General features: G+C 40.1%; 1 protein-coding gene across 3 annotated transcripts in view; it reads left to right on the top strand.

Annotated features, from left to right (window-relative positions):
• The window catches only part of SERPINB8 (serpin family B member 8), a 15,854-nt gene extending 7,723 nt beyond the window's left edge, over window positions 1-8,131 (top strand). For 2 of the 3 annotated variants that reach the window (XM_032310553.1, XM_032310554.1), the window contains exons 4-7: window positions 1,441-1,558; window positions 3,282-3,424; window positions 4,736-4,888; window positions 6,421-8,131. In XM_032310553.1, coding sequence (XP_032166444.1) covers window positions 1,441-1,558; window positions 3,282-3,424; window positions 4,736-4,888; window positions 6,421-6,825 — 819 coding nt within the window. In that variant the 3' untranslated portion in view covers window positions 6,826-8,131. Of the gene's footprint in view, window positions 1-761; window positions 848-1,440; window positions 1,559-3,281; window positions 3,425-4,735; window positions 4,889-6,420 lie in introns of those variants that run through there. The other variant, XM_032310555.1, reaches the window with a different exon arrangement.
• The last annotated feature ends 280,227 nt before the right edge of the window (window positions 8,132-288,358 follow it).

Raw genomic sequence — 288,358 nt, 5'->3', positions numbered from 1 at the left:
GATCTGCTTCTTCACCTTGATCCCCTAAGCCTCAGTGACCACATAGTCCTGTGTGTTTACCTGGCTGTCCCCAAGCTCACCTTTGGTTATTGGGTGATTCTGGCAGAGCTAGTCTCTCAAGGCCTCCTAAATTTGTCCCCTCTTCTGAATTACCACCACCACTGCCTGGGTCCAGACTCTCACTGGATCTCCTACATCATTATTTTGATTCATTCCTGATGGATCTCTCCAAGTCCAGCCAGGTTCTTCCACAATACTGACAGAATAGTCTTTTGAAAATTAAAATTGGCCGTTTTAAATCTGTGCACTTCCTAAGTACTAAAACATATAATTCTCAAGTTCTCCGGTCTAGTAAAAGCCTGCTATCATGCAAGGAGTGAAGGCCAAACAAATATGTTGCACCCATGCAGAGTGTCACTACCTCAGATTAACGAAGAGATCTGGGCAAACCCAGCTATCTTCCTGGCTGGCAATTCCAAGGATTTTTCTGTGAGATTCAGATACATCCCTGTTCTGGCTCCTGTTGGGTGCGACCCCATGGAAGTCACTCGCTCTGGACTTGAATATCATTGGAGATAATTCTGGGTCTTCTAGGACAGGCATTAATGATCTCAGGAATCTTGATTAATTGATGTTCATTTTTGAATGTCAGCCTGATCTTTGGGGACTGTCATTGGGGGTACTGGGGACACAAGGAGCCACCTTCCCATTTTCTCAGTTGCTTGGCTCCTCTTTCTCTCTACATTTTCTTTCTTCTGTAGAAGCTAAAATATTTGAGAACAGGAGATGGGCGGAGGATGGGAGCCAATTGCCAGGCACATTATATCTGACACCAAGTTTTTGTGAGGTGAGTTATCCGGGTTTTCATGTACTGGGTACAGGCACTTACTGACTTGACCCCAAAGGACATTCCAAGGCTCACCCCAGGCCACTGTTTTCCCTAAACCATCCCCCCCACACCCCAACAGCCTCCCATGTGATCCAGGCCTATCACATTCCACTGCTGGAGGGACCTATAGGATTTCTGGATGATCTGGTTCCCCCAGGGAGCCTCTCACTCATTCACAAAGCTCAGACATCATAGCTGGTGTTGGCGATACCAAAACGGGTCAAAGCGAGAGTCCGGGGCAGACGCAGAAAATCAAACCGGAAGTCAGCGTGGAGCGGAAGTGCTGGGCAGAAAGGGAGGGGGCGGTTCTGCGCAGTTGCTCTCCGCGGACCCTGAGCCGCCTGAGGGCCAGCGTCGCGTCTTCAGCCCCCGGTGTCCGGGCCCTGACACGGGGGTCCAGCTCGGTGGCTGCGGTCGCCGCGTTGTTGTCATTCGCTTGAATGAGTCTTCAAGTGCAGGCCGCCCCGCACTTGAACCCCGCACGGGTTCAGAGAGGAAATGTTTTCGCTCCGGTGCGAACTTGGCTGAAGAGGGCCCGCCTGTGTTCGCAGGCCTTCAGGGAATCCTGTCAGGAGTTCTACCAGGCCGAGCTGGAGGAGCTGTCGTTCGCTGAAGACACAGAGGCGAGCAGGAGACACATCAACGACTGGGTGACCGAGAAGACGGAAGGTGAGGCGCGTGCGCTGCGCCGCGCTTGGGGCGTTGCGGGGCGCAGCCCGGATCGGTGCGGGCGCGACCTCCGCGGCGTCGGCCCGTGGGTGTTGGCCGGATTTCCAGGCCAGCGAGGCCGTTCGCTTCTATCGCTCGGGTTCGTGAGGTCACGGAGTGCTGATTTCTAAAAGCTACGTAAACCGACTCTGAGGCTTTCAGACCCCCTTCCCTCTGGAATGTGCTAGAAGATCCCCCAAAAGGCTTCCTGTTTGGGACTGGGCAATCTTCTGTCTGAGGGGAGGGGATGAGAGCTCTGGTCATGCCCTGAGAGCAGCCTTTCAACTTAGGCTGTGGTTGAGGTGGCCCGGCCTTGCCCGTTAGCTCCCAGTGGCCACGAGCGCAGCTGGTTTTATCTGCAGGGCTCGCCTCCCTCGGTCACCGGCTGCGGCCGCGTGTGCCCTCAGAGCGTGACCTTTGCTCCAGATTCTGGAACTGCATTTCCAGAATGGAAACGGAGCCTGCAGCCTCCCTGGGCCGGACCACACTCTGTCTCCAGGAATATTTCCGCCAGTGCTTGACTGGGGTACTGAGAAGGGCATGCTTTTAAGCACTCAAAGTACCTAATACAATCTAGAGACTTCCAGAAATATGTGTTTGTGGTGCTGGTGGGTGGGGGGAGAGTTAAATCTCTTTCTTCTTCCTGTGCTCACCTAGCACGCTTTAGGACATCCGTTCAGGCTTTAGGGTGCACCCACCCTGTGTCCCTCTCAGCAACGCCCACGATAATACTGAAAGCCAGTAAAGTAATGGTCTTCGGAAGGGCAGAGCTTTTCATGTTTTCGTACATTGTATGTGCAGTCGTCCCTCGCTCTCCAGTCGATCCAGCAGTGCTGGGGCCCCCAGGGAAGCCCGAAGCTTCTCCCTACGTCACTCGCTTCCTCTTCATCAGATTGACTGCCAGCATGTTGCCCCAAAATATTAGAGCCACAAGGGACATTGGGGGTCACCTTGTCCCTGGTCTCATTGGAGAACTCAGTTTGGGCCCCTCTGTTGTACCCCTGAATTCCTTCCCGCATTCGCTGCCTTCAGGAGGACTACCCTCACCCATTTACAGGTCTGTGGTCCTTCATCCTTCCGAAGCTTCTCCTCACCTAAATGAGATTTGAAGGTTGGCGTGGAGCAATGCTTTTCAACCAGAATCAGCCCCTACGTGACATTTGCCAACGGTGAAGACACTGTGGTTGTCCCAGTTGGGGAAATGCTACTGGTGGGACATCCTACAACGCACAGGACATGCCCCACAACAAAGGATGATCTGGCTTAAAATGCCAGTAGCTACATGGTTGAAAAATTATGGCACTGAGGTTGGGAAGCTTACAGTTAGAAGAAGTAAGACTCGCAGGCCCTTGTCTCAGCTCAGCCGCTTGCCCCCTGTGTGACATTGGCAAAATGTCAGCCAAATGCTCTGACCTGAATTTCTACATCTGTAAATTGAGGGTAAAATGAGAGTTGACCTGCCTGCTTCAGGACTGCTGTTCAGGGACCAGCGGGCTAATCCACACCGCGTGCGTGCACAGCATTACAGCCCACGCCCTGTTCCTCAGGCCTCTGGGAAAACAGGATTCCAGTCTGGCTGGCAACCAAATCAAGCTTCAGGTGTCAGGAGAGTTGTTGGAAAAAAACATCTGTTCCCTTCCCTTCTCCCCCACGTGGCAATAAACCTCTCTCATGTTCTTTGCAGGTAAGATTTCAGAGATCCTGGGTGCTGGGACCGTGGATCCACTGACTAAGCTGGTTCTCGTGAATGCCATCTATTTCAAAGGAAAGTGGAACGAGCAGTTTGACAGGAAGTACACAAGGGGAATGCCCTTTAAAGTCAACCAGGTAGGGAAATATTGTTCAGGAGTACTGCTAACTTCAAGTAATATGCTGGGAAGGATTATGAATGAATGGAAAAAATAATTTGTTTTCATACTATATTTATGAGTGAATTTCATGCTCCTTATGTATCTTTTATTGGAGAGGGGAAGAGAAAAGACAGTTGTGTGTTTGTGTCCTTGCATCTTCGGCCATATTATTTGGATTGAAAGAAAATTTCTTCCAACCCTTGGAATTATACTGTTGTACTGTTGCTGTCTCTATTTACACAGACACCTTCTTGCAATGTCAGTGACAACTATGTGTATATATTGCCTGCTAACTTATAGCCATACAGTTCTGAACACAAGAAAAAAAGTGTTAACAGATGTTCAGGCAAACTTTGTCTTTATTTTTGGATCTTTTTTAAAAATAAAAATAGTATATAATGTGCACGAGATAATGATTTGATATAATTCACGTAGAAATAATAGCTTTGGTCCAGCCAGTTAGCACACATTTTCCTCACATGGTTATCATGTTATTTTTGTGATGAGAGCACCTGAAACCTGCTCTCTTAGCAGATTTCCAATATTCACTACAGTGTTAGTAACTGTAGTTGTCATGCTGGACATCATGACTGATTTAGAAATCATTAGATTTCTAAACTTAGAACCTAACTTTAAAAACGCTTTTGTCCCTTCACTTTAGGGTATGATGATGGTTGGCATCAAGAGCACTTAGCTTGAAATTTGACTTCCATCAACCTGATGATGGCATGTCGCACAGAGATTTAAAAGTCTACATTTGACACAAGCTCTAGGATCAGTGGACACTATGAATCTTGTCAAGGTCTTCTCTCCAAGAAAACCAAAGCCATATAGCCAGTTATATAACTGAGCAACTTTTCACAATAAAAATAGAAGTCTCTGTGGCCTACCCATCTCTTCTTACTGTATCCTTCAGCCCCCAAACCTATTAGTTAGTTCTCCATTTAACTTGGATAAATAATCTTAAATTATAAGGTCCCTGGGAGTGCTTCCCAACTACATCTCCTCAGAAGAGAAAACCACAGCTTCTTCCAAAAATAATGTGGGGTATTATGTCTGTGTCCGTCAGTTTTATTCTCGCTCACCGGGTCATGGTTGATCTGCTGGGACAAGAGCACGTGGGATTCCATACTAATATGTCACACTGAGCATTTCGCCTCTGTCAGCAGAGTACACGGAAATAACAGTTCTCTCACATGGACCGAGGGCTTGTGCAAATGAGATTTAGCTCATTTTCTGTAAGCCGTGCTCATTTCTCAGCTGATTTTAATTCCGTATTTTTCATTAGGAGAAAAAGACGGTGCAGATGATGTTCAAGCAAGCTAAATTTAAAACGGGGTACGTGGCTGAGGCGCACATGCAGGTACTGGAGCTGCCCTACGCGGGGCAGGAGCTCAGCTTGGTGGTTCTTCTGCCGGATGATGACACTGAGCTTGCCGTGGTAAGCCCTGGCTGGGCGTCTGAGAGTCCGTGGACACGGGCTCAGCTCATGTTTTCCTGTCCGTCTGTCCGCTAGCACGTGAGGAATGTCCCCTTGAGGGTTATTAGGAGGTCTGGGTGAGCAGCATGTTATGTCTGGGGTGACCATGGGTTTGCGTTTCCGGTGAGTGGGCATCCGGGAGTGGAACTGGTGGTGAGCCCCAGTCCTGATGACGCTAGGACAGACTTCCGAACTTCTAAGAACACTGTGCCTTATTCTGACGGGAGGGGCTGGTCGAGTCCCAATAATGGTCGAACAAAAGTGCTAGACAAGGAGAGGGATGGATCTGGGCGGTGCTTCTCAAACAGTAATGTGTGTAGGACTCCGCCAGGTGGCCTGTTAAAAGGCAGTTTCTGATTCAGGCCTCGAGGGCCTGGCATTTTGCATTTCTGCCCACGTTCCAGGTGGTACAGATGCTGTTGGTCAGGGACACACTTTGGGTGGCAAGAGTGTCAAGCACAGGTGAGGAATATTCCTTAGACAGGAGGAGAGCGATCTCTTCCCACGACAGAAAAACAACAAAGTTCAGGGTGCGAGAAAGTCAATTTGTAAGGGGGTCAGGGCCGGTAGCGGGCTTGTTGGTGGGCTCTCTGGGGCTGGAGAGCGGCCTTCGTCGTGGTATCTGGCTGAGTGAGGCGACTGAGGGTTTAATAAGTGGCTCTTGCCAGAGGTACAGCCAGCTCCAGCACACGGATGCACAGGATGTCAAGGGTAGGACCTGGCCAGTTTCCCTGCTTTTCTATGGAATCAGAAAGCTATTGGCATAAGTCAAGGGTGAGATCTGTCATGGCTCCTCAAAATGAGAAGAGTCTGGGAATTCGAGCTAATATCCAGATAGCCATCCGTGGAGAAGAGCTTTCCCCTGGGCTGCCGGTGGTGAAGAGAAGAGGGAGAGGCAGTGGAGGTTCCTTCTTCCTTTCTTTCTTCACTGTGTACGGACGGACAGAGTGGTGGGTCTTGGAAGTTTTGAAGTGAACGCCAGGGAAGGCAGAAGATGAGCAAGAATGCGGGGAGCTGCAGCGTTGTTGAATTCTCCATCTCCGCTCTCCTCTCCCCAGAAGCCACATCCTCCTTCCTGTTTGGATAATCCCTGATTTTCCTGCTCGCCTGTCAGAGTTCTGAGCCGTGCTCTGTCTTTTTTTTGGTCAAACAATCTCTAATTCACACTAATGTGCATCACATGAATACAATCTCTTGGTTATGAGAACTTTCCAAACTATAAACATTTGAAGTGAGTTTGGTACAGGTAATTAAAAAATCTCTTCTCTCTCTGCATTTTTTTTTTAAGCTGTTTTCCTTTTATATCCATAAAACAGCGAAAAAGATGAGAATTTGAGGGAAAATTTTTAGTGTGTATACAAAGGGAAAATCTGTAGATTGTCTAGGACCAGAACTCCTGTCATTGTATGTCCTGGGCGGGTGGGGAGCTGAGTGGAGAGAAGGGCACCAGGTTTGTCATTTATATTTTAAGATTCAATGACTATTTTTTTCAGGTGGAAAAAGCACTTACGTATGAGAAGTTCAGAGACTGGACAAATCCAGAGAAGATGACTAAGGATAAAGTTCAAGTTTTCCTTCCCCGATTGAAGCTGGAGGAGAGTTACGACTTGGAATCTTTTCTTCGAAGTTTAGGTATGACTGATGCGTTTGAGGAAGCCAAGGCAGACTTTTCTGGAATGTCAGCTAAGAAGAATGTGCCCGTGTCCAAGGTGGCACACAAGTGCTTTGTAGAGGTGAACGAGGAAGGTACGGAGGCGGCGGGGGCCACAGCCGTGGTCAGGAACGCTCGGAGCATCAGACCCGAACCAAGATTTTGTGCAGACCACCCTTTCCTTTTCTTCATCACACACCGCAGCACCAGCAGCATTTTGTTCTGTGGCAGGTTCTGCTCTCCATAGGGAGGTGCAGTCATTATAAACACCCTCCTTTCGCTTCTGCCAACCTTGTCTTAATACAGATTCCTGGGACTCAACTGGTGTGGTGGTTTGGATGCCCAAACGAAGAGTGTGCATCTGGAAAGTCTGTGTGAATGTCCTCACCGGGGATTCCACAGCTGCTGAGGAAACTGAGGCATCACATGTGTGCAGTTTGGGGTGGAGAAGACTGTGTGTGTTCTGGAGGGTTTGGGCAGCTCCTCTTTCTCATTGGCTCTGCCCTCACCTGCCTGTGAGAGGACAGCCTGCTCCTCTCAGAATCTGTTCTTGTCGTTTGTGGGCATCTGGAGGAGCACGTCAAGGATCCACATACCCACCCTCTCCACGCATTCCCATCCTGCAGTGACCTCAGAGCTCTGTCCCCCCTCCGCTGCCAGGCTCCCGTGGAAATGCCAGAGCCCTGCGCCACTGCACACACAGCCAGAGGTGAACGCCCTGATGGAAAGCCTGCAGCCACCCTGTCTCTGCCCTGTCAAGATCCCACAGACTGTCCTGCATGTCCCAATCTCACACAGTCCCTCATGGAGACAACTCCTTCAGATCTTCTTGCCATAAACCTTCAGGCCTGCGCTAGGAGGCAGAGCTCTGAACAAGCCATGCCCTGTAGTCTCCTCCATGCCCTCCTCGTCTGAAGCACCGCCCCCTCCCTGCCCCAGGACCTTCATGTGAAGCACCTGTCAGGACAGCTGACCCTCTAGGTAAGCCACATACAAGTCATGTGTGGCTCCAGCATGGCCCTCCCTACAGTATGTTTTTTTTTTCCCCTACAGTATTTGTTTTGGCTTAAAAAAGGATTTGTATTTTGGTAGCAATTTGGAAACTATTGAAAAGTACCAGAGAACACTGAAGTCACCCACAATTCTATCACTGTGAAATCAGTACTAATTATAGTTAATCCTATTCTGTGTATGCAAATACAAACATTATAAACATTTTAGCATGTTAATTACAGACTTCTGTAGCTATTTCTACCCTTACTTGACATAAACTCTCCTCAAGATAATTATCTATGTCATAATTTGATATGTCAAATTGTATCTCTCTATATTTTCTATTATTGGATCTACTTTTAGACAATTCAGATAATTAAAATTATATACTCTTATGAATATATTAAATATTTGCTCGCATTTTTAATATTTTAAAAGAAATATTCTGAATGATACTGTCAAGATAAAAGTTGGGGACATTTTGAGACTGCTTCCAAATTGGTCTCCAGAAAGTTGTCCTGGTTTACAACCTCCCCACCTAAACATGACCATTTACACTACTGCTAACTGCTGCTGGCTATTCTTTTTTTTTTTATGAGTGTTATATCCTGACTCTGTTTTGGATTCACAGTTCACAGTCACGTGAATTATTCATATTATAGTTCTTTTTGCTATTTTTTAAAAGATTTTATTTATTAGAGGCAGCGAGAGAGGGAACACAAGTGGGGGGTGTGGGAGAAGGAGAAGCAGGCTTCCTGCTGAGCAGGGAGCCCTATGTGGGCTCAGTCCCAGGACTGGGATCATGACCTGAGCCAGAAGGCAGATGCTTAACAACTGTGCCACCCCGGTACCCCTATATTACAGTTTTTACTTAAAATTCATCAATTTAGAATATGTTCTCTGTTAGGCCACATTCATCTCAGGGATCCTACTTTCCAAAGAAGACTTGGCCAAAAGTGAATCCACAGGACTAGAAAGTCTGCATCTTTTACTTTTAATCTCATATCCACCTCATACTAAAATAAATAAATAAATAAAAAAAAATTTATACCTTTGTTGAGATATAATTCATACAGAATAAACTAAATACTTAACATGTTCAGTTTGATAAATTTTGACACATGTAACACCCATGAAACCAAGGGACCAGTGGGCAGGTACCAGACCATGGGAGGCCCATCAGAAGCAGACAGCCCTCTGAAGTCTGAAAAATGACCATGAGCTAAGAAGACCTGTCAACCTTTACTCAGACCTCTTGTCTTTCCAAGTAAAGGAGACTAGGGGTTAGGGGGAGATCCCTCTGTGTCAAGGTCAGAGTTCAGTGGTCTCAAAATCTCTGGGCCGGTGGTAGAGCAGGAGTTCTCTAGTGAAGTAGAAATGTTCTGTATAGCTGAAACCTGGCCCAGATGGGGGTCAGAACTGTAAAAGTCCTAGGAGGGACTCTGCATTCCAGGCATAACACTAAAGGAACTAATATGAAAAGTGATTATGATAACAGGACCCATTTCCTAGACTTGTCCAGAGGACTTAATGGTTATATAAAGAGGCTGGAACAATGCCTAGTGTAGCAGTACCCAGCATGTAATTGGTAACTATAATTATTAGACAAGACTCAATTGCATTTTCCTGCATTTAAAAGCAATAGTTAGAAAGTATAGTTAATTTTACATTAAAAAATATAATGTGCTCAGTATGATAATTTGAGATGAGCAAGACTGTTGTGCTGAAAATTAAGAAATGCTATTGAAAGTCATTAAAGATGGCCAAAGGAAAGTGAGATATTTCATAACATGAAGAGAGACCTTGAGTTGAAAAGTCATCAGTTTTCCCTCAACTGTCCTAGAGATGTAATTTTAATCCAAATTCCAGTAATGTTTTATCTGGGATTTGACAATTATATTCGTTTAAAAGTTTTTATGAATAAGCAAAAGGCCAGAAATACCTAGCATACTTGTAAGGAAAAAGAAGGGAGTTGCGGAATTCTGCTCTACCTGATATGGAAGCTTATTTTTAAGTTTTAATAATATAATGTGGTGTTTACAGAGGGACAGACCAGCAGATTAATAGTACTAAAGAGAGCCCAGAGGCATACTTATTCATATGTGAAAATGGGAAATGAGACAGAATTGGGCTTGGAGTCATTAGGGAAATGACAACTCCATATAGTATGCTGGGACAACTTATATAAAAGGAAACGAAGTTAATTATGAGAGGTTACATACCAAAATATGAAAACCAAATTTTTTAAGTTTTACAACAAAATATAGCAGAGTATTTTATGACTTTAGGGAAGGGAAAGATATCTTAATATATAAAAAGCAAAACAAGGCAAACAATTGACAAAATCAACTACACTAAAATACATTTAAAATACACATTAACAATTATAAAAATAAAGGTTCAACCCAGGAGATGATAGCTTAACATGTTTAGCCATTAAAAGACAAATATCCAAAAAATAAAATACTTTCATGAAAAAATTCAGTAAGAAAATGGTAAGCCAGTGGAAAAAAGGGTGAAGGCTTGAGCTACTTCATGAAGAAGAAAATGAAGGAAGGCAAGAAACCTATGAAAAGATGCTCAATAACATTAATGAAAGAAAGCAAATTCAGGTAGACATTAGAGATCAGAGCGAGGTGTGACCATGGAGGAAGGGCAGAGCAATGTCGTTGTCTTTGGAAGATGGAGGAAAGGGGCCTGAGCCAAGGAATGTGGATGGAGAAGCTAAAGAAGGCAGGGACATGGATTCTGCCCTAGAGCCTCCAGAGAAGAGCGTAGCCCCACAGGCTCCCTGATTCTATGTGATGACTGACCGGCAGAGCTCTGACATCATGAATTCATGTTTTATACCTCTCAGTTTGCAATAACTTGTCACAGCATCACGAAGAAACTAATATTTGGCATGATGCTTTTCTTTTGCAAATGATAGAAACACATTTCTGTAGAACTAATGAAGATAATTTATCATCTCACGCTTAAAAAAGTACCTGAAGAATAACTAGGAATGTAGACTCAAGTGTCTTTAGGCTAACTCTCCATTTCTGGCTTTGCTATTTCTCTGAGTGTTAGCTTCCTTCTCTTTTCCCACAGAACTTGAGGTGGATCTCTACCCCTCCACTCAGCAACTGTTGTCTTGGATCGACCCTTTTATCATTTAGTTATCCTAGAATGAACAACAAGGACAAAGGAACTAGGATGGACTGACATCCTAGCTCTTTGTGAAACCCTATGGATAAACCAGAGGAAGTGATAATATGAAGCTTAGAAGAGCGTCATGTGTCTGTTTTCTGTCAACCTGTATTGGCATTAATCAAGCAGTGATAGGTCTTACTTCCATTAGTCAAAGATAAACACAACTAGAAAAAAATCAACTGAAAAAAATCAACTGAAAATAACATCAATCCAGTTATTTAAAAGGATCTGGACCAATAAAATTATCACAAGCAAAACTCACCTACTCTCTTGGTTTCCTCTTGCTGTCTTGGTGGGTTACCAGTGACTCAGAGGCTTAAGCAATGTGGATTTGTTGTCTCGTGGCTCATGGTTGAGTAGGTCAGTAGACTTGGCTCTGACCAGTCTTACAAGGTCAAAGTCAGAGCGCCAGCAGAGGGCTCTGAGGGAGAATACATTTTGGGGACATTCAGGTTACCGGCAGCATTGAGCTCAACGTTGTTGCAAATACCACATTCCTATTTCCTTGTTAGGGGTCACTGGGTTCTTTCTCCTTCTTCCATTTTCCAAGCCAGCAATGGAAGTCCAGTCCATCTTATGCTTTCGGAGGGCAAGAAAACTTGACTTCTACCCATCTTAGGTTTTCACTGAGACTCTTTAACAAAAAGACAGGTTAGGAGGAGAAGCACAATTCACTATTGCAAGCATTTTTATATGCTACGACCAGATACCCTAGTCTCAGGTTGCTGCTAGAGAAATGAAATGTTCAAGAGACATATAAAATAATGCTCATAGCAATATTGTAGCTCAGAGCAAGAAAAAAAAAATGTTGAAAAACCCCCTAGGAAAAACGCTGAATTATTTAAATGAATAAGTCATGTTGTATTCATACACTGGAATCAGGGTCATCACCTTGCTTAACTCTGGGGCACTATTCACATTGTTAGCACCTTTCTTATAGATCGTAATGCACTGATGTCTTCTGGAGGTTGTACAAATTTGTATGGAATACGATATATTGGGGAAAATGAGTTAATCACAGCTGTCAGCATAAAACAATGCAGAGCAAAAATAACAAATGTCAATTGCATTTGCACAAAGTTAAACAGTAGGCAATCTGATCGTTTCGCTGTTAGGAGATATATACACGTAGTAAAGCTATAAAAAATTGAGGAATTTTCAATGCAAAATACAGGATACTATTAAATTCAGGGCAGGAATAGAATGTGATCAGTTAGGTCAATAGAAAGCTTCAAAGTTTTTCATGATACTCAGTTTCTTAAGCCAGGTGATGAATATTAGATGTTTATTAAGTTTACTACTAATTGTGAAATATATCCATTGGTATATCCATGGTGTGTACGATATGTTTCACAGTGAAAAGAAATTTAACAAAAGAATAGAGAAATCATGGTATAATATAGTGTGATAAAAATGTTGTCAGCTAAGAAAGCAGGTCTGTTAAGTTAAATAATCAAACTAAATGTAACTTCCCTATTAAAAGACAAAAATCTCTCAGATTGGAAATGAAGAGCAGTATTTTGCCAAATGTGGTTTTCAATGATCATATCTCAAAGTGACATAAAGTGAGCAGAAATGTATCAGGCAAATTTAAATAAAAGGACAGTAGAAGTCAAGCTATTAATATCAGAAAAACTAGACTCTAAGGAAATGATTGGAAGAAATGCTGTCATTTGATACAGAAAAGGGTACAGTTCACAGTGAAGATAAATTTGAACTTCAATGTGGCTCTTTCAATACCGGACAAATGGACACAGAAAAAAACAAATAAGAAAAACTAGACGGATAAGTTCAATACTACACCGTACTTCACAGGAAGAGCCATTTTTGTACATCTTTACATTTCCAAAAGTAAGATGTGTCTCGACGTCATTGCCATTCTGTTCTCATGTTCAGTCAGTTTTTTATTTTTTCATTTCAAGTTATTGATGCTATATGTGTTGTGTATAGTTGCCATTAGTTTTTGAAGATTATATTATACTTGGCATGAAAAAATTACTGTGCATGCCAAAAATTATTATAGTGGAACAGTGATGTAAAATCTGATCTCAGAGAAGCAAACCCTTACGTTTCGTGGAATGAGTAAAAATCTCCCATTCTGTTGCAAAGCAGTGACCACGATTTATAGAACCTAAGGAAGGGCAAGTAGAATAAGGTGTGCTATAGGATTACCCATCACCTGTCTGCATTGTAGCTTGCAGAAAGGGTGTCATCAGCCTGGAAGAGAATCCTATAGAGGCTAGCTAGCTAATGCTCTGTCTGCTCACGTTTGGTGGTGTTTGGTAATGGCCACATACCAAAGTTCTTGATGGCCCACTAAACACTGTGACAAAAAACCAGGAGCATCTATGCTTTTAAGCTTCATAATTATTTAAAGAGACAAATTCTGAACAGGCTTCAAGGTTATTTTGTAATTTATTTTGCAAATATTTAATTTTACATTCGAACAAGTATAAGATATAATAAAATATATATGTAAATACACCCAAAAGAACTCTTTACATATTTATAAAATAAAAATTCAAGTGAAATAAGGTATTGTATCCTAATGCAATTGGCACAGCCTTTATTTCCTTAGCAATACATGAAATAATAATGCATTTTAGAGCTGAGATCATTTTAGAATTGATGGATTGTGGTACAATCGATGTGATTATTTCTTTCTATCCTATCTTCCTGTCTAAAGGGCATCAGCATCTAGTGTTGAAGTCTCTGAATTGATCATGGATAGTTCAGCTTTTCTGTTTGTTATTCTTAAGGCCAGAAAGATTTTCTGAATATTTTCTCCTACTCCGTCTATTGATTTTTTTGGATAATTATGTTTTAAATTTCACAAATATACTTTCTAGCCTTTTTTTGGTAATTTCTTTTTTGTATCAGCCTGTAAGTGTATGTGTATGTGCGTGCACGTGTGTACACGAGTATGTGTGATGAGTTCTGGAATTAGCGAACAATACTGATTGGAATTTTTAATGTTCTTGTCTAAATTGTTCCCTCCAGATCAGGTCTTCTGAGAATTGATCAGCACTGTTCTTTGTAGTAAACCAATGATATTCTTCAAAGTTCATTGTAAAGTTTGTCCATTCCTATCAAGTAATGCATAATTTTGGTTATTGGCGTAGGCAACTCGCTTCAATTATCTCTACTGTTACATGTGTCTTCAGTAGGCTTCCCATCAAAAAGTGTGCTTAGTTGAGATGACTCATGCTTGTGGAAAAGTGTGTCAACTTGCATCTGTCCCAGAGGGCAGATAAGCAGACAGGTCTGGCCTGGCTGCCCCGTTTACCACAGACTCCACTCTTCTGCCTCCTACCTTAACTCTCAAAGTTCAGAACCAGATGAGTTCTCCTCTTGGACTCTTGCATCCACATTAAAATCTCCTCTCTCAGGCCAGATTTTCAACATTTCTTTACAAAGGAGTTCACATTCTTCTGTATTCCTCAGAGAGCAGTTCTCGCTTGCTTATCACTTTGCAGCAGAAAGGCGAGGGACATGGAGCCAGCTGGAACCACTGTCTCCCTGGGCCCTGTCCCTCAGCATCTGCTGACTCACAATACCAAGCCTGTCTGGGCCAGTCTGTGTGCAGTTCACAAGCACAACGCAGAGTGGATCAAAGACAGCGATGCCCCTTCTAGGTACCAGCATCTGGTGACCTTGACCTTCAGCTCTGATCGGGGCCATCTCAATAACTGGGCAAAGATGAATTTGCAGAGAGAAGACTTCAGAGACTGGCTCCGTGGATGGGGAGGAAGCAGCTGCTGGCAATTCAGAAGTTACTAACTAGTTATATGACCTTGAGCAAGTTATTTAGAGTCCTTTGGGTTCAGAGTCTCCTCCTTTGTAAGGAGAAAGAGTTTGCCCAGATGATCTCAAGTACCTTCCAGCTGGAACATTGCCTAATAAACGTGCAGCCCAAGACTACTGGCGGCCATGCGCTTTACTTTCTTCATTGAGATTTTTCATTACTTTGTAAGCTTTTGTTATTTCAAAGATGACTTTCGTTGTTAGAAATCTAAGTTGGCTCTCGTGTGCTCGTTATATCGACACTTTTTCCATTTCAGTTAAAGACTTTGATGACAGTTTTCCAGAGAGAGCATGGCAAAATAAAATCATGTTTTCTGTTCTAACATTTGTTTCATCTTCATCTTTTGTCAGCGGAAATATTGCTATTTGTCATTTCAACATTTCCCAGTGACACTTCTTTCCTCATTTGGGGTCTTTGAAGTTTCTCTCAACAGAATGAAGGCCTTTGCTAACAGTTCTCCCTGGCTGCTGCTCCTGACAGAGAAAAGGGTTTCAGCAAGGCTGCTCCTGGGCTAATCAAGGTCTCTGGGCAGTCTCCCACTCTCCCATAAATAGAGCAGCATTCAATTAGAGAACCAGGGTTTGGAGGAGAAAAACTGCCCTGGGGCTTTTTCTCCTATTGCTTTAGTGCCTCTGTTTGGAAAGAAGCTTATTTATATTCGACAGACCTTATATGCGTCTTCCCCAGGAGAGGCCTGGGGGTCCTAGGTCTGGAGGCAGAAGGGACAGCTGACCTGATCATCTCTTCCTGACAAGCACCGCTGGTGAGTGAAGCAGGCCATAGAGTCCTTCAGCAGGGGGAGGCTTTGCTGATCCAATGGGTCACAAACTGTTCCAGAAGATACATAAGACGTCTTTCTAGCTGTCTCCACATAGGTCATCTCCCCCCAGACACTGAACCGGGCAAGTGTATTTTCTGAGAAACAGGTTTGAGATCAGTTCCTTTCCACCCCCACCCTGTTTGAAGTCAGGATTGTTCTGGTTGAAATCAGGTTTTTTCTAGAATACCCAGAACCTCTGATACTTCTGCTTTCAGGGGGAGATTGAATAAGGATAATTTTCTTACTTTAGGTAGGGAGCAGAGAGAAATATTATGGGTGATGAACATGAGGGATAAATAAATTTTGTTATTGGTAAGGGTGACAAGTGATTAAGAAGGGATTTATTAGAAAGTCATAGAGATTCAACATTTGAATAGGAGGGATTTAGGCATATTCTAAATGCCACCTCCATCCTGTGGAATCCAAGACCCAAGAATCTATGACTTGTCCAGCACCTAGAGCACTGCCTAACACATTATAACAGTTTATTAAACAGCTTTGGATTAAGGGTCCGGTGGCACAAATCCAGGTCGTTACAGTCCTCAGAGAAAGCCCAGGGAGCGTGAGAGCCGGGAAGAGTCTCCGATGTTTACCACTCATCCCTTCCCTGGTCTGTTCTGAGCCTTGCTCTAGGCCGTGAGACTTCTTCGCCTAACAGGACATCATCGCCAAGACCCAACAGGAGAAACCTGACCAGCATCCCTCGCGTCCACCTCTCTTCTGCCCCCACATTCAAGCAACCCAACACCCTGCACTGCCCCTGCAGTCCGCTCAGCCCCTCCTTGTTCCCCCACTCCAGGCTCATCCACTCCCTCCCCAATCCTTACACTGTTATTAGGGTTATAATGTAAAAAAAGCAAGCACTTTCATACCGTGCTGCACTTTTCAGGGCTTTCGTGATCAAATCTAGTTCAAGTGATGTGGCCTTTTCGGGTCTCTCCTCTCGCCACTTCTTTATTCACATTGCTTCCCATTCTGTCTCACGTGAACGTGAACCCCATCATCTGATTTCTATTCCGTGATGCGTCATGCGTCATATTTATATTCCGTGATGCACCTGTGGATGTTGGTCAAGCGGGGTTTCCTCTCTGTTTCTTGCCCTCCAGTACCCGCTCATTGGAGCGCTTGCAACCTGGAGAGCCTGACAGGGCATCCCGGGGGATAGGTAAGACCAGAGGAGCCCAGCTCTCTGAAGCTGGTAATGGATCCTTCTATAACCAGGCGTCCCTAGTACCATTGAGTTTAAGTCTCCCCATTTTAGAGATGGGAAAAAAACTTACTAATGAGAGATTTTACATAATGGGCTACAAATCATATACCTAATAAGCAGCAAAGAAGGATTTGACGTTACTCAGTTAACCTTCCCATCATATCACTCATCACGAGGGGCAGCAGCTGCCCCTGTGGAAGGAAGGCACAAACACCTGCCGTCTCATTTCCAAAAAGACAAGCTATCTTAATGATGCTCATTTCTATATTAATCATGGTAGTCCATATGGAATTTTCTTTTTGACTCTGGGTCTGGGCTGGAGATAAGATTTTCAATGCGGAAGCACTGGTGGTAATTATAATTGAAAAATCTCCATCCATTTAGAGCCAGGTTCCAGATTATGCGGGTCACGGCAACCATTTTCCCAGGTAATTTCTCACAGAAGTTTGAGAAAGTCTAAAAACATTTCCAATATGGTACCACTTGGTGTCGCTATGAGCCTGTATGTAGTTGACCCACGAGCCCTTTCCTTTTCAGGACTCCTAGACAAATGAGGGCTTGTTTATTTTAAAGAAGAACTTCCGGGCTAAACTGGAATAGACCTATCAGAATTCTACTAAAATTCTGGATTTTCAGTTTTATTTTTCAAAACTTAATATTATGCAACTTTGGGTTTATTTCAGTGGACATACTCCAACAAACAAATCTCGTATTAAAAATAAAAAGCCTCATCTTGGTACACTGAACAGAAATAACAGAACCAGAAAGAAACCCTTAAAATACTGTCAAGGGCAAATCAATGCAAAGTGAATGGAATTTTTAGAATTGATTTCTTACAACTAGTAATTTGATTATTAGCGCCACTCTGGTTTTATTGTGCTGGGGCTGCTGGAAGCAGTTGGGTCCATTGAAATGGCTAAGACAAATAATATTGATTGAATATTTGTGGCGTGAAGACATTGTGTTAAATGATTTCTAAAGTCTATAAAGTGTATAAAGTCTAATCACCGTCATTACTGCGACCATTTAAATGCTTTACTTTCGTGTATCGCTCTGCAGCCTGTAAGGCACTTTATCTTAATGACCCCCGTGAGGCGGAGGGCAAATGTCAAAATTACTCAGGGAAACCATTAGAAATAAAGGAAAGATGGGGAAGCATCTGTGAGTTGCCTATAAAAATATATCAGAGTTTATTAGGCACATCTTGATACTGGACTGCATGTTTTCCACAGTACTTGCTAAGATCATTAGATTTCTTCATGGCTTAAAAAAACATTTAAGACCCATAAAGTGAAAGAACAAATGAATGACTGGAGAATTATAACCTTCACTCAGGGTCATCCCCTGCTGGGTGAAGAATCAAGGTCGGCCAAGGTGCCTGTGTCCACTGCATTAGGACGACCATCTGGTCTTCACTTTTTTGTTTTTTGTTTGTTTTGTTTTTGCTTTTTAAAGACTTATTTATTTGACAGAGAGAGAGAGAGAGAGAGAGACAGCAAGAGAGGAACACAAGCAGGGGGAGTGGGAGAGGGAGAAGCAGCCTTCCCGCTGGACAGGAAGCCTGATGTGGGGCTCGATCCCAGGACCCTGGGATCATTACCTGAGTTGAAGGCAGACGCTCGATGACTGAGCCCCCTAAACACCCCGACCATCAAATCTTTGTTACACCTCTTGTACCTTGAGGTCTAGACCCGTAGAGTAAGCTGCTTATTGGAAATGGTTTCTCAGATGTCTGCAGGAATCCAAACTGCCCAGATTTCACAGTAAAGACATTTTCCATCCTTGGATCTGCTGCACCCACCCAGCACCCTCCTGGTTTCCCTCGCGTGATTCCAGTCTCACCAGATGGCACTGCCTTCCGACCGCGTTCTCCAACTCAGACGTCACCCTACAGCCCCTCTTTCTCTTGCCTCCAACATTCAGTCACTTATGCCTTCTTATCTGTTTGTTCTGTGAACACTGATGTCTCATAATCTTTCTTCAAATCTCCATATCCATGGCTGAGGGTCTATTCAAGTTCTTTTCATCTCTCTCAGAAAAAGGCTACTTCCCCAGCTTCTCTACTCCCCTCCCCTCCACACTGTTGCCAGAACCAGTCAAGAAAAGTGAATCAAGTCTCACCTAACACTTAACTCCCTGATGAAATCCTCTTTCCATGCCATATAAAATCCACTCCCTCTCTACTAGCACAGCACCGGTTAAGTCTTGTACCACAGCTACGCTGAACTCCCCAGCAAGTGTTCCATCAATTTTGGTTGAATTAATATAGAGATAAGTGACACCGTGATTGGATGGCTAATGGACTTTCACCTTAACCTGCCGATTGTCACATCATTATTAAAACTTTCTTTTTGGGGTTGTGAAGTTTTTATTAGGTTCAAAAATCCTCAAAAACGAATGATCAAATAAATGTGTGAATGCATGTGAAAAGGCTTGGGAGCACCAAGATGTAATTTTTTTAGTCTATCTGTGAATTTTTCTGGTTAGCCAGCTAAGCAGCTTCAGGGCGCAGATGGGTCCTGGGTTTGGAGTCTGGGGGCGGGGGGGGGGGGTGGCCAGCGGCTGCTGCAGGTACCCTTGACTTTCTTCCCAAGGCAGCTTGGGGCCATTGCTGGGAGAAACTCTGCTCCTGTTCTCACTGCCACAGACTGCTGGCTAACCTTGGGTAAGTTATTCTACTTCGGTTTCTCCTAAGCAACGTTAAAATAGCAACATTAACCTACCCCCCACAGGCATGTTAATAAGTACATTTTCCCCCAAAGTGCAATGTACGAATTTTCATTAGTCATAGGGCTACAATAATAGTTAATTGTCCCTAGTTCTCCTTGTTATTTACTGCCCATTCAAGCAAAAGGAGTAACCGAAGGGACTGGGGTGGGGGAAGTTGCTAAATATGCTGATGTACCAAATAAGTTGCCAAGAGAATAAAAAAAATGTGTAATCAAGACCGCCAAAGACCTTCTGATTTCCATCCCAACGAATCATTAGAGATTCTATTGCAAACTCATTTTCTTATCTCTTACCTCTAAGTCAGCTCCTCTGCCAAGGACTTAAGGACTCAATTTATCATCTCCCTTAACAGGTACCTTGGCTGCCAGTGTGCCTTGGCTCTGGATCTACCCAACTGATTTACAGCAAAATTGATCCTGACTCAGAATGTTTGTGCTCTGGGTTTTAAATGCAAATGCATAAGTGCTGGAGTAATAGACAAACAAGAGACAACCCTGCTCCTATGTATATGTAACTTTCACTCCCAGCTCCTCTTCTGAAAGAGGAAAATTGCCTTTAGAACCAACCAAGTGTATCATACCACAGAACATCCTTCCCTTCTTTCTCCTTCTATCAGAATAAGGCAAAAGAAACTTCCAGAAGGAAGAGTCTTTAGAACATCAAAAATCAAAGCAGCTTACCAAGGTTTATATCTCAGTTGACTGACCCAGTCTTTCCAATATACTTACTGGTCAGTTGACAGGAAACTACACTGAAACAAATCAATAATTGTATTGAGCTTCTCAATACAGATGAATCAGCATGGCATTAGAAATATTAGAAAATCCAGAAATAGGCCATGAAAGAGGCTTCCACATTCCTCCTTTTAAAAGCATAAACCAAGTAACCATAGTGTGTATCTAGTCCAGTTAATAGACTAGACTGGACACATGCCTCTCAAGTATCTAGTCTCGGAATTTTCCTTTTCAGCTCACTAATATTTCCCTTCTAATATGGGTCCCCCTCTTGATGTTTTATTTCTTAGTCAGATGAACAGCCACCTCAAGCATCTTTTTCCCCTATTTTCCTCTGTTGCAAATTTATTAAAAATCCTCAGGATACAGATCATTAATGCATAAACCTTTAGATGTTAGGATAATACAAGTAGTGATTTTGCAAGTGAGAAAACTGAGACTTGCAAGGGTTTGCCCAGGATACCTAGTTAGTGCCACAAACAGCTATGAGATTCGTTCAAGAAAAATGAAATCAAATTTGAAGGCACGAGTTCAACATTATTTGGAAAATAGTATTTATTCCAACTTCAATTCAACACAAAATACTGGCTTATTTTATTTATGTGTTGAACCATATGAATGAGAGTTTTGTAGGTTGAAGATACTGTAGTGTGGTATGTGTATTCTACCCTGAGCTGTGATTTTCAGAGAGCATGAGTCCTTTATAGTAGTTGAACATTCACAAAGATAAGGTATCAGATAGAGCTCATTTATCACCTGTTCATTCAACTCACATTAAACATCTTTGACTTGTCTTCTTACTCCATGTTTCATCGGTCACAATGTGTCCAATTTCAGCTCCTTGATATTTCTGCAATGCCTCCTCCTTTCCATTCCTAATATTTTTTCCTTAGATCAAGGGTTGGCAAACATTTTTTGGTCATTGACTGATCATATTTTTGGCTTTGGGGGAAAGTCTCTGTCTTGACCACTCAGCTCTGTCCCTGCTGCGCTAAAACGGACCTAAACAATATGTAAATGAGTGTGGGTGTGTTCCAATAAAACCTCAGGAACATTTGGCTACTGTATTTCCTCTGGGTTCCCACAATCATTCTAATCTAAATCCTTAATCCAGTCCTTAGTAATGCTAATCTGATCATGCATAGCACTGTGGCGGCACTTAAAATCGTTAACAGCGGCTGTCACCCTCTGGGAGAAGTCCAGATTCTGTTGTATGTTGTAGAAGACCGTTCAAGATTTGGTTTCCATAAGCCTTTCCCATGTCATCCCGCCTTACCTACGGGAGACGCTATTCCTTTGATCTCAACTGGATGGTGCACAGCTCCAGAAATCTTCTGTGAAGGTCTCCTCTAGCTCTTTGATATGTTGTTTATTCTGTCCAGGTTACGCTCCTTCAACAAAACCTTCTCTCAGTTCTGTAAACTTCATATATCCTCTAGTTCTCATCTTGGATGTCACTCCCTTCAGGAAGTCTTCCTTGACCTAAGACTGGAATAAGTGATCTCCCAAGCACCCACTAAAGAAAAAGATTAGATCCACTGTCATATTGTGCTGTATTATCACCCACTCACTTGGAATATCAGTTAGAGGGCAAAGAAGTGTTCTTTACAGGACTGGGAGGCACAATGTTTGTTACACAGGTCCGTGTATATGTTAATACTCTGAGGAGGGGTACATATATGATCTAGCCAGAATGTGAGCATAGTAAATACTGCGTATTGCGTGTGAAAATTTATGAATGACTTTACTATGTAAATTACTGATGCAATTAATCTCCTCACTCACCTTGTTAAGAAGGTCTTTCAAAGAATTGTCTCTATTTTACAATTGAAAAACAGGGCTCATTGAAATGAAAAGATCTGTCCAAGATTAGAGGATGAATTAACAACATATTCAGGTTCGTTTTGTTTTGTCTTTTTTTTTTTTTTTTTTTGTAGAGAAAGTCTTCTACTTTTCATGGTTTGGAGGTGGGAAGAAAATTACTATGAGTCTCGAACCTCAATGTGATTTACCATTATGCAAGGTGACACCGTGAAATCAGTCCGTGCCATCCGGCTCTAATTTTCCCCTTACATACGTGGACATATTGTCTATTTCGACAATATGAAGGTAATTTCCCAAACCTGCCACAGTCTGACTAGCCTGAAGGCTGGGCTCAGGGTGCAGTAAGTCAGGTCTGGGCAGAGCCATTGCCTTGCCAGTAACCACAGAGGGAGAAGAGGACAGATCCCAGCAGCCCCTCGCCTGGATCTAGTGAATAATTCATTAGGTTTGCCACTGGCTGGGGAACATCCTTCTCCACTGATTACTTGCTTTTATCCACCCATTTATCTTCATTAAAGACTTTGTTTCTTTTCAAATACTGGCCTCCAATTTTCCCATTTAAAGCTATTTTTTCCCCTGGCTTTGAGGTTTTAAGATTCACTCTGTTTCTGCTCAAACCAATGCTAACCACAAATTCCCAATGGAACAAACATTGAAATCCTAGAATTGCCCTCACTGTTGAGACACAACCAAATTTCACAATGTTTACTCTTGACATCATTAGTATAGGATATAGACTGGTCGAGTATTGTGACCTCTCACTAGAGAAGATTAATGATCAATTTCCATGAAGATGAATGATCAATTTCCCTTGCTGATGACACATCATTTTACCTAGCTGAACTTCTGAATAAGTCAGTTAAAAGGAATTTGGAAATGGAATGTTTGATTTCTCACATTCCAAAATTATTAACAAAATACATATTCAATAGTCAATGGAAATTTTATTTTTCCCCCTCTGTATTTCAGTAATATTGAGGGAAAAAAGAATAAAGTTTGTTTTGTTTTGTGTACTTTTCTATTTTAATATGCTCATGATTATTATGATTCTGATGCCACGATCTTTCTCTCATGCACTGAATTTTAACCTGATGATTTTATTAGTAATTAATATGATTAGTGGAAAAATTACCACCTGTTAATTTCTGAGCTCATTCTTTCTAATCTTTTTCTGAAGATGGGTACCATGTTGCCAGTATCCAATCTATTATAAGAGTTTTGAAAAATCATTGTAAGTTAATTAAGTTTCTTGACTAATTTCCTTAATAGCCTAGGGCATTTGTCATTCAGACCTATTGCTTAATACACATCCATGTTTTCCAAGCATTTTTTCACTTATTCTTTGAAAATAGCAATTTTTACAAAGTCTTCATTAGTTCCTAATTGTTCGAATTTATCTTCTTCATTACACCTGCTAAAGACCAATTTTAAAATGAGTTCATTTTCCCTGCTATTTTAGAGTTGATTTTATATCTTATATCCTTTGTTTATTACAGGATTTAAATCATTCCAGTATATTTTGCCTTTGGTTTTGGGAACAGCTAAGAAAATCCTTTGTGTGTGTGTTTAGCATAATTCGTAATAACTAAAATAAGGCATTTTGAGAATAAAGGTTTTTTCCTTCATTAAAAGAGTTATGCAGGTACCATTTCTTCTACTTCTTGTTAAATAAAGCATTAAACAGGTTTAGCTACTGAAGCTTGTAACTCACCTAGCTTCTCTTTAAACATATCCTATTACCCATCAAAGAGAGATGGTTTACTTTAGCATCCATGCTGGAGGATTATCTTACCACTCACCTAAGAAAATATGGTTGTAAGTAGTGACAACTTAATTCTTTAAAAGTGCTTAGGCAAACAGAAGGAACAACAATAATGACAAAAGTACGGAGTCAGTTTTCTTTATCTCAATGTAAAGTTTTTAGTCTTTGGTATTTCAAGTTTCTTCATCAGTAACTTTTGCCTTCATTTTAATATTTGTTTCCAAAATGAATTCTAATATGGAAAAATTAAAGATTGACCATTTTGAATTTAATAGATACCTGCAATTTACTCTTACAGATCGAACGTTGCAGGGAACAGGGTCTGAATTCCTGTTGGGAGCCGTGGGGCTGCTTGCCCCACTAGGTTAAGGTTTGAACTGATGCAGGCCTAATCCTGCCAAGGGCCTGAGAGCCCCCGCAGATAAGTATGGTCTGACAGTCTCTAGCCTTTTCCTCTGATCCCCGTATCTCTCTCAAATTAAGAGCCCCTTGCTAATCTGCTGCAAATATCTCTCAGGCTTGTGGGCCAGAGCAAATTCAAGGAGGGAAATCATTCTGTACGTAGGACACTGGAGAACTTTAGATGTGTACCCCGATAGACGGTTTCCTCCCTGGGTTGATGTCTGTCCAGTGTTTTCACAGCTGAGCCATTGATATACACCCTGCCTCCCGCAAAGGTAACGCCTTCTCGTTCCTACTTCTCTCCTATATACTTTACTTTCTCCAGATAGCTTCTCGTTTTCCATTAACCTATATCCTGTTTTCCTGTAGTTCCTTACTATCTAGTTCATCCCTAAAGTTTCTCTTTTTCCATTAACCTATATCCTGTTTTCCTGCAGACCCCAGAATAAGTTACCAAAAGCACATATTTGTGCTACCTCCCATGGCTTTCTGAGGGACACAATTACTCAAGAAGCAAGACCCTGTCCCCTATCCCCGGCACCGGCACCAGTCTATATCCATTGGGTAGCTAGTTAAGCTACCCATTATAGCTTAACTAGAATAACATGAGCTGAACAGAGAGAAATTTTCTGATGAGTACTAGAGTCCTTTGATGTCCTTTGCATGAATGTAACCTCCTCCCCCAAGTAAACTGCCTATACAAGAAGCTCTAAAATCAGAATAAAGATGGAGATGCCTGACTACTGACCAGAACTCGCTGTGTGGCTCATTCCTCTCGCTGACACCGCCCCTCCTTTGGGGACACCTGGACCTTCTGAGGCTGGACCCCGGCAAATTCCAAAGTGCAGCTTTCCATGTCAGGTAAGTGTCTCCAGAAAGTTCCAGTGGCCATCAATAGGTTTTATGATAGTGCTAAAAATGATGTGAAACATCAGAAGTTTGAAAGCAGAATACAAGCAGATGATGATAAAGCAAAGAGACTTTTTTTTTCCTATGTTAATTTTACGTCTCATCAACTATGAATGAGGAGGCTGGGGCCAGTACCTTATCTGCAATTTCAAGCCTTGGCTGATGGCTCTGCGTTCCTACACAAGATTCCTTCCCTCCTGGGGTCCCAGATCCATGCCCCTTTTTGGCTACAAGTCAAAAGTAGGTCTCACCCAGTGCTTTTGCCAGAATACCCAGGGCCCCAAGATTTCTATTTGTTCCGGCGATCTTCATCACCCGGCCGGCCTCTTGGCCACGCCACCGCCCCCCACCCCCACCCCTGCCTCCCACCTCGTTCTCCTCCTTCTCACGCTCACGGACGTCCTGGTGCCTGGTCCAGCCTTTCCATCTGGAGGAGCAGATTCTGCTTCCCTCACAGCTTCTCTCAAGAATTGACAGTTTCACTAAAACAAATAAAAAAGCCCCGAACTAGGAACAAAACAAACAAATAAAACACTTAATGGATTTCCTCCCAGGGCACCACGCAGGCCACATCCAAGCCTCCGTCCTGCGCGTTGGACCTGTCGTGTTTCTGGAAAGCTCCGTGCATCGCGTGATCAGTACAGCTTGGGCTGCTGGAGCCCTCACTGTCTTCTCAGTTGTTCACTCAACAGCCGCTCAAGACTCAACTTGCTGATGGGTTTAAACACACCCCTTTCTCCTGTCCCCTGGCCCCACATTCCCCACTATCACCTCTGACCCATTGCTCCAAGCCCAGTTCTTTAGGTGGCACAGTCCCAAGGACAACTTTGGTCCCAGAGTCCTGAGGGCACACGGGGTGTCCAGAGTGAGGCCATCTGAATTGAAGGTGTGTTTCAGTGCCCCTGGGCACTGAAATCCCAGATTTCACTGAGAGCCCTGCGGTGTTTTCTCTCCCTTCTCCTCAAGCTTTTGAGCGCCCTGCCATTCCTCAGGGCCAGCCACTCGGTGATGGCAGGTTGACTGCCGCTGACGGCTGGTTTTTGCCTGGCTCTCGGGCCCCCTTCTCCCTCACCCTTCTCCCCTGGCTTCCCAAATGTGGAATGAAGAATCCTGGAAGAAACTCTACAGTCATTTACATCCTACCCAGAGCATTTCATCTGGAAGCTCAGCGAACCTCAGCGTGGACGAGGTGACTCCCACTGCCCCCAGTCTAGGCATAGAGGTTTGGCTCTTCTGATCCGAGTTGACTGCTGCTGGGGCTTGGCCCTTTGGGTCTCTGTTTCTCATACAGAATTATAGCCATTCATGGTGAGACCAGCCCTTTCCTGACAGTGGGGAGGGGCTGTGTGGTCTGTTAGAGCTTGAATACCTATTTGATGGTAAATGGCACACCTAGGGCGGCAGGCAGGATATTTGTCTGACGGCTCCTAATATCTGAAAGTGGTGGGCAGATGTGTTATTTCCATAGATACCAGAGGGAGGAAAGTGGGTTAGGTATTTCATGCACACGCTGGATGTCAATGCTGTTCTAAAATAGGAAAGCTCTATTGGTGATGAAGCGTAAAGTACTACTAGATGCGGAGACTAATGTTGGTGGAAACCAGTGTATAATGCGGTAGAGAGCTGATTTTTTCATAGAAAATAATAGCCTGCTCTGGGTCTTTTAAGAAAAACTTGAATTAGTTTTAAGACAATTGTATTAGGAAAAATATAAATGCCAGGCTGTTATGAGAGCATGTGGTGGTGGTCTCTGGGGGGCTATTGGAAAGGGGAGATGTTTTGACTGCACAGCATCTCTGAGGCTTCCTCCATCCAGGGTGACCCCACCATGTACCTAGAGAACCCTGCTCAGCCTTGTCAGTGATCAGTGAGAGAAACCAGAACGGTCCTCTTGAACCCAATAAAGTCCTTTTCTCCCCTCTCCCCTCTTAGTCTCTCTGGGGCTTTCTCTGTGTACGTTGGGTGAGGGTTATCTCCGAATACAATATGAGTGTCATAGCCCAATTCTTTTTTTTTTTTTAAATATTTTATTTATTTATTTGACAGACAGAGATCACAAGTAGGCAGAGAGGTAGGCAGAGAGAGAGAGAGAGAGAGGAGGAAGCAGGCTCCCCACTGAACAGAGAGCCCGATGAGAGGCTCGATCCCAGAACCCTGGGACCATGACCCGAGCCAAAGGCAGAGGCTTTAACCCACTGAGCCACCCGGTGCCCCTGGCCCAATTCTATCTGATCCAGTCACCCCCGGCATCTTGGGTGTGCCTCAAGGAATGAATGTGTGTGTAAGTCAAGGGGATCAAGATTCTAGAATGTTTTGGCCTGGGAAGCTCATGTCTATGTCAGCATGCAGTGACAAGATTCGAGTCTCATCATGAGGAAGAAAGACCATTCTCTCCTTCTGGCATCTAGAGAAACTCTTTCCAGGCCAGAGTTGTGGGGAGTCTTTTAGCCATGCGGGTCAGACAGAGCTGGAAGTGGGGGACTCGGGGTCCTCTGGCACCGGGCATGCTTTTCATTTTCTCTTCTTGGACGGCCATCTGTCAGATGGACTCAGTGGATCTGAGGGAACCCAAGAAAGGTGCTAAATGTCTGGGAAAGACATGGTTACCAAGCGGGATGGAGTTCAGAGACATTTAATTCATTGAATAGTGGGGGGACAATTCATTGTACTGCCTGAGACATGTCAGTGCCTAAATCACTGAAATGATTATTCCCCCCTGATATTTTCCTTCTCGTGTCGTGTTTGCCAAAGAAACCAGATTATGTTATGAACTAAGCCATAAAGTTTATATTTCAACATCTGGCGCCAACAAGTTTGCGTATCTTCACACCGAAACTGCATTCTCAAAATCTTTATGAATGGAGATTACCACCAAGTGAAGTTGTATCTGTTAGTTCTCTCTTACTCACTAATGACAGAATATAAGAATCTGTCAAGAAGGAAAATTTATAGCTTCACTCACTGTTTGATCTAGGCTCTTGATGGACTTCATCAGAGTTTAGTTTTTTCTTCCATTTCTGGCCTCTGACTCCTCTTGAGTAGCCTTCAGTTGAGAGACTGTGGTGGTCCCCAGCACGGCTTGACTCATACATGTCCAGACTCAAGTCTGTCAATGTGAGAGCAGAAAACTTTACAGTAGTCTCAAAACAAGCCTTATGTGGCCAAGAGACCGTGCCTGGGTCCCATCGCTGTGCCTACCTTGTTTGTTCGCATGGGCCACAGAGAGTCCCATGCCCATGGTAGCATTAAAGACAGGTTGAAATGGGGGAGATGTGGTTTCCCACAGAAAATTCCGAATCTTCGAGGAATGATTTTCACCCATGACTCTGCTGTTTAGACGGGGCAAATTGAACGATGATGTAAAGAAAAGTGGGAGCCATGAAGAAAACAGGGTTCGGTCCTTTCCAGACCTTTCCTGCCCATCTTCTGTGTTCTTCACTGAGGACAAGCAGGAGCCTACCTTCCTCATTCTGTGGCACAGCAGCACATAGCCATGATGTGGAAGATCCAAGAAAAATAATCTTACAAGTGTATTAAAATGAAAAACAAAAAACATAAAGCAGAAGTGACAGCAGCAAGGGAAATTCAGAAGGTGAAGTTAAAATCCTGGAGGCTGGTAACTCTGGCGGGTTGGTCTCAGCCCTGTTTGCTCTGCCCCGGGCTGGGAGCGAGGAAGCCTTTTGCAAAGCTTTCAGACTCAGCACATCTGTCTGCCTGAGGGCCCCATGTCTTGGGCGAGCAGCTTTGACAGGCTCTTTTTACCCTCCTCACTAACAGGAGCAGGGCTGAAACCTGAGGGAGCCAGCAGCCTGTTGCCTCAGGAGGACCCTGTCATCGAGACTCCTACTCCCGCCCCCCTGCGGGGCAGCCTTCATGGCAGGATTTTATTTGACTCTTCATTTAAAATTGAGATGCATTCATGAGCGGCATCTTTCATGTGCAGGTGAGTGGTGGGAGTAGACGGACCCCATAGAAGTGAGGATTTATTTTTCATGTGACTGTCGTTAGCGATTAAATGTGAAGGGAACACCAGAGAGAGAGAGAGCGCGCATGAGGAAGGAAGTAGGCCCTGCTTTTTCTTTCTCCTGCACCCCTCACAGTGGAGAGAGGACAAGCTAAGGGCCTGGGGCTGCCTTGCCACCGGGTTTGGGTCTGAGCTTATGTGAGGAGATGCTAAGCTTGGGGGACCCTGTGGACTGCTGGGAGGACCAGAGATCTGAGGAACAGGCAGCCCGTGCTGACTCGCTTGACGACTCCAAGAAACCAGTGTTCCCTCAGAGTTTCAGTGTGTATATACTTTGACTAAGTGATCACTAAAGTGCCATCTAGCTTTGAAGACTTGAGTTCTTCAGTGGAACCTTGCTGTTGTCTCAACATTATCGCCATTGTTACGTCCTGGGCATTGTGGTCAACCTTCCCATCCGTGATCCCAGTGAACCCGCACTTCAGCCTCACCGGGGGCATCTTACTAGCTTCGTCTCACAGATGAGGCTACCGGGTCCCAGAGACTCCATGAAGTGTAATGGGTTGCACACGTGGAGGTAATCAGTGCTTTCTGTTTTTGATTTAATAGCTTGTTTGCTTCGTTATCTGGCCTCTCTTTGATTTTGAACATTTGGAATCAGCCCCTAGCTTTTTCTGAACCAGTTCTGGATATCAGCTCCGCAAATAGCAGTTCAGGGGAAGGATGCTCCTCTGTGCCACCCAAAAGGAAACAGACTGGTAAATCTCCCTGGAGATATGATTTGTGATTTAGTAGTGTAGGTGAGGTTGGAGTAATGGGAAAGCGTGAGCTTACTCTGGGATCAGGGATGATGGAAAAAAGAGAAGCAAAGGATAGTCAACAATAGTTGGAACTCACTCGTCCATCTGTCCGTCTGGGCTGTTTCATTTCCAAGGATAGAATCAAAGCATCTACTGGCTGTGGAATGATAAGGCTTTGGGGGATGTCCAAAGATATCTTAAGTTACTATTCCCAGTGTAACACATTATAAAAGAATCTAGAATGCGTTACCACCCCATAACCTGAGAATGTTGCTGTAGTGACCTCCTTCCTGTGTGATCCCATAGAAGAGGCTTCAGATAAGCTTTACTCCTTCAATTTTTTTTTGGAAACACTTATTTCTCTCTTTTGAGAACGTCCAGAGAGAGGGATTTACTCTCGTTTGTCCGGCATCCACTGCCCACAGGGTATGAACAAAGCCCAGGGCTTAGTTACAGAAGCTGTGAAGTCAATGCCAACTTCTTGTCCTTCTTACCCCGGTACCCCAGCCAGGTCCTCACCGACGGGCTCCCTGTCCCTCAGACATGCCACCTTTCATAAATCGAAGCCTTGCGCATGCTTTTCCCTCCATCTAGAATACCCTTCCCAAGTTTGTCATTAGCTCCTTGGTGGAGGTTTCCGAAGAATTCGCATTTTTAATCTTCCTTCAGTCTCTCAGGCGTGGTTACGGATTGTTCTATTTTCTGTGCTCCCCTGATTCTGTTCCTGTTTGTGTTTTGGCCTTTACCATGTTATAATGAAATACGTTTTTACATTAGTTCTGGCTTTCCCTTTTGATTATAATCTTCCGGAGGCCTGGGACTATAACATTAATTTCTAAATCTCCATAGTTGATTACTGTGCTTGAGGATGGATATTCGATGGATGTCTGAAAAATGAACAAGGTAAATTAGATATATCTGGGAACTGGGCGAAATCTCTGTACTCTCAGCATACCTATTTATTTCCTGTCATGGAAATAACATGGAAATAACATGGTGGATTTATTACACTGCTGTGGAAAGAACATGAGTCTAAGAGCCAAGTAACACCAACATATTGCCATCCTGGTCAGCTGTCAGATGAGCAAGCTTCAGGAGTCACTTAACCTGAAGAAATCCATGGTTTCCTTAACAGTACAGTCAGTGTTGAAGGAGATCGTCTTGAAAATATCTACCAACGAATAAAATCTGTAATTCTGTAAAGCAGCCCATGGCTTAATAATAATGTTCAGTCAATGCTAAGTGTTATTATAGAGCAAAGGGTTTAGTGGTCACAGAGCCATAAAGCCTGGATTCGAATTCTGGATCTGTAGCCCAATGGTTTTGTGACACTGGGTACATCATTTAATATCAAAGCTTTTGCTTACTCATCTGAAAAATGGGAAGGAAATGTTATTTTTACTTTGGGACTATTGGGGGCACACAATAGGATTATTCATTTGAAAGTACATTTTGAATTTGGTTATTAATTATTTATCCCATATGTAGTTGTTAATTATGTCATGGCAGCTAAGATGAAGGCACCTTCATCTTTTAGCTGACCTACCTCAATAATCTCCTGACCATTCTCTCGCTTCCAGAATAGAAATTTTAACAATTAAATCTGATCACATGATCCCTTGATTTAAACCCTCCAATGGCTTCCATTTTTAACTTAGAATAAAATCCTCACTCTTCACATGGTCTATAGGAACTTAGGTGTTCTGATCCATGGCTACTTCTTCAATGTCCTACCTGACCCCCTAGGCCACAGACCTACTGTCCCCCTATTAAGTGAGCACATTCTATCTTGGGTCTTTCTCCTTGCTTTTCCTTTGGCTGGGTTTGCTCATCATTCTGGTCTCTATACACATGTTAAATATTAAAAAGACAGTTCCTGTCCAGAGCACACCTCTTTTTACCTGGAACAACTCCGTATCTCTTTACCCCTATGACTTACAGATGTTTAGTGACATCTCCAAATTACTCAAACATTAGAAATTAGATTGCTCCCAAAATAAAACAAAATTTATATGAGAAAAAGTCTGCCTTTTTTTTAAAAAAAAGATTTTAAAGATTCTTTTAAGTTTTTTAAAGATTTTTTCAAGATTAGATTTTTTTTAAAATTTAGATTCAGATACACTGACACTATTCTATTTCTTTAATATAAGAGGGGCCCACTTCCAGGTTTGCTGAGTGAAACTTAACTAATGCAGCTGTCACTGGGGTCACCAATGGTCATTATCAATATGGGTGGTGCAGCTGTGAATTTCACACTACTTTTCATATTCTGCAAAGCATGGGACATAGACTAGATTCATGCCTCAAGCGTGCAAGTAATACGAAAATTGGGACTGAATTTCCCAAATGGCGTGCCAACACAAAATAAAGCCATGTATTCCATAGTCACCAGATTTTACCAGTAAGCACGATTTTGTGTATTTGAGAGGTGAATGGAGGAAAATACCTGACAAACACATTTCACTAATGATAATCTAGCTGTGGATAGGTAAATAGATATGAATTGACTGCTTTTAAATGATTATGGGAGATGCTTAACTGGGTCACAATGGGCGTAAATCAATATCCACTCTTCCAATCTTTTTCACAGCCATTAGAGTAAAGAGACAGTAAAAGTACTTTTAAATTAGTGGGTGACTGAAGGGTAAGTAAGGAACAAATGCCAGTATGTTGAAGGTCATCTTTCCCAGTTTCACGTGCCCAGTTGGAAGGTCCTACTTGGTACTCAGACTAACATTAAAAATGTCTTTTGTGTTTGTCATTTCAAAGTCATTGGTATAACATTTAGGAAAGACAAGCAAAGTAGAATAAAACAAAAATCACCTTCAGAGGTCACCATTTTATATTAAAACATATATATGTATATATTACCACCACCATCCCCCCCACCACCACAGTTGAAATTCAGGGACTCCAATGCACATGGGATCTGAGCTCCAGCACCCCAGGATTAATCTCCTGACAACAGCAATGTTTTGCCTTATTTCTAAAACTCCAAAATCCTGTCAAGGTTTACTCTATTTGCCTTTAAAATTCGGAAACTCTGAGCGCTGTCCGTTGTGTAGCCAAAGGGAGGAGAATATAGTTCTTGGGATATGAAAATGGACACGGGTCGGATGCACGGCAGAGTGAATAGAAGCCGGGATGTTTCTCTTTCCAAGGACTGGTGTTACCTTCGCATGCAAAAGTTTCTCTTTTCAGAGTTCTTTAGGTTCTCTTTCAAGGAGGAATATGCCAGAAAGCCATGAGGATAAAGGGTATTTTCTTTATATATTGCAAAATAAAGAAAATATCTGTATCTTCAAAGCAGTAGTTATATGCTTAGTAAAATTTCCTGATAATCCCATTCCCCTAATTGCTGATTATTCTTTCTGGTGAAGCAGCATCAGTTAACTTTGAATTTTCTGACTCTTGCTCATTATGTGATGATGCCCTAGGGGTTGAAAGGATATGCAGCCTTTAAAAGTTGCCTTTACAAAGAGTTGGATTTACACAAGCAGGAGGAAAAAAAAAAAAACAGTGGGTTTTGAAATTGTTGAACTCAACATTTTTCAGGCCTTGGTGTCTGTGATGATTTTGTTCAAGCGAGTAGAGGTCTTTTGGCATTGTGTGGTTGACTTGACTTAAGAACTCCAGGATCAAAAGGGGGCATTTGCGATGCTTTTAGAAAAGAGTGTTTTTCAGAATGTCTTTGGTGTATGTGTCTCCTGACGTCCATGAGCTCACCATCATTATCACATACAGGAGCTACAGAGAGTGTCAGCAAAACACTGGCCACCCAGCATGGTGGGAAATGCCATAAGAACCCCGGGAGGAGGCCAATCTGCTGTCTCGAACAACCTAGACAGCATTTGAGTCACTTTATAATATCTACAGAACACAAAGTGATGTTAGCACACTTAGGCCTTACTATAATCTCTTTCTTAATTAACTAAATTTACAAATATGCCACTTACTTTTTAATCAATAAATCTTGAATGTTTTATAATCCAGAAGAGTTCAGGAATGAAACACTGGGGATTTCATCTTAGACTGTACATAGTATATGATATTTTCAAGTTGTTTCTCGAGAGCTTTGAAAAATGGTCATGAGGTTTGAGTATATTAAACCAGGCTTATTTTCCAAAGTTCAACCTTTAATTTCTTCTTGAAAGTCTCTTAAATAGCAAGGAAATTTTAGTCAAATCCAAACATAGACTCTTTATACACTTATTACTGTCTATAAAATCATGAGTACCAGTAGTGAGGAAGTTGAATAAAACTAAATAAGTTGAACTAAAAAAAGAAGAGAAATAATTATTCTTTCTCCTCTCAAAGAAGTAAAAGACCACTGAGAAATTCAGTCAATAAACATTTAATGAAAAACTACTTGAAAAGATCTCTTTAGAAGTTGTGAGAAGAACAGCAATAAAAAACATAAAGCCATTGTCAACAAGACAGTCACTTAAAGTGATCATACATGTATATACATCACAGCTACTAATTACTTATTTGTCATCCACTTACTGAGTATCTACAGGGTATCCGACATTGAGAAGAATGCTGGGAACTCACAGTCACAATGATGATCGTACAACTAAGGACAGCAAGTACTATCCGTTGAGAGCCTTTTATGTGCCTGGCACTTATCAGGATTTTTCCATTTTGTTTTAGCCCCATTTAAAAGTTAAAGACCAGAGGATTAGAGAAATTAACTCTCTAACACAAGTGTTCAGAGCTCTTTACAGAACAGGCAGCTCAATTCTGTTTTGTTTGGCTCAAAAATTGTTCCTCTGTATTGTACTCCTGGTAACACACAGACACAGAAGCCAAGTCTGGTTTCCCTCAAAGGTCACAGGTCATGAAGGGGATGCAGACATAGAAATAGTTACAAAACAATGTAGTCATTGCTATCATCAGGTATATCTATATTCTAATAGGCATTAGGGAGGAGGGAGCTTCTGTCTCTTGGCCCATTTGCAGAAGAGATGCTAGTGCCATTTTGAGTTCGAGTGTGTGTAGGAGTTCGCTACACAGTCAGAGATAGGAAGGCACAGGATTAAAAAGAATAAAAAAGAGTAAAGTGCCATTGTGTGGGGGAAGTCCAAAGGGTTTAGTGAGCCTTTGCAATGGAGTGCATTTGTAGAATTGATGGGAGCTACGCCAGATGAAGGCGGCCAAGAGCATGAGGGGGTTCACATACGCAAGCTAAGGAGTTTGCATTTTATTCTGTAAGCAATGGGTAGGCTTCTCTCTCTCCCTCTGCCCAATGCCTCCACCCCCCACGCCCTGATACGCCCCCACCCCTGCTGCTGCTCTCTCTCCAACATAAATAATGTCTTAAAAAAAAAAAAAGAAAATACAGATAGTGACTCCCCACATAGAGACCGAGAACTTTCTCTCAGGGGCTGAGTTCTTCCCTTGGCAAGGGGTTACAAGGAATGAAGATAAGGTCTCTCTGTGGAGGGGGAGAGTGGCAGGTTTGTCAGTGGGTCCTACAGAAGATCAAGATCTCCTTGTCTGGAGTTTCTCAAGTGTGACCACAATCCATTATGTGGGCAGGCTCATCTGCCTTGCCTCCATGGGACAGGGGGAACAGGGGGGACCAACCAATCCCAACTTGAAACCCAGGTCTTCCTTCCTCTGAATAAGACACTGTCTAGATTGATCTAGACTCCGCATGTGGTCCCTGCATCCATCACGGTGGGCTGGCGGGTGGCCCTAACCCGCCGCAGCAGGTGTTGCAGCTGAAGAGTAGCTTGAGGGCTTGACCAAGTGAAGCCAGGGGAAGAGAGGCCAGGTAGGGAGTAAGTTTGCAAAGAAAAGGACCTTGATGGGTGCGAGGTGCGTGTGCAAGTGCAAGGAGGGAACCAGTAAGTGCCTGGAAGTTACTACAAAAGAAAAAAAGTAGTATGATACGCAGAGGATCTGTAGAGCACGTGATTAGCTAGACTCTCTCTCTTTTTTTCTTTTTTAGATTTTATTTATTTGACAGACAGAGATCAACAGCAGGCAGAGAGAGGAGGAAGCAGGCTCCCTGCTGAGCGGAGAGCCCGATGTGGGGCTCAATCCCAGGATGCTGGGATCATGACCTGAGTGGAAGGCAGAGGCTTTAACCCACTGAGCCACCCAGGTGCCCCAGCTAGACCCTGTCTTAAATAATCGCAATGATTCCTAGATGGGTAATGATGAAAACGATGGCCGCTGATCCCGTGGGGAGCCAAGAGTCGAAGTGGGACAAGGTGCGGAGCAGCAGCCCAGGCCCCGTGCAGAAGGGAGTGAATGGTGGGTTGCACGAAGCTGCGGGAGTTACTTGAAGAAGAAAGAGCATCACTGACTGCTCATCCCACCCCCGTCTTCTTGGCGGAGAATGGCAGAGTGTGGGGAGGCAGGCTTCCTTTCGGCATCCCCTTCGGGACTGGGATCGCTCGTCGTCTGGGGGCCGTTGCATCTGCCCACTTGGACTCCTCCTTCGCCCCGCGCACCTGTGCGGTCCCTCGTGTCACTCGTCGGGCATCCGGAGCCCCGCCACGCGCGACGAAACCAGGAGAGACGACGTCTGGGCTTCGCTGTTCACCTCGGTGTGTGGCCCGCTGGGCTCGGCTTCGCCCTTTGGAATGATAACCACCACCTGCTGTCATCACGGAGGCTCCTGGGTTTCTCCGACACAAGTAAAAGAACTTGGTTCTTATTTTTGTGTCAAGTTCCAGGTTGCATTAAATGTATTAAATGTGCTTCTTGAGATCCACCAACGACTTCAGTTTCTGGCATCCTAACACATGAGGACGTTCCTGGGATTTGCTGTAAGGAGTGATGTGTGAGAGAGAACACTGCCTCCGAGTTGGACCTCATTAAAAATAAACCGGGAGTGAAAGAGCTGTGAAGGAGTTGGGATCCTTATAGGGACAGGGACACAGCCCTAGGGGAGCAAGTTTACAAAGCAGCCTTGAAGCCAAAGAATTCAGAATGGTTTTGAGGGTTGCTTTTATAAGAGAAAAAGTTTTCACTGCTATTTTCTGGGTGAGCATGTACTCCATAGAATTTTTTTCTTTTTATTTATTTGCTGGTTTGTTACTTACTTATCTGATGTGAACGTTGTTGTTCCTTTAAAATCTTGTTTTGTCTACTTTTCCCATTAGAGAAGTCAACTAGGTGGTTTGAGAATTGTTTCTGCTTATAGATTTCCTATTGTTTATATGAATGTTAAACATGATGTTTTAATTTTCACTAGGATACTGAAAGACCAAAAGAACCCCCCTGGCTAGAAGTGCATTTTTATCCTGTTAACCAGCTAGTTTCCCTTCTGTACCAACGTTTGCTTTTTCGGGCGCGCGGGCTAACCGGCCAGTTCTGCTTCTGTAAGACTGCTTTGCTTGTTTCCCGGGAGCGGGCCCCCTGAACCAATCCGCTGGCGCCAAGTATGCCTGTTCAAACTGTCAACCAATCAGCTCAGCCACGCCCGAAACTTGTTTGTATCTGTCTATAAAAACCCTGCACCAACCCAGCTCTGGATCTGTGGGCGTTATGGGCAAGGAGCCGTGCAGAGGTCCAGGATCGAACCTGCAATAAACGACCCTTGCTGCTTGGCTTTGACTCAGGTCTCTGGTGGTCTTTTAAGATGGGAGTAATACTCTGTTGGCATTTCAATACATGTTTTCCTGAAAGGTGCTTTTTAAAAGAACTGACTTTGGGTTTCTTACATTTACTGTGGTATAAGTCTTCCCTTCATTTTATTCATCTTCTGGAAATGTCATTAGTGGTAAAAACTAAAAAGGCAAATGAAGATATCTGGGGAAGCAAGCTGTCCTTGCTTTTCCTCTGGATAAATTATACAACAAGGTTACTCTCCCAATTAGATAATGTCTTGGGAGATAACCAGTCACTTTCTAAAAACAAGCACATTTGAATTTTAAAATGAAAGGTTTTTAAAAGGTGATACATTTTCAATATCTGGGCTAAGTATAAAGTGTAGTAGGACAATGTGGGTGTGGGAAATCCAAGCCAAGAGACTTTTGTACACTTATCTACAAGCTTATACAAACATATGTGTGCATATGTACATAGGTAAAAATTTGCATAACCCTTTGAAAATAGTTTTGGTTGTTTCATTGTTGAGATATTGTTTGAATTTATTTCCTTCAGTGTTCTCCTGTTGCTTTTTGATTACAATGGTTCCATTAATATTAATATTTTTGAGGGAAGGAAGGAATCTGGAGGGAGCAGGAGAGGAGTTTTGTCATTCTTAGGTTAGATGAAAAGATCTAGGACTGGAAATTTCTAACTATTTGAAACTCTGATTGCTCCCAAAGGATACACACTTTTCGTGGCCATCTAATGAAGTAAACACAAATTCTAAAAACTCAGTGGCTAATATAGAAATATAATGATAAATATATTTGTGTATTTAATCTAAATGCAAATTACCAACAAGACCCTTAAACTTCAACTAAAAAACTTTTCTCCAGCGGCTTTTGTAACTTTAACAAAGATATTAAAGTACTTTGTACACTTTCAAAACTACTTTTTTTTTTTAATGTCATTTCTGGGAGTATTTATATTTTTCAGCAATATAAATCATAGTCTCCATTTAGCCTGACGCTGCTGGTTCAGGAATATGGAATACAGTATTGCTTTCTGTAAGAATGAATTGACTTCACTATGAAATAAGGCTTTCTCAGTATCAGCCCTACAGAAATATATTGGTTACAGCTAAAATGTATGGTTATGCTTCGCTAAAACATACAGACATTATAAAACTGTATATTGGTTTCGGTAACAATGTATTCTTTCCAATGGATTCATGTGGCTTTCAGCAAGAATGTATTGATTTCATTAAAATGTGCTCCTTGAGATAAACAAAAATTCAGTTAAAATGCATTGGTTTCTGTTAAAGTTCATTGACTGAAGTGAAGAACATTACAGTGTTATTGGGTAGCCTCAGGGTTTGGTAAGTATTGCATAGAGAAGCATACATAAGTAATAATAAAGGCTGGGGAAAACAAAGATATTATAAACTGTATAAAGATGTAAATATTCAACATGCGTTATTAGATTGAATTTTCTCACAGGCAACAAGAATCGGCTCAGGTACTTTTCACAGTCACTACAACCTCAGCATATTCTGAATTCATGGGAATTCAAGTTAAATTAATGCATAGAAACTCTGGTTTTCCCTCTGTTTAAATTACTCCCCAGGAGGATGTTAGGTCCATAGGATGCTCTTCAAGTCACATATGGTCTGAAAATTTCCACTTTAAAAAACCAGGATGGTCTTTGGGTGAGTTAATGCATTTTTTCTCCCAGTAGGGTTAAAAGTATCTGCAGAAAATAGCCCACTCTTTGGGAGAACCCAGTTGATTTTGCTTAATTCCACATTGTGTCTTCATACTTGTGGAAAAGGGAGAGAAAGGAGGAAGAGAGAGGAAGGGTAGGTATAGTTAACCGTATTTCTTGTTTTGGTTTCTGAACAAACAAAGGAGAACCTAAGATTCCTTGGGGTGAATTATATTTCAACAGTGTTAATTATAAAACCGTCTAGCTTTTATATGAGCAGAATGGAGGCAGGTGCATTTCATTTGGGGAAATATTATTTTCTGTATTATCATTTTAGATTATCTGAACCTTATGAGGCTAGAAAAGAAGAATTTTTAAAAAAATAAGCAAAAATAAAAATTAGTTTAAATCACTTGATATTTTATCATTCATGAAAAAAATCAGTTTATATTTTGTACCCGTTTTTAACAGAATTTTTATGCTTCATAACTATTGATATATTTATCTCTTTTAAAACGAATCTGAGGGGCACCTGGGTGGCTCAGTGGGTTAAGCCGCTGCCTTCGGCTCAGGTCATGATCTCAGGGTCCTGGGATCGAGTCCCGCGTCGGGCTCTCTGCTCAGCAGGGAGTCTGCTTCCTCCTCTCTCTCTCTCTGCCTGCCTCTCTGCCTACTTGTGGTCTCTCTCTGTCAAATAAATAAATAAATAAATAAATAACAAATCTGATATTAAATCATATGGACTTTGTTCTAAACTGCTCTTCAAGGTGTATAGGAAATTGCATAAAATGTAAATGTAGAGCTAAATGGGTAACATTTGACCAAGATGGCCTTAACAAACCCAACAGCTGGACTAACCTTAAGACACATTTCTTCCAGACTATAGGCCCCTGATCCCCCTTTTGTTAGAGCATTTATTTTAGAAAACTTGTAGTTGTAAATTCTTTCTTGCTCCTTTGACATGGAAATCTTCTACCACCCAAGAATGTCAGTTCAGGAAGGACCCAAGAACCACCCTCTGAAATGGAATCATCAAGAAAGACAGGTGGGAGACAGGAGCCTAATTGTTGTGTCAATTAGCAAACACAGACGGCCTGATACATCAACCAGCCGCCCCACTAATGTAATTCAGTACTTTTTCAGGAATTCACTGTAGTGTTTAAAAATCCTCTTGCCTTTTGTTTCAGTGGAGTTGAAGGCAGTCTCTCTCCCATATTGCAGTAGTCTTAAATAAAGTCTTCTTTGCCCATTTAACTCCATCGGTGCAATTTCTTTGACATACCCGTGCATTGACCATACACGTGATGGATTATATAACACTTTCTTGAGCCCTTGCATGCCCTTTCTTATACAAATCTCTGCCCCCTTTTTCATCAGAGGTAACCACTATCTAGACTCTCCTGCTAATCCAGTCCTTGTTTTTCTTGAAACATTTTTTTTATACCTTTACCATCAAAGTGGGCATTCCTAAGCCTTTTTTTCAATTTGATCTAGCTTTGAATTGTATTTAAATGGAAACAGAAAGCAAGTATTATTTTAGGCTGTCCACTCTTGCCCACAGCTGTGTTTGAGATCAATCCACACTGTTGCCTATAGTTGTCTTAATTTTTATTACTGTGAAGTATTCCATTGAATGAATAGCCTCCACTTATTTATAGTCTACTGGTAGATATCTGGCTGTTTCTTCTTGTGGCTCTTACAAATATTGTTGCTATGGACAGTCTTATATATTAATCCTGTGTCATGTGTGTAATCATTTCTTTATGGTACCTATCTAGGAGTGGAATTGGAAGATCACAAGGTTTGGTTACCTTAGATACAAAAGAAAGGTGTAAATACTCTCTTCCCCTTCCTTCCTGCCTTCCTGACTTTTCTTTTTCTTTCCCCCCTCCCTTTCTTCTTCCTTCTCTCTCTCAGAGAAAGAGGGGGAAGCAGGCTCCCTGCTGAGTAGAGGGCCTGATGTGGGACTTGATCCCAGGACCCTGAGATTATGACCTGAGCAGAAGGCAGAGGTTTAACCCACTCAGCCACCTGGGCATCCCATGTTTTAAAACTCTTCTGAATGTTTACTAATCTATGGCCTCAGGGTCTACTACTCTCTCTCTTGTTAAATCTTAGTGGTATCATATCATGTATCTTGTCTGAGGGTCAAACATCCCCAATTTCTCTACTGACTGTAAAGCAGTTATTGGAGAGAAGGGTCTTAATTTTTATTTCTTCATTAAACATTTGCATTTTTAATTTATTAAGAAAACTGAGATGTTTATTCTCTGTTTCTCTTGCTAAACACAGTCCTTTTTCCTTTGCCATATATATATATAGATAGATAGATTATAAATGTGTGTATTTATGTAAATATATATACATATATGTGTGTGTATATATACACACATTAAGTTAAAAAGTCTGTCCACACCAGGTATTAGCAAGGGTATAGAAAAACTGGTACTCTCATTCAGGGATGGTTGGAATGTAAAATGATATAAGTACTTTGGAAAAACAATTTGGCAGTTTCTTAAAAAGTTAAACAGATGCTGAAAATATGATCTATCTATTCTACTGTACTCTACAAATTTACCGAGATTAATGAGAGCACATGCCCGTATAAAAACCTCGACGATGGTTCGTAGCCTCTTTATTTGTAAGAGCCAACACTGGACACAATTCAGATGTCCTCCGGCCAGGGAACGGACGAATAAACTGTGATGCATTTGTGTGATGGGATACTTCCCAGAAGTAAAAGCAATGAATTATTGATATATGCCACAATGTGTATGAATCTCAAAATAATTTTCCTTAGTAAAAAAAGCCAGAGCCCCCTCAAAAAAAAAAAAAAGATTTATTTACACAAGATTCTAGAAAATACTAATCTGTATTGATAGCAGATCAGTACCCTGAGGAGGGAAGGAAGGGCAAGAGGGAGGCTCACAAAGGGATAGGGCTTATTTTAGAGGGTTGCTATTATATATTCATTATTTTGAGGTAATGATCTTTTCATGGCAGATACCTAAGTCCAAATTTGTCAAGTTAGATACTCTGCATGTGTGCAATGTACTCTCAGTTATTCTCCAATAAAGCAGCTAAGATTTTTAAGAGGAGAAAGTCACCATAAATCTGTATCAAATTGATAAATCCCAAATTAACTGCACCTTCTGCAGTTTAACTATAGACTAGGAATTAAGGTGGTGGAGGGGTTCGTTGCCTTTCTTACTTTTTTAAAAGCACACTTATGCTAGATGTAGTGAGTACATGTATGTTATATGAAGATTTTCTTTAACGTTATGTTAATATACTTCAACTTCTGCGCACTTTAACTGAACTTCCTCTTCCACAAGGAGCTCGTTTCATTTTGTATTTTTCAGTGACCTGTGGTCACCATTATAGTTTCTGAAAATTAACTTTTTAAAAGAAAGCAATTTATTGGATTAAGGCATAATTCCCTTGTTTAATACAGAACACTTAATTTCATTTTATTCCTACTATGTAGGAGGGACTTGAAAATCTGGTGAGGGAGAAAAGCTGGCATATACTAGATGGAAGTAATGAAATAGTAAAATTTGATCATTAACCGATGGAATGAAGCATTTATGGGAACCACCAAAGAGCAAAAATTTGCCTTAGCTAATACTGTTGGAGGTGAATACTTTTTTCTTAAGCCTTTAAAATTTAATTGGAAATAAATTTATTTTTCACCAACTTTCTCTCTTGTTCATGCCAATAAATCATATTTATTTCTGACTCTATTTATCACTGAAAAATGGAAGTGTGAAAAAAATTCAAACTTTCTTGTCCTTTTTGTACAGTTTGGTAAATATGATATTCAGGTTCCAGGGATGCAAGTTGCCTGCCTACTGCATTATGCTCTGTGATTATAAATGTCAAGAGATCAGAGATTTTGCTCCTGGTCATTGCAGAGCTGGAAAGCGTTCTGTTGTTATGGAATCTGTTGATTTCTGAGTCAAAGGACAAGGACTCTGTTTTGCTCATATTATGACAGTAATCTACAAGAAATGGATCACTCTGTTCACCCAGCCTGTATTCCACTGTGAGTGTGAGTCTGTGAACACTTGTGAGTTTCATAGTTTGGGATACAGTTCAGTAACTCATCTACGTATGTGGGAGAAAAAGGACATTTTGCGGCTCAGGTAGTGGGTCGGGAGGTTTCCTGTTACTCAATGCACAGTAGCAATTGAAGAGTTCCTTGTAAGCCCCTCAACCTTCACGTCCCTAAAGCCCTACTCTCTTGGTGCATAAACACTCTGGTGGGAATATGTTTCTAGTAAAGGAGCATCAGTGATAACCAGAAAGGGCAGTTGGAACTTAATGGGAGTTCAAGGCGCCTGTCTAGTAACTGCCCATGCTTGCTGTTGCTTATCCAGTGAACTCTTGACTGGGCTGAATGTTTCCATGAAAGGCCATTCTTACAAAATTTCATCAGAATTTAAACCCTTCTGAGGTTGACCCAGTTGCATTTCACTGCTTTGTCTTGGATGCTTGACAGTTAATTACAGGAAGCCTGAATGTTGAACCATGTGCCTCACAGACCGGTTCAAATTCTCCAACAAAATAAATTTAGCTTCCCTTCATCTGAATTAAAAGGTTGAAGCTTACATCAAGAAAGGACTCTGCCCTCTGCTTTGAAAAATGAATCACACTTAGAGACATTATTACTTTCAACACTCAGTTGCTGAAATATAAGAGAGAGGAGGAAAGAGAGAGAAGGAGGGAGAGAGAACGCTCTAGTGAAAAGAAAATCAGGCACTAATTATTGGATGTGCTGTTCTTACATTCCAGTTTCAAGAAACATGCAGAGCCAGTATTTCTAATGGGAAATTAGCTAACTTTGAGATTGGTCAGGTGTTCATGTCTGTAATTTGTACTGGGGGTTTCTGGTACCACAGGTCCAGAGAGATGAGAAGCACCTAAGACAATAAGCAGGCACCGTTGTGCTTTTCAGGGGCTTGGCTCTCCCTGGTATCCTAATTACGGACTCTGCAGGAAGGATTCCTTTTGAAGGTGATGTGAGCCCTGTATCCAGGATGCTAATGAAAGGGATTTGAGAAATCAGTTGCAAGGATGTCTTACTTGTAAGATCTTTTCTTTCAAGGGAAAGAGAACAAACATTTATTATTGAAGACCTACTACCTGCCAGCCTTTGGGTTAGTGTTTTCCATTCGAGTCCCGAGTTCCTCTAGTCCTTCTCTGCTGGTGAGTGTGTAGAGGAGGTCACCTTACTGTGTAAAGGAGAAGTTGGATGGCCTTTTGAATCTCATGTACTTGCACACAGTTGGGCCACCCTCAAGGTTTCTTCCCCACTATTATCCACGATGACCCCTAGGGGCTGTCTCCCAAGCTCTCAGAGATGGGAAATATACACGGTAATCTGAGGCTCATCTAAGGGGACAATTTTGGTCTTTTCTCACCACACCATTTACCATAGACCAAATGTTTGTGTCCTCCCAAAATTTATGCATAAAACCTAACAGACAAAGAAATCCCTCTGTAAATGTTAGAAAGAGAGAGAGACAGAGACAGAAGACTGTCTCATTGTATGACCAGGCTGTGCCTATTTGGTATACCTTTCAACATTTGCCTAATATTTTACACATTTTTTATACTTCATTTAGAAACAATTGTATCATTACCAGATTTGATTAAACATCCCCCTCTTTGGGAGGGGCTGGCTCCCAGCAAGCGGCAGAGCAACGGAGCACAAAATTGGGATTTTTAAAAGTCTGTTCCACTGAGGGACATCGCTCCAGAGGCTAAACTGGGGTGAAGCCCATGCAGGGTCAGCATGGCCTCAGGTCCCACAGGGTCACAGAAAGATCAAGGGTGTCTGAGTGTTGCAGAGCTTGTAGGTATTAGAACGGGGGAGCTGGCTACAGAGACAGAGCTAAGGAGTGAGCTCTCAACTTGGGGTTACCTTGAACCGGTCGCAGCCTGGGTGAGCTTGGAGCGCGGCCAGAGGCCAGGGAGACAGGAGTTATTGGGCGCTATTCTCTGAGGGTACACTGAGGAGTGGGGCCCCGAGCTCTCGGCTCCTCCTGGCAGAGACTGGGAGGCCGCCATTTTCATTCCCGTCCTCTGGAACTCTACAGAAAGCGCTCAGGGAACAAAAGCTCCCGAAAGCGAACCCAGGATTACTCAGCCCGGCCCCTGGTAAGGGCAGTGCTATTCCACTTGGGGCAAAGACACTTGTGAATCACTACAACAGGCCCCTCCCCCAGAAGATCAACAAGAAATCCAGCCAGGACCAAGTTCACCTACCAAGGAGTGCAGCGGAATTCCAGAGGAGGAGAAAGCAAAGCACTGAACTCATGGCTTTCTCCCCATGATTCATTAGTCTTGCAGTTAATTTAATTTTTTTTTCAATTTTTTTTCTTCTTCTAATAAATATTTTTAAACTTTTACCCTTTTTCTTTTTTAACGTTTTAAAACTAGTTTATCTAATATATATATATATTTCTTTTTATATTTTTTCTTTAATCGTTTTCTTTTTTTAATTGTTTCTTTGTTTTCCTGAAACTCTTTTTATCCCCTTTCTTCCCCCCATGATTTGGGGTCTCTTCTGATTTGGTTAAAGTGTATTTTCCTGGGGTCTTTGCCACCCTTTTAGTATTTTACTTTCTCCCTCATATACTCTTATCTGGACAAAATAACAAGGTGGAAAAATTCACCACAAAAAAAGGAACAAGAGGCAGTACTGAAGGCTAGGGACCTAATCAATACAGACATTGGTAATATGTCAGATCTAGAGTTCAGAATGATGATTCTCAAGGTTCTAGCCAGCCTCGAAAAAGGCATGGAAGATATTAGAGAAACCCTCTTGGGAGATATAAAATCCCTTTCTGGAGAAATAAAAGGACTAAAATCTAATCAAGTTGAAATAAAAAAAAGTTATTAATGAGGTGCAATAAAAAATGGAGGCTCTCACTGCTAGGATAAATGAGGCAGAAGAAAGAATAAGTGATATAGAAGACCAAATGACAGAGAATAAAGAAGCTGAGCAAAAGAGGGACAAACAGCTACTGGACCACAAGGGGAGAATTTGAGAAATAAATGACACCATAAGACGAAACAACATTAGAATATTTGGGATTCCAGAAGAAGAAGAAAGAGAGAGGGGAGCAGAAGGTATACTGGAAAGGATTATTGGAGAGAATTTCCTTATATAGTGGTACAAGCCCTTCTCAAGAAACAAGAAAGGTCTCAAGTATACAACCTAACCCTACACCTAAAGGAACTGGAGAAAGAACAAGAAAGAAAGCCTAAACCCAGCAGGAGAAGAGAAATAATAAAGATCAGAGCAGAAATCAATGAAATAGAAATAAACAAACAAAAAATAAAATAAAATAAACAGCAGAACAAATTATGGTAACTAGGGGCTGGTTCTTTGAAAGAATTAATAAGATTGATAAACCCCTGGTCAGACTTATCAAAAAGAAAAGAGAAAGGACCCAAATAAATAAAATCATGAATAAAAGAGGAGAGATCACAACCAACACCAAAGAAATACAAACAATTATAAGAACATACTATGAGCAACTCTACACAAACAAATTTGACAATCTGGAAGAAATGGATGCATTTCTAGAGACATATAAACTACCAAAACTGAACCAGGAAGAAATAAAAATCCTGAACAGACCCATAACCAGAAAGGAGATTGAAACAGTCATCAAAAATCTCCAAACAAACAAAAGCCCAGGGCCAGATGTCTTCCCAGGGGAATTCTACCAAACGTTTAAGGAAGAACTAATTCCTATTCTTCTGAAAATGTTCTAAAAAATAGAAATGGAAGGAAAACTTCCAAACTCATTTTATGAGGCCAGCATCACCTTGATCGCAAAACCAGACAAGGATTCCATCAAAAAAGAGAACTACAGATCAATATCCTTGATGAACACAGATGCGAAAATTCTCACCAAAATACTAGCGAACAGGATTCAACAGTATATTAAAAGTATTATTCACCACGACCAACTGGGATTTATTCCAGGGCTGCAAGGTTGGTTCAACATCCGTAAATCAATCAATGTGATACAATACACTAATGAAAGAAATTACAAGAACCATATGATACTCTCAATAGATGCTGAAAAAGCATTTGACATACTAGAGCATCCCTTCCTGATCAAAACTCTTCAAAGTGTAGGGATAGAGGGCACATACCTCAATATTGTCAAAGCCATCTATGAAAAACCCACTGCAAATATCATTCTCAATGGAGAAAAACTGGAAGCTTTTCCGCTAAGGTCAGGAACACGGCAGGGATGTCCATTATCACCACTGCTATTCAACATAGTTCTAGAAGTCCTAGCCTCAGCAATCAGACAACAAAAGGAAATTAAAGGCATCTAAATTGGCAAAGAAGAGTCAAACTATCACTCTTCACAGATGATATGATACTATATGTGGAAAAACCAAAAGACTCCACTCCAAAATTGCTAGAACTTATACAGGAATTCAGTAAAGTGTCAGGACATAAAATCAATGCACAGAAATCAGTTGCATTTCTCCACACCAACAACAAGACAGAAGAAAGAGAAATTAAGGAGTCAATACCATTTACAATTGCACCCAAAAGTATAAGATACCTAGGAATAAACCTAACCAAAGAGGCTAAGAATCTTTACTCAGAAAACTATAAAGTACTCATGAAAGAAATTGAGGAAGACACAAAGAAATGGAAAAATGTTCCATGCTCCTGGATTGGAAGAATAAATATTGTGAAAATGTCTATGCTACCTAAAGCAATCTACATATTTAATGCAATTCCTATCAAAAAACCATCCATTTTTTTCAAAGAAATGGAACAAATAATCCTAAAATTTATATGGAACCAGAAAAGACCTTGAATAGCCAAAGGAATATTGAAAAAGAAAGCCAAAGTTGGTGGCATCACAATTCCGGACTTCAAGCTCTATTACAAAGCTGTCTTCATCAAGACAGTATGGTAATGGCACAAAAACAGACTCATAGATCAACAGAACAGAATAGAGAGCCGAAAAATAGACCTTCAACTCTATGGTCAACTAATCTTTGACAAAGCAGGAAAGAATGTCCAATGGAAAAAAGACAGCCTCTTCAATTAATGGTGTTTGGAAAATTGGACAGCCACATGCAGAAAAATGAAATTGGACCATTTCCTTACACCACACACGAAAATAGACTCAAAATGGATAAAGGACCTTAATGTGAGAAAGGAATCCATCAAAACCCTTGAGGAGAACACAGGCAGCAACCTCTTCGACCTCAGCTGCAGCAACATCTTCCTAGGAACATTGCCAAAGGCATGGGAAGCAAGGACAAAAATGAACTATTGGGATTTCATCAAGGTCAAAAGCTTTTGCACATCAAAGGAAACAGTTAACAAAACCAAAAGACAACTGACAGAATGGGAGAAGATATTTGCAGACAACATATCAGATAAAGGACTAGTGTCTAAAATCTATAAAGAACTTAGCAAACTCAACACCCAAAGAACAAATAATCCAATCAAGAAATGGGCAGAGGACATGAACAGACATTTCTGCAAAGAAGACATCCAGATGGCCAACAGACACATGAAAAAGTGTTCCACATCACTTGGTATCAAGGAAATATACATCAAAACCACAATGGGATATCACCTCACAGCAGTCAGAATGGCTAAAATTAACAAGTCAGGAAATGACAGATGCTGGCGAGGATGTGGAGAAAGGGGAACCCTCCTACACTGTTGGTAGGAATGTAAGCTGGTGCAACCACTCTGGAAAACAGCTTGGAGGTTCCTCAAAATGTTGAAAATAGAACTACCCTACGACCCAGCAATTGCACTACTGGGTATTTACCCTAAAGATACAAACGTAGTCATCCGAAGGGGCACGTGCACCTGAATGTTTATAGCAGCAATGTCTACAATAGCCAAACTATGGAAAGAACCTAGATGTCCATCAACAGATGAATGGATAAAGAAGAAGTGGTATATATACACAATGGAATACTATGCAGCCATCAAAAGAAATGAAATCTTGCCATTTGCGATGACATGGATGGAACTAGAGAGTATCAGGCTTAGCGAAATAAGTCAATTGGAGAAAGACAACTATCGTATGAACTCCCTGATATGAGGAAGTGGAGATGCAACATGGGGGGTTAAGCGGGTAGAAGAAGAATGAATGAAGAAGATGGGATTGGGAGGGAGACAAACCATAAATGACTCTTAATCTCACAAAACAAACTGAGGGTTGCTGGGGGGAGGGGGTTTGGGAGAGGGGGGTGGAATTATGGACATTGGGGAGGGTATGTGCTATGGTGAGTGCTGTGAAGTGTGTAAACCTGGCGATTCACAGACCTGTACCCCTGGGGGTAAAAATGCATTATATGTTTATTAAAAAAAATTAAAAAAAAACAAAAAACGAAAAAACCCACATCCCCCTCTTTTACCACAATGAGAGATTCCAGTGAACTTGTTAAGGATAGATCCTGAACTGTAGCTTGGCAGAAAAGGATTTATTTTTTTCTTCTTGCTGATTATTTTGTTAGCCTTTATGTATGTAACTGTGGGAATTTGTCATTCTCAGAGATTCTATACTTTTAGATGTTTTGCTCCCAGAGGGTTCTGCCAAGATATGTGTAGAAGAAAACAGAAGTATAGAGGTTTGAAAACTCATTGACAAATGTTTTTCCTTATGGTCTAAGGACTAAATCTCGGTAATAAAAATAATCACATTTAAAGGATAAATTGATATTCCCTTGTATAATCGGTATCTCTAATTTAATGGACAAGACTGTCCTCTGTCCTTAAGAGATGTCATTCATTTTCATTTTGGTGAGCCCCTATCACAATTCATCTTCATGAGAATGACTGAAAATAACTAAAATGAAAAAAAATTGCATTAAACACTAGTGAAAAATAAATACCTCAAAATATTCAAAACATGACTAGTTTGAGACACGAATATTTTAAGTAAAACACTCCTATTATTTCTGAAGAAAAGCAGTGTGTTCCAAGAAGGCTTATCTGAAACAAATTATTTATCATGACTAAAACCCATTCAATTTAACTCAACATATACTGCTTGAGCTGTTACAATATGGAAGCCACTAGGTTAGTTGCTTCAAGAAGTAAAAAAAGTAAACCAGATAGGATTAGTCTTCTTCAAGAACAGACGTTTCATGATTTTTCTGTTATTGAAAATGATGAGTGGGGGGCCTGGGTGGCTCAGTCAGTTAAGCATCTGAGTTCGACTCAGGTCATGACCCCAGATCCTGGGATGGAGCCCCGCATCGGGCCCTCTGCTCAGCGGGGAACCTGCTTCTCCCTAACCCTCTGTCTCTCCCTCTGCTCGTTTTCTCTCTCTCAAATAAATAAAATCTTTTAAAAAAAGAAAGTGATATATTCCACAGTACAAATCTGTGTAGAAAATGAATTTATATAAAAATAAAATAGAACAAATCGGTCAAACTTCTGAAGAAATATCTAAGGTTAAGGTGATTTCTTATTGATTTCTGCACTGGGAAAAAATTCTGTAGTCTCCTATAGCAATTAGTGTCATAAAGGGTAAGCATTCAAAAGACAAATCTATCTGAGGAACGAAAATTCGATCAGCAGTTAATTTCAGTACAAATGTTTAATTAAAGTCTTGCTTTTCATTTCTTTGCCTCTGCAGATCGAATTGATATGGATATGAGGAGATTATTGTTTTTGCTAAAATGCGATCTCATAGTTAAGGATATCATATATTTGAGGATATCATATATTTGGATCATAATTCAAAGTTATGATTTAAAAGTTGAAGCATTGCAAAAACACTCCCCCCTCATTTGTCACCCATACCTCAAACCACACGACCTGTATTTAGAAGATAGAGGTTACTCAATCCCCTGTTTTCCATTCAAATTTCCTGTTCCTATTTTTTCTGGTCAAATACAGAGTTGACTCCATGGCACTATATCATGATTTGCCCAGTAAAATCCCCTCCATTCATTCAATTATTGATTGATGTGCAATTACTTCCTCATTCCATTTTATCACCACTACCCATTTGGATTCCCCGTTTCCAACCTAAGCAACTATTTTAATGTCTTTTCATTCATATGTGCTTTTGAAAAGGTATATTATTTTTTTGAGTGTTCATGCATTCTGAACTTACATGAAAGCTATTGGGTCACATATCAAATATGTTATTAAAAATGTTTTTTTTTTAAATATATTGTTACCCTGCATTATGTTTATAAGCTCCATCTGTGTTGCTAACTGAGCTGCTGGTCTGTTGCCCCTTTCTTCTCTATAGTACTCCTTACTGGCTAACCATCAATCTTTATCCACTTTCTAGCAGCAAACAAACCCAGTCTTGCCTGGAACTCCACACATCCTCAAAGAATGCGGCAATAAATATCCTTATACGTGTCCCCTAAGGAGTGTGTGTGAGAAATTCATTGGGATATAAACCCTGGAGTGAATTGCTGGATCACACTGCAGGCTTATATAAAATTTAACGGAATGTACCAGATGCTCTCCATAGGGGCCGCCGCCGTTTACAAACCCCCCCAGCAGTGATGCCAGTCCCCATCTCCATGAGCTCATCAATTATCTGGCTTTCCAATTTTTGCTCATCTAAGAGATGTAAAGTGATGTCTCGCTCTCTCCCTTTTTAATTTGTACATTTCTGATTTTTAGTGGGTTTTGGCGTCTCTTATATATTCATCTACTTCACTTCTGGGTTTCTATTCATATACTCTGCCTATTTTTCTCTTGTGATCGCTCTTCCTTTTCCTGTATTAACAAGTGTTACATGGTGTTTTCTAAATATTATTTCCTTGTTTATTCAAGGAATGCAAGGACCTTCTTCCATTTTTCTCATCTGTTGGATATGTCCATGCTATGTGTCTTTGAATAGGAATCTTTAATTTTGATACTACCAAACTTATTATGTATATCCCTTATAATATTTATTTTGAAATTTTAAGAAGTCTTCCTTCACAAATATATTTCTATTAATTGTATTTAAATCTTATTTTAATATTAACTTTAATTTTTTTTTGTTTTTGGTTTCTCGCATTGTTAATCCATTTTGTATGTATTATAAGGTAGGAATCCCATTTTTTTTCTTTTAAAATAGGTTATATTCTCAAATATGTTCTTTTAAATAACTCATACCTTCCCCAGTGATCTGTGGAAACTTTGATTAGAACAGTGTACCAGTATATATAAATGAGGGTATTTCTGAGCTCTCCAGTTGGTTCTAGCATACACCCCATACAGGTTTTACCATGATGGCTTCATCCTATGTCAGTACTGGGCAATGTAGAACTCCTCCTTTCACTCTTTCTGTCCAATGCTGAATTTTTTATGGACATTATAGATTTTTGCACCAAGTTTGCAAATTCCTCAAAAAACCCAACTGGAACTTTGATAAGAACCTGCATTATTTTCCTCCTCTTACTGCCATAACAAATGACCACAAACTCAGTAGCTGAAAGCAACACAAATGTATCATGTCACAGTTCTGTGATATAATTAGAAATCAGGCATGGTCTTACTTGGCCAGAGTCAAAGTGTCAGGAAGGTTTCATTTTCTTCTGGAGAGTTCAGGGGAGATTCTTATTTCCTTGCCTTTTCCAGCTTTCCCAGGACAGCCACATTCCTTAGCTCTTGGCCCCTTGCCTTCCTCCTCAGAGCCAGCAGCATACCATCTGTCAGACCCTACTTCACCTGTCACCTTTCCTTCTGACTACAGCTGGGAAAGGTCCCTCACTTTTAAGGATTCATGTAAATTACATCAAAATAATCCAAGGTAATCCCCCATCTCAAGGCTAATAACCTTAATCACATCTGCAAATCCTTTTGCCTTGTAAGGTGACATATTGGCAGATTCTGGAGATTAGAAGGCAGGCATCTTTGGGGAGTCATTGTTCTACCTACCACAGAACTGCTTTGCATTTATAGGTAACTCTGGGGAGAAGTTAGGGAAGCCTACCTCTCTTTTAATAAAGATCAGTCACTATGTTCTGTATTAGAGTTCAACATTTTTCCCCACAGAAGTGTTGCATGTTCTTGGTTAATTTCTAGATTCTTTATAATTTTTGTCACTCTTGTATCTTATTTTGAATCTCATTCTCAAATTGGTTATTGCTAATGTGCAAAAGTGCTATTATTCTTGTAATTGACTCAGTATCTGGCAGGCTTGTCCGAGTCTCTTATTAATTCTAATGGTTTTCTTATGGATTCTCACAAGCTTTTCTACCTTCTCCATTTCTGTATACCAGGGTTTAGTCTACACCGATCTTAGTGTCAAACCTAGCCTCCCACCTGATTTTGTATATGCAGTTTTATTGGAACAGAACCATACCCATTTGTTTACATATCATATATAGTGGCTTTCTCTCTACAATGACAGAGTTCAGTAGTTGAGACAAAGATTGTCACTGGATTACAAAGCCTAAAATATTTACTGTTTTGCCCTTTCCAGAAAAATTTTGATACCAAGCCCTGCTGTAAGCCTCTTGTTCCTTTCCACATGCCTTACTTACACATGGGGGAGGAGTCCCATGTCTTCTATGGAATGTTGAAAAGTAGCCAAAAACAAAAATATTGACCTCTGCCTAAAATCCATTATTCTAATAGTACTTCCTGCAATCATACAAATTCGAGGTCATAAAGGTTAATACAGCTCTTTTTAAAACTGTGACTGCTTCCAGACTGTACAATGGAATTTTGAAGCATAGGGCAGGTACTACAAAGCAGGGAGACTCGGAATAGTTAATTGGTAAGATGAGATCCCCGGATACTTAGGTGTCGGGGGACCTCCCAGGTTGGATCCCATGGAAATGGAAAACCGATCACTTCAAACTTACTAGCTTTGCTCTGTTGTGTAGGACTGCAGGGCCCTCTGATTTAGAGCGACTAAATTTGTATCGTGGAGCTGTCCTGTCTAGGAAGAAGGATAATAATGGTAAGACAGGTATCAAGAGAGGCACTGCTGGGAAGCGCTTGAAGCATGCTTTCTGTGCCTCCTGAAGTGATCTCAAATTGAAGGACACTCTCCCTGCACTGCTAAATGTGGCATACTTGGAAATCATAAATGAATTTTTAATAAAGAACTCTGTTAGTTGTTAAAAACAAAACAGAGACCTTAGAAGAAAGGACCTATGGGACAGGCACTTAGAAAAAATTGTTCATTCACTTTAGCTTGGCATTTAAAGTCCTCTATAATTTGCCCATACATTAGTCGTTCCTGAATGTGGCTGTGCATCAGAACCACCCAGGGTGTTTTAAAAATTACAGATTCCTTGAGCCCTGATTCTAAACCTACTGAATCTGGATCTCTGGAGGTATGATCCTAGAGTCTTTATTTTTAAAAAGCTTGCCAACAGATTCTTATGTGTCTAGCCCTGCACTGTCCTAAAATACCTTTTCAACTTTGCTATCTTGCTATCCATTACTGCACCTCATATATCATTTCTTTAGAAAAAATGGATTTGTCCTTCCTTTACCTGATTCCCCCCCCACCCCCCATCACCATGCATCCTCTTAAAATTCCCTCAACCATGTTCATCTACCCAAATATTCCCAGCCTTTTCAGCCCAGCTGATGGGTCACAAATCTTCCACAACCGTCCAGGAAGAAGTGACCTTTCCCTTCTTAGAGTTCCAGCTACTATTTGTTCTGCTTTTTTTATGTAGTTATGCAAACGTTTAGTCTCTGTTCCTTGAAGGTGGATGGCTCTGTGATTAAACAGCTTTGTATCTGTCATACTTCCCAGCAGTGACTTGATACAGGGTAGATATTCAAAAGATGTTTATTCAACAAGTGATAATTAATTAAAGAACCTTGGCTATTCAGAAGACTACTCTGTTACTAAGAACAATAAAGAGGAAAAGGCTCAAATATATATAAAAAAGCTTTGTTTCTTTCCTCTGAGATTTTTGTTTTAATGGATAATTTATTGGAAAAGAAAGCTATGTTCATAAATAAATTTCTACTGGTTAACTCACTTTCTTTCTCTGTCAAGAGCTACTTGGCTGGATTTTATTTAATGAGTGATGAGTAGGGACTTTGGTAGAAGCCCGCAAGAGGGGCCGACCCTGACTATCTGGGCTAGCTTGGGACCATGTGGCCTGCCAAGAGCATTCCTTATAAGTTTGTCCCAGCCACATGGATCCTCAGACTCAGTGTCAGAGGTATACAGAGCCTGTGAAAGATTCTGTATCAAAGAAGTGGGATTAATTGCAGAAATTTATATGAGAAGAACTGGTATGCTCAAAAAAGAAACATATGATTAAAAATATCTACACACACTCTTTACGTTGCTGGGTTTGGAATACTCACAGACGGGGTGCTTTTCTTCTATTACATGGCAAGGCTGTAAAGTGTGGCAGCAGGGGTGGTTTTGATCAGCAAAGAGACACAATACTTAATTACACTGAAGTCCTAAAGGATTGCTCATCCAGAAATGGTTGATTCAGAATAAAAGCTGGGTGGTGATGGGGCTGACATTCCCTATTGACTTTTTTCCTTTTTTTTAGAAGTGTGAGGAATTTGGACCAACCACAAAGTTAGAGGGAACAGTCCCTACAAGACTGCTCTCACTTCTGACACCAGTTGTAGATGTGAGGGGTTCCCAAACCACCCTCTGTCTTGATAATTGTCAAAAAGGACTCACAAAACTCACAGAAAGCTGTTATACTCTTGGTTATAGTCGTTTGACACAAAATGATACAGATTAAAGTCAGCCAAGGGAAGGGCGCAGAGGCAGAGTGCGGGAGAGGTACGAACATGGCGTTATTATCATGCTCTACCCAAGGAGTCCTGCACAGCATCGCCTCCTCCTGGCCATGATGTATGACAACACACACAGAGTACTGTCAGTCAGGGAAGCTCTTCTGAGCCTTTTGTGTGCGGAGTTTTATTTGGGACCCATCACATTCTGCCTTTGTAGTCAAATTTTACTCTCCAGCTTTCCTGGAGTTCCAGTTAATACCTTTAGCCATCAATTCCTTTGGAGGCTGGAACTGATATGGTGTGTCCAGAGCCCCATCATAATTCACAATGTTAGACTGTCTGGAGGCCAAAGCTCCCTGGAAAATAAAGACACTCCCTTCAGGAAGGAAGCTCCCTGGGATGGGAGATCACCAACCAGATCTCCCAAGGTAAAGGCCAGATCTCTCCTTGAGTCGGTTAGTTCTTCACTACAGGAGAGGCATCAGGCTGATCCTCTTCATCTGGTCTCTCATTCCTTCTCTGCCTCATTTCCTGATGGAACTTGATTTCTTGGAAATAGACCTATTTTCAAAGTAACATTTGGCAGTGGTTAGGAAACAATAGTCACTGTCTGGCAGGAAGAGAAAGGGTATTAACACATAAGTAGAGCTCAATATGCTTCTGGCATATACATGTTCTTTAATCTATAAAGAGTTTTAAAGGAAGATATTATTTTCCTTATTTATAGGATAAAAGAACAAAGCTTCAAAGTGACCATAAGACAGTAAAGACAGTAAAGGAGCCACGATTTAAAGCCGGGTCTTGTTGACTCCCAAGGGCGTGCTTTTTTTCACTCTGCCTGACCAGAACCGGAGCCGTTTTTTCTCTTCCTCCCCAGGAGCAGCTATTTCTCCTTCTGAGAGAGTGATGTGAGGGGGTCAGGGGCTGGGTCAGCCTGAAAGTGACTATGAAAAACTCCACTTTCTTCTCGGACTCCCCAGCCTACGTTAGATGAAGAACCAGCGCTGTTGAAGCCCATGGGGAAACCCCTTTACCCGTGATTTTGTGCTTATAATATTCATTTCCTGAAGAAAAGTGAAAAAATTATTAAAACTTACTAAATGCCCATATATTTTTATGCTTTGCACAAGGCACTATAAAGTAGCTATGCTTGTTTCCAATTTTATAGCTGAGCAAACTGGGGCTCAAAGGAACACAGAGCGTACCTGGGGGGAAGCAGGGACTGAACCCAGAAGAGCTCTACTCCCACGCTGCAGCAGTCCTCCCTGCCCTGCTGCTCGGCGGCTGCATCCGGACAGCACGCATGTGCAGCTACTTGGTGAACTAGGGGCTGCGCAGTCACTGGGATCAAACTCTCCCACCTCTCTGGAGAGGCGCAGATCAGGTTTAGTGTAGCATATTCCCAATGTTTTCTAGAAACCAGCTCTGTAGGAAGTAGCAAGTATGGAGGTAAACGAAGGTCCTCATCCATGTGTTTCTAGCAGGAGGTGCTCTTTTCTACAGCAATGGAGTTGGTTAGACATGTGGCAGGAAGGGATGAAGGCAGGGCTGATCTATTTTTAGGTTTGGACAAGTCTATCACTTAGCCTTCAAGGGGAGCAGCACCTTTGCAACCTTCATGAGTTTGTAATTAAGCTTCGGATTTAATGCCTCCTTAAAATACTGTTTTAAGTTTAGGGAAAATTAAGAGAAAACATTATATTGAAATTCATAAGAGTTGTCCATAAAGCAATCAATCCTACCAGGTTTTAGGGCTCAGAGCCCAGAGAAGAGTCTATTGCATCAGTCTGAAAGCTGAATACCTGTGAGTCAGCCAGCTCATGTCAGTGTCATCCTATAAATCACCTATAACCCCTAGAAGAGGTAAAAGCAGCCAAACCTATATTTAGTAGATCCTAGACTTGTAATTAAATGACAAAAAGAAAAACAGGAGACAAGGTGACTAGGGAGATTATGACTCAGCAGGACACACACTTTCTACTTCAGGACTGACACACATTATTTTGGGAGGAAAAATTTGATTTAAATTAATAAAAGGTCCCCAACATTGGGTTCCTCAGGGATCAAGACATACTTACTTTAGGTAATGAGTGTAAGATCAGTGATATAAAAGATTTTGTCAGAAAACGAACTTAAAGAGAAGCTCCTTCAAGCAGTCAAAAGAGAATTTTCTAAAAAGATGCATTTTTTTTGGCATGAATTTGAAAATAGTATTTACTGAATGATTTAATTGTCTTGAGATGTTTTAGTGAAGTCACCATTTTTATCCCTTTGAGCATTTCTCATGAGGGTGAGAACTTTATCTTATAATGCCTGAAATTTTTATATGTAATAACTTCTGTTACTGTTTCATATTTAATTCCATTAAGTGAGATGTAATTTCAATAAATATAGTTCAGATCATACTTTATCATATTGAGGTACAAATATGTAGCTTTTATTAACTCTGTCCATTACTAACTAAAGTCCTTTAAAGTTATGGTACAAATATGTAATAACCCTTAATAAATCTCATATTAGTAATATCTTCATAATAAATGTCACCTTGGAAACCCAAGTGTGGAAAAGATGGTTTAGATTTAGACTGAGCCTAGCAGGGTAAATTTTTTGCTTCAGTGGGAAAACAAACATGTTTTGAGCATATTCTGGGTCATCTGAATGATTCTGTGAAGGTTCTGGGTCTCTATTTCCTTGAATATGTTTGACAACTGTGAAGGTTGTGACTGATAGCAATGCAAAATAATTTTTGTTTATACACATGTGAAAAATTCTGTCTGGTAGTTCAATTGACTTCCCCCACTACATGGAGATAGTCAGTTTGCTTCCAGTTTGTAAATTCATTTCAGCAGTCTTTTACTACATGTAAATTTGGGCTTCTTCTGCTTCTCTTTTGAACTGATTGTAACATTTGACTGTTTTCTTAAATATTATCTTTACTTTGTATTCACTTCAAATCTGTAGGAGAATCATGATTTCCCCGTTTTTGAAAACTATCCTTTTCAAATTTCATTCAGATGGGACATTTGAATGTCATTCTTGAAGAAGTCAGAGTGGTCTCTTCCTGTCCTCACTGTATCTTGAGTCATGTTCATGGTTGCTTCTGTTATAATATCCTCTGGTATTGCTGCTCTTCAGTCTGTCATTTTACTACCTAAATGTTTACAAGTGTCTGTTTTGTTTTCCTACTCCACATGTCAGCTCTTTGATGGTTAATGCTTCTCTATATCCCCTGCAGTGCTTAACATAATATGTTACATATAGTATGTGATCAGTTTGATAACCACTAGTTGAATAAATAATAATGTTGAGTTTCCTATTTCATCTGCTCTCTGTACTTTCTCTGTGTTCCTTGGAAGGTTACAAGTCTTGTAGCTCCATCTCACAGAGTGCAGATATCCTGGGATTCCCCTGCTCTGAGTAGAGTATGAAAAAGGCAACTGGGTTATTTCCCAATGGCTTTTAACTTTAATTTTTATTATTATTTTTATATGATGGCAGCACTCAGTGAAAAGAAACCAAATCAATCTTGGGTTATGAATAGATTTCAGTCTTTTTCAATGTTTGCTTTGTGAACTTAAATTATGTGGAGGAAATTTAGGTCTGAAGCGTCCTTCACCCAATGTTTGAATTGGAAGTCTCTATCCCAAAGATGAATGTGGAGAATGAACACTCCTGAGAAGTGAACCAGTTGTATATAGCTTCTAGAAACCTAAGTAGATGATGGTTAGTATATGTTTAGCCCTTAATGGAATACTTTAATATATATTTTCATATTTGGTCTTCAAAGTAATGGTATTAAAAACAGATGTGCTATTTCTCTATTTTATTCTTTTTTTTAAAAAAAGATTTTATTTATTTATTTGACAGAGATGGAGATCACAAGTAGGCAGAGAGGCAGGCAGAGATGCGGGGAAGCAGGATCCCTGCTGAGCAGAGAGCCCAATGCAGGGCTTGATCCCAGGATCCTGAGACCATGACCTGAGCTGAAGGCTGAGGCTTAACCCACTGAACAACCCAGGCACCCCTATTTCTCTATTTTAAAGCTGACTAAACCAAGCCTCTATCAAGTTAAGTGATTAGAGATTTGAAACTGGGACCCTGCCACCCTAACTCATTCTCATTCCTCTAATCCAAACTACTCTCCTTCTCTTGGGAAGGTCTATCCATAGGAGCAGCATTTCATAGTGTAGCCTTTCTGGTATGCTGTGGATCCATCTACATCATATTCTAAGTTTTACATAGAGTCTTTCCTGGAAAATTGTAAAGATAAAAAGATGACTGTTAGCCAAAACATAGGTTTATTTTTCTTTTACACATGGATAAGGACCTAGTTTAAACTCAGATGTTAAGTGTGCCTGCATTTTGTTTTTCTCAGAAACAAGAGCATAACTGTATGACACTTTCATGTTGAACAACTCCACTCTGGTCCCTTGCTTTCCAAGGTCTGTCATGGTCACTGCTAGCAGAGTGATAGGAAATCCTGAATCTGCAGGAATGTAGATATTAGATATTGTCACATATTAGAATCTAGAACTTTAGGATCAGAATCACTAGGAATGGGGTAGGGGAAGTATTTTTTATAAGTTGCCCAGGTGATTTCACTGCCCACTTTTTGGAAAACGCTGCTCTAGGGAATTGAATTCAGGACAGGTAGAAGGGCCTGGGAACCAAATCACACAGAAGCCAGAGAACCGGAAGAGGTGGGTAGGAGGAGACATAGTTGTCCCAGAAGGCACCACTCTGATTCTGATGTCTTTGACTCTATTCTTGTATCTTCTGGGACCAGGAGTAAAAGCAACCCCAGTAAAAGAGGTGGGTAGGAGGAGACATAGTTGTCCCAGAAGGCACCACTCTGATTCTGATGTCTTTGACTCTATTCTTGTATCTTCTGGGACCAGGAGTAAAAGCAATCTTCACGTATTTTAAAACTTCTTCTTTCCTATGATAGCAATTAATTAAGAAGCATTTATGCTTATATGGATCTGCAGAGACTTATGACTCACTGGTATGGCACCACGTTCACAGAACCCTAAAATTAAGTATTGTGGGAGCCTATAAGATTTTTAAAGCTAAAATATTAATTATGAAAATAATAACAATAAATTCTTCCTTAAAATATTTAATGAAACATTGACTAAAACGGAACTGAAACTAACATGTTCTATTGGGAGACATTAAAGAAGACAAACAATTGGAGAGCATACCTTATTTCAGAAAGAAAGTGGAATGCCCAAAATCTTTCAGTGGGTTCTGACACTCACAGTAAAATCCTCCACCACCTATCCAAAGGGGCTTCTTGGTGGAACCTCTGACCTCTCTCTAATCTTGTCTTCTTCATCTCCCTTCCTTGACACTCTCTGGCTCCTTGCTTCTTGCCTCTTCCCTTTGATAAACACGTGGCTTCCTTGCTTTCATCCTTCAGGTCTGGATCAATACTGATTTCAGAAACCCTCCTAATCATCTTAAATACTGTATCACCCCTATCATCTTTACTTTGCTTTATTTTTTCTTCAGAGCTTTTAACCTCTAGCATTGTCCACACTGTGACTTTCTGTTATGTATCTGTTTGTTTATTAAGCTGGAAACTATCATGCATATCATTTGACTCCTTCATGCAAATGTGCCATAGGGAAGGCTTTTTGATTTTTCCTTTGCTGTGCTGGTGTCTCTGGCCCATTGTAGCAGCCCAATTCCTATTCATTACATGAATAGATGAATGGGTTCTCATTAACCTACTCTACAAATTCAGTGAGATCCCAGTAAAAAACCCAAGGGATTTTAAAATCTTGATCAAATGATTAAAAATTCATACATATTAAAATTTAGAATATCCATACTTTTTGAGATAGAAATTCTACTCATAAGCAATTATTCTAGAAAATAATTGAATGAATATTCAGAGATATCTATATAAGGATGATCATCACAGAATTATTCATAAAGCAGAAAACAGACAATAGTTTTAAGTCCATTGATTAAAGCTAGTTTGTATAATTTGTGGTTCATCAAATTAAAGGATAATCTCAACAGAGAAATTGCAATAAGTGGAAGATGTTATCAAATAGAATATGTAATAGACTATTTAAAATATATGCTATGTGTATTTTATACATGTATACACATATCATGCCTGTAAGAATACATATGAAGATATTAACAGTGTTTATTATTGCTGGGAAGACAATCTTCACGTATTTTAAAACTTCTTCTTTCCTATGATAGCAATTAATTATTTTTAAAATAAAAAATATTTTATTTAGAAAAAGAAAAAATATCAAGTGTAATTCCTTTATTGTACAGATGAAGAAATTGGTCTCAGGATCCACATTTTGTGTGTGTGTGTGTGTGTGTGTGTGTGTGTGTGTATGGAAGATGGGGATAAAGAAGTTTGTTCAATATAATTCATCTAGAAAAAAGGAGCAATTTTGTTTAACTGAAAAGCAATTTTAACTGGGAGATGTTTTATTTTTCCTGAACCAAATAGCTGTTTTTGATGAATCTCAAGCTTTCATGTCACTTTGTCTTGTGGCAAGACCCTTGATTCAGATGTAGATAGACTCTGCTAATAAAATGTATCTATATCAGAATCCTAATGCAGCAAAACGAACTCAGACAGACTCTCTTTAGATAGATCCCGGTGAATCTTCTTGTTCATTTCAACGGCAATCATACCTAGATTAAAATATTAATGTCAGGATTAAGCTATCCAAGAACAAAGTCAGATGGGAAGAGAAAGAAAGGAAATATATCCAGATGACTGTTCCATCACCAGGCATCAATCAGTAGTGTTGGGGTGTGAGCTCTTAAGAGATAGCTATTGGCATGAACCAACCATGGTTCATGGAAAAAATATTTCTCAAAGATAACATTGGTAGTGACCTAGATTTATTTGCTGCCAAAAAGATAGTTATTTGTTGTTAAATGTAAGTTACCTTTGCTCAACATACTTGTTTGAATTTCATTCCTGATTAATTTAAAAGTGAATCATATACATATTAGGTTAGAAGACTTTGAATAGGACCCCTGAGTGGCTCTGTCCATTGAACATCTGACTCTTGGTTTTAGCTCAGGTCATGATCTCAGGGTCTGGCAATCAAGCCTGGTGTTGGGCTCTGTGCTCAGTGGGGAGGCTGCTGGAGATTCTTTCCCTCTATCCCCTTCGGTCTTCCTCCAACTCTCACCCTCTCTTCCTAAAATAAATAAGTAAATCTTAGAAAGAATATGAACAGTTAGGTTTTTGAGAAGTCAGATTTTTGAGAAGCTTAAGCTGGAAACTATCATGTGAGATTGTGGGGTCAGTTTAAGAGAAACAGCTGGGCTACAGCTGAAGAAGAGTGCCCCCTCTGAGTGGACATGACCCCATAGGCTGTGTGGAGAAATTGGGGTAAAAGGTGGTAAGGACACAATGTGAGCTGAGAGGAAAGGGGGCTTCCTTTATGTCTCCATGCTGAGGTCTTGGGAAGGATCTGTCTCAGCAAAGACAGAACACAGATTCCATGAAGCCTAAGCCAGAATCCTCGGCACTGGTACCTGGAGCTGGCTTCTGTGGGAATCTGGGATTTCCTCCTCCGTCCCTGCCTGCTTTTCCAGTTTTGCTCCCTCTTCCCCACATGGACTGTATATTCTTGTATCTTCACAGCTTGACTCTGTTTTATTCTCAGCACAGTTTTAGAACTTCCCGTTCCCTTGCTTTATGCTAATTATTTACATTTATTTTCCACTTCTACTTCAGTTAACCTCATCTGTTCTTTTCTTTTTTTTTAGGCTTCTTGCTCTTTCTTTTACATTTATTCTTCTCTTTAAATTCTTGTTTTCAACACATTTGGAAAAAAAAAAATGCTTCTATTTTAGCCCCATAGAAAAATGTACCACTTCCTAAGCTGTGTGTGATTCGATTCTTAAAACTACTTTTTAGTATTATTTTTTCCAGTGTTGGCGTTAACCTTTTCTCTTCATTTCATTTTCTTTTCCCCTGTCCTTAAAATTTACCTTTACCCTTTTACCCAGCTGCCCTCCCTTTGTCTCTCTACCTTAATTTTTTTCTATTTTTGCCCCTCTCCTGTTTGTCTCTGTCTCTCTCTCTCTCCATTAATAATTATAAAATGACCTAGAGGTCATTTTGTCAGAGAAGCGATGATCACTAGACATTCCTCACCACAGACCGGAGCTGTGGGAGCCATGTGCTCCCTCTTCCTGCCGATGGAGTTCTTGACCCACTTAGGGATGTCTCTTTAAAAACCTCACCTGGATCCCCCCATTTCCCCACTGCCTATCTTCTGTTTGTGTGCTGGACCCTTCTGTTTTCCCAGAGTCATGTTTCTTCTAAATTCTTATCCCTCCTGATCTTTACCCAAACAATATCTATTTAAAATCTTTTGTCTGTTGTATATGGTATGTATATTGTATGCTATGTATATGTTTATTGAATTTGAGATAAATGACCAAGAGGAAAATCCTAGGTGACTGCATTGAGAGCCACACCAGAGATGCAACACTGTAGGCAAAATCCCTGTTTAGAAAGGCAGGTCCTTCCTAGTGAGCAGAGAGGTTTTGACGTGTGGACAGGTACGTAGGGAGAAAGAACACAGGCCTGCCGGCAATGCTCTCACCTCCTCTCATCCCACTTCTCCTCTAGTGGAGCAGAAGGGGATCTGACTTTTCTGCATCTCCTAGAGCTCTTCCTAAATTCGCCACTCTCATTATAGTGTTTGGAGAGAGTTTGTTCAGAGTAATTTTTTTTTTTAAGGGACAATTATAGGCTTACTTGATGACCCTCTTCATCTGTTAACACTTGCCTGGAGTGTCCTGACCTAAGGAGGAGAAAAGCTCATTTTCTTAGATGGGAACTTTGTTTCCAGACAAGTTTTCACAAGGAGGAGGCTTCTTTCCTATGCTGGGCTTCTTTCGTCTCCAAGGACATGTGAGTTTAGGGCTGGGCAGAGTCCTTGAAGCTCCAGGATCAACATTCAGGTTGTTAATGGAAATACCTGAATTATACACACCTCCTTCCCCAATATCCTGTGTTTCTTAAGAAAGTTCTCTCACCATTAAGTGAATTTCCTATTTTTCCTAACCTGTTGAGCAATAGTTTACATGTAGATAGTGATTCAAGAAAGGCAATTTCTACGTTGAAATAGCTGAGTAACTTTGCTTGTCATTTTTTCATATATGTATGTCATGTAATATCAGTGTAATTGTCACCTTCCTTCAAATAAAGGCAATAATGCTTTCTATCTTTTGCTCTCCCATAGTATCCATTTCATTAAGCTAGACACAGTGGACAGGTAGAATGTTAATGACTTCCTTTCTTTGGGGCTCCATATTTTTGGATAATTTATATATTATACAAGGAGGAGAATGCATTATTAGAGCAGCGTCTTACATGGTGTATCAATTACCATTCCTTCAGTAATAAACAACCACAAACCCTCAGGGACATGGCCTAACAAACATTTCTCCTGTATCTGCGGGGTTCATCCCATCCAGGCTGGGTTTGCCTCGAGGGCTCTTACTGATTTTGGCTGGGCAAACGTAGACATCGGAGGTTTGCTGGGGCCAGTTGATCTAAGCAGGATCCAATTCAGCTTCATGTGTCTGTGATCATTACATGTGTGTAATTCTCAACTGTCCACACAAAATGCAGGCTCCTTGAAGAAGTGGGGGAAAATTATAACAACTTCAAGGACTGGAGATGTGAGTCCTGGTGTTGACTCTGTCATTAACGAGTTAGTCCGTGTCAATGCAATGCTGTACTTAAACTGTGGGGGCTAGAGCAGAGGGTATCTCCTAGAAGGCACTCCGCTCTGTATCTTAAGTTTCTTTTCAGTTTACTATAGCATCTCACTTAGCATACTGTCAGGTACTGGGTACATTTTTAACATATGTTTCTTATTGATTGACAAATAGTTATTTTACAAGCACAATGAGATATGTGAGTACCCCCCATCCAAAATAAGACTCTAACCTTAACTGTATGAAAATATAGAATTGGGGTGCCCCGGTGTTTCAATGGCTTAAGTCTATGCCTTTGGCTCGGGTCATGATCTCAGGGTTCTGGGATAGAGCCCTGCATTGGGCTCTCTGCTCAGCAGGGAGACTGGCCCTTCCCCCCACCCCTGCCTGCCTCTCTGCCTACTTGATCTCTGTCTGGCAAATAAATAAATAAAATCTTAAAAAAGGAAGAAAATGTAGAATTGAATCAAGTGTAGTAAAGAAAGTTATTCAAAGGGGAAAGTTGAGCTGACCCTGAAATGTTATAGTTAGTTCAATGATCTTTTATCCGTGATCAACACCTAAAATCATGATAACCTTAAGTCATTCTTCTTAAGACCAAATTGTTATCCTCTAAATTCTCAAGTGTTAGAACATTATCAGTGGATTCATTATCATAAGTTGGTGGAAAATGGACATTCCAGATCAAAATATAGGTCAGATCAAACGCAACCATGGTGGAGGGCATTACAAAGCCATGGAGAAAAGCGAGTGGATGATGGGATAATGTAGATGGGAATGCTGCCCCCATTTTCAAAAATGAAAAAAAAAAAAAAGAAGAAGAAGAAGATTCTCTTGATAGTTACAGCTTTGGCAATTTGTAAGGCCACTTGTAAGGATGACAACGATTTTTCATTTGCTTTTTTGATTCAATAAAACTACCCATCAAGGTGGAGAACATTTACACTCTTTTGCCTGTCTGCTATTGAGAGTGTAGATCTTTCTCCCAACCATACACTTCACAAGCTAAATAATATTATTCATGTCAAGTAAGATTGGTGGGGCTGGTTTCAGCATGGGAGGGTCTCATCCCAGACTCTGCTTGCTTGGAATTTCTCCTTACTCTTTTAACAGGCTACACACTACTTTTGATTATTTAGGTCCCTGTGATGTGTGCGGCACATGGGAGGTGACTTCTTATCTAAGTGCAGAAGCTGCCTGATAAACAGCAGGGATGAATAATTTATAAGGAAGCGGTATGGAAAGTGGCATTTCACACTTCTTTCCATGTAAAATGTCGCATGAATTCCAAACAAACTAAATGGTTTGGTAGGAAACCGAAATCTAAAATTGCTAGCGAGAGAAAGGAAAGATAGAGGGCTCTATAATGTGGTAATTATGGGATTACTTGAGAAAGATTCCGATTCAAATTTTGCTCTTCATTGATTAATTGTGAAAACAAATTACAGCTTCTCAAATCGATATTAAGAAATGATTATTATATACATGGAAAGAGCATCAATAAGGCAAATAGGCTTGGATTTTCTTCCACTTGATTTCAGTCAATTTACAGTAAATGAATCCTGAAAAACTGCATTTTTCATTTTCTAATCGTGCAGGAAGCCCTCTGTTGAAATAGAACCCCAAAATGGGGCTTCATATATTATTATGCATCATATTTCATAGTTAACATTAGTTCTCTTAATCAGAAAATCTAATCAGATTGGGTCTCTGAATTCAAGTCACCAAGCCGTTACTAACTCTTCATTACTGAAGATGGTTAGCAAGATTAAGCTGAAACCATAGACGATCAAACTCTTAAAAGTAAGATTGCATTTTTATTTCATTTGATAATTAATATTTAGTAAGTTGTTATTTTTGGAGAGCTTAAAATTTAGAGTTATCTTCTTAAATTCATGAATTATCACTCAATCTGGCTTGTCATAATATATCATTTTTTGAAGAATGAGAGTCCTCAAAGAAATCTGTTAAATATCCTGATATACGATATATTATAAGAACACTGGGGGACAGAAAAAGACTAAGTTGTTGCTTTTACCTTTAATAACCCATCACTCAGTCTGGATGAGAGGATTAGAGGAGGGCAAGAATGAATGCCTTTGAGAATTAGAGACAATGGAATGAGTGTCGCTGATGCGGTAGATTCAGAGACAAGAGGTCAGGCTGGCCTGGAACAGTCACGGAAGGCTTCGTAACTGATCAGAAAGTTTGTTGTGTATTTTTCAACCCTTCCCTCCCTTCTGGCTAAGAAACTTTCCTGCCCCCATCTCCTCATTCACCCTGCCAGCAGCCTGAACTGGTGGTACCTTTCTAGATGATAGCCTTGCATTTGACCAGACACTCCTAATGCATCCCAAGTGATCCTGCTTTGTTGGTCTTCCTGACAGCTCCTTGTTGTGCAATAAGGACCACCTAGTCTGGACCCTGAGCCAAATGCATGAAGTCCTTCTTGAAAGGTTCCTAATCTGCCCATGTTATAGAACCAGCAAGTGGGAGAGCAAGACTCACAACTATGTGCTTTTCCTCCAGAGCTCATGTGCTTATTCAAAATATGAGATTGTAATCAATCTGATTTGCCTCTCTCCCATGAGACTGTAAGTTCTTCAAGAACAACAGCAGCACTGTGTCTTATTTATTTCTTTACTGCTGGCACCATGCCCTATTCAGATACTCAACAGCAATCTGATAATTTTAGAAATCTTGTGTGTTGAAGGTGAAGGACCCCATCAGAAAAGCAGAGCTTATACCAGGTGCATCAAGAAAGGAAACTTAACAAGGAGAATTAGCTGAAAAAGTCTTGGAAAGACTAAATATATAAAAAAGGGAGTTAGTGTTTATTGGATACACCATTTTGGTGTTCTAAGATGAAGAAAGTTCTGGAGATGGATGGTGGTGATGTTTGTACAACAACATGGATGTACTTAAAATCACTCAACTCTACACTTAAAAATAGTTAAGATACTAAATCTTATGCTGTGTGTATTTTAACACAAACATACACACACACGCACACACACAGAGGAGGAAAAAGGGACAAGAACTCAACCCAGTGGTGCATGGGTGGCTCATTCAGTTGGGCATCTGCCTTCAGCTCAGGTCATGATCTCAGAGTCCTGGCATCAAGCCCCATGTTGGGCTCCTTGCTCATTGGGGAGCCTTCTTCTCCCTCTCTCTCTGCTCTTCCTCCTGCTTGTGTGCGCTCTCTCTCTCTCTCTCTCTCTCTGTCAAATAAAATAAATAAAATCCCAAAAGGAAAGAAAGAAAGAAAGGAAGGAAGAAAGAAATAAAGAAAGAAATAGCGAGCTCAACTCAAAAGTTGGCATCCACAAGGAGTGGACCAGCTGTAGGGCTAGAGGGACAAAGAGGGAAGATAGTGTTGCCAGGGATGAGGGGACAGGCTCTCTGTGGTGAGCAAGGACTCCTGGGGGGAAGCCAGTTGTCAGTGCAGCTTGAGAAATATCAGTGGCAGAAGTCAGGAGTGGGGAAGGTCAGGGAATGGAGTTTTCAGAGCCAACAGGGATATACCTGGCACAGGGCAAGATCCTTCAGAGGGCATGTAGTGGGGTGTAAGCATGGTGGAAACAAACAGGGTATGAAGAGGGCAAAATGAAGAACCTATCTGGATTGGGAGAGACATGGAAACCTGTGAATTTGGGAGTACAGAGACAAATGTCTCAGTAAATCAGGGAGGGCATTTGGGGGGATATCTTTAAACTGAGGTGAAAGAGTTTTTATATCACATCACTAAATGTTTGGAAGCAGAAAGCATTCAGTGCACTCTTTAGTAACACAGACAAATATCATGGGTCCATTACACTTTAGAGGTCAATTGGGACAACTTCTAAGCATCGACTCAAATCCTACGAATCAAATAATAGAATGTTGTGATATCATCTCTCACAACCTCATTCTTCTAACGAGGCATTTGTTGCTCTATGTAACCACCTTATGAGGGAGGGGTATTTATTATCCATGAGGAAACGGAGGTTTAGAAAGGTCAAGTAATTCCCAAGGTCACTCACGTGGAAGGTGACGGGCTGGGAGCTGAATGAGGCCAGTGGATGCCAGATCCCAGGCTCAGGCCTGGTGCTCGGCTCTGTTTCAGCACACTCAGCCCTCCGGTGGCTATATTTGGAGATCTCTGAAGACAGATGGCACAGTCATCAGTAGCGTGGTCCAATGATTAGTCACTCCACAATCAATACGTGATTTTTAATTTTAATTTCTGAATGACTTTTTCTCCCTGTGCTTTATATCTTTGTCCAAGTAGAGAACATCTGCTCTGGGACTGGTATTTATCTAAATTCAATCTCTTCTTTCCACACAAAACCACTTCCTAAGTAAGCACTGACATATGAAAGAGAAAATGGTTTTAGTTCACAAGGAGCGATCTCTGCCCTCAGGAAACTTGAATATGAACAAAAAAGCTAAAATTCCCATGGGAAACTGGCATCAATTTCACCTCCTTTGCTATTTCTTTACAGGTTTTGTTTTCATCAAGAGATTTTTCTAGTTTCTAATGCATGATTGCTAGGGCTCTTGTGTTTTTTTTTTTCCTCTGCCATGTTGTTGTGGTTTGGAAACCCTCGATGAGTTATTTGATTCTTCAAATTAAGCATGGTAGGTCCTCCCCCCCCTTTCCTGGCCTTGGATGCCTCTAGAACCCTTTTAGACACTAAATGTGGCTGATGCTTGGCTGGATCTCCACCAAGGACCCAAGAGGGTTCTCTCTGCTTCATGGAATTCACTGAGCTTGAAGGCTGTTGTGATGCCGCAAGCAAGACTCATTCTCTTTATTTAAATAATTTAAGAAAAGAGTAAGTGTTCAGAACCTATTTTTATAAGGACTGTACTTGGCATGATTTTGAGTTGGCCATAGGGAAAAGGTAAACAGTCACAGCTCTCAACTATTCCTTCTGAACAAAATCTTTAGGACAGAGGACATGTCTTGAAGCACCATTGGTATATTATTGCACATCCAGTAGGTAATTAATTATAATGTTTTAAATGGCTGTGGAGGGCAGCCTGGGGCACTAGTGCTTTTGGAAACAGATTTTGCATATCTACTGAATGGTATAATAGCTAGTTTCAGAAAATATTAGTCTTTGAGGAATCATTCTAGCCATACTTTACTCTTTGTAATTATGTCTGAAACTTCTCCGTGATGAGGTTTCTTTTAATTTGTAAGTATCTAGAGATCATGAACCAGGTTATGTCACTTATCATGAGAAGTTCTCAACTTCACCACACAAATAGGCCCGATGTGCTCATTAATTTCTTAGCTTCTCTGGTTAGCAGCCGTAAACTTTGTCCTTAACCCTATAAACATATGCGTGGGGTCTAGGGGCAAGGTAAATCACTCCTCTATAGATACCTCACTAATATCTGCTTTGGGCCAGATAGTTTTAGATGATGGGTTTGGGAGAGAGGCTTAAAGATACAGCCCACCTTGACCTTGATTGGGCAACTGCCTGGTCTAGGGACAGGGAGATTCCTGGGCCTTCTTGTGTCAACTCTCTAGAGGTGCTGGGCAAACCAGGAGAAGCTGATCACTCCTCTTGCCCTCAAAAAAGTTACAGTTGAATTGACGAGAGAAGAGCCCATGAAAGGTGAGAAATAAAAATAAAGTACTCTTAGCTGCAAGGTGGGAACAATGATTTCCAGCTGAAAGGATTTGGGGCCAACGGAGTACAGATCCCTTGATATGCCTGGGACTGGGGGAGAAAACTAGATGAGTGGCCCTTTGGTAATGATGGCTAAAATGATAAAAAACAAAGGGAACCAATGTTGTTTGTGGTTCCTGAAAACCAGGGAGGAGAGCCCATCACTTGAGAGAAATTGCAAAACATCTTTTTTGGGTAAAGAGCCACTGGGGCCCGACTTGGGGAGACACTGAAGGCTGGCTCCATGTGCCCTTCTGAGAAGATGGGGCAAACCTGGCAATTAAGGAGAGTACATCCTGCAGAACTCCATGGATATTCCTTAATTTGGAGCCCAGAGGGTAGACTGGAGGCAGACAGGGAAGGCCCTACCCATGGAGTCCCTTCTGCTGCTGGGAATTAAGGAGCCATCCCAGGCAGCCCCTGTGAGAGTCCCGGGCTCTCAACCACTGGGGCTCCACCAACAGAGTAAGGAGTGGGGCAAGGCTCTCCTCCAGGCAGTGGGCCTCCCCCTGATGAAGCAAAAATTGTCTGCATGAGCCGCTTCCTAAGGAGAAGCCTGGATCTGTGGGCCCTCCTTGGAGATGAGGGTGAACACAGAGTCAGACACAGATGGCTGACCCCTGGACACGCTGACAGAGACCTCACAGAGCTGGCCTTGCTTGCCCATGGTTCTGATTTCTCCTTGTTTCTTTTAGACTGATGGTTTCACTAAACCTGGAAAGCAAATTTAACTACAAACAAACAAAATCTCTTGGGCTTCAGAATTTGAGAGGAGATTACTAACAGCAAGCAGATGGACAGTGAGGAGACACAGAGAGAACCCTTCCCCCTCTTTTTACTTGCAAATAGGAGGCTAGGAGAGATGCTCCTTTCTCAAGGATGCATGAACAGAAAACAGCCAACAGGAGGCCTGTGGAAAGATTTTACAGCTCCGAATAAGGAGAGGGACAAGGGATTCAATATCCAGGTAAAGAGCTGGTTTTGAAAAGATTTACTATGGGAAATAAATTATATTTGGGCCATACCTGCTTTATGATCTCAGTAAAATATAAGACAAAAGGGGCGTTTTTATAAGAAGTGAAAAGATGACACAGAAACACACAGGCTGAAGTAAAACACGAGCTAACTGAAAGTCAAAGGAAAGAAAAGGAAAATGATTTGAGGAAATCAAAGATGTGAGAGTGGAATTTAAAACTATATTGGAACTCGTAAAGTATTCCTACATGAATGTGGGTTTGATTACATGGCATATTAAAATCTTCTTTATGTTATAAAACACAGTAAATTAGAGCAAAAGCATATGAAGCAAGTTTTTAATCAACCTATGGAGAACTCCTAAAATCCATAAGAAAATCTTGAACACCCTATTAGAAAAAATTTTAAAGGACATCTAAAGTTGATTTATAAAGAAGGAAAAATAATAGTGGTCAGAAATTAGGGATGGGGGCACCTGGCTGGCTCAGTCCATAGAGCATGTGACTCTTGATCCCAGGGTCATGAGTTTGAGCCCCATGTTGGGGATAGAAAAAAACAAAAACAAAAATAAAAACAAAAAATCACCCCAAAACCACAAAATAAAATTAGAGGGGAAAGATTTTCACGTGGTTCTAATAAAATATGATTTTAAAATAACCTCTTTCATTTATGAAGCTGATGAATATTGAAAATACTAAGAATTGTTGAGGACATGGAGGGAACTACCACATACTGTTGATGGAATTGTAAATTTGTTATGTTTCTGGAAGGGAGTTTAGAAAGATGTGTTGGTTGCCAATATTTTTAGAAATATTTCTATGATTTGGACCAGAGATCCTTTTTAAATTGTTTTTTAAGTAAATAATTGAAAATATTTATTTAAAATAAATAATCTTATGATTATTTATAATGGTGGAAACTGGGAATAATCTGTGTACCTTTATGCTATTATTTAAAGAATTTATGGTATGTACTTATAGAATATTATGCAGCCATGATATATATTTTTTCAAAGACTCTAATACCTAAATTAATATGCTGTGAATTAAACTCATCTTGTATATTTTCAAAAATTTTTGTAAGCTATTTTATTTATGTATTATAAAATTATGTTATTTTTATCAAAACCAAGGAGTTTGCCCTATGAATGGCAATTCAGGAACACAATTATTTGCAGCAAAAAACAGCTTACTAAGACAATGAATTCTGTTTTGTTTTGTTTTGTTTTATTTTTCAGAAATACCACTTACAATTCTGGAGGAAAAAAAATCTTAATTTAAAACTTACAGTTTCAAGGGGCGCCTGAGTGGCCCAGTTGGTTAAGCATCTGACTCTTAATTTTGGTTCTGGTCATGACCTCAGTGTCATGAGATCGAACCCTGCATTGGGCTCCATACTCAGCACAGTCTGTTTGAGATCCTTTCTACTTCTCCCTCCCCTCTGCTTGCCCTCTCTTTCTCTTGCTCTCTAAAAAAATGAATAAATAAGTAAAATCTTTAAAAACACACACACACACACACACACCAAACTCCACAGTTTCAGGTCAACGTTCAGGCACAAACTGTATTTATTTTATATCACATCAGATTTGTTTGTTTATAGGAGGATCTGCAAGAGCTTTTTTTTTTTTTTAAAGATTTTATTTATTTGACAGACAGAGATTACAAGTAGGCAGAGAGGCAGGCAGAGAGAAAGGAAGGGCAGCAGGCTCCCCACTGAGCAGAGAGCCCAATGTGGGAATGGATCCAAGGACTCCAGGATCATGGCCTGAGCTGAAAGCAGAGGCTTTAACCTGCTGAGTCACCCAGGTGCCCCTGCAAGAGCTTTTAAAAGGTAAAGAGGACATATACATATGATGAATTACATCACATAGTCAGAAGAGGGAGCTTGTAGATTGCAAAAACAAAAGGGCAACAATCCAAGCACTCTATTATCAGAAGTATAATATTATTTTGAGTCCAAATATTGAAAACTAATGAAAAAGTATGTACCCACAGAAATACTTCTTTATTATAGCTTTAAAAAATCGGTTTTGTTTTATTTCACGATTAAGTGAAACATTAAACTCAACTTCATTCTTTTTTTTTTTCCCCCCTCAACTTGATTCTTAATCAAGAGAATTTCATTTCACCCTAATGTCTGTCCTTCTGCTGGGCACCATTGACCTTTGTAATTGTTGCTCACAAACAAAAAGCCTGGCGATTGAGGTGTATTCCTGTCTGCTTTACCTCTTTCTCTTTTGCATGTAGTGTGGTTGGTATAGGAGCCAAGGGACAAGATGGCAGACAGCAGAAGTCATGAACACTAACCACTGAATAATTCAAGATTTATTAACTGCTACTTAGTGAAGACACATGGGCAGAGTTCTCCTTCAAAATAGTTCATTAAATATAAAAATTGAAAGTAAATCAATCTAACTGAAGGCTTTTTTCTATATCAGCATTCAGAGTTTAAAGCTAGTGTTCTGTTTCCAGTATGTGTGTGAACTCTTTATAAATTCAGCCATGCTTGGAGGTTCTGCAGTAAACTATAGCACACTGAGAACCAGAAGTGAGTTCTATTATCATAACAACCGTGTTAATGGGAAGTATAACCTACAGTGCAGGATGCAACAGCAATGAGGATAATTCTTTTTAAATTAGTGTTGACTGCCCTCTAGTTCAGCCTTCAATCCTTGGTTCTACATCTTGGGAGAGAAGTAGAAAATCTGAAGTGAGTTCATTGCACACATTGCAAGTGGCATTCAAATTTGGGAAAAATACGACAACCACAAGAACTAGCATTATTGTTTTCTTAGGTTAGTTATCTTAAAGGGAGAAGTTGAAATGCTTACTCAACACTTTTCGAAAATATGAAGGTTGATCATACCCAGAGGGCGAGACCAGATGTTTTCATCCGACCAGTGAAAAAAGATTGTAAATTGTGAGTTTCAACGAACACTGCAAAAACAATGAAACTGGGTAAGGGGGAGTTTAAGCATCTCCCACTCTTCAGGTGCACCAAGCCTGGACCTGAACAACCTTAAATGCGTCCTTTTATTTGCGTATGACTGGCTTAGATTAGCCAGAGCCTTTTTTTCCCTGAATTTATGTGTGCCACTAATTTAATTTACAACGTTATTCGTTAGGCTCTCGGCACTAAGTCCAGGGACAAGGACAGTTGAAGTTTCCTGCACCATAAGGGAGGAGGAGAGGACTGGAGAGAGAAGGAATCTCAGACATCCAAGGCGTGGAGGGAGAGTCTGGTGTTAGGGCAGAGAGGAAACTGTTACTCAAATTGCTGAGAAGAAAAGACATTCTGTCTCTCTAGTTCACTCTTTACCTTCTTCCTATCACTAAGCGCTCCTGTACTTTTTCTGTTTTTTTTTTTTTTTTTTAAAGATTTTATTTATTTATTTGACAGAGAGAAATCACAAGTAGATGGAGAGGCAGGCAGAGAGAGAGAGAGAGGGAAGCAGGCTCTCCGCTGAGCAGAGAGTCCGATGCGGGACTCGATCCCAGGACTCTGAGATCATGACCTGAGCCGAAGGCAGCAGCTTAACCCACTGAGCCACCCAGGCGCCCACTTCTTCTGTTTTAAGAGATGAAAACTTCCTAAGAAGTAGAGCAAGGAATTCTTCTGTTTTAAATGCAGTATATTTACTGCATTGTTTTGGGACATTGTTTTTGCTTTTTTGTTGGTCTATTGCCACGGATATGTGTTCCATGAATATAGCCACATTTCACGTATGTCTGTGTGGTCTCCAAATCTGTGACAATAAACATTTGTTTAAAAGCACCATTTATTTATTCACTTTTTAAAGATTTTGTTTATTTAAGAGAGAGAGATAGCAAGAAAGAGCATAAGCAGATAAGAGAACGAGAAGCAGGTTTCCTGTGAGCAGGGAGCCCAAGGCAGGGCTTGATCCTGGGGGCCCGGAGATCAGGACCTGAGCCCGAGGCAGACACCCAATTGACTAAGTCACTCAGCCTCCCCTAAAAGCACCATTTATGAAGCCCTGACCTCATGCTAGACTTCAGGTGAAGGGTGGTGGATTCAAAGATGCATGAGACACAGCCTTAGAGGCATGCAGGCTGGTTGGTGGGGGAGCCAGACATGTTCACACATTTAAACACTGACGACAACGGGCCCCGGGTTCAAGAGCGAGTCGCAGGGAATCCTGGAGACCGGGCCAGGCACCAGGAGAGAAGAGAGGCCTGAGGTGACACAGTTGAGCCTAAGCCTCAAAATCATCTCTCTTGGGAAAACACATCTTTGGCGAGCTCATTACCTGAAGTTGTTTGATTTACCTTTCCTTTTTCTGGCCGGAGGATTTCAAAGAGTGTTCAACTGGGAACAGGAAGAACTCTGCACCCAGAGTCAGAGGCGGCCAGATGGTTTTGTGAGATCCCGGGATCCTCCTCCGGGATTGCAGTTGATTGGTTTTGTGGTCTCGTCCTTTCAAGTCATTAGCGGCCCTCTCCTGATGACTTTCCTGATATGTTCTACACGACAAAGTCCGCCAAATAGCATACAAACATTTTTTCTGCGGTTCCTTGTTGGGATGCATGCAGCAATTCAGGACACAAGTAAGTTAAAGTTGTGCAAGTTCCAGGACATTCCACGTCGTGCTGGGTGTTGACGGAAGAGAATGCTTAGCTACAGTTTGGGACCCTGAATTCGTCACTGCGTCTACCTATGATGCAACCCTGCTTTGACACAGAACATAAAGCTTTAAAGGAAGGCTTAATATCTAATTATTCTTATAATATAGCTCACTGGCTAACTTGAACTTTTAGTTTTTAGGGGTTTTTTCTTAAACCTCTTTTTTTTTTTTCTTTTGACAGGGGAGGTGGTTATGATAGGATTCTCTGCCCGTATGAATATAAAATAATGAGCTTACTCTTCAATACCCACAAAGCTACTCAAGCGTGGTATTTATTTCACTTAATTAAATACACAGAATAAAGTGAAGCTCTTCCATCTGTGAGCCTGTCTTGGAAGTGTCAACGGATGTCACTGGAGGGCAGGGATCTGTGCACCAGGACTTCGGGACTGACCCTCCAGGCATTGCTCTTCCTCCGGGAACTTCCCAGAACCACTGGAAGCAGTCGGATCAAGGACTGTAGACTCAGTCCTCCCTCATCAGCAGTCATTAGTGGAAGGTCAGTTTCACCGACCTTCACCCACATCCTTAAGCAAGTGAGAGCAAATAACTGAAACGACTCATCCAGTCTTGGAATAAATTGATTTTCTCCTTTTATCAGAAATCAAAAATAAATGTTCTCTTCTTACCTGCCAAGTGATCTCCTCTGTATTTATAGTGTGTGCATTTCTCCAGGGATTTACTGCAGTTTCACATCTGTGCTTGAGCGATCCGTGCACATATGTGCCTGCCGGTGGCTGCCTGTTTTATCCATTAGCCGGTTCCCGCTCCACTCGGCTCTGGGACAGCGACAACCTCCCACGGAAGGCTGCTGGTGAGAGTGCCGTGACTGTTTTGTTTGAAATAGAGTGCACTTGAGTCTCTGCTCAATTTACGCGGGGGAGCAGGGGGCTGGCTTTCCAAGTTCTTTCCAGGAGTGCTCTGCAAACATGTCCCATGAACCATCCAAATGGCAAGAGTGCTCCTTTGATCAGCAGGGGCATAAATCTGGACATCCTCGAGGATGCTCTCTGCTGTTGCAAAGCGCTGGTCGTCTCCAGTCTAATTCGAGTCTGACAGTGGGTTTATAGTCAGTGACCCCGTTTGCTAGTTGCCTCAGTGGAGAAGGAGGGTTGGAGGAGCTGTATTTTTCAGAATGAAATGAAGCGGAGCACTGAGGGGAACTCAGGGTGGAGGGAAGAGAGGACGATGCCTGGTTAGTGGGAATGGAGCCTGTGTTCCTAAAGGAGACCCATCGGGGGTTGTAGATATCTAGGGCAGCCAGAACCAAGCCCTGCACCCTGGACGGCTCAGCAGAACAGAGTTGATGCTCTCAGTTCAGGAAGCCAGAGGTCTGAAACCAAGGCATTGGCAAGGCCGCACTTTCTCTGTGGGCTCCATGGAAATTCCTTCCTTGCCTCTTTCCTAGCTCTGCGGTTGCCAACAGTCTTTGGTGTTCCTTGGTCTGTGGACTGTTCTTCCGATCTCTGCCCCCTTATCACATGGTACTTTCCCTGTGTCGGTCTTCACACTGTCTTCCTTCTATGTATGTCTGTATCTTCCTCCTGCTCCTCCTCTTCCTCTGCTTCTTCCCCTACCCTTCCATCCCCCTCCCCTCCCCCTCCTCCTTCTCCCGCTCCTCCTCTCCTCCTCCTCCTCCACTGCTGCCACGCCCATGGCCTGGGCAGAGCCCACTGGGAGGCCGGAACTGATGACCCTAAGATCAAGACCTGAGACCAAGGGTCTGATGCTCAACCAACTGAGCCACCCAGGTGCCCCTAAATTTTCCTCTTCTTAGGATACCAGTCATTGGATTTGAGTCCATCCTAAGCCGGTATGACCTCATCTGAAAAACTTACATCTCTACAAAGTCCCTATTTCCAAATCAGCTTACATTCTCAAGTGCTGGGTGGTCATGAACGTTTGAAGGACACTCTTCAACCCAGTATATCCTGTTACTTCAGTTCCAGTATATTCAGCATCTTCAGTTCCCTGGAGCATCCTTACAGAAAGTAAAAACAATTTTCCAGCATCATTATCTGAAAGGGTGCCCATCTTGAGTATGGTGCAGGTATAAAGAGAAATGCTCCCGAGATGTGGATTATATGCTGCAAATGAACCTGGCTTCTTGCATGTGGCTCTCTCTTTTAGGCCACTGGGTATAATTTATCAAACCGTATTTTTAGAGCACAAAATGATTCCCCTGACATTTTCCAAAGTTCCCCCACACAGCCCCACACAGGAACTTGTGCCTTTACAAATCACGGTACCCAATTGGTTGGATAAACTGACAGTGCATCCCAAGCTCAGAGGACTTGAGTGACTGCCATTCATTTCAGAAACACTTGAACCATTCTCTCTAGCCACAGAAGCACACACAAGGACAAAACCCTTGGTGACAACCAACCCAAATGCTTTCATGAGAGAATGCTGAGACTCCTTCGATGACCCCTTCTTTGCTATGTTCATTCACTATTATTTTACATGATCTAGTGATTAGATATCCTCATGCTCAGGGAATGAAAAAATTCACAAAATTGAACAGTTTTGCCTGTCACCTTTTCTTAGAGTTCCACAGCAACTTTTAGATTCATATGAAATAGACATTCAAGCTGTCAGCATTCGGGAACATGCACTCTGAGTTTACAAGTCCATCATTCCGTATTGAGAAGGTAAATATAAGGGGTAAAATATGACGGCATTTAATTATTTAATATTTAAAAAAGGAATTATGAAAAAATAAAAGTATACTCTCAACCAAGTAGCAGAAAAGAAAAAAAAATGCTTAAATTTAGTGTGGGTGGGCGTGCCAGCGACCGATGTGTGTTTGGACCCTGCCTGGTAGTCACAGACAGAAAGGACAAGCATATTCTGTAACTGATTTGCTTTCATAATTCCCAAAACTTGAAGCAGCTCTTGGTTGCACTCTAATGTGCTTTATTCTTCTTTTTCTTCTTGGTGACCTACTCTCTTTGTCACATTCCATTTCCAGTTTCTGGAATCACAGGAATAACAAGAAAAATCGTAACATAAAATGGTACAAATGTGTGTGCCAATTTCCTTGCTCCATTTTGCTTCTATGTTACCCTCTCCTTATCAATTTCTCTCCTCCTGAAATAGAACTCACTCAGTCTCCATGTAAATTTCTTTATTTCAATCCACTTCATTCTTGAACTGAAAGTTCAGCTCAGCATGGGGTGATATATATATTTTTTTCCTGAGCAGCTTGAGGTTATTGTTCCCTTATTTGTTGTTTCTCTTGTTACTAATAGAAAGCCTGTAATTATCATTCTTTTGTCAGTGATTTTTCCTCTCTTCCTGGTGGCTTTCTCTGTCTTCCGCTTTCTCCAGTTTCAGTAAACTGGGAAATAAATTTGGTTTGGGATGCCTGGGTGAGCAGTCAGTTAAGCATCTGCCTTAGGCTCTGGACATGATTCTAGGGTCCTGGGATCAAGCCCGCATGGGGCTTCTTGCTCAGCAAGGAGTCTGCTTCTCTCTCTGCCTGTTGTTCTCCTGCTTGTGTTCTGACAAGTAAATATATAAAATCTTAAAAAAAAAAAAGAATTGTATTTGGTGTTATCTATCTTGCCCAAGTTGTGGTTTATTTCATAATTAGAAAATATAAGTCTCTCTTCATTCTTAGTTGTATTCTAGAATGTTATATCTTCCTCCTTTTCTCTCTTCTCACTTCCAGAACTGGTACCAAATGCATGAACTTTTCTTAAGGGTCATTGCATGTTTTAAGACATTTAAGATGTTCCGCCTTTGTAGTGTTGGGTCCTCATGGTGAGAGCCTTTGGGTGTAGATGGTACCAGTGTTGGAACTCACTGCCTAATACCATGTAGAGTAGACAGCAAAGGTGAGAACTCAGTTTATATTGTGAGTGACAGGTGGTGGATTCTTCCAGAAAGACCCTTCTGGATGCATAGTGTGAGGAGGTATTGGGGGTTGCTGAGTAACTGTATGAAGTCTTCCCTGTCTTCCTTGAAATTAACTTGGTCCCTGAGGTCTGTACCCTCCCTGTGTTCTCCCTTCCATCCTCTTCTAAAAGTGCTATCAGAAATGCTGATGGGCGGCGTATTTCTTACGAATGTGGGCTCCAGACTCAGCTTGAGGCAGAGAAGAAGGAGAGCGTATCTGGATGTCCAGCCTATGAACATTCATCACAGACTCTCGGTCCTGCTTAGGCACCTGGTTTGCAGCTTCAAATGTGTCTCTCCTTACCTCTGGAGACTACCAGCAGCACTCTACGTTAATCTGAGCTCTGGTTCAGAGTCTCATAATGACTGAGGTGAGTGAGGGCCTGGAGTGGGACTGACTGTTAGGGGCAACCTTTTATTTTCTTTTACTGAGAGATGGGTAACCTATAAGGAAAAAACCTCTTTGGGAGATAAGGATGGGTTGCATTTGGATGTCTCCATCAGGAGTGGCTGCTCTCCCCAGCTTGTGTGTGTCCCTCCAGTGAGTGACCGTTCTGGAAGGCTGTCATGGTCCCACCTGCCTGGACACTCACCATGCAATCACTATAGCACCTCTAAGGTTCTCTGTTCATGGTCCCATCCCTGACCGCCTCAACCTCTTAACCTCCCTCACCCACCCTCTGGGTGGCCCCAAACCTTGGACCCACCCAAAAAGTTAGAAGAAAGAAGAAAGAAGTCCCAGTTATTAGTGCTTCTATCTTTCCACGCAGCTTCCGGGAAGTAAGGTTGTGCAGTTCCTTCCACCTGCTGGCGGGGAAGGAAATTAGGGACAAGAATTACAATCCAACACAGAAAATGTTGTCTAGTGAAATCTAACATTCAGAAATGGAGAACATGGTGATTCACAGACCTGTACCCCTGGGGATAAAAATATATGTTTATAAAAAATAAAAAATTTAAAAAAAAAGAAAAGAAATGGAGAACAAATGGCACCTGGGTGGCTCAGTCATTAAGCATTTGCCTTTGGCTCAGGTCACGATCCTAGGGTCCTGAGATTGAGCCCCACCTCAAGCTCCCTGCTCAGCAGGGAGTCTGCTTTTCCTTCTTCCTCTGCCTGCTTCTTTGTCCATTTGTGTTCTCTCTCTATCTCTCTGTCAAAGAAATAAATAAAAATCTTTAAAAAAAAAAAGAAATGGAGAACAGAACCCACTAAAATTATGTAAACACAAAATATGTCTAAGTTTTTTTATAAACCACCTCTTGCCTACTGGGATAATACAGTGGTGATGGTCCAATTCCCCAGCATCTTTAGTCAAATGGAGTTTTAATCCATGCCAATGCTCTGTTCACGTTTCTCAAAGAGGCCACAGCCCATCCTGAGGGTATCCACACCGTGGTAGGAATTTCCCACATTACCCAAAAAGAACCTGGATTAGGAGGTGAGAGATGCAGCCTGATTTTCAGTAGCTCGCAGTTATTTTTACATGAGCCAAATTAGGGGAAAATGGCAATTCTGCAGGACATTGAAGGAATATAATTAAAAAGTCTTCCTTGCCTGTGCCTTCTTATACTCTGCAACTAGCTATGCCTGGACCTTAGTTTGTCATAATGCATGTAACATGGTTCCTGATGACATTCTGGCCCAGTCAAAGGAAGGAAAGGCTAGCAATTTGTCAACAGTTAGCCTCTGAGGTTTCTACTTTTACAAGCTGTAACTCTGATTGGCACCTGAACTTTAGAAGGTTTATTTAATGCTACAACACTTCAGTGTTTTTAGGTTACCCGTCAGCGTAGAATTTTCTATATGTTCTATCCAGTGACCTGTTACTTACCTCTGCTGAGCTCCCTAATCCCCTTGCTCTTGAGGTTAGCTTCTCCCAGAGTTTCCGTAGATCCGGGCACGTGTGCGTGTTGCCTGGAAGCATGGGGACAGGCTGGCTGAGACGGCACTCCCGTCCCGGCGACCCTGGCAATGGCGTCCACACTCCCCAACTCCAAGCCACTGTTCTTCCACCTCCGCAAACGCAGAGTGGTTACTCCCTAGACGCTTCAGGCTCCTGTGACGAATGCTCTCAGGCACCCACTTCCTGTGCCATGCTCTTTCTGACATTTACTCCCCTGTTGCTCCGTTGTCATAAAGAATTTCTGGGTTACCTCACAAATCTTAACAATTTTTTTTTGAAGATTTTATTTATTCCCTTATCTAAATGGTATGGGCCACTTTCCAGTCAAAGCACTCAGTTGCCAGTGGGAGAGTCTCTGCTCCATCCTGTTTTGGAAATCTGGGGGAAGCTTTGTGTCCAGAGGGGTAGGGTCAAAATAATGAGGTGGTTTGGATAGCTAAGAAGCCTGCTGGTCCCACGGAAGACTTGGCATGAATAAGAAATAAAGTCTTAAATCTAAGCTCACAGATACCTGTTTTTGCATTTCTGGTTGAAGTCAGTTTTTCTAGGTGAACATATTTTTTGATCCATTTATGTGTGTGTGTCAGGAAATAAAAGAATCATACACAAAAAAAAAAAAAAAAAGAAAGAAAGTCTATTGTTTCAAAACTTTGTGTGGGACTGTTATCACAGCATTACCTAGCCTCTCCTCACTCTACAAAGTATATTTACATCTTAGTTACATTTTACCTACAAGAAAACTAAGGCCTAGAGAACTAAGAACACTTACCCCGTACTGCTTATGAAATGTTTGAGCTGGAGAATGAATCTATTTTTATCTTCAAAACCTGATGATAGCAAAATAGTATGGATAAGGTAACCAGCTAACTGATATTGGACCGACAGCAGTACAGAGGAATGGTAACTTCGAGAAGCCACGTGGAAAGTCTCTGGAGGTAGAAATGAACATGTTTTGATGAAGAAATTCTTGAGCTATTTTATGGTGACATCTCAACTTCCCGACACAGAAGTCTTGGGAACCCTTGTTTCGGAGGGGCTTGGTTTTGTCTAGACTCTTGTATCTGGGCCTGCAGCTTACGTTCTTTTCCTTATGAATTATTCAGAAGTCTAAAAAGGTCCTTGCTGGCAAGTAGGGAACGTAGGACAATATAAACAATAACTACGATAGACCCTTCTCTTTGGCCGGACACGAGCACCGGCTCATTCGTTCATGCTACGCTCGAAAACACTAGGAATAACTATGACCATTATTACCTGTGGCAAAACACGCTGCTGTGGATGGAGGCCCCACTAATGACCTCGTAGCTTGAAATAGGAGCCCGGAAGCGTTTTTGGGTTTCTGATGGAGGGGGACAGGTGTGTTTTTCTCCATGCTGATCTGTGCTGCAGATTCTCCATGTGCTGCTTTCTGAGAAAGGAGTGGGGCTCCTAGTTGTTAAATCTTGCGGACATGATTGGACATTGCAGATCCAATGAGCCCTATCAGAGGAAAGATATGTGGGAAAAAATATTGCAAATGACCCTCAAATACATAGTTCTAATTCCTTAGCATTTAGTGAGTTGGGATGGCTTCCTTATTACGGCGTATCATGTTTTCCCATTTCCTCTCTTTTGAGAATGACTAAGAGAGCTTGCAGCTAACTCTCCAAGACCAGCTGCCAGCGAGCGATAGGAATTAAGGCAGGGGGTTTTCACTACAAGATTGCAAATTCCTTGGCAGAAAGGACACGGCCCTCCTCAGCTCTGTACGCCCAGACCCCAGCCCGGCACTTGGCACACAGAAGGTTCCGGGTCAGTGCTGGATCTGAGAATGGGGAATAGCTTTCGGGTCTCACCCAGGCTCAGATGCAAAACCAGCTCCCCAACACCCCTCCCTCTCTGATGTTTGGAATGGGAATTCTGGTCAGTAGCAGAGAAGGAAAAGAAATAATTCTAACCTTGTCAAATGGAATATTAAAAAAACTGAGGTCAGCTGGTAGGTTTGAATGCAGAACACAAGTGCTGCGACCTCCAGCTCTTTCCCATGGGCTTCTGCTGGGAAGAAGTGCCAGGGAGAGACGTGAGCAAGGCTGCCGTCCTTTCCTCTGTCCTCCCCGGACTGCTGTCCTGGCGCCAAACCTGCTCCCAGAAAGTGGCCTAAGCTCCTTCACGGAAATGTTACAGAGGCAATGTGTTTCCACGCCAGGCTTCCGCAGGATTATGAAAAGCAGGCTCTAATACTTTTTAATAGTAAAATTTAATTAAACTAAATGTACCTCAGGGAAGAATAATGTATGCAAACATCACAAAATCAAGCACCATGGTGAGAGAAAGTGAGAGCTTAATGTGGATGAATTCCAAAATATTTGGCTTAAGCAACAAAACCAACTTATTCTGTATTTCCCCTTAATATGTTGTGTGGGTCTTTTAACAGTTGGTTGTTTAATAATAGTAATCTGGGAGCTTATTTCTCCGATCAGCCTGCCTGTGACAGTTCTTCGTTCTCAGTAAACACTGTGATACAATCAGCTTGCTGCAGATGCTGCTTATTTTGTTACGGCCGCATAATCATTCGGGGGAATCTGTGAAACTAATGCAAAATCTCACAAAGCTATTCAGAAATATGGATTGAAAATGGAAGACTGGAAAAATAGCTTGTCATAGCCCATTAGCAACTACACACTGCTATTTAAGAAATTATTTTTCAAGCGTTTCCTTTTTCACACATTACTTTTAAAACATCCAAGCTTGTTTGTTCCTGAAGAACAATGGGAACATTGATCATGGAGTGTTGAGTCAGACTTGCCAGGCAAATACTAATATTTGCCCTAGAATAAATTATGTGGCTCGACTTAAAGTTAGCCTGTGCATTTTTCTCAGAGAAGAAAAGAATTTCTGGTATTATTTTTAGGGAGGGCAATTTCCTTTTAAGATCTTAGTTATTTTTTCATGAGAGACGGGAGAGGGAGAGGCAGAGGCAGAGGGAGAAGCAGGCTCCCCGCTGAGCGAGGAACCCAACACAGGACTCGATCCCAGGGCCCTGGGATCACCACCTGGGCTGAAGGCAGATGCTTAACCACCTGAGCCACCCAGGCGCCCCCATTGGAGAGCAATTTTTTTTTTGAGAGGACGATAATCTAAGTAGAATTTAATGATGCAATTTCATTTACCTTTGATGAGCAAAATTCCATACTTAAGGATTGGCCAGTGCTTTGTCAAACTGGCTATTAGTTGTTTCATTTTTTCCTCTTTCTCCATTGTTTAATAAATACGTATCCATAAATCTGGCCTCTCTCCATCCTCCTCTATCGCCAGCGTCTTTCTCTGACCATTGATCTCTCTTTCAGGAGATCCTTCTGTATTTTACTTCCCAGTCCACGGTGTTAGCTTCATATTTGAATATACTGTTCTCTCCCGAGATGCCAACAATTTTACTTGTTTTTTTCCCAAATCCTGGGTGAGAAAACAACAGGGTTTGGGTTGGGTTTGGTTGGGTCTTTGTTGCTTCATATGCCAAGAATACATAATTCCTGTGAGCTTATTAATACATTCTCAGCCTTCTGCTGAGAGCTGTCATGACAATCTCCCGTAATTTATAGAACGGAAAACTGACCCTGGGAGGTGGTAAAAGCCTTGTCGAAAGCTTATATACAGAGAATATTGCAGAATCGGCATTCGAGATCATTTCATTCTGACCCTCAAGCTCCTATGTATCGGCTCTGACAGATGCTGACGGAACAGAGCCAGAGGCAGCGTGAGCCCGGGCTGTGTAGCCAGACAGACCCGCAGCCACACCCGGCTTTGCCACGGACAGACTTAGCCGTTGACTTAGTTTCTGGATGTATTCGGGGTCCGTTTTCCAAATTAAAACGAAAACCTAGCGGACAATGTAGCACAACGCCTAGCTGAAGGAGCCCAGACCCAAGATGATTGTAATTATTACCCCAAACACAATGTGCCTATTTGTCCTGCAAAAGAGCCATCACTACTTTTCTTCATTTGACTATTTCTTTAATGTTGAAATTTCGACTTCCACCCCTCCCTTTCCCCCCACTCCCTCTGCCCCAGTGGAAAGCAAGCACTTCCAGGTTTCTTAGAGGACCTGCAGTGTTGCGCCTCCAGACTGGCCATGTTGTGGGGAGACACTCACGCCTCCAGCTTCCTTCCCAGGCCCAGGGAGCAGTGAGAGTGCCAGGGGGCATGTGGGTCCCGTGGTTCTGCAGCCCATGTTCTATCCACAGGAACAGAAGCGCCAGTAACACTCAACTTCAGCCCTGGGTGGAGTGTGTGTGGACCCAGGACATATGAGACAGTGTCTGGTCCTGACCTTGGCCTTTGCTGCTGGGGAACCACTGCGTCATAAGAAGCCGTAGTTTCCTGGGATATCTCTCTGGAGACTCTTTTGGCTTCTTCCAATGATATACCAACATTCATAATTCTTGCCAATGTGCATTCCATTGACATATTCGCAAATAACTATTTATCAAGTCTGAAGTTAAAATTCAGGATATTTAACGAGAAGCGTAGACAAATGGGAGAAAATGTAAATTTCAGAGTCTGAAAGTGAAAATTTCTGAAGCGGTCCTCCCTGCCGTTCTCTTCAGTAATGTCTCACAGCTCCACTCTTGGGAGACGAAGGTGCCTCATTCGTAATTCCAGACTTTTAAGCATCTGAATGGAACAGTGATTTGATTCCTTACATTTTGTACCCTAAGTCCCAAGTCTGTACAGGAACTTTCTGGTATCTCCTTTGGGGCTTATTCCTAAGAAGGTTTATTTGTTCTCTATGTGTGTGTTTTTAGATTTTATCTATTTATTTATTTGAGAGAGTGGGTGCCCACCAGTGGGGGGAGGAGCAGAAGCGAGAGGGACCGGCAGACTCTACGCTCAGTGTGTAGCCCAGTGGGGGTGATCTTTCCACCCTGAGATCATGACCTGAGCTGAAAACAAGAGTCTGACGCTTAACCGACTGAGCCGCCCAGTCGTCCCTTGTCTTGTGTTTTTTGATGAATTTATATGAGGAGTTATTGGGCACAGTGATGATAATAAGAGAAATACAAAGGAGGAGGCAAGTCTGAAAACATTCCAGGAATTCCCAAATGCCCTTCTCCACCCCTGCCCCATCCCCTGGTAGGGCTGGGATGCCGTCCCAGCTTGCAGCCAGTCACTGTGAGTGCTTTTGAAAGAACACCGTGCTCTGTCATCCAGGAAAGCAGTGCGCTGCGTCTGTGAGAGCTACACTCCCCCCTACCTTTCCTCAGACCAAAATCGTCTGCTTGAGCCACATTTCACAAGGACCGATTTTGTTCATTTCTGGAGTGTCTGTCTGGCGGGAGGCTATTGTGTTCCCGGATGTCCACTGTATATTTTACATATGCAAGTATCCTTATAGGGGTGAGGCGTTGATCTACCTATGAGCCATCAGGCATCCTGCTGAGAAAGCACAGAGGTGCGTGAAGCAACATGGTCTCACTGAGGAACAGACTGGGTTTTCCAGGTCAAGGACTTGGCAAGGAAAGAAGTTCAGCCAGGAGTGTTTGGGTGGGGGACTGTCTGTAATGGAGGAGGGAGGAGCGGAGAGCCGTGGAAAGAGGGCCCAAAGACACGCTCTAGGTACCGAAGTACTGTAGGACATTTTTAAGTGCAGCAAACTCCAGGTTTTCTTTATAAAATCCTCTTGAGAGTCTGACGAAGAAAGCCCTAATGTTCTCCTCAGCTGGACTAAACCTTTAGATACACTCTTCCTGCTTCAGGCTCCTGATATCCCTTAGAGCATTTACTTTGAAAACTTACAAGTGTAAATTCATTCTCTATCCTTTTGAGATGTAAATCTTGTTAAAATCCTCTTGCAAACTTCATCACTTAGGACTGTCTTTCTCAAGGACTCAGTCATCCCCTTGAAATGCCGTCATCAAGGAACATGGCGCCCTTATTTCCAAGGTTCTGTGGGAAGGTAGGAACCTACCATGTTCCAAGTTATAAAATTACTTTTCATCATGAAAATAGAAGATCTACTTTTCCTTTGGAGAGGGCCAACTCACAAACAGAGATGCCCTAAGATTCCCCACCTCAGCTCTGAAACCTTCCAGCCCTTTGTACTCAAGGGAGACAAACAGTGAGTTCTGTTTTCTCTCCCCTATTGTAATAGCCTTGAATAAAGTCTTCCCTGCCTACTTAACTGTGTCTGATGCAATGTTTGCTTTGATAGTTGCATGAAATTGTTTGCCCTTCCTTCTTACACACTTTTTATACAACAATAAGTGGTAAACTCACCAGCTGCTTTAGGTTTTCCACAGACCTTTGATGAAAAAGAGTCCTGAGGCAGGGAAAGGGCCACTGCTGCGGTGGTGTGCTGAAACCCCCACACCTGATTCCTTTATTAAAACAAAGCAAAACAAAAAAATTCACAAGACCGTGTTTTTAATCTATGTTTGTATAACAGCTTCATTTTTCTCATTTATTCCTTATAGCAATTTTTTCAGGCTCTCAGTCCTTGCTGACTTCAATGAATTGAGTGTTTATAGAGAAACCTTAGAACTCTCTTGGGATTAGTAACAAAATGCTAACTGTAGTCCTTCTATAGACCATGTTTTATAGGGAAATGAGAGAACTAGACTTGAAATCTTGAGCCCTGTCCCTAAGGATCCATGTGACTTAGGTAAAATACCCTCCATGTCTCCATCACTCTCCAGGTCAGAATACTTAGATGCCTACTAAGCATTCCTACTACAGTAGACCCTTTGTATAATGCTCTTATCTAATGTTTTTTTTTTTTTTAAGATTTTATTTATTTATTTGACAGAGATCACAAATAGGCAGAGAGGCAGGCAGAGAGAGAGGAGGAAGCAGGCTTCTTGCCGAGCAGAGAGCCCAATGTGTGGCTCGATCCCAGAACCCTGGGATCATGACCTGGGCTGAAGGCAGAGGCTTTAACCCACTGAGTCACCCAGGTGCCCCTTATCTAATGTTTATAACAGTCATAGGAGTATCACATCATTAGCTCTGTCTTGCAGATAAGAAAAGACCAAGAGGTTATGTATAATACTCCAGATTTCCCAATAAAGTTGGAAGAACTGTACTTTGAAATTCATTCTGGTTGGCTTCAAAAATCAGTGAATTTTCTATGCCTTAGGCCACTTTCTTACCTATAAAATGGGGAAATTGGTAACTGCCAAGTTACATTCCAAGCTTGGAAATTTGTGACTTTGAACTATGACTTTTGGTGAGTTTCTTGGACCCAGAGAGGTACATACAATTCCAGGTTTTTCAAGGCAGTAGAATGAAATCTCTTTTCTGAGAGATTTAGCCTTTTTTTTTTTTTTTTTTTAAAGGATAACTTTTAAGGGGGTATCTAGAGCATGTAAGTGGTACCAATTGACATAGTTCTCGCTAGAGGGCAGCTCTTGGTCTCTCTAGTCAGCAAATCCAGCCCTCATTTGCATGTATCCAAGCATTTTTATCCCCCTCTAAATTCAGAAAAGTGATATTTATAGTCAAATGCTTCTTGAGAGGCTTATAGGGTGTAGCAAATGAAACTGTCCACGGATGTCAGGCTCATTCCTGACTCTGCCTACTTCCCTTTTCTTTGCCCTTCGATATATAAGGAACGCCATTTCTCTAAGCCTCTAGCCTCTGTTTTGTTTCTTATAAGGTGGTGAGAATAACACCCATCTTATGGAAATGTTCCAACAATTAGGTGGAGGAAAAACTCAGGGGGCTTTGGGTTCTCCAGACTGAATGCATTCTATAAAAGTAATTACTGGGTGTGAACAGAGGCATCTGATTCTGGGCTGGGGATGGGTGGGGGAGGGGTGCTCTGGTACTTATGTGCATAAATACAGCTTAAAGGAAACTCAGTCCTAACTTGCTCTGGTGTTCTTGTTTTACAGATGAAGAAAAAGCAAGATTCTGTGATGTTAGGAAACTGAAATGTTAGGCTAAGTGCCCAAATCCTCATGCTTTGCCTCATCGGGCTTCTCTCCTTCCCCAGACCCCCAAACTTTGCCCACCCCTGATCAGTGGAACACAGAACAGCTCCTTTGAAAAGTCAGCTGACTTCAAGGAGGAAAGGTCTCTAATCAGGTCTCAGTACCAACTCAGCCCCAGACCCTCTGCCCCCCAACTCTAGTTCTTTCTAGCTTATTGACTTGTCCCTACAGAAGACAGAGCACTCCTGTCCAGCGTTTGGACACCTGCAAGCCTTTCAGCAGGAATGTTCTTCCTATTATAATAGTCTCTCCCCCATACTCAAACTGGTCTCCTTACCCTATTGGGATGTTCCCCCTCTCCTCTTGCAATAGCCTCCCCAGTCCTGTTGTAATGGTCTTTTCAAATAAAGTTTCTCTTTATGTAAGTCTAGATTTGTTTTTATTTGACATTTCCATTCAACTATTGTTGTCTACTCTAACCCAGATTCTGTTAGCCCATAATTTTGCAAGGCTCAGTTTATACTTAACTATTAATGCATTATTGTCTGTCTTGAGTTAACATAAGGATTATCTCCTTAAATACAAAATAAATGATAGAGACCCAGCCTTATGTATATATATTTATATCTTCCTTCACATACAGGACCACATTTTGTACAAGACAGGGGCTTAGTGAATAGGCTTTGTTAGATGTTTGGTTTGTATGCTTTTATTTATAGAATTAATTCATTAGGTGACATGTGAAGTACGTATTTAGCAAATGCCACTTTAGAGCAAGTGTAGACAAAATGAATCCTAGGTTCTGATCTTCAAGAATGTGTGGTTTAGCTGAGGAGCTAGGAATCTTTGTCAATTAACGGTTAAGTGACAAAAAAGAACTACATAATAAAATAACTTCTGTAGAATGCAGACCCAGACGTAGCCTCCTGTGGGTAAAAAAATTCCTGGAGGAGAAGGGATTTTCAGTAAACCCTGAGTGTACTAAGAGTAAGAACAGAAGGAATTTGGGATATTCCAAGTAGGTGGAATGGATGAGTAAAGGCTGAAGTTTGCTTGGCTGGTGGGAAATCATTTAGAAAGTAGTTAAATTGAAATTCTGAGAATTTCATGAAGATCATATTGGAAAAGGACTTGGATTTCACTTAGTGTAATTTTTAATGAATTTATTGACTAATTGCAATTAATCATAATTATATCCAATTATTTACATATTGAGTATTCCTGGGCCAAACATGGTAGGGACGAAAAGGTGATATGAAATGGATGCAGGTATTTCTATGGAACAGGATATGGTAGGAACTGCTAGGAATTCAGTTGACTTTCAGTTGCTAGGAAGTCAGTTGACTTTCTGCCTTATTGACACAAAATTCATGATACTTTTCTACTCCTGTTTTCATGGAAATTTGCCATAACATGATTCCTCAGAGTGAATGAATGGAAGAGTTACCTCTTCCATTGAGCTCTTCCCAAGACACTTTCTCTGTATCTCCTCTTGCAGAGGTGAGATGGATTTTCTTGAACTTCTTTGTCAGTAGGCAAAAAACTAAACATTTTTGGGGTTGTTCTACCTCAAAGACTGATCAATGACTAAAATCTTCTTTCTCTATGGCTGTTTTTGTTTTGTTTTGTTTTTAAATTTCTTATTACAGTCTTGGGACACAATTTTGCTTTTGCTTTTGGGTATGCTTGGACCATCTGTCAGATAGATACAAAAATTGACAGTGATGGTCCTTTTCCATGCATATGAAAATAACTAAAATTACAGAAAGAACAGCCATGTGATCAAAAAAAAAATGCATGAGCAAGAAGCTTTGGGTCTTTAGTATTTTTATAGGCTTCTCCCCCCACCCCCTGGTGTTGAGAAGCAGTTATATCTAATTATTTTTCTTTAAAAAGAGATTTATGGCTGCTGTGGGGGGGCACCTCCCTACAGAGAGACCTGGGAAGTGAGTAATCAAAGGTGGGTTGTTTAAAAGGTTCGAAGCTGATATGGAGCATAATTTGCAGAGAAACCTAGTCAACCATGGTGGGATGTTCACAGAATAGATGGTCCTTCTCCATCTTCTCTCTGAGATGGCTTTGATTTTTTTGATTTTAAAGTCTGAATGATAGTTAAATTTAGAGAAACACTCTGCTTGATTGACACACCAAATCTTTCTATTAACTGCTAAAACTGGTTCAGATTAACGATCTAGTACTCCTGTGTAAAGTGCACACAGTGATCAATTAAATGGGCGCTTTAACTAGGGTATTCTTTTCTATTTTTTTTTTTTAGACTCCGTACAGTTTGGAGAGAAATTCCTGCTTAACGTATTAGTGGTTGAGATGATGGAGAATAATTTCTGTTTCAGCACTAACTTCCTCTGTGAGCCTGTGAGACGTCTGGGGGACATCTCACACACGCAGGAAGAACCAGTGTACTGGTTTGTTTTGTTTTGTTCCATGCAGGGAAGTTGTAGCTTCTTTAATCCTCCATTTTTCAGATTTTAGAGACCAAGGCATGAATGATAGCAATTTAGTTACCACATTCTATTTCTGGCAGAATTGTTTGTAGTTTAGCTCAAAATATCTATCTTCTTAATTTTAACTGGTTTTGCCAGTTGCCAGTTAAACCAGATTGCAAGTGAAAATGAATATCATCAACACATTTAAATATTTCTGTGCACTATACAAAGCAGACTGTGGATGATTATAGACTACTGGAAAATGTGTTTCTACAGAAACTTTCTTGTAAATTGCTAGGAGTGTGTTCGACTTTGAAATTACTCAGAGATGTGTGTTCAAAATTTCAGTAAATTAAAAAAAATTTTATATTACTGTAAGAGTATATTGTATTAAGGGCATTGAAATTACTCTGTAGGATACTACGCTGGTGGACACATGTCATTATAGTCTTTTTGTCAAAACCCATAGAATGTGCACTAAGAGTGACCCCTCATGTAAACTCTAGACTTCAGGTGATAATGATGCATCAGTGGAGGTCCATCAGTTGTAACAACTGTACCACTCTGGTGGGGGATGTTGTTAATGGAGAAGATTATGCATGTGTAGGGGCAAAGGGTATACTATAAATTTCTGTACCTTCTATTCAGTTTTCCTGTGAACCTAAAACTGCTTTCAAAAATAAAATCTTTTAAAACATAAACTAGAATCATGGAACCCTACCTTTGAAACTATTAATGCACAGTATCTTTATTAATTGAATTTAAATAAAATAAAATTTTAAAGACTCGATAAATAAAACATAAAATAAAAGTGAGAGTAATATTCTCTAAGGCAATGATTCGTATATTCCCCTAGAGTGGAACACTCATGTTATACACAAGATAATTTGAATGACAGGGTGTGATAATGTTAAACACCCCAAATCACGGAACCTTCACTATGATCCTGCTGACCACCCCTGTCTGGTCTCCCCTAGCACCCGCCCTCATTGGTCTCTCCATTCCTTTTTACCTGAACTGTTGCCACAGCTCAACACACCCCTTTCCTTCTACCAGCTCCTTCATGATGAACTTAAAATTGCCTCTCTATGATGGTTCTAATTCAAGCACATCCCTTTTTAAGAGATCTTTTTAAGACTTACAAATTGCAGAAACACGTCAGATGACTCAGGTCCTACAAGAATGTCCTATACCACCAGCCCTCCCAACGGCATCCCCATTCTTCTTATCACATTCTGCCCCTTGCTCTAACAGAGTCACACACTATCTACACCTTCATATGTATTCGAGATGCTACCTTCACCCCCAACCCTGTCCTTTTTTCCTAGAACGTTCTTATGTTCTTGTCTTCCACATTTCTGTATGTTAAAGTCTTATCATTCTATTCTAAGGTCTATGTAAATGTTACCTGTTCCTAAAAGCCATCTTGGATATTCCCCATCCCCCCCCCCCCCACTACACACCCTCAGATTATCCTTGAGACTGTACTTCTCTAGGAATGGCATTCATGATATTTACCCTCTGCACAGCCTGGCTACCCACTGATCAGAACCTAACTGGCTGGAAACATTCAGGAGGTTCTCATGGAATGGTCAGCCTGCAGGGTTTAGAATCTCGCAGTTGGCTTCCCTCAAGTGTTTTAGGAAGAGTCCACAGACCTCTTTTTGACTCATATGCCCCTCCTGTGTATCTCTATGCCAGCAGGAATCACACTGTGCTGAAGTTACACTGTGCTAGGATGTCTATGCTCTGCCAGGTAGAATGTCGGACATATGTAGGGATTTGGTAAAAGCTATTGGCAAATGGAATGAACTTTAAAAAAATGCACTGAGGCCCAAGACCAATTTTAACCATCTTCCCCAAAATATTTAGAGTCATTGCATCCACAAAGTACTCGAGAAATATTTGTTGAATTAAACTGGAGCTCTCCTCCCTACTGACATCTTGCTATTAAAGAATTGACAACAGATGATGAGGATGACGATGACGATGATGATGGTACCAAACAAGGACGTAGCATTTACTCTGTGTTGGCACCCTACATAGACTTACTTAAACCTCACATCAACCCTTTGATGTGGTTCTATCATTACTCCTGGAAGGTCAGGCACTTTGTCACCAACATGACTGGGCTTTTGTCCTGGGCCGTCAGGCCCCAAATCCTATGCTCTCTGACTCTGAATTCATTTTTTTGATGGAAACAGATTTTGATCTAATGAACCTATGATATGAATGCATTGTTTTTCCTCCTAACCATCCTCCTTTCCATTAACCATGGATACCCTGGCTCTGCCCCCATTTCTCAGCAGAACATTTTCAATCAAAAGCTTGTAAATAACTTAGAGAAATCTTTTAAGACCTGCAATTGTAGCCCACACACTGAAGTCTTTGTTGGTCTTGCTTCCACAAAGGAATGTTTTCCTGCCTGCTTGCGGGTTTGCTCCTTCACAGTTCCACCTCTGAGGCTAACTCCTACAAGTCTGCTCTTCCTTCACCTTGCCTGGCCACACACATTCTCAGTGGCCTCCTTGTTCCCTGGCCATCGGCTACCACTAATACCCCCAACATCTTCTCCTTACCCACATTTCTGCCGCAAGTCTCCAAAACAGAGGTTGATTTTTTTTCTTTTCCAGTTAAAAAGGAAACACATGAAGAGTATCACTCCCATCTTGAGTCAGATTCTCAAATACTACTATTCCTTAATTTTTAAGAAATTGTAATGGCTATTCTCTGGAATGGCTAGTCTCTGTAACAGAGAAATCTTAGAAATATCCCAGTGATAATTTCCTTTACACTTAAAAAGAAAAATACCTATCTGTGTGTATGTGTGCATGTTGTGTACATATCTATCTTAAATCGGCATCATCTATGTTTTGTCTGCATCTCTATCTATCCCTATCCCTGCATCTATGTGGGTATCTGTAGCTCTTAAATTTATCTTCTGGTTCTGCTCTGCTTTCCTCGGGTCTTCTCCTTTGAGTCTGATCCTTATTACACTGCCATTGGAATGGGGACAGTTTCCCATATGGCCTCTCCCTTCCTCTGTTTTGTCACCATTCATACATATATACACACATTTTTCGAAGTCATTACACCAAAATCTTAATAAAGATCATCTCTGTGGTAGCATTACGGATGATTTTAATTCCTTTCTTGTCTATATTTTCCCCACACTTTAGGCAAAACAATTGCCGTGATTAGACTTTTCACAAGAAATCATAATTGTCGCTACTTCATAAAAACTCTAAGGACTGATTTTTTTTTTTCCTATAAAATTGACTTCAGGGGGTGCCTGGGTGGCTCAGTCATTAAGAGTCTGCCTTCGGCTCAGGTCCTGACCCCAGGGTCCTGGGATTGAGCCCCACATGGGGTTTCCTGCACAGTGGGAAGCCCGCTTCTCCCTCTCCCACATCCCACCTCCCGCTTGTGTTCCCTCTCTTCCTGTCAAATAAATAAATAAAATCTTTTTTTTTTTTTTTTTCTTATTTAACTTTGGCATCAGGTGTGCCCTTCTCAGCCTCTCATCCCCATAGGACGGCTGATTCAGACTCTGGCCCAGCTTCTGTGAATGAAGAGCCGTTCGTTGAGAAGTGGGATTGCTTGGATGACCCTTAATATTTCACGTGTTCACCTCCTTTCCTGCTTTGCCGAGAACTCCAAGACCACTTCCTCTGTTCCCCGAGCGTTTACTGGGTGACTCTTCACCACCATGTGAAGACGGTGTGAGTGAACGATGGTCTGCAAATCCAGCTCGACTTCCTGTTGCTTACAGACTTTATAACCCCTCTATGCCCAGCACAGGATAGACACTTCAGAGATCCACTTTTGATTTAGGATTTTTACCCACCTACTGTATTAAACTGCCAATATATTTTAGTAGAATTACTTCAACCTCCTGCCTCTAGTCAGGCAAGGGACATATTTCATAGATTTTTAAAATTTTTAGCTTAAGGAAAAATGGTTTTATGTTAACATCATGCTACACATAGTCAAGCGGCAACCACTTGGAAACAACGTAAGAAGCCGAGTGTCCGAAATAATATAAAAGACCCCCATAATTGATCCCTTTTTACTCCCTCACCTTAATATTTCGGGTCCCTCTTCAATGTGCTGCTGTATTACATGTATTACAAAATAATTTCTACATTTCTGCTATGATACCTGTTTTCTTTTCCTTTTTAAGATTTTACTTATTTATTTGAGAAAGAGAGAGAGAGCACATGAGAAGTAGGAAGGGGTAGAGGGAGAAGCAGACTCCTCAGTGAGCAGGGAGCCTGATGCGGGACTCAATCCCAGGACCCTGGGATCATGACCTGAGCTGAAGGCAGACTCTTAACCGACTGGGCCACCCAGGCACCCCATACTTGATTTGTAGAAGTTATTGAACACATGCTATGTGTTTAGCCCTGTGGTAGGCATTTCCTATGCATTATTTCTTTAAGTTCTCACAATAATTACAAAAAGTAGTTAACTTCTTATCATCCCCACCTTGTGGATGAAACGGAGGCTTTCAAGTCATGGGGCGCCTCACCAAAGACCCACAGCTGGGGGGAAACTGAACACTAGAGCCAGAGAGACCAACAAGCAAGTCCCTTCCTGTCCCAGCACCCCCATTCATGTGGTGGTTTCATTTTTGCTGAAGGGTTGCTAGGGTTTTAAAACATCCTTGACAGCTTGGTTTACGTGTATTCCGTTAAGAGACAAGTTAGCAAGAGTGTACCTGTTTTCAGCCTAAGGATCAGCCCCCAGCTCACATTAAATAAATCACAGATGCAACGCCTTATAAATTTCTCGGAAGCCAATGCCATGACCCAGTCTTTTTGTAAACTTCCGCCTGTTGTGTGGGATGTTATTATTAGTAACACGTGCCTGTGCATGTGTGTCTCTGAATGGTCTCCCCATGCAACCTCAGCCTCCTTAAATAACAGGGGCGTGTCTTTCTCACATGTTAGTCTCTTCTCTCCATTTGATTCTCAACTGCAGTGACCCGATCGTTCTAAATATGAGAAATTTGGGGTTTTGCTAACAGAGTGAATTTGGGGGCAGTGGAGGCTGAGTTCACTTTCACACACTGAGCTCTCTTTAAGGCAGAACTAGGTTACTCCAGGAAGAAATATGCTTCTTCGGGGCTGTTCTTTTCTCAAGTTGCTATCAATGACATCCAATGTCACTGCCTGATACTAATGTAAAGTGTCAGATTAAATCAAATAACAGTGTCTGTCTAATTGTTTTGCAAATGAACAACCCAAGTCACTTACATTCAATGTAGCTCCACTTCATAGGGATTTAAATAGAAAAGTTGATTCCCTGAAAGAGTGATCTTTTCAAGTTTCCTGAGCTCCTTGTGCAACAGAGGTAGTGCCTAGCTGTTCATCAGCTTGGCTCATTTGACCCAAATGAGGAGAAGAGAAGACAAGTATTCTTAGACGGCGACACCACCGCCTGCCACCTGTCACCTGTCACCTCCGAGTCAGGATCCCGAGCTGCTCTCTGACATAAACTGAAGAAATCAGTGAACCTTTACCTCCTTGCAAAATGTTATTTTATTTCAAACTGCACAACCACATCCTTGCATGGGGGTATTCAACGTGATTGGCAGCGGGGCACTGAGATGAAAATCACAGCTGGCCATCACCTTCAAACAAAGAGGGTTTTTCTTTCTTTCTTTCCTTCTTTTTTTTTTTTTTTTTTTTTAATGCATGTCTTATTTCTCTCTGGTGGCAGGTATTGCTTGGGATCCCATTCTAGACTTACATGCAGAGCTGTGTGTACAGATACGGTCATAACGGTTGCAAAAATAGGAAAATACTTGTATACCAGCGGATAGATAATCACTGTCCTTAGCCCCCTGAGGGAATGCTCTCCCATCAAAGACCTTGCCTCAGGACTCCTGGTCTTTCCCCCCATCCAGCAAATAAAGGAAATGACCTTGACATTACAGGACTCTGCTTGGGGTCTGCACCAATACTGAGCCCTGTGCCATTTGGTTGTTAAGTATTATAAATATTGCCCACGAAATGAGAGGTAGAAAACTTCAGTGGGCTGGCTTTTATGCAACATCAGTGTAACATACACCGTTTTTGTAGGATTCTTTGGATCTTTTTAACAAAACTGCAGTGGATGATAGTATCTGTTATACATCTATTGCCTCTTATTAGAGAACTCATGTGCTGAGTTTTTAAGTTTGTTTGGCGGCGCCTATTTTTCTGGGAGTATAATTTGTGTCTCTAGGATATCTATTGTTCCTTTTAATCAGGCAGGAAGAATACATTACAATATAGTTCTCTTTTTCCTTTGTCTTTCAGCAATTCCAGAATTAAAATGAGTACTCAGTTCAACAATAAAATTACATGAGTACTTAGAAACTCTCTCTTTCTAAATGATTAATTTATTGATTTTATTTTTTTATTTTTAAAAAGATTTTATTTATTTATTTGACAGAGAGAGATCACAAGTAGGCAGAGAGGAGGCAGAGAGAGAGGAGGAAGCAGGCTCCCCGCTGAGTAGAGAGCCGGATGTGGGGCTGGATCGCAGGACCCTGGGATCATGACCTGAGCTGAAGACAGAGGCTTAACCCACTGAGCCACCCAGGTGCCCTTAATTTGCTGATTTTAAAATTTTATTTATTTTAATATAATTAATGTTTGAAGCTGCATCAGAATTTCGTGGGGGTGGGGGCTGTGACAGGTGGTTAAGAGAGAACCCTAAATGGAGCATGTTCTCTGACCTACCACAAGTGGCGGGATGTTGCTGCATTTCACTGCATTTCACAACATCCGTGCCACACACTTCACCTGAATTAAGAACTGAACTCACTGTTAACACTGAGGACGATGTAGGTAGGAATAAATACTGAAAACACATGTAATTGATCATGTTCTCTACTTGAGCCCTTCTCTAAGATGTGTGTACCCCTGCAGTTGACCTAGTCGGAAATGGAAAAGGAAACTTACAAATTATCCCATCTATTATTGTTGCTGTTGTTTTACATTTTGCCTTATACATTAAAATACTCTACCAGTGTGGATCCCACTCTTGGTATTTACTTAGTTCATGGATGATTATAATCCTTCCAGTTGCTTCCTTTTCCTCTTTTCTTTGTAGTTGTTTCACATGAGCACGTCTATCTTGTAGAATTAGTGAAGGCAGAAAGAAGTTAAGCTTAAGTAGTCATTTTCACTAAAGGTGATTCATAGCTAGTCTAAGAAAAAGTGGTGTGAAAAGTTACACATCGAGGAGACCAATTAGAATGAATACAGGTTTTGAATTTTATGTGCATGTCGTTTTCAAATACATTCTTTTTTATCACATATGCCACACAGAATAGGCCAAAATGAAAACCTGCCCTATTTTAATACTTTCTATTTATTTTCAGTAGTCTGTGCATTTCCTGAATTTAGAGACAATCATCTTAGTCTTTGTCAATCTCATTCTTTGTTCAAGACTTTATACGTGATATGTGCTCAGTGAATGTTTATTCAATTTTATTTTATTGTAAAGTACGCATTGTGTGCTTAGCTCAGTGAGGAACAAATCCCTTTTCTTTTTATCACAGTTTCTGTGCATACTAAATCTCTTATTTAAAGTTCTGCCCTTCTGTCAATCAGATGAATAATTATTATTATCCATCTGTCTTACCTTTCCAGTTATCCAATCAATCAATAATGTAATACTTACTGGGTGTCAAATATGTTTCTAAAAGGATATCTCTGTAATAAGACTTTTTTTTTCAGTGTATATACTTACCTTCCACATTAGAAGACAGATTTGTAAGTAACTACATGTAGTTAATTGTGGTGGAGTTAAATGTGGTGAATTGAAATGGAGTTTTGTGGAAGTGCTTTGGGAGCAGAGAGGATGGACTGACTCTGTCCTCAGAAATTTAGGGAGATCTTCAGAGGTGTTGATATTTGTGTTCTGATTCCAAGTACGGATATGAATTTCCTGGATCAAAGGAAATGTAGTAAGCAGTGGCATTCCAGATGGAGTGAACACCTTGTTCCATCATCTGGCTTATTCAAGAAACTTTGAAATGTTCAAGTGGCACGGTGGGGAGAGGCAGTGAAGGGCTGTCACGAAGGACCTTCCTGCTGCCTCAGACTGGGCTGTAGTAACAAAATACCAGACTCTGTACTTTGAACAACAACTATGTTTCTCATAGTTCTGGAAGCTGCAAGTCAGGGGCAAGGGTGCTGGCATGGTCCAGTGCTTGGCGAGTGCCCTCTTCCTGGCTTGTAGATGGGTGTCTTTTTGCTGTGTCCTCCTATGGTGAGAAGAGCGAGGAAGAGATGGAGAGATGGAGAGAGGAGAGGAGAGAGAGAGGGAACGAGTAAGATACAGCTCTCCCATCATGAGGGCTCCATCCTCATGACCTTATTACTCACCTCTGCTTTTGTCCCATTGCCCCCCAACTCTAAATACCATCCCATTGTGGGTTAGGGTTTCAACATATGAATTTAGGGGAACAAAAGAGTGTAGTCCATAACACACACTAAGGAACTTAGGTTTTAGCTGGTAGGTAAAGGATAGCTAACAGAGACCATTGGCCAAGCATCTAAGTTGCAACTATTGACTTGTGCTGCTCTGCAAGGACCAATAGGGGTCATCTCCCTTAGATTTTTGGTTGTAACTCATTTAGCCCTACTGTGCTTTGCTAGTGTGGGAAAGCATGCTGCAAAGATATGGCAGTTTATCATTACGAATATAGAAGTAGTACGTTCTTCAACAGATATGTCTGACTGAAAGCGTTCCTCTTTCAAGAACTCTAAATAATAATATTCCTGACTAAACCTTGGGAACTATGTGCTACTATTTATTCAAAAAGTATGGTGGTAATTTCTTTATCATTTTAGATTATAATGGAAACATTGGCCTTTATGTGCTCTGCCACAAATTTAACTTGCACTTAAAAAATATTCATCCTAGGCTTATGTGACATCTGCTGAGAGATCTAAATTACCCATTGACAAAGATCATTCAGATAGGAAGGGCTAAATCTATGTAGAAAAGTGAAATTCAGATAGAAAAGACTAAAGGATTGAATTGGTCAGCTGTGGGGAAGAGATGATAAATCAGGCATTTATGTCAGAGGAAAGTGCCTGCTTCTGTATTGTTGGTCTGCCATGTTTGAAATACAAAGCTAGTAATTTTTCTTTATATATAGCAACTGTCCATGAAGGGCTCAAACAACATCCACCTAATGGTTTCTCACAATATTTCAGTGGAATAAGAGATAACCTATGATTGTAATTTATAGATCAGATGATTGCTGGAAAGTGCTAGAAAGTTTGTGGTATCAGCTTGTCAGGGAGGACCCCAGGAGAAGGCTGCAGTAGGGGCATGGGTTGTACGAGGCAATGTACTGTGTGAAGACAGTCCCAGCAGTGTCATCAGAAATGGGGATTAATAATGCCCAGATGGCTGGCATTCCTGTCCTATTCGGAATGAAGAAACATATAAGAAGTAAATTTTCCACCCCAAATTAAAGAACCACCAATTTTCCTAGCCCAGTACTTTGTCCAGTGGGGTCCATTATATTAGGTGTTACTCATGATATTTTTTGCATTTGCAATGGCAAATATTTAATTTTGTTTCATAATAAGGGGCAATGACAATTTTATATAGAATGCAAATTTATTTCTTCATAGTATTATATTGCTATATTTACTTCAATAAGGAAATGAAGGAAAGTGGGCAAGTGTCAGGGTTTTGTCGATATTCTGTAGGCATTTCATTGCATTCAGACATAAAAGGTATCTTCTTAAATGATCTCTCCAAAGAAAAATAGGCAGAATTATTCTATGGTGTTTGCATGAACAAAGCAACTAGCAGTAGATCTATTGTTAAATAGATAAATAGATAATCATTAACAGCTTGAGAATTTTCCCCTTCTCCATGGTTCTTTGTACCTATATGCAGGTGATAATAGAAAAGGGTGCTTCATTATATCAATTAGTTACACGTATTTAGTAATGATGTGTTTCTGGCTCTCTGCTGAATTCTTTATATGCGTCATCTCTTATAAATCTCAGGTAACTTTTCTTTACAGTTGATATCCTTATTCCCGTTCTTACATGAGAAAAACAAAACAGAACACAAATTCTGGAGCTCAGTAAAGTTAGCTTTAGACCACATACCCACTGGGTGGCGGAGTCAGGATTAGAGTTCAGTGTAGCCTGGCTCTAAAGTTCGTGAGTTTAGCCCAGCTCCAGTTTCTTTTTGCTTCTGTCCGGTCTCTGGGACTGGGGAAAGCAGAAAAGACAAGGTATGCATTCCTGCCAGAGGGGGGAAGGTTCTTGCTCTGGGTACCATTATGGGTGGGGGAGCAGCTGAAGGAGTGGGGTCAGGAAGCACTGAGGGGCTCTCTGGGTGATGTCTGCTGTACTTCTCTGGGGATGGCACTGACCCAGCAAGATGTCACTCCCAGGATAAAGTTAGGAGAGATGAAGGCTCTGGCTGTGTTGCCAACAGCGCCGATGAGTTAAGTGGAGAGAATGGGTGAGTCCTCAGTATGCTTGTAGGTATATGGAGGACCTGGGCCGCTGGGACCCAGGTCACTACACTGCAGGGGCTTGGCCAGAACCTACTCTTGTTGGTGTTGCCACTTTGGGGCTACTTACGTCCCATTGCTCATCATCTGGGAGGTCTAGGAGAACAGTCTAAGAGATAGAATTGCTCTTATAGGAGATGGGGAGCCATCGGGGGTACTGAAGGCTCACATTTCTAGCTGTGTTGTACTCTGGCCACCATAGGGGACAGATTGGAGCAGATGTATGAACTGGGAAGGAAAGAATCTACCACGTTGACTTTCCTTCATGTGTATTACAATACGGATCCAGACCTGACGCGGATGGAGAAGAGCAGCCAGATTTGAGGGATGTTTGAGGTTTTAAATGAATTTGGAGGATTTAGGGCTGAGAGCAAAAAGATATGCAGGACTCAACTTCCAGACTTACTCTTCTTCTCCAATTCACCTTTGACTCAGAGGCCAGATGATGTTTCTGGCTTGAGTCCTGATTAAAGTCACCTGCAGAATAAAATCTAACTTTTCCAGGAGATCATGGGTAGGCTCTCAAGCACTGTTCCTTTCCACCTTTCCAACCCGATCTCTAGCCACACACCACGGGTTTTCTGCATGGGTATCTTTTGCTTTTCCGCTGCAGTGTCTTGCATGAACTGGTCCCTAAAGGCAGCAGCAAGCACATTTTCCTCCTGTATCCCACAGTTAAAATTCTATTCATCCCTCCAGGAGCAGCAGAAATCACACAGGGAGGCTGTTCCTGATCTTCTTATTTTAGACAAGGAAAAAAAAAAGGACATTTAACATGTCATTCTCGTGCTTTCTAGTATAACACTTCAAAATCCAAATCTAATCTTATTCTTCTCTGTCTTAAAACATTCATTGGTTCCTCTTTTCTTAGGATATAAGGCAGAGCTTAACCCCATAAGAAAACCAACCTCACATAAAATAGCAAATACTTGAATAATAAGCATTTATCAGAATATTTAAAAAAATTAATATTTGTGTAGTAACTATTTGCTTCACTGAGTAAAGAGACACTACCTATAGTTTTTAGGGCATTAAATAGGTTGAGGTTTCAGCTAAGAAGCCGTTTTATTTATTTTGAACTATATTAGACTCTTGAAGAATATGGAGGATTATTTCAACATAAATATATCAAATATCTTGTGAAAAACAGGATGGAAGAGAAACTCATTATATCACTTAAAACACCAAGGTGAAACTAACATATTCGGGGCATTCATAGATGGAAAATTCGGCAAACGGGCTTAGTAGGAGATCATGGAGCCTTTCTACAGCTGGTGAGCGTTAGCAGGGGAAGAAAAAAATAAACTCCTGTATTAGTAACAAAATAGCAGGTGAATTAGAGTTTCATAATTATATCCAGTTTTCCCATAACATAGAGAAATTTTCTTGAGCTGCTCAAGATTTGTTTCTCTTCTCTTCAGAAAATGTAATTTTTCTACTCCGTTAGTTTGAGTGAGATTTCTTTTTTCCTGTTTTCCTAGAGTCATGGTAGACAAGAGCACTCTTGATGGGTTCTGCATACCTTCCAGTCAATCTTATTTCTCTTACTGAGCTGTTTCTTTGTGAAATGACTCCTCATTATTTATGTAAATTGGTTTTAAATGAGAACGTTTAACTAAACGATTTGATCTTAATATCATGACAGCTATTATAAATATGGCTGTCCAGGCCGTGCTTGCCTTCTTTCTTCTAATTTATTTACCTTCCAGATTTATTATTTTTATCTTCAATACCTTCCTGAAAGGAAAGCGTGTGTTTGAAGTTTCTGGGAAAACCTTGTGCTAAAAATTAGGGTGAAATGATGGAAATGTACACTGAATGATCAATTATGAGATATCCATTCAGATTCTAGCTCTTTCAGCATTACCTGTCTCGTCTTTCCTGCTTTTCTCTTTTTCCGTTCTATCTTTCGTGGTGCAGAGCCTTTTAGTCAGCCCTCAGTTCTTCTTGGGGAGAAATCGCTCTATGAATAGGTGTAATTTGGTATGCTCTGCGGAGGAGGTGAGTTCAGGGTTTTCCTCCCGCGCCATCTTGGACTGGAACTGTAGCTTTTTCAACATTCATTGAAACAGTGAGCAGGCTTACCTCTCTGGACGTGTTTCCTTGCTTGTTAATTGCGGAGTTAATAGGTAATGTCTGTAGCATTTTTTCTTCTAGGGCTAAATACCACAAACTGTGTGACATAAACAACCAAAGTTCATTGTCTCGCAGTTCTGGAGGCTAGAACTCTGAAATCAGTGTGTCATCAGGTCTGGTTCCTTCTGTGTCTGGTGAGAAGAGGATCTGCTCCAGGCCTCTCTGATTTGAAGAAGTCCATCTTCTTCACATGTCTCTTTATGTTGTCTTCCCTCTGTGTGTCCCTGTGTCCAAAACTGTCCCCTTTTTATAAGGACACCAGTCATTTTGGGTTAGGGTCCATCTCAATGACCTCAGTTTAACTTGATTATTTCTCCGAAAATCCCATCTCCAAGTAAGGACACACTCAATCTATAAAAACATCCCAAAGCCTTTTATTTTCAGCTTTAATGTTTTGTCAAGGCCATATTTGTCCTAATCTCTACCTCTTAGGTTGTTTTAGTGAGAGAAACACAAATGCACCTGGCTTCAACTCAGTGAGAAGCATTTGTTAGTTCACAGAATCCAGAGAACATGAAGTGCCAGAGACGCAGCTCAGGCCCTGAAATGCTGTCAGGATTCTCTCTCCATTGGCTCAGTTCTGCTTTGTATCAGCTGTTTTCTTTCTTCATAGACTGACTTCTCACAAAACAAAACACGAAACTGTTGGCATCTTACAAAGCTTCCAAGGGTGGACCTGGGGAGGGAGAGGTTTGCCTAACTCTCTTCCTTGGAATTTAGACAGTCACAGTGCATGGCCACCCGAGGGCCCTGCTTGGATCAGGTGCTACCTCTGTCTGTGCCCCTGGAAGGAGGCGGCTGTGCTGGATCCACAGGTGGGCCGGGAGGGAGCGGGTTTGTCCCAGGAGTGTGGTGCTTCATGGGGGAGGCAGTTCCACAGAATGTACTACAGTGGCACTCGGGTAATCTGTGAGGACAGCCCTCAGAAACCACTGCAGGCATCATACTTCAGTTTTGAGCAATTTGGGACATAGATATAACTCCGCAGAGGTTTATGACTTGTTTCAGAAGTAGAGCTAAGCCACTTAATTAAAATCCAGTATTAAAACTCTGACGTGGAGGTTTGTGAGGAGTGTTGCTCCCTATAACGCTCTCTTTGGGGGCTGGCCAGTCAGACTCAGGGAGTTCCTAGTTTATACCTGTGTGTAGTCAGATAGTCTCGACTTTCAAGGTTGAGATCAAATACACGTTGTTCAGAGAGGAAAATCCATGTTAAAGGTTGTATTTACTCCTACAAATTTCTCTGACAGTTCGACATATGTCATTAAAACTCACAGTAAAATATACAAACACAAATCATTTTTAAAATACCCATTTTCCTTCTATCTTCTATCCATCTTCTCCCTCTCTCTCTTTTTCTATAGCTCTTGGTGTTTTCTTAATTTCAGAGTATTGTCTGATTTGGATGGGACGTATCAATTTCCTCACCTGAAATTCTTCAGATGGCTTCTCTGTCAGTGGTATGGGGCTTTCCCTGAAAAATAAAAAAAAAAAAAAGAAAAAGAAAAATGCTGTCAGGGAAGCAGTTTGCAGATCAAGTAGAGAACAGGAAACGGGGTGCTATAATGAGCCATGGAGAAGGCAGTGAGTTTGCTGGTTACGTGAGGGAAATGGTAGCCATCTGGGAAGGAAGAGACAAATGGGCAATGGGTGATCCCAGTTCTTAGCTCCTTCTTTCCGTCTTCCAACAGAAATGAAAAAAAAAAAAAAAAGTCCAGAATTTGTGCTCTAATCTTTCCATCTGTCTTCTGTCCTTTGAATCCAACCCACCCAAGAATAATGGTGTCTTGATTGGAAATGTTTCAAGGTTGATTATAAAATCCCTAGTTCAAGTCAGCGGACACAAGTGAGAAGTAAAACCTCAAGCACCTTCCCAGGGAAATGTTATTTGTATCACACTCTGCTTTCGCTGTGTTACAGTTTATAAAACTGTGGACAGCCCTTTCTCAAGTTGCTGTGTATTTCTTCACGGTTCATAACAACCTGACTGTTGGTTCACAATTTCGTTTCTAATTAGAGTCTTTGGCATGTGGAAATACAGAGCTGCTTTCCTTCTAGTCCCAGCTCTGCTGGCTCCCTTCTCTCACCTCTTCCTTCGTTTTTCGTCTGCGTCTCTTCTTCAGCAGCCAGTTGGGTGCGTCTGGGGCTGCATTCTCACCCCTGGCCACGGCATCCTCAGTCCTTAATTTCTGGCAGACTTTTCCCCAATGCTTGTCAAGTTCCATTTCTCTCTCTGGGTTTTCTTCGTATAAAAAGCTCAACCATCACTCATTGCGTTTTGAAGATAATGTGGGTTGTGAGCCTGGAATGACTTGAATAAACTTGCAATAAATGACCCTATCCGAATGCAGAGACCACTATGCACAGGGCGCAGGCGATAACCAGCGCATGAAGACAGTATCAGTAAAAGCTGTCAGCTCCCCGGGAGGAACACTGAGAACTGCCACAGGCGACTCCTCCTAATAGAACTTCGGCAGCAAACAGTTTCTTTCGGTGACATTGTCCTCACCAGCCTCCAAACATTCTCCCTCTGTAGGCACTCCCCCTCCAATCAGAAACTGAAATTCCAATCGGCAGGCTGAAATACTTGTCAGCAAACCACTGAATTCTTAATCTCCTGAAAATTAAGGAACCAAATCTCAACCTAGGACAGATTCAGAGCAGCAGCCTCTGAACAAGGTCATCTTTCTTCTCTCTTTCCTCGAAGCCCCCCACTGTGCCTGCTCATGGCATTAAGAACAAAATGACACCAGGTGGGGAGTGCACGGAGATGACATCATACATGTAATCTCATTGTATGACTAGGATCCCAGGCGAAGCCGATAAAATTCCTAGGATAGCAACTTTGGTGCTATTGGGTTATGGTTCGATATGCAGAGTAATCCTAGGAATCTGTTGCTTTTAGTTGCAAGGTCTGAGTGGTACATTTGCTTAGTTTCCCAAAGGAGTCCAGCATTTTCTGAGCATGCGCCTTGTCTTTGGGTTGAACGAGTTCAAGAATCTCCCTCTAACAAAACAAAACAAAACAAAACAAAACAAAACAAAAATGTGCATATGTGTGTTTCATCTTGAAAGATTTAAATAATTGCGTGAAAAAGTTAAACTCGATATCAGATCAATAATAAATGGCATGGTTGCACAAAAATAAGTGAAGCGAGTGCTGGGTAAGGTACAGACATCGTTATAGGTCATCTGTCAAAGGTCCCTAGCAGGATGGCTACCAGCAGCACCTGATCTAAAAGTTCCATAGCTTCTAGAAACAGAGAACAGCCTTCAACTGACAGCCAGCAAGGAAATGGGACTTCCATCCTAGAGCCACAAAGTCCTGAATTCTACCAATAACCTGCACTAAAGAGGAAACTATCCTCCCCTCTAGCCTCTGGGAAGGAATGCAGCCCCGGGAACACCTTGATTTGGGCCCATGAATCTCTAAGCAGAGACCCGGATGAGTTCACCAGACTCCTGATCTACAAAAACGATGCAGTTGTATATTTGCGCTGTCTTAAGCTGCCAAGTTGATGAGAATTTGTTAGAGCAGCAATAGGGAACCGATACCGTAGGTAGTCAGTCAGTTCATCTGATGGGCTGAGTTAGTGACCTGAGATGAGGGGTCCTGGCTGGGTGACACATTGTCTTTGACTCAAGTTGCAGTAGACAGGGTGGCCTAAAGGGCCGGGCCCGACTCAGATGTCTATTCCCGGAACCATCTGGATGGAAGGTTGGGAGGAATGATTTCTCCAAACACACACAGGACTCCTTTCCTGAGGGGAGGAGGGTGAATGTTAGGCAGAAACATAACATATGATTCCCACAGGAGCACCAGATTTTATCTTGATAGCAGATGGGTGTCTCTGGAATGCTATGTGTCAAAATTGCCCTCTGTCCTGTGCAGGGGCCAATAGCTCAGGAGTCAGCATGTCCGAGTTTTAGAGCAGAGCCTCCTGTGGACTAGGGAAGCTAAGGCAACGTTTTGTCAACACTCTGCCTTAATTAGGGGTGTGCCTCATCATCCCCTCTGGAACTTGGGCAGTATTTGGACGATGTAATAGTCAGTATATTTAGAGCCTTCTCTAAGCCTAATAAAGTAGAATGTCTGGAATGAGGCCAGAGCACCTGTATTTTAAAATGCCTCCACAGGTGAATTTGGGGCAAGTATTGGTCTGGAACAGGGGTTGGCCAGCAGACGTTTCTTGTGAAGGGCTAAATAGTAGTTTCAGCTTTCTGGGCCATGCGATCTCTGTGGCAAGTACTCCCGTCTGCCATTAGAGAGGGAAACACCATATAGAGATAATTCCTATACGCATGGACGTATCCATGTTCCCATAACGTTTTATTTACAAAAGCAGATGGTGAGTTGGATTTGGCTCCTTGGCTGTAGTCTGTGACTCGTGGTCTAGAGCATGATCTTTACAGAGAAGCATGCCTGGAGGGAGAGCAGAATTTTCTGGAAGGTGAGACATTGTCAAGAGGAATACTGTCCCCTGGTAGATGGGGCATAAAGGAGAAATCCATAATTTGTTTAGATAAAGGAAAAGTGCCTGATGGGAAGCATACATTTCTAAGAAAAGACAGATGTGCTATTTATAGCTGTGTGCACAGTAACATTGCATTCTGTTCCCCTGTTGTGACCATAGGCCATAGGCAGCAGTCAACCAAAACTAAACAAAAGGAAACATAGTATTTAAAATAAAAACAGAAGAAGTAAATCCTGTCATTTTCAACAACATGGATGAATCTGGAAGGCATTATAACAAGTGAAATAAGCTGCTCATAGGACAGATAATGCACGATTCCACTGATAGCAGGTATGTAAAATAATCAGACTCAAAGAAGCAGATAAGACAGTAGTGGGTGCCAGGGTTGTGGGGGGCAGGGAGAAAAGGGGGGTTGTTCAGTTGGTATAAGTTTTCAGTTAAGCAAGATGAGTAAGTTCTAGAAATCTGCCGTACAAAACGGACCGATAGTTAACAACACAGTGTCGCATATGTCAAAGTTTGTTAAGAGGCTGAATCTCATGTTGTGTTCTTACCACAGAAAATAACAACTAAAAGAGGCACAAGAAACTTTGGGAGGGGTTGGATTTGTTTATTACCATGATTGTGGTGGCATTATCACAGGTATTTGCATATGTCCATACTCATCAAATCGTACATATTAAATTGTGTGCTTATTTGTAGAGTAATTATACCTCAATCAGGCTTTTGAACAATAGAATTATTTAAAAATAGAATTATGGCTTCAGATTTTAAATCAGGTAACTGTACCTGTTTTATCTTTTGTTAGTTTAGAGGAGCAAAAAATTAATCCAAGTGAATAAAAAAATTGAAGAATAAATAAAAAATTAGAGAAGCATAAAAATAGTGCCTAGAGTGTATTTTGGGTTTTGAAATTTAATATCTCAAAGAGAAAGTATTAAGTGGTTACTTAAGTTATCTGTTATTTATTTTTTTAATTTTTATTTATTTATTTTTAATTTCTTTTCAGTGTTCAGAATTCATTGTTTATGTACCACACCCAGTGCTCCATGCAATACTTGCCCTCCATAATACCCACCACCAGGCTCACCCAACCTCCCACCCTCTACCCTCCAAACCCCTCAGTTTATTTCTCAGAGTCCACAGTCTCTCATGGTTTGTCTCCCCCTCCAATTTCCCCCAACTCCCTTATCCTCTCCATCTTCCCATGTCCTCCATGTTATTTCTTATGCTTCACAAATAAGTGAAACCATGTAATAATTGACTCTCTCTGCTTGACTTATTTCACTCAGTATAATCTCTTCCAGTCCCGTCCATGTTAATACAAGTTGGGTATTCATCCTTTCTGATGGAGGCATCATACTCCATAGTATATATGGACCATATCTTCCTTATCCATTCATCCACTGAAGGGCATCTTGATTCTTTCCACAGTTTGGCGACTGCGGCCATTGCTGCTATGAACATTGGGGTACAGATGGCCCTTCTTTTCACTACATCTGTATCTTTGGGGTAAATACCCAGTAGTGCAATTTCAGGGTCATAAGGAAGCTCTATTTTTAATTTCTTAAGGAACCTACACACTTTTTTCCAAAGCGGCTGCACCAACTTGCATTCCCATCAACGGTATGAGAGTGCAAGAGCGTTCCCCTTTCTCCACATCCTCTCCAACACATGTTGTTGAATGTCTGGTTAATTTTGGCCATTCTAACTGGTGTAAGGTAGTATCTCAATGTGGTTTTGATTTGAATCTCCCTCCGTTATTACATGGAGGAAGTACAAAGCAAGGGCTGTACAGAAAGTTTAGAGCAAAATGTTATAAAATTGGGTAGGTTTTTAAAAAAAGGTTCCTATTGAAAGAGTTGGATTCTCTTTTATTGAGAAGATTTGGGTTAGTGTTTGTGTCTTAATTTCTTCATTCTAGGCCTGGTGACCTTGGGCAAGCTACTTAAGTTGAGATAATGATAGTGTCTACCTCAGGGGAGTTGTGAAGAGCCATAGACGTTATTTAAATAAGGATGTTTTGTAAATGGTAAAAAGATCCTAAAATATAAGTTGTTAAAATATGATAACTCTCTTGGATGTACTGGAACTGGTGTCTTTGGAAGATTTCTATTCTATTCTGAGATTCGTTTATTTCTCAGAAGTGCATTTTTTCCTAAACACTTCAGTATGATACTCACGCATATGAAACAATGTGCTGTAGCATTATCTGCATACTTAAAATGGGAATATTCTCACTTCATGATTAATGTTAGGGTGAGAAGCTAGCTCAAAATATTTATGGCATGTTTAAGGCTGATTAATCTTATGATCTCACAAACCTGATTTGTTTCACAGTTTCTAAGCTAAAATAGGATGTATGTTATTGAGCTATAAAGGTCTTGGAATGAAATTTTCTCATATCTTCATATTTGTATACGAGCAAGCATAAGAAATGGCATTTTGCTGGCTGAGCTGCAGCTCAGACTCGGATGTCTTTGAGCGTTGCTGGGTGTGGAGCTGGGTGTGTGTATGTGTTATGGGGTGGGGGGTGGTTCAACATCTTCCCTAATACTTTGGATACAGTTATTGATCAGTATGGGAGTTTAATTCTGTAACTGGCAGGAGAGAATGTAGTTTGCTTGGGGATGGAGGCCGCACGGGGGGAAGGCTAGATTGATGCAATGGAGTGAGTAGCATGGTGTCGCATTCCAGTCTGGCTCTTGGATTCAGGATGATCGCAGGAACGAGGTCCAAGGCTGTTGGAACTATATTTACCAGAGGACTGTGAACCGCTTGGCGCAAGTAAGTGACACAGTGACACAAAGTCGAGGAGACAGTTATTCTCACCATTTCTGAACGGAGCCCTGCTGTTTGATGAGTCTCTGGACACCAAGGGTAAGCTAGAGTATGGATCGCAGAGACCCCTGTGCATCCCTGGTAAGAACATATATCAGAGCGGCTCCTGTGGGTGGTGCATAAAAGTGGTTAGTGAAATAGAGATGGCTTTTTACATTTACCCCCCACCCCTCACCCTTCGTATATACCAGAGAAACCTATGCTAGCGTCAGAGTCATGGAAAGCAGCCTAGTGTCCAAAAGGAAGAGAAAGAAAAATTGAACAGGGGCGGATACACGTTATGGAATAACACAAAGCGGTTGGAAACCACTAATGACATGTATATTCTGCAACATGGACAGATTTTTTAAAAAAAATATCATGTTGAACAGGAAAAATCAGAAGCAGAATAAAATCCATAGTTACCGTTCATGGAAATAAAAACACTAAAGATTTTAAAGGATCAAACATACCCATGAATATATACCAAGAAAAATGAGCATCACAAGCAGAAGGGGGAGAAAGTAGGATTGAAACTCTGAGAACGGATCACTGTGAAAACTGATAAGACGGAAGGTAGGGGCATACATTCGGCCTTGGGTTATGTGGCTGTACTATAGTTCCATTCTTTATTTTATTTTTTATTTTTTCAATTTAAATTTTACTTAATTAACACAGTGCAATATTGATTTCAGGAGTAGAAGTCAGGGATTCATCACTTATGTACAATACCCAGTGCTCATCACAACCCTCCTTAATCCCCATCCCCCATTTAGCACGTCCCCCACCACGTCCTTTATTTTAAAATGATCTACTTGTTTCCACTTTATTTATCTACAGGATTCCTTCTCTTTGCTTACCAAATCAGATAGATTTTAAAAGATAACAATGGGAGGATCAGTACAATAAGAATATTAGGTACCTATTGATATCTAATTGGATACCTTGGATGGCATTACATGGTAATTTGTAGATGACCTAGTACCTGAAAAATATTGATGGTATATATATGTATATATGGAATTAAGATATTAATTAAGGTATGAAGAACATGGAGTTGAGGTCGCTGATCAGATGAATGCAGGATAGGGAGAATATCCTGGACTCACCAGGTGAATGAATCCAATGTAATCACAGGGTGATTAAAAATAGAGGAGGAGGCAGAGTTCAGAATCAGAGGCAGATGCTATTACGGAAGAATGGTCATGGAGATACAGGGATGGCAGCTTTGAAGATGGAAAATGGGGGGCCATAGTGAAGGTAGAAACTGGAAAAGGCAAGTAATGAATTCTTCTCCGGAACCCCCAGGAAAGAATGCAGCCTTGCTGAAATCTGGATTTCTGCCCTGGGAGGCCTGTATCAGATATCTAATTTATAGAACTGTAGATTATGAGAGTGTGTTACTCTAAGCCACTAAATCTGAGGTAATTTATTGCAACAGCAACAGAAAATTAATGTAGTTTTGTATGTTTGTTGCTCTACAGGCATAATCATAGGCCTATATAACAATATGCCCTCAACTTAAGCTGTTTGTACCTGCTGAGAATATCGTTTCTCTTTTTCTAGGTTCCACTATTTCCTAAAAGCCATAAATTTTTGAACTCAGAAGGTAGATTTCAGACTAAACTATTTGAAAAATACAGAGTACTTATTAGTCATTCCAAAATGAGGAAAAAAGTCAATGGAAAATATTAATATTTCATGGAAAGAACAAACCTCAGGCTATTCTTGATAATTAGGGGAAAAAGTTTTAAAGGAGAATTAACTTTTTATTTTAAGTTAATATTATGAAGTTTTAGTCAGCCCTGGAATAATTTTGTCCAAAATTATATAGCAACCAAAACAATGTTTTTTTGTCTTGGTAAGAAAGTTTTAGAACTGGTATTATTATCAATAATAGCAGAGACTGTTATAAAGAAAGCTATTTTTTTTTTTTTGAACACAGTATGTCTGAAGATGAAGATGTAAATTTCCCAAGAATGGCTCCCATTATGATTTTTTTCTACATTTACCATTTTTAAATTTAATTGGACTGTTTATGTTGTGTAAACATATGATGAAACCTTATGTCCAGTGAATATGGGTGAAGGAAGCATCTTAAGTGACCAGTATCTCTTCAATGTTGAATAATGAGACATTGATCAACAAAATGGCACAGATGTGAGGGGTTTGGACTGCACCTTGTGCTCCGATAATTATCCTGCAGGGAAGTGGCATGGCATTCCCAGTGTATGCCAAAGAACAGACCTGAGCAGACCCAGCAGATGAGTTTCCAGTGGCAAACTGATTTGCCTTTCTTAAGTTGCTGTTGAAATAGCCATAAATGGACAAACAACCAGAAAACATTAAAATGTCTAAATCTTTTGTGAAACTCAAAAATAGAATGTGCTATTTCAGCAGAGTCATGCTTTAACACATGCTCTGGGTGGGGAGAGAGCAATAGAAGTGCTGAGAATTTCTCTGACAGACTTGAACTTATTTTGAGAAGGGAGGCTTAAGTGTGTGTGTGTTTATTATATTAAACCACTGCTAAATTAATAATTAGTGAGCCTCCTGTGGAAAACGAAAGGCAATGCTTTTAGTTCAGCTTCACATATTAGCAGGTCCATTTGTATGCTTTTCAGATGGCTTTAAAGACAATTATTTTATGGTGGTGTTTTCTCTAGGTTTTTTTCTTCTTCGAAAAATACAAATACAACTTGCCTAATGGAATGCTGTGTAGTTATTGTAAAGGAACTTACTTGAAGCTCAATAATTTTGAATAATCCTCAACATCAATTGCAAATTCTTTGGGATATTACTAATGGTTTAAATGGGACCTAGAGATTCAGCATCCTTCATTCCCTTCAGAAAGTAAAAACCCATGGATACCTTCAAGCTAACTGGATACCATATAAAGAATTATACCAAATGGGTGTGGTGGTATTTTGTGGTAGTTACGGTTCTACAGTGGTGGCGAAGGTGAATAAAGTGTATTGAATGAGTTTATGTGAGCTAAAGTATGAGGAAATTTACAAGTATTTGCGTACATGTATCATTTTCCCCAAGTAACTCCACAGAGCTATATCTGTTCTTTTTTCTGTTTTTAACACTACAAGTAAATTGGATCCTATCGAGTATCTGCATCCCTCCCAAACCTCCCCCCCACCCACACCAGGGATTTCTACTGCATTCTCGCCTCTGAGATTCAATTCAGAGGGGTGAGGAGGTAGAGGAGAGTCGAGTCTCAGCTCCTGCCTCCTTTTCATGGTCCAGCGCCAGGACCTACAGTGGCCAGAAGGCATTTCTTCCAGTGAGGTGAAAAATTTCCTGATCTTTACCTTATCTGATATTCTGACATCTCTTCACTAGAACTAACTATAAAATCATGCTCAGATTTGTAAGCTTTGCTGTTAATATGCAAAAGGTTTTTAAATTTTTTTTTTTTTTTTTTGCTCTTTATATAATCTTCCCACATACCACCAACCAAGCCAGGCTTTCAACTCTTTCCTTATAGAGGAACATAAGGATGTTTAGGGAGAAGCCCAAAGCCAAGCCAGGTTCTCTTTGTTCCAGACTGCCTCCAAAGAGGTGGGGAGCCAAGGAGGTGAGGAGGTCCAAATTTATGCTCCTGCTAAAGAGTTGGAAGAAAAAATTCTTCATCCATCTGGACATATTCTACTTTCTAGAATCAGATTTGAGGGTTTGCACGTAGAGTGGCCACATCATGGCTGTTGGTTGGTTTGTTTTATTTTCTTTACCTTCAATATTGTGGGAAAGAAGTGGGAGGGTACTTTTACAGCTACCTTGTATAGGGCAGACGGGTTTCTCTAGGGAAGAATCTCTGGAATCCTGGACACCAAGATCTCAGCTAGTTCTGGGATTCCTGGAGACTGGCTTGAACACAGGGCAATGGGCCACAAGGTAGGCATCACTGGGAGAAGCTAAGTCACAGGAAGGGACATTGAAGGAGATGTTGCCAATGGGTTCCCGGAGGTGGGGAGCATAAAGTCTAAGTTGTGTCATTCCCAGAGCAAACTCACGAGTAGAGTGGGTGGGCTTTGGATGGCTATTTGTTGAAGGGGTGGGAATATTTGAGAGGTTCAAGGAACAGACATGGAGCAAGAAGCTACTTCAGCTTAAAATAATTTGATCATATTCACTTTCGTAGCCACTGGGGGGGGGAATCCATGGGTGAAGTGCCTTATAAAATGTTTCCACCATCCCTTGGGAAGTGGAGGAAATGGATTTCTTGCCAGTGGAGGCAAGAGCACTAAAGATATCATCTGTAAATAAAGGACCACGACATGAGCCCTTTAGTGTTTACCTGTGGTCCTCTAACTTCTGGGGAACCTTCAACAGCAACGAGAGGTAGATGAACCCTAGCATTGCAAGTAGAACTGTGTGCATGCACCTTCGTGCATTTTTGTCTCAGCAGAGATTCTCATGTTTCCAACAGATTCTCAGTAGAGTCTCCTACTCCAAAGCATGAAGGTCATACATTAAAAGACGTGTTACACAAGCAAGTAGCACGTTAACTTGTTACCTCAAAATCCTCTCTTCTAGGGTGCCTGGGTGACTCAGTGGGTTGTCTCTGCCTTTGGCTCAGGTCATGATCCCAGGTTCCTGGGATCAAGCCCTGCATTGAGCTCTCTGCTCAGCGGGGAGCCTGCTTCCCTCTTTCACTCTGCCTGTCTCTTTGTCTGCTCTTGATTTCTCTCTGTCAAGTAAATGAATAAAATCTTAAAAAAAAAAAATCCTCTCTTCCTTTTCCTGAAATCCCAGTAATGCCACCGATCATGGGGTTCATCTTCTATTTTCATGGTTCACTTTTGTGTTAACACTCACGCAAAAATGTCCACTTGCAAGAGAACAACAAAAACAACCCCAAAAGGGAACACAAGCTGCCTTAAGTCTCCCGTGAAGACTCTCAGAGGAGCGTTCAGACAAATAATTGAAGAATTAAGAATATCTTTAAATCATTGGGATCTCTTACAGGAACCCAGCTTTGGAAAATTCATCTGGGAGCAGAGAAGCACGTGTGAGGATGAACAGGAGCATATGATAAATAACTGACTGTAAAGGGCAAGTTTCTTTGAGGAATTAACGACTCATACTCAGGAGGCCTTTATTTACTATAAAAATCTGAGTGCCTTTTGCTGTTACCAGGCTGAGAATTACAGCGAAATTGATTCTCCACACAGACTTTCCCGATGGTCCCAATAAACCATTAGGCCCTCCCGGCCTTTACCTTTCTTGTCAGCAGCTGCCCTGCAGTGGTCAGAACCAGCCTTTCGGCAGCAATTAGTGGTAATAAGTAGGAGCTCACGCAATGGATGGTGTCATTCGTCTGGACAGTGTGCAAGCAGCCGTTATGAAATGCTTCACAGAGCAGAGTGCTTGTACTTGGTCCCTCCCTCCCATCAATTTTCTGGGTGGTAGAGCTTAATGAAGGCACAGGGCAGGTGATGTGGGGACTATAGGAACTCGGATGCAGTGCTTTCCGTCCTGGTCAAAAGGACCAGATTTTGCTCAATACGATGGCTCAGGATTCCTTCTTCCACCCCCGTAATTGATGCTTAACCCTGACGGTCGTGATAAAAAAGGGGTGTGGAGGGAGGAGAGAAGGCGCACATGGTTTTTTTCTTACCTCTCTCTTTAACAGTTTTATTGCTCTCTAACATTTCTTTTTCTTTCTTTCTTAAAAGTTTTCATCTCTCTGCTTACAGCCCATCTCTTCCTGCATGTTGTTTACTTTTACCCTCAGAGCTTCTAGCATCTTAATCATCGTTGTTTGAAATTCCCCATCTTGTGTGTTGTGAGGTGTGTGGACCTGGCGATTCACGGACCTGTACCCCTGGGGATAAAAATATATGTTTATAAGAATAAAAAATTTAAAATAAATAAATAAATAAATAAATAAATAAATAAATTCCCCATCTCATCATTTCAATGTCTTGCCATAGCTGAGTTGGGTTCTGATGCCTGTTCTGTGTCTTTGAACTGCGCTTTTGTCTTTTAGTGTGCCTTGTGATTTTTTTGTTGTTGTTGAATGCCAGACATGAGGTACTGGGTGGAAGGAACACCTGCGTAGGGGCCGTTAGTGATGTGGCCGTGAGGGATCTGAGGAGCGGACATGTTCTCTAACCATGTGATTAGGTCTGTCTTTCAGTGAGCCTGTGACTCTCGGTTGTGAATGGCACAAGTTCTTCTCTGTCTCCTCCCTCCTCAGGTAGGACAGACAGACCAGGGCGGGGCTGGAGTTGGCTATTTTCCTCCCCACCCAGGTCAGTTCGGCTCTGCTAATAACCCAATGGTTTAGGGTTTGGTAACACAGTTTCTCTTAAGTGCAGGCCCTATTACGAACAAAATACTCTGGCATTTGTCAAAATTGTTACATTTCTCTCCTCTTCCTTCAGAGGGGATTTTTCTTTGATCTTTGTTGGGCAAACCTTGCTGAGCTTCTGGAGGTAAATCCACAGAACCATGGGAATGTCCTGGAGTTTTTGTCTCTCAGACCAGTCCACCTGGAACCCTCAGCAATTAGTCAACTGCAGTCTTGGCTTAGTTCTTATAGGAATTTCTGCTCCGGTAAGTTGTGATTCTCTTATCGGTTTGTCTCTCCAGTTTTGGGGTCTGCTGCTTTTCCTGTGACTTTGCTTCTCTTTTGGAGCTGAGACTTGTTGATTTTTCAGTTTGGCTTTCTCACTTATTGTTACAATGGACAGGCTACTTCCAAGGTCCCTGCATGCTTGACTGAAAACCTAAAGTCTGACCCTGGCTTTTTTTTTTTTTTAATTTTTTTTTTTTTTAATAAACATATAATGTATTTTTATTCCCAGGAATACAGGTCTGTGAATCACCAGGTTTGCACACTTCACTGTCCCTGGCTTTTTAATAAAAAATTTCAATACATTCCTTACATTTTACAAAAAGGATTTTGGAAGTCTTCTCTGCTATAAAATGAGCCTCTTTGAGCAATTCGGTAATAACTAACTTATGGTTTAAGTATTCCGTATATGCAGATGGTTCTCAAAATTATGTTTCTAACTCTGGTTTCTCTATTATGCTTTTGATTTTCTTGCCCATCCGGGGCTAGACTGATATATTTGAAGAAGCAAACCTCAGGCTGAAATGTCCAAAAACTGCAGCCAGTATCTCCTTGCTGTTATACTGGGACTGTCACTTGCCACCTGCTTTTCCAGCAACATCTGTGATCTCAGGTAGTGACACTGACATTTACCCAGTTCAACTCTGGCTTCTTTGACCTTGACGGGAAACTTTGTACTGGTCTCCACCTGAGCTTCATTTCTCCTATTCCGCATCCTTTGAATCCCATATTTAGGTAACGTCAATCAGCTTGTGGTTCTCTGGACATACCATACTGTGCTTTGAGAACATGTCTAGAGTTATCTCTTCTATGGGCTTGTAATGCTTTCCCCATACTGCATATTTTCTCCCCTCCGAAGCCTTTTTATGTGACAGGGGGTGAGGAAGTCCTGGGGTGAACTCCATGTTGTATGCAAATCATCTGCTTGAATGCCCATCTTCCTCTGTAGGCTAAACCTTTCAAGAGCGAAGACTATGTCTTATTTATCTTTATATTATCATTGCCAAGCACATGCTAAATGTTCACTAAGTGTCACTTGAACAAAGAGAGGAGAGAGAATGGAACTAGAATCTATTAAGTGCAAGATACTTAGCCAGGTGTTCTGCATGAGTAAGGAGACAGGAGGAAATTTAAATAATACGGAGTGAATTGTGTCTTATTTTCCTTTCACTTTCAAGAAGATATTGGTTTTCCTGTTTCTGAAGAGATGCAATTAATTTATTGATTTTTTTGGACTGTTGGGTCCTTTTCTCTCCATCTACCCCGCAGTGGGGTGACAAGCACTGAGTAAGTATTTGTGTTGATCAGATCACTCTAGGGTATTAGTAGAGAATATTTGCTATCAGATTTTGCTCTTCTGATCTCCCCTTCCCATCTGCCTCCCCATTTTCTTCTCTTCATGGCTGGAGTACATCTAAGATTTGTTGCTCTGTTCAGTCTCTTAGGCTTAAGGGAGCAGAAAGAATTCCTCCAACTTCCCTATTTCCTTTTTCCAACATCACCCCATGCTGCAAAGAATAGGAAAAGTATAAGACTGAATAAAAAATAAGGTAGAAAGTTCCTCAGAGTATTGTTAGAAGTTATAGTTGATTAAAATTTGAGAATATTACTTGTAAAAGATTGTCTATGGAGAAAAGGCCCAGAACATGAATTCATAAATAAATAAAATGAATAATCCCATTTCCCATAAGAGACAGATAAAAAATGGATTTTTTCCTTAAAATAAGTTAAATTGCAAGGAAGGAGAATAGGACCAATTGTGAATTTAAATGATGCCCAAATATTGCAATTATAACCACATTTCTTATAAAGAGCAAAATATTTCTTTAGTATTACAGATTAAATTTAATTTCAAACCTCTGTAAGGAGAATTTATTAAGTAGAGGTGTCATTTGGAAAGGAATTACTTTGGCACATGGATTTTTTTCTCTCGGGTTCTCAAATCACACCAGCTGATTCTGGATTGAACTTCAGAAAAGTTCCTTTAAGTGCAAACACTTTTTAAAAACAATGTGGTAAAAATATTTTTTGGAGAATGGAGCCAGTAGAGTAGATATCATCACTTACCAAATGTTGGCTTTATTGACTGTAAGATTCTCAAATGTGAGAAAACATTTATAAACCAGCTGAGACTTAAAATCACCAACTCCTAACATCCAGTGGGGATGGAGATAGTTATCTTCCAGAATATATAGCTCTGAGCAGATTTACCCTCAATAAATGTTCAAAAATACATTTTGAAAGAACTGAATCCTATTTAAATAATATAAAGTGAAATAATTGGCAAAGCATTGGTGCCTGCACATTTACTTAAAGAGCAAATCATCTATCATCTGTTTTCCTTTCAAGTCATCTTCCTATTGGGAAGTTTGGAGAAATCATTCTATATTTCATTTCCTGGAACTTATGAATAATTACATCTGTCAAAATTTGTGCATACAGCTTCTGTCTTAAGACCTTGTCTTTCTGGGATTGAGAGCAAAGATACTCCGATGTGTATGAACTGAGCATGGTCCATGATGGACTTCCCCACAGCTTGACTGCTTCTAGAGTCCTAGTGATCAGTGGGTTCATTTGTGTGAGTTTACTAACAAGTGAAAGGACCACTGGTAGTAAATGACATAAGTGACACTGTCTCTTCTCAGAGAACCCAGAATGCCTAATTTTAAATGACTCAAGAGTTCAGTCAGGTGGGTTTCTTGTTTGTGATCAAAGGTCCCTGCATCTCCCTTCTGGATTCTTTCCAGTCACCTAACTTTTCCTGTGTTCATACTTTTCACATCTGTTTTTGTGAAAATGATTCCTATGTCTTTCTTTTCTCCTATACTTTGGGGGTGACTAATAATCGTGAGAAGGAAATGTCAACGCTCAGAGGGCTGGTTGGGGCTTCTTGAACCACTCTCAAAGATCCTAGGTTCAACCCACAGAAAAGCATTTTCTAAATTTAAGGGAATTCTGAAGATAGTCCTGTTGTACCCCTGAAGGTTTTCACAATTGTTTCTTTTGTAAATTCTTTGGGAAGAGACGCTGCTTTAGCTAAAGGTCGTATTTTAAATACTCATTTGAAAGCAGTCTATGCTTATTGAAGGAACACTGTTTGGGAATGGGAGTTTTGAGAAAGTTTTGGGAAAGTAGAATGGTATGAGGTGTTAGCTATTCTTACTTCTAACCTTCATAAATCATAGGTCTCTTCTTGGTGGTGAATTCCATGTAAAGCATATTGAGCCAAAATAAGAAGAAATTTTGTGGTGTTCTGCTCTGAGTTTTTGTTATGATCAGCTTATGACCTTGTAGGCAAAGAGACATTAGTGAGAGGTGTCTTGAAATTTCCATGAATTACTTTGTGACTTTGGATTTGTTACTCATTGTTTTATTAAATCCTCTCATAAACACTTTGACTTATACCTGATTGGTTTCAAGTAACAGGGAAAGTCAGCATATGAGCGTGAAGTCAGAGGGTTACTCAGTGTCTGAATAGAGTTCTGACCCGTGTCTGAAGTCCCCAGGGCTCCCTGTGCATACCCTGTGTTTATGAGGGCTTTCAATTCCTTTCCTTTCTGTCAAAACTTCTCTCCTCAGAGCCCTGGTGCTGCTGGGGATAGCCTGCTAACCTTATCATTGAATCCATGCTGGTGTGTTATCAAGTGCTAATCAGATCACCTGCTATTTTTCTGATAATATAATTGCTTTTTAATAGAGATATTCTTCAGATAATTTATTAATATCAAAACATGGATCTGATGTTGACATTAGAGTCACCTGGCCAACAGGTGGGGCAAACATTTTTGGGACACAGGTCTGACAGTGTCTTTCAAATTGAAGTATACTGTAGGCAACTGAAGAGAATTGGCTTCAGTAATCCTTACCCTTTTGCATGTATACTGTCAAGGAGATAGAAGGTGGACAAAGTCTCTTCAGGTATAAAATTTTAGTCCTGATTCATAGGAATTTATGGTCCTGTTACTATTTGTACTGCATATTTCAACAACAAATCAAGTGACCCCAATAGATTCAAGTAAGTGTCCTGTTCCACTGCTCACTCACTGCTTTCTAATGGCCTTCACTGGCCATGCCACATTTCTGGTGCTTGGTGATGCCCAAGTCATCCCACATCTGGGTCTTGGTTTTCTCATGTGTAGGGTAAAATGGTGGCACTCAGTGGTCTTCAAGGTTCCTTTCAGTTCTAACAATCAGTGTTTCAGTGTTTGACCCACACTAATTGGTTTGTCCTCAAGCCATAAAATGCCTGCATTTCTGGAATGCACAATGTAATGAACAATGTGTGTTTACAGATTCGAGATTGAGAAAATCTGATCCCAGGAACCTGAAGCTCTTGGTTGCCATGACTGCATCTCATCTCCGACCCTGATGAGCCAGTCTGTGGCTGCCCTGGAATTCATTACTCAGAAGAGATTGGTTGTGGCCCCACTTACTCTGCCTTTGGAAGAAATAAAGTTCTCTTACCTTATTGCTAATCTTCCCTTCATGGTAGCACCAGAAATCTTGATTTCATTGACTTGCGTGTGAAGGACCTTCCCCATCTCCTGGTATTCAGTCATGTCTGGGTCTGATGGATGAAGAATCAAGGCCATGTGCCCTTTGTTCACCCAGAAGTAATAAATGTAGCTCACTGTGTCCACATGCTGGAGATACAGGCACCAGCAGAACAGAGAAGGAAGTGGAACATTACGGCACAGAGAGTTCACTCACTCTTTTTCATGAAAATGTGTTTTTGACTGCCAGTGGTAATCTCACCTCCTCTTTCATTGGACTCTCTTCTCTCCCTCAACTCCCTACCCTATATTTTAAATGGCTATATATTCATACAAATCCTCAATTTTTCTTTTTTGAGCTTAGTGCACTGAACATTTCTACTCATGCATAAAAGATGCCTTGAAAATTCCCATCACGGCTGCATAAGTGTTTATTTATTTTTTACTTTTTGAGAATCAGGCTCTGAGGTAGTGCCTTCAAGAGACAAGCATTTATAGTTTTGCTATATGATTTGGTTCAGTTTTTTTCTTCCCTCTTGTTTGTTTATCAGGAGTAAAAGGGGGAATTTAAGATGTTACAGGAAAAGAGTTTCCCTTGGTGGTTAATTTTAGATATTTGTGAATAGATGGAATATATGGGCTTTTAAAAAGAAATAAAGCTGGGGAAATAAAACGTATTATATATAGATCAGATGTGATAAGGAAACTCATTGCAATGTTGATCTGAATAATGTTGAATCACTAATTTAAAATTCAATGCAATCTAGATATGAAACAGGTAATTTAATCATAAAATTTCTATATTTTGATTTGGGATTCTGGTATAATCCTTAGAGTAAAAAAGGATCATTTTTAATTATTTTGGTAAATTACCTAGATTGTATATAAATGAAGCAAATAAAAGAAACACTTTCGCATCAGTTTAGAGCTTTACAAGCATTTTTTACCCTGTGTTCTGACTTCAAAAGATATGGTGAAGAAATGAAGGCATTTTATATTAGCATACTAAATTTTAAAATGTTTTCTATTTAGAATACAAGAAACTCAAAAACTATGTCTTTGTTTCTTTATGATAAAGAATAATTTTTGAGTTGCTCTTAAGGAGGACAGTGTTCGCCTCCCCTGCAGGGTAAAGTTAAGGACCAGACTGGAAACCTCCCCTACAGACTTTAATCAAACTCCAGTTGTTTCCGATTAGAACTAGGAAGATTCATATATGATATCTATGCAAAGCTAGTAATCAGATGACCATTTAGTGCTTTCAGAAGTGAAGTGCTGAGTTTTCATGAAAGAGGATGGGAAATGTCCACTGAAACCTCGGGCTGACTCTGACCAGCTAATTTATAGCTTATTTGGATGAAATATCACTTTTAGGGTTGACTTAAGATAGTTCTGCTAGGTATGAGGCAGATAGAGACTTCCAGAGCCCCAGCCCCTTCCTGTTCCTGCTCCCTTTTGCTCCTCCTAGGGCAGAAGAAAAGACCGAATGTCCACCCCATTTGGTTAAGATAAGGTAACAAATCATTGCTCCTGCTGAGGCAGGAGAAAAAGACCAGAGGCCCGACCTGTTTGATTAAGAAAAGAAAAAGAAACAAGTCCCCTGGGGTGACTTAGCACTCTCCAGAAATGCCTCCGCATAGATCATACTTCCACATGAAGGGGCCAATCGGCCTTGAGAGACTGTGAAAATGTCCTTTTAACATCCCCCATCACCCATAACCACAAAAACTCATTCCTAACCCTGTGAGGTGCTCAGACTTGGGTAGTGATCCCACTGGGCCCGCCGTGATAATAAAGCTCAGATTTTCCACAACAGGTATTACATACACATCTATGGCCCCAGAGTGAGCCAAGAGCCAAAGAATTTTGCCAGAAGAATGCAAACTCCACCATTCTATCCCAAAATTAACTTAAAAGGAAATTTTTTTTTTTATAGGACACGTACCTATAAGAATTAAAACCTCAGTCCACCAAGAATGACAAACCATGGCCATGTTTGCTCCCCCTTTCTCTCTTCGCTTATTAGACAAGGAATGTCCTTGCCAAGGTATTACAGAGAGAATAAAATGTTTGAACTGTAAGGACCTATTTTAGCCAGATCACTCCCATCCAGGTTAAAGAATAACCTTGTTGTTTAACCCTTAAACTGTCCCTGCCCCCCTTCCCCCAAGGGACTTACTCAAAAACAAGTCCGGAAACCAGCCCCAGGTAACAAAGCCCAAATACAAGGGTGGGTCAGGCCAGGTGGAGACATCCGATCAGATGGAATCAAAGCGATTCCATCAATTAATTTACACATAATCACATGGACACTGAGAGCAAGGATTTTCAGAAGTCTAAGGAGAGTCTAGATTGAATATCACTAGATATGCTACTTGGGGAAAATTTGCATGAGCCGTAAGAGTCTTTTAAGCAAATGATTCTCTGTCCGATGAAAGGATTCCTGTGATCAATGCTGCGTTTTCTGTAGTGAAGTGTTACTTTCAATGTGTCTTCCAAAGCTTGAGACACGCTTTAGCTCATTCTCTCCCTGTAATTTGGAAAGGAAGCAGCCACAATAGCAGTTAATCATGATCTAGCCATAGACTTAAAAACCTCTCCTGATACAATTTGCCCACAAAGCTTTCAAAGGAGGCAGCCGGAGTTGCCTAGAGTGAAAGAAATCAGAATCCAATGCAATGTAGATGCAGTAATTCTCTATTTCAGCATACCTATCCACCACGTTAATATAGCTATCATTTGTCACAAAAGGCTTTTGGGAAACTAAATGCAGAGTTCTCCCTTAAGCTAGAAACTTACTTGGCTAGAAGGAAAATTTCTGGGCAAGGTGAAGAATAACTAATCTCCATTCTTCAGAAATGGGTTCACCCTACATTCTCTCGTATTAAAATAGAATAAAAGGGAGTGTGGACTCTCCAGGTGATCTACCCTGTCCTTGAGGTCTGGAATCTTATTAGAGAAGCCTTTACAGTTTTGTGTAACTGCAACTCTTTTGAGAGCTCTCCAGAGATTTCCTCCTGACCACTGCTTCATCTCCATTCCCCACAAGCACAGACCATAAATGATGTTTCGATGGTCCTTAAATCTCCCAGCCCTCACTGGTAAAACATCGATGAAAGTATTTTTAAAGAATTAATGGCATATGGTATTCCTGGGAGGAAAGAACCTAGTCAATTAAAATGGTAAAATTGAAAACTTGTTAAAGTGGTCTGGTTTGTTTTTCTGAATTAAGAGCTGAACTCAGCACTGTTAAGGTCCTTTTCAAAGGTCTTTTGTAATTTCTTGCCCCCTTTTCTGTCTTCCTTTACTGAAGTCTAAAAGCTCCACTAGGCAAGGACTGTGTTTGTCCTACTCATTCCTCTATCTCTAGATGAACACAGGAATAGCTGATGCTGACATATTTATTATGGGATTGGAATGATAAGTGAACCCTACTACTATTATGGGATTGGGGAAATTATGATGAGAGGATGGATGCAGAATTCTTTCCCTAATGTTTAGGATTCTTGGAGTTTGACAAATCAAATGTTCAATCAGGGAAACTCCTTGCTGAAATTAGGGATCACTCCCTTCTCTGAGCCAGGCCGAATTTTAAGTTATTGTTAGATAGGCAATGATGAAGAAATTGTCACATGATGAAAGACTTGAAGGCCCTCTTCATCTCTGCTTAACACAATATGGCAAAATGTTCTGAAAATCCTGTAGGGGCTTCAGTCTTCTGTTTACATACTTCCAAACCTTGCCTTATGAAATGAAAGTTATCAGGAATCCTCACTGCATAGTTTTCTGGGAGGAGAGATAAAGGACATTAAAAAGCAAAACAAAACAAACCCTCCCCAAACTAGACATGTATTTCAAATTTCAACCCACCTATTCTGGAATCTTTGGGTTGAAAACATTAGCTTGATGACCTCAAGAAAAAAACTATCACCTAATTTCTGCTAAGATTATAGGACGTTCCTTGTTAACTATAACATTAAACAGAAGGTTCAGACCAATAAATTGCTCAGATTTTCTGAGAGGACCTTCCCAAACATTCCATGCTCAGTTTGACATAATGATGTGAAATGTGTTATTCTGCAATGTTTCACACATTGCCTTGTGACTTACCTGGGAAATACCAGTTATTTTCATTTGTTTCCCCAAAAGAAAGGGAGAAATAATCAAACATATTAAGATATATTTGGTACTATTAAGTAGTACCAAAGGTAGTACTTAAGGGTAGATATTAAGTAGATATTAAGGGTACCTCCTGCCTATAAAACTCCATGCTGTCCTAGAATGCCACATCGGTGTGGCAAGAAGGATGCCTTCTCCATGTCTTGACATTTGGGGAGATTGCTGCTAGGTAGAGCATTATTGGGGAGACACTGAAGGAGAAGATACGGTTCTACTGCCATGACTGTCCATGACCGTCCATGACTGTCCTTGACTGTTCTTGCAGATCCCTGGGAAACTCTGTGACTCGGAGGAGTGAGGGCAGGCAGAGAGAGGGATGGAAGTGGTCATGGAGCCTACCGGTATGTCAGGCAACAGGCCAGACTTGGGGAACCAGAGATGAGTAAGACTAACTATGGCTGAGAGGTGACCATAGACCAGTGAGAAGGGAAAGACACACGCATTGGTTTCTTTTTAAATAAACCAATGATTTTCCAGCTTTGGAAACTTCATGCTTCTTTGGAAAACTCCACTTTCCTCAACTTTGCTAACACAAATCTCTCATAACACAGCACCCTTGGGTTTCTGAGATGGAACTTGAGGGCATGTGCTCTTGCTCCTGGTTGAGAACCAAACACTGACATCACCTGATGATTGCAACCCAGCAGAGGGCAGCTAGAAGGGGTTTGCGCTGGCTACTGTAACAGACATCGCATGGGAACAGGGCTGAGTTCTTTCTTCCACTCAGCTCTGTTTGTTGGAGCTGGAGAAACAAGGTGGAATAGTTCTACACGTACAAAGGTGTGGGCATGGTCTTACCTTCTTACCTACTACTTGGCAATTATTTCTGATAATCCTCCAGCATACTCCTGCAGCTTAAGACATTATATTTCAAGACCAATGGGGAAAAAATATAATACTGAAATAATATGAGCGTTGTGTAAGAGATCATTAGAATTTTCTCTGTGAAGTTATTTATTTGTGATTTTGTTCTTCTGAAGAAATTTTATACTTTACGTGTGATTGGTGGTTAGATGTAAATTTAAATCATTTTATATTCCCTAAATGTTATGAGTTTATCCCCTTAGTAATAATGAGAGTTCAATGGCTGTATGAGCCTAATCACTCAATTCAGACTGTTCCTTTGGGGGAACTCTAATTAGATTTTAATAAGAATGGTGAATTAAATGTGATATTAAGAGACCCTTTACATTGCATATTAATATATGTCAAGATAATAAGGTGTGTTTTAGGTATTTCAAATATAGATAACAATAGAGAGGGCCTGTAGTTTTAACTTGGCTGTCACCGATATTGATAAATTTCAATTTACTGGTGTGAAATACATTTTTTTTAATTGCTCACACACTTGATAATTATCAGCAGATGTGCCTTAATAAGAACAGATTATTTCAACCAAAGTAAATAATTCATTAGGTTATAAATGAAATGCATATTTGGCAAGCCAAAGTGAAAGCATTAACCAATCTGGGCCGCTCCTCCCCCCACGCTTACAAATTGCCTCCACATTCAAATCTATAAACCACTTAGCGCTCCCCAGCTCCTGCTGAGACAAAGCCTTACCAGTGCCAAGTGATAGATCCTTCAGCAGCACAGGAAAATACATCAGAGTTAAGGAAAGAAGGATGGACTTAGTGGCATTAAAACAAAATGAAACAAAACAAAACACTCCGTCTTGCCCTCCTTCAGTCTGTAGACTTTAATACAGAACCCTGCAAATTCTTCCTCTTCAGTCCTGGGGAAGGACTGCAGCTGCCTGGAGGGATTATGTGTTAAGAGTTAGAAAATTAATGAAGGAGAGAGAGATATTTGAGGATAAGAGCACCTGTTTCTTTGAGGTAACATAATTCCCGTTCTTCTTTGACACTGAAATAGATCTGGCATCACTTTCATTCATGGCACTTTATATGAAACCTACACTTGGCCAATTTGATGTTTTGTGGGATGCTGCAAGTGATACAATGGATGTTAAGCCCGACTGTGTCTTTCTTTTAGCCAGCTTCACCTTTATATTGGTATTACAGCGGGACTTTTCTGCTTTTACTGAACCACATTTTAAACTTCTTTTATTGCATTTTTTAAATTAAATTGAAATTTTTTTCAATGTTCCAAGATTCATTGTTTATGCACCAAACCCAGTGCTCCATGTGGTATGTGCCCTCCTTAATACCCACCACCAGGTTCGCCCAACCCCCCACCAAAACCCTCCCAAACCCTCAGTTTGTCTCTCAGAGTTCATAGTTTCTTATAGTTTGTCTCCCCCTCCCATGTCCCCCAACTCACTTCTCTTCTCCTTCTCCCAATATCCTCCATGTTATTCCTTATGCTCTACAAGTAAGTGAAACATTTTAAATTTCTGATTTTAGGTTGGGGAGACATTCTTATGCATTCTGCTTGAAGTATACTAACTACTGTCTGGAATGAAATTAAAAAGTGATTCTGTAAGTAAGTAATTACATTGATGACATACATTTCAACTCAGGGTACAGCAGTGTTCTAGCAGAGATAACTAAGCTGACGTAATGGTCAGTGAAGGTGGTAGGTGTGGTAAGAACCAGGCAGGAGTTGACGGTGGGTGAGGACTGTAAAGCCAGCTTTGGGGTTCAGAATTGAACTTTAGATCTTGGGGTCCTTGTACATTTCTCTGTTTGTAAAGAATATCGAACACAGTGAACTGGCTTTTCATTCACATTCAAATGCTTAAAAATCAACCAGTGGGTAATGAGAGGAGCCTGACAAATGGGGCAAAAACAATGGCCCACTGGCGTCCAACTCTATTAGACGAAGCAGGGGAGAGCCTATAATGTGGCTCTTGTTCACTCCTTTTCCCATCATCTGTGTTGAATGTGTTTTTGCCTTTGTTATGATCCGGGAAGTTATTGGTTGTTATTGGTTTTCTGTTGTGTATGAAGCAAATTGCACTCAACACGATTTTCATCTGCTTCAGTGAAGAACAGAAACAATTCTAAACGAACAGACTCAACTTGTTCTCTCTCTTTCCATGATAACCAAGTCAACGTGTGTGAGTTATTTTGGTGGCCATTAGAACACATTGCAATTGCTGCCATTGTGTCAGGCAATTTAGAGCCTCTGTGGTCTATCACAGGTAGGGAATGCCGTATCTTGGTTAATCAAATAGCAGAGTTGACCTACAATTCTCTCTAATATCTCACTGTCGAATATTCTTCTCACAGCGCTGTCATGCCTTTGACTACTACACAGACTCCTCACTGGTCCCCTATTCCCAGCCCCGCGTCCTTCCCACCCAGTATCTTCAAAACATCCAGTAATTTCTAAGTGCAAGTCAGCTCACATCAAGCGTTTGCTCAGAACCCTCCAATTATTTCCATTGTACTTAAAAATACAGGCATTTCTTTCCAATGCCTTCACAGCCCTTGAAAACCTGATCTCTGAGCAGTCCCATGGCTGTGCCCTGGATTCCACCGTCCACTCGCACCTGCAGCCACGCTCTCTCCAAATACTCCTTCAACGCCCCGGCCTCTTCCTCATTGACATCTTTTGTACAACGTGACAAAACAACTTTCTTTCTATTAGCTTTTTTCAGGGGAAAGCAGAGTGTACCATCACCGCATAATCCGCCGGGTTACAGGGACAGGCTACTTTTTTTCAACTTTAATGATACATCAGGCCATTCCAAAAGTCATTTTGTCCCCTTAAATAGAATCGTTGCAGTCATTGGAGTTTTATGCCTTTGGGCATTCAAACCTTTATCATGGGATCATTATTTGAATTCTTAAATCCCTTGCTGTTTGTATCGCCTCTCCTATGCCTACCTCAGAAAGGCTTGGGATTAGCTTTTGGAAATGGAGTCCATTAGAATTTCTAAAAATGTGCTGAGTTTAGAGCCTTGGTCTTTTCTTTCCTCAGCCCCTCTGGGTCTGCTGATATGACACCATGATGTGGTAATTATCACCGTGCTCGGGCTAGGAACGGCATTGTCTCCTTTGTCTCCCTGTTTCTCTATCTATCATCTACCTACCTATTTACCTGTCTGGCTGTCCATCTGTTTGTCTATCTGTCAATTATCATTTACTCTCTACTTTTAGTATCAAAAAAATAACAATTGTTACGTTTTCAGAACACCAAGTGCACATTTAGGAGAAAACAATCCTTTGGGCTGTGTCTCCACCAGTAAAATGGAGTAAGTCATGGCGTATATGTTTGAGTTTTCCCCATTCAGCTGAAGGAAGGTGATGTTTGCCAGGTCCCAATCTCCTACGCAGATCGGGCAATTCATTTGATAGCATCTGTGGAATGTTCTGAGTACCTTAGCACAGGATGTTCTACAAACACGATGTATTACTATAATCAGCATCTCTATCTCTCACGAACCTAGCGGAGCACACTATTTGCCATCCATCGCACACTGATGTTGGAGGGATTAATGAGATAATATCTATAAGGTACTTAAAGCTCCTTGGAATCAGGGGGTTATGTCAGTACAAGGGAATCTGATTATTATTAACCCAATACATTATGTTGCCACCTCACCGTCCCTTTTCATCAAGAGTAGGTGTAAATGATTTATCAAACTCACACTGAGAAAAACAGCGATATAACATTAAGTTGCTTTGGAAACTGGAGTGTGTGTGTGTGTGTGTGTGTGTGTGTATTTGAAATGTCATTTGAATCCAGTCCCTTAAGCAAACACATTTCCGTCCTGAACTATTTTGGTTGCATGTAACATAAAGAGATGTGATTAAAAGTTTCAAATCTTGTTTTATGAGGCAGAATGTGTTGAACCATATACTCCATTAGGAAGAAAAAGTAATAAAGGGACATATAAAGTCATTTTAGTAGTCTTGTGACAAAACTAGATTTAACTATTTTCAGTCAGGGTTTTACTACATCTATAGACATGTTAACAATAAAAGCCTGAATTGATATTTCATAAACCTTATAAATATTTCCCATTTCCCTTAAAAGACAGTTCCAGCTATTTATTTATTTATTTATTTATTTATTTATTTATTTATGGATAGCTCCTTTTTAAGGAATTTAAAAATTTAGCAAATTAAAAGCTAAATTTTGATTCAGAGACAGGTTGTGGGGGTAGCCTCTCAGTCAGAAACAAATAAATTATGTACAGTGACAGAGAAGAGTGCTCCATCAGGAGCTGGGGCGTAGGCACACTTTGCTAGCGACCTCTGTGCAGGTCTCTGTCTCTGTCTCTTGAGCCCTCTCTCCCTTTCTCCAGCCATCCCTCTTCATATTTCAATCCATTTGTCTTTCCATCCATTTATTCCTCTCCCTTTCATCTCTCTGTTGTGTATCATGGTTGATAAACCAAGCCACTTGTCTTTGGTCAAGACTACAGCTGAGTTCCTGATACCACAATTCTGCACCTTGCCCTGGGTGTTTTAAGGGTGTTACAAACCAAGCGAGTCTGAGAATGAACATGAGCCCTCCCCACCACAACCAGCCAGCCATAGCTTACCCCGACCCCAATCCACTCTCCCCTAGGGTCCCTCTGATCAGTAAATACTCTATAGAATTCCCCACAGAAACCTAGGAGAACCCCCATGCTCTGCTCCTCCACCATTTTCAACCATTAACTATGTCCTGCTGTCTGTATTTTGGTGCCCTCTACCAATCTCATCAATGGCTATCACTCACAGAATTAAATGACTTATAGTTCTCAAACTTGCAAATCGAAACCTTCACTGCCCCCATCTGTTTACTTTCCCCCTCTGCAGGGAACCACTGAAACTCTCCAACCAGGTGATCCTTTATCCAAGAGGCCTCCAGGGTGTCAGCAATGGATTTGGGATACATTTCATGGCTGCAATCTTCTCTCTGGGTTCACAGAAGTCCAGTAATCAAATGTACATATAAATTTTTTTTTCCAGATAAGGTTTGTTATATGTGTTGTAACATTGAAAAATTAAAGTCTTCGGTGGAACATTTTCTACAGCGAAGAACATGTTCTACTGGAAATTATACATTTCTCTGCTTTCTTAAAGAAACTATTCTGAACATAATAATTTAATATTTTCTTGAGGAGTTGGAATTGACATCTTGGATATTAACTGTTTCATTACCATGTGTAACATGTTCATGCCTTCCATTGAGGTACTTAGGGTCTCTTTCTGTTTCCTAAAAGGCCCGAGGCACTTGTACTTTTAAAGTTGGAGCTTCTATTACTGTCATGTTCAGATTGATTCAGTCAGTGTGTCTGTGTAAAATTAACATGTTTCTAGAGGCAAGGGGGTGGATCTATAAAGTTTTCTTCACACAGCTCTTAACATAGAGCTTATTCAAACAAGTGGTAGCCTTCTTTCAATGGTAAAATATTTTTAAAAAGTGAAGTTATCTTTTAATTTCATTTTGGGGTGAAGGCGAAAGGGAAATGCTAATGAAGTTAATATAAGGTAATCATTTTGTAGTAGTCTTCCTTTGTATGTGGTCAAGTCTTGGGGTGCATGTTTTTGTCCACAGCATACTGGCACCCATGGAATAGAGATCTAGGGGAATAGCTCTACCAATTATGGGTAATTTGAATAATCCCCTGCAGCTGCTGGGGAAGCTCATTTTATGGTAGGCTTAAATGTAGTTGGGTGCTGACACTCCTCTGGCCCTGGTGTTCCTTGCACATGCTGTCTGCAGTCATTGCCATGGACAAACAGTTGGGTATAAAAGAGCCCCATTCGAATAGGACCACCATACATTTTGATCCACAGTCAAAGGGGAGGGAACCAACACTTATTCTGATTGGAAACCAATAGCTTTCTGCGTATTACAGACATCAAAACCATCGTTTCTCTTGATTTCTCTGAGGAAAAATGTGTCAGTGTCCATTTGGGATGGCTTCATCTCATCAGTGAGAATCCAACATGACTTTCTTCTTCCTCATGGACCTCCTCATCAAGCTGCCCAGGAATTAAGAGGTGGTCGCCCTGGGAATGGTCCTGCTCCAAGCTTAATGATGGTGTTTTTTCTCAAGAGTGCACTGGCTCCAAATGTCTCAGGGCAGATGCTGCGTCAAATAAGACCATATTTCTTGAGGCATACACAGTCCTACAGAAAGGGTGGCAGGTTCTCGAAGAAGGTGACTAGCATGAGGATCAAATTTCCCTGACTAAAGCCACCCAGTGTAGACTTTGCTAGCTCACAGCATGTTGGTCCCCCAGATAGCTGATCCAAGAGACTTCGGTAGGTTAAGACCCACGGAGCCCCCACCAACACCTTGCAGTCCATATCCGCAGTAGGGGCAAGTTGACAGACTGAAGACAAGTGTGAGGCACATTTCGTCAAGCTCTTTTCCCTTCTGCCATCCTTTCCCTTCTTCCTTATTCCCACCAAACCCATTTCATCTTCTTAGTTTCCATTTTTAAAATATGGTTATGACAGCAGTGGTTTCAAGCAGAAATAACAGGGATTTGAACAAAGAAAACTGACAAAAAGTATCCTGGGACAGGTTTGCCTGCAATATAAATTGTTTTTATGGGCACATACCGATTTTTTTGCTGGTCTCGAGCTGTCACTTTGGGTTATTTTCACTGTAGTCACTGAGGAGGTTAGCTGAAAAGCAAACAGCTAAGAATGAATGAAGCAGAGAATGAACGTGGCAGGAGAGTCCCTGGAAGGCCCAGCCTCACAGGCACAAACAGATCCCCTGCACACCCACACGTGCACACACACACACACACACACACACAGCACACTTGCTCAAAATTCTAATTTTCTTTCCTTGATTGTTCACAATGAGGAAACAAAGAAACTTTTCATGAGTTCTCAGCGGTGAGCAAAGAGAAATCAAAATAGGTTTCTCTACAGTTTTAGAGTCTGAGTTAAAAGAGACGGATGATTTCCAGCTCTTCCCCTAAGTATCACCAACGCTCCTCTTCCCCGTTTTCTTTCTCTCCCTATTGGTCATCATTACTGTGCTTTACCTCTGACTGCGGGGCAAACCTACTGCAGTGATTGCAAACCTACTCCATTAATCAAGAAACAGATGGAGAAGAAAGGCCTGGAAAGCTGGAAAGCTGGAATCTTTTCTCTCAGCCCACCCCCGACCCCCGCTTCTGAGACTTACGTCCATTACCTAGAGGCTTGGCTTACTGAGAGATGATTCTGTGCTAATAAGCTTTACAAATGGTGGCTTTTCCACTGTTTGTGTGTATTTGTGTTTGGTTTTGTGTGTTTAGGGAGCTGAGCACAGTATTGACACTATACTTTCCAAAGTACCTTTCAAACATGTCTTAAATATGTTTTGTTTAACACATCAGTGCATTCTAACACCAGCACTGAATGAACACTTTTTATTCCCTAGTGTATCTTTCAAACTAAATGAGGGCCTGAACTGGAGAGCCTTCTTAGTATTTATGGAGACTCATAATGTGATAAGGACCAAATGGTGCTAATAGGAGTAAATGTTCAAGGATGACTTTATGCTGTTTAATTCCTAGGAAGTAGGAGTAGAATCTATGCTTCTCTGGTTAGGAACAGACTTCACGTAAGTATTATTCTATAAAAACTTTTGACCTAGTTCTCCAGAGAAGGAGAACCAATAGAACGTGTGTGTGTATGTGTGTGTGTGTGTGTGTGTGTGTGTGTATTTATTTTTTGTTCATTTTACGGAATTGACTCATGTGATTACGGGCACTGGTAATATCTTTATGGTAGGCTGGTAGGCTGAAGACCCAGAAAAGAACCAATGCTGTAGTTCAAGTCTGAAGGTCACCTGCTACAGTATTCCTTCTTTCTTGTTGGAAGTCTGTCTTTTGTTTTAGGCAGGCCTTCAGCTGATTGGATGATCTCCACTCATATTATGAAAGGTGGTCTGCTTTTCTCAAGCCTCACCAGCTGAAATGTCAATCTCATCCAAAACAGCCTCACAGAAATATCCATAGGGTCTGACCTTGTATCTGGGCACCACGGCAAAGCCAAGTTGAGACCTAAAATTAACCATTGTGCTTAATCTGAACAAAAGCTGATGGGGGTGATGGGATCCACTAAAGTCAGATACCCCTCTTTCCTTTTAAATGCATATGTGACCCTGTGTAACCACACCTGGATCAAAGCGTGGTGAATACTCAGCTCTCTCATACTCTTTTCCAGTCAATCCTTCCCACTCCAAACCTAACCACTGTCAGACTTCTGTCTCCGTGAAGCACTTTTGTTTCTTCATGAACTTCACAGAAATAGAATTGTTAAGCATTTCCTTGTCTCTACTTCCTTTCACTTGACATGTTTTTCGATTTACCCATGGGGTTCTCATAACTTAGATCTTTTAATAACAACAAAAAATCAGAATATGGGCATTTCTCTGTCCTGGTTCTTGTCAGTTCCAATTTTTGTTTCTTATTTTGTTTCCGTATGATCCACCAATCCAAGCACTGTCTGTGCTGTTCTATAGCCCCACATCCTTTTGCATTCTAGACCTTACTTCTTTATTGCTAATTGCAGAAAAAGCTTCCATTTCACGGTCCGCAAATGCTTCATATCAAGTCTGGAAGCTTCACCATTGTTGCGTGAAGTTGAAATGCTGAAGCTTCTCTTCCTCTTCCCCCACCAGCTCTTAACATCCTCTTCTGTGCCCCCTTGCCCCGAGTTCTCTCTGCTGTACAGAAGAAGAGTGGGTGGAATGATATGGGTCACCACTGTATTTGCCTGGGGGAAATGACTTCCAGGTTGTACACTACCTAAAAAACATCTCTATTCCTCTGTGGATGTCATTTTTTAAAGTTATATTCACTCAGTGCACTAAAATCCAACATCTTTCCCATCGGTTTTAACCTTTGGCGTTGCTGTCAGGACCATTCAAGAGGGTAACGCATGCTTGGACGGCTTTGTAATCCTTTGGGTGAGCTACAGCTTTGCTGGCACAGTGGGGCTGTAACTAGGTGTCTTTGGTTTGTGGGCTGACACTTTGCTCTTCGTGTTGAGGCTGGCCAGAGCCTGGGATCCCACCAGCATATTTCTGTGCAGAATACGATTGTGCACTGACTCTGAAAAGTCACACTGGCTGATGTTCCCTGGGAAACGTCCTGATCTGCTTTATGATATCGTGTAAACCTGTTCTCAGGACTTTGGAATTATCTGGAATTCTAGAAGCATGCACTAGAGAAAGGGGTCTTAAGGCCCATGAACTCATATCTCATCGTGTATCACTGCTCTGTGTCCAGTCAGGTAGCAAAATCTGAAGTAATTCCTGCAGAGGTCTCAGAATATAGTCAAAGCTCATGTTTATTCAGAAGCTCCGTGCCTGCACTGGCAATGCTATCTAGTATTTTCTTGACTTTATGAGTATTTCCGTATACGCTCTTGTTTACGCTACTGCAATTTACCCTGGGTTGAACTGTCAAAATCAATTCAGCAGAAAGACCAGTGTTCTATCCTTTAGCATCAAGAAGGAACCGTTTTTAAGCTTTAAAGATAAAGACTTGAACGTGATGAGAGAAAGCAAGGGTGATGACGTTTGCCGTACAAACTCGTGTAAACAGAGCCTTCCATTCCCACCTCTTGGAATAAAGTGGCGTAGATGCCAGCAAACCTGACAGCACGCTTGTCGTGTGTGCATCTGAACCTGTTCAAAAGCCTTTCGAGAAATACAGAGTGTGATCCCCAGCTGTGGGAAACTCTGCTCTCTAAATATAGTCCTGATGCTTTTGGTCCCTCCTTCCCTCTCTCCTTTCCCCCTTTTCTCTTCCTTGTCTTCCTCACTTTCCTTCTCTCTAAGTATTTGGGTGGACCTGGTGCGTACCAAGTATCCTTCTAGCCCTTGGCAAGAATCATAGCAAATTGATTAAAGACCCAGGCTTCCCGGAACCTGCTTTATTCCTTTCCTCCCCTACTTCCTACACCGCCACCTCCTCCTCTCTTGATTGTTTCCATGCCACCCCACTGGTCCCCACCTCCAGGAGCCTAGTAACTTTCAAGTGGTGCCCTTCCATTGCTGCTGGCTACCCCAGGAAAACCTTGTAGAGGAGATGCCGCCGCCTCCGCAGGCCTCTCTGAGCCCGGGCTGAAAACACAGAGGAAGGGATGTGACGGCCGCCGGCTTACCACTGTGATTATTAGTCGCCAGGACTAATGCAACGGGTCCCGCCGGGTCCCCATCTGTCATCGAGACCCTTGCTAGCTGTTGATTAGGCTTCCTGGCTGTGGGTGATTGGGCTGCTCCCGCGCCAGCGACGCCTCAGCCCGGAGGCAGCAATCACTGGGTCTGAACGTGTCAGCTTCGAAGAGTCATCATGTTAACCGTTAGGAGACACTGAGGCTGCCCGGCTCACTTGCAGATATCTTTTATGGCTTTTAATTATTTTCTATTCTCACCTGCTTCCTGGAGATCACAAAACCCTTATTCAATCTTCCTGCCTTATAAGTGAAACAGAACTGTAGGCATTTCAGTCCCAGCCCTTGTGCACTATGAAGACCAGGCTCTTGAAACTCAATGCAGCTCCTTTGGAACCAGGCAAATGGGAGGATTGTTCAGCACTGGCGTGAGCCAGTGGAAAATATGGAAGGTTATGGGGCTGGGGCGGGGGACGGGGGGCGAGTAGTCTATCCATGTTGGCTAAAATGGCACATATTGAACTTAGGCTTCTCCCTTCCCACAAAGACTGGGAGACAGGGGCTCCCTCTTCCTTGATGATTACTTTTCAAAGGGATCGCCCCCAGGTCCTTAAGGAAGAAATTCCTGGGTTGCAAAACTGGCAGGGGCCAGGTGAAGATCCGTCAGCATTTTAAAGGGACAGAGAGAATGTTTGCAATTAGGAGTTTTCTAAAGTCAATGTTCTTTCTAAGAGAAGGGAGGTCAGGGGCCTGGAGTCAGGAAGAAGTCCATCAAGTTTCCTGAAGCTGAAGGGAACATGAAGGCTGTTTTGGAGAAGCCCGTCCACTCCCTTTGAGGTCCTGGTTTCCTTCACTAAATACTTGTTGGTTTTGTGAGGAAGGAGTAGAACTCTCATTTCTCTCTCCCTGGGAGTGGTCAGTCTCTTCTTTCCTCTGCATCCTCTGCTTTCTTGATCTGTGAACCTCCAGGTGCCCTGGGGACTTTCTTCAGATTCTGGCAGCCCCCTCTGCGATGGCTCCGGTATTTATGAACTCATACTTCACTTTCCTCCTAGAAGAGTGGAAAGAGGCTCAATCTCATTACCTCCAGCCTTTATAGTTTGAATTTAGCTTCTGGGTTCCTAGAGGACAAAGACTGTGTCGTGATTGAATTCCGATTTATATACATCAATGGGCCAGTAAGCATTGCTTTGCCCCCAGCAAAGACGAGCTCATTCAGTGACTCAGGGAGGAAGGCGGTTGACACTGAAAACCAAAGAAAATGTGGAGTTTGTGCCTGTTTAAACAATAGAAGGCAGAAGAGTCTGCTTCTTGGCACTCTTTGAAATCTGAATATTCACTATGTGCATATGTTAAATGTCAAGCATAATTCACTCAAAATTTCAGCTCCAAAGAAAGCCAGAAAGCAAGTATCGGTGTCTGCAGGAAAACAGTGAGGGAGGCAGCTTGCAAAAGTGAGGAAACACTGGATGATCTGAAGTTTGAGGAAGGCAAAGTGTCAAATGTGTAAACAAAGACAGAGGAAGTTCAAATAAACATAAACCCAACTGAGAAGAATGCTTAAAGAGCCGGATAGAGAAGATCTTGAATGGCTAGGGACCTGAAGCTGCAGAAAGAAAACTCAGTCAGCTTTGCAGGTCCCAGAGCCTCCTGAGACTCACCACTGGGGCAGCGAGAGGTCTGCACCACTTTGCAGTTCTAAGGAACCATCCCTTGCTTAATTGTGAGGTTTTATAAAAGGAGGAAAAATAATTGACAAAAGCTCCTGAAGAAAAACCTACCACTGAAAGATTTACGTAGTTCTCAGGAGAAGAGAGCAGAAAACACTTGCTCGCAGCAGTAAACTCTGTTGACCTTATTTACCAGGAGCTCTGAGCTCCCAGGCAGGAGTTCAGTGGCTGGGTTAATGGGAAGAAGAACATGTTGATTTATGCTTTGCAAAATTTGGTGCTTTGCAAAAATGAAGAGAGTAACTATTGACCTCTTGTATTCATCATTTGGGCTGCTTTAACCAAATACCACAGGGTATATACCATGCGTTAAACAATAGAAGTTTATTTTTATTGTAATAATGTAATATTCTGAAAGCTGGGAAGGCTGATATTAGGGAGCCAGCATGGTTACTTGGTTTCTTTTCTTTTCTTCTCCTTCTTCTTTTTTTTTTTTTTTTAAGATTTTATTTATTTATTTGACAGAGAAAGACACAGCGAGAGGCGGAACACAAGCAGAGGGAGTGAGAAAAGGAGAAGCAGGCTTCCCGTTGAGCAGGGAGCCCGATGTGGGGCTCAATCCTAGGACCCTGGGATCACGCCCTGAGCCGAAGGCAGATGCTTAATGACTGAGCCACCCAGGCACCCCGATTTCTTAGTTTCTTGGTGATGGTTGGCGTCCTGATTTGCACCTGGCCACCTTCTTGCTGTGTCCTCATGTAGTGAAGAGCGAGAGAGAGAGATTATCTCTTTAGTGTCTCTTCTTACTTCTTCCAAGGGCACGGATCCCATTCACAATGGTTCCCAGAGGCCCCTCCTCCACCTACCATGACTCTGGGGATTAGGACTTCCGTATATAAACTTGGGGGGTGGACACAAACATTCAGTTCGCAGTGCCTCCTGAAGTCAACACCAGGGACTATTCTATCAAATTCGGCATATATTTTATGGTCAGGGCCCAGAGAAGACCATTATCTTCCTATCTGTAATAAGTAATGGTCGAAACAGTTGCTTTTTATGGGATGCTTCCTTCTGGTCCACCATGGGGGCTGGTCGGCTCTGCTCATCACATCTGCTCAGACACGAAAAGCCATAGATACCAGAAGACCCAAACCTTCAAGGCCTTGATGCCATTAGGTGCTAACACCACCTTCTCATTCTATCAATGATGGAGGAGGGGCCAAGGAAGCGTAAGAGACTCTCCTAAGTCAGTGAGAAGAAATGGCCCTGGCTCAGAACTTTTCACATTGACTTGCAGTGGGTTGGTTTGCTTCGTTTTTGTTAAACCCACAGTGAAGTTTGGGATCTGTCACCGGCATGTATTTAAGTCAGTACATTTGTTTGGAGTAGTCAAAGAATTAGTAAATTCCTCACTGTACATGACGATGCTCTCTCTCTCTATGGAACATTTTTATTTTTTCTGAATATGGGTCCCACTGTGTTGAAAACCCTTTTTACCTCTAGTAGTATGCTTTTTGGGTATCCCAGCTAGTTTCTTGATCTTTTAGTCTCTTCAGTTTATAAAAATATTCTATCTTGGCTATGACCATTTATTTAATTATATCAATTTTTTTAAAAGATTTATTTATTTGAGAGAGAGAGAGAAACCGAGCAGGGGGAGGGGCAGGAGAGGGAGAGAGAGAATCTCAAGGAAACTCTGCTGAGCATGAAGCCAGATGTGGGGCTCTATCTCTGGACCCCGAGATCAGGACCTGAGCTGAAACCAAGAGCTGAATGCTCAACTGACTGAGCCACCCAGGCACCCTAACTTAACTCCATCCTAAAACTTCAGACTCCAAGATTTCATCCTATCTCTGCAGAGGCCACACCAGCAGATCTGGTTTCAAGCTGTCTAAAGTGGGTGGTATAGAGTTCTCCGGTTGTGATGGGAAGGGAAAAGGGAAAAGACACTTACTTGTGCCTCCATGGAGTGAGTTGTGTGTTCTCTTCTGGGTTGGTGTAATTGCTCCACCTTTAGGTATCACCCCAACTTCCTTGTCGATGAGGGTGCCCTGCCTTCGCTCCTCTCAGAGCCTACTTTCCTAATGCCGAAGGCCATGTCATCGTCTCTTATTCCTGGAGTCTCCTTATGCCCTTCATCTCTCTCGGGAGTCACTGTCAAGGTACGGAAGCCAGACCACCTGTTCCAGGTTTCCTTAGCTAAAGACGAGCACTTTCTTAGCACTTGACTTTTCAACTCTCTAATTCCTCAAATATCTTTCTTCACTGTCTGCAGCTTCCAGGTTGGGGTTGGCAGTCTGCTGATTGTTGGGCTCGCCATTTTCAGACAAGAGAAAAATCGCTCCCGTGGAATATTCTGGGCATCTCCTCTTCTTAGAGAAAAGACGGAACCTCCTTATCTGGTGCTCCACAAACTCGGCTCACTCAGAAGACAATCTTTTCTCAATACCCTATGATGCTTTTCTAGTCTTCTGTATTTCTTGTATCCTCGTGGGGGTGGGTGGGGGGGTGTGCAGGGGGCCGCAGCAGCAGAATCGCAGTGCTCATTTTCCAGAATCTTTTGTGATGACTTTGGAATATGGGATATTTAGCAACTGCATCTTTTATGATCAACTCTAATGTCCTGTTGACAATGATTGGAAATGTGTGTGTGTGTGTGTGTGTGCTCGCGCGCATAGATTTTCTACTTTGATGACAGTCTGTATTTTCATGATTATAACTGATATGTGTTATAAGGCTAGTGTATGATAATTTATTTATTTATTTACTTTATTAACATATAATATTTGCTTCAAGGGTACAGGTCTGTGAATCATCAGTCTTACACAATTCACAGCATTCACCATAGCACATATCCTCCCCAATGCCCATATCCCAACCACCTTATCCCTAGCCCCCAGTTCCAAACAACCCTCAGTTTGTTTCCTGAGATTAAGAGTCTCTTACGGATTGTCTCCCTCCTTGGTTTCACCTTGTTTCATTTTCCCCCCTCCTTACCCCCCACAACCCCCCACCCTGCCTCTCAAATTCCTCATATCAGGGAGATCATATGATAATTGTCTTTCTCTGATGGACCTATTTCGCTCAGCATAATACCCTCTAGTTCCATACTGAGAGAAGCCTTGTTGCTGTAAACATGTAACTTACTTTTAGTTTTGCCAGTTTAAAACATTATTTCCTGCACGCTCCGTGATGTATTTCTGACAGCCTGGATGAATTTCAGAGTGAACTTGGAGGACTACAGATACGAACATTTCATGTTTTTCTGCAAGAGATTGATTGACTGCTCCTAAAAATACAATACTGAGAGAGAAAATGTCAGAAGTCATCTAGACTCGTCCCCGGCTTCCAAGTACTTAAATTTAGACCAGTTGCAGCCTAAATTAAGCCTGTTCTTGTTTTTGTCCCTATATAATGGAGGCCCTACAGCCTTCTTCAGTGCTGGTTCACGCAAACATTTCTTCTAATGCCTAATGGAAGCCTCCCTTCACGTGACATGTGCTCATGTTTTAGTCTTATCTCTCGGCTTGTGTTGCTGTGGCTTTCTGACTCTTCTACATTTAGTTTCAGTGGTGGATAAAGGTGATCATCTGAATTCCCCTCGGACCTAATATCAGGCCCAGAAGCCTCAGGGAAAGTGGATCTTTTCCAGACAGCTCCGAAACCCTGTGGAAACCAAGGGAGAATGACAGAGGGCTGATAGAGGCTGACAGCTCCCTGCTCCCTCCAGACCCACAGAAGAAAAACGGAAACCTCTTTAAGAGGGAAAGGAGAGGGAATGAAAAGGCAGAAAGGGCAAGCAAGAAAGAGAAAGAAACTGAGGATGTCAGGAACTTATGAGGCCGGCCCTCCGGCAGCCAAGACCAGCCTTTTCCCACACAATATGCAGAAAGTGGTGTTGGGCGAACCTACTGGGACGTCACCAGCCCCTTCCTGCCCAGGCCCCTTCAGATCCTGCGGAGAGATATTCCCTGAGCATCCTTTCCCAAGGGTGAGAAGAGGAAGAGAGATGTAGTTGTGGGCAGCACACCCGCCCTTTTCACTCCCAGTAAGTCCACGCATGATGTCCAAGTGAAGGGGGCAAAAAAAAGAACCCAGAGCAGGAGAAACCTGGGGCCCCCTGGGCCTTGCAGTGAAGGAGCAAGCTGAGGGTATGGGGAGGTGTGCGAGCAGAATTTATAAAATAGGAGCCCTCAGAAGAACATTTTTGATATGGGATTATGAATGAGGTGAACTTATAAACATATAAATCTAATTATTTTTTGGTAGCTTTACCTAGTTTGGGTGATTTTTAAAAAGGATCATTGATGCTCTTAACAGTTTTAATGTATTTTTAATATCTTAATACAATGACTTACACTGTCTCGGGCAAGCTAAGAAACATTATGTCCACCGCGATGGAAGGTGATTATATTTGCTTTTCAAACATTCACATTTCCTTTCCTTCCTCCCTTCCTCCTCCTTTTCCTCCTTCCTTCCTTCTTCCTTCCTGTTCATTTTCCGTTCTTTATCCATCTGTCCCACCCCTTCCCTCCCCTGACCCTGTGCCCGTGTGGCCTTCATTCTGCCCATGTTTGCTTGATAGAAAGGAAGCTGTGTGTTCAGAATGAATGGGTGTTTCTTCAACACTGAACAGTTCAGAATCATGTACGTCTAATGAAAGAACCAATCTGGATGACTCTCCCCAAAGTTATAACTTTATACCCAAAGTAGTTCTTTTTTTTTTTTTTTTTGGTATGAAAGGTAAAAGAGGCCGCAGTGAGGACCCCCCAGTGTATTAAATTTTTATTATTTCCAGACAAGGTAAAATTACAACTCCTATTTCTTTTGCACTGGGGAGAATTTAAGACCTTAATACCTACATTTTTAAAAGGTTAGGAAGAACTGTACACAGCTGACATTTCAGTGTATGATCAAAGTGTTCCTTCATCTTAAATATATACTTTGAATATGTCAGGTACACCATCACCTGCTCACTGTAGCATATAAACTTCCCCATGACCACCTGACATTACCTGACCAAGAGATTGCATTGCTCGGGGTGTCCTACTTTCTGCTTGTCAAGCCATTCCATTTAGCATCATGTCTGTTCAGGATGATCTATTTATACTGGTCACAGATTGTGTCTACGCTTATCTCTCAAATGTCCCTATCATTTTTAGATATTTTAAGTGATTGTTAACGCCCTTTCTTTGGTGGCCGAAAGGGAGAGTGAGAACTCAAAATTCGCAACCTTTGTGTCACCTTGTGCCTGATCTGATTCTGTATTTGGAGATTCTGAGAATTCACTGGAATGTTTCAATCACTAGCACTGTGTTTTCATTCCAGAGTCACGTTGTCAAAATCAACAAGGAGTTTCTGAAAGACATATAAGGAAAAAAGAAAGTCATGTTGCTTTAGAAAAACCTACCAAGCCCTGCCCCTTTTGTGTAAATGCACTAATCCCTTTGAATTTCAGGTATCAAAAGAAAAGATGGGCTGAGATTGCTTGAGACTCAGACACACAGGGAGCCAACAACCCTACAGAGATCCTTTTATATATGGACGGCTTTTCTTTGGTGAAATGATGTTTCTTTAAAAAAAAAAAAAAAAAGTTTGTTGTGAGAAAATTCATGCTCAACTGTCTTGGGTATTGTTTCCATTTCAGGGTGGGGTTATTTTGCTTAAATTGCACATGAATTGTTGAACATCATTTCAAAGGTATCTATTCTACTTTATTGTAAACCAAATGATAGCTTTCTTTACAGGTGACAGACGGGCAGCCCCGCTGATGAGGCACCATTAAGGAAAGCGTAATGTTTGTTGGAAAGAATCCTGGAGGGACTGAGTGGAAAATCAAGAACCTTCGAGAAGAATGTCAAAGCAGCTCGGGGACCTACTCCCTCGCAGGCACTGCTGAGCTGGGAAAAGCCTCGCTTCTCTTTGCCTTCTTCCTTCCCTCTCCGGCGGAAGCCCACTGTTCAATTAGAAAGGTGTTCATGAAGAAAGGGGAAATTCAGTTCCACTCTTGTTTGCTTTAGGGCTGCCGTGTCTAAGTGTGGTCATGATCACTTTGAGGCAAAATGAAAGCATACTAAAGCAGCAGCAGACATTATCTACAAAGCTTCAGGTCTATGGTATTCATTCTATTTTACACGTGTTTGTGCAAAAATGTTTTCATGAGAAATACACACGACCATTCAAATACAGTGAAGCATTTGTCTAGTTGGGCTGGTACACCAGGAAACCACAGGCTGGGTGGCTTATAAACAACAGAAACTTACTTCCCACGGTTCTGAAGACTGGGGGTATGAGTTCAGGGCGCCAGCATGGTTGGGTTCTGGGGAAAGCCCTCTTCCAGGGTGTGGACAGCCATTTTCTTATCATATCCTCCCATGGCAGAGAGAAGGAGAGAGCCCTCTGTGGTGTCTATTATCAGCGCATGAATCCCATTTATGAGGACTCCATTTTCATGACCTACTCAAGACATCAAGGCGCCTACCTCCTAATACCCTCACACTGAACACAAGGATTTTAACACATGACTTTGGGGAGAACACAAACATTCGGCCCATAAGGGTATGAAATGAGATTTTATTTTATTTATTACTTTTTTAAGATTTTTTTTAAAATACTTTATTTATTTATTTTACAGAGAGAGAGAGCACAAGTAGGTGGAGAGGCAGGCAGAGAGAGAGAGAGAGAGAGAGGAGGAAGCAGGCTCCCCACTGAGCAGAGAGCCCGAAGCGGGGCTCAATCCCAGGACCCCACGATCATAGCCTGAGCCGAAGGCAGAGGCTTCAACCCACTGAACCACCCAGGCACCCCTGAATGAGATTTTAAAAGGGAAGAGAGCACATTCATTTCTGCTTGGAAAGAGATCCTAGGCTTATCTTGATTCTTGTTGACTTTCTAGTAGGGAACCTATTCCTAGTTCTACCCCTGCTCCTTGTTCTCTCCATTCTATTTTGAGGGATACAGAGTTGGTATAATAGCTCTTTATTCAATGTGTTCTGTGTCTTGAAGGACAGCAAAGCAACCTTAGAGGTGGTCAGCCCCTGAGCTGAGACAGAAGATGTAATGCTACTGTGAAATCGACCGGAAGTTTCTGCAGGATGTGGTGTGTAAGAAAACCAGAGCATTGCATGTTGTTCATGGGTCTGGTGTCACTTTTTTGACATAAAGTGAGTCTCTTCGTGTTTGGATCTATTATACATGATCTGGTGAAAAGAAATTAGGTGGTTTGTGAGCCCTCGCAGAGGCACAGCAAACAGGGATGAAAAATCCTAGTCAGAATATGTATCAATCCTAGTAAGACTGCATCAGCCTTCCCACTAGGCTGAAAGGGGCTGTTGGCAATCAACTTGTGATCAAGTAGCTGATTGGTCTCCTCCAGAGATGATGCCGTGTTGAGGACTCAAGAGGCTATGTCTGGTGCTGACAGGTCTAATGTTCATCAGCACCAGAAACTTTGGAGAGAGACAGCTCATCTTGATTGAGCTTTGTTTTTACTCCATCCCTGTTCCCATGACTACATCATCCCTGGGCCCTCACATAGCTCTGGTGTGGCAAGGACAAAAGTATCTGATCTCTCTGGATGGGGAATTCTGTGTGCATGATGGGCGGTGCCATCCCTGGGAGATCCTGTGGTGAACATTGGTAGGAGACATGAATACATACGCCCACCCCTGGTGCTCAATCCTGTAGTTCCATCCAAAGTCCCTTTGCTCCAATGTCCGTGATTCCACTCTTAAAATATCACTCCTTCAGTGCCTCTCACCTTCCAAGACATTTGCTTTTGGCCAGGAATATTTATATATATACCTCCTTCAGAGACTGTCTTCCTCACCCAAAGCTGACGACTAGGAGAATTCCTCAGAGCTGTGCCCATCAGGCTAGTTTCCCCAATGTAGTGATTTTCATGGCTTCCAGTGAGTGGACTTGGATTTTCTCAACTGTCCATTTTTAGCCTGTACCAATATTTCAGGCTGATCCATCCATGAACAAGGCTCAAATTATTATCTTTTTACTTTTTTAATGGTGAACTCTAGCATGGGGAATTGCTCCTTTCCCCCTTCCCCTACTAGGCCATAAAGGAAAGCTAAAGAAGTGATGTCAGTTCAAGAGAGGTGGGTAACATGGGATCCAGGACACTGGTTTGCTTTAATTTTTTTGGTGTTTTGTGGATCTGCTTGGCCTGAATGCAGAATTGTCTATTGCCTATGACATACCAGTGCACCTGTTCTGCCCTGTGAGTTGGTTGATATGACATTCCACACTCAGGATAAGTATATCCATTTGGATGATCACATGATATCCCACATTCCCACCACAGTCTATGAGAGCTGAGCCATGTGCTAAAGGGAAGCATTGTGAATGGTGACGTGTGCTCTAATGCAGAAGGCACGGAGGTGCTGGGACTTCCATCTCTAAGGAAGGGTCAGTGCTGATATCTCTGAGGCTGGTTTTGAGAAGGTGGAGAAAAAGTCTGTAAATCGACCAACCGAGCTTCCAGGACAGAGGATCTTTGCTACAACAATGCTGGCAAGACAGTGAGCAGTCTGGAAGGAATGTGCCCCTTCCTCCCCCAGCCTCTGGCTGCCTTCCCGCCACTGACTGGGGCCCAAAGGCAAAGGAGAAATGGGTTTCTGCAGAGTTCCAACACGGCATTAAAAGCAAAGTTCAGAAGGGTGAGTTCAGAATGCCAGACAGTGGCTTCATAACCTACATGTCTGACAAAATCATAAACAACAGATAAGGCCAAATAAATCCAACTCTGTCCAAGTCTCATAAATCCAGATTCAAACCCCTTGGTGCTTTATCAATAAGATTTATAGAAACGTTTCCAAACTCTGGAATACATGCGTGCCCCAACTCATTCATTCATTCATTCATTCATTCCCTCTTTCATTAATTCATTCTTCTTTTCTAAAACAGTTACTGTACATCTGCTGTCTGCTACCCCCTCTGGCTGGCTACATTGTCCTTAAGAATCTTTGACACACTTACTCCCTGCAGTTAAACCAGACCGGCCAGACTTAGAAGGAGAATAAGGCAGAGGAAATAATTATGTAGGCCAAGAAGAAAGTTTCAGGGAGAAGAGTGTTCAACAATTTCAAACGCTAAAGAGAGCTATAAATAGAGGAATTAAATGAGTAAAACCGTAATCTCTAAAATTAAATATTTGCTTCCAGTTAGAGAGAACAATTTACTATTACCAAGGTTAGAAGGTATTTTGGATGCATTATCAGTTGATAGCTTCTCAGAGAGGAAATAAATGACTTTTTTTAAAAAAAAATTCTCTTTATTTATTTGATAGAGGGACATAAAGCGAGAGAGGGAACACAAGCCAGGGGAGAGGCAGAAGGGGAGGCAGAGGGAGAAGCAGGCTTCTTGCAGAGTGGGGGGTCCCATGTGGGACTTGATCCTAGGACTTTGGGATCATGATCTGAGCTGAAGGTAGATGCTTAATGACTGATCCACCCAGGCGGCCAAAAGAAAATAACCTTTTAACCACATACAACCTGTGTAAGAAATAAGAATGCGATTTGAAGAAGGAATCAGAGGAATTCTAACAGATAGTTGCAAAAAACAAGGTGTTTATCAGTGAAGGAAAACAGGGAGCACATGAATACAGTTGAAAAAGAACGTCTCTGGTTTGTCATTAATTTAGTCATTCTGGGACTCCTAAGCGTCATTACTTCGCCTCTATGGTGTTCTGTTTCCTGTGCTTTGTTTGACTTACTGTTAATTTCTGATTTATTTTTTATAATTATCTTAATTAAAACATCTTTTATTCAACCCCAGGATCAAGGCAGAGTGTAATTTGTAAAAACCAACAGTTAATCCTGTGCACCATCGTGGGGACTGGGGTCAGGGGGAGAAGCGGGATCTTTTCTACTCATGAGGAAAGACGGGCCCAGAGGAAGCTGGAAGGGGGGGCGTGGCATGAAGCTAGGGTCCGCAGGAAAGCCTGTTGCTGAAGAAGCCCCCAGAAGATGGCTTTTCTTGTGGATGGCTCCCTGCTTCCCACGGCTGACTGGGAAACCTCTACTCCTGTGACACTGTGGGCAGTGACCATCCTTGCTGCCTTGCATACCCCAGGACATGTGAGGACTCCTCCTGGACAGCAAAGCCTTCACTTAGCAGAAGCAAAACAGAGTCAAAATAAGCCATTTTCAGCCTGACTCTTCATCCCTGATGTTATTGGGCCCTTTTCATGGCTTCTTGTCATGCAATGATTGAAGCTAGAGAGTCTGTTTTGAACTACTACAGACCATTCTGTATCTGATTGGTAACATATAGTAAACAGAATAAGACAATGCAAGTTATGATGCTTTATCTTAAGCAAGGCTTTAATGTAAAGTTTTCTTATTTCCTCATGTTCATCTAAAACCCAGGCATTTACTTCAATGCGTTGCGTTATTTTTTTTAATGTTGCTAAAAAAAATGTCAAGTTCAACATCACACAGTAGTGAATTCTTTGCTTAGAGTGATAGCTTATAATAGGAACCATGTACCAAAGTATAAAATCTTTGATGTTGACATGCATTTTAATAGCTGTAGATAATTGTTTTAAGGCCATTAAGGAATGAATATGGGGGAAAGCCAATTTTCTTTGCAGTAGTTTTAGAGATAGGCAGTTTTAAAAGTGGATTTCATAAGAAAAGGATGTTTGTAACTCTAACTTCAATCATAGCATCTAAGTGTAGAAAAACCTGGAGGACAAAATATATACAAGCCAAACATTTCACGAATCACTTGCCTGGCTCTCAATGAGTACCACAACGGTACAACTCAAAGACTAGAATGTTAGATGACACGCTAGGGAGTGTGGAGCCTATCCCCACATTGCGACCCCGTTAGTCAATTTTGCTAGGAAAGTGTTGCTTCCTGAAATCCAGACCCGGCCTCCCCTTCACCAGCACTCAACGGCTCTCAGGTCAGAGATCACAGTCTCGTTGACTGAGGACCCAGGTCCAGGTGTATGACACCCCAAATCACCATCATAACTCCCATATACTCTGGAGAAGCTACTTTCTTAGGATCATCTCTGTCAGCACATCCTGAGCCTGTCCCTAGGAGGTGACTCCCAGCCTTGTCACTGTTTGCATACCTGTACGTGCCTTACAAACCCTCTCACACTCTTCATCAGCATTCCCACTTCCCCTGGGATTTAGTGATGATGCAAGGGTTCATGCCACCTACTTTCTCCTCTTTTCTCTCTTCTGTTCCCATCTCACACCCTTTCTCTGTCCTTGTGCCTCTTTCTAAAGGATTCAAAAAAAGAAGAAGAAATTCCCATTTTACAGGTGAGATTGACTGAGTCTTCCAAAGATCAGGGATCCACAGAACCTGCATCACAGTGGTTCCATCTAGTCCTTCCCTTGACTGAGGATTTCCTCCCAGTGAAAATTTCCACCCATTGTGGGAAAGCACAGCTTTATTCATGTCTTTATAACTCAAAAATGTCTACAAATACGATTTCTTTCATTCTCAAGGTACCACCTTAGAGGTGGGAAGCAGTGGGAGTTTTCCTATCTGTGAGAAGAAACACTGGCTCGGAGAGGTCAGAGAAGAGGAAAACCAAGGAGATTAAGCCACTATCCATTCCCCTCTCCCCACCCCCCACCCCCGCCCTGTTACCTCCAGGAATTTTTTTTTTTTCAGCAGGATCCCAGCTGAGCAGACAACCCGATGCAGGGCTTGATTCCAGGACCCTGAGATCCTGACCTGAGCCAAAGGCAGAGAGGCTTAACCCACTGAACCACCCACATGCCCTACCTCCAGGAATGTTTAAGCAACACATTAATGACCTCAGTGGAGAAGCCTCTCATTTCATTCCAGAGACAGATATGGACACATACATGTCAGTTAAACCAGGTCTCACCCTGGCTGAAGAGAAAATGCCATCATCTCAGCAGATATAGATCTGAGGACTCCACAATGAGAGCAAATACAGAGCCCCTCTTCTCAGAAACACACCAGCAGGTACTGGGTGGGGAAGGGAGGAAGCATTCTGCCCTCAGCAACTCCTTCCCTGGAAGCCCATTTCTGGACCAGGATTAACAGGGAAGCCTCTCCGGGGACAGTACAGTTGTGCTTGTGATGTAAAGTATTTTTTTCACGAATGCTGTCATTTAATTTTAAATTCTGGACTCTGCTCCTACTCTCTAGGAATGTGACTAGATGGAGTCCTTCTCTTTCCCTCCATTCACGTACAGAGACGCCATTGTTGTTCACTCTCTGCTGTATACAGACAAACACTGTTTTCATGTCTATGTATTATATATGTAAATGGCTAAGTGTTTTTGTACTTTGTCCTAACATGGAGCAGAACTTTCCATATAACTAAGATTTCCAGTACCTAAATTATCCATTGCTAAATTACTTGGAAAATCTCCAAATGAGGCATTCACATCTTCACTCTGTTATTAAAACATAACAAACTATCTACCAACAAATGATACTGTGTCTTCTGACTCCTCAGTCTGCTAGCTGGGAGAACCTCAGATCAGGCCTTTCATTTATTTTACAAAAATGAGAAAAATATCCTAATACATGTATATATCTCCAAGAATAACTTGGTTGAAAGAATTTCTTTCAAAATATTGTAAAGTATGAAGTGTAAAATATGACTGCAGAAAATGCTAGGGAAATCTGCTAAGGCAATATTGGATTATACAAACTAGTAACTGTATCATTCAGAATCACCATTAATCCCTGGTTAAGCAGATATGTTACTGATCCTTAACAAAACTAGTGTACAATAGAAACTTTGTGAATTCAAGCTATCTTTCCAGGCTCCTGAGTTGTAAGTAGTTTTTAATTTTGGTAAGATTATTTTGTGTTTGCTTGATAAAAGAAACAACTCATAGAAAAAGACTCATTGTCCTATAAAATATAACCTATTTAGCATAAGGAAGTTTAAGGTCACTGTATTGCAGTCAACAAAAATTTGTTGAAAGCTTACTTCATGATAAACACTGGAGAACTGGGAATAAAAAGGCAAAGCTAATTTTTTTCTTAAAGATTCATTTATTTATTTTAGAGAGAGAGAGAGTGCGTGAAGAGAGTAAGAGGCAAGGCAGGGTGGTGCACAGAGGGAGAAGGAGAAAGAGAATCTCAAGCAGACTCCCCACTGACTGTGGATTCTGATGTGGGGATTGATCCCACAGCCTTGAGTTTGTGACCTGAGGCGACATCAAGAGTCAAATGCCTAACCGGCTGAACCACCCAGTGTTGAGACCAAGTTCGGAGAAACTAGTGAGTAGACAGATTTTGTAGTCATTTATTTATATGATGTATTATAAAAAAAGCAATGTTATAATAACAACTAGCATTTCCTGGGCACTTATAATATCCTGGACATTGTTTCTAAATTTTCACCTATGTTTGTTTGTTTATTTATTTACCTATTTATTGTAGCTAATTTAAACCTCCGATCTCCTGAGGTATATCCTATCATTATTTCCACTTTATAGGTCAAGAAATTGAGGGACAAAATTAGCCCAAATCACATAGGTAGCAAATGGCGGAAATGGTACTTGAAAGTAAGGAGTTGTAAGTTACCTCATGCTGGGTAGACACAGCAGACAGTGATCGATTCTAAGCAGGAGCACGGGAGGTGGGGGAGAATTCACAAGTAAGGTGGATTAGATCTGTGCTTTGAAGAAGGAGTACAATCTTCTCCAATGTCAAAGGGAGAAGAACGTTCTGGTGTTGCAGAGACGAACATGAGTGAAAGCACAGAGGTATAGAAATGCTTGCTGTATTCAAGGGGTGGTGTAGAACTCAATAGTGTGGTTGGAGACGGAAGGAAGGGGGAAAACTGGGGCCACTTCAAGAGTTTTTGTTTTTTCCAGGCCTACAGTGGCATGATTTTTCAAAGTCTGTGGATCCTTTCAAGTCTAACGCATTGACTTGTTGCATTTTCATCATAAATATTCACATTTAGTAACGTCAAATCATAGGCAACATATACAACGTTCCTGAACGTTGCCATTCTATGATAGGGAATGAATGAGTGCATGTGTGTAAACAGATACAGGGTGCTTGTATACATGATCACTTTTGCTAAATAAAGTATTATTTTTCTCTAGATGCATATGAGTAAGTTGAAAATACTAGCTTAGATAATGAGCAAACAGGCTAATGTACAATGAAATAATTTTCATCCTGGGTAAGCCCAGCTTCTTCACTTCATTAGTTTTTAATTAAACCTCTGTCTGATTAAGTTCTCCATCTCTTTTCCACAACCTTTGCTTGTAAAATTTTCTTCGTTTGGTCCTAAAGCAGCCTCTAAGCAGGGTGAAAAGCAATATTGTTTAATTACTGTCTGGTCTCTTCCTTGCACACATCATCTATTTTTTTAGTTAAAATATACTGTAAAAAATGATCAGAAAAGCAATTCAATAGGATAAGAAGAGAATATACAGAAGGTAGAGAAACTGCAAGGGGCCAGGACCTAGTAGAAAGCATGGACCTTCCAAGAGCACCCCAAGTTCTTGAACGCACCTTGACAATGGGTGAGATGCTTTCCTGGGCTTCTGAACCTGATTCTGATTTTTTTTTTATTTTTAAGTTCAGCCAAAAAAGTATCTCCGTTCCTTCAGCTTACAGCAGCAGAAGATGGGGAAAACCAGTCCCACCACCAGAAACCCCAACAGGACCTTGCCCCCCCTTCTGCAAATGTTCCGGATGGCCGCTTATCAAGACACGGCACCCCAAGCTTCCTCCCCAAACCCTGCGCTCCATCCTTCCTTTAGAAGTTGACTCTCTCCTCTCATTGCTCCCTCTCTCAATCCATGTCTCATTTATGGAGCGCATTTATTCAGAACGATGATAGCTGATGCAGCTGGGGTGGACGGAGGGAGAATTCCCAGAAACACAGGAACGACGCTGGAAAGACGTGGGCTCCCGGAGCCCCGGGGAAGGGGAGGACCTGCGGGAGGAGGGGGTCTCAGCGTGTGAGGATAGACTATGCTCCAGCGGCCCCCCGGGCTTCCGCAGGAGACTTTGCAGTGAGATGGCAGAAGCAGAAGAGCAAGTCAGGGGGGGAACGAGGCTCTGCAAATCGGGAGTCAAGGTTCCTTTGAGGATTGCTTTCCCCGCAGGGTAAGGGGACAATAGAAAAGTGGCTGGGGCGGAGGTAGGATTGAAGCAGACAGGCCTTCAAATGGAAGGGATTTCACTGTATTCCAAGGAAGCCCAGACCCCAGCTCAGTGGGGCACCCGCGGGAACAATGCAAGGCTTGGAACGTTGGCCTCCACCCGGGCTCAAGCCTTGTCCAGCACATTTTATTTCAGTACCACGGTGTCTGGCTTCAGGTTAGCAGTAGGGCAATTTTTAGACAGCTAATCAATACGACTGCTCCTCCCCCTCCTCTTCTGATTATGTAATTATCCACAGAACTATTCCAAGAACCACAGGCTGAGCTCTTTGCTCCCCACATTTAGCTGGTGGAGCTCCGGTCCCTACCTACACTTCGCTTGCTCCCTAAATTTTAATTTATTAACTGTTTCACCTGAAAGCAATCACCCTTGCAGTCAATTCCCCAAATAAAACATCTGCCTTTTCAATTCAGACAGCTATAAGTGAAGAAATACACCCGGGGAGCAGAATTATGTTCTCTTTTAGAAAGTAGAGATGTTTACAAAGACATGCCTCTGACATCTGCTGCCTGGGCTGCATCACGAATGAGCTGGTGTTGGCACCGAGAGAGAAGGTGCTTGACGTTTGCTGCTGCTTCTTGGGCTCACCTGCAGACGCAGAGGCAGCTCCTGGCCATCACCCTCCCTCCTGTTATTAATTGACCTTCTACAGAGGCTACTTGAGACCTGCAAGCTTGGAGGTCAATCGTTTTCCCAGTGTTCTGTTTTCCTATAACATCTATTTGCATGACATTTGTGGTTTTAATATGCTTTAAAATCATTGCTCTCCCAAGGCCCTTCAGGTGCCACTTTGCAAACCTGTGAAGACGGCTTCAGAAGGGGGTGATGCTCAGGCTCGCTTTTCCTCAAACCTTGTTCTAAGGCTGGAAGTCTGGGCACAAATGTGGGTGAATTTCTTACACCACGTAATATTTTTATCCCTCATAAGAAGTGTGCATGAGACAGACACTGAGGAAAATACATTGTTAATATATGGCTTTTCTCTCTGCATTTTTTTTTTTCCCCCTGAATATTCGAGCCCTTTAGAGGTTTGGGTTTTTTGGCATCCCTGCAAGTGAAGCTGGTGGTGGTCCTGGAAAATTGAAGCCACAGAGTTCCAGAGGTCCTGTCTGTCTGCAAACCCCTTCCTCTTACAGGAGCTCAGCCGAGAGCCCCACAGGTTCATCGGTAATTCTTACCCCTGCTTTCATAGGTGAAAGTGCAGAGCCCAGTTCTCAGGGATTCCAGGAACGTTTCTTTCTTTCTGCCACACATGTACCCATACTCCTCTTGTCACACAAGTGAGCAAGGGACAGAGGTAGGCCTCTGAAATGTTTTCTTCTTTCTTGTGAAGAAAAAAAAAAAAGATGACTGTAATGATTAACCACCCAAGCAGCCCACACAATAGCGTGCAGGGCAAAGAAAGAATGGAAAATTTTGTGGAGCAGAGATGTCTCCGGAAGGGTTGGGCTGAAGAGGCTAGGAAAAAAAAATGTGCTACGAAGGGTATAAAGGATGCTCACCTATCTCTTCACATTAAATAATGATGCTTTGTAAAATCATCGCAGGACTCAGTGGGGGTAGAATCCTGCAGGTTCACAGGATGCTTTGCAAGGAATAAAGACATGGGTGTTGGACCAGAGCTCTACTGGATCCATTGCAGAGTGAAACCCAAAAAAGCATACTGCACTCTTATGTACTAGAAACAACATGGGGTTAATTTTGTTCATTTTGTAAAAAGATTTTATTTACTTACTTGACACAGAGATAGAGAGGGGATGAGAGAGAGAGAGCACAAGCAGAGGGAGCAGCAAGCAGAGTGAGAGGGAGAAGCAGGCTCTCTGCCGAGCTCAATCCCAGGACCCCAGGATCATGGCCTGAGCTGAAGGTAGATACTTAACCCACTTAGCCACCCAGATGCCCTGACATGGGGTTTATATGGAAACAAAAGAAATATTTCTAGATGTGATAAAAAAAAGAAAAGAGGGGTACATGGGTGGCTCAGTGGGTTAAAGCCTCTGCCTTCAGCTCAGATCATGATCTCAGGGTCCTGGGATAGAGTCCTGCATTGGGCTCTCTGCTCAGCGGGGAGCCTTCTCCCCCCACCCCTCTGCCCCGCTCTCTCTGCCTGCCTCTCTGCCTACTTGTGATTTCTGTCAAATAAATAAATAAAATCTTAGGAAAAAAAAAAAAAAGAAAAACGATGGGGACAAAAGATTGTCTGCTGCTTGAAAACCACCACTGCTTTCTAGGTAGACATGTTTACAGCTATAAATCATCCAGAGTTTCACAATTTCCTTATGTATGTTCTATGTCAATAATTTAAAAAAATTTTTTTTAAATTTTTTATAAACATTTGGGGTACAGGTCTGTGAATCGCCAGGTTTACACACTTCACAGCACTCACCATAGCACATGCCCTCCCCACCCCACCCCCCTTCTCTCAACCCTCCACCCCCAGCAACCCTCCGTTTGTTTTGTGAGATTAAGAGTCACTTATGGTTTGTCTCCCTCCTAATCCCATCTTGTTTCATTTATTCTTTTAAAGTTTCATAACATTTTAAATGCATATAAAAATGGTTTTTAAAGACTCATTTTTCAGATAAAGAGAAGAGCTACAGTCAACTAATTTGAAACAAAGGCCCTTACCTCCTTCCACTGAATTCAGAAAACTCAACTGAGGAGTTCTGTAACTTGTGATAAATGACAGAACACCCTCAAATTTAATCTTACTTGTTATCTTTGCCTCAAATTGATTAGTCAGAGAATAGGCAATTTGTTTAGTGCCTTGGGTCATAGATATCCTACATGCTTCAGCTTTCTCATCAGCACAGAGAAGGCAATTTACAAAGCATTACTTGAATAAATCAAGTATTTTAGACTCAAGTGATTCCTTCACAGTTTCTGCTCTAGACTGAGTATTTGTGTCCCTTCCAATTCCTTATGCTGCAAATCGATCCCCAGTGTGTTGGTACATGGAGGTGGGGCCTTTGGGTAGTGATCGGGTCATGGAGGAGGAGCCCCCATGAATGGGATCAGCGCCTAATCAAGGGGACCCCAGAGACCTCCCTCAGCCCTCCCATCACGTGAGGACACAACGAGAAGAACCAGGAAGTGGAGTCTCACTAAACACTGAATCTGTCAGTGTTTTGGAATTTTCCAGCTTCCAGGACTGTGAGAAATACATCTCTTTTGTTTAGAAGCTACTCAGTCTATGGTAATTTTTTGTAGAGCCAGCCACCTGCACTAAAACAGTTTTCTTTTAATTCAAAATAATTTTCTTCTTTGGACGAGACTGACACTTCTGATTTCCTATTTTCTATCTCAGAGAGATGGCTTATACTATTCTATTCCCAAGTTAACCCAGGATGGCTTATGCTGCGTCCTCTTCAGAGTTTGGGGGCTGCTTCATCAGGTGACTTTCTGGAAAACAGCCCTAGCCCTTTAATTGTTTTCTCTATCACTTTGCATTAAGAAATAGTATGTTGAGATAGCCCTCTGGGGGAGAAGGAACTGGTTTCCCTCCCTGAAGGAACTCTAGGGTGTAAATTCAAAACAAGTTACAGGTATGGAATATGGGAATTTGAGAGTAGCTTTCTAGAAAAGTCTTAGTTATTTTTCTACTTCCAATTTTCTTTTTCCTCCAAGCAAGTTGGATTGCTTCTGCATTGGTCCCAGCCTCACTGGGTCCCAGCATTCATGGCATTCAGAGAAAAATGCAAATTTAATCTCAACCCCTACTGGATTCTGTCCATGAAGGCAGAGAGGATATTTTTCTTACTTATTATTCTCAGATCTATATCCAGCACATTTTAAAGCACTCGGTAAATAATTTGCTAAATCTCACTGAAGCAAGCACTCTTTTTCATAGAATATTAGAGCTGGATATTTTATTAAAAAAAAAAAAGTGTATTCATTCAGCTGTTTTGAAGTCTGTGTATGCTAACTCCAACATCTTTCTCCTATCTGGATTGTTCCTGTTGACTGTTCCTCCCTCCCCAATTTATGGATCATATTGTTTTGCTTCTTGGCTTGTTTGTAATTGCTGATTGTGTGCTGGGCTCTGGAGCCCAGGCTGGATTTTGCTTTCTTCTTTTAGAGACTGTTAAGTTTTATTCCGGCAGACCATTTCCTACAGGTCAGCTCAATTCGTTAAGATGAGTCTAGGTGAGCCTTACCGGCAATGTACATGGTAGTGGTCCCTTATGCCTGACTCACCTTTTGGTCAAATTATTTCATCACCATGACTTTTGGTTTCCTTATCTCCAAATGCAGTTAATAATGTAGTAGACAGAGTGAGGGTTCTCCCAAAGATGTCCACATCCCAATCCCCAGAACCTGTGAATATGTTACTATCATACAATTAAATGAAAAGTCCTGAGATTGGAAGATTATCCTGGATTATCTGAATGGGCCCCATTGTCATCATGAGGCCTATAAAATGGAAAGGGAAAGAGATGCGTTGAGGGAAGCTGAAGTCAGAAACACAAGAAAGAGACCATGAGTCAAGGAAATCTGGGGACCTCTAAAAGCCAGAAAAGGCAGGGAATTGGATTCTCCTAGAGACTCCAGAAAAGAGTACAATTTGATTTTAAGACTCCTGACCTCCATGGATTTAGGGTAATAAATTGGGGTTGTTTTAAGCCACTAAGTCTGTGATGATTTGTGGCAGCCGTCATAGGAATCTCATACAAACGCTTACCTCGAAGTTTGTAGAGGAGGTTGGAGACAGCGTATGTTGTACATTGGGACATGTTGAATACACTGCGTCTTCACAGTTCCTCTGTGTTTGGGAGCCTGGCGGTAGCGTTCCCTGGCCTGAAAGCATCAACCAGAGTTAGGAAAGCAATACTGGCATTAAAACATACATAGCATTTTATAGCTTATGAAGCTCCTTAATGGGCATTGTTGAATTTAAAACTCAGAAGGGAATCAGTGTAAGTTAGAAATGTCAACATAGAATTTAAAATTGTAAATACGACTAAGAATTCCCTATTTTACACATGAAGGAACCATGGTTTCCAGAGAATTTGACCTTCTTCTACAGTCCCAAAAGGAGTAAGAATGAAATCTGAAATTCTCTCTCTGGATTCTGCATTCAAGATCTCCTACCCATTTCTATCCATCTTCCACTGTTCTGCTTATGATCAAAGACTGGGTTATCATTTCCTTTTCATTTGCAATTCTTCTTTTTATAGTGAAGATAAAAATTCAAAGACAAAGACCGCAGCCTCTGTCTCCCTTTCTTCTCTCTATCCCAACCCTAACTAAGTCCTAACAAAAGAAGTTCCCTTAGCAGGTTTAAAAAAAAATTTTTTTTTTCTTGCAGGTTTTATTTCTTTTTTGTCTTGGAAACCTTTCTAAACTTGAAAGTAGCCTTCCTTCTTAATGCAATTCCTTCATGATTAAGTATCACATAGTGGCAGAACACAAAATAGGCAGTTGGACTTCCATTCTGTTGCTTCCTTGCAACATTGGTGGAACAATTCATTCAACCTCACTCAGCTTCATCCTCCCCCTCTGAAAGTCCAATGGCATTGCTGTATTACCCTGAAATGTTATTTTCAGACTAACAGCTTCAAATGGTTAGAAAGCTTTTAAAACATTCTGCTTCCATTTAAATGCATGTTTCAAACCGGGCTTCCAAATGTCCAGTGATTCAAAAACACCTTTAGGTAATATCCTCAAAGTAAATTCCAGCCACTGATTGACAGAAATGAACTCCTAGGGTGTTGAAATATACATCTACTCTTTATTGCCACGTCCACTCAAGCACTTCACAATGTGGAGTCAAATCTGTTAGAATAGCCCTTTGGACATGTTTGTCTTGTTGGATTCAGGATGTATTCATTTCTGGCTGCCAAGGGTGTAGTTTGCTTCTCTTTAGGGTGCTCAGTCTGAACTGACATCTGTTATAGATACTGCCTGACTAACGAAGCCTTTTTATTTTCTTAAAGTGTGATGTGACCCAGGGCAGCTCACGGATGAAAAAAAGAAAGGCAAATAAAACAAGAAAGACCAAGATTTCACACCAAAATAAATTTTTAAAGGGATGCACAATGCATTTTTTTCATTACAGTTTACGAACGCGAAACACAGATGCTGGGCTCTGTTAGTCCTTAAATCGGGTTTTCTGCAGGCGCTGCCTCCTGGAGCCCCATCAGGATCCTTGACCGTGACTTTTTGTGCTCTGTCCACTTTAACAGGGAAGATTAGAGGCTTGAGATCGTCCATGAATTTCCCCTGAGGGAGAACGTGGCTAGTTACACAGAGTAAATTAAACAGCCTGGGATATACAAAAAGGCTATCACCATTGTGATGATTCCATTTAGTGTGGCAAATTTGATTTCAGAAACTGAGCGGAGTTGTGAAGTCAGAGGTTAATCCTCCCCAGAGTAAAACTCCCTCAACAAGCCAAGGTGATTAATTGTTGGCTGAGGTGGTAGGACCAATATGGAAACAGTCACTTTCTAATGCCTTGCCTCCTGACTCTATTTTTAGACTCATTTCAAATACTCAGGGTCCAGGCAGACCACTTTGCCCCAGATAGAAGAGATTAGTGAGTATCTGAAGACAAAAAAGTTGATCACGGTCATTGTTGCTGATTGTGCCAGCACCAGTCTGTTCTTTTTAATTATATCAAATGTGTTCACATGTCATCCTCATGAATAACATTTGGAGGTGATGGAGTAACCCGTGCTGTAAAGATGAGGAAACAGAGGACAGACGTGTTTCGGAACTTGGCTGAAATTGTCAAGGCAATAAATGGAGAGTCTTAAAGGTATCTGAACTCTGAATCTTCTGTCATACCTACTACAAAATGGGGAAAAATGTCTTTAGGGCAAGACTACTCTAAAGAAGTGTGCAATACAATATCCACTTTATCCTTTTAAAGTCAATGCCTTTTTCTGACTCACATACCATAGGTCAGTTGGAATTGAGAAATACATTAACATATAATGGTATCATCCAGCCATTGGCATAGGATTTCTTTTGTATACAAGTTGATGTTCCTTATTTTAAAAAATATTTTATTTTTTTTCTAGAGAGAGGGAGAGAGAGAGAGAATGAGTAAGGGAAGGAGCAGAGGGAGAAAATCCCAAGCCTGTTACGGGGCTTGATCTCCTGACCCATGAGATCATGGCTTGAGCCAAAACCAAGAGTCCAATGTTTAACCGACAGAGCCACCCAGGAGCCCCTATCCAAGCTGATTTCTAGAATGTCAATTTAAATCCCTGAAGGTGGGGACTTGGCTTAGTTTACGTTTTATTGCTGACTTAATAATAAGTGAATAGGAAAAAATCACAGGTTCTATCCAAACTATAGGGGTGATAACAATTCATTTGGCTATCTATAGCTGCTTCAAATACAATATTTAATTTTTTAAGGAAATACCACCTTGGAATAAGTGTTAATTTGAGGGGGTAAATGACAATATATATTTGCAGATGGGACACTATTTTTATATCCAATCCAAAGGATTATCTCTCAGCAACTTGGTCACTGGTAGGTACTCGTGGAGAGAACAGACTCAATGGGCCACCCAACTAGTCTTTGCTTTGGAAGCTCAAGGAGACAAAGAATGATGAGCAGGGCAGACAGTCTTATCTGGAGGTTTCTCAGAGGCCCAACACCGAGACAGCATGGACTCTAGGGAGAACTTATGAGAGCAAGCCCCAATCCCAGGAAGCAGCCACAGGATGGGGTCCCTGGACAGATGTGGGTAAGGGTACAGATTCCAGAAAAGTAAAAGGAAATGGAAGGTTGAGCTTTAGTCACATGACAAAGGGCCACCTATCTTTGTGATCTTTCATTCACCCACACATATAGATAGTAATTGCTCTCAGCACCTGCACTTTGAACGCAGAGAACCCGAAACACGAGGTTATGGAGGTGCTGGACAGAGCGTGAAAATAAAATATTGCTCTGACCTCACTCAGCTAGAGGAGACCAACACGTGGAAAGATCAACTATACTGTGATTTTATTGCTCTTATCAATAGAGGCAGAAATAGTGCCACTCATGTCCAGAACAGCAGCGATGTACTCTGATCGTTGAGTTCAAATGGTTTTATTAACAAGATTACCGTTGACTTGAATTTTGAAGAAGAATAGTTTTTTGACACAAGAAGAAACAGAGAAGAGGCAATAAAGATCATTCTAGAAAGAAAGCAAAAAAAAGTGAAGATTTCTGAGTGATGACAAGAAACAGCCTATTTGTCCCTTTTGAGAATCTGATTAGAAAAATAGATAACTTCTCCCCAGAAAAATGCACATATCTATGTCCACCCAAAGTTTACTGTATAATTTCAGGGGCATTATAGTCTTGTCTTTTCCTTCTTTCTTTTTTTTGGTGAAGATTTTATTTATTTATCTGACAGAGGGAGAGTACAAGCAGGGGGAGGGGCAGAGGGAGAGGGAGAAGCAGACTCCCCGCTGAGGAGGGAGCCTGATGTGGTACTCCATCCCAGGACTCCGGGATCGTGACCTGAGATGAAGGCAGCTGCTTAACCAACTGAGCCACCCAGATGTCCCTATAATCTTTTCTTAAATTTGATTTACCACTTACAGCAAGGTCACATTTTTGCAGGATGTGGGCCCTGTGACTTTGCTCTCTGAAGACCACGCCAATGCATTTATGTTACTGCACAGCTGCCTTAGATCATGAGAACACCTCCTAGACAGAAATCATTTTTCAAATGTGGTGCAATATTTCTTTCCATGAGAAAATTTTATGTTTTTATTTTTTTCTTTATTCCTCTCTGTTCACTTTGGGGATAATTGTTTGTATTTGTAATATGTGCTAGCACAACATCTGTCTCCAAGTGAGCTCCTGTGTTCACTATTCAATGAAGCAATGAAGCATTTGAAATGCAAGAACATTTCTCAAAATGTTGTTTCTTGTTAATAATTCTTCATGCTCGGAATGTTGCATCTCTTGCACCCTGAGCCTATTAATCTTGAAAATAACACAAGTTACATGGTTCTCATTATGGGCGGTTAAAGAATACAATAGAAAAGCGGGGTGAGCAAGACGGGAGTTCAGTGAACAATTTCTCGCTGGAAACATTCAGGCAAATATTTTGGGGAGTGGATCTTATTCAAGGAATGAAGAATTTTATTAAAGTAATATTTTATTTATTGGATTAAGAACTTAGCCTGCCAGACTCTGGGAGAAACTTATTCTGAAAAATCAATAAGATAAGGGTATTAATCTAGTAGAAAAATAAAGTTGGCCCATAACCACATGAGAAGATATTCAACCTCACCAGTAATTGAAAATAGTAAAAAATGTAAAGAAGAAAATGCCCTTTTCTACACTTAAATTGCAAACCTGAAAAGTGAAGGGTAATACCTCGTACTTGTTAGGGAGAGTAAAACCAAGAGCACAAATTGGTGTACATTTTCTGGTGGATAATTTGGTGTGTTGTGCCAAAATTTGAAGAAAAAAATGTCATAATATGGGCTTAGCTGTTCCCCTTTTTAGAATGTGTCTTTAGGAAGTATTACACATTTCTAAATACATTTGTACAGAAACTGTCATTGTTAAAATGTGTAACATACTGAAAAATTGAAAACCTAAAAATTAAAATTTAACTCATTAAAACTGAACTAAACTTTAACTAAATTTCCTAATTAAAAATTAAGTAACTAAATTTCCTAAAATAGGATCGATCTACTACATATATTATGTGGGTCCATGGGTCCACCTTGCACTCGATCTATCTTTATCTATCTCCTTATCTATCATCTGTCTATCCATCTATCTATCTACATATTTGTATATTGTATATTTATGGACATATACTTATTGTCATAGAAAGATATTTACAATATTCATTGGGAAAATTGTCAATTGAAAAATATTTGTAATAAAAATCACAAGTATGAGCTGTTAAAAATTATTTATATATATTTTACGGAGAAAAGTTTGGAAGCATATACAATGAATGTCAGTACTTGTTATCTCTGGGTAATAGGATTTTAAGTAACTTGTTTCTATTTGCTTATCTGCATTTTCTCAACTTTTCTGATTACCATGTGTTATTGCTTTGCAAAATATGGGACATTTATCACATGACAACAAGAAGAAAAGCAGAGTTCCTTTAATATTTTATTACAGAACCTGGATAGAAATACCACTTTAAGTGTGAATATTTTTAAGTTTGGTTTTCTTTGCTCTTCACTCAACATTCACTCCCCCACCGTCTGCTACTGTATGTAAGGGAAACACACTACTAGATGAAGCAAACTAAATGAGCAGATGTGGATGAAAAGTCTATGATAAATTCCATGTGCAGAAGCTATGGAGCAAATCTACAATGGCATATTGGCCAATTCAAGACTCAATTAACAGAAAATTTGCAATCTGGTCAAAATAAATGTTCAAATAAAATGGTAATAGGCCTTACAACTGCCTCGTAACAAAAAATGAAATTTCATGAAAGAGATGAATAGATGGAATATTTTAAAATTTCAACTTCTTCCAACTCTCAGTGGGGCCAAAGGATGATGTTAATGATAGCACACAGCTGTAATTTCGTATATAAATCAAATCATTCCCCAACATTGTCATGAAAGGAAGCAGTGCCTCTCTGGCTGGTCTAGTGAACTGATGGAAATCAGGCTTTGATTCACTTGTTTTTTGTTAGTCATTCACCAGGCATATACAGAACGCCTCTGATAGTCACGGTACAGTTTTAGACCCCAGAGGAGGATTAACGTCATGGTCATGGTCATCATGGAGTTTGGAAACAATCTGAAACTAGGACTTACTCATGAAACGACAAGTAACAGCGAAGAGGTATATGTTCTTATACATCTAGACCAGTGGACAGGCCCTTAGCAAATGGCTAAGAAAGCACATGGAAGGAGTTATCCTGATGAACAGGATTACAGGGTTACAGGGTACAGAACAGAGAAGGAAAGGTCCATCTAAAAAGAGGAATATGGTCATGTGAGGAATGCAATATTCTCTGCTGAAATTATTTCTTGAGGTTAGTTTTGTGGGAATGCATGTGTAGAAGATTTCAAATTTAATATAGACAAAGCATAATCTTCTCTTGGACTGCTGAATTGAGAGGTAGGAAAACAGTATGTAGGGAAGAAAGAGAATGTAGATAGTTGGCTCTAAGAAGGAATATTGGCTGGGTTATGTTTTATTTACTCATTAAACATATTATGAATGTCTGGCATGTCCCAGGAAGTATGCAGTCCACTGACACTACAATATAAACAGAACAGACATAGTTCTTTACTCCTATAAAACTATTGAGAATATGGTTCTGATTGGGGAGCCTGGGTGACACAGTCTTTCAGCTTGAATCGTGATCTCAGGGTCATGAACTCAAGCTGGAGTTGGGCTGCCAGCTCCATTATGAGCATGGAACCTACTTAAGAGTCTCTTTCCCTCTTTCTCTATCCTTCCCCCACTCCTCCAGCTCATGCTTCCCCCCCTCAAAAAAAAATACAGTTCTGATTAAAATTTTTATGATTAACTTATTTAGTCAGCATACATGCAAAGGCAGCTTATTGGTACATATGTCCATTAAAATAAAGTTAGAAATAATGAAAAATACCACCTACATGGTAATGTCTCTCCTATGAGTCCATTACAGAAACAATAAATAATATTTATTATTATTTTATTATATATTATATATTATTATATTTATTATATATCAAGATATCAGTGTATGTTTAGGATCATCAAGTCAGTCCAATACAAAACCATACTCTCAGACTTGTGGATCACACCTCCTTTCATTAGAGGACGCAAGTTTGACCAAACCAAGACAAGGTTTACGTTTGAAATCTTGCCAGACAATGCGGGGGCAGGAGGCACTATTAAATTAAAAGTCAGTTAGAAAGATTTCAGTAGCTAAATAAAAAGTTCCCAGAGACATAGGGAACACCGTATCTTTTAGTCATATAGTGTGGTGTGATAGTTGTGTGATGGTTTTCAACTTTTTCTTAATGGAACCCACAGTAAGAAATATATTTTATACCAATCTTCGAATATACACACACTAATAGGAAACAAAAGTTTCACAAGAAAATATAAAAAATAAAGAAATGAAATTATAAAGTGCACAGAAAAGATGGAGTATATAGCAGATGGTATTGGGACATAGATAAGAATAAATTTGTCCTTACTTCACTCTACACATAGAAATAAACTATAATAACATTAGAAAGCTAATTGTAAAATAAAAAATGTAATTTTTAATTTAGAGGAAAGTATATAAGCTAACCTTGAGCTATGGACAATGTCTTAAACAATAAGGAAAACACACACCCTACAGCAAAGGATAAAAAATTGGCAGCATTAAAGTGAAAACGAACACACCTCTATATATCAAATGGTTAAATGCAAAAAGGAAGATAAACACTTTCACTTCACGTAACCAGCAAGAGCTAAAAAGCCTACTAGATAAAGATTACTTAAAAAAAAAAAAAAAAAAAAAAACTCTCCAAAAGCAAAACAAATTTTAACGGGGCAAAAGGAGAAAGAACACGAGCAGGTGATTAATGTAAACAAGACCAGAAGAATGCAGTAAATACCTAAAAAGATGCTCAACCTCACTACTGGCCAAAAGCAGTGAGAAGCCATTTCTTAACTATCAGCATGGGAAATTTAGTTTCACAGTACAGACACTGGTTAGAATGTGAATTCTCATATATTGCTGGAGGAAATGTAAATCATACCATCCACCTGAGGAATGATTTGGCAAAATATAATACTAGAGATGTTCTTGCATACATATTTAAGTAGACCTATACACAAATTTTTTTTTTTTTGCATCTTTGCAAAAGCAAAATGTGAGAAACAACCTAAATGTCTATCAACAGGATGAATAATTAAATCATGGTACGTTGAGCAAAGGGATATTATGTAGAAGTTCAAATCAGTGAACTAGAGCTACTTGCATCACTGTAGGTAAATCTCACCAAATAATCCTGGATGATAAAAACAGATTATATAAGAATAGTAAAGAGTAAGGTTTACATATTTCAAATATGCTCTGTTGTATTATATTTACAGGAATAGCATCACTTTTATTATAAATGTTTGTTAACAACACACCCAAACTCAGGATAGTCGTTGCTGCTTGTGTTGGAGGACTCCAAAACCATCCTCAGACTTGAGGATTTGACAGAAAGACTCAGATCACAGAAAGCTTTATACTCGTGGTTATGGTTTATTACACAGAGAAAGGATCCCAATTAAAATCAACAAAGGGCAAGGCGCATGGGGAGAAGTCTAGGAGAACCCAGGGGCAAGCTGCCCTGTGTCTTCTCCCACGGGTGACATAACATGTAAAGCACTGCCCATCAGAAAAGTCACCTGAGTCTTGTTAGGTGCCATAGAGTCTGAGTGAGACTCTGGCCCTCAGCTACTCAGATGTGAGCCCTGAGAGTAAAAAATGGCCCTGCTGATCAACTAGCACTACCCGAAGAAAGACTTCAGCAACACAAAAGCACTCTTATCAAGTGGACTATTCCAAGGGCTCAAAGCTCATCTAGGAGTCAGCTGAGGGCCAATCCCAAAGACAAGCCTTCCTTGAGAATGTGTAGGATCTGAGCAGCTACACTTCTGCTGGGCTAATGCCTTCTTGAGCCCTTCTAGAGAGGTAGGATGGGGCTGGGATCAGCAAGGAGTACACAAGAAGCTTCAAGATGAAATGTAGTTTATTTTCTATACTGGTTGGTGGGGGGAGTATGTATGGGTGTCAGTTGTGTAATTCTTTAGACATTTTATGCTTAACTGCATAAAATTACAAAAAGAAAGTCCATGGACTAGGGGAATATCACTCAATCCAAGTCTGTCTGAAAATATTTAAGATAAGTGATACTTGAATCGTAAATAATAGAAGTTTTTACAGAAGATTAATTCATAAGATATGTTTGGTTTTGGCCTGGGAGTAGTTCACCTATCAAAGAAAACATCTCATTAATGAAAGTGATGTCAGAACTTTGCTCTCGATGTGCATGCTTTTTCATTTTGTTTTTAGAGATATGGAGGGGCACCTGGGTGGTTCAGTCGGATAAGCATCTGCCTTCAGCTCAGGTCATGATCCCAGGGTCTTGAAATCAAGCCCTGCATTGGGTTCCTTGCTCAGAGGGAGCCTGCTTCTCCCCTTCCCTCTGCCTGCTGCTACCCCTGCTTGTAGTCTCTCTCTCTCTCTTTTTCTCTCTGTCAAATAAATAAATAAAATCTTAAAAAAAATAAAAGAGATATGGAATAATCTCAGCATTATTTCACTCTCTGGGTGGCAATCTATGACTGTCAGTTTCTCCCAATTTTACATAAATCCAAATTATTACACATTCTCCAAATATATCATAATGATTTTTGCCTTTGTCCTTTGTCTACTCCTGCTTTTATTTTCTTCTTTCAATGATCCTCCTTTAGCCCACGCTAGGACTCCTCCTGCTTCTGTGTTGACTCTGTGTAGACATGACCGTCTCAGTGACAAGTTCCATCAACACCACTAGAGTATGTCTGCTGGTGTCTACTGGGTAGCAGGGAGCAGTCTGAGAGCTTCACAGGCACTAAACCCTTCAATTTTCACAACACTCAATGAGGTAGGTGTTGTCATTCCCATTTCATCAGTGACAGAAACTCAGCCAAAGTCACACAGTTCTTAAATGGAGCATGGGACCAGGCTGTATGACTACAAGGTCTACCTGTGGGACCATAATGCTCTGCTGCGGTCCACCACCCCCACTCATCTCCAGCATTCTTATGCTTTATTGTGCCTTGTGTGGAACTTTATTGTTGCATTTGTCACATTATGGAATGATTTGTGGTTATCTCCTTCACAAAGTGATATGTTCCTTGAGGTCTTACGGAATGCTTATACCTCCGAGAAGTGCGTAGTATATAGCAGGGGTTAAAGACATTTATTGAATAAGTTAGTTTGAAGACTATGGATTTTACTGTCTCGTTGGGATATATAATTCAGTCCTAAAAAAAGGTAGTGTGTACAGGAAGTTTCAGTAGAGAAATGCCAGGGGTGGTTGTGGATAAACCTTTAAATACGTTTGTTTTATTTGTATTTTAATGAGAACTCCAAATGATTCAGTCAAATTCATAAGCTACTCTTGATTACTTAGTTGCCAGATTATTTTCATGGAAATATATTAGCACTTCAGTGTGGACATGGCAGCTATAAATTAAAAATCCAGCATTGTGTTTTTAATCACATTTTTCTTAACCAAATGAATAAGTATTTGATAATATTTTATTATAATAATCTATAACACATATTAAGTACTCACATGCACATACTTATTTCTATTTATTTTATAAACACAATCACATACAAACACACTTATATGTACCATCCTTCCTTCCTTCCTTCCTTCCTTTTTTTTTTTTTATTCCATTTGCAAAGCCATTTTCACATTCTCTAAGAAAAAGTCCACTATAGATCACGGGAGAAAGAAAACCTACAACATTTACCTAGTTAGTTCCTGTTTTAAATTACTGAATTGTGTTGAATGTAAAAGGAAGATGTATCTGGGATACTGTCCAAGGCAGACCTACTCACCATTTAACTTACCACCTTTTAAGGGGGTTGCCAAAATGGATGCTGGGTTTTGACAAAAATAGCCTTCTTCCTTATTCGTTACACTCAATCTCTACAAAAAAATTATTACCTCCATTTTTCCTTGTTTTTCTTTCATTTTAAACATTCTACCTGCTTACGTTCTTCAATTTGGGGTATATTTGACTTCCGTGGCAAAGAAAATGACCCTTTCTCACATTAAATCTTGACGTTGGCAAAGTAAGTTAACAAATGCATTTCCAAGCACATCAGGAGGGAAGCATGAATCACAATAAACATTTGAGCCTGAACCACTGACTCTTATTTTTCTTGCTTTTAGATTCAACACTGTTACAGCAAATAAAAGCCCAGGGCTTTGGTACCAGAATCAGTATTAGAAGGAATTCATTGTAAGAAAAGTGCCCTTGTGAGTAGGTACACGGGGTTAGTCCGGGACTGTTCCAAAAGGAAACCTTACTTTGCATTCTAGCAAACACAAAAAAGCCCCACAAAGGAGGCAGACATCATCTTCTATCAGCCCACCCTAAATGAAAGAAAGAAAGCAAGCTGAAAATTGGTAGAAGAGTTGATTTCACTACATGTTTATGTTAATAGGGTATTTGACTTTTGAATGCTTCATAAACCTTGTTATGCTCTGTGCTATTTGAGGGAGTAAAACAGCTGGAATGCTGCCAGAAGCCTTAATTGGAATCAGCTTAGCAGGGGCTGACAAGGTTTCCTAGTGTTTAGTTTCAAACTTATTATAAAAATGCAAAATTATGTGCCATTTATTTTCTATTCCTCTTTGGTTTACGCCTGTATAGGTAAGACTTAGCTGCATTAGGAAATAAACTCATTTTTCCCTTGTCTGCCCCAGGCTAGTGCTCTGAATCCAGCAGCATGGGTATTGTCTTTGCTAATTGGCTACGGCCTCTCTTCTGATGCAACAGAGAATGTCCCAGAGATCCTCCCCCATGCATTTTGATTATTGGCTAAATGATCACTCAACCGGCCAACCCACGGTCGAGTTACTGAGCTGTGTGGCCTATCTGTCGCCAATGTGGTGAACAAGGCCACAGAAATATGGTCAAAGATGGCTCTGGGGGCCTCTTAGGTATTTCCTACCAAAGGGTCACATTTGCTGCTGGTCAAATATCACAAGCTGGCTTTCGGGTTTATTCCAAGCCATGAGAAATAGATGAGTTTTATGTTTCCTGCCAAATTTTAGGGAATTAAATGCTTTTTATTTTGTTTTTTAGTTGGGCTTTTCAGCTTCAATTGGCTCTCTTGTTTCAACCTGTTTATAAAGCTTATTATACTGTTGCCTGGCACTGGAAAAAAGAATTCTGTTCCTTAAAAAAAATTAAGAGCTCTATTGCTAATGACACTAATGCACACATAAAATGTAATTCCTTTGTTGAGATTATTAATCTGTTTGGATGCAACAGAAATTTGAACAAATAATTTAGAATTAACGATGGTAAATTCTGATGCCAAATGTTGTCTGGTTACCTGACCCAGAGGCAACCTACCCTAGCGTTTTACTAAAATGTCTATGAGGGCACAGAAAAGGATTAAAAACTCCACCTAGGTGTTCTCTGGTTCCACACTGGAAGTTGTAACTCCATCTTAAAACAAATTAAAGGCAAAAGACCAAAAGGTCAATAACTTCTTTTAGATCCATAAAAGAGAGCGGCAGACTCAGGGCAATTCACTGCCCCCAAGATAGGAGAGACAAAGCAGTGAAATATGTGGGTCATGGTTTACTAACGCAGAGAGACTCACAAGCAGAAGCCATCTTGGAAACAAGTACCTGGGTAGAAAAACCTGAATTATAATTGGTGAATTGCTAGAATCTCAGTGTAGATACCTTGAGAGTTAAAAACTCCAAGGGACCCCGTTACAGGTTGGCTCCCACAACACTGTGAGATTTACCTCCAGGAACTCAACCAGGTTCCCACAGTCAATATCCAGGGAAAATCTCCTGTTTCTAGCAGGGGAGAGGGTAGAAGGAATTTTGAAATATAGCAGAGCACTCCATTTTTCTTAACAAGACTTAGCTGCAGGGCAGACCAGTTAACCAGAGCCTAACCTGCTGGGATGTTAACAGAATTGGTTGACCTGAGGAAGGGAAATACCCAACCCAGCTCACTCTCATCATCCTGTCCCACCTAAGGGCATCTTAACTGAGAAACACTTGTGTTGTCTGTAGTTCAGAGACACAGGCCCACTAGGAAAGGTTTCATGACACCAAATGACTCCTACCCTCCCTTATACCTCACTACCATATTACTAAAGGACGACTGAAAGAAGTTCTTTTTACCCAGTACATCCTATCTGGTTATCAAGAAAAAAATTGCAAGACAAATAGCAAAATGTGATGAAACAGAGCAGACATCAGAAGCAGACCTGACAGGGATATTGGAATTATCAGACTGAGAATTGAAAAGGACTATGATTAATATGCCAAGGGCTCTAATGGGTAAAGTAAGTGTGCAAGAACAGATGGGTGATGCAAGGGGAGAGGTAAGAATCTTAGGAAAGAAGCAAAAAGCAATGTTAGAGATCAACAACACTGTGCCAGAAATGAAGAACACCTCTGATGGGATTGTTAGTAGGCTTTGGCTGCACCAGTGCATGACACAGGGGAACATGACTTCCACATTGAACTATCTTGTCCAGTGAACTATCCCATGAATAAGTCCAATGAACTATCTTGGCTCTCATTTTATGGGATGCATCCACTAACATTTTATACTGATGTTCATTCCTTCTGTGCTGCTGCTACACATTCTTCATTTGGCTTTCAGGACACTGCTCCCTTCCCACCCCTCCATCACCCTTTCCCATTTTTCTTCTCTGGTTCTTAAAATCTTTTCCTATCTCCTATAGTTGGTATGCCCCACAGCCCTTGGTCTTCTTGTCCATACTATCTACATTTATCCTCCCCAACTTCATCCAGTTTTGTGGTTCAGGATACCATCTATATTCTAATATATCTCCAAAGTTTATACTCCAGCCAAACATCTTCCTGCACCCCAGTCTCCTCTACCCAGTTTAGGTCAATGGTGGAAGTGATGCCACAAAGAGTCTGCATTTCATGGAGTTGTTAAAAAATGCAGACTGATGGAAGCTTTCCATCATCTGCAAAGGAGGAAGTCAGAAGGTCATGCACTACATCTCATGTTTCATTCCAGAAGTGACATGCATCATAGCCATGGGACATCCCATGGATATTTACCAAACACATGATATGCTGCCATATTGGACTATAGGTGATAAGCTACAGGAAAGAAACTATACATATACATATACACATATAGAATAAAGTGTGTATATATATATATATATATATATATATAATCTATATATTTATAGACCTATATGGGCAATAGAATTATGTTTTAATTTCTGCTTTCTCTTTTTTTGTATTTACTGTTTTTCATGATGAACATGTATTGCCTTTGTAGTAATAAAAATGTTAATTTTGATCCTAAAAGCACATGTTGGGGCCAGAGTGTGGCTGTAGCTCTGTGCAAAATTGTTTTTTTTTTTTTTTAGATTATTTATTTATTTATTTGACAGACAGAGATCACAAGTAGGCAGAGAGGCAAGCAGAGAAAGGGGGGAAAGCAGGCTCCCTGCTGAGCAGAGAGCCCGATGTGGGGCTCGATCCCAGGACCCTGGGATCATGACCAGAGCCGAAGGCAGAGACTTTAACCCACTGAGCCACCCCGGTGCCCCGCAAAATTGGGTCTTAATGAAAGGGACAAGGAAGAGGAGGGCATAAAGATTGAAACGCAATGGACATAGCATAGGAGGAGATTTACCAGGGAAGAAAATGTGGAAGACATTTGTGAAGAAAATTTTAAGAGAAATGAATTAATTTGCAGAAGAATTCCTAAGTGCCATGGGGAGGAAACTGGGAGGCAAATCTGTACCAGCTCAGCAGAGTGTGGCTTGGCTCCTGGGAAAGGTGGACAGTGGTGAATGTAGAGAAGTGGTTCAAAAGAGTGAAGAAGAAGAAATAAAAAGAACACAGTGGCCATATGAAGAGGCTGCAGAAATGGACAGAGAATATATTGTGTAGAAGGTGAAATGTACTGAGCTGTTATCCTAAGGAAATGAGCCTGCAAAGGAAGCTGGGCTGGGCTGTACCCTCTGTATCATTAAGAAATGTATATATGTATCATGCAGGTTGCTTGCTCTGGGAGAGAAAATGGGAAATCCTAAAAGTGCTATATACTTAAAGGAAAAAGCTTCATAAGTGATTGGAAGACAGACTGGTTTTAGGACCATGATATCTGGATATGACAGAGGGGGATGCAAATGTCATTTGAATTTATAATTCCAGATTTGAAACTGATTCTTTTTTTGGTGGCAGGAGGAGTGGCTCTGTCATAGTCAAGGTAGAAGCTGTGTACTGATATCGACAACCTGAGATAGAGGTGAACACCATGTCTTGATGCAAAGAAGATGGATCCCGTTGTCCAATTTGGGGCAACATTTATTTGCTTCTGAAATTGACGTCTATTGATTTTTGGATAAATCTATTCGTGCTACTTGAATTTATGAATGTGCGAGTTATTTTTTAAATAATCCAATAGACCTTTAGCAATTAATAAGAGGGGAGAAAACACCAAGATCAAGAAAATGTCCCTCGCATTTGACTATCTAAAGACAATTGGTCACTGTCTCCAGAACACTTTCAAAAGATTAACGTGATGCAAGCCAGTTCAGTGGGCTGGGTGGGGAGTAAACAGGAGAGGATAGAGGGATAAACTAATGTGCACAGCATTTTTTTTTTTTTTTTTTAGGATTTTATTTATTTCTTTGCTAAGCAGAGGGGGGGAGAGAGAGAGAGAGAGAGAGAGAGAGAGAAAGAGTGCCAGCACAAGCAGGGGGAACATCAGGCAGAGAGAGAGAAGCAGGCTCCCCACCAAGCAAGGAGCCTGATACTCGATCCCAGAACCCTGGGATCATGACCTGAGCTGAAGGCAGGTGCTTAATCAGCTAGCCATCCAGACAGCCCTGAGCACAGCTCTTTTAAGAGGCTGCACTTCAAAGGGATTAAGAGAGGTCTGTTCTTTAAGGGAATGTGCAAGTGTGCGTTTTTGTATATCCATGTGGAAAGAGTTAAAAGGCTTCCACACCAAGTACATACTTCTTAACTTTCCTTTAAATAATTTTCTAAGTAGAGAGAAGAGAGTTTTGGCCCTTATAGCGTTTTGTAGATGCAGAAAATGTAGATTTGTCTTTAATCAGCAGAAGCTAACCCAAGGTTACAAGTGTCCTAGAAGCTAAGGCAAGACAAAGCAAGCTGGTCTTGAAGTTCAAACTTATTCTCTAAGTATTTTTCGATATGTCAATTATAAAGAGATCTGACACAGGAGGAGGAATCCAGGAAAGGGGGTTGTGCTGATAACAGCACTTTCTTTTAGAAGCAGTGTGTCTCTGGCCCACAGTTTTGCACTTGGGCCAAGAGGGTCAAAGCTGCAGTTAACTCCACATACCTTCTTGACTAATTCTCAATTGTTTTACCTTTAGCATGTGTCTTAAGGGTTCCAGCTTCATCCCAGGTGCCTACCAGAGCATTCCTTCCAAAAAGAGTCTTGTTCCTCAGAGACTTCCTGGCAAATACATTTTCCCTATCTCATTACATTACCTGTGAATTTTAGCTCCCCCTAGAGATTAGCTTTCTGGATGTCTGGCCACCTTCTGCCCGCCAACACCTGCTGCCACCCCCAATGCAGTGTTTTCTTTTTTTTTTAAAAGATTTTTATTTATTTACTTGATAGACAGAGAGAGATCACAAGTAGGCAGAGAGGCAGGCAGAGAGAGAGGGGGAAGCAGGCTCCCCGCTGAGCAGAGAGCCGGATGTGGGGCTTGATCCCAGGACCCTGAGATCACGACCCGAGCCGAGCCGAAGGCAGAGGCTTAAACCACTAAGCCTCCCTGGCAGCCCAGCTCCACTCTGGGTTTTTTTGTTTGTTTGTTTATTTTTATTTTTTATTTTTTTTTTTAAAGATTTTATTTATTTATCAGTGAGAGAGAGGGGGAGAGAGCGAGCACAGGCAGACAGAATGGCAGGCAGAGGCAGAGGGAGAAGCAGGCTCCCTGCTGAGCAAGGAGCCTGATGTGGGACTCGATCCCAGGATGCTGGGATCATGACCTGACTGAGATCACGACCCGAGCCGAGCCGAAGGCAGAGGCTTAAACCACTAAGCCACCCAGGCGCCCCGCCCCCCCCATGCAGTTTTGCTCCTAATCTCCAACCTTTTGATAATTGGATTTTGGTTGATTAACTCTTTGTTAAACCCACAGTCCTTTATTCATCCTCCCTATTAGCACATCCTCTGGTTTAATATTTTGCAGGAAGTTCTAAGACGAGATGATGAACGGGGTATGACGCAGGGCTAGGCCGTCATAAAATGCAAGATCTACTGATTTCAGCCACTTTGATTACAGTACTTACAACCAAGCTATAGATGAATGATTAAACTCCATCACCAGTACATGGAGGAAACGCTATGCCCAAGATGAGGAATAATTCACCTGTCAAACACTGATAGCAAACAGGGGGAGAAATACATCCAAATTATTCCAATCATAAAAAATCAATGGAAGGAAACAAACTTGAGAATCCAAAAAGGATAAGCATGTGGAAATTATTTTCTTTTTCCTCTGAAAAACCATATCGTTGTTTTTGCCCTTTTAAAGAGTACAAGCCAAAGGCCCCTTACTAAGACCTCTGCCTGACATTGCCATTAAAGAAATGGATTATAAAAGAGCGGAAAACGCCAGCCCTGGAGGTTCTGTGAAAATACTGGTCATGGGGAATAGGAATTGGAAAGCAAAGACTGTTCATGCCGAATTTATCTTCTCCGGTGCAAACGCTTTTTGCCTTCTCTCCCCTTCAAGCCCATGGGTAGAAGCAATGAAATTCACTGACATAACTGGGCCAGTTGCTTTTTATTTCAAGTATGCTGTGAGGAATACTTGAAAGCAATCATCTGTGCTCAGTAATTGGCTGATAAAGCTCAATATCCTCAGCAATTACAGTCACTGTTCATTCAGGAAATCCTCCATACATCATTTGAAAGCAGGGCAAAATTGTAAATTATTCTAATACCAACCTGTGTAATACTAGTAGAACATACTGTTATAGTGTGGGGAACAGATTTAGAAGCCAAATGGAAATTCTTTTCAGGGAAAACACAGGTCACTGCAGTTTCAAGGGGAACTGAGAAGGACAGGGGCCTGTGGAGGAGGGACAGACATGGTGAACCTGAGCTATTCCCAAAGCAAATCTGACCGCAAGACAGGTCACCCAAGAAGGAGATTTCAAGGGCCACGATGAGATTTACAAAAAAGAACAAACCACAGCAGATACCCTACCTGAGATTAAGACTCCAAAACTGGTGAGCTGAATATGCCTGTAAAGAATAGGACTGGGGAGGAACAGAGAATTGCTAGAGAGTGACCCCAACAGAAAATCAGTGATTAGGTGTCTCCTAAGAAGAGGCAGCTGAGTGTGTCGGTGCAAAGCACAAGAATGAGAATCACTTAATCTCTGGTGTACACATATAGTGCACAGTATTTAGAGCTTGGTTGCATCAAGTTAAACTCTGATTTTTTACCTTATAAGTCAGAGGCCTAAGGCATGAGAAGCTAAGTGACTTGTCCAAGGTAATACCACAAGCAACTGGCAGAGGTGAAATGAAAATTCTTGACCTGAAATCCAGTCATCTTCTCAATACAACGTGTGGCCTTCCTTTTCCTTGTTTTCCCTCTGTGCTGGTTCAGATGATTATTTGGTAAATATTGATCAGGTTTATGACCACCAGACCTGTTTTATAGGTCTACGTCTTAGTAGGTTCCTGATCCACTTCATTCCTAGGATGAGTCAATCAGTTAGATAGTCCATCAAAGATCCTTACTTGTTCAAATATCATGAACAAGATTTTGTCCCTGCTGGGATACACTGTCTTTTACTCTCTGTGATTCAGGGAGTCAGTCTCACCAGGGAAATTACTCTGGGTCTAACTGTCAGCATCATACCTGCCTTTGGGAGTAGATGCATGGAGCTTTGTGGAGATGCTTGTGTTTCCTCATTGGTATATTCCTCAGTGAATTAATGAAGAGAATGTTCTTTGGGCCCTCTAGGAATTTGTGTGTGTGTATGTGTGTAAAGATGACTTAGCACAGTATGTCCACCTTTATATTTTTATCTTCCTAAAGCTTTGGGTTTCCTTCTCTATCTATATTATGCCAGGGACGGTCTGGCATCTCAACCAAATAAAATTAACCCACTCTAAAATCCGGTTTTGGTCAACTAACTAAGGAAAGCATTACAACCAGCTACACAGGCCAATGCATTAAATCCAAAACCTCTAGCAAGTGTGTACATACCAATAATATTTTTTTCACATATCAATAAATTTGGTGAATAAATATTCTGCCCTCCTAGGTATCATTCCCTTAGAATTCATTCCTATAGTTATTTCCTGGGATTATGCCAAAAATAATAAAATAAACAAACAATATTAGTTAGCAAAAGCTTACAGTTCCTTGGTGCATGAACTATGTCTCTCCATATTAGTCTTTGAACTTTTCTCCCTGAGGCACACTGATATATGATCCTAGCTGTGGGTCTGTGGGAAAATGTGGTCAATGGAGTGAGTCTTGAGAAGAGTAAGCATCTACTGGAACACAACTGCTCCAAGAGGGGTTGTAATGTTGTATTTAAGTAAGAGGATACTAATGTTTGTAAGACTGGGGAGGGCAGGCTTCTTCCACAGCAAAGGGAGGCCTAAATGTTCCATATTCTCTACTTTCTCTCAATCCATATGCCAAGTTTCAGAGAGTTAGGTCATCATGAGGATTGAATAAGTGTGCTTTTTTATGTGTCTATATCTCCTCTACCAGATTAAGCTTTTTGAGGGCTGAAATTATATATAATTTGGCTGTGAATCAATGTCTGACAGAGAAAAGGCACTTTAAATAAATGTTGATGGAACAATGACACTAAGATGGCTATTGACTTCTGAGGGCTTTGGCAAAAATCCACTGTTTATTATTCTGGAAATGTATAAATGTTCCCTTTTAGACAGTCTGCTGTAGCTCTCACTAATTTTTCTTTCTCTCTACCTTCTTGTCTCTTTCTCTCTTACGTGGATCACTGATCTGTGGTGTGGTACAGACATTTATAGTCTACTCTATGACTAGAAGGAAATAACTTACAGAATGAGCGTCAATTTGGGCAAAAAAGGTGTCCCCAAATGGGAAGACGTTATTGATTATTTTCTATTTTGGAGCAGCAGGCCATCCACTGACTTCAGCAAAAAACGCCTTGTTCCTTGGCACTCCTGTGATGTGTTTGCCACAGTGCCTTAGGTCTGTGGTCAGCCAAAATGGATGACGGCTGTATCTGAATTCCTTATGGAGTTCAAAGGCCTCCTTCTCACAATCCTGCTAGAAATCTCCATTAGTAGCACATATTGCGTGCTCCAGGAATTTAATTTTGATGAACACCTCTAAGCCTTCGGTGAGATGTCTGTGAAGGAACCTGAGAGCTATTGCTTTTGATAGGTTGAATGGAATCCCATGGACAGGGAGTTCTAGAGTCTGTCAAATAAAGAAGAAATTTAGCAAATGATCTACAAGACACCATAGAGAGATGAAATTTTCAGTAAAGAATTAGGAAACAAATCATTCAGGTCAAATAGAAGGGATGAGATAGGGATAAGAAAAAGAAGAAATGAATGTCAATAACCCAGACACCAGTCCTGGCCCTATTCTGCCTTGCCCATCTGCCGGTAAGGAACTGGGGACATGCCCGTTAATCAGGAGGGGATCTTGAGATGGTTTTCTGCTAGAGAAATATAAGAGGATGTTTTAGGAAAGTGTCTAGAAAATACTTACTTTCTCCTTGATCAAAAGGAGAAAGCTCTGATCTTGAGTCTTTTGCCAGTCTCCTTCCCCTATCTCTTTTTCCTTTTCCTTTCTTCAGATATGGTCATCAGGGTGCTTGGATTTACAGCAGTCACTGTCCTATCATGAGGTAACATATTTAAGGAATAAAAAAAATACTAAAGATGATAAACAAGAAGATGCAAAGAATCATTAACTTTAGTACTAATAGCTTAATTCTGGCAATTATTTACCTACACCTAAATCGAGTCTTTCTGTTTTTTTTTTTTAAATCTACAAAAATCAGTAAATATGATATGCTACATGCTCTATTTACAGGATCTTAGCAAAATATTTAATTTCCTTGAACCTCAGTTTCTTGAACTATAAAATGGAAATAATGCCTTCTTCACAAATATAAATCAAGTACGATATGTAGGTAAAGATGCTAGATGAGTATAAACTTCTTCCCAAGAGAATTAAATGTACTCTGCAAAAATCCACCACATTTTGGAACATGAGATGTTTTTTTAAATGAGAGAGTGACATTCACATTCAGAAAGTAGGAACTCATGAGACAGTAATTATTATATCCATTCTGTCCAAAGATTCACTTATTAATCTCTAGCAAATTATTTAACTTCTCTAACCTATGCTTCCACATGAGTCATGCTTTTCCTGTTTGAGGGATGGGGATGTTCTGAAGATTGAAGCTGGTGAAATACTTGAAAACTGAAAGGATAATATTGTATATGTAAATGTATAATGTTAATATATCGTTAATATATTTTTGTATATGAGACTAGCATTGAGTTCAAATACTAAACGATTACTTCTTTTTTTTTTTAAGATTTTATTTATTTATTTGACAAAGTGAGAGAGATCACAAGTAGGCAGAGAGGCAGGCAGAGAGAGAGAGGAGGAAGCAGGCTCCCTGCCGAGCAGCGAGCCCAAAGTGGGGCTGGATCCCAGGACCCTGAGATCATGACCTGAGCTGAAGGCAGAGGCTTTAACCCACTGAGCTGCCCAGGCACCCCTAAATGCTTACTTTTAAAAAAATATTTTATTTATTTATCAGAGAGAGACAGAGAGAGTGAGAACACAAACTGGGGAAGGGCAGAGGGAGAAGGAGAAGCGGACTCCCTGCTGGGCAGGGAGCCTAATGTGGGCCTTGATCCCAGGGCTCTGAGATCATGATTAAGCTGAAGGCAGACACTTAACTGACTGAGCCACTCAGGTGGCCCCAAATACTGGACGATTATTTAACAACACGTCCTTTGAAAGAAACCATTTATTAGGGATTATTTTTATTTATACATTTTCAAATATGTACATTCAGGCAGATGAGGGGGTCCGATTGTTTTAAATTTCACAATATACTATGATTTTTATTTTTTAAAAGAATTCTTTTTAATTGTATTTATTAATACTAAAATAATAACTTTATTTATTACTTTAAAATTACTACCTAACAGCCCAGGCAGTCCTTAGGAAAAATTGAAAGAACCTAGGAATAGAGAAAACTATGAAGGTACTTCAGAGAATAAAATGTAACAGCAATTTTTTTCTTGCAAATTTGTTTTTTTATCATGACAGCAATTTGGAAGAAAGAAATTAGATTTATTTGTCTTATTCCATTTTATAACTGTACTAAGAACTGTCCAAAGTGTCATTTTATGTGGGAAAATTATTAGTTATCTGTCTTCTTGAGGCTAGAAGGAGATATATGCATGCACACATGCATTCACGGGTAAATACATACCCAGATAGATCTATATTTAATTATATATTTTTATATATACATTGAAGCATTCTGATCTTTCCTAAGTAAGATTCTGCTGCTGAAGTTTGAAGGGATTGTTACAGCATCGATTAGACAATTAGATTTCCAGACGTTTGGTTGGTTTAGAAGTTGAGGTGAACTTTTAAAGTTTGTTTGACCATTTTATACAGCATTATTGCATGTATCTTTGTTCAATGTGAGTAAAAATCCTGGATAATGTTGTATCCATGTACAAGGGGCTGTAATCCTTTAATATAATTAGTGTTATTTTCAGTACGGGCTGACAACGTTCTAAAGGCAACTGAAGCTCCCTCATCTCTCTCTCATCAAATCTTCCCCCAAGCACTGTCCTTTCCAGATAGAGATGCCTTTCCAGATTTAGCTGCCCTTTCTTCTAACAGAGCTGACAGCCCTTGCTCTGACCATAAATGTTATTTTTAAACCTTCCTTTGCTTACTGTTACACGTTTTGATAAGGTCCTGACCACTAGGACAATTACTGGTTGCTGCTGCCTGTCTGTATTCTTATCAGACTGTTCCCAGTATGGTTTCTACTTTTCTTATTACCTTCCTGTCTGCCTTGCACTCAGGAAGCTTTGTCATTGTTAGAGCAAGAACTTAGATTAGGTAGAAAAATTTATCCTTTCCAAAATCAAATCAAACTCCATCCCCAAAATATGATTATTACTGCTGTTATAAGGACCACCAGATAATGACTGAAAATTACAAATTAGAAAGCAGACTTTCCATTTGACACCAATTAGCTCATGGTACTGGTTTGTTGTCTTCCTGTTGGGGGTAAAACAAACAAACAAATGGGGAGAAGCATCTGATCCCATGTAATTTAGGTCATTGGAACAGAACACCATCATTTTTTCTTAAAAGTCTTGTTGGTTTTGGGGCGCCTGGGTGACTGAGTGGGTTAAGTCTTTGCCTTCAGCCCAGGTCATGATCTCAGGGTCCTGGGATCCAGCCTCACATCAGGCTCTCTGATCGGCAGGGAGCCTGCTTCCCCCTCTCTCTCTGCCTGCTCCTCTGCGTACTTGTGATCTCTCTTTCTCTCTCTGTCAATTAAATAAATAAAATCTTAAAAAAAAAAAAAAAAAGAAGTCTTGTTAGTTTTGCTGACTGTTCTCAGCTCCCTAGTTTTCCATTTCAATTCCCTTCCAGCCCCTAGACAGACCAAGTCAGGGCTTGAACACAGGTGACACAGGTGCCATTAGCAGGCATCGAACATTCTTAAAACTCATGCAATGAGTGTCCTTTCTTAGTTCTGATGTTTGAACCTCCCGCAAAATGTGGAGATATAGCTTTGAGTGATGATCTCATTGCCTGGAACAACTTGTTGCTCTGTATCAAAGCCTTACTTTCTTTATGTTGGGAAATGTTTTGAAAATCCTGTTCTGATACATTTTCCAACCTCTCTTACCTTTATTGATCACACAGATCCACTTTGGTCATAAGATCTCTTGACTGAGAACAGGAGCACCCAAGGAACTAGGAGGAGTCTTGCAGATGAAACGCTGATGTACATTTTCCAGTTTGGCATGTTTTAAATTCTATTACTCTCACTGCCAGTGCAGGGGATTATCCTGGGCAACTCCCATAAATGCTGAGGGGAATGATGCATGGATAGCTTATCAATGTTAACAGGCAAATAAACCTTACGGTTTGTTAAGTAATGTAAAATCTACTAGAGAAGGGTGAATCGGTTAATGCACGTGTTAGGGTCTGAATTTACGTGAATCAAACCTCTTAATGGACTACTTATTTTATGCTTTGTGCTAATGAATAATTAAGTCTCAGTGTATGCACCCTTAAGCAAAACCAATTACTTATTAGTGGTGTTTAGGAAATGACGTCAAATATTCTGTCCAACCTCATAAGTGTCTCTGTGGTGATCTTCAAAACAATTCCAAACAGGAATGATAGAATTCCCTTTATTAATGAAACTGAGAGGTAAACCTGGACAAAAGCCAAGTTTAGATGTGCAATATTAATTTTACAACTGAAGGCAGTTTGTATAAGAAGCAACAACGAGGCCACATATTAGTGATTATTGCTGCTAATTTTGTGGTTTATGGAGCTTAGTTTTAATTTTTATATCCTATCCAATGAAGCAGAGTAGATACTCATATAAGTTACTTTGCATGAGACTTATTACAAGGCAGACATAATTTTCTTGGGAACAAACTACTTGGGTTCACAAAGAAGATTATGATCAAGATTTCTAAACTCAAAGAAAAAAAAACTTACTTTTACTTTTTTTTCTTTTCTTCATCAGTGGCAACAGGAGGCAAATTTCTATAATGAACTTGTAACATAATTTCCCACTTCAGTGCTATTGTGCGGTGATTATACCATCCCTAGTTGGAGGGGCACTGGCCATTTCTCCATGTCCAGTTGTAAAAAAAAAAAAAAAAAAAAATATATATATATATATATATATATATATATATAACATTATTGAGACAACTTTCCCTTGAGGAAATTAGCTTCTGACTAAAATGTGCTGTGACCATTTTTAACACAAACTTTCTTAAGAGCTCTGGGTATTAATAGCTGAGATTAAAACTGATTTCTTATAAAAGGAAATTGTCCCAGAATTGATATAATTTTCTCAGGAAGTGGGAGAGTATCTTAAATAAGACATGCAGAAAACGAATGTATGATTTCTTTTTGTTTGATGAATGGATCTTGGTTTAAGCATCGTTACTATTAGCCAAAAAGTGTCCCTAAATAGAGGAGTAAGATTCCTTGCTTCTCCCTTCTTCTCCTGAAACTCACCCAGGAAGATGAAACAGAATGAGAAATTGAAATAAGGAGTCTGTGTTCTATGAACCTGGGAGGCATCTGTAACCCCAATTCACAGTACATGAGGGGAGCGAACCTAGGATGAAGAGAGGAAATGACTGAGGGAGATGGAGGATGGCCAATCCCAAATGTCTGTGGGGGAGACACTGATGGGCTTCAAGTTAAGTTCCCCTACAGAGAGCTGAATGGCCTCTGGAATTGGAGGCACCATATCAGAGCACGTAGGGGAAGGGGGAACTGCAAGCAAGGGGCATTTTGCAAGGTCAGCCTAAGGAACCTTCCGTTCCCTGGAAGCCCACTCCCACTGAGTGGCCAACTCCTCTGGACGCCTCAGTAAATGTTCTTTTTGATTATAGGAGTCTCAGATATGCAGCCAGAAAAAACAGAGGAAATGTCATGAAATTAAAGAATATGCAGAGAGAGTGATCCTCAAAAAACTGAACCAAACCAAACCAACAGTAGCAGTAAAAGCAAACACAAAGAAGCAAACAAAAACAAAAATGCAACTTTGCATTACAAAAACACCATAAGCAAAACAAAACAAAACAAAACAAAACAAAACAAAAAACACCATAAGCCCAGTCAAAAGATGATGGACAAATCTGTAAAAAGTATTTGCAACTCACACCACAAAGAATTAGTACTCTTAATATGTGAAGAACTCTTATAAGTCAAAAAGAAAAGCCCAACTATACAATAACAAAATGATCTGTGTCTAAACAGAGAGATACAGAAAGGGAAATGCAAATCGTACTTAAAAGATGAAAAAAAGGTTCAACCTCACTCATAATGAGAGATGCAAATTAAAATTAAAATGAGAAGATTGGGGGCGCCTGGGTGGCTCAGTGGGTTAAAGCCTCTGCCTTCAGCTCAGGTCATGATCCCAGGGTCCTGGAATCGAGTTCTGCATCGGGCTCTCTGCTCAGCAGGAAGCCTGCTTCCACCTCTCTGCCTGCCTCTCTGCCCACTTGTGATCTCTGTCTGTCAAATAAATAAATAAAATCTTTTTAAAAAATTAGGTAATTTTTTTTTTAAATTTACCAGGTTAGCAAACAGAAAAACTTGACAACTCAACTTGGAAAACTGTGGGGGCCTCTCACATTGATTGGTGTATAATTGGTACAACATTTATAGAGGGATAATTGTATCAAAATTATATGTGAATATACACAATGGTCCCTTACTCATTGGTTCAGTGACAATTTATTCTACAGGTATACTTGCATAGTGGTTCAGGGTTTGGAACCATTAAAGATGACCAAAAAATTAAAACCCAAGGTACAAGTAAATAAGTACCTAATTGTCATTAGGTAGAATACTATACAGCCCTAAAAACAATGTGTACTTATATGGAAAGATCTTCAAGATAAGGTTATTCACCAAATAATGCAAGATGTAGTCACCTGTGCAATGTGTTCTCTTTTGTATTAAAAAAGGAGATGAAAGATAAAGTTATGTTTGTAATTACATAAAGAAACTGCAAAAATATATACAGAGCTATTAAAAGTGACTAGCTTTCTGGGTCAGTGGAAGTTTTGCTTGTTGCTTATAAATGTTTTTGTATCCTTTGGTCATTTAAATTGTTTTAAATTACTTTTGGAATACAGTAAAACAAAATGCAAAAGTTAGTGTGTTTTTTTTCCCCCAAAGTTCAGTCTTTTATTGATTATAAAAGCAACCCACCCATTTGTTTAACAATTTTTTTTAATAATAAATAAATTTATGTCACATACTACCTGCCTGTGGCAATCACCAATCTGTTTTCTGTATCCATAAGCTTTTTTTTTTTTTTTTGGATTGCACATATAAGAGAAATCAAGGGTATTTTTCTGTCTCTGTATGACTTATTTCATTTAGCATAATGCCCTTGGGTTCTACTCATGCTGCTGCAAATGGCAAGGTTTCATTCTTTTTCATGTCCAAATAATATTTCATTATATATATATCTCACAGTTTCTTATTGATTCATCAATCAATGGACTTTTAGGTTGTTTCTATATCTTACATAAATAGTGCTTATATAAATAGTGTTGCAATGAACATGGGGGTTCATGTACCATTTTGAGTTAGTGTTTTCATTTTCTTCAGATAAATATTCAAGATTAGAATTGCTGGATCATGCCAGTAGTTCTATGTTTAATGTTTTGAGGAGCCTCCGTACTGTTTTCCATAGTGGCTACACCACTTTACATTCCCACCAATAGTGCATAGGGGTTCCCTTTTCACCACATTTTCACTAACACTTATTTCTTGTCTTTCTGGTAATGGTCTCTCTGACAGATGTGAGGTGAATACCTCATTGTGGTTTTGATTTACAATTCACTGATGACTACCAATGATGAGCATCTTCATATATGTCTTCTTTAGAGAGATGTTGGCCATCTGTATGTCTTCTTGGAAAAATGCCTGTTTATTTCTTGGTTGGGTTGTTTTTTTGTTTTGTCTTTTTTTTGTTACCGAGTTCTAGGAATTCTTTATATGGTTTGGATACCTGTCCTTTATCAGATATATGATTTGAAAATATTTTTCCCTTTTCAGTTGGTTGCCATTTCATTTTGTTGATGGTTTCCTTTATTGTGCAGAAGATTTGTTGTATGATATAGTCCCACTTATTTATTTTTGCTTTTGTTGAGTTTGCTTTTGGTATCAGATTCAATAAATCATCACTATGACCTATACTAAGGAGTTTACCTTCTGTATTTTCTTCTGGGAGTGTTTGTGGTTTCAGGTCTTACATTCAAGACTTTAATCCATTTTGAGTTAATTTTTATATATGGTATAAAGTAGTGGTTGAATTTCATTTATTTACATGTGACTGTCCAGTTTTTCCAATAGCATTTATTGAAGATACTGTCCTTTTCCCATTGTATCTTCTTGGCTCCTCTGTCATAAATTAATTGACCATATATGTGTGGGTTCTCTATTCTTTTTATTTCCAGGCTCTCTATTCTCGTCTATTGATCTGTATGTCTATTTTTATGCCAGTATCATACTGTTTTAATTTCTATAGCTTTGTATTATAGTTTGACTAAGGGAGAGAGATATATTCAGCTTTATTCTTCTTTTTCAAGATTGCTTTGGCTATTCAGGTGTTTTATGGTTCTATACAAATTTTATTATTATTTGTCTATTTCTTTAAAAAAAACATTGGAGTTTTGATAGGAATTGCATTGAATCTATAAATTCGCTTGGATATTTTAAATTGACATTTTATCAACAGTGATTCTTTCAATTCACAAGCATGGAATTTATTTGCATCTTCTCCAATTTCATTCATTAATGTCAAAAGTTTGTGTTCTTTATTCTTAAAGTTTAGTTGTTTGGGCCTTATCTTCTTTTTGCATCTATTCAAATGTATTGATACATATATAGACCCTTCACTTTGAGGAAGAAGTAGGAATTGGATTGGGGGAACGGTGGGCATCTATTGGCTGTCACTTCCCTTGGCTGGGGTTGAGTTTGATGGAGAAGGGTTGGAGAAACACAGCGTTTTTCCTAAACCAGATAGCTCATGCTCCAACTGGAGATTCCAATTAGCTGTCCTATTAAAATTAGGTCTCCAGGTGGTATTATATTATATTTTCTTTGTAGCTAATACGTTTTTTTCCAGCTTTACTCTCCATGGTGTATTTTAAGAAAATAATAGGTGATGTGTATTAATTTCCAAATACAGAATGGTAATGTAATATTGAATATGCTTTTCAAAGTGCACACACCTCTAACCACCCCAATTCTGAAATGACCTGTCTTCCATGTATGTATATTTCACTCTCCCTCTGTATCCCTACCTCAACCTGAGAAAAACTGAATCATAGGCAAAAATGAAAAGAATCCTGTCGCTAGTCAACTTTGGGAAACTCTGGGCCCAAGCATTACAAGTAGGGCATCTTCATTTCAAGAGTTTGTATAGTGTCTTTGCTCTAGCATGGGCACCAGGATCACTCTGGCAATTTGAACGCCATCTGATGGCTTTGAGAGCACAAGCACGAGGCACCCTTGCAATGCCCAAGGGTGTTCTGAACGTGGCCACTATGTGTGTGGGGATGGTGGACTACCTCACTGGGGAGGATCACTCCTGAGGGGAGATCCTTCCTGACGCAGAGCTAGAGCACCAAGGGGGATGCTGAAAACACTCTGTGTCACAAGCAGGACTAACTACTGCGAGAGCACATGAGACAACACTTGCATTCACACAGAATGAGGAGGGAGGTTGATTTCAGTGAGCAGGTGGCTCTGACTCTGCATAAATAGATAAGGGCAGGAAAAATGTAAATTAATGTAATCCTCCCCATTCTTCCTTTATATGTTTAAAATTGTTGACATCTGGGGAGATGTATGTGTGTACAAGAGTGGAAAAAGGAGAGACAACATGAATGACCCATGCTAGAGAACTGGTTAAATACATTATATATCCTTGATATAATTTATGTAGCCTCAAGTGTATTCTATTGGGATTCTTTTATTATGTAGAATATTCTTAACATATTTCTCTGTCATTTATGACTCTCTGGTTACAGCAATACCAGTAACAATGACAAAAGAATAAAGAGTCTGAGCAAACTTAAGTAAAAAATGAAATTTATTGGTAAAATATGGAAAAGTCTACGTAATTCAAGGAAAACTTTAGGGAGAGCAGAAAGTGGGGATGCTGAGGGGATATCATGAGAAGAAACCAGTGAACTTCTTTTCGGTCTGTTCCTGTCAAAAGAAATTACTTATGGGGGGTGGCAAGTCTAAAATCTTCTGTGGGCCAACAGACTAAACACCCAGGAAAGAACCAATGTCACAGGTCAAGTCCCAGGGCCATTTGCTGGCAGAATTTCTCCTTGCTCAGGAGAGGTCAGTCTTTTGTTCTATTCAGGCCTTCAACCAGTTGGAAGATGAGGCCCATACACGTTATTCAGGGCAATCTGCTTTATTCAAAGTTTACCAATTTAAGTGTTAATCACATCCAAAAACATACTCACAGAAACAGGGGATAACCACACATCTGGACACTGTCACTCAGCCAAGTTAACACAGAAAATTAACAATCACAGGCAAATTACTTAAACCCTCTGCTTCTTCCTTCTCTCACCTGTAAAACTGTGATCGTAACAGCACGAATCTCTCAAGACTGGTCACACTATTAAATGAAATATTAAATATAGGACTCTTATATTAGGAACTCAATGGCTCAATAACTATTTGGAGTCTTGATTAGCTCTTGTTATTCTGTAGCAAAGAATAACATTTACAATCAGAAAATAAATGCTTTTGGTGGCAGTGTTGGGACTTTCTCCAGTGTTCATGGTTCCAAAAGTTTGGCTGGACAATTCAACTTGCAGTGAAACTTGGGAGCAAGCAACACACGATCACAAGTATGCACATTTAACCAAGGCTTATAGGAGTCCTGAAAGTCATCTCTCTCACTGCTATATTTCATGATATTCCCTTGCCAAATGCTCCAAGTGGTCCAGGAGCCAACCATAGTCCTAACAATAGGAGGACTTAGGAGAGGTGTCAGAAACACCACTGCTTCCGAACTGTCCCTAATTCAAATGCTTTTGTATTCATGAGAATCTTCATCTTTCTTTATGAACTATTGGCATTTTTGAAGGATGGCATTTGCCTAAAGCCACTGATCTGGTTACTTATTGCATAAAGGAATTTGTCCTCCAAACCATTATTAATAGAACAAACAAAGGCCATAGTTACATAGATCCTCCAATCAAATAGGGGAAAATAAAGGTAAAGTATTCTAAAATGTTAGGCTATTTCTGAGTGAGTTTGCTTAATCAGCAGGGGCAGGCAGGGTGGGAGATGTCTGTAGCATTGTTCGTACTTGGAGAGTCAGGGTGGGGGAAGAGTCAATAGGAGAGTTTCTGTGTCGGGTTCCATCTATGAAGTCAGCAGCTCCAGAACAGATTTCTCAACTGTGACTGATTATTAACCTCTCTAAAGCTGTCCCCAAATTTATTATTATTTTCTTCTATTTTTTAAAGATTTATTTATTTATTGTAGGGATGGAGGGGCAGAGGGCGAGGTTGAGAATCCCAAGCGGAGTCCATCCTGAGCTTGGAGCCCAATCATAGGCCTTGATCCCCCACCCCCACCCCCCCAAGGTCATGATCCAGCCGAAATCAAGAGTCAGATGCTAAACCGACTGAGCTGCCCAGGTTCCCTTCCCAAAATTTATTTTTGAAATGAAGCCTCTGGGTTCAGGCTTTTCCTTTCTTTCCTCTGTGAAAGGAGGAGTAGATTGTATTTGCCTTTCTCCCCTTCCTCACCTCTGTTTCTCTGCTGGAAACCCTCCAGTCTGGTGTTCACAGCCCCACACTGTCAAAATTACTCTTTTCAAGGTCGGATATCTCATTCAGCTTTTGAGCAGCATTTTCTTTACCACCATCTCCTATTTGAAATGTTTGTCCCCCAGACTATGATACTGCATTCTCCTTGTATGCCCTTTCTCTCCCTAGACACTCTTTCTCCATCATATTTTTTTGTCTCCACTTGTCCACCTGGCCATGATGGGGAACTCTGGACACAGCCTCTACCCTTTTCTGCCCTACTGTGTGCTTTCTTTCCAATCTCATCTAGTCTCATGGCTTTTGGATTCAAACTCCACACTGCTGAGTCTCAAATTTTCTTCCTGTTCCCTCCTTTTCCTTCAACTTGAACCCTATGGCTAAGCAACCATGGACTTCTCTATGGATGTCCTTAGAAGCCTGGCATCTAAGCCGGCATGAGGCCAAGCACCAGTACAATGTCTCTTTGTCCCTCTAAATCCATTTCCACATTGTAGTCACATCAACTTCCAGTATGTTAACCTCTCCTTCTTAAACATTTTTGTGCTGCCCCATTGCCATCAATAACAGATTCTAAACTCTTCCCCATGATACCAGTGGCCTGGCCCCAAAGTTCTCTCTGAGTCCAGTTCCATCCATATCCATTTGGCATACTCCAGCCCACTGATGTTCCTTCTGATTCACAAATGCACTAAGGTCATTAAAAAAACAGTTCTATTTCCTCTACTATTCACAGCACTTCTGACACCAAATGTGTGGGTTTTCTACACCAAGCAATTTGACACAAACTACCTGGAATGTGTGCAGACCTCACATTTCAAGGCTCAGGACCATAAGGCTGTCCCCCAGGTCAGACACCAGTAGTGAGTCCAAATCTTCCGAATTTCTGACTGATGGGCTATTAATCAGGGAATCCCACCATGCCCTCCCGCAGTTGGATAATTTGCTATAATGACCCAAAGAACTCAGGAAAAACACATTAGTATTACTGGCTTGTTATAAAGGATAAAACTCAGGAAAAGCCAAATGGAAAAAATGTATAGGGCAAGGCGTATGGGAAGGGGTACAGAGCTTCCATAGATTCTCTGGGTACAATATCTTCTCAGCACCATGATGGGTCCATCAACCTGCAAGCTCTCTGAGCCTCTTTGCTTTGGGTTTTTGTGGTGGTTACATGATACAGGCATAATTAGTTTGTTTGTTAGCCACTGTGGTTGAGCTCAACTTCCAGCCCCTCTCTCCTCCTTGGAGAAGGGAGAATAGTGCAACCCTCTCATCACAGGATTGGTTCTTCTGGCAACCAGCCTGATCCCCAAAGAGTCATGTCTTTAACATAAACATAGGTATGGTCAAAAGGGACTCAATGTGAATAATAACAGATGCCCTTCTGACCCTTATCACTGAGGAAATTCTAAAGGTTTCAGAAGCTCTGTGCCAGGAACTGGAGACAAAGACCAGATAGATATTTATTCTTATATCACTATTTTGCACTCTTTTTTCCTCTTCCTTTAAAGAGTCTCTGGGACTTTGAATTTGTTTCTTCTTTTGGGAAATTTGAAAGATTAAGCAATTTTAAGAAAAATCACACAGCTAGGAAGCTATATAGCCAGGATTTGGACCAAGCTCTGTCAGTCCCCGAAGTCCATTTATTTCCACCTGCCATGCCCTCTTTGTTCAGAAGTAAGTTTTAAGGAAGCATGGTATTTTTACATTGACTCTAAATAATGTGTATATAATGTGTCCAATGAATATTTCATAGAGGGGTGTAATTGTATTCACTCTGATATGAAGAGACAATGAAAATTCTTAAATCACCAGATCATCTTTGCATTCCTCTGTTCAATGATTCATCGATGTTTTCTGCCACAAGGGGTTCAAACCCATCGTTTTGCCCATCTTATCTTCTGTATGTGAATTTACAGGCTGAGCCAATTTGCGATCTCCACTGCTCCCAAGATCACCTTACACACTGTCCCTTTGCTACCTCACTGCCCCTTACCAAATGCTTCTGCCCCAGGATGTACCAAATTCCTATTTCCATGTCACTGACAAGAATTCAAATTTCAAAGCTCTGCTTTTTAAATTGCCTGAGACACCATGGATACCTTCTCTCAAGTCTCTGAAATCCCGCCATATTTTCTGCGTGATCTGACTATCTGGGACTTGAAAAGTGGTCTTGCATCTTTTTATCCACTTTTTTAAATTATAGGAGCATGTGACTCTTAATTATACTGGGAGTATTATTAATTTATTGGTATCTCAGGGGCCTAACCCTTAAAGGATGCTAAATAAGAATTTAGGACCTTGGACAGCGGCAAGCCCATGGTAACTTCTTTCTCCTTTCTTTCTTTCTTTCTTTCTTTCTTTCTTTCTTTCTTTCTCTCTTTCTTTCTTTCTTTTTTTTTTCCTCTCAGCCTGGACAGACTATGACGTCTTTGTGTCTTCAGTGTCCCAGCATGCTGCCTAGAAAATAGCAAGCGGTCAATAATATTCATTGAATTTAACTCAATTAAGGATACTTTTGTGGAAAAGGTGAATTTCCAGAGCTGTTTGAATAATACAAAAGATTTGATAGGCTTTTAGAAAAAGAATGACATTCTGAGCACATTCCTCTGTTCTAGTGTGTTTTAAAAGGGGATAAAAAGGGCGGTGAGGGTGGGGAGCAATGTAGAAGTAAGTGCCTGGATGCAAAACCAAATAACATAAATTTTAAATTGCCATTTGGAGAATTATAGAAACTCCTTTTTCCTACAATAATCCAGTCACATCATTTCAATTTTGCCTTTAAAACAGTCTTGCTGGATGCCTAAATTTATGTTTTCTTCTTAAGGAACTTCAAATGGAAATACTGCATCTTATGAGCTAAGAGATAAAATTCAAGAATACATCTCTAAGAGAATGTATTATTTTATTCACATAAGTAGAAATCATAGTTCTTCAGATAGCATCTATGCTATGACATAAGAAGGCAGAAAAGATCAAACTTGAGGTTTCTGGTTTTATACTTATCTTTTTTAAACCAAAAACAGACTTATAATTGCTCTGCTAGGTTATGTAGTGAAAGAGAAAAGCAATTATTTTCAAAAGGCATTTGTTTTTCATAGAAGTCACCAGGAAATGAATACCAGCACAGGCATAATTTTATTGGGATTAAAAATATAGTCAGGATATAGATATTCAAATGCATTTTAAGGAAATTTGAATAGGAATAGCTAGCAAAACAAGATCAGGCAAAAACATTAAACACTACTTGGAAAGTTTAGAAGCATATTCATATGCACTGTAAGTTACATCAGAATCACAGGATGTCAGAATTGAAAAGGGCCCCAGGACAAAGGATCCAGACACATTTGTGGAAAGAATTTGCCAGAGTCAAAACCAGCCCCAGCTCTGCCGAAAAGAACCAAAAGGAAAGGAGCTCAGAATATTTGTACTTGAGTTCGAAACCACACATCTAAGTTTTTGTAATGCTTGATAATGAATGCAGAGAGATAATAATTTATGTGTTTTATGGTTTTCTCCCCTCTAATTTGCAAAATAAGCAGTTTAAGTGAAACTATATGTACAACAGTGTGAGCTTCTTGAAGTCAGAGCCTGCAAATTATCTCCTTCTACATCTTTACTCCCTGACGTAAGGTCCAAGGCATATCAACGGTAGTTGGATCTAGTAATCACTGACTGCTTACCATGCTAATCACCTTAATGGCCTGATACATATACTAGCTAACTATTACCATTATAGGTTTGATTAAGTCCCCCAAAAAGATTTGTGTAAGTTCTAACCTCAGAACCTCAAAATGAGAGCTTATTTGAAAATAAATCTGGTGAAACAAAAAACAAAAACAAAATAAAACAACAACAAAAAAACCCCAAAACAAAAACAAAAACAAAAACAAAAAAGAAAAAAAAAGACAATAGAACTGGTGCAACTATAATTAGTTCAGGCGAAGTCCCATTGGTTTAAGTAGGCCCTTAATTCTGTATGACTAGCGTTCTCGTAAGAAGTCAGCCATGGAAGGATGATGACCATGAGAAAATACATAGACCCGAGAGATCTATCTACAAGCCAAGGGATGACTTGGACCACTGGAGCTGGAAAAGACAAAGAAGGGTCTTTTTCTACAGGCTTCAGAGGAACATAGCCCTGCTGACTTCTTGATTTCAGATTTTCACTTCCAGAGCTATGAGAGCACAAATCTCTGTTGTTTTAAGCCACCTAGCTCATGGTAATTCATTCAGTTGTCCTAGGAAACTGATACACAGACTTGATCCTCACCACATCCTATGTGGCTCAGGAGGCTTTCATTTGACCATATGACTGATAAGGAAATGGAGTCCCATGCTCTGAGTCACACTGGGAGAGCCACATTGGTAGGCCAGAGGCAGTCTTTCCCAGAACCCAGGAGTGCCACAAAACGTTTGCTGGTTAAGGGAAGTGATGCCTGGATGGGTAGTATCGCTCCACAGTGCATGAGCAGAGGCAAAATCATTTCTTCTCAATATACTCCGCAGAATCATGTTAGTGTGTGTGCTGTTGAAGTGAACACATGTTAAATCATATTTTAAATAAAACAACAAATCTTCTTTTATGGTTGGGTTTTATGGTGGGTTTTATGACCACTGTGCCCTGCCCCCTCACTCCTGCCAATTAATTGCTAATCAGATGATTAGCTCTCATTCAATTCTAAGAGGGTGTCTTATATCTAACTACTTTTTCAAACTTTTATGTGTAGAATCCTAGAAAATGAGCATTTCAGAGATGTGAGGACTTGCTCACCTCTAAATAAGTCTATTTCTTCTCATCATATCATCAGGCCCAGGAGATGGTCTGCATGGCAGGAGACACAGTTTCCGAGGGGCGATCTTCAGATTAGGGCAGGAGGGAACGAAGCAGCAATGAAATGTCTCCTCCTGGTAAAGCGAGTCACTGCCGTTACCCAGTTAAGCGGTGAGACATTCTGGTGAGCAGCCTAGTGTTACAGGAGCAGCCGGGAGAATGACCAGGACGACGTCTGGTGTTCTTTAAAAACATCAGATGACTAGCGATTGTGGTAGCACTTCGTCCCTATCTTTTGTATTTAAACATTTTAAGACCTAACTCCTGTTGAGGCTGAAGGAGTCTTAAGCCTTCAAATGAATAATTTTTCCCAGTGCAGAGGAAAGGCCTCTTACAGAAAGGTTGAAAGAGAAAGGTAAGCTCCGTTTTATAAAGGTCAATCTACTTAAAGCGACGTCAGGTGCACATGGGTCCTGGACTCCCCTCTCAGGGGGCATCTCAGGTAGAATGTCCACAGGGCAGAGCGAGGGAAGTCCACAGGCTCCTGAGTTTCATGAATGGGGAAGCTCGCTGGCTTCTTCCCTGGGGGGCGTGAGGACGGCTGACAATGGCTAATGTATAAACACAGAGAGTGGGGTCAGCGGATGGGTTTGGTAGGGAACATATCAGCCGAAGAAGGGACCAACACCGTTCCACAGATATTACATGAATGTGCTGTTAGTCCATCCGGGGTGGCAGCATCATTTGAAAATTTTGCTGGCTGGCTGGGGACCTCTGGCAACCCTAGTGACTCCGCCGGAGCTTATTTTTCTCATCCTATAAAAAGAGGAAGGGGTACTTTGGAATCCCTGACCTCTTCCGTGCTGTGAAACTGTCCCCAAATTGAATGCGGTGCAGCAGAGAGGAAGAAGCCAGTCACTGGAGCCGACAGAGCTGCCACCATATTTGAACTTGGTACTTAACTCAATGACATAGGACAAGTTACTGAAACTCTGATCTCTAGTGTCCTCATTTGTAAAATAAAGATACAAATATTGAGTTGAGGATCTGTTATGAGAGTTAACAGAAATAATGAACATTAAGCCATCAACTCCCTGTTGATAATGGTAACTTTTACTACATTTCTCATCATCTGTCTAATCATTCCCTCTAGACCCAGAGAAATGATCCAGCCACATTGCAGAATAGCTAGGTTCTGAATTATGGCAGAAAATTTTAGATTATTTTTCCATCATTTTAAAGATTTTATTTGTTTATTTGAGAAGGAGAGAGAGTGAGCACAAGAGGGGGGACAACAGGAAGAGGGAGAAGCAGGTTCCCTGCTGGGAAGAACAGAAGGGAGCTGGACTTGGGGCTCGATGCTGGAACCCTGGAATCATGACCTGAGCCAAAAGCAGATGGTTTTGCCAACTAGCCACCTATGCACCCCAAATTTTAGATTTTTTTTTTTTAAGTGCAGTTTTGAGTAACTTATACTCTAATGTCTGCTGACTCTTAGTTTCCAAAAAGAAGCAACTACTGAAAGAATACACAAGGGAAGAAAGGAAGAAATGAATGCTAGCTTGCTCTGCACAGTGCCTGTCAGGCACCCGGCTCTATCTGTGGCCGGTCACTAACACAAACCTTCCCAATAGCCACTATGCTCTAGCAACAGAAATAGAAAGTAATTATTCAATAAAATCTCTCTCTCTTTTTTTTTTTAACATTTTATTTATTTATTTGACAGAGAGATCACAAGTAGGCAGAAGACAGGCAGAGAGAGAGGGGGAAGCAGGCTCCCTGCTAAGCAGAGAGCCCGATGCGGGGCTCAATCCCAGGACCCCGAGATCATGACCTGAGCTGAAGGCAGAGGCTTAACCCACTGAGCCACCCAGTCGCCCCTCATTAAAATATCTTTTAAAAATTAAGTGGTTCTTTCAACAAGCAACAGTTTACATTCAGATATTCTACTAACAGACTCCATCTAATGGATTCCTCATGTGGAGACTATAGTATAGAAATCATTATCCCATTATACAGCTGAGCAAAGTGAGACTTATGGTAATTAACAAATTTTTTTCTGACGTCATTCAGGTAAGAACTAGCAAAAACAGGATTTAAATCTTGAGATGCCTGACTCCAGAGCTACTAATATTGATCACTACATTATATTGCCTACCCTCAATCTATTCAATGTGTAACACATAACTCTGTATGAAAAGAAAAACAACCTAAGCACAATGACAGTTCAGAGGAGAGATGGTCCTAACTGGCTTAGGTAGTTGCTTTACATATATGTTGATCTTTGGGCTTGCCCTGAGGGATAGGTAGATTTTTGAGAGAAGACAAAGGAAAGAGGAGACATTTTTAGGCAAATTAAATGTACGAAATGGGATGAATAATGTTTTATGTTTATGTAATACTCAGTAATTGGTTTTCGTTGGAGCACAGTGTATGGAATGGGGGTAGCTGTTAAGAGGTTGCAGAAAGAAATTATGGAGCCTTTAATTCCAGTTCAAGGAGTTTCAGTTTCATTGGAAATACGGAGAAGGGCCACTTGGTGTTTGATGCAGTGAATGGTGGGCTCAAAGCTTATTCAAAAGGAAGGATCTATCTAGGGTGAGAAGGAGAGACGGGGAGAGGAGACATTGGCAGTGCGGAGCCAACTAAGGACAGTTGCTCTAATTCTAATGAAGGAAAAGAGAAAAAAACAAACAAACAAATTTTGTCAAGCCCCCAACAGGGAAAGATTCTGCACTAGACATTTTACCAACATCACAGTTTTAGTTCTAATAATCCTTTAATGAGGACATATTGACTCAGTGTTACAGGTGAGAGGATTGAATCTCGGTAATGGAATGGCCAGATGGTCAAGAACAAAGATGATGTTAAAATCTCAGGCTCTCTGACTCTAGAGACTGCTGGTGTTATTGGAAAGGACTGGGCTACAGGGGGGCACTTGGAACCTCTGGCCTCAATGGCTGAGGACTGCAAGGTTGTTCGTGCCTCTCTCTATACTTTGGAGTCATTTCCACCCATAAAGATCTACTTTTGCAGATACCTGGTAATCATGGCTACTGGCAACATCCAAATTTTGCATCTTACTTTGTCAGCCACTAGATACTTACCAGATAACATGTCCCCAAAAATCCTGTGGGGGATTAATAATTCCCCAACTTAGGCGCAATATTCATCTCTAAACCAATGAACTCTAGGCAAAAGAGCAGTGTCTGATAGGAGCAGAACAGTTGGGTCAGGCCCACCTCTGTTGTTGGAGGGCATGGTCACACCTAATTAACATGGAATCTCCCTCAATAAATATGTGGATGGAAAGAAAAACAGTTTCTACTTAAAAAAAAAAAAAAAAAAAAGATATCAGATCAACCCACTGGTAACCACTGTATGCATTCTTTCTTTTTTTTTTTAAATTGTTATTTTTTTTCTTTTTTTATTAATGTATTATTTGTTTCAGGGGTACAGGTCTGTGATTCATCAATCTTACACGATTCACAGCACTCACCGTAGCACATAGTCTTCCCAATGTCCATCACCCAAGCACCCCATCCCTCCCTCCCCCAGCCCCTCAGTTTGTTTCCTGAGATTAAGAGTCTTTTATGGTTTGTCTCCCTCTCTGGTTTTGTCTTATTTCATTTTTCCCTCCCTTCCCCCATGATCCTCTGTCTTCTTTCTCAAATTCCTCATATTGGTGAGATCATATGATAATTGTCTTTCTCTGATTGGTTTATTTCACTTAGCATAAGCATTCTTTCTATTAAGAAATCATTTAGGACTGAGATTCCATGGCCTGAATCACGAGAGTACCATTTGAACAGAAATGAAGGAAGCAGATGCCGTGGTCAGTAAGCAGTCTGTAACACGGACCTCACCATAAACATCACCTAAGGGTCTATCTTATAAAAGGCCTTGTCCAGATAAGCTCTGCTGATATTAACATGGGCATCTTCCTGTTTTTATCTTTATGTCACAATATTAAAACTGGTGAACTTTTTTAATATGATGATGGTCAACTATCCATGTTATCATTTCATAAGAAAATGACAGTTACATTGCAACTTCTCTATCAGAGATGAGGATTTTTCCAGGTGCTTTGACGGAAAGCAGTAACATTTTCTCTTTTGTTCCTAGATATAGTAGTCCTCCTTATCTGTGAGGGATATGTTCCAAGACCCCCCCCCTACCAGAACCCCAGTGGACTCCTGAAACTGCAGGTAGTAACAAACCCTACATATATATTTTTCCTATAATATATACCTTTGATAAAGTTTAACTCATAAACTAAGCATAGTAAGAAATTAACAAAACTAAGAAAATAGAACAATTATAACAATATTCTATAAAAGTTATGTGAATGTGGTCTGCCTCTCTCTTGAAATATCTTACTGTATTGTACTCACCCTTCTTCGTATGATGATGTGAGATGATAAAATGCCTATGTGATGAGATAAAGTTAGGAGAACGATAGAGCAGCATGACGTAGTGTGAGGCTACTACTGACCTTCTGACGATAAATCAGGAGACTCTGCTGCCCAACCACAGCTGACTCCTTGCAACTGAGACGATGGAAAATAAAACCACAGAGAAGGAGGAGCTACTGGATATGTTATTCTTTGATGCTAGGTTTATAAGGGATGATACAATCAAAATACCAAAACCCATTTATCAGGATAAAATGTATTACCCCAACACCTAAGAATATTCAAGATCCATTTTGTGGAGAAGTTGAAACCTTTATTTCCCAGAGTACTTAAAGATGTCTCCATCCTGTCTAGAGTATTCTTTAATAATTATCTAATACGTCTACTGAGCTTCACAATGTTGTATTTTCACATACGTCATCCTTTCTGAGATTTACAGCAATGTTTTGAGGTAGACAGAGAGGACATTACTGTTCTCATCTTGGAGATGATGAAGTTGAGGAAAAAATGGACTCTTTTTCCAACTTTCAGAGGGTATTAAGTTTGATGCTTACAAGAGTCTCTCTTTCCACTCTTAGGAAGGAAAGGAATGTATTAAGAACATTTAATAGTTCTTGAGTCTCTGAGGTGGTTAAGACTCAGTCTTGATGGCTAGGTAGCCAAAACATTGCCCAAATTACATCACAGAAAATTCTAGTGATGACGATGCATGATTGAGATTACACGAATAGTTATCTCTTCATGCCTGAATGATGGCAGACATGGTTGGTCCCCAGCAGGCCTGATAAAAACTTGCTGCTTTGGGATGCTGAATGTCTTCAACATCACCTACACTAGGAAAATTCTGAGCTTTGCAGTGGACCAAATGTTCATGTGATCCTCAAATTCATATGCTGAAAACCTAACCCCCATGGTGATGGTATTAGGAGATAGGGTCTTTGGGAGGTGATTAGGTCAAGAGAGTGTAACCTCTGTGAATGGGAATGGTGTCCTATGGAAGAGACCCCAGAGAGATCCCTCATCTTCTAGCCATATGAAGACAGTGAAAAGATGGCATTTGTGAACCAGGATGTGGGCTCTCACCAGACCCTAATTGGTGGCACCATGATCGTGGACTTCCCAGCCTCCAATGTGAGAAATAAATTTCTTTTGCTTATAAGCCACCTACTTATGGCCTTCTATTATAACAACCTGAACAGATGAAGCCAGCGCCTCACCTGTGTCTGCAAACCAGACCTCCTCTGAATCAGAGTCCTATATGTACGTTTGAGTAAGAGAAACTAGGTCACTCTGTTTCTAGGGTGATCAACTGTCCCAGTCTGCTAGAGACTATACTGATTTCAGGACAGAAGTCTCACGTTCCAGAGAGCTTCTCAGCTCAGGGCAAGCTGCGATGGTTGGTTGCTTTACTGAACTTTAGCTACAGGGAGGCTGAGAAAGAAAGTTTCACTCTCCCTAAGGCAAATAATTCCTCAAAACACGAAGGAAGTACTTAAACTTATCAAGCCACCAAGAAACAATTAAAAAATGCCACTACCCAATGATGATGAATTACTAATTCTAAATGACTAATAGAAGCTTAACATATTAGAAAAGAATCGTTATATATTTAGTGGATGTCTATTTTGTTAGCTCTGGTCAATATAGATATTATCCACCTGATCTCCTTGATCAGTTCATGAAAGGTCATGAGTCTCAAGCCAGGGTGATCAGTCCATCTGTGTTCTCCAGCATCAGACTGGGTATGTAGAATGGGCTCTCTGGGTCTCTCACCTTGCCTCCAACAAAGAGGAAAGCAGAAACTTCTTAATGGGAACTGAGTGAACTCCTTCTAGGGAGAGGAATGGAGTCAAGGGCAGAAAGAATGTGAATGTTTGAGAGAAACAAGAGAGGCAGGAGACGGAGTGAGAACCAACAATGTCCTGTGAGTTCCTGAGAGTGCTTTACTTTCTGCTATATCACACAGAGATCTCTAAGAACATTTCCTTCTGTTTAAGCCAGTGTGGCTTAGCCTTAGGATTTTTGTCCTTCTAAGACTTCATGCTTGTAAATGGGGAAGGCTAGTTGCAGACATATGTTGCCTAAATGTGTAGCTCTGGGAAAATAATTAGAATGACTAGAGTTTTCAGTTGTCTAAGAGGTAGGTTCACACACACAAAATTATCACCTGCTTTAAAACATGCATGTGTGTTGGTTTATTACTCCTAGATTTAATTTGTCCCTAATTAAGTCATCTTATCACCAGCCTGTTATATATTCTATTTTCTAAACACCTACATTAGTTCATTTCTCTGTATCTCATAAAATATTAGGTCCTAGTCATAATTCCTGGCATCTTGTCTGCCAGACATACGCTACATTAGTATTTTCTGAACAGGGATAACGTTCTATGATTAAGGTCTCTTTTTTACTTTGGGTCTAAAATGTCAATGAATCTATTATGTCTCTTTTCTGCTCTTCAAATCTCTAAGCCTCTGTCTTTGGGACCTCTGTTTTTTGGACTTGCATTTAAGATAAAAGAAGAGGCTTTTCCTGAGCTGATATAACTGCTTAGATTTTAAGCACTGGAAAGTGAAAACAAGAAAATAGAGTAAATTTAGTTAACAAACACTTGTAACATCTCTATTGCTTAATTATTTTAAAAGTCTTATGGTAAGATTTCCATGTATAATCTGCAAGGTACATAAGGTCCCCAAAGACAGTCCCACATAGATTTGGTGAGGATTAAACAATCCTGTTCAAGGGTCTAGTTCAGGGCAAGAGGCTTACCATCACTGTTAAACCACAAATGCCCAGGAGCACCTGAGTGGCTTAGTCAGTGAAGCGTCTGCTTTCAGCTCAGGTCATGATCCCAGAGTCCTGGGATTGAGCCCCACATCAGGCTCCCTGCTCTGCAGCAGCCTACTGCTCCCTCTGCTTTCTGCTCCCCCTGCTTGTACTCTTCAGTCCAAATAAAGAAATAAAATCTTTAAAAAACTGTAAATGCCCAAAACCCCAAAATGAGCAACAGTGAAACAAAGGTGCTCCTGGTCAGTTAATCCAGTGCTGAGACAAATCCCTTTCTTAACCCTCCGTCTCAAGCCCCCTAATGTTGGCTACTCTTGATTCAAGCCACTGATTATCAGACAAAAAGAGAAGTAGGTATATGATAAGACCTGGTTGCTTTCCCTGGAAAGCAAAGAGGCCCTTCTCAGCTTGTGCACTATTCCCATGACTTGTAGAGAAAGTTTTAAGGTCAATATGTAGCTGTCTTGATTGCAAAACACGTATAATATATTAAAACCCCAGATTAGCAGCACACTTTTACTTTTTAGGAAGCTTATATATGAATACAAATTGCAAATAATATATGTATATTATGTCAATGCTCTACCAACAATTTCTCTTTATTTTTGTAAAAATAGATATGATTCCCTACTATGCAGCCATCAAAAGAAATGAAATCTTGACATTTGCGACGACGTGGATGGAACTAGAGGGTATTATGCTTAGTGAAATAAGTCAGTTGGAGAAAGACAATTATCATATGATCTCCCTGGTATGAGGAAGTGAAGATGCAACATGGGAGGGGTTGGGGGCAGGAAAAGAATAAATAAAACAAGATGGGATCAAAAGGGAGAATTAAACCATAAGACACTCTTAATCTCACACAAACAAACTGAGGGGTTGCTGGGGGGAGGGGGGTCAGGATGAGGGGGGTGGGGTTATGGACATCAAGGAGGGTTATGTGCTATGGTGAATGCTGTGAAGTATGTAAACCTGGCAATTCACAGACCTGTACCCCTGGGGCTAATGATAAATCATATGTTTATAAGAAATAAAAAAAAATAGATATGATTCTTTTGAGCAGTTTTAGGCTTGCAAAATTGAGCGGAAGATACAGGGATCTCCCTTAGGTCTGTCCCCCCACATATGCATAGCCCGCTCCAATATCACCACTGACCCACCAGCATGGTCCATTTGTTACATTTGATGCAGCTGCATTGGTGTGTTATCATCATTCGGAGTCTATCGTTGACATTAGTGTTCATGCTTGCTGTTTTGGGTTCTAACCGGTTTGGACAAATGTGTACATGACACGTATCCACCATTATAGCGTCATACAGAGTAATTTCACTGCCCTAAAAATCCTCTGGGCTCCATCCATGCATCCCTCCCTTCTTCTTAAGTCCTGGCAACCAATGATCTTTCTACTATTTCCAAAGTTTTTACCCTTTCCAAAATGTCATATAGTTGGGCTCGTACAGTATGTAGTGTTTTCGAACTGGTTTGTTTCACTTAGTGATATGCACTGAAGTGTCCTTCCTGCTTGAGAAGTCATTTCTTCTTAGTGCTAAATAACATTCTGTTGCCTGGAAGTAACCCAGCTTTTCCATTTACCTACGGAGAACATCTTGGTAGCTTCCAAGTTCTGACAACTACGAATAAAGCTGCTGTAAACATCTCTGTGCAGGTTCTGTGTAGGCATAAGTACCAGCTCTTTGGGTAAATACAAAGGAGCACGACTGCTGGGTTGTATGGTAAGAATACATTTAATTTATAAAAAACCACCAGACTGTCTTCCAAAGTGGCTGTACCATTTTGCATTTCCACTAGCAATGAACGATTTGTATATATTTTTTATATTTAAAATTTGTGTATCCCTCTGGGTCTTTTTTAAGTCTAAAACTCAATATGTCATCCTGTTTCCATCTAATATCAACTGAAAATCAAGCCTATTTACATTTCATTTCTTACCACTGCCAACTGCTTTGAAGTAAATCTGCATATGCCTTCTCCCTTCCTGCTTATTACCCATGACAAGTGCACCATTAACTGGAAATTTCCTTCTCCCTCAAAGAGAAATAGACAAGGCAGGGATATTGAAGGTATCAAATTTATAATGGATTATTAGTTCTCACGTTTTTAAATTTCCTTTCTCCCATTGGACATCACTGAGCATCGTCTTGTGGAAAATCCCTCCTCCTTTTTTTTTTTTTTTTTTTGCTTGAGGACATGGTTTTCTGGATTCTCCTTTTATAACTGTTTACCTCCACTCTTCTTCCAACCTATAAAATATAATTCCCTGGCAATAATTTCTTCTCTGTTTTCTTTCTTTTCAATATCGTTTATCCTAGTTACCATATGTTTCAGGATTGCAAATCTGTGAACTAATTCTAAAATATTGATTTCCAGACCAGGCCATCCACAAAATTCCAGCTTTACTTTCCCAACTAAATACTCAGAGGATCCCCAGCTATAAGGCTTAGTGTTCAAAAGGCTTGTTGTCCCCCCCACCCCTGCCCCCCACCCCTTGCCGAATCACTTGCTCCAAGTGTCTTCACAGCACTGCAGTCTCCACCTACCCTAAACCTCTTAGGCACTTGGACACAAAACTTCAATACTTTTTAAAAAAAATTTTTCCTTTGATCCCACATGGAATCATTTGCCAAGTGAACTCAGATATGCTGTCAGATACTTTAATTTTTGCTCGCCTCCCTTTTAATAGCTTTTTGTTTTTTATTTCTTGCCTGGATTTCTGCAGGTACCCTCGGGTTCAGTGATTTTCAAGGGTGAGCTTTGGCAGAATGGGGTGGGGCATAAGGGACAGAGCGTGTCCTGCTCGGATATCCTGTCAGGATATTGTTGGCCGTGGAAGGGGGATGTTTGCGGTGTGCGGTCAAGGTGCTTTATGAGACTTGGACATGAAAAGGCCTCCTGTGTTGTTCTTCTTCATCTGCGTCTAGGAATTAATAAGCCCTAAGGGGACAGGAAGTGACCCACGTGGAGGAAGAACAATCTAGATCGTTCATTTTCTATGGATACTTATTCCGTGTTCAAAAACAAACTAGAAAAAGAAGATAGGCATTATTAGGACCTAATGTATGTCTCTACGTTGGCCCTTACCCTTGCTCTATGGGGGGGCTCCCTTGCTAGCAGGTGAGGGCAGGAAGTGGGAGCTCCTCAGCAGGGGCACACAGGTGCCCTCACTTACGCTTTTTTTTTTTTTGCCACATAATGCCCTGTATCTCAGGTAGGTCTATGCTAATAATGGAGCTACAGATTATTTCATCTGGTGCTAAATAAATAAACCCTCACAAAATAAAATGCTTAAAAATTCCAGGAAAATTACAATAAATGTAAGTAATTAAGCACAAGCAAACCAAAAAACCATGGCAGAAACAGTGCTTCTCCTATTCTTAATATAAGCTTTTTGTCATTCACATTGCAAGACAACAAAATGATAATCTAACCAATAGCCAAGAAGTGGGCCTCAAACTCTCTGAAAAAAAGATTATTTGATATTTGGTTAAAGTTCCTCTTTAGTTAGGGATAAAGCTCTCCTAAGTGTGTATTGTGCCTTTGGGTCTTAGCTAAAGATAACATGGAGCTGTCATGATTAGTAAGGAACAAAAAGAACTAAGCCCAAATAACACGTTTAATTATATATGTGTGTGTGTGTGTTTATTATACTGAAAGTAAAGGATTTATTATACCATCAAAATATATAAATACTTATTTGGAATACTGTTTATTTAACCTTTTTAATTTCTGTATTTGAAAAAAATATATAGTATATATTAAGTAAATTTATTAAAGGTAGACTTCAACTTTCTACCAAAATATGCATGAAGAAAATGTCTGGAGACAAATGTCCTTCACCAACTAAACAGAAAAACTTGCCTCAAGTAAGCAAATGTATCACTCAGATTAGTGCATATGATTAAAATTTGTATTATGTTACATTCAATGATGTAATTTTTTTTCTTAAAAATATCTTTGCTTGTCATTTGGTCAAAAACAAATTATTTTAAAAGTTCTAATAATGAAAATATAGAAAGGGAAATTAGAGAATCGATTCCATTTACTATAGCACCAAAAACCATAAGATACTGGTAATAAACCTAACCAAAGAGTTAGTAAAGGATCTGTACTTAAGGACCTACAGAAACACTCATGAAAGTTCTAATAAACAAAAATAGGAAAATATTCTCCTTCTCAAACTGGGACTGGGATAAAAAAAAAAAACTTTGGGAAACATTTAAGGAACAGTATTCTTAATGATTTTTCTGTCTGTAGTCCTCCTCCTCTGTTTAGTTTTCTGTGTATTTGTGTGTGATTGTGTTTTGTGAAATTTCAAACATATATAAATAATCAAGGTTTCTAGTATTACAGAAAATGCAACACAAAAAAATCAAAGAAGTTAAGTAGAAATGCTGAATTCTAAATTTGAATAGAAAATTCTTTCTTTTTCTTTTTTTCAGATGTAATGTTCAATAATTTATCAGTTGCATACAACATCTAGTGCTCATTACTTCACATGCCCCCCTTAGAATAAATTCATAATATTATTTTCTCTTTAAAAAAAGTTGTATTTTCTACTTGACCACTAAAAAGGTCTAGAAACATCAACAAGTCCATGAACAGACGATTCTCCAAAGAAGCCATCCAGATGGCCAACAGACAGATGAAAAGATGCTCAATGTAACTCATCACCAGGGAAATGTAAATCAAAATGAAAATGAGATATCACCTCCTACCTGTCAGAATGGCTAAAATCAAAACCTCAAGAAACAACAAGTGTTGGTGAGCATGTGGAGAAAAGGAAACCCTCATGCACTGTTGGTGGGAATGCAAACTCTCTAAATTCTCAGAAGTTACTGATTTTAAGTATTGCAAAAGAAAAGGACCAGATGAGCCTAGAGCATCTTGTTGTGCCAAAAAGTAAGAAAGTTATCAAAGACAAATCGAAAGGATTCCACCGCCATTAGATGAAAACACATCAACAGTGTGACTACCACATATTCAAGTGGGATGGGTGACATGTCAAAATAATCTCTTTGGTGACCTATGGAGGATCATAGAAAATCAATTTATTATTTTGAAAACTAGCAAATAAATGGAAGTAATCAAGAAAAAATTTGATCTTACTATAGGTACTGTATCTTAGAGTAATGAAAAACATTGATGGAAAAGCTCTTTTTTTAAAAGACAGGCCAGCTAGTAGAATATTAATGAAAAATTGGAATCAAGAAATGATCAACAAGCTAAAAAGCCAGGGGAGATTTTTATAATGCATGAATCAACTCCTGACAACTCCTAAATCAACGGATTAATCTCAACAAAAGACAGACACTCTGCCACTCTTGATGGGGTTCAATGGGAAGTATATACCACCACCTATGGAATGTTCTTTTTGAAACAAACAAGCTAACCTTAAACAACATCAATTAATGCAATCAGCAAAATTTAGAATGTGAGAAACTCTGAAGGACAAATATCCCACTTTCTGCAACAAATTTTCAGGAAATAAAGAGCAGAAACCGCAGATTAAAAACTTGAGAGACCTATCAACCAAATGCCTTCTAGCATGATCAAGCCAACTAAGCAAAAACAGAACCAAACAAAATTGTGGGATAGTTGGGGAATTTCGACCATTGATTTGATAATACCAAGAAATCATTGCTAATTTTTCATGTTTTATAGTAGTAATTTTTGATAGTTTAAAAGTCTTTCTCCTTCTAGATACACATACTAAGTTTTAGTGGAATAAAACTAAAGAGGATCTGAGATTTGCCTAAAATATTCTGAGATTGAAGAGAGTGAGAGGAATTTAGAAGAATCAATATTTACTATGTATTGATTATTGTTGAAACATGGTAATGGCTTTATGGAGGCTTATTATTATATTTTGTTTATTTTTTGACGTTTAGAATTTTCCGCAGTTAGAGAACTGAGGCATACAAGCAGGTAGGAATAATACTTTAATCATCAACCATATACACTTCACCTAACTTACTTTACAAATATCAGTGAAAATCTCATGGTGTGTTATTATAAAAATAATGGTTTATAAGGTATGGTTACACTTTCTCCGTTCTTAGTTCTGTTTTTTTATTGTCACCCTTCACTGGTAGATGGATTTTTTTTCGTTAATCTGCTTTTTTACTGAAAGACTAGCCTTCAATTCTTTAGGCTTTCCATACAAGTATGGAAGTCACCAGCTTGCAAGGGTCACAAGGCTTCCTCCTGGCCTTGGAACACCCGTAGTAAATCAAGCTCTCTCGAGGGGTAAATGGTTGCTGATTCAGCCTAATCTACTTTTGGACCCTGTTGATTTCCCTCACTTTCCTGCAAGCTGGATATTTGAGAGAATGTTTGCTGTATTTTCGTAAACATATTTGTATATTTTGCAGAAGACAGTTTGCAGATTGTCTACCATGTACTTTTCTAGAAACAGAAGGCAGTTCCACGTTTCATACAGCGTCTAGATGAGTCTCCTTGGAACACAGGCCTGTATGAAATTATGAAGTATTATCCAACCATCACTTATTTGCAATCAAATAAAAGCATAAAAATAATTAGCCTACGTTTCAACTTTCTCCAGTATATAATTCCCGCATTTGTCTAAGATTTTATTTCTCACCCATGTTCGCATTAGGCAAATTTTGTTCATTTCTCACAAATGTCCATTTTCCTTGCTCAGGTTCATCTATCCTCTTGGGGGGGGTTCTCTTTCCTCATCTTTACATGCTCCAGTCTCACTTCCTTCAGAGCTTATCACATCTTCTGCAAAACTATCTCCAATCTCCCAGATGATAAAATCTTGGCTCTTCAGACGTCTCCCTCAGGAATTCATCTTTTTTTTTTTTTTCTTTTATGGCACCAAATTTTATCTGTATTTTACCTAATTTTTTATTTCTTAATGCCTAAACTTCTCAGGGTTCAGACTCTTATCTTGGCATTCCCTAAGTTACAGACAATGACTTCCATGTAGCAGGATTTAATAATTTTTGAGGGTATGAATAAATATGTGACAGAAAGAATGTCTGTTACTTTAACAGCTGTATCTTTGCAACCCAAAAGATTATCTGTGAAATGAGATTACCTGTGTTAATATAATGTCAATGAGACCATAGAAAGCCTAGATAACAAAACTTTGTTGTTTGCATGAGGAATATTTTCCTGGGAAAGAGAAGACCACCAACCAGTAAATATCTTCAGCGTTTGCTTCAGGATATGCCTATACATGAACTTATTAGAGATAATATTTCTTACCTGCACAAACAGCTTCCTTGGTCTTGTGTCTACCAATCCTAAATTATGTCAGAAATTGTGCCCACTCCCAATAAATTTCTTGTGTTAAAAGATTTCCTTCAAATGATCTGAGACCAGAACCAAGGTTTAGTAACTATCCCACTTATGAATTCTCTCTTCTGAGACACTCTAAAGATGGCCAGCGGTGTTTTCCTCACTCCTTAATTAGGGCTGTGTGGTGATATTTGGGGAGTTACTTTAACATGAATGTTTCAGTCAATCATATGTTATTGCAAAATCAAACAGCGATGTATACTACTAAATTTCTCACAATCCAGGATGATGGTTTTAAGTTGACATTCAGAGTGCTGATCTCAGGGCTTGGGAAATAGCAAACACAATTTGTTCTTGAAAAACTACTTTCCAATATAATAATATTGTATATAGGATTGCCATTTGCAAAAAAAAAAAAAAAAATCTTTCACGTAAAATTCAGCTTTTTTTGTACTGATGGAAAATACCAACCTTTTCCTTCCTCATTTCACTCACTGGAGAACAATTGATCTCATGGTTGTTTCTAGTTCCCAGAGTCACTGTTAAGTGGGAATACTTATTTTTGTCCATTTCAAATCTCTTTGCATTGGAAATCTGATTGAAACAATCTTGTGATTTTAAACATCCTTATGAAATATAAAACAATGATCATTGTCCTCAAATAATAAAAGGAACAAAGCAAGGACAATGCATATATTAGCTTGTGACCCTTGTTATTTTGAACCAAACTACAGAAAGGTTTTGTAAAGCGCTCTACAAATGTAGTGTTTCTAATTCCAGAAAGGAGCATGGTGACTGATGCTTAGGGGGAATGCAATAATGTTTACTGAGAGAATGACAATGACAGCTTTTGGTCTCAATTACAGGGCTTCAGGAATGTCCCTGAATACTCTGGCATCAGCTTACATTTTCTCTGCAGTAAAATTCTAGTATCAGATCCTTCCTCAAGACCAGGTCAAGGAAAGAGAACAAAGGGATGTGGGGTAGATGTGACGCTATTTGTGTCAAAGAAGACACTGGGTTGGCAGGACCCCCATCGATTGTGGTGGACCTCCTAGTCTAGGTGAATGGCTCCCAAAGTCGTGCGGTGGCTGAGGTCAGAGAAGCAAACTTTGGCATTTCAAGAAGCGGCTGGTGCTTGCCCTGTCAGTGTGGAGAGAGGAGCCAACAGATCTCATTCCAAGCTTGGCTTAGCCCAATTCCAAGCTTGGATTTTCAAGGTTGTCTGGTAACTTGGGATGAGCAAGCCTGCTCACTGCGCACGTTCCTACCTGGCATGTATGTCTCTAGAGGGTGCGGAGTCCTGAGTGACTGGTGCTCTGGGCTCGCCCTGGGTAAGGGGCGGTGTTGGAAAACAGGCCATCCACAGAGATTCTAGTCAGGTATGGGAGGCATCAGAGAGAAAACTGTCCACAAGGGAACTACAGCCAGAGCAGATTGACTGTGAGAGATCTGGTTGTCCTGTCAGTGACTTCAATGACAAAGAACAAAAGAAGAGGCATAGAAAGTGTTGTTTATTGTAAGACTTCTTTTCTCCCAAATGGAATATTTTTTCTGGGTATCTCTTGTCCTTGTTTCTTAAGCTCTTTGTAAAGATATAATTACATAGGAAATCTTAGCTGTATGTGAGTGTGCAAGATCACACATGTGCGTGCACGCGCACACCCACACACATCTTCAACACCATCCTGAAGCACAATAATGCCCTCTCTTGTCTTAAATAAGGACATCATATCATAGAGGTGATGGGGGAGAAGAAATCACTTCAATTCTTTGGATAGGAAGGATAAAGAGAGGGCATAATGAAATTATTTCTTTTTGACTTGAAGAGGGAAACACAGACTGCCAAAAGTACATCTTAATATTAGCAGATTAATCTGTAGCAAGGTGTCGATGGTGCAGATGGTGGCAGAAGTCTCAGCAAAGGAATTGGTTCCCTTGGGTGCCCCAGAGAAAATTGCCAAATTCCTTGCTGCTTACGTGTAGAAGCAGAAGGAGGAGTCCTCTATAGTGGGCTCCTGATCTGTTCTAGTTCAGTGAACCTCTGACTTTGAGAGCACTTGGTGCTTGCATGATGCCAACTGCTGGTCCTGAGTTAGTACATGGAGTTTTCTCATGACTTGGAACTCTCTTGTGCTAACCCCTGTGGCTCTGCATGGTGCTGTCAGGGTCCTGTGCTCAGATGAAGACCCACAAAGCCTGGCTCCATTTTCCTCATCTGGGCTCCTCCAGCCTAGTGGGCTCCATAAATATTTGCTGAGTGAATGAAGGGCATTGATACCTGCTGCTGATGATTTGACTTCCCTGCGAAACATTCTGTATCGTAAATGTCTTAGAGAAGAACCTAATTTTGGAGCTACACTTTAATCGGACTCTTTTGAAGTTTCTTATTGAAAAGGGCCTCGGTTTCCAGCTCATGTTTGGCAGGGAGGATACAAAGAGGAAAGCATGGAGACAAAAAGCCCTGCTCCGCGTAAGACTGACATTCCTGCTAGAAATGCTAATAAGCCCGTGCAGGGACTCCACTCCTTGAGACAGCTCCTGAGTTGGTTTGAAAAGGAGTGGACTGACCCTTGTAAATGAGTTTAACTTGCTTTTTCACATGGATAGGAACTGTCAGTTTTCTGTCATCTAAGCTGCCCCGAGTCGTTCTTACTGTTCTGTGTCGGGTGACATAGTTGTTGTGTTTTTTTTCTGATTTCGTACAACCCCAGGAAGGACCTTTTCCTTTCCTTGGAAAAACACCACCATGATCGACACAACACCAGGCTCCTCTTCCCCTCTGTATCTTTAGCTTGCTGCCAAGGTCCTGGTCTTCTCCTTGCTTCGTTTTAAATGTCCTTAATTTCCTCAAGAAATGGGAAGACTGAGCCTGCTTCCTCTCTACATTTGTCATTGTTCAGAGTTTAACTATACTCAGAGTTCTCAGGAGAGGCCACCTGGGTTGGGGGGAAAAATAACATACCCAAATCTGTCAGAGGACTGCATTGGAATACCTCTATGAAGGCAAGACATCAGCGGCAACGGCTCACAACTCCAAGGTCATGGGCTGATTTCAGGTGGGGTGCATCTGCCCTCCACCCTCTTTCCTTCTCTTGTCCCAAGCTGTAGCCCTGTGACTGACAAACTCTTCACCCTGAGGCTCAGGCCTGATCCTAGAGAAGGTACCAGAAGCCCAGACCTGGAGACATTAGCTTCTGGTGCCCAGAACCAAAGGTTAAAGGTTTCTGTCTATCCAGTGCTTAAGTCTGAGATAGGACCCCTTGGAAGTCAAAGCATATAGCAGAAACATTTTCTTTTAAGGCTGCTAAGAGAAAGGGATGATTTTCTCAGTCTCTCTTTCTCTGTCCCATTCTCCCCACTTTAAAAAAGGAATATTATCCAATTACTAACAAGGAGCTCCTCTCTTTAATGCATCCTAGAAATCTCACATGTAAAGAGATTATACATTTCAGGCAAGAAAAAGAGAACTGATGTTTTCAAGCACAAGGGCCAATAATGACTGTAATTGTCTATTCCTTGGATTCCCACTTGCCAGTATCTTCGATGGCTTCAAATGTCATTTTATGGCTGGACATACAGCTTCACAGATGCTTTTGAACATTCCAGTAAGTACTGAAATTTTTTCTCTGAGTGGATGGCAGTGTTGTTGTCTTATTCAAAGAGAAGAAAACAAGAGCTATTTTACATTGGCCTAACGGAAAGAGAGGAATGTTCCAGGCAAACAGTTATGGTTATGGGAAAAATGTGTTCCTCTCCACAGTGGATCAAGTGCCAACAGCCCCGGTCCCTTGGAAGGACTCCCACAGAAAAGTACGAAAGCAATTATATGATGCGGGTGTTTATCCTCTTTACAAACTTAGTGGAAAATGAGAGAAAGCACCACTGTTAAGGAAAGTAATAGGGAAAGGGAAAACAAGTCCAAATGCTATATGCTGCCCTCAATCTCTTCAAGAAAGTCTCTGTGACCTCCGGTGGAGATTGAGGGCGCCCAAAGGCTTACAATTCGCAAACTCACTTGTTTGGTTGACCTTATGCCATTCACCAGCCAATCAAGCTCCCCAAATGCTTTCCTCTCCAGCTTCTCTGGTTGGTTGGTCTGGTTAGTAGAGTGAAGAAACACCTGCCTTCTATATTTTCACTGGTCGAGGGTGCAACTCAAAACCTACATAAACGCGCTGCATTTAATACCTAATCAGATGTTGCCTGACCTTGGCAATGACTTTTCCGGGTAATATTGTTACATGACAGTGACAATCTTGATGTTAATGCTGACATTTGGTGAGTGTGCAAATTATCTCAGGGATCGGAACTGCTATCATCTTTATGCATCAGGCTCCGTTTCTTGCCTTTATTTGTTCCTTTCCATCTTTCACTTATATTTAGAGTCCCTGAATCCAGAGGAACCCAATCTTTTCCTACTGATGTACAGAGTGTTTTTATTTTAACTCTGGACTCGTGATTTCATGGCAAAATGATTTCTTGTGAGTAAATGCTAACAATTTTCTAGTTTAGAAATGCCTGAGCATCCTCTTTTGATTTTTTTTTCCCCCGTTTTTCTCTCCTTCCCACCTATGACAGGTCTTTTTGTTACTTAGGTGCATTTACATGATACCAGAACCTTTATTTATTAGGAGTTCATCTGCTCTCTGCCGCTGCTTCTCCACCCTCTGTTTGTGACAACATAATCATTTCCACAGTAACCAACCAATTGAGAAGCAAAGCAAGGATTAGGTTTAGGTGTGAGAATAAGCAACCAGGAGCTGAGGAACTCTGGAGAAATAAAAAGAGTGCCATTTATATGCAAATCTCAAAGGTGGTGAATGGGAGTTGAGAGACAATGTGCAGAAAGGAGGGGATAATAAAGAAATAGCATTGTTTTAAATAGACTTGAAAAGATGATTTTGTTTTTTCCTTCTGGGAATGGAGTGGGCCTTCTGTGGAAGCTGCAGGTTGATTTGCTTTGTTTGTTTTGCTTTATTTAGATATGCATCCATTTTTAGTGCCCTAGGACTGGACCCAAATATGGCTGTGGAAAGACCCTTGTGTATGGTTTAGAACCTGCTTAGCAATTGCTCCTATTTTTAAAGGAACATTTAAGAGGAGTTTGCTGAACTTCACCCTGCATGTGGGGACAGAACACTACAGTAAGGATCTGGGCCTCCCTGTTTCAACTCAGGGGAGCAAGACACAAATGGGACCATGAGGCTTATCTGCAGAGTTTGCAAGCAAAAACTAGTGTGAATTTATGGACTCCTAGGAATCTCAGAATTAAAAGAGGGGAAGAGGATATCATCTTGATTCCCTGGTCACTTAAGATCTCTTTATCAGATTCTGCTTACCAGCAAAACTAATTTACAATACCTATTTCCATATTTTCATGAATCCAGAACTCAGGCCTATGACTGATTTTTCAGTACAGAAAAGAATCATGCCAATAATTTAACCTAGGAGTTGTGTCAACGGGAAATTGCCCTGGACAGTTACACAGGCAAGGGAGACTTTATTCAAGATTCCTGTAGTAGTGGAGAGAGCGTGAAACCAACTACTTTGAAAGGAAAGATGGGAGGATTTTTCAGTGCCTGGGTGAGCTACTGGAAGAAAAGTACTAGAGGACAAGTAGGGATGGCATTAGTCAATGGATCAGACCATCTGTGTTTGCCAATTGGCATTTACTGAAGTTAGATTCCTACCTTAGACGATCCTGGGAAATAGGGTCAATGTCTCCTTAGATAACTACATTTCAAATGGATGACTCCCAGTTCCTTGAGAAAGACATCCCTGGGTTGCAAACCTGGTAGAAAGGATGGCAGATATGTTTACCCTTTTAAAAGGTGGAGAAAAAATTCACGATTCTAAGTTGTCTAAAGTCAATGCTCAGAGTAAAAGAAGGTCAAGACCTAGAGTCAGGAGGGAACCGGTTTCAAGTTAATTCTAGCTGACTGACCAAGTTCTAGGCCCCTTATGGGAACGCAGGGTACAGGGCCTGGAGCACATCGCTCACTGTGTCCGCTGGAGAGGCTCCCACCTCTCTCTTCCACCAGAACAGAGGATTTTCAATTTATTCTGTGCTGCATGTAGGATTTCCATGTAAACTTTAATTTAAGAAGAGTTTCTTGCTGAAAGAACTTAGTAAACTACCAATCAGGTGCAGCTTTTCTTTTCTTTCTTTCCTTTTTTTTTTTTTTTTGGTGGGCGGATAAACTAAAGTTGAGATGGGATAGATTGAAGACAATATTGAACTTCAATTGAGGCCTGTGATCCTGGAAAACAGTGAGGATTTGTGTTCAGGAATCCCTTGGTGTTCAGCAGTTGGCTTAGTGCAAGAAATCACCCTTAAACATATGGCTTAGGTAAGACCCAGGGATATCACCCTGGTTCGCCTATAAGGTCAAACCCTCCAAATTCCCGTTTCTTGCCTCTTAATTGATTGGCTGAACTGTTTTATCCTCCTAACCAAATTGAATAAAAAGACTGTTAAGCAAACCTTGGTTGAGCTTTTCTCCTTCCCCTGGTCTCTGAACTTCACCCACCCTGAGCCTGAGCTGCTGAAGGACCCTCCTTAAAGATCCATCCAGGAAGGTCCTGAGCTCAGGGTAAAAGACTTCCTGATCTGCCCGGCTGATACTTCACACTTTCTCGTGCTGTTGTTTCTGGCCTTGTTTACTCCTCCTTAGACAAGAAAAGCCTTTTTCTGCCTGACCTTAGCCACCCTTGCAGATTTCCTGGTCAGAGCGATCTCCCCATGGCAACAGGCCTTCCACCCATTACCCAAAGGTAATCCTCTAGGGTACTGTCTCCCTTACAACCGGATGCGCTTTTATTCGACAGGGACATGACAGATTTGGATAGCTTGTTAAAAGATCACTCGGCATCAGGGAAATACAAATCAAAACCACAATGAGATATCACCTCACACCAGTCAGAATGGCTAAAATAAACAAGTCAGGAAATGACAGATGCTGGTGAGGATGCGGAGAAAGGGGAACTCTCCTACACTGTTGGTGGGAATGCAAGCTGGTGCAGCCACTCTGGAAAACAGCATGGAGGTTCCTCAAAATGTTGAAAATAGAACTGCCCTATGACCCAGCAATTGCACTATTGGGTATTTACCCTAAAGATACAAACGTAGTAATCCAAAGGGGCATGTGCACCCGAATGTTTATAGCAGCAATGTCCACAATAGCCAAACTATGGAAAGAACCTAGATGTCCATCAACAGATGAATGGATCAAGAAGATGTGGTATATATACACAATGGAATACTATGCAGCCATCAAAAGAAATGAAATCTTGCCATTTGCGACAACATGGATGGAACTAGAGCGTATCATGCTTAGCGAAATAAGTCAAGCAGAGAAAGACAACTATCATATGATCTCCCTGATATGAGGAAGTGGTGATGCAACATGGGGGCTTAAGTGGGTAGGAGAAGAATAAATGAAACAAGATGGGATTGGGAGGGAGACAAACCATAAGTGACTCTTAATCTCACAAAAAAACTGAGGGTTGCTGGGCGGAGGGGGTTTGGGAGAAGGGGGTGGGATTATGGACATTGGGGAGGGTATGTGCTTTGGTGAGTGCTGTGAAGTGTGTAAACCTGGTGATTCACAGACCTGTACCCCTGGGGATAAAAACATATGTTTATAAAAAATAAAAAATTAAAAAAAAAAAAAGATTTCTTCTTGGGAACTTGTCCTTTGCTGCAGTTTATCTAATTTGTCAGTGTGCAATTGTGCAAAGGATTTCCTTGTAATCCTTTTAATTTCTGTAAGGTCAATTGCAATGTTTCAAGTTTCATTTTTGATTTTAGTGATTTGAGCCTTCTCTCTCTCTTTTTCTTTCTCATTAGTCTGGCTAAAGTTTTATCAGTTTTGCTTATCTTTTCAAAGACTCCGCTTTTGGATTTGTTGATTTTTCTCTATTGTTTTTCTATTCTCCATTTCATTATTTTCCACTCTAATCTTCATTATTTACTTCCTTCTGCTTTTTTTTTTTTTGTATTCAGTTTACCTTTCTTTTTCTTGCTTCTTAGAATGGAAGTTTAAGTTATTGATTTGAGATCCTTCCTTTTTTTAAAAATTGGTATATATAGCTATAAATTTCTCTTTATGCATGGTTCTCACTGAGTCCTGTAAGTTTTGTATGTTGTGCTGTTTTCATTCACCTAGAAGTAATTTCTAAGTTACCTTGTGATTTCTTGCCTTTGTTCTTTTAGTTATTTAAGAATTTGTCATATGTATTATTTTCCTGATTTTGTTCATTGTTGATTTCTAATTTTATTCTAATATGGTCAGAGAATACGCTTTGTATCATTTCTGGCATTTGAAATATATCCAGAGTTGTTTTATTGCTTAATATTTGCCTGGAGAATGTCTCAGGTCTATTTGAGAGGAGTGTGTTGTTGGCTGGAGTGTTTTGTAGGTATCTGTGAAGGCTAGTTGGTTGATATACTGTTCAAGTCTTCTGTGTCTCATGGTTGTATAGGTGCAGGAGTGGAATACTGATAGTAAATGCCAGAGAAGGCAACACTGTGAAGTCAGAATATGGAGAAATTTAGTGCAATTATATCGTTCCTCTTCTGAGATTTAATGTCCTTGATTTCTGAATCCTGACATGAAAACATATTGGCATGATGAAAGAATGTGCCAAATCTGGTAAAATGAAATTTAACAAGACTATATATCAGCTATTGTACTTGGGTTAAAGGTAATTTCCTTACGGTGGGGATGCCAGCTCACCTGAATTTTTTTGAAGAAAGATCATAGCACTTCAGTTGCTCCTACAATCTTAGAAAGAACTTACAGTGATGAGGGTTGACCAAAACAAAGACAAAGACAAAAACAAACAAACAAAAAACATTTGGGCAATATAAAGAGAAATAAAAGCATCCAGCATGGATGGAGGAGCTATCCTCTGTGTACATACTCTCAGACCACATTCACATTTCAAGAGGGGAACTGAAAGAAATAATTCTATTCAGAAGGGAGTTGACTATCCATAGACGTAACAATTCTAGAGCCATCTCATGAGAAATATTTGAAGGAACTCTACACTCAGAGAAATAGAACTTGGTCGGGGAGCAAGTTTCATGGTATTACATTTTACTTATGAAGAAGATTTACATGTATTATATGATTTCACTCATATGTGGGATCTGAAAAACAAAACAAGAATACACAAACAAAACTCAGAAACAGACTTACAAATACAGAGAACAAAGTGAAAACTGTCAGAGGGAAGGGCAGGAGATGGACAAAATGAATGAAGGGGAAGGGGAGATACAGGCTTCTCATTATCCAATGAATAAGTCACAGGGCTAAAGCACACAGCTCAGGGACTGTAGGCTAGATGTACTTTGTCTGACTGTGTTAAGATGTACCCCTCTGTGGGATATGAAATGTGGCAGGGAAAAAGATTAGGACATCAAGGAGATAGTCTCTGTCATCCCTTTCAATGGGCCATATATGGGGGATGCTAATTATCTATCAAAATCCTTCTCATGGTAAGAACCATAGCTGAGAATATGATCTTATGGAAAAGACTACATTCCCAGAACAATTTGGAGAAATTTCTTGACAGTGGCATGAGATTAGAACTAACATATTCCACTTCTGGGCTGTGCCCTTAAGCCACCAGACTGCCTAATTCCCTTCCCTCAGGCTGAGGACAGAATGCAGTGGGTACAGCTCTGACCAAGCAGGTGACCACCTAGTGGTGGCAGAGGCTCAGGGTGGGGGAGGGAGGAGTCTTAAAAAAGAAAAGATTGCAAATTACAAATAAGAATTAGGTTAAAGGTAAATATTTAATTAACATGAGAAGTTACAAATTAAAAAGCCAACAACAAACAAATTGAGTATAACAAACATCAGAAAACCAGAAGGTCAGCACTCTCATTTTCTCATCTACCCCTCTGAAACACTCATAATACTTTTTTCTATATATTTTTTTCAGCTGGGTTCCGTTTGTGGCTTCCTAAGATAGTACTTCTCTATCATTTTTCTACAGAGAGATTAGAAATATAGTTGGGTGCTTTTTACAGAAAAGTTTATCTTTGACTTTAATTTTTAATGGTTTGAAAAAGTTTCAAATTTTAGTTTCACAATTCCTTGTTGGTGTTGCCACGTAAATTTTTGAGATTGGTATCACATCTAGGAAGACATGTATCATGTTACTTCTGTGGATAAACTGGATGACTTCAGGCATTCCAAGTTTTCTTGTTTGGGTCCAAAATTTAAATCCCAGTAGAAATGATGAGACTCACAGACATGGTCATTGTGAGGCTCTGATGAGATCTGTCGAGGCTGCATGCACGTCGGGTAAGGGGGCACAGAGCACTGTATCTGTAGGAATCTTTCCTCTACTTCAGAACAATATACTAAAGTGTAGACAAACCCAATAAAAATCTTGCATGAGTGAAAAAATCCAGACATTTCCTAGTAGAATCCAAGAAATCCTGTGGTTTCTATCAGTTTACCAAGAGGAGGGTAATGTAACAGGGAGGAGGGGAAAGAGGTATTGGTCTGAACCAATCAACTTTTGCAAATTTTACTAATGCTTGTGAAGCCATCACTTAGGCTCACCCCAGTGGGCCATCTTCAATGGAAAATCTACTCCTACCTATATCCCATCCTAATGCAATCCCCAAATTCTGATCTTGAATGTCTCAGTGTTGTTAATTTCTGAATACATGTAGAGCATTTAATACTTTGTCCTATTTCCCAACCCTCTGCCATTTATATACTCTTGCCTTTGTTCCTTCACTGTGGCACCTCTCTTAAATACAGGGATAGGAGCACTAAACTCTTGTCTTCAAACTGTAACTAACTGTGAATGTAGACCAGTTACCAGTAATTCTTTAAGGACAAGAACTTTTTCTTATTACCTGGCACATAGTAGGCAGTCAATCCATGAAAAGCATACATGGTGAGCACCTACTAATATTCTTTGTTGTGGGGAATTCAGCATCAAACAAGATAGTGTCTTATCCTCATAAAGTTTGCATTACAGCGGGGGAGGCAGAAAAGAGCCAAGAAGATTTAATATATGCTAAAATAATGAGTGTATTTTGAATCATTAGTTATAAGTACTACCAAGAAAAACACAGAGAAGTGGTAGAGTATAAAGGAAGAAGGCGGATTAGAAATTTGATTTATTGAAACAAACTCAACTCAAACTCATTCAATCTAAATGAACTCTAAGGTCCTTTCTTGTTATATCATTTTTTAAAAAAGATTTCTCTGTTTATTTATTTGAGAGAGAGACAGAGCATGAGAGGGGAGAGGGTCAGAGGGAGAAGCGACTTCCCACTGCGCAGGGAGCCCAATACGGGACTTGATCCTGGGACTCCAGGATCATGACTCCAGTGAAAGACAGCCGCTTAACCAACTGAGTCACCCAGGCAACCACTATATCATTTTCTGATTCCTTGGTGTAGTGGGGAAAAGAGAGTTTGTTCACTTGAGAGCTTTTCAGTCATTTTTAATCACTACATTCAGACAAAAGGGTATTACATGACTTCGGAAATATTCATAATTTTCACGAATCAGAAAGAAGGCAAAGACAGGGCTAGTAAATACCAGTGGGTGATTTTATTCTAATCATCTTCTCTCTGCCCATGTCCACTTCTCTTAATAAAGAGCAGAAACAGTGAAGAGAAACAGGGACAATAGGACAAAAGGTACGATTTTTGTTGCCACTCCCAATAGTGGCAATTTTCCCAAGGGCAAGAGAAAAGCAGAAGAGCCTCTGACAGATCATATCAAGGCATCCTAAAAATCAATATTTAAAGAAATTTCTGGAAAAATGGACAAAGGATATGAAGGAAATTCAAATCAATTAATAATAAAAATGCTGACAATCATTAATAATCAGAGAAGTGATAATTGCAAATATAATTTGCTACCAGAGCATAAACATAAAATTGAAAAAAAAACCCAGAAAAATTGGACAATCAGATTTGTAGTTGAGGAAGCCAGAATTCAAATATTGTGTGGGGGGAGGGATTTATACGACTGCTCTCAAGAATTCCCTCACTCTTAGAAATTGTAGTTGTGCGTAATGTATGGTAGAAATCTTCTTTCTAGGAATATAACCCAGAAAAATCCTCACATGCCGCATGCATGAAGACATGAACGAAACGTTCACGACAGCATTGTTAGTATAACAGAAATAGGAAGTTACCAAGTCCCCAGCAACATGAGAATGGGCATGTGAGTTCCAGTGTTTTCTTACCATATAATACCATACAGCATTTGAAATGTGGATAAATCTAAAAATACATAATGTTGAGAAAGAGTTAAAATGATGCCTTTAGAATCATACAATTTATATAACGTTTTGAAACATACAAAATAATCATATATATATTTATCTTTATATTGCACACACATGAAACATGGAAGCCAAATACTCACCAAATTCAGGAAGCAGAGCATAGGAGGCGAAGGGGGAGGGAATGGGTCTAGCAAATGAACACGGAGGGTTGCGTCTGTGTCCGACGTGTTAGCTCCTTGAAAAATAAAATAAGATATGGGACGACGGGAAGATTGAATAAAGCTGGACTGTAAGCATTTAAGTCCTTCTTTGATTTGTCTATACATTTTCTGTGTGCTTGAAATGTTTCCCAATGAAAAAGAAAAGGAGAGAAGAATACATTTCTCTTCAATTATCTGGTGCCCACTGGGGCTATGAGAACCTTCCTGAGACATCGGTAGAACATTTGTGCGATGTGCGGTGTGAGGAACGTCTGGTTCAGGGCAGGAATGTTCCAGGATTGGGAGAAGAGCCACACACTTATCTCTCTTTGAAATGTATTATTATTTCATGTGAAAGCAACTGGGGGCCTTTTCCTTAATCCTACAAATCCTTCTGGATCCCATGTGCAGTCAACCTAGATGAAGGTATAACATCTTTAGGCTGAAGACTGGATCCGAGGGCTAGGAAGAGACTGGAAATTACTCTTCTAAGAAATCTGGTAATGAAATGAAGTCACGGGATAGTAGCCTGAGTAGGCAACAAGAACATTCTGCTTTGTGAAAGGACTTGATATTATTTGTAGGCAAAAATAACATTAATTACAAGAAAAGCTCCATCTGTCAGAGGCGTATTCATTAATGGATTAACAAGAAAATTGCCTGGAAAATTTTCTTGCCAATATAAATTTAAATTAGAATATTTACAGAGGAGTAAGTGAGAGTGGTTTTTTTTTTTTTTTTTATCTTCGAAGGAGACTGAGAGACATCTATAAAAAAAATAAGTGATTCGGTCACCCTTCTTTTCATTCTAATAAATATTGAATTATATAAGTAAATTCCAGGAAAAATAACATAAATCCAAACCTAACATTGTCACTGAAATTAATTTGAGGCAAATATCTGCTTGGACAGCTGGCATATAACAGAATAAACATTTACTTCAAAGTGTCACAAACACATTGGGTTGTATTTAGTTAACTCCTTGATGAGTGATTCAGAAATAAAGGTCCCCTGTGTGAGCCAGCGAGGAAATGCTATGGCACCATGGGGACGGCTGAGGGCACTCCAGACAGTCGTTGAGAAAATAAAGGCGATTGCAGATGACAAGATGCAGATATAAAGCTCTGTCTACACTTTTATTGAAATTAGGTCTCTCGGAAGAAAATCCCATTTTTGCTTTTATTATTTTAGCATCCTACTGAAGATGCGGATGTGTAACTGTAGGTCAAGGATAACCCCACAAAGGTCACGGCAGTGGCATCTGCACAATAATGGACAAATGGCTGGAGAGGGAAAATGTTCAGGATGACAGTTGGGCTTTTTTCCCCCCAAACAATGACGTATCGCTGATAATTTTTTTAAGACTGAAATTGGAGAAGTATTTCTTTAAATGGATGTATTACTTCAGCAGGTTCTAGACACCTACTGAAACCCCTTCTAACATTGGTGTCGCGGGAGGAAGCAATTTTTATCTGACACCCCGCCTGTGTCAAGAAAAGAGTAATTTGCTTTATATAGGTGGTGTTGCGTTTACTTTCTACAGCCATTCTATATGATGTGTATTACTTTCCCTAAAAAGTTGAAAAAAATGGTAATGATGCTGGATATGCCCTTAGGGTCATGCGGTTGGCAAATGACGGAGCTGAATAGAAGTCAAGACAGTGCACACGGCCCATGTTCTTTTCACTATCTTATGGTTTTAGTTTTTTATTTTGAATAATGTTAGAAGGCATGTATCTTTTTTTTTTTTTTAGACTTTGGCTATAACTGATAATGACAGAATGTGGTGTTTGCTTTGTCATTAATTAATTTTAACAAAATTCTGTTGTTTATTTTTTGTAGAGACCATTGGCCATACTCTCAAGATCCCCAAATGACTCTTAATTTACTTAACTGTGGAAGAATCCAGAACAGGCACAAAGCTGGAACCAAAGCAGGCTTCTGGAGGAAGTAACTTAAAGGCTTGAAGAATAGGTTTGAAATAGCTGTGTGCAAGAAAAAAAAAAAAAGTAGAAAAGTTTTCTAGGCACAAAAAGACAGGGGCCACAAGACAACATATAGCATGGGAGGAAGTAAGGATAATTCATAACTACGAGAAAAATATAATATAGTACAATATGGTATAAAACAACACATAATTTAATAATAACTCCCCTCCTTTCTTTAAGGGGTGCCCTAACACCACCCACCAGCAACTCCCCTTCCTCTGGTTCTCAGCCTCATTATGTACATGGGTAACCAGCACACTGAGAACTGTTGGAAGGAGAAACAAAGATCGAGAAAGACTGAGGGAGGAGCAAAGCAGGTGCGAGTCTGGGTGGGTGATTTGGAAGTGAGCAGAAGATTGTTGTGGAATCACAACCCTCCATTTGAGGGGTTTAATAATGAGGCTGGTGTTTCTAATAACATTTTACTATGTAATATTCATGTTCCTCCTCACCCACTCATGGCATTTTTCTGTAAGACTGTAGAAAAGTCATTGAGGGTTTTTCTCTTGGACTCTTTTTACTATGAATAAAACTTTTTCACATATGTCCACATATATATTTTTACATGTATTTTGAACTATAGGAGGGGTTGTTTACAAATACATTTCCCACATTTTGCACAAAGAATCCCAGTATTCTCTCTTCCTCTGAGGATGTCCATTAAAAAGTCAAGTTCTTTATCAGAAGTGGTTAAAAAGAAAGTTTCCAATAATTTGAACAAATATTTCTGATTTCATTTATCTTCAAAGCTGATGACAAGGAATGCTTCTAAGTAATCAAACTACTTTGTACATTAAAACCTGAAAGAGAACGGAAGACCGTCCCCTGCCTATAGGCACAAACACCGATCCACATATTTGAGCTCAATTCTGCTTCAATGAACTGAAAATTGCATATACTATGTTGAATTGCATTCAAAGCTTTGAATCATTTTCTCAACATCAATACATCTTCAAAGAAACTGGCATGGGAAAAAAAAAATCAGACATGCGAAAGTCATTGAATTTCAATCAGCAGTTCATTACACAAATTTCAAATGTGGAAGCAATTACCTGTAAGTTTTCTTGGAATTGAACTTTATCAGAGAAATACAAATGATTATAAAGAGTCTTAAGCCATCTTTTGGCCTTTAAAGAAAGCCCCCTCTTGCCCGAAGTATTCACATGTAGTTAGGACTGGTATTCCTCCTGTGAGCTTTCTAAGGGAAATATCCCTCTTTGTTGACAGAGACCAAGTCTCTCCACGTGTCTCTTCTGCATCTTAATGTTTTACAGAGGAGGTGTGATTTATCAGCTACATATATTTTCAAGTTCATTCCAGTGACATTTCTGTAAAATCTAATGACGACTTTTATTCAACCAGTTTGCCTGCCCTATTTTTACAGATTCTGAAAGGAATTGACCAGGAAGATGGCGGGAATTTGAACTGAAAATGCACATCATTAGTTTCAGATTAGAGACCTATACTTTCATGACCGTACACAGAACTGTGTTCCTGCATTTTGAGAGTTAACTGTGTCCCTTTGAAATTCCCTCTGGCAGAAAAAGTATGTGAAAGTAGAAAATAAAGCAAAAAGGATACATGGCGTGTGCTTTAAGTGTCTCATGGAGGTGGAGGCTACCTGGGGATGGTTTGGACAGTTTAACCTGCTGTTTATTCTTGCCAAAAGGCCCCAGACTTAGTGCAGCTGAACACTAACTTGCAAAATTTTGGCAAGTGGACATAGACATAACATGTGATGGAATAGATCAGCCCAACAGTTTGCGGCCCTGTGGGACATGTACCAGCTCTATATCTGATCTGGGAATCTTAACCATCCTACAAAAACCCCAGCTTTTCACATGCACTCCAAATCAGTCCTAACATCTCACTGATTCTCTATTAACTAATGAATTCAGTAAAATCTTTTGGATGGGATTATTTTGCATCTGTGCAAGACATAGGATTTTCTCTTTTTTTAGACTGTGCTTCCACTCTCCCTAGAACAAGCAGGATCAATGATAAAGGTAAGATAAAGATAATGACCCAAATAAGATTGTCTACAGAAAGGGAGATTTAAGGGTGGAAATTAAGGCGAATAAAAGGCTCATCTCATGAGCAGATGGGATATTAATTATGGAAGCAAGAGAATTCTATCTGATCTGAACTTTGCCACTAATGAAATTTTTAAGTTCCATCAGTCATTTAATGATTCCAGAATGTCCCATTTCTTTAAAAAGGGGGATATCTAATACAAGTAACCCTGCATTTCGAGGAAATGAAGAGGATGAAATCACCTTGGTCGTAATGGAGCCATGTGCAGGACAGGATTGAGTATAATGGAAGCGGGACTTGGTGAGCAATAACTAAAATGTTAAAACATAAAGGAACAGCAGTGTGTTTCAAAGCTACTGACCGTTTGCTGGATGCTGTCTTCAAATGTCAAAAGATGTAAAAACAAAACTCAAAAGAACATACAATAAAAATAACTATTGGGGAGCCTGGGTGCCTCAGTGGGTTAAAGCTTCTGCCTTTGGCTCAGGTCATGATCCCAGGGTCCTGGGATTGAGCCCTGCATCGGGCTCTCTGCTCAGTGGGGAGCCTGCTTCCTCATCTCTCTCTGCCTGCCCCTCTGCCTAGTTGTGATCTCTGTCCATCAAATAAATAAATAAAATCTTAAAAAAATTCACTTGTGACTGATAATCTTTAACTTTTAAAGAAATTTATTTAACTTTCAAACAAGGAAAATTTTCCCAGAAAAAAAATTTTTTAAATTTTTTAATTAACATATAATGTATTATTAGCCCCAGGGGTACAGGTCTGTGAATTGCAGGTTTACACACTTCACAGCACTCACCATAGCACATACCCTCCCCAATGTCCATAATCCCACCACCCTCTCCTGAACCCCCTCTCCCCAGCAACCCTCAGTTTGTTTTGTGAGATTAAGAGTCTCTTATGGTTTGTCTCCCTCTCAATACCATCTTGTTTCATTTGTTCTTTTCCTACCCCCAAACCCCCACATTGCCTCTCAACTTCCTCATATCAGGGAGATCATATGATAGTTGTCTTTCTCTGATTGACTTATTTCGTTAAGCGTAATACCCTCTAGTTCCATCCACGTCATCACAAATGTCAAGATTTCATGTCTTTTGATGGTTGCATAGTATTCCATCGTATATATATACCACATCTTCTTTAAGGGATTTTATTTTTTGAGAGAGAGAGAGAGAGAACATGAGTGGTGGGAGGGGTAGAGGGTGAGGCAGAGTGCTCCACACTGAGCTGAGCAGGGAGCCCTACTGATTATTTGGGGCTCCATCCCAGGACCCTGAGATCATGACCTGACCGGAAGGCACACACTTAATGACTGAGGCACCCAGGTGCCCCAGTAATTTGGCTTTTTAACAAAAGTTTGATATTTCAGCTCTAAGTCTAAGAAAGAAGCTTTTGTATAAGACAGAGAATTAAGCATAGCCCTTATACGCTTTTGGTAAGTGTCCAATATCTCATTATTTATGGGCATAATGTGATTATATATTCTTTTTACATATGATAATACACACACCAAGGAACAGCATAGGAGGGTGACTGGGCAATGTGAAAGTAGCATGCAATAGTGGAGAATGTGTCTCCCCGTGAAGCATGGGCAATGTGAAATGCATGTGATTGGTATTTTTTTTTTAATACTACAGATAGCAAAACAGTAAGGGCATAAATAAACAAAATAAAAAAATAAAGTGGTCATTCATGTTTTCTTAGGTTTACTAATGTCCTCAAGCGTTTGTATAAAGAAAGTTATGTCTTAAGAAAGATGTTCCTTCTACAATTGAGTGTCTAAAAGTGCCTCTCTGTGGCCTTCCTACCTGAAAAATCACCTGGCTGAGTACAAGATTCTTTACCTTTGAATTGAACATATGTATGGTGGCCTGCTGGAGTTCTTCATGTTATAAAGGAGAAATATTAAACAACAAATATTTTGAAAATAGGTAGACTTCCTGTGAAGCCCTTCTGATCTGATGTAGGAAACTTAGAGTGTGAAAGACTTTGAATAAATGACGTTAAAAAACAGGTTTGTCATTTGTTGAATGAAACAATTAAGCTAAATGATCACTATGGAACATTCTAGTTCTCAAACTTTCCATGTTAAGACTATGTTTCAAACAGCTCCAGAATGCATTGGCCATAATAGGTATAGAGTAAATGTTTAGTGCATAATGAATGGATATTGAACAGAAATTCTTCATTGAGAAGATGTGTGTTTCGCATGCTCACTCAGTTGCATGGTAAATTTCAATCCTTCAAAATTATGTCAGAACATCAAGCTGTAGGATAAGAAGTACCTACTGATGTTCAAATGTGGGTCAATGTCTTTCAATGTATGAGAAATACTTTCAGAAAATTCTTATTCATATTCAGGAAACTTAATTTTTTTGGTAAGACTAAAAAAAAGATAAAAGCCAAAAACACTGGTGTTTTCTTTTCTCTTCACTATAAGCTGGACCAGGACTTATAATCAATCAAGGAAAGCCCTGATGCTGCCACTTACCAATAAAACTAACTTCTCTGAAGCTCTTTCACTTCCTCTATGATGCAGAGATAACACAACCTACTTGTGATTAATATATATTTGAATGAATGCAAAGAAGAATCTGGTATATACCAGGAATCTCAGCAGTGCTTAATAAATTAAATTTACAAATTCTGTGAGGATTAAGGCAAGCATTATCATCAGCATCTGAGAGAGTAGAAAGCGGAGATCATGGGCGGTTTTTGAGAGTTTTAGAAGAAATATTAACATAATATAAAACCCTAACAATGATTGGAACACAGGCTTCTTAGATCTCGTGTCTTCCATGCTTGATTTTTCCATGATGAGTCCAGAGGTTATTGTTGGATATACATTTGTATTTTTAACCTTTATTTGTTCAAATGTGTCAGGATGTCATGAGAGGTATTTTGACTATCAAACTGAAGTGAAAGTTCAATACTTTTATCATTATAATTGCACTTTATTCTGGATAGTGCAAAACATCCTTGTAAAAATAGAATAATCACATATTTGTTTGAACTCATAAAAAGCAAGGTCAAAACAGAATATTAAGTATTTTGAGTCAAATATTAACAATATATCAAAAACCGTAATAAAAGGAGAATATTTAAAGCAGTAAAAATTGTAAAAAGGTTTTTTTGTAGGTATAACTTTTATGTTAGAAAACTAAAGTGGATGGCATAGATTTTAGATGTTCAGTAAAAAGTAAGCATACATGGAAATATTTTAAACCTTACAGACTTTGAAAATAAAGAAAGAACTTAGGTTTCATCTAAAGAATAAATAATACACTATAAGAAAAAGAAACAAAGTGGAAAGTGTACACAAACGGCCCAAGGCACTTTGTCTAACAGTAAAACTTTATTTTTAGAAATATAAAAACCTATCATTTTTCCCTTTTCATTTCTGGAACTTTTCATGTGTACTTTGTTATAAGTTATGGAGTTCCCCTAAACATAATAAAGATGATGATGATGATGATGATGATGACAGTAATAATGGTAATATCCCTAGATGAAAATCAAAGTATGTACTGAAAAATTTTATATGTATACATCTCCAGTTTATTTCACTGGGGAGGCAGGCATTAGTTTATATCACCTGTATGTTAACCCAGAATAGCAATAAGCCGGCTGAAGTAAAGAAACAAATCTGCCTCCAAGATCACCAATAAAACATGGGCAGATGGAATTCTCAGAGCCATTTAAAGGACTTCATGAACTTCAAACCTGTTCTTTGAGGATTATCGTCTTTTGTTTCCCAATCACCCTAAAATGATTTTTTAAATGTTGATGGTCTCAAAAATATTTTAGAAACAAAACCTTTTTAAAATTTATTATTTCAGAGAGTAGCAATGGAAAGCTTTTATTTTTAAGTGTCCATAAGCAGTTGGAAGTCAGTGCCAATTAAAGGCAGAAAAAGTGCCAGTACTTAACGATGTAGTAAAGGATTTACTGACATGGATGACATAGAGATAGATATTGCAAGTGATTAATTTATATCACTTTGGAGAGATCATATGCTAAAGCAAGTCACATGGGCATAATGTAGAGGGGGAAAATAAGTGATGAGCCAGAAGATATTAAAAGCCAGAGATACAGGTTCAAATTCACCTCGACTGTGTAATGCCCATGTAACCTTCAACAAGCCTGTTCATCTCTTGGGTTTCAGGGAAACTAGCTTGCTTACCTCAAGGGAAAACACATCACAGGGTCTCTTGAGGCACCTTTGCTGCTCTGCTCTGTGATTCTACCTTTTCCCTTCAATGTTCCTAGGCTGAAGGACAAGATATTCCCTAATTTTGAAGACAAGGTAAAACTTGCTGTTCATTTTTCCCTGTTTTGTCCTTGAGTGACCTTTAGTATCTGGGAGTAACCAAAATAACATGTTTTTTATGTGGAAGGTGGACCTCTATGTCATTTTTGGTTCCCAGAGAATTCCTAAGAACCACACCTAGATATTGGAAGAAACTCGTATGGAAGGTGACTTTGCAACATAGGGGAATTCTCACCTCCAGTGTGAATTTAGGATAGGCCAGTTTGAGATCTGCAAACAGAGAAGAAGCTGGAATAAGCCTTACATATGGGTTCTATCAAGAAAACTGAAGTTGCTATTAGGGAGCAAAAGATATTCTAAGAGGCAAGTCAGATGGTCCATAAGTTAGACAGAAACAGGCTCTTCAACCTTGTAAAGAACATGCAGTGTGAGAGCTCTGATTTATAAACAGTTGGGTTTGTAAATAAAATGGAAGGTTTTTATCTTTCTGGATATAAATCTGTTGATTGCACAGGTGTAAATCATTGGGAGAATATTTTCCTTAAACTATGTAAACATGACATTTTTGAAAAAATTTGGAGATGACAAACACTAAGTTCCTTATGTAATGAGACTATAGAAGCTCTGAGCTAGAGTTTTCAAGCTTGTTCGGGTTATGATACTCATTTTATTTTAAAATATTCTTTTCTACTCTCAGCTCTGCCATTGTGGAAGTTCAATTCCAGACTTTTGTCTGATAGCAAGCTTTCTTTCCTGCTACTGGGCCCAATGTCTGCATGACTCGGTAGGATTGCTTCCTTGAATCTTTGTTTATGAAACTTGAAGAAGAGAGACTTGGCATGTTCTATAGGAGAAAACTTTCTGAGTCTGAAGACTATTTGAAAACATTGTGCCTTAAGGCAGTCCTGACACCTAAACACACGTTTCCCCACTACCTAGATCTTAAAGAAAGAACTCATAGAGAAAAAATTATGATTTTGAGAATAAGATGGAAGTTTTTGGTTATCAGCTGTTGTAAACAGAGCAAAGGGTGCAAACAAAACAATAACTTTGCAGCTATTGATGAGCAGAGAGAACTATTAGAAAATCAAAGTCACACGTCTAGGAAATACATGAGGGATTGAATAATATCATCCAACTCTGTTAAAACTAAGTGAAATTGACTGAGGGCTCAGCATACCTTATTAAGAATTGAGCTCTGATGTCAGACTGTTTGGGTTCAAATCTTGGCTCCACTATTTACTAATTGTGGAAACTTTGGCATAATAGTACAAATTTAAGTCTCCAATTCCTTATGCATATAATGAAGATGATAATATTTACCTTATAAGGACAGTAATGCATGTAAATTGCTTAATGCAGTGCTTGGCATATCATAAAAGCTCAATAGATATTAACACAGCGAGAACATTCTAAGTGCATTACCTCAGGTAGTTCTCAAAAGAGTATCTTGAGGTAGTTGTTACTGTCATTCTCCCCACAATTATCAGTGTGAAAACTAGAACAGAGAAAGGTTAAGAACTTGCCCAAGGTCCCAGAAATAGCACTTGGAAGGGTTAAGATTCCCACCCAGAATTCTCTGCATACTGTTAACTACAGTATAGTGCTAAAAGCTACAATGATAAAAGCCATAGACACAAATGCCTGCTAGGGCCAGTTAGATGAGCCTTCATATAAGCTGTGAGTTGCTGTGTCATCAATGAAAGAGACCTTTTCTGGTTGAAAACAGGGTGCAGGGCTGGGCCTTTTTGCTAATAAAAGTCTGTATATTGGGGTTATTACACACTTATGTTGCATGAGACTTGTTTTCATTGTTAAACACCATCTGGTAGGGTTGTGAGAATCAGGTGTGTTGCTATGAATTCCCTTTTCCATAGAAAGCTACTGATATTTACCAAAGATTCTAATTATCCAATTGGGTTAGGTCAGTTTCAGACAGTGGTAAAGGAAAATAAATTATCTGGAGAATTTGGAGTTGCCTATGATCACTTGAGTTGAAATGAAGGGAAAGAGAGGCCAGATATTCCTTTGGATAGATAAACAAGATAAACTTGTTACCAGTGGTATCAACAACAAAAAAATAAAGAAAGATAGGGAGTTAAGGAAAGTGTGTGAATAACCTTCTCTTCTTGATCTTTTCTTATTCCAAGTAAGGTGGCACTAAATTAAATTAATAGGATAGATTTGACTGGGTTGAAATAGAAAGAGATTTGTGGTCTTCCATCCTATTTTTGATTATTTTTTTTTTTAAAGATTTTATTTATTTATTTGAGAGTGAGAGAGAGCACAATGGGAGGGAGGAACAAGCTTCCTGCTCATCAGGGAGCCCAATTTGGCGCAGGATCCCAGGACCTGCGGGATCTGGGATCATGACCTGAGCCCAAGGCATATGCCTAACCGACTGAGCTACTCAAGTGCCACTTGATTATTCTTGACAAATTTAAAATGATATCTTGTTTGTAAAGTTAAGTTCTCAATCCATAAATTTATAGCAGGGAATGAAATAGGCAAAAATGCCTGCCCTCGTGAACCTTGTATTCTAATGTGGCAGTGGAGGCAGAAAATAGGTACATTCATAGGTAATAAGTTAGATGATGTCAAGTGTTATGGAGGAAAATAGAACAGAACGTGGGGTAGGAAGCCCTGGGAGGAGGAGACCCATGCATGTAGGGTTTTTGTTGTTGTTGTTTTTTTAAGATTTTATTTATTTGAGAAGACGAGACACAGAGAGAAAAAGCACAAGTCGGGTCGGGGGGTTGTAGCAGAAGGAAAGGGAGAAACAGGCTTCCTGCGGAGCAGAAAGCCCAATGTGGGCCTTGATCCCAGGACCCTGAGATCATGACCTGAGCCAAAGGCAGATGCTTAACCAACTGAGTCACCCAGGCACACCCCTGCCCCCCTCCCCAACCCTGATGTATGTAGTTTTAAAAAGGCCAGGCAAGACTAAACTGCTCCACAGACAGGTTTCTGCCTGAGCATCTGGGAGTCTTCAGTTGCAGTTACTATAAATGTGGAAGAGACCTTAGCAGAAGCAGATTTGGGGGGACAGATCGGGAGCTTAGTTTCACATATTAAGTCTACTTGGATGCACCAAGTAGACAGCTGAGTATACATATCTGGAAATCAGGAGAGAGGTCTGGGCTAAAAAGATCTATGTTGACCATCAGCACTTAGATGACATTAAGAAGTTAGAAAACTACATGTGCCAATAAGTAGGAAAAGGAAGACACCCCAAAACTGAGCCTTGGCACGATCCCAAAGTAAAAGACTGGGAGAAATAAGGAGAAAAACAAGGGAAGAGGAGAGTGGGAGATACCGTTCGCAGTAATAAGGAGTTACGAACTCTACTCATCGTACATCGCGTCTTTTCTCTTTACCTTTACAAGTTGGGGGGTGTCGATTAAAAACAACTTTTGGGAACAGAGATTATTACATGGAATATTTTGAATATTTGTAATACAAGACTCATTGGTGTACACATTGGATGGAGAAGGGCTTCCATATTTATAAAAATGTATTTGTGGGAGCCTGACGGCCTAAACAGCTAAAATATTGGTCTTCCTAGTCTTAGTGTTTTAAGGAAGGCAGGTTTCTGTAATATTTCTGCGAGGTCAGCTGTATAATTCTCTATACCCTCAGTCAGAGAGCCTGGAAATTACAGTTTGCTGAGCACCTGGGATGTGGAGCTGACAGCTATCAAAAAGTGACAAGAAATATTAAGCGTTTTTTCACACATACTACCTACGGGCTGAATGCATGTTTCTCTATTGATGAAAATGCACTTGCTTCAACTCAAATGTAGCCATTTCTAAAATGTTCGTCACTAAATATTATAAAGAGATAATTTCAACCTTTTGCTCAAAAACCAGGACATAAACCAGGAAAGGTCAAGTGAGAGATTACTTTATCTATCTATCTATCTATATACATACATACACACACACCATAATATATATTACATATTACATTATATGTAACATGTTATATTATACATATATATACTTCCTATTTTATCATGAAAATGTACAAGTACCCAGAAAAGTTAAAAGTATTTTACAGTAGACACTTTTATACCCACCACCTGGATTTTACCAATAAATTTCTACTACCATTATTTTATCACATATTTATACACCCTTCTATCCACCTTCTTTTTTTTTTTTTTTTAAAGATTTTATTTATTTATCAGAGAGAGAGAGGGGAGAGAGCAAGCACAGGCAGACAGAACGGCAGGCAGAGGCAGAGGGAGAAGCAGGCTCCCCGCAGAGCAAGGAGCCCGATGTGGGACTCGATCCCAGGACTCTGGGATCATGACCTGAGCCGAAGGCAGCTGCTTAACCAACTGAGCCACCCAGGTGTCCCATCTATCCATCTTCTTTTGGGATGCATTTCAAAGTAAGTTGCTGATGGTTGTTTCCTCTCAACTACCTGAGCATGGATACCAGCAACTACAGTTGAATATTTGTTTACAGTTTTTCTTTGGATTTATACACAAAGAAACTGACAAATCTAAATCTCAAATGTACATTGACTGAATTTTACAACATAAACCTTACCAAGATGTAGACATCACCACCATCTCAGAAAGTTCCCCTGTGCTCTTTTCTATCCGTTCTTTAGTCCCACCTCAGAGTAACTGCGGTTCTGATTATTTCCATCATAGACTGGCTTAAGTGGTTTTAGAATTTTATATAAATGGAATCAGGCAGGGGCCCCTGGGTGGCACGGTCGGTTAAGCGACCGACTCTTGGTATCATCTCAGGTCATGATCTCAGGGGCGTGAGATCTAGCCCCACGTCTCCGACCACACTCACACCAAGTCTGCTTGAGATTCTCTCCTCTTTTCCCTTGCCCCTCCTGTTTCTGCTGCCTCTCTTTCTAAAATATATGAAGAAATCTTTAAATATAATTATGCACTATTTTCTCATTTGTTTAAGGTTCCTTCCTTGAAACACACTGCAGCAAAATATCTTATTTGAAGACAAAGGAGCTTTGAAAAAGAAGCCAAATTACGAATACAGACCCAAATGAATAGTTACATACATAGGATGCATAGGAATGAATGATATGGATTCTTTTGTCTGTGTTTTCAGGCAATATTCGTGTGTGTGTGTGTGTGTGTGTGTGTGTGTGTGTCTATAAAATCATCTTGAAAAACAAATATGCGTTCTATGAAAGAAAAGCAGGTGAGCCAGAGAGCTGATATTTACTACCTAATGTGCACCAGATGTTTGACATATAGTCTTTCACTTAAATCTCAAGCTCCAAGAGGTGTTACCTCCCTTTCACTCCTTGCCAAGTCCTGCTGCCCCCCAGAGCTTCCTCCTAACCTGCGGGTGATGGGATAATCAGGGCTTCTCAGGAGTGAGCTGCCGTTCCTAACCAGCCTCCTTTAGCCGCCCTCTTGTTGCTTTCTAGTTATTTCATTTTCTTCAGTCTTGCTCTAGACAATGTGACAACTAGTCAATCTGTTAAATTGTCATGACTTAATGTCCTGTGAATGTTAATGTCCTAATACACACTTCCACATGCTACATAATCCATTTATTTTGCAACAAGTCCTCTGGAGACAGGGTATCTTTATCTAAAGCAAACACTCCATGGTGAGAATTTCCACGCTCCTTTCTTTGGATGGATTGAGAACATATTTCATGAGGCGGCATTTGCACATTTCTAATGTGTGTATTAATGAACCTTATAATAGTTTCCAGACTATTACTCATTGTTTTTAGACACAATTTTTTCGCATCCATCACTAGGAGCTCAGGTATACAGACTCAGACTGAGACTGTAACTGAGAATTCTAGAACCGTCAGACCCATTCGGGTGGAGTGAAGGAGAAATATTTAGTAACCACATGAACAATAAATCTGGGATTCTAGTTTCTTCATTCTTTGACCTTCTTACTTTCAGTAAATTATTCTTCTACTCTGCATTCTTCAGCTGTGGTCACATCCTTGTTCATCACAATAAATTCATGACTTCTAGACCTCGACTTTAAGAATCCCACTCACTGACCACTGACTTCTATCCATCCTGCCCTAATTTCCTCATTCCAAAAGACCTTCAAAAGACCTTCAGCTTATTGTTTCTATTTTTTTTTTCCTAATCATTTGTTAGCTCTATGGCATGGTCCATACTTAAAATTAATTGCTCCTCTCCTCACACACTCTCCTGTGCTTGTCTAGAAGTTCCATCCTGGTAAAAATGCAACTATCAACTCCTTTCCTACTGCCTTATCTTCAGGATCTAGAAAATGTTTTGGCAACATCTAGGGGCTTTATAAGTATCTGATCATTGAAAAATGATAGATGACTGATGTGTAGAATTATACAGTTATGTAGAGTTTATCTTGAATTTTTCATTTCCTCCAGAATGTCCAGAGTTACTGGGAATAGTATGGGAGAGACCCGATCATACCAGTTCGGATCCTCTGGCTCTGATGTTTTTGTGCCTTTGAACTGTGCCTGTGCTCTGCATGGGCTCCTGCTAATAGCCCCAAAGTGCAACATACTGGAAGCTCTGACCTCTCCCCGCCCCCCTTGGCAGTTGCTCAGAGCTCAGGGAGTTCCTCTCAGCAGTTTCTCTCACTTCTATTGGCAGCAACTTCCTGGAATATCTTGGGCTGATAATGGTGACTGTTCCAAGAAATTCCTACTTAAAATGTATGGTGTTTCTGATGTTCATCCAGGATTACTCCCCTCCACACGAATCTTGTGGCTATATTCAGTCAGCAGAGTTCAAGTGTCCGTTGAGGGAAGATACTGCTTTTTCAAAAGTAAGTGATGTTTTAAAAATATCTTGCCTTTCAAGGAAATTCTTGAAGTTCCCCAAAGTATTAGAGGGGGAACAATGAGTATAATAGCTCAACACACAGCCACATTTCTCTCTCTCTCTTGTCCAGTGTGGGTGGAGGGTGGGCTCTCCGAGGGATTGCTCTACAGACCATAATATGTGGACCCCATCCCTCCCTTCTGGCATTGTCTAAACTCAGACATCAAGAGGCTCTTACTGCTATTTGCCATGTCTCTGCCTGCAGGACTGAGGAACTTGAGTTTCACCAATAGTCCTGGATATCTCATTCCTCTTCCCCACTTCCCCTCTTTTAGAAATGCAAACACAACTTGTTAGCTCCAGATCAGTTAAAAATATGTATACAATATTGTCACTATTGCCATCCCAGGCAGGCAACAAATTTGAGCAGCTCTTCATCCTTCAGACTGGGGCAGTTTCCCAAATTTGCCTGATTAGAAAATCACCTAGGATACTTGTTAAAAGTCTTAACAAACTTAACACACAAGTCCAGGCCCATCCCCTTGAGGTTATGATATTAAATTGTTTTGAGGGAAAGAGGAACTGGGGTCAGCTGTCCTAATGATGATCACAGATGATTCAAATAATCAGTCAAGTTTGATTAAGTTCTAGATCAGAAAATAGGAATGCTTTCATTTTGATCACTCATTTCTTAATTTCCTCCCTCTAACTGTGGAATAGAAAAGCTCTCCCTTCTTTCCTCCTTCATTTTTTCTGTCTTGGGGAAAATGTGAAACGTGAATGACCAGAGAGCAAAGAAAGATATTCAAATATTTAAAATATTTCTGAAGTTCACCCCCAGTCCCAGATACATGTGAACGCATTCCTGTCTTAGTCCGGTCGGGCTGCTGTAACAAAAATACCGTAGACTGGGTGGCTTGTAAACAGTATTTATTTCTCACAGTTTTGGAGCTGGGAAGTCCAAGAACAAAGCTCTAGAAGAATTGGTGTCTGGTGGGAACCTGATTCTTGGTGGGTAGATGGCTGTCTTTGCTATGTCCTTACATGGGAGAAGGATAAAGGGAGCTCTGTTCAGTCTCTTTTATAGAGATCCATTCTTGCGGGATCCATTCTTATGTCCCAATCACATCCCAAGACCCCACCTTCTGATACCAATACACTGGGCATTAGGATTTCCAAATATATATTTTGGTGCAACACAAATGAGACTCTAGCTAGAGCACTCATTTTTTTTAATTCGTTAAATATATGAACACTTGCGTAAATGATCTTAAACATTGTGAATGAAAAAAAAGGAAGAGTGCAAGTCATCATAGAATAGGATCAATGCTTCCTAGCCCACGCAGTTGTTGAGGGAGTTAAGAACAGGAATGGGAAGCCTGCATAGCCTCTCCTTTTTGCCAGTCTAAGTGTTGACTGAACATGCAAACAAAATGCAAAACTAGGCTTTGAGTTGTGGTTGTGCTTTGCTCTGTAGAGTTTTCAGAGAGAAACAGATTTTGTAGAGTATCAAAGTTGAGCTGGGTGAAAACATTTTAGAACCTATAAGATTCATGCCAGCCTCGGAAACAGCTGCTCTTCCTTCCAACGGGAAGGCTAATGAGGGGTGAAAAGAATGATGACCAAGCACAGTGGAGAATCTGCAGGGTCTGGACAAAACCCAAATATCTGCTGGTTCCAGGACCTTCTCAATTACTTCACTTACCTCTTCTTACTTAGGCATAGCTAGGGATCAAAAGGGCCAGTCACATGCCAGGTCACCATTATGTGTGACCGGGTTTGGTTTTGGGGTAGATGTTTTAGAATGTGTGACAGGGATGTAAGTAATCTACAGACACATACATTCAAAGAATATTCATAGAACAAATGTGTAACATGTATGTACATATACACATATACACACATTATAGACATTATCAAAATAATATTTTTTTGTGTGCATTGTTTTTAAAGAGCTTTTTGTATATATTATTTCAACTGTTTAAGCCTCATAAGATTCTTAGGTAGGATTTATAATTGCGTTCATTTTCAAAAAGTAGGGACCGAGGCTCTGAGAGGCCAAGTCCAAAGGTGGCACAATCTAGTAGGTGGCTAAGCCAGGATTCGAGTTCTTGTGTTTTGCACTTATATTGTGCTCATTTCTTGGCAAAATGCCGCTTATCTGTTATTACCTAACATCGTCTTCAGGTCAGTCACAAAGAAACTTTGAAAGGAATAAGGTTTCCCACTACTCGTTACAATTTTCCATCTGTTCTTTATCACATGAAACCCTTCAGGTGTCTGGTGACTTTAGTGTCTCTTCCTACTTTTCTCTTTTTTTTTTTTTTTTTTTAATTTATTTGAAAGACAGAGATCACAAGTAGGCAGAGAGGCAGGGAGAGAGAGAGAGAGGGAAGCAGGCTCCCTGCTGAGCAGAGAGCCAGATGTGGGGCTCAATCCCAGGACCCCGGGATCATGACCTGAGCCGAAAGCAGAGGTTTTAACCCACTGAGCCACCCAGGCACCCTACTTTTCTCATTTTTACAAGAAAAAGCATGGCTATATTTATACTGAAAGGGGGGGATCAAAATATCGAGGCTGGATATTTTCCCTTATAAGCAGTACTTTTATCTTAATTGGAGACAATACCTTAGCAAAAAGAAGTAAGTGTGTGTGTGTGTGTGTGTTTAGAGAAGATGGAAGGACCCATAGAACCTTCCCTACACATTTTTATCTGTTAATTCTATTTGTAGGACCAACTTTGAGGTGCCAGGTACTTCACTTTAGAAAAATAAGGAGAGGTAGAAGTTCTAAGTGAGATAGAAATAAAGTTATTTAAAAATAATGAAGTCTGCTTTATATAAGCTAGCACAGAAACCAGTAACAGTATGGTAAAATTCTCCACTTCACACATACATTGGGAGGTGTCAGTGTTTTCAGACCATAATTTAAGGGCATGTGTGATTAACACAGAATGCATAATCTTTACTTTCCTTAGTGAAGGGAGTTACATAACTGGGGTTAGTATTAGCTTTCTGCGCATGAACAAGTAAATGGAAAGATTAAATTATGTAAACTATTTTAGATTCTTCTCTTAACCCTTATACATATTTAAGTGTGTTAGTGTTTACTGATTAATAAATTAGATACAAGTTAGTTTAAATCAAGCAAATTGCTCACATATTCATTTAATTTTAAATCCTTAACTACCTCCTTATTTTTAAGGTGGCTATGTAAAGAAAGAGGCATAGAATAATTACAATGAGGATTAGAAGAATAGTCAAAGAAAAGGGGGATAATATAAAGAATAGAGAAGTTCCTTAAAATTTACATTTTATTTATATATATTTGATTATATGCTCTCTCCATATATTTCATATATATGATGTTCGTTAGATCTGATTTCTCAAAATTGAACATGATTTACTTAGTTGTGTTACATTTATATTTCCATTACCAACTAAAATATCTCATTAGGTTGACTTAATTCAATCTGAATTTAATATTACCAGGCTGGCTTGTCCATAAAGAGTGGTATACATGAAATACTATCAAAGACACATTCTTGCTTTTGTGGGTCCTTGGCACTTCACAGATATGGGCACTTTCCTCAAAAAAATATATCAAGAATTATAGCTTATACCTCTTAAAGACAAATGTGTTGCAATTATATATTAAAACATTTTCATTGACCTAAAGGTTTGCTTTTTTTATTCTGGAAAAAGGCAGGGCTCTTAATGTACAATGATACACATAAATACCACCAGGACACATCATGAATTTTTTAGGTCTCTTCTGCAATTAAAAAAATAATAATAATAATATTTTTTACTACATTGTTATAAAGGCAGTTATATTAAAATATGTTCATAGATCTAAAAGTGCTTTTTTTTTAAATTTTCAACGAAATTAGGACATTTTATGGATCCCTAAAATTATCATGGACTCTTGGCTCTTGGTTCTGGGCCTGATGTGTAAATTGGCTTTGAGCACCCTGACTCCTAAAGTTGCAGACAACGTGATTTCCTGTGGGTCTCTCAAACAGGCAGTGTTCTTTCACTAATCTATTTTTGTTCTTTTGTACCCTCTCAGTAGGTGGCAATCCCTAGTGAACCCTGGAGCCTCCCCTCAAATTTTATCTCATTGGTGAAGTTCTTCCTGCATCCTGAGGTATAACTAGTTATACTGATCTTCCTTTTGGTCTTTGTATATAACTTTATAAAAGTGAAGAGAAAACCTAGAAACCTTATAGTTGTCAGTATAGTTCCTACATATGCCTCATTGCTTACAGGTGCTCCTGAGGTTATTCTCTTGCATTTTTGTGATGTATCTGTCAACTCTAAGAAAACAACATTTGTATCTTATTATTAACTAAACTTCAGATTTTACTCTGATTTCATCAGAGTTTCCAATAATGTCTTTCCATGCCCCCCACCACCATGTTCCAACCTCTCCAGGATCCCGTATTGCATTTTGTCATCATGTTTCTCTGGTCTTCCATGGACTATAACAATTTCTCAGGATGTTTCTTGTTTACATGAACTCAATACTTTTGGAGAGGAACAGCCAGGTATTTTGTAGATTAGTCCTCATTTTGGGTTTGCTTTCCATGTTTTTTGTCTGTTTGTTTATTTTTTTCCACGATTAGCCCAAGGTTATGGTATTTTAGAAAAAATACCACAAAGTTTGTTGACCTTAAAAATAAAATTGTCAGTTTTCTCATCGGCAAAGTAAGCTTATTCTGGAATAGCGGAGAATTGCAGTTCAGGATATGCTAACTACACAAAACCATAGGCAATTCTGGAGAACAAAGGAGAGGAATGGTTTTTTATAAGGGAAAGGAGGGAGTTGGAAGGGATTGTTTTAAACAAAAAGCCCATTGGAGTAACCTGGAAGTTTGAAGTGTAGTGGCTTTTCATTGGCTGAGATGTGAGATTCTCTCATTGGCTGAGCTGTTGCCAGGCCAGGGGAAAATCTTTCCTCCTCCTACTGGGGTAGTCAAGTATAGGTGTCTAGTTGAGGAGAATAGATCTCTTCCTATTAGTTTTTTGAAGGGCTGCCAGGAATGTTGGGGTGTGAGAGCTCCATCTACTCCAGGTCCATTTTAAATGAGGTTAGTTTTATTAATTTTCATAAGGTAAAGGATCCTCTCATCATATCATATCAGGGGAACTACATTGACATTGTAGATATGTGTTGACATTGAGGATATGTATCAAGTTGAACATGCCTGGATCACCTTAGCATGTAGAACAATGCCTGAAAAGTACCAACAATCCACTAACATATTTTTTTTTCAAAACACATTGCTTTTTTATCTTCCTTGCTAGATAAGGAGCCTCTTATGATGAAAGAATGTCTTGTTCATTTGTGTCTCTATCCCCTCTGCATGAAGCCTATTTCTTGGTATAAAGAAATGCTAAATAAACGCTTGGAAATTCATGTTAGAGGAATTGCTTATTCTTTTTTGGTAGCTAATTTCAAAAGCCTGCCATATTTAACATGTTCACACAAAAAGAATAGCTGGAAAGTCACAGACCCTTTTACTTAAGCTGATAAATGGTTATTCTTTGTAGTAAGTACAAACGAAACTCAAATTAATGCTTTTTCTTGTTTATGGACATTAGTCCAACTTGATCTTTATATATCATAGACTTACTGAAGCTATTATTGAAGCCTACTCTCTCATTGGTGCCCTCAGGGTCAGTACTAGGATTTCTTATTCATTAATATTAATTCTTTCACTAGCAGACACTGAGTGTCCTGGCTTACGTTGAAGTAGGCTTAGCGATTTATGGCACTGTGGAACGAATACAGTAGATAAAAGAGAAAGTGATACAAAAAGACTCTAAATTAGAGAATCGATAGAGATAATAAATAGGGTTGTTAAAAGGAACAAGGTGCAGTCTAAAGGCTTTCAATGGGGAAATATTGACATAAATTGTGAGACATTCATAGAATGGTCTATTAAACAATCATTACAATTTTTGTTTAAAATGAAATGTTAATGGCTTAAGTTTTCACCTTTTGATATACATTATATTTACAGGAAAATTGTCAACAAAGACATGCAAAAGTATGACATAAAGAATATCCCCAATCCCACCCACTTCTTTTCCTTATTTTTCCTGGGTAATATCTAAGAGACAGACAGATGGATAATGTAAGAACAGAGGGCCAGACAAAATGTGTATATGCTAGTCTTTAATAAATTGGATTATTCCATACACATTGTTTTGTAATATTTCATGTTTTGTATAAGCAATCCGCACATATCTGGATTTTGTGATAATTTGAACCAGTTCCTTGAACTTTATTCATAGCAAGTAAAGCCTGATCCCCAGGTTTTGTTTTCAGATCAAGCTTGTACATTTTATGTTTTGTTTTGTTTTAGGGAAAGAGAGAGAAAAGAGAGGGAGTGAGAGAGGTGGGGGAGGGGCAGAGAAAGAGAGAGAATCTTAAGTATGCTCCACACCCAGTGCTCATGACCTGAGTCAAAATCAATAGTCAGATGCTTAACCAACTGAGCCACCCAGGTGCCCCAAGCTGGTGTGTTTTGACCCTTTTTCTTGAGATTATTATTATTATGCTAAATGCTTTTTAGCCATGCATGCAACTGGATTCCTGGCAGAATGACTCTCCTGTCTTCAAGTTATGCCCAGACATTTATAAATGTTGGGATGCCCTGTAAGATTACTTTATGACTCATTTTCACGTTACGTTTTATTGTTTACTTGTCTTTCTGTTTGGCTACTATATAAGATCCTTGAGAGCAAGAAATCATTTCTGCATTTACCTCAATGTCTATATCATGCTTTGTCCAAATAGCTGAATAAATAATTTTTGACTGAATACAACTGGACCATTTTTTACAGAACCTTTTCTCCCTAATGCCATTAGTGAAAGGGTTAACTTCATTATTGGAAGAGCTGGATCAAGCACAAATAAAGCACACGATAAATGCAGATTCTGGAATTCTATCAAAATGTTTCAGGGTGTTTATTCAAATCTGCCATTTTCCCCATGCACACACAGGCACACTTAGAGCTGATGTGCCCTGGGAGAACTGGCATTCATCATGGTTTCTAAGCCATTACTTTTCCTATGGACCCTAGCGGATGGTTCCTTCAGAAAATGTGAAAGGCCTGCTAATTTCTTCCAATGAAAGAGCAATAGAAGCACAAAAGTTAAGCCTAGAAGGCCATTCAATAGAGCATATGGGAAGGGGTGGTACCCCCAAATAAGAAAATAAAAACAAATTCACTAAATCATCAATGTTCTGTTAATAACCCTTAATAAATACGGATGTTTGGCTCCCACTGAAAAGAAATTTAAAAATTTATCATTTGTCTATTTTAAATGATTAAAATCTCTTTACATTTCCCTTTCCTTTTTCAAAATATTCCTCGTAAGAAATCATGATAATACAATTTATGGCAAATTCTTTTTATATCATTAGTGAATCTTCCAACGATGCTAAGGAACTGAGAAGATCCTCAAGGCCAGAAGTTCAAAATCAAGGTGTTGTCAAGGCCATGCTCCTTCTGAAGCCTGGAAGGAAGAATCCTTCCTTGCCTCTTCTAACTTCTGGTGGTTCCAGCAGTCCCTGCCATTCCTTGCTTGTGGCTTTATCACTCCAAACACCAGAAGGAGGATGGAGACTCCCCATCTTCACATTGCCTTCTTCCTTCTGTGTGTTTTCTCCTCTTCTTAATAAGGACAATAGTCATTGGATTTAGGATTTCCTCCAATCCAGTATGATCTCATCTTTTTCCTCAACTAATTATATCTGCAAAGACCTTATTTTCATATAAGGTTCATAACCTGACTTTTTTGGTTCCAGGTGAATTTTTGGGAGACACCACTGAAACTACTTCAAGGTACTATGGCCAGAACTGGGACCTAGAATCCAGCCAAAACACAAGGCAAAAAAGCATTTCAATAAACCCAGAGTCTACATCATAATTGGTTGTAAATATCTCACTAGTATTTCCAAGAGCTACTTGGTGAGAAAAAGTCCTTCTTCCATCACAACACTGTAATGCTATCTGCAGGAAAGTATATAAATTTTGCACGACCACACCCAGAAATGGCTTCCCTGCAGGTCAGCAGTCTACATTCTCTGCAACCATATGCAGCATCTGTGTCCTCAAGATATTCAGTTACATCGCAGGACCCCTCCCTGGAAATCCATAGCAACATTTAGGAAGTGAAAATGTGCAGTAGTCTGAACTTCATGTGACAGGGTACAGGGCATCCAAACTGGGAGTTGCAGAGTATGTGACCACATTTATACTCATCAACTCTTCAAGATATGAAGTGAAGCATTTGAGGTATAATTTTTTTTCCTTAGAAATCCACCCTTTATCTAAACAATTCCAAGAAAGTTCAAAGCAATCACATTTTGTAAGTAATTTACATGGACAATGTAGGCAGAGGTAGTGGGTATCTGAATTGTTGAGAAATGGTCTTATTTCTCTTTCTAGACTTTGTGGCAGGAACTTCTTTTTAACCTGTTTGATCTTGGAAGTCCCTCAACTTCGAAGTGCTTCCTTTATCCAACTTCTCAAGGAAGACTCAGGGAGGCTCAGGAAGCAGGTGGTTTGGAGGTAAAAATGTTACATGTTTTGTTTGTTCTAATTATTTGCTTGCAGCATATGGAGAGAGAGAGAGAGTCAATTAGGCAGCTAGGATACCGACCACCAAGATCTTTATAGATTCAGACTTGTACTTGCATCCTGATGGAACACAAACAGGAAGCTACTTCTTTAAGGGATCCTAACATTTTAACTACTACCCAATCTAGCCCCTTCCAGAATGAAATGCAAGAGCTGTTTAATTGACCTCAGCACCTCTAAACAACAATTAAGAACAGGAAGTGAAAAACACTGAGTCCAATTCCAACTGCAAAAGCAATAATTAGAGAAGTATGAGGCATCACTTCCTGTAGTTTCTTTTGGTTCTGATGACTGACATCAATTAGATGTTCACTGTGAATTTCACAGTTTATTTCCACATACAGCTTTGACATACTAAACATGTGATATAAGCCTTATTTGTAAAATCGTACACAGTAGAAAATATTATGAAATAATTGGTTTATAACAGCAAGTAATGGTTTCCTATGAACTATTTTACTGTCCTAAATAGAAATAATTTATTTGAAAAATCACTGTAATTTGTGAGCAGTGGGATGCCAGCTAAGAATTTTGGGGGACTCTTCATCACTGATATTTGAAGTGTTGATTTACATGGAGAGTTTGTACTTGGTCAGGTTTGCATATGTTGGGCCAAACATGGCTGTGTCCACAAGGACTGTCCACCATGGACACTTATGTATGTGTCCAGACCGTCCGGTCCAAGCAGAGACCAAATGGTCTTGGCCCACCTGTGATAACCTGCTTGCTTATGTGACTTGGCTAGGGATCTGCTACCATAAAATTTATCTATAGTAGCCTGAACCAAGACTATTAAAGTTATTGCAAGCATACATTAAACGATCTGCCATTCATCTCAAGTATCTAGGGCCATGCGTGAGTGTACTTTGTGGATTACCTAGGGAAATGCTTAGATATTTATTTTTTTATCTTTTTTGGGAGAGGGAGATACTTTAAAATCACAAACAACTTGTTCCTGTGGACTCAGCTACCACTCAGAGAGTGCTCAGAAACCAATATGGATTTAATCCAAGGGATTAGGGACAATTGGGAAGATAAATGCTTTTTAAATGTAGATAATCATTGGTTTTGTAGTGGAAACAGACTCTGTGGTGCCTGACTATATTCTCTTTGTCCAACCAACTTCCAGTGCATTTGCCTGAGGTTTTGCTGTGGTGACAGCCCTGCCCATGTGTGTAGCAAGTCAGCATGGTAGGAGATGGCTTTCCACCTCCACCCCAGGAGCTCCTGATCAGTGACTGAAGGAGCTGGGAGATTGACACCCAGCAATCCTCCCCTGGGGATAACTGCGACGTGCATGTCCTCACCAGTATTCTCAGCTCTGCTGGGATGAAGCTTCAGTTGCGCACCGTGGCACCTTAGATGATGATGCAAACTTTTGTTGTGTTTCCCTCTTCTGTCTCCTTTCCTTGCTCCTTTCCCAGGAATTATCTTCTAAATCCAAGACTCACTCTGGGATGCTGTCTCAGTCTGTGTTCTAGAGTGCCCAATCCATGATAACAGTCATCTTCCACTTTCTAATCCCTTGCCATGCTTAGAAAGCCAGTGAAGCACATGTTGACACAAATTTTGCTATTGTGTTCTGGGAGCCTGCTGTGTGCCCAAACTGTGTTCAGAGCTGCGCTTAGAATTTCTGCTGTATGCATTAGTGCATACATTTGATCCTTGAACAACAAGAGTTTGAATCACCCAGGCCCACTTATATGTGGATTATTTTTACACTATCATAAATGTATATCCTCTTCCTTATGATTTTCGTATCATTTTCTTTTCTCTAGCTTGTTTTACTGTTAGAATGCAGTACATAGTACATATAGCTTTCAGAATATGCGTTAATCGGCTGTTCGTGTTTTCAGTGAGACTTCCGGTCAACAGGAGCCTATTAAGTTTTGGGGGAGTCCAGGTTTTCTACTGTGTATGAGGTCAGCCCCCCTTACCCCCATGGTGTTCAAGGGTCAGCTAGCGAGTTAGTCTTTGTGATTCTCATAGGTCCTCGGCCATGGAACACAGTCATTGAACAAATCAGGTTCTTGGCCCAAACCCTAACCCCATCTTCCTGCATTTCACTCTCCCAAGTCAAATATTTATATGAGGAGGGTTTTGAGAGACAACAAACATGAACACACCACTTAGCAGGACTTTCTCTTCTGTCATCAGAGTCTGTGCCCAAGCGGAATCGGGGCTGCTGGCATGAGGCTCACTTGAGGCCCCAAGTCATTCACTAAAGAGGCAGTTAGGAATCAGAGAGCGCAGGAAACCTCAGGCAAGGCTGGTTCATTAGTGCCTCTGCTGATTAATCAAGACCTGGCTGCCACTTTGTTAATTGCCTCGAGGTGGAGTTGGAGGCAATCAGCCCCGTGGAAACTGCCTGATTGCTTCTCAAAGTGGCAGTTTGCCTTTGGACATTGTACTTGTTCCTGTCAGATCTGTATTGTGACCTTCAGAAAGGACGTTGACCCTGCCTCCAAAGGCGAGTCTCTGAGCACACTATCTGGAGTCTGTTGTGCAAAAAGAGTTACATATGAAGAACCGGCTGCAAAAGCCCCCGATGCAATTATATTCTGGTTTCATAAATGCAGCGTAATTATTGCATTTGTCTTCCCTTTGTATGTAGCTTGGAACAGGCACTCCCACTAAATGTGCCAAACACTTTATTTTCGTCTCCGTTTTTAGAGTGTACATCAGGAAAATGAAGGAAGCTCTCCCTCCCTCCCCCAGTAAACAGCCACATAACTGTAATAAGAAGCTTTCTGAATAATTTATAATTTGCAAACAAAAATTCATCTGATTATACTGAAATGACAGACACCCTGCATAACAATGTGTGTTATCAAAGAGAGCTTTTTTCTTTTTTCCATTCTGGTTACTGATTATTTACACAAATTGAAGAGAAACAACTAGGTACACTATTACCTTTAAATTATTTTTTAATCTACCTTTTAATCTTTTCAAAACTATGCAGGAACAATATAATTATTCTCTGCCAATCACTGATGATGCTGTATTCAAAAGCATTTTCCTATATGGATGAACAAAACAGACGTTCATGGTAATATGCAGTTCAATGCTTCTTTTTCCGAGGTAATGGGAGTTTCAGGGCTATCTATCATCAGTGACTCATAACTATTTTATGCTCAATTTTCCTTTGTTACTGGAAAAAAGCATATAATACGTACATTTTGCTCCATAGTCACACCACCCCTTCTTGTCTCCTCTTGGCTTGGTGTCGTATGTGAAAATGATGGAGCTCTTATTTGTTTCAAGGCAAAAGCCTTTGATTAAAATTGATGGTTTGGTGGAGCCACTTACTCTGGGAACTAATCAGAAGACATAGAAAGCAGAGGAAGTATTACCCTCTCCGATCGTGCTGGAGGAAGATGGTCCAATCTGGAAGGATGGATGAAGTTTGGCTTCAAATTATAATGCTGGTGCTGAACTCCCTGTGGGGCCCTCCTCTTATGCTTCAGTGATAAAATCTCCTATTTCGTCATTGCCCTGGAGTCATAGCTGCAGTATCACTTATTGTTCTTTTCTGGGTTCAGTAGACTGATGATTTTTTTGAAATTTCTAAAATTTAAATTCAATTAATTAACATCAAATGTATTATCAGTTTCAGAGGTAGAGGTCAGTGATTCATCACTCTTAGGTAACACCCAGTGCTCATTACATCACGTGCCCTCCTTATTGTCCATTACCCAGTGACCCCATCCCCCACCCCCTCCTCTCCGGCAACCCTCAGTTTGTTTCCTATGATTAAGAGTCTCTTATGGTTTGTCTCCCTCTCTGATTTTGTCTTGCTTTATTTTTCTTCTCTTTCCCTATGATCCTCTGTTTTGTTTCTTTAATTCCACCTATGAGTGAGGTGAAGACTGATTATTTTTCTGAAGTGAATTAATTTGTTTCCTCAAAATGTCCAGAGGGGCAACGTGTTTTCCCCATATTATTATTACTTAATTTTAATCTCATGTTGGTTTTGGTATATTTCCCCAGAATTTTTCAGAACTTGGTTGTTGGGTCGAATAAATATGTGTAGCATGGATTCATGTATCGTACACCCATTTTCTCAGACCACTGTACCAAATTCTAGGACAGTTTAGGAATGTTCAAAAATGTACAATATAGTATCTTTGCCTTCTAGGACTTGAGGATTCATTTGCAAGCAACCCCAGATTACTTTCCATGGGGTCACAGATTCCTACTATTTGCAGAGAGGATTTATTTCAGTATGTCTAGTAGGATATTTTTTCATAGGAATGGGTATCTAGGGGACAGCTGCACAGCTCATCAGGTCAGAACCCATGAAAACTATGGGACCCTGACCACAGAGATCTACAAGGTTTATGATCATCAATAACCAGAACTTTTAGAGGAATCTGGCCAAATCTTTGGAATCAAACAATTATCTAGAATTCATCTGTGAACTCAGAGATTCTAAAGTCTGTGCATTTTGCCTTCTTTGGATAACTGAGTAGCACGAGAGGCCAGTTGGAAAAGCTACCTCCATACTGGTACCCACCCCTGCTTCCTTCTCATTTCAAGTCTGTTATAAGGTTGGTTAGAAAAGGAAAATGGGTTGGCTACAGGTTAGTACCTCTTTCTTACAACCAACAGTGTGCTGGGAAGTGAGGATATTGGTGTTCACCAGTGCCTCCAGGGTGCTGAATCTGGGATTAAGTAGTAGCCCTGTGAATAGAACTGGGGCCTAGTTTGATTGACAGCTCTTGTAGGCTCCCTTTATTTCATCATCAGGGACCTGTACTCTTGGCCTGAAACCATTTTGCACCAACATTGTCTTTAGAAATTCCATTAGGTTGACATTTCTCTGTATATATTTTTAATAATATTTTACTTGGAAAGCAGCCACTAGCTCTTTTAAAACTCCTTAACAGTTGTCAGATGATGAAACTTTTCATTCCATAATAATCTGGGGTGGATTTGAACCATATCATAATTCCTAGTTTCCAATTCCAATTTGCCCCATCTCCCCTGCCCCCATATTAGCACTTTTTTTTTTCTTTTTTTTGATGGCTAGGAGCAGGCAGACAGACCACTAAAAACACTCCAAATAAGAATGTCAAGAAAGAAGATTACCTCTACATTCAGTACTGGCTAATGCATCTCCCTTTGTTTGAGGAATTTGATTTCATAATAAAGAAAGGATTCTCTTGCATTGGTGAAAATGGTTTAAATATTAAATTTGTACATTTTTTTTGTTGGGAATTTTAATTCCCATGGAAAAGGATATTTTTCCAGTCTGACCATTGCAATGAAACATGTCAAGATGTTCTGAATTATACATTCTATAAGGAGAATACTAAAGAAGCCCAGATGCAGAGCCAGCAGACTGTTCCTTGTTCATGTATCAGGTTTGCCTGGGCATCAGGGAATCAGCCTCCAGTGGGGGTTGATGTTGGTTTGATGTCAATTCTCCAGGGAACAGGTGCTCTTTGAGAGAATGTTGTGTTTATGATTTTGATTCCCACATTATGGTTTAGTTGTATTTTTGGCATGAACATAGGTGTTCTTGTGAAGGCCAGAAATAAACAGGATAAGACTGAGCCAGACACCATCATCGTAAGAACTCTAGAGATGGGCATTTTATTCCCCAAATTGAGTCCTGAATATACAACTCTATTTTTTATTATCTCAACACTGGCTCCATATCTCAACAAACTCCATAGGAGTTTGCTAATCAAAGCTTTCTTTGATGATTTTTACTCAAAATTAAATAGGATCTAGTGAAAATTCAGGTCTTATGCCCTCATTAATTTTTAAGATTCTCATCTCTACCAACCAACTCTGCTGTTGACAGAAAGTAGTGACAAATCAAACCAGTGCCAGAGTGAAACCAGGAATCCACATTTTCTAACATTTCTCTCTTCAATAATTTATTTGGACTAAACTTGAAATACAATGGAACAGAAAAACACATACTCTGTGGAGGGGTGAATGGGAAAGGAAAGTACTTTTACAGTGAAAAAATTAAAATTTATGCATTGTTTCCCCATTTAGGTTTCTCCTTTCATATTTGAAACTTAGGAATCTTTGCTCCCAGGGGAAAGGGGGAACACTAATTAGAGTTAGAGCCCTTGGTCACATAATGGGATTGAAGGTATGATGATAAGAAGTCCACCTAGAAAAGAAGCCAAATAAGAAAATAAAAACAAATTCACTAAATCATCAATGTTCTGTTAATAACCCTTAATAAATACGGATGTTTGGCTCCCACTGAAAAGAAATTTAAAAATTTATCATTTGTCTATTTTAAATGATTAAAATCTCTTTACATTTCCCTTTTCCTTTTTCTTGAAGCCAGAACACTAAAAGAGAGGAGGAGGCTGGGAAAAAAAAAAAAAAAAAAAAAAAAAGAGGAAGGAGATGATGGAGAAGAACAGAGCATTTTTATGAGAGCAAAATAAGTGGCCCTTTAGCAAAGCACCTGGTTTATGATAAAAATGGAGCATTGTCTCTTTTTTTACACAAAGAAAGAAGAGTCTCTTCTTCCCTATGTTGGTTAATGAAGAAGATCTCTTTCTTCAATAACTTAATCTTTGGGTTTTTTTAGCAAGGGCAAAGTTCACTCAGCAAAAAAATCTTCTTTGATAGTGTCTTTTGCTATTTCAAAGCATAAATGAATTGGGACAGAATTCTGTGGTTGACCTTCTCCTGTTTTCTTCAGACCATGGTAGTAATGGATCAGAGAATAGAAAGGACAGAGATAAAGGACAGAGAGCAAGTATAGTCATATTTATTAAATGATGGTAGCATTATTTAATAGGCTATTCACTGAACTTTTATAATACACAAAAACATCATACCCAGTATTATACTTCTCAAAACAATAATACTAAGATATTATTATCCTTCTTTTACAGATGAATAATATTGAACCCCAAGATGAATTCAGAAGAATTATCAAAGGAACACAACCTGAAAGAGGCAGTCAGGATTTGAACTGAAGTCTGCTGGAGCCCAAAGTCAATATTTTTCCCTGGTGTGTTATATTCCTCACTGGTTTGTCTTGGCTGCACAGGGTAACATCTCTAGCCATGGACGTGGGACCTGGGTCTTCCTCTCACAAGGTGCCTCCCAGACCTCCTACATTTGCTAGGTGTAAGTCTCCAAGAGAGTGGCTCACACAACTGGGCAGACACTTTTTGGGAGACAAATGAGAACAAAGGGGAAGAGGTAACAACGGGCACCAGAAAAGAACTGAGTCTAGGGAGGCTTGACACACTGTCAGTTTTAAGGTTTCTATGATACTTCCTGGAGCAAACTCATTCTTAATTGGCTACTTCATTGTCATCAAAGGGTCACAAGGATTGGTCATGCAATCTTTTTTCATGCACCACTCATTGCTACTTAATAGCATTCTGTATTTTTCCAATGGAAAAAGAACAGAATCTAAGAGTTGCATTATTTACCCTATTTCCTCAGAGTCATGTGCACACCAGTGTCATGAAGTTTCCTGACTTCTGGTTCCCTTCTCCAATAACACAGAGAAACAAACTTGAAACAGTGCTCTGGAAGTTAAGGACCTCAGTATTGTGGGTCAAGAAAGACAGAGAAAACCCCAGGTGGGCTTGTTAGACAAAGGACTGAAGTCTCATTCATCTACTTGCCTGATTAGATTCACCAATTCCATTTTTCTGTGCTTAAGAATGAGATCTCTGTGGGTACCCTAAGGAGTTTTCTTGAGGTGTTGTGGGAACTTTCAAAGATCTGGCTTCTTGAAGCCAGAACACTAAAAGAGAGGAGGAGGCTGGGAAAGAGGTGCAGAAGGCTATGATTGGGACTCTATCTTCTATGAATTGGCTCACGATGCAAACGTTAAGGCAGGGGAAGGAAGGAAGTAATGGGAACACATATTTATTTGGCCAATAGTTTAGAAATTATTGCAGAAGAGAAGGAGGGGAAGTGATACCAAAGTAAGGATGTTGAAGAGATGTTCTTTCTACCTTAATCAGTGGTGTATCATCAAGGGATCATGATACCAAGAATAGAATTTTCCTGGTGTGCTCCCTACTGTTGTCTATGCTGGACCCTGACCAACTATTCCAAAGAAACATTAAGTTGAAGTACAAAGTGAACCTACTAAGAAAATATAGCTCTAGATAAACCTCCAAGCTTGTTGTTCCAATCAGATGGAATCAGATGGAGTCCTGCCATAAAGAGATTCTAAAATAGTCACTAAAGTCAATGTAAGTCTGGAAGAGAGTCAATGATTGGGCATCAATTTATTTACAGATACATACATACATACATGTATGTATGTATATATGCTGGTAAATTTATATATAGAGAGACAATGCACAATTCACCAATATATACTCACATCTCACACTGTCAGTCTGTTTTTGAACAAAATGTTTCCTATGTTTCATTTCTGAAAATATAATCATTTTAAACACTGTATTAAAGACAAATAAACCATCTTAAATTACACTAGTTAATTAAGCTTTTATGTTGTTTTATTTTGGGGTTAGAAGTTCAATTTATAATATCCAACATGAGGACTGAGTTTCAGAATGCAGCAGGGACTGATGGAAGGAATTTAATTATTTGATTTCAGATGTAAAAAGGCATATTATTACAGGGATCATGGGAGGAGGATGTATTAATTTAAAGATACTAAATAAGAGAGCCATAAAAACAACAACAATAAAAAGGGCTCCAAAGATTTACCCTGCCCTTGTCTCCCAAAATGTGTGGCTCCCAAAGAACCTCAGCTACTAAAACCAGTGGAATTAGAGCAGAGAGAGGGAAGCACTTGATTCTAGAAAATCTGTATGTGGAGAAATAGAAAATAAAGCTGTTGTAAAGACAGTAATGTTTAGGAGGACTGACTGGGCGAATTTGAAAGCCAGGGAGACAGGAGCCAGGTGGAGATGGAGAGAGATGTTGGTTTACATCCTGGGCTCTTACTGATTAGATTTCAGATATGAAGACACATTTTATTTCTTGGAGAAACTGTATTATCTCCAAAAAAAAAATATGAACTATTCTCTCTAGCTCTCCACTGATATTTTAGAGTGGCCCCTTTTATTCTAACTTGAAGTCAGGACCTTTCTGTTATCATAAGAGAGTGAAATTAATTCTAAGACAAGTTGGAAGCCATCTTAAATTTAGGAAGATAAATAATAAGTGGAAAACTCTGATGCTTCTTAAATAAGAAATTAATATTCAATAATATGTGTACAGTTCTAGTGCAAAAGAAAGGGAAAAAAGTATTAAATCTTAGGTATAACTTGGTTGGGGGCATGTCAGCCTCCCAGGGCCCTGTGTTCTGAAGGAAAAAGGAAGACGTGCCTGTACAAAAAGTGCTAAACTATCAAAATATTTAAAATAAGCTATGTAAATGGTTTCATTGTATGTAATTGCAAATCTAACGTTCTTAACATCATTTTATGTAAACGTGTATAAAATATTTTGTGGAAAATTAAAAAAAAAGCACAGAGAGAACTGACACTGTTAGAACCATGCTACTATACACACCATCCAGGAGTGTCCATTAAGCTCACTGTTTGGACAAGAAACTCATTGCTTTGTTAGTGTGCAAAAGAAGATGGAAATAAATTTACAATAAGGACACATTGATATGTAATTAAATTCATTTTCTTGACTGACTCTCACATAGATAGATACTTGTAACTATGGAAAAAAAAAAATGGCTCAAGCTCATGACCCATTGTCTCCTCACCCATGATTTCTGTCACCTGTTCACTAAAATAATGATGAAACTGTTTACCATCAGTATGCACAAATGGAACATGCCTGAAAATATGACTTTTCTCTGGGAAAATTTGCCATTAAATTGCATTTTGGATACTTTTCAGTTGTGTGTGTAATTATTTGAAACATTTTTTGTATTTTGCTTTGTCTTTGAGTGTTTGCTCTGAAGCATAAAAGTGGGCTTCTCTTTCCCCTTGAGGGTGTTTTTAATGCTAGAAATATCCTTGAAGCCTTTTCCTCTTTTGTGTGTATGTGTGATTTGGTAGAAATTTTCTGTGCTTCTCTGTCACAGATGTGACCTTTATTCAGTTTGTTGAAGGAAGGAAAGAAGGAGAGAGAGAAGGAGAGAAAGAAAGAAAAAGAGCTTATAGATATCAGATTTTTCACCAAGCTTTGAGTAATCTGGTATCTATACATCAGAGTATTAAAGAACAGCTCAGATTTTAAAAATGTGAATATTTGTTGATCACAATTTATGTGCCCATAATTATGATAGAGTTATCCAGGGCCTCACTGTTTGACTTCAAAGGTATTTATTAGTAGAGCTAAAGTACATACAGTAACTAGAAAGCAGTTAAATTTAACTCTCTGATTTTAGTAGCTATGAATAACTTAGAAACAGAGACCACTATGGGTAAAAATTCAGTATCATGGAAAGGAGCGTAATTTCACTCTTGAACTCTTATTATTTACTGTTTAGTAACTACTAGGGAAGTTTTACATATATACATTTATGCAAGTGATATTGTATTATACTTTGAATAGGTCAGCAGTCTCACTGGACTGTGAGCCTTTTCAAGCAGAGACGGAGTCTTATTTTATTTTTATCTTGAGGAGCTGGACACAGTTCCACAGCAGGTATGCCATGAATATTTGATGAATAAATGTATGAATCAATACCAGAAAATTTGCTTTTTGTTAGATTACAAGTCAGTAATCACATGCTTCAAAGCGATAGCATATGATAATGTTATTTGGGTTGTTTCTTTCAATTAAACTTTTCATGGCAGGTGGAGCAGACTTTAATTTCCAAAGATGGCTGCAACAAACTCCCAGCCCACATACTCTTTGCTCATGTGATCTTGCCATTCCCTCACGTGTGGTTGAGTCCATTTCTCCACCCCCGGAACCTGGGCAAGCCCTGGGTCTGCCTTGACGAAGAGATGATGGCAGATTATAATTAACAGATTGGGTGGAGAGATAGGCCAAGGGACACTGAGGTGCTAGATGGGTGAATGAAGTGTCCATCTTCAAACGGGTTCTCTGGCTCTACTAGCCCCATGCAGATCTAAGACCAACTACTCAGTTGAGTTCTTGGTAAGTTCCTGACCCCCAAATCATAAGTACATAAAATGGTTTTTTTAAGACACTAAATCATACTATATGGTTTGGTACACAGCCGATAGATGACCAGAACACTAGTGGAGAGTTTTTAAGTTGCCAAACCATGAACAAGAAACAGTCTTTATCTTGTAGAATCATCATCAGGCTAATTTGCAAGATAGTTGGTTTCTTATAGCTGTTTGTTACAAAAGGAAGTTGAGTGTTTTCTCAGGGTAATCACTCATTTACTTGGCGTCCTGAAGAATGACCTGCTGAATGCTATTTCTAGGAATCAAGAAATAGTAGCAGTAATCTTTCTCTTGTTCAGACTCTGAATAACTTAATACTATCATAAATATTTGTCTTGTAGATCATATCTATCTTATCAGTTTTCTTTGATTTAGTTTAAAGCTTGGTGGTCAGGGTCATACCAAAGTGTTTAGCTGTCCTATTTTATTTTATTTTATTTTATTTTTTTTTATTTTTTTTTTTTTAAAGATTTTATTTATTTATTTGACAGAGAGAAATCACAAGTAGATGGAGAGGCAGGCAGAGAGAGAGAGAGAGGGAAGCAGGCTCCCTGCTGAGCAGAGAGCCCGATGCGGGACTCGATCCCAGGACCCTGAGATCATGACCTGAGCCGAAGGCAGCGGCTTAACCCACTGAGCCACCCAGGCGCCCCTAGCTGTCCTGTTTTAGATGTCGATTATCATCCTTCAAATAACATGTCCATAGTCCCTTACATTTTTCAAAGTACATTAAAATCCATTTGTCATTTAATTCTCACAACATCATTTTAAACACCATGTATTATTTCACCAAAGAGACATGAATTAAACACTAACGTATGCCAGGGAAATTGCTACGCTAGCTTGTGAGGATAGAAACATAACCACAACACAGCAGTGTCCTCAAGAAACCCATCATTTACTATTTCTAGTTAATAGGTGAAGTGCAGTGAAGTTTATAAAGGAGTAAAAACTCAAATTCAGGTCTTTGAATTCCAAATTGTATGTTCCTTTAACTTTAGCACAATACTTTCTAATAACCATTCAGATTTGTGTCTTAGTGTTCACAAAGTGTCTCACACATGTTATTTCAATTAATCCTCATGATAACCTTATCAAATAGATAGTAATTTCCCTCTCTGAGAAAGACGAGGTAATTGAAGTGAAGTGTTTTTCCTAAGATTTGACAAATAATAAGGAATACAGCTGATACTCGAAATTAAGCCTCTTGACTGAAAACCTTGTTGCTATTTCTGTATGTCACAGATGGCTTCCTAGAGCAAGTAAAAAGTGGTGGTTAAAGTCTAGATTTAGACTCTAGGGTAGCACTGTTCCGCACGAGGTTCAGATTTTGAACACAGTTTGCCTGAAGGTCAGACAACCTCCTCACTTTGACCTTGGGCATGTTACTGAACTTCTTTGTGTCTTAATTTTCACATTTATCATAAATTTACCTCATGAGGTGATTATAAGTGTTTACTGAGCTAATGTATGTAAACATGCTAAAATATTTCAGTGAACACAGACATAGTTTAATAAATGTTAGTTATTATTATTTCAGAACTCTGAGACCCACATGGACAGATATTGTGAAGATTCATTCAATTCAGTAGGGGGTAGATGGTCACTGTGAACTGAGAAAACTATCACTTACCAATAGAGGTTGGGACATTATTGCTCAGTGTCTGAGTTTCACTCAGAGGCCAGCTGGTGTTTGTCCACAGATCAAACTTAGTAGCCAAGATCAGGAACCAGCTTGGGAAGGGAAATGTGGAGTGGATTCTTCTTGGGTAGAAAAGATACAGTGGAAAAGAGACTCTGAGAAGGAAAAAAAAAAAAAAAAAGGTGGACCAGGAAAGGAACAGTAGAAGGAGGAACCAGAAAGTTTTGAATTTTCTAAAGCAACCAGGGCAGCATCAGGGCACAGTAACAACCTTTACTCTGCACACCTACATCCCTGGGATTCCTATTTTTATAAAGACACAGACCTATGGGATTAGGGCCCCTACCCATATAATTTCAGTTAACCTTAATTACTGCCTTCAAGGTCTCATCTCCAAACAGTCACATGGAGGGTTAGGATTTCAATCTGTGGATACTGGGGGGCAATATTTCAGCCATAACATGTTATAAAGAGTCCAGTTAGCCTGTTAGACTGAAGAGTATAGCTATGACATTTCTAAGGTTTGACTCTAATTCAGGTATTGCTCTGATGTATGTCTGGAGCTGAAATTGGAGAGAGGGACAGACAGATATAATCAGGGACCTCTCAACATTTGTTGCTACCACTGAGCCCAGCATAGACCGTATCTTCACATTCTTGCCTTTTACAATCGCTTGCCCCACATGAGATAATTAACCAAAGAGCCATAGCATACAAGTTGTTTTTATCAAAAGACCTGTAGTTTCTGACTGGTATGCTTCCTTCAGCTGGGTCGCTACCACAAAGCACAGGGGGCACACAGGAGAAGGTGCATTTGTCATACTTGTGTGTTTGTTAACCTTTAAGAAAGGCTAGTAGTGTGAACAATCTTCAAGCTCTTTCTATTTTTTAATTTTTAAAAAATATTTTATTTATATATTTATCAGAGAAAGAGACAGGCAGAGGCAGTCACAGGGAGAAGCAGTCTCCCTGCCAAGCAAGGAGCCTGATGGGATACTTGATCCCAGGACTCTGGGATCATGACCTGAGCTGAAGGCAGATGCTTAACTGACTGAGTTACCCAGGCATCCCTGCAAGCTCCTTTTAGATAGGCATGAGTAAAGTTATCACTTCTACGTGGCAATACAGATTTCCCCCACTATCTGGAAGTAGAGTGTTCCTATTCATAAGCCAAAGAAACAATTACCATTAATTTATGTGGGAAAATTGGGGGGCATTCCCAGACCTGAAAAAATGACCTATCTTAGGTTTTTCTGATACCTTAGGACACAACTTGCTAACAGATGTACCAAATAAATCAGAGAAAGCACAGATGGTCCCAGACACATCTCAAAGCTCTAGCAGCTCAGTGTCATTCCCGGGGAAGGAGATTGGCTGTGCCCCTTTCACTACTGGGGTGCCTACTGCCTCTACCATGGCCCACTTCAAAACATATGCTGCACAATATTTTTGCTTCACCCCCCCCCCTTTTTTTTTTCATAAAAGCAATAATCTCCTTGGGAGTTCTTTTGATTAGCAAGAAAGGTATGCAGTGGAGGTCTTCTGTAAAAGCCAAGTGGCATATGCAAACTTTTGGAAAAGTGAGGGATACCCGTACTGGGAAGTGCCCTATCGTGAATTATATTTCTCAGTCAGTTGAAAAACATCTTCATGTACCCTCGCTTCCCAGAACTGACTGAACTCCCCATGCCTTTGTGCATGAATCTGAATCCCAAGTTCCCGTGAAACACAGGCCTTGCAATTGCCATTCTGAGTGACTTCTGTCCTTGTACTTGCTCATATCAGAAATTGTGGGATGTGGCGTTCTGGTTTTCTGCTCCTGCTGCATGGGCAGGATGTGTGGGATGTATGCTAAATATTGCCAACAACTTGTCCCCTAAGAAGCTAGTACTCAAGAAAAACTCCTCTGTTATTTTATGTTTTCTAAAGCACATTGACCCCAAAAAGGATTGTCATACCCCACTCAGGTTGTTTTTCCCTACATACAATTTTTGAGAAAATTACAGGAGCAAGCTATACTACATTTATTCTGAAATTTAAACAACGGAGTGGATGTACGAGAGTATTCTCCTTCAGAGAGTGGTTAGAGTACTTTTGTGGGGGGTATGGGGGCTGTCTGGTCACTAACTTAAATGATTACGGGGTCATATTTTTTGCTTTGGTTCTCATTGCTACTCCTTAGACAGTGGTGCCTATTCTACTCCAGTAGAAATTGAGAGATTTTTCAACTGGAAATTTTGGACTGAGAAATTGTTTCTAAAGCTAATTTTAGCATATCCACTGAATAAATACCTGGGCCTATCTTTTTCAAAATATAAGTACCTTTAACATATATGCATATAAATGAAGGAGGCAGAGGGAATAAAGAATCCATAGCAGTAGATAGGAATATAAAAGCTCGGCAATAGTGTGCACTGAAGAGCATAAAAAAATTTTTTATTCCAACCATACTCCAACCACACCTTAGACACTCCAGTGCATTCAGATATTATCCTAATGCCTTTGGGCATGAATCTGAATCCCAAACTGAATTAGTTGTTCATTCTGAGAGAAAAAAAGGGAAGAAAAAGTAAAGAGATAATTTTTATCACAATAATAACAAGCTCCACATTTAAATTCCTTTTAGTTGAATACATTTTCAGCCTATTTATTAAGCATCTACTATCTTCTAGGAATTTTATGAAAGACAGGAAATATGGGGATTGACAAGACAGAACAATGAACTTGACTGTGTGAAGTTTACAGTAGAGCAGGGGTACAGGCATAGAACAAGACATTCTGCTGTGATGTTAAATGGCAGTGAAGTTTAAGGAGCTATGAGAACCTGCAACAGAGGAAATTAGCCTATTCCAGGGTTAAGAAAGCATCCTAGTTCCATTCCATGCTACCTATGGGCACCCGGATTGATACGTTTCTCCTCCTTCTTTCTACATCTGAGATAGTTCCAGGTCCAATGGTGGGCAATGGGGGAAGCCCTTGCGGTGTCTTATCCTAGGGGAGATTTACTCAGGAATGGGGCTGATTGTCCATACTGGTACCAAAACCTCCACAGGTTTTCCAAGGCTCTTCTTGTTCCCAGGAATAACTGTTAATGGCCTCTTCCTGGTTGGCTATCTCTTAAACTCCAGACTGGGAAGTTCTCATATTGTTAGGAGTGAGTTGGACAGCTAGATAGTCAGGGCCAGGGTCCCCAACAAGAAAATATGGAGTCAGGACAGCCAAGATCAAACAGCACTGACATTCCGTTCTGCAACTTAGGATGGCACCGACATTCTGTTTTGCCACCTCTGCAGAAATGACTTCTGCAAAATGTCCTAAATAAGACGATTAACCACAAAGCATTTGTCTCTATCATGGCCAAGATGCAGTAAAGACCTAAGCCCCTAGATGTCAGGGGGAAAAAAAAAAAAGACCATCAGCACGTTGACATTAACTGAATAGGTAGACAGATAGGTGACCAAAGCCCCGGTGGGCACGGCTCAGGACAGCTTGACTGCTTAGGACAGTTCCACAAAGAACTCATAAAAACCCTTAAACTTACAAACTCCAGGGGAACCTCTTGGGTCCCCCTCCATCTCTGGGAGCTTTATACTATTGTTTAATAAACTTTGCTTTGCTGCCTACCACTCTTAGTCTGGTCCATCTCTTCATTCTTGGAAGAGGTGTGACAAAGAACCACACTTATTTTTACTACAACACTATACTACAACACTATTTTTACTATGGAGAGGGAAGGAGCCTGATTGCCTTAGAGGATTTTCATGTCAGACAATTCCACCATTGCTTACCACCCCCTGGAGCTCCTTGTTTGGGTGGGATGCCCATTTCTGACCAGTTACTGGAGTAAGAATTAAAAAAAAAAAAAAAAAAAAAAAAAAGCTTTGTAATATTTTCCAAACCGAGGTTGCCAAATTCTAAAGGAGAAATCTGAGAATGGTGGACGCGGAGAAGATCTTCCTTACAAGATCAGTAAAACTGTGCTACTTTCTGCTTCCTTCATTGTGTTCATCATCCCGTGATATTGTATTATGTATATATTCATTTTGTGTGTCTCTTTCATTAGAATTAACTTCCAGGAGGAGCTCAGGGAAGTTGTTTTGTTCAATGCCATGCTTGAAGGGCCAAAATAGCTTCCTAAAGTCAGTGGTCAATAAACATGTTGTAAAGGACCCATCAACAGAACACTCAGGCCGTACACATTTGCTCCCTCCAATACGCAAGGTTCCCAACATTCCACACAAGATGTAATCTCTAGGATTTAAATATTAATTTTAAGGCAATTTGCAGATTTAATAGTAGTTGGTCCTTTCTTTCCCCAAAGTTTCACCGTATTTAGATGTATTATGATTATCATTAAGGAACACTTTCTGAGAGCTACGAAGAGTGCTTTTCACCAGATGAAAGGAATTCAAGGAAGAATCTGAAGTTCTAAGATATAAAATAACTTTAAAATTCTGCTTCATGGGCTCTGACTAAAGCCAGCGTGTTCTCTTGGCTCTATTACAACACTGATGAGACTCCCGAGGTGGATTAAACTTTCCCTACACGGAAATCATTTCTGGATCACCCCACAGGGTGAAATTCTTAGCAAGGACATTTCAAAGAAAAACACTTATTTTCTCACCTGGCTCACCATTTTCTAACTTTCTCTACAGGAAGAAAGAGTGCATAGTGTCTTCCACTGTAAAGAATGTATTTAATTTAATTCCAAATGTGTAGTATCTCCATCAACTTTATTTTCCTCCTTATGGAAAAGAATGGCTCTAAAATTTCAGTTAGTTACTCCCACCTATAACGGTTGAACTTCATTTCCTAAATCTGCACCCCCTCCCCCATTCCCTTTAAGGTACTAGCTTGTAAACAATTCACCTGTTAGAGGATTCTGCTTTGAGTCTTCCCAACGGTGCACTTAAGGGAGCTAAGGATCCTGACAGTTTTCCCCAGAGCTAAAGGAGCAGCTTTTTTTATAGAACAATGCAAGGCGTTTTCACAAAGGCTGTGGTTTTGTGACTTTGGGTAGTTTGAAATCACCTGGAGGATTTGCTCAACACAGATTGGGAGGCTTCACCTCCAGCACACAGACACCATGGGGTGTAGGGCCTGCAGCCAGCTCCCAGGTGGTGTTAATGCTGAACACTGAAAGTCGCACTTTGAGAAACACTGCCCTAGGCTACCTTGAAGGCCAAATTTGCATTGTGATTTTTACACTTGGCAATTAGTTCTCTTTTGATTTCTCTGTGACTTTTCAGGTTTCCTCACAAAAATCTGAGTGCTTTGTCAACTCAGGATCCAGAATAGTGAGTGAAGCTTTACCAAAGGAAGGATGTCTTTTCCTGCATTGATTACCTTAGCTTTGATTCTGAATCATAAGCCTACTCCCTTTATGGATAGCCTTCTGTAAAATTTTTCATACAACAGCTCACTATCCTAAACTCTACAAAGAGTGGCCTAAAAATCTAAAGAATGCCACTTTTCCCCATTGTGTCTATTTTATGAGGTGGAGAATAGTAGGGAAACCTAGAATTTCAACCGCACAGAAAAGGAGCTACTAATTACTTTTGATTGCTCTGGGAATATGGGAAGTCACCCACCATGACATCCTACTTGTGAGGGACTAGGGAAGGAAGAGAGTTTGGGGCCACTGTATGACACCACAGATCTTTCAAATTCACTTGGGTACGCTAACGCACCAAGTCACAAAGAAATGATCGCAAAGTGGGTCAGATTTCCACCTCTCTAACTGGGATGTCCTGCTGGTGTGTAACGTCTGTGAAGGAGTGTGTATAAGTGTGGACATAATCGCCCTTTTTTGTAAGCTCTCTCTGGGCTCACAGGAGACGGAATTGAGGCCAGGCCTACCTTGGGGGAAATCAAGGATCCAATAAGATAACCCTGATTTCAGGTATGTGATTTAAATGAATTCCCCTTATGAGGTAAGAGTGAAATGCAGTAGAATGTAAAATCATGTTCAGTAGAATTTTAGGTGCAGAGGCACCATTTACAAATGCCAGTAAAAGAGAGAGAAGGAGCCCTACAGAATTGTATGTGAGTCATAGCAGAAATGGAAGCCTTCATTTTGTTAGGGAAGCAACATTCAAGCAAGTTAGACACTTCTGTATTAAAACTTTAGACTTAGAGAATATCATTTAATCAAGTGCATAATTTAATCAAGTGCATAACCATCAGCAAACTAAATGATTCATGAGGAGGGTGAGGTGGGGAGCAGTGCTTCAAGTTAATGTAGTTTCTAACCCGCTTATCTAGATTCTGCGTAGCAAATCATCAATCAATTAATCAATCAAATCAGTGGCTACCTATCACTATGGCAGAGACTCTAGTCTTTTATTTACTAATTGCAGCACCTGTGCTTGGTCATTTCCTAGTGTAAAGACATTGCACATGCTGAATTCGTTTTGAAGCAAATGCAATCTTTCTGAATAGCCTCATTTTTAAAGTAAAAATGTGTTCACATTACAAAACCACTGTAGCAAAGCATTTCTATTAAAATGGCCCTGCTGCTTATATTTAATGCTTTCTGGACTGCTGTGTGGCTCAGAGGGGCTGTGAGAAGCACATGAAGGCATTAGAGTAATCATTAAAGATCAAGGGCTTTCCAATTATCAAGTCACACTTAGTAGACAATAGGCTGAGATAAATGAAGCATGGCGTGGCAGTTTCGTATTCTGAATCAAAGATTTTCAGAAGAACAAGGAAAAGATGCCAGCCCCTTATGAAAGACACGGGCATTTATCAATGCATTTGAGAAAGATGTTCATCAAAAACTCTCCAGCAACTCCCTGAGTGTTTCCAAGCCTTTAACAGTTAATAGAAAACATTTATATGAAATTCCTCCCTGTGATCAAGAACCCATGGGTGCATTTGCAAGACCATTTCCCACATTCCCATCCCAAAGCTATTATTCCAAAATAAGGTACATTATACCGCCCATCAATGGGAATCCAATAAAGTTTCAATTAACTAGGATTGTGTTTCTTCTGTGCTTAATTTTAGTAAAGAGGAAATTCACAAGAAATTAAGCTGTAAGAAAGGTGTTTTGTTTGTTTGTTTGTTTGTTTGTTTCAAAAGACTGACTACCAAGGTATGTCCTGAGGTCAAATAGACACAGACCCATCTTCTTCATTCTTTACGTTTACAACTACAACACTATACTGTAATTCTGTAGACACCAAATGATCCCCCCAAGGCAGTGCAAGATGCTCACTCATCATAGAAAGATTCAATTATATTTGCAGGACAGCATCTGCTAAGGCAGGAAAGAGGACTAATGCATTTTAAGAAGATTTCCAACAGCATAAGAAATAGAAGGACATGGCTGGGTAGTCTTATTGTAGGAAAATGGTGATCACAGTTCATTGCAAAGAACTGCAAAACTCTCAGTAAGTGCTTCTTTAATTATATTATATTTAAAAGAGAAGATTGGTTAGCATCCTTTTCATCCTAACTTTGGGAGACCCAACCACGCTCAGTATATGATTGGGAGGAGCCCGTTTCAAGGTCTCTGGAAGCATTTTGAATCCTTAGCTAGGTTTTAGGTACTTCCATGTCAACAAGGCTTCCATGCAATGATTTAAAAAGTTCTCATCTTTGCCAAATTACTCAAGATTATTACTAGGGCTGTACACCCAAAACGTTCATATATATTGATTTAATCCTCACAAAAATCATGTAAGAAAATCTTCAGCATTTCTACATGAAAAAAAAAAAAGGAGACTTTAAGAGGTAAACGATCTTCCCTAAATTACTTATAAAATAACTTACTAAATGAGGATTTGAAATAGGTTTAAATTTTATTTTTTAACTGACTACAGTTGCAGTATTTGTTTCTCTACACCACTCACTCAAATACAATACAGTGGGCCTTCTGGCTAAAGCTCTTTCCCTCCACCAGAGAACCCTCTATTGAGTCCCGTAGGCCATTTCTCACTTCTGCAGGCTGAGGGCTTCTCTCTCTCTCTCAGTCCAGTCAGTGCTGAATCATTTTTCCTATCCTACATCCATCATATTGTAAGGCCTATTCAGCCCCACCCCGGTTGAACTGCCATTTTGTTGTAAAACTTTAAATTGACCTTGCCCCCCCCACCCACCCAGGGGAACTTATTTAAAAGCAAGTCCTGGAAACCAGTCCCAGGGAACAAAGTCCAAATACAAGGGTGGATCAGGCCAGGTGGAGGTAGTCAATCAGTGGGGGCACATACTGTCTCCTAGCTACCAAAGAGAATGGGCCCTGCCCTTTGGGCACCTGTTGGGCGCCAATTCTAAACTAGGTGATAGTCTGGTTCAAATGTCTACTAGGGTAAATTGTAATTCAATTGGTCACTTAGCATCACTGTGGCATTCCCTGTTTGTGTTACAGTCTCATTGGCCACCTGTGTGTGGCCAGGCCCAACCACATGGCCTTTGCTCTATAAAAGTTAGTCTGGAAAGCAGGGAGGGGTCGTCCTCTCTGTAGGGGTGGTCCTGACTGGTCTGTTTGACGGTCGGTCTGATTCCTGATGCTTGGAGCAAAATAAAGCTTTGCTTGACCTTTGCTTTGTATCAGTCTCACTCCTTTAATCATGGAACCACTATTGGGTACCCAATTTGGGGGAACCCAACAATATATTGAGGTTTTGTGTGGATCTTCTTGCATCTATGGGCCCATTGGGAACAAAATAGCCTTGTCTTCACCCTTGAAAGCCTGTTAAAGAGAATCCAGGCTCTGTTCATTCCTCTGAGGAGAACTTGGTGCTCATCAGCTTTTGGGAGCCTCCTTGGGAAAGAAATTTAAACTTCCTTACTTGAGCAGACCCTTATGCTCTCTTGGTCCAGGGTGCATTCTCATAATTAATTCCATATTACTGAGAATTTCTTGTAAGCTAGAATAGATCTGGAAGATAGTGATATGGAAATGAATAAGACACCATTGCTAGCTTCCATGAACTCATATGGAACACAAACTAATACCAAATCACTGCAAGCTGTTATGAGCTTTTAATAAAGAAGGCATGTGTGGAATGCTATAAAGAAGCGTGATATGATGTGATTAGTCCTGATGAAGAGAATGTCAGAGTGAGCTTCAGAGAAAAGATTATAGATGATTTGAGCCTTCAAGGATTAGTCAGTTTTGCCAGGCATAAAACCAGGGACAAAACTGTGTGGGAAGAAGAAATCATATTAACTTCAGGACATCAGATGACGATGGAGGTGCTGTCCCATGGACTGATCTGCGGGATTGATTATTCTCCTTTATATGGACTCCGGTTCAAGTCATTAAGAAACCTGCTAGAAAACTTCAAAATCCTCTCATGGAGTATTCCCTGTATTTTCGAGTCCAGGGTACCTGATAAAATAATGTCTTTGGAATAGTCAGACATTCTCTTAGTGTAGTCAGTCACCATATGCTATAGCTTGTTGATTTATTTATATGCAACAAGACACACAGTACCTATCACAGGACAGCCTCAAAAGGACATGTATTAAAATAATTAATATGCAAATAAAGGTAAGTTATGATAATAATCTTAGGAAAAAAGACCATTTTTTTTCATCATTTCATGTATATTCCTGTTGATCACAGTTAAATTCTGGTTGTTTTCTAAGTCTACTGATCAATAGACTGATAATTTAAAAACATTTTAGACAGTTTATATGTGAGATATCCTTTGCATTTCACATTGAAACGTACCTTCCATATTCTCTAGTCTGTTAAAAGCACAACTCAACTTTGTAACTCATCCTCCTCTTTGCATGAGAGAGCTCCAGCTTTATTTGCCAAATGCTGTCACATCAATGGAACATTCCCCCCATACATGTGACTACTAGAATATTGCTTCATTAAGTACAAATGATAAAATATTGCTTATTTAAAATAGTTGGTTTATAAATGTCATGGAACCAATTATCATCAGGGCTCTTATAAACGGGAGTTTCTCCTGAATAATATTTCCCACTTCTATTGGCATTACCTTCCAGATAAGTGCAATAGGATTTTGTCTGTCTAGTGTTTTCAGAGAATGAACTGTCACACATAAATAAAATTTCCAGGGAGCTAAAGCACGCCGTCCAGAAACTGAACTTCTTATTTTCAACCATTGCATATTTAACAAAGAAACAACAACAACAAAAAAAACCCTTTCACATCTCTGTCACGCACTCTTGCCTTTTAGAGTTTTGCTTATAATTGTGCTTTTTCTTGGCAACTCAGAATTATTGTTTGGATGTGATTTATTGTACAGTCCTATAACATAGTAGTTATCATCTGTGAAGCTCTGTTTCCTCCAACATTAAAAGACTTCGGATGAAATGCTTCCTGCTGATGATTTTCCTGTTTCTTCTATCCCTTTCTATGTTCACTTGTAATTTGCTAGTTTCTATCAGCTAAGTTTCAATTCATTTCAATTAAAACCAAACAGCAGACTTTTAGTAAATATTTAATATACTTCAGTTGCTGTGTTGGAGAATTGTGAGTACCAGGATAATAAAAACCTATATGCCACTGTCCTCTGTAAACTTTGGGAAGAAATTAGGAGACAGGACATCTTATATTGTGAGTAACTCAAAACCTTCTTGTCTCAGGTGAACTTCAACTTGTCTTATGAGCAAAATTTGTAGGCTCTACAATACTTTTTTTTCACACACAGACTTTTTTTGTCCTGACTTATCTACATTCAGTACATGACCTTTAGGAGGGTCAAGTGTTACTATTTTAACTTACTCCTCTAATGGAGTTATTTTTTCAATGCGTGTGTGGAGCTTAATGTCCTGTTCTTTCTCTCTGGGTTCTCCCAGAAGGAGGGGGCGGTGGGCCCAGGCCTTCCCCACTCTGTGACCCTGGGAGCTGACAGCATCTTTGGTGAGTCTCTGCTCTCACCCCCCAAAATGCCATGCTGGGAAGGAGGTAGAAGAAAATAATAAGAGTAATAAAAAATGATGACAATAATACCAGTGGTAATGATAGGTGATATTTGTCATAGAGTATGTCATAGTTTTATGTTAAACTATGAGATATTTTAGTTTCTTTTATGCATTACTCATCTTCCATCACTGAGAGCTCCTTTTATCCTTCTGGATAGGGAGAAATAATCTAAGTCAGGTAAGTGATTTCAATGGGGATGTCTTGGATGAGGTGACTTTCTTTAAGTCCCCTTGCTAACTTGTGACAGTTGTACTAGAACAGAAAAGGTAGCATGCTGCATGTGGCATAGAGGACTTGGGACAGCACTGGTCACTATCATGAGCTTCTTGGTTTCTGTAGAATGGAAAGATGTACAGAACTATCGTACATTCTCTAGATCTTTTGCCCTCCCACTCCAGCCAAGATACACACACAAGAGGACATAAAGAATATAGATGAGAATTTTGGTGCCTGTGCGCTTTTTTAGGCTGTTGCTCTAGTGAGGGGGAAGGAGAAAGGGAGCCCCTTGGCAGAGGTTATGACTGGGCAGCACATACATATGCAGAGCAAGTGGGGACACATAGTTGATTTTGAGAGAACCAGCCACACCAGGAAAAGCCAAGGAGGGGTGACCAGGTCAATGTTGGTGCTGGCGGTGGAATTAGGGGGTGATGCAGACAAACAATTATACTTCCAAAAGCAGTAACAAATGCCTTGTTCTAAAAGAACAGATCACAAGACATAATTTGAGAAATTGAAATTAGAGGCAAATGTCATCAGATGCTCAGACCTAAGTGGGAAAAATTTGTATCTCCATGGAGGCGAGTGAGTACTCAAGGACATCACTCAAACCAGACAACCTGAACTTAAGTCCATGAAGTTAAGTCAGATGTCTTTAAGCCACCAATGTGAAAATTGGCACCATGAACAGGAAACGATGTGGACAAGAGGCAGGAAAACTGGTACAACTGGATTGAAATTCGTACATGAACAGATTTAAGACCAGTAATGGCAAAGTTTGCAAGTTTAAGTTGTTGATACTGTTGTTTTTATCCTGCTAACACTGGAACACAGATCTGGATGCTAGGTTGAATTGATGCAGGAAAATAAAGATGCAGTAATGTTGCACACCTGTATACAGAGAGGACTGTAAAATCTCCTATTTGTCTTTGTAGGTTAGCGGGGATGACTTGGTGCTTGCTTTTGTCTTCCTCACCCCAGCCTGCCCAACGTGTGGTGAATGGGGACAGTTTTATGCCTGTATTCATCAACATTGAGGACGAATGCCAAAATCAATCCTGTAGCATCTTTAGGCATCATCAGTGGAATTAATTTTTTAGCAAAAATACATTGGGCAAAACTGTTTAATTGCATAATTTATTACAGCATGACAGTTAATAATACATGAGCACTATACAGATGGTGTCTCACCTGCTAAACAAGCATAGATTATGATACATTTTCAAGAGTGCTCAGGTCCAGTTCCATTTTGCCATACATTACTAGTATGTTCTGAAGTGGATAATGGATCCTTGCCAGATTTCCCACAATTTGGTGTTGTTGAAAAAATTGTTCAAGGTCCAATTATTGATGGTACATTGTACTCTCCTCTGAAATATTTTGTTTTTACATTTATTAAGCAATTCATTTTCCTTCTTTTAAAAAATCATCTGATGTATTTTTTCTTTTGACTTTCATTTAGCAGAATGTTTTCATTTTATTTTTTATTCAATGTCCACATCAACTACTCTAAGTTTGCCTTCATCTTAAAAAGATAAAACATGAGGGGCATCTGGGTGGCTTAGATGGTTAAGCATCTGACTCTTGATTTTGGCTCAGGTCATGATCACAGGGTTGGCCTGTCTTGTACCATTGGTGTTCATGATTCTCCAGCTTTTAGATGTGGTTCACAACTGATGCCATTGGTTCCTCAGGTCCTCAGGTCTTCAGATTGGGGCTGGAACTATGCCAGCTTTCCTGGGTCTCTAGCTTGCAGACATAAGATTGCAGGAGATCTCAGCTTCAGTAATTGTATAAGCTGATTCTTTATAATCCATCTCTTTTGCATATAAATCTCCTTATACCTGTATCTATATTTATACATTTATCATCTGTGTTTTGTTTTTCTGGAGAATCCTAATACAGATTGTAATATCAAGGGTTATTCTAGAGGAAGATAATTTTCTTTTTAAAAGACATTAGTTTTTAGAGCAGTTTTAGATTCATAGGAAAATTGAGTATAAGATGTAGATTTCATACACATACCCTGTCCCGACCCTTGCATAGCATACCCCATTATCAAAGCTCCCACCAGAAAGGTACATTTGTTATAAGTGATGAACTTACACTGACATTTTCATTAATACCCTAAATATGTAGTTTACCTTAGGTGCACTCTTGGGGTTGTACATTCTATGCATCGGACAAATTCATTGCAAGTATACTGTGTAATATTATCACACAGAGTAGTCTGACCTTTGTACTCTGACTCTTCTTCCCTCCTTCTCTCTGGCAACCACTGATCTTTCTAATCTCTCCTTAGATTTGCCTTTTCCAGAATGTCATATAGTTGGAATTATATAGTATATAGCCTTTTCAGATTGGCTTCTTTCACTTAGTAATATGTATACAAGCTTTTTCTGTTTCATTTCATGACTTGATAGTTTCTCTCCTTTTAGAACAGAATAATATTCCATTTTCTGGATGTACTGTAGTTTATCTCTTCATTCACCTAAAAAAAAGACATCTTGGGTGTTACCAAGTTTTGAATTATGAATAAAGATGCTATAAACATCCCATGAAAGTTTTTGTGTGGACACACATTTTCAACTCTTTTCAAAAAATACCAAGGATCTCATTTGCTGGATCATATTGAATAAGGAAAGGGTTAATAGTTATATGAAGGGAGAGGTAGGGGAGCTCTGACTAGGCTCTGAAACTACTCCTGCAAGGCAAAAGTGCTAAACCAGAGTCAACAAGAGATAAGGGAACAGACCAGACCACCTGGCCCCAGATGTTAGGGACAATTTTTCATCAGTGGCTACAGTGTAATCACAGAAAATGACCAAACCTCAGAGAAGTAAGTTATTAAGGCTGTTAGCACTAGCTCTTGCTCAAACCAGAAGGCATAAGAACCTCAAGGCCACAAGCTTGCTGGTTAAGTTTTCAATTAAGGACTGGTCTGAAAACCTTCAGTGGCAAACCACTTGGAAGCCCTGTCACTTTAGAGAGCTTTACCTTTACTTAATAGATTTTCACTTCACTTCACCCTTTTGTGCCTGCGAGATTCATTCTTCAACTCTGTGAGACAAGAACCCTGCAATCCTGCAACAATATGGCAAGAGTATGCTTAGTTTTGTAAGAAACCACCAAATTCTATTGCAAAGTGGCTGTACCATGTTTTATTTCCACTAGGAATGAATTAGGATTCCTATTGGTTTATACGCTTACCACTCAAAAGATGTGTAGTGGTATCTTCTTTTAGTTTCTATTTTCCTGATGACATATGACATGGAGCATCTTTTTTCATAAGCTCCATTCACCATCTGCAAATCTCCTTTGGTGAAATGTCTGTTAAGATCTTTGGCACATTTGTTAACTGAGTTGTTTGCTTTTCTGTTAAGTTTTAGGAGTTCTTTGTATATTTTGGATAACAGTTCTTTATCAGATACATTTTTTTTACAATATTTTCTCCTACTCTGTGATTTTTCTTTTTATTCTATTGACAATGTCTTTTGCAGAACAGGGATTTTAAATTTCAATTAAGTCCAGCTTATCAATTCTTTCTTTCATGATCAATTTTATTTATCTTTTCAAAGAACCAGCTTTTTGGTTTTGTTGATTTTTCTCTATTGATTTCTTGTTTTCAATTTCATTTATTATTTCTTTTGTTTTATGTTTACTTTGAATTTAATTTGCTCTTCTTTTCTCCACTTTTACAAAGTGGAAACTTAGATTACTGGTTTTAGATCTTTTCTCTTTTCTAATATATGATTTCAATGCTATAAATTTCCCCTTAAGCACTACTTTCACTGCATCATACAAGATATGTACACAAGCATGTATAATTGAATACATTTTTGCTAGTACTATTTTGAATGAACTGTTATATGTTATATCATTTAAGAATAAGAAAATTAAACATTTTTGTTTTATTTTCATTTATTCCTTTCCTGCTATTTTTTCTTTCTTTATATAGGTCTGAGTTCTGACTTATATCATTTTCTTTCTAAATGAGTTCTTTTAGCAGTTATTGCAATGCAGGTCTAGTGGTGACAATTATTTTTTGTTTGCTGAGAAAATTATTTCTCTTTCACTTTTGGAGGATAATTTTGCAAGATACAGAATTCTAGGTTGGTGCTTTTATTCTCTTAACACTTTAAATATTTCACATTACTTTCTTCTTGCTTTCATGATTTTTGAGGAAAAGATCTATATCTATATCTATATCTTTTCCTCAAAAATAGAAATATATATATCGATATATATCTATATTGATATATATATATCGATATTGATATATATCGATATATATATTTCTATTTTTGAGGAAAAGATATAGATATAGATATCTATCTATATATCTATCTATATATCTATATCTTTTCCTCAAAATAGAAAAAATATATAGATATAGGTATAGATAGATATCTATATATATCTATATATAGATATCTATATTTATATAATTCTTATCTTTTTCCTCTATGGGTAAGACAATTTTCCACCTCTGGCTTCTTTCAAGATTTTTCTTTATCTTTACTTTCTGTGGCTTGGAAATTATATGCTTATGTGTAGATTTTGATCATTTATCTTCTTGGTGTTCATTGAGTTTCCAGATCTGTGGTTTAGTGGCTGACATTAGTTTGGGGGGATTCTCAGTCATTATAATTTCAAATGTTTATTCTGTTCTTTTCTCTCTTCTCTTCTCATATTCTCACTACATGTACACTATAGCTTTTGTAGCCACCCTACAGTCCTTGGATATTCTGTCCTGTTTTTTGTCTTTTCTGTCTTTGTTCTTTGCTTCTTTGGTTTTTGAGACTTTTTCTTGAGATATCTTCAAGCCCAGAGACTTTTTTACCTCATCCATGTCCAGTCTATTATTAAGCCCATCAAAGGCATTCTTCATATCTATAATAGTGTTTTTTATCTCTAGCACATCCTTTCTGTTCTTTCTTAGAAATTCTATCTCTTTGCTTACGTTGCCTATCTTCTCTGGCCTGCTGTCTACTTTATCCACTAAAATTATTACCATATTAATCAAAGTTATTTTAAATTCCTGGTCCTATCATTTTAATATCTCTGCTATACTTGAGTCTTGTTCTGATGCTTTTTCTGACTCTTCAAAGTGTGCTTTTGCATTTTAGAATGCCTTATGTCTTTTCCTGATAATTGGAGATGAAGTCCTGTGTACACGAACTACTGTAAATAGGTCTTTGGTCATAGGGTGGTAAGGTATATGGTAGGGGTAACATCGTATAGACTATGATTGGGTCTTAACCTTTTGGCAAGCCTGTGCCTCTGTTTCATGAACTTTACATGTGCTTCTCAGTACTGCATCTCTTAAGCAGAACAGGATGGCTAGAATGTGCTGAAGTTGGGTATTACTCTTTTCTCAGGAAGATGCCATGTAAGTAGAATATATACACTTAAGAAAAAAGGGCCAAGGACTGAAACCAATGACATAACAGCATCTATAGGTAAAAGAACTCACAAAAACGGCCTCATAGAACTGTTATGGAAAATGGGGATATATCTTGATGACAGGGAGGAAACATTGTACATTGGTAGGAGGATGAGCACTGGAGCTCAACAGGCAAGAACTTGGATCTTTGTTCTGCAACCTACTCGTTGGTGCCTAGGGAAACTTATTTAAGCTTTCTATTTCTTTCTTTCTTTTCTTTTTTTTTTTTTTTAAGATTTTTATTTATTTATTTGACAGATCACAAGTAGTCAGAGAGGCAGAAAGAGAGAGAGAGGAGGAAGCAGGCTCCCCACTGAGCAGAGAGCCCGATGCGGGGCTTGATCCCAGGACCCTGAGACCATGACCTGAGCCAAAGGCAGAGGCTTTAACCCACTGAGCCACCCAGGTGCCCCAGCTTTCTGTTTCTTGTTATCTGCAACCATCATGGGATGACATGGCCACTACAGTGTTGTAAAGATCAGTGTGAAAAAAACTCAGAATAATATTTGGCTATAGCTGACATCAAACAAATGTTAGTATTACCATGGAAATGAAGAAAGAGATTACATAATTCATGGATAGCCCCATACCAGATACTTCAAAAGACACAACAGAAATTACATAACTTGATATTTGCTCAAAAAAGAGAAGAGGTTTTAGTTCAGTAGAGACATATGGGTCAGTGGATACATATTTCTTTATATTGAGGAAAGGACAATTTACCTAACTTATCCTTATCCTTGGTAGAAAAGAGTCTAAAAAGTACAAAATATTTTAGAAAGACCGATAATCTTGGGTAGGGACCAGGGACAAGATGTAATTCATAGCCAGTCATTAAATAGTGGAGTTCTGAATTATCTTCTTTTTTTCAATTATCTCTTTCTATAGATGATTTCATGTTGCTGCCAGCTTCCACTGCTATCACATATTTGTAACATCCAAATGTTAACATCCAGCTCCATATTTCTTTTAAGCTCCAGGATCACATAGACGTGTCTACTCAATTTTACAATTTGAATGTCTCATTGATACCTCAAGCTTAACATGAATGGCCCCACCATCAATTCAAGAGGAAACTAGAATCCCAGGAATCTAGATATAATTTCTTTTTATCAACCTCCACAGAGAGACAATGTTTTACTAGGTGCTGTCAATTTTACCAATTTCTCATCTCCTCTCAATCTCAATCATCATTATTTGGACTCTGGTAGAATTTGTTGGTGCCTCCTGAATCTATTCTTGCCTTCTCTGTCCTTGTCCCTGTCCATCCTATCCAGTCCTGACACAGCATCATTGTACGAACATGCCTCTGCTCTCCCACTTCTCTGATAAAATTTTTAATGACTTGCTATGGCTTTCAAGATAAAGATCAAAATCTGTAACATGTCCTCTAGTGATGTCAACGATATGACCCCTATCTTTCTCTATAACTGTCATACCCTGCTAAGTGTATATATAGTGCTTGACATATGATAGACTGGTAACAAATATGTTAAATGAATAAAGAAATAATATCCTCATAAGGTTTATTTTCAAAGTGGGAAGGTACATATATAAGGGGGGTGGGAATAAATCCTAACACCCAAGAAAGATTTTCTGGGTAAAAGAAGAAATAGATTTTCCACTTTTTCTCATCAAGTTACTTTCCTTCCACTTGAAGAATTGCTGATGATGAGGTCAGTGAAGTCACCTTGACCAGACTTCTGCCTAATTCTTGAACTCATTCTAAAACTGTTGGATGAAATAGGTTTATTTATTTATTTATTTATTTTTTTTGTCATCTGATACTTGAAAACCTAAATTCACTTTTCTATAGAGATTTTGATTTGGAAAAAATACATAAATGGACCTTAGGTAAAAGTAAGAAAAAGAAAAACGAGATTTGGGACAATACAATACTAAAACTTTTCTGAAAATTTATATAAAATTTCTGTTTTCTTTGAGTATGGAAATTATTTTGGTTTTAAGATATGTATATATATCTTACCTCTCTCTCTCTCTCTCACCAGGTTACCATATATATATATATATATATATATATATATAGAGAGAGAGAGAGAGAGAGAGAGGGAGAGAGAGAGAGAGCGCTCTATATAAGTGAGTGAGGCCTAGAAATGGGTGTTTGGTGCCCTTAAAACTGATAGGGAGAAGGGAGATGAAAAAGTTAATCTTGTTCAGAGACTGGATATAGTTAAAAAAAGAAAAAAGACAGACTACAAAGACATGAGGAGAGGTTGTCACAAAGGGGGTTTCTGAGACACTAGATGAAATAGATGAACTTTGGGAACAGTGGTGGTTGACATCCTATCCTATCTTGATGTTGAATTTGATTCTCTTTTGTTACTTCTCCTTCCTTTCTATCACCTCTTCAGTCTTTGGTAAGACTTATTTTAAACCATTAAAAATTGGAGCAAGCCTCATCTTATCTCTGCCTAAAATAGACATGAGGAACATGACCATAGTTTGGAGGAAGGCAGGACATAAGTCAGTCAGAGGACCTTGTGTGATAGACCCAGAGGCTATGGAGTTGAAGATTGATAGATTATAGGGTATAATATATAATATACACTACCCCTAACACCCAGATTCAAAGAAAAATTCAAGGAAAAAAATATCTAGAAGTAAATGTGGAAGAGTTTTGAAGTTCTTTTATTTGGAAATTAAAGCTAAATGTGAACTCAGAATCTCATTCCTTGTGCTAAAATGGTCTTTGTTGAACTTGCAGAATGACCTAAAAAAAAAAAAAGACTACTATACAACATTTTTTGGACAACATATAGAAGTCACAGAGCATGGAGCTGTGTCTCAAGGTTACTGTACCAAATACAGGAAACAAAGACAAGTGCTGTTCATTCTTACATGCTGTCACAGTACCCACAGCGGGTGACCAGCCAGCAAGCCACTCTGGTGTCTGTGTTCTTGGGAATAGGTCTTAGGATTCTTATGAAAACTCACTTTCCCTGATGTTCTAGCACAAAAATTCAGAAGCAGCTGTGTTCTGGTCTGGCAGTTTTGATCTGTGCAGTGTTTTTTGTTTTATTTTGTTTTTGTTTTTTTTTTTGTTTATGTTCTTTGTTTTTTTTTTCCTAGCCACCCCAGCACATGGCATTTTTCAGGATGACCCACTGAGATGATGACTGATGGTCAGTCACTTTTGTAATAGAAATCGGTCTCCTGTGCACCAGGTTACCACCATTAACATTTCTCAACTCTCTGTGGGATAGATTACTGATGCTTTTTGTGAGCTTTCTGACCTTGTCTTAAGCTTTACAATCCACCATGATGAATTTGTAGGGTGATGGTGACTATGTATGAATTGTATAAGAGAGATAAATGGACATCAGATGTTGACAAAGCAGAGAAAAAAATATTGTTCTCGACACCTTTTGTTAGCAAACGCATGATTCACTATAACTCTTCTTTAGTGACTTACCTATAAATCTTCTTTTCTCACTTAATAAAATGCCCCCTGTTGCTCCTTCTAGGCCAACACCATGTTTTTGTAATACATTATTAAAGCTATGCCAGGCTCAAGAGGAAGTGTGCTTAGGGCTTCCTAGCAGTATTATTTTACCTTCCACTTCTACAAAATGCTCTAAGGGTTCCAAGGACATATTAGTTCCCTTCTGCGTTGTTCCCTTCTGATTGTTGGTAAACAACCAGAGCTACCAAAAGCTTTGAAGGTGGATGTGTTTCTTCCATGAAGGTCTCATATATTTTCAATAAGGTTTGAGGAAAACTATAACAAACAGACCATAATACTTGAAAAAATGGGGGCTTTTTTTTTTTTTAATTAAGTTCAAGAGAACCATTTATATGAGAGTCCTGGACCTCCAAAATCCATACTTTATTTTTTTTAAGATTCCCAGGAGGGTTTTTTTTTTTGTTTTGTTTTGTTTTTTTTAATATCCTGCTAGTTTTGGAACCACTGAACAAGACTCTGAGAGATGTATAGTTTTGGTTTTTGAAGATGTGGAGAAATCACAATGAAAGGAAGGATGCTAGCACCTCTCTGAGTTCTTCCTTAAAATAAAATAGAGATTTGGCCAATCTGGCCTATGTTGTGTTATGATGATAGGAGAAAACGAGACTGAAAAGAGAGTTGAAGCCAGATAAGGTTCATCTAAAGACCCTATGAACAATTGTGATTTTTTTTTTCTATAAGCAGATGATACTTATCATGTTTTTCATGAGGTAGGTGACTTAATTAGAGCTCTTCCTCAGGAAGATAGATTTGGCCGTAAGGAGTTGTGTTGATGGCAGAAAATATTTTAAAAGAAAGGCTATCAGCTTGGAGACTTTAGAAGTTCAGGCAAGGGGTAATAAGGACCTGACCCCAGAAAAATAAGTTTTCATTAGATAATAGGAGGCAGAAACATGAGACCTTCTGGCAAACTGAATAGAATAATTCTAGGTAACTTCAGAACTGCCACACAGAAAATAATGAAGAAAATGAAACAGTTCTGTCATGCAATATAAACATGTCACTCCCTCAAAGCCTGTTATCCTAATATTACATGACAGCATCCTCTGGGTTATTTTTCCATTACAAGAAGTTGCAGGAACTGATAAGCCTGTGACTAATTTAAACTGTAATTGTTGCTGTGTCTCCCTGCAACATACTTTGTATTTCATTTCCTTTAAGTAAACAGCGTAAAGAGTTACAGTCAAGTTCAATACTAGAAGCCTGATTCCCAGAAACAGAAGAGGGCTTGAGAAAGGTCTCTGGCTATAAGCAACTGTGATCCGCAAATTCTAATTCTCCATGGATGATGGCATGTTGTCATCGTGGGTGAGACCTCGTCCCAGCTTCTGTGCTCCTAGATTGAGTGAGGTCTTCTGATGCTGATGCCAGTGAAGGACATAAACTAAACAAAGAAGACATGTGTCATTGAAGGGAACTGCTGGGTTAATAGATCATGAAAAATTCATTTGGAGGAGAGATATCATAAATCATAGAATGTTAGCACTGGAAGGGATTATAGAAATCACCTGGTTAAATATAAGTTTTAGAGTCAGTCTAAATTGGTTGTGAATCTCCAGCTCCCCAATGTACTAGACACATGGCCTCTTATTTTTCTGATATAGTTTCTTCATCTGTAAGATGGAGACATAGCCATCTCACAGAATTACTGCAAGGATGAAATATGTTAATAAATGGAAAGCTCTTAGCCCAGTATATGGCAAACACTCACACCCAACACAGGTTAAAAATAAAACCAGGGAAAAAAGAAATAAAACCAGGATGATAACTCAGATTTCCTGAATGGGGACAGGGGATCTTACCACAGTGCCGAAGCATACTCTCTTCTAATCCCGCTTGAAGCTAATTCTTCCAGAAAATTTCCCCCAATTATATAGACATTGCTTTCTACAACAGATTGTTTCCATCATTACTAAAAAGCTATTAAAGTCAATGCTACATAATCAATCATTAAAAAATATATTGAGTACCTACTCAATAAAAGGAACATGGTTTTTATGATAAATGACATGTCATCATTAAAAATTTAATTATTATCTATTGCCCCACAAAATATTAATCATCATTATTATTTTTTAACCAGAATTAAGAGACACTGTTCTCTAATGAAGTGCTCTGGGATTTGACTTGTGGGTAGAAATCAGCCCCTTTGGCAAGGGTACTAGTCATTGCTAGAAGGATTCAGTTGCAGTTTGAAAAGGCACATTCTGGTTATTTAGAATAGACCTATGGAAGCAGCATGCAGTTTATTACAGTATTGGAAATTATTATCACATTAAACAAAAAAGTATCAGTAATATGTGGTAAAGAAAATACAATGTCAAAGCAAAATAAGAATTATGTGGGGAGAGAAAGGGAAGCAATATCAGCAGAGTAACCAGTCTCTGGGTATAGACCTTTGGCCTTTAATTCCTTTTTTTTTTTTTAAGATTTTATTTATTTATTTGACAGAGATCACAAGTAGGCAGAGAGGCAGGAGAGAGAGAGAGAGGAGGAAGCAGGCTCCCTTCCAAGCAAAGAGCCCGATGTGGGGCTCGATCCCAGGACTCTGGGATCATGACCTGAGCCGAAGGTAGAGGCTTTAACCCACTGAGCCACCCAGGCGCCCCTGGCCTTTGATTCTTAAGACAATTCCAGAGGATGAGTACTTGTTTTTATTCACATTTTATTGAGGAGGAAACTAAGGCGCAGACAGGAACTTGCCATACTCACAGATAGTATGTGGTAAGTCATAATCTGAACACTGGAGTTATTTTACTCTAAAACTTTCATTCTTTGTTTGTCTAAATAATGTTTGCATTTTTTGACACTGAGAATCCTAAATTTTCAGGGCATAAAGATGACAGAATTAAAATGTGCCATAAATATTTATTTGTTTTTCCCACATTATGTATAAAAGCCTTTCAGAAGAATAATACTATTTCACCATCACCACTATGACTGCTTGAAATAATTATGTATTCTTTTCATATACCATCCCATTTCTTCTTCCCCATTATAAAAATTGAGTGGTTATACTGTATCTGTACTATCTGATACTATACCCTCTATAATATATGGTCCCTCGCTTTTAATTCTCAATTTGTTCTAATTCTACAAGAAACTATATAGACTCCCAGTTTTTACGTTGTTGTTTCTCTTGTAATTTTCGTTGTCTGAAGCTTGCTCTCTAATAGATTCCATGCAAATGTTCTCAGGGAAAAATCTTTCCTGAATTATTACATGTTGTATGTTCCCTTTATATTAGAGGTCAGTATTTCTGAATAAAAAAGTGTGGGTCACATTTTTCTTTCTTGAGTATTTTAATTATTTTACTCCATTTTCTTTGGAAATAAAATTGCTATAAAAGATTCTAATGATATAATTATTTAACCTTTATATATAACTGATCTTTATGTCTAGTTACAAAAGGATTTTTCCTTTTCTTTTTAATTTTAGAAAGCTTTCTTGAATTATTACTGTTTTTCTGGTTTTTGTTGTTGTTTCCTTTTTCAGAGCCTTCCATTAGCTGTAGGTTAGGTCTTCTTTCTCTATCTTCAATATGCATTGATCTAGATAGACTCATGTTCCCCTCTTTCTTTTTAATCTTAAAAATTTTCTGCCTTTCAATCCTCTTTTTAGCTGAGTAAATTTTTTTTTTAAATTTTTTATTTTTTATAACATATATTTTTATCCCCAGGGGTACAGGTCTGTGAATCACCAGGTTTACACACATTTCACAGCACTCACCAAAGCACATACCCTCCCCAATGTCCATAATCCCACCCCCTTCTCCCAAACCCCCTCCCCCCAGCAACCCTCAGTTTGTTTTGTGAGTTTAAGAGTCACTTATGGTGTGTCTCCCTCCCAATCCCATCTTGTTTCATTTATTCTTCTCCTACCCACTTAAGCCCCCATGTTGCATCACCAAAGAAAAGAAAGGAAAAACATTTTAGATATGGAGAGTAACCTAGAAGGAATGCAACAGTGAAAAACACATCATAAAATTTACTCAGCTACTTCCTCATATCAGGGAGTAGCTGAGTAAATTTTATGATGTGTTTTTCACTGTTGCATTCCTTCTAGGTTAGTAGCTGAGTAAATTTTATGATGTGTTTTTCACTGTTGCATTCCTTCTAGGTTACTCTCCATATCTAAAATGTTTTTCCTTTCTTTTCTTTTTTTTTTTTTTTTTTTGCCTTCTAATTTCTAGGTATTGTTTCTAATTCTGAGATGTGTTTTTCTTCCATGTGATGTATTATTTCCTTAAATATTTTAAGCTCATTTTAAATTACTATATTATGGTTCTGATCTGTTATGAAATATACCTCTTTAGTATATTTTCACTATCTATAAGGAAGGTATTCTGCCCCTTGCTCTCTTATTTTTTTCCTTTAAAAAATTTTTTTTATTAACATATAATGTATTATTAGCCCCAGGGGTACAGGTCTGTGAATTGCCAGGTTTACACACTTCACAGCACTCACAATGTCCATAACCCCACCACCCTCTCCCTTCCCTCCCACTCCCCAGCAGCCCTCAGTTTGTTTTGTGACATTAAGGGTCTCTTATGGTTTGTCTCCCTCCCGATCCCATCTTGTTTAATTTATTCTTCACCTACCCCCTAAACCCCCCATGTTACATCTCCATTTCCTCATATCAGGGAGATCATACGATAGTTGTCTTTCTCCGATTGACTTATTTTACTCAGCACAATATCCTCTAGTTCCATCCACGTCATTGCAAATGGCAAGATTTCATTTCTTTTGATGGCTGCATAGTATTATACACACACACACACACACACACACACACACACACACACACATATACATACCACATCTTCTTTATCCATTCATCTGTTGATGGACAGGACATCTAGGTTCTTTCCATAGTTTGGCTATTGTAGACATAGCTTCTATAAACTTTCAGGTGCACATGCCTCTTTGGATTGATACTTTTGTATCTTTAGGCTAAAAACCAGTTGTGTAATTGCTGGGTTGTAGGGGAGCTCTATTTTCAACTTTTTGAGGAACCCGAATGCGGTTTTCCAGAGTGGATGCACCAGCTTGCATTCCCACCAACAGTGTAGGAGGGTTCCCCTTTCCCCGCATCCTCGCCAGCATCTGTCATTTCCTGACTTGTTAATTTTAGCCATTCTGACTGGTGTGAGGTGATATCTCATTGTGGTTTTGATTTGTATTTCCCTGATACCGAGTGATGTGGAACACTTTTTCATGTTTCTGTTGGCCATCTGGATGTCTTTTTTTACAGAAATATCTGTTCATGTCCTCTGCCCATTTCTTGATTGGATTATTTATTCTTTGGATGTTGAGTTTGATAAGTTCTTTATGGATTTTGGATACTAGCCTTTTATCTGATATGTTGTTTGCAAATATCTTCTCCCATTCTGTCAGTTGTCTTTTGGTTTTGTGACTGTTTTTTTTGCTGTGCAAAAGCTTTTGATCTGATGAAGTCCCAATAGTTCATTTTTGCCCTTGCTTCCCTTGCCGTTGGCGATGTTCCTAGGAAGAAGTTGCTGCAGCTGAGGTTGAAGAGGTTGCTGCCCGTGTTCTCCTCAAGGATTTTGATGGATTCCTTTCTCACACTGAGATGCTTCATCCATTTTGAATCTATTTTCATGTCTGGTGTAAGGAAATGGCCCAGTTTCATTTTTCTGCATGTGGCTGTCCAATTTTCCCAACACCATTTGTTGAAGAGACTGTCTTTTTTTCCATTGGACATTCTTTCCTGCTTTGTTGAAGATTAGTTGACCATAGAGCTGAGGGTCTATTTCTGGGCTCTCTATTCTGTTCCACTGATCTGTGTGTCTGTTTTTGTGCCAGTACCATACTGTCTTGATGATGACAGTTTTGCAATAGAACTTGAAGTCTGGAATTGTGATGCCACCAACTTTGGCTTTCTTTTTCAATATTCCTCTCACTATTTGAGGTCTTTTCTGGTTCCATATAAATTTTAGGATTATTTGTTCCATTTCTTTGAAAAAAAAATGGATGGGATTTTGATAGGAATTGCATTAAATGTGTAGATTGCTTTAGGTAGCATAGACATTTTCACAATATTTTTTCTTCCAATCCAGGAGCATGGAACATTTGTCCATTTCTTTGTGTCTTCCTCAATTTCCTTCATGAGTACTTTATAGTTTTATGAGCATAGATTCCTTGCCTCTTTGGTTAGGTTTATTGCAAGTATCTTATGGTTTGGGGTACAATTATAAATGGGATTGACTCCTTAATTCCTCTTTCTTCTGTCTTGTTGTTGGTGTAAAGAAAAGCAACTGATTTCTGTGCATTGATTTTATATCCTGATTTTATATCCTGACACTTCACTGATTTCTTGTACAAGTTCTAGAAAATTTGGAGTGGAGTCTTTAGGGTTTTCCACATATAGTCTCATATCATCTGCAAAGAGTGATAGTTTGAGTTCTTTGCTCATTTGGATGCCTTTAATTTCTTTTTGTTGTCTGATTGCTGAGGTTAGGACTTCCAGTATTATGTTGAATAACAGTGGTGATAATGGACATCCCTGCCGTGTTCCTGACCTTAGTGGAAAAGCTTTCAGCTTTTTCCATTGAGAATGATATTTGTGGTAGGTTTTCCATAGATGGCTTTGATGATATTGAGGTATGTACCCTCTATCCCTACACTTTGCAGAGTTGATCAGAAAATGATGCTGTACTTTGTCAAATGCTTTTTCACCATCTATTGAGAGTATCATATGGTTCTTGTTCTTTCTTTTATTAATGTATTGTATCACATTTATTGATTAGCGGATGTTGAACCAACCTTGCAGCCCTGGAATAAATCCCACTTGGTTGTGGTGAATAATCCTTTTAATGTACTGTTGGATCTTATTGGCTGGTATTTTGGTGAGAATTTTCGCATCTGTGTTCATCAAGGATATTGGTCTGTAATTCTCTTTTTTGATGGGGTCCTTGTCTGGTTTGGGGATCAAGGTAATGCTGGCCTCATAAAATGAGTTTGGAAGTTTTCCTTCCATTTCTATTTTTTGGAACAGTTTCAGGAGAATAGGAATTCTTCTTTAAATGTTTGGTAAAATTCCCCTGGGAAGCTGTCTGGCCCTGGGCTCTTGTTTGTTTGGGAGATTTTTGATGACTGTTTCAATCTCCTTACTGGTTATGGGTCTGTTCAGGTTTTCTATTCTTCCTGGTTCAGTTTTGGTAGTTTATATGTCTCTAGGAATGCATCTATTTCTTCCAGATTGTCAAATTTGCTGGTGTATAGTTGCTCATAATATGTTCTTATAATTGTTTGTATTTCTTTGGTGTTGGTTGTGAGCTCTCCTCTTTCATTCATGATTTTATTTATTTGGGTCCTTATTCTTTTCTTTTTGATAAGTCTGGCCAGAGGTTTATCAATCTTATTATTTCTTTCAAAGAACCAGCCCCTAGTTACCATAATTTGTTCTACTGTTTATTTTATTTTTTTGTTTGTTTGTTTCTATTTCATTGATTTCTGCTCTGATCTTTATTATTTCTCTTCTCCTGCTGGGTTTAGGCTTTCCTTTTTGTTCTTTCTCCAGCCCCTTTAGGTGTAGGGTTAGGTTGTATATTTGAGACCTTTCTTGTTTCTTGTGAAAGGCTTGTATTGCTATATATTTTCCTCTCAGGACTGCCTTTGCTGTGTCCTACAGATTTTGAACCGTTGCATTTTCATTATCATTTGTTTCCATGAATTTTTTCAATTTTTCTTTCATTTCCTTGTTGACCCACTCATTCTTTAGAAGGATGCTCTTTAGTATCCATATATTTGGGTTCTTTCCAAATTTCCTCTTGTGATTGAGTTCTAGCTTCAGAGCA

This window comes from Mustela erminea, chromosome 13, assembly GCF_009829155.1.
Source record: "Mustela erminea isolate mMusErm1 chromosome 13, mMusErm1.Pri, whole genome shotgun sequence".
Lineage (NCBI taxonomy): Eukaryota > Metazoa > Chordata > Mammalia > Carnivora > Mustelidae > Mustela > Mustela erminea.
This window is presented reverse-complemented; position numbering and strand designations above follow the sequence as displayed.